Here is a 288,358-nt window from a genome sequence, read left to right as displayed (position 1 = left end):
TGCATCCCTTACTTCGCTTTTTTCTTTGCTTCTCCAATCCCTCTCCTGAAGGTTCCCTTAATCTCAGCTCAGTCTCCCTGCCTTCTCTCCTGCTAAGTCCTCACACTGACAGTAAGGTCAGACTTTGGCCATCTCCTGTTCTTCTTTCCTGTACAAAAACAACCTGCAGACTCTGCAATGATCTCCATATGCAGTGTCCATATTTCCTCCTCCTTTTAACTACTGGCAGAGTTGTCATAATCTGTGTCTTCAGTCACATAAACCTATTTCAGCACAAACAACTCCCTGGTTCTGATTACTCCAGCTGGGACTAGAAACCACTAATTCAGTCTGTGACATTTGTGTAACAGTGGCTCAGCTGGTTGCTGAGGAGGAAATTATCCCATATGGAACCAAAATAAATCATACAAATCCAGAATGCTGAGAGGAAAGGAAAGAAAAAAAAAAAGGAAAATGGTAACGGGAAAAAGGTGAGAAATACTAAATAGGAGAAATGGATCAATTTTGTATGGAGGCTCTGATAATGAGAAGATCCTACATCCATTACCTACTCCTTAAAGAGCTGACCCTGACACTGAAAATCTTTAAATTCTGTAATATAAAGTGATGGAAAGGGGGAAATGGGATAACACTTTCAGGAAAGCAATTATAAACTGGTGTTTCTTCCCTGGATAACAGTATGAGATCCTGACGTATCACTCTGAATTTAACAGTGGAATTTCCATAATCAGTGAACAGTTTTCAGAAGTTACACTGCAGTGCCTATTTTATAATGAATCAGATCTCAGTTTGCTGGTACGCTTCAGTATCTCAACAGGAACACAGCAGCTGGAAATAAGGAATTCAAGAGCCAACCTCATTGATTCTTCTGTCACAATCCACAAAGTTAGATTCAGCATTTAGACCCTTTAAAATAAACTACCAAGAGCAGGGAAAGGTGTTGAAAACAGCTTCAGAAAGTTACCTTAAACCCTCTAACATACTACGATGTATGTACATCCGTGCTGGCTCTAGCAGATGTTGGAAAGTTTGCTTTTTTTTATACTTCTTTTAACTGAAAAGAGAGACAACCAGGCCTCTAACAGACCCTCTTTGATCTCACCTGGAAGGAAAGCTCTAATCTGGCCCTGAGAATCTCTGCAGTTCAGGCTTAAAAGACAAAAGAGAGGAAAATGTGAAAAGAACAGGAAGCAGCACATAAAGTAAAGCAAATGGGCTTAGAAACGCAGCCCGGTTCCTGGGAATGGCACTGTGTCTAGTTATGTCCTTGGAAGGTTGTTTTTTTTAAAAAAAGCTGTCTCAGAGATGTGCCAAACCACTCGCTTTTGATTTGGGTGGCAGCAAATGGGACACGACAAGTAGAGCAGAGCTGAGCTGTTGTGCTGCCCACAGCAAAGAAAGCCCCACTTAGGGGACAGCAAGAAAAGGAAAGGTGGTAACCCTCAAAATTGCCCATCCACAAAATGAGGGTTAAAAGAAAACAGTGCCTGGAAAGCTGCATTTTAGAAAATAAAGCCTATCAGAACACAAGATAAAAAATTAGCATCTCTCTGTGTCTTTTGCTTTTCTGCAAACAGAAGAAATATTTGTGTGTATTTGTTGTCCTTAAGTCACAGTCAAAGGAAAGCGTAAGAAGTTAAAAGATGCTAAAATACTGTATATTCTGGCAGTGCATAATAATGGATACTTTTATCCTCACTCTTCTAAAATCTTAGAGATCCTTGGGAACACAGAATAACTCGTCTTACAACAACTTAAAAATAAACTAATAAATGGTACCTGTCCATCACTGAACATATACTTTCCTCTGCCCCTGAGTGTCCATGCTTTAATTTACACTTACTCTGTTGGTGGAGTGGGGTGCATTGATGAACCCCTGTGTGTCCCCATTCTGTTATGGGTTCCCTCCCTGCTGGGTGTCCTCAGGGTGTTGGTTTTATTCAAGAAGCACCTTTGCTTGTCAGGTGGAGCCTCCTGCATGCCCCCACATGCCTGACTGTTGCACCCCTGGCTTTGCTGGGCTCAGGCACCCCGTTTGTACTTGCAGCCTCTCCGAGTGTCACTCGACCTGCCTGAGGATAACACACACCCACCTGATATCAACACACAGAATCAAACCTCTGCTTTTGGCTCAAGTTAAAAATAAATCAGGGAAAGAGCTCTTACATCATTTTGTGTGTCTTTCTGGCATTAAATTGTTCTGTATAGAATTTTATCAACAGAACTTGTATTTGATGAATGAAATAGGGAGTGACGGGGAATGTTTTCAGGTGGGTCTATTCACCTAAACCAATCCAGTTACCAGAAGTTTCTATGTATTTACTTTTCAGTTTTCTTAAGTATCACTTAATTTACCATTTTCACTAACAGACTGGCACACAGTTTTCCAGTTAGACAATAGTTTATCCATATCAACCAATGGGTGCTGCACTCACTTTTGTGTTCACTGCGTTCCTCGACAACAAAAGATTTCCTCCTGTCAATATTCAATACTACTTGATAATTTTCCTCTCTGACTTTGACAATAAAACAGGCCCCTCAATCAGGTAGTCCTCTTGCAGCTTGAATATATCAGCAATCACTTCTGTGTCTCTTATTAATGTCCAGAACCAAACCCTCACCTGGTACAAACTGTCCCAACTCCACTGACTTCAACACTCTCCTTGAAGGTCCAGCTCATGAACTAAAAACTACTTACACCTGATTCACAGAGCCCTCTGCTTAACAACATGCACCTGGTACCCAAGGCAAAATTATTTCACCATATTAAACCTTCCTTATTGTGCTTTATAACAGTACAGGCAATTCTCAGGAAAGGACAGAGATATTTAAATGAGACAATGGTCTGTGTTCTGGGGCACAACTCACAGCAATAATTGAATACTGTGGTGTGTATAGTCCAAAGAAGATAAGGCCAGTCCTGTGTGTGTCTAACAGCCCTCACTGGGGACAAGGTACTGATGAATCTCATATATATCACAGGACTCACAGGGCTGCACATTTACTCTTTCTACACTGTGAAGAGTTGTTCCTTCTCAGTTCATGGTAACAGGGAAGGAACTCTACCAAGTTATCTTTTTTTTAAGTCTTTATAGCTCTTTCTTCCAGTTTCATTAATGAGCTGATGGCCATGGTACAGCAGTAAATTACTGCACCTTTCAAAAAAAAGTAGGTGAGCAACCTGAAAAAGAGTGATTCCACTCCAGCAATTCTACCTCCTCCCCCCATCACACACCCTTTTTAATTGCACATTTTCTAAAAGAATCAGAGATCTGGATCAGCAAATGGTCTTTCTGGTGCCAGCACAGAAAACAGCAATATGTCAAAATGTCCTGTGCAAACTCGCATATCTCTGAGCATCACAAATGTGAGATTTATATGCTTGGTTTTATACAAATGTATTTCCAAGCATGCTTTTTCATAGCAGAACAGGATGCTGAAGTTTTTATCACACAATATTTTCTCCTTTCTTTTCTTGTTTTTGGGTGGGTTGGTTTTTTTGGGCTTCTTTTTATTTTGTGTGTGTGTGTGTGTTTTTGCTTTTGGTTTGAGTTCACTTGGTTTGTTTGGTTGTTTTTTTTTTTAACTTATTTAACTTATTAACAAGGCAAATCCCGTTTTACTTGTTCACCCTCAAGGAATCTTGCTCTTACCATTATTTTCATCATTTTAATTGTAGTGCAAACATATGAAAAGCACCTTTCTAAAACACCAGCTGTCTTACAACAGCACAGTGGCCCATTGCATGTTCAGGACCTGCTGTATTACGACTTTATTATGCACCACCAGAATACACAGTAAGTCTCAGTTCAGAGGAGTCTGCAAGCTAAACAATATTTAGCTTTTGAGAGCAATGAGTGGTTATGATGCTCCAGGTCCTGGAAATATGAGTACAGTGCTGCCTCCAGAGCCAGTGAGTCCTGAGGAGCCCAGCCTGGGCTGCACAGAGCTCCCTGACACAGCTGCTTCCAGGAAAGGTTCCAATCTTGGGCACAGAGCCACATCAGTGCACAAAGACAGCTCAGATTTATCTACAATGAGCTTCCCAAAGCTCCTGGTTCCAGATGCACGGCACAGGCACACCTAAATAATATCTGAGCAGGTTTGTTGACTTGGGAGCAGCCTCCCACGAGCAGAGATCTGAGCTGACAGCAGGATCAGGGTGTCTGCACATCACCCAGAGCCTGAGCTAACAGGCCCTTCTGGGGAAGGATTTGTTCAGAGCTGGTTTGAGCAGCTCAGTCCCTGTGATTCCACCTTCCTGCAAGCTGGACAGTCAGGCTGCAGAGGGAGAACTGCAGGTGGGGAGGAGGGATGAGTGGCATTTGAAGATACTGAGAAGAGGTGCACCAGTTTGCCAAGATCTCCACAGTTTGCTTGTGGAAATTTCTGACACTTTTTCAATTCACAATCTAGATACTTAAGCTTATTTAAAAAACCAAATATATATATACACATATACATATATCATAGAGTCTTAAAATTTTGCTTCTGGCCATGCTGAAAATTTAAAAAGTCATGAAATCATTAACTAAAGAAATGTATCAGATACATCAACACACATTGTGTTTTTCTCACTGCACGGAAAAGCTTTGCCACGAAAATATAAATCTTATGGTTTCACATGTGAAAACAGAAGGCAAATTAAACTAATAATGCATAGAAGATTTGCTATATGTATGAACTGACAAGCATTAAATAAAGAGTCTCTTGTTAGCCAAAATCTTGTTCCAGTTTGTAGGACGTCAACACACACCTCAGTATTGCCTCCAAAACTGGCCCTAGCAGACAGGAAGAGAAATGTAATTTGCATGAGGATAGTAAACATTAAACTAATCTCGATTTCCATAGATCAAATCTATATTTTTATTTTGATTTACTGGATATCAAGTGTCAATTTAAAGTGAATGTCAAAGAACATTAGTTTTCAAACTCCTGAAAAGATGAAGAAACCCCCTAGAGCAGTCAGCAAAACAGGTCATGTTTCCTGTTCCAAGAGATTCTAGTTATAGAACTTTGATGGTAAAATAAAACTCTTTAATCTGTGGCATAATCCTGAAGATAGCATGCTAAAACTTGAAGGACACCAGCATGCAGATGTTCTGATGTTTTTAACCCCTGGGCTACCTTGCTTGCCAAGAAAATTTAATCTCCTAACATGTACATTCATGAATAGTCTACTGCTAATATTGTCTATGGGACAGCAACATTTCCTGCTGACAAGAGTCTGATCCTGAAACCACTGCAGCTGGAATTCAGATATGGTGGAGAACAGATTATTTTTAATTTAACAGGAGGTTTCACAAACACTGGAACACGATTTTTGGAAGTTTTCTTAAAAACCTCTACTGCAAAACTCCAGTCTCTCATATGTTCAATAAACAAGTTAAGAAAACTGTTTTAGATTTGTGCACCTGACATGTGTTGAATTGTACTGATGGGAGTGATCACCTTGAAACCAAGAGATGACACTTGCCAGTTAAATGAAGCACACATAGAAGGCTTTATAGAGCTGAAGCCTATTCATGAAAAACATCCACTTTTACGAAAACCTTGTGGGCTGTGTACAATCCTTCTTGGACTTTCTCCTTAAAGCAAGTAAAAAATGTAAAAATTGATTGTTAATCAAAAAGCACATGTTACCATAGAATTATGAAAACACGCTTTTTAGAGTGATCATAACATTTTTCATGTGTAATCTCTTAAAACATGACAGCTAATGCAGAGTGAAGCTCACACTGAAAACCCCACGTGGGGTGTGAACCGGGAAAGGATTTGTGCTGGCCACTGTGCTGAGGTTAGAAATAAACTATCCATGGTTCAGATTTGTGAAGAACCACTAAGCCCTGATTTTTGTGAGCTTTACTGAATGTTCCCACTGTGGAAAGGAGGGAGTCACAGGCTGCCAAGCTGTCCATATGCACTGTCACCTGGTGCCCAGGTCACTGCAGCCAGGTCCAAAAAGCGAGGAGAGGCTTTGCAGTGCTCTGTCCAGGTGAAGGAAGATCTGAATGATTAATCCATACAGCTCCTTTCAGAAGGACACAGAGAAGATGGAGTATCCAAGAGAAGAGAAGGAAGCCATCCTATGAACTGCACAAGTAAACAGTTCATCTGACTGAGCTCTCAGTTCAGCAAGTGCAGTTTCCAGCATAACCTGTAAATCCATGCATAGAGACTTCAAAAACCCAAAATTTTTGAGAGAATGGAAAACCAGCTAAGAATATATTCTTATTCTTTTTCAAAACTATGACAGGTGGACATGGGACTCAGTATTGGTCTCACCCCTTAGAATCTGTGCAGTATTTCAGACTCATCAAAGTATTCCGTGTGAAAGCCTAACTTTCAAGATTCCCTCATCTTCTAGCTGAGAGTTTTACACTGTCCATTAGCAATTTTTTTAAAAGGGCACATTTCAGGTCGTTCCATCTAGCACACAGACTGAGAAAGAGATGGACTTTCCATGGATTTTCTGAGGTAAATCTTCCAGTGATTACACATCACAGCTGCAACAATGGAATCCCTCGGAAAGCTGACTGCTGGAGATACTCAAATTCCTCAGTAATTAGCACAGGGGTAAAATCCAAATGCCAAGCCCTGGCAACCTCAAGGAGCGTGCAAAGAAGCTAAGGAGCACAGTAAAGAAGTGACATCTACGTGACCCTGGCTTTTTACACAATATCAGGCAGCTGGAAGACTGTTGCTCCTGAAGAAGGAGGAATGGGGGAAGGGGAACAGGAATAACTCAAGTTATTGCTTTGAAAATTTAGCACTTCTATAACTGGGACTTTAGGCTTGAGTAATTTGCCAGGTAAATTTGCTAGGAAGTAAAATGGGAAGCATTTTTTTCTTGTTTTGATTCATCATTAAGAAAATATAATACAATACAAGCCCAGGACTGTACTGAACTGACAATTTATTATGACCTGAAGTTGCCTGGAATTTGAGTTTTATCTCTCAGTTTTTTTAGAGATGCTCTTCTCAAAATGGGCAACTTTTCAATAATCTTTGTAAATGCCTCTAGTATAGAACTATGTCAATTGAAAAAACCCAGTGCATAAGCTGGGATTTTACACCTCCTTTGGCTGATCCGAGTTTAGGTTTCATGTAATGTGTTCATGACAACAGACCTGCACCTCTGAAATGCCACAGATGCACAAAATTCCCATTAGTTTGATAAGCCATAAAAGCTTGTTTCATGTATCCCTCTATTCTTTAAACTGCTTTCAATCAGTGGGAGTTGTCCAAGGGATATTAGTTCCACTTAGAGTTTCATGTATGAAAAATGACACAGAACAGGAGTGAAGAGTGTTCTTCTCTCTATATATAAATCCCTCAAAACCCAGATTACCTCAAGACAAAGAGGTTGGGCCTATATACCTTCACACAGGATCCTACCTTAGAAATGTGGACCTAAATTATAGGAGCAGAGTAAGTCAGCTGAGAGGGGAGAAAGAAAGCCTTGCCTTTTTCATTTATTTCATTTTTCCCTCACTGTTATGATCCCCTATTTCTCAGTGGCTAGTGCAGGTCAGCCAGAATTTGGGTGTTAGGTGGCATAATCTGTCACCAGCACAGACCAGCAGGAAAATTGCTCCATCCCAAGAACAGAAGCAAAGAATGGAGGGAGTTGTGACTCAGAGGGATGTGTTTCAATCGTGGGGCCTTCTTAGGGAGCAGTTTTTGCAATCCTTGCCCAGGGCTGTGCTTTGAGCACTGTCTAGTTTTCAGATCAGAATGGAATGGAAATAGTAATGTATGGGCTTCTAGCAAATATCACAACTGAGCATCTCATGACAGCTCAAGACAGTAAGTGTTTATTACACGTTGTGCAATTTTTATGGCATAAAGAATTAGATCGTCGTTTATCTAATCTGACTTATTGCTATTGAAATAAATTGCTTACTTAAACAAATCAGGAAAGCCTGATCTTAGAGGGGGTGTGTTACAACGATATTGAAAATACTTTTCAAAGCAGACCAGGAGATACTGGATGCTCAGCCTCTTTTAATGGAGAGACTTTGAACCCCCAACCTTGAATATTTCCCACATATATTAGTAAACATGAAACAGTAAAGCAGCCATACATTTCTGGGGTGGGAATTTCAAATTTTCCTTTGTATATGTGCACTGTAGAAATTATACATAATAGCTCAACTCCTCAAGCAAAGGGTTAACTGGGGATCTATTTTAGAACAACAACTGTTTCAGGACTGAGACTGACTGTGGTACATTGATGACTTCAATAGTTTATTTTGTATTAGGCCTCATAATAGCACCAGAATTTGGATAGGCTGAGACATGAGTTTCCTTTATTTCTGATCACTGGCTGTACAAATACAGTTGGTATAAATAAAGGAACGTGTCCTCCAAAGGAGAGGAAAGCTGATTCACAGATCCTCCAGATCACAGGCACATCCTACCAATTGTATTTCCTTCTCCGAATTCATCTGAAACTCAGAGAAATGGTGAAGGGGAAAACAACCTGTTTCCACTGGTTTATGTTTTAGGGTGTGATAAAAAATATGGAAGTGACAGTTTTCAGGTGTGTCAGAAAAACATGATTTACCGACCTTAGTTACGGTTTGGAATAAATATACTTTGGCCTTACAAAATTAAGCTTGGGACATAATGCTCCAAAGAACATCCACTGATTGCATTGGGGCCTGCATGGATGTAAGTATAACCTTTAAATGGTAATTGAAGTCACATGGACATTTTCCTCTCCAGATTTCTTTCAGTGATTTCAATTGCCATTCCAAAGAAGTTTTAGATTTCAAATTTTCATCCTGACTCACAGAGGGAAAACTTTAGACCTACACTAGTCAGGTTGACATGGAGGCAGAGAAAAGCAGGAGAGTTACCTCAAGAACAGAGCAACTAAATGCTGAATTTCATGCTGGGCTCTTATCTGGATTCCCAAAGAAAGCCTGCAAAATGGTTGCATCCCAGCTAAAGCCAAGATGATGTGAAAACATTTCCTAGTATGCTGTCTGTGCTGTTGTACAGCTTCCCCATGGGTGATAATATCAGGACTTCTTGAACTACCTTTAATAAAGAGACATCAGGCAACAAAATGTTGCAAATACCAGGACAGAGAAGAGAGAAAGAGCTGCCTCATCAGTGCTAAAATTTGACTGTCCCAAGGTCTCTGGCAGTGAGAAGAGCCATCCAGAAGCAGGGTCACACAGCCACCACCTGTGTGACCTGAAAACAGAACCAATTAAAAACTTTGGGCTTCATTTTCATCTTTGCTTTTCCTTAATTATCCTTGAGGACCGATAATAATTAAAACAGAAATCCTACATTTCACCACAAAATTACAGCAGTCTCAGCTTTCCCCATCATTCCATAAATACCCTTTTCCTCTGACAAGGCAGTAACATTCTCTTTCTCAGGGTATTCTCACTCTTCATTTATTCTGTGCTGTAACATAAAGTGGGTTTAAAATGCAGCCAATCAAGCAATGTTACTCTCTTAGCTTCCTTTCTGCTTCTATGTTGTTGTTCTAGGAAATTTAAAAGCAAGGACTACTTAAACTGCATAAATCCTTCTGGCATGCCATATTAGAGAGAATAAGAAATACAACAAGGATGATGTACTTGAAAAAAAGTAAAAAGTCAAGAAGGTAGTAAAGGTGAGGTCAGGAATTTAGTTGTCCTGATTCTCTTCATAGTTTTTTCTTTCTTTGGTGTATCTCTTGCCCTTCCACAATGGAGCTGCAATAATTTAGCCCTTTATTTGGCTCTGTAAAGCACTAAGGAATGCTCAGTAAATCAAACAGGTGTGAAGTAGGTGCAATAAGCCTAACCCTTGCTTTCCACATACAGAGGTTTTGTACAAAGAAACTGTGTCTGAAAAGAAATGTAGGTTTTTAAAATTAGATTTATTTTAGATACTGAAGGCAAAAAAACCTCAAAGGATGTGAAGTGTTTTCTGCTAAGTCTGGATGTCACTGTAAGATTTCTCTGAATTAGAGGATTTCTTGAGCAATGTAGATACTGCTGGATGTGTGAAGAAAAGCTAAACATGTATCTACACTATTCACAAGGCTGCTTCTGATTCCAATCAAAGCAACCCAGGACTCACAGAAATGGATGATATATAACAAATGGAGAAATCAAAAGGTGGCAAAGCTTCTTGCTGCCTTCCCTGGCTCTGTGCAGCTTACCCCAGGCATTGTGACACCTCAATGCCATTCAGCAGCCAGAGGGAAGTGATCTTCCTTTCCTGCAGGCTCCCTGGGCACTGTACTTCTGTAGTTTCTTCTCTATCTCTCACATACTATTGCAATGTGGCTTTTTGGTGTTTTTAGAAAAAAAAAAGTATTTGATTTCTCTTTTGGTTGATTTTGTATCAAATTAAATTCTGAAACTGTACTTTAAAAAAACCCCATATATTCCAAGGTGTCTAATCAGCACTGTCTCCTGGTCCCTACCTGAGGATCTGTAATTAATATCAACACTGTAAATTGACAGTAATTGCTGAGCCAGTGCCACAGAGGCTGGATTTAATCCATGGCCATTTTTGAACCACACTCTTACCACTGGTAACTAGGTACAGCTCGATGACTTCAACACAGCTTTGGAAATCAGACCCATAATTGAGATTCTGATACATTGTACTGCTAAGCCTGGAATGATTTCCTGTTTTCGGTTGTTCCCAGATTTCTGAAAGATTTATACTTTAAATGGAAAATTTCCTTTCTATTGGTAAACTGGGTGATTGCTCCCTTCTTGATATAATAGGATATAATTCCTAAACACAGGAAAGGCATCACTTCTGTTTTATAAGCAGAGAATACTTGTTTGTGCCTGGCTGAAACTGTTATTACATGTCATTAGTACTCAGTGAGGCACAGTTGCTGGAGAGATGTGGGAGGATATTCTTATTAAAAATGGTTTCATATGCACCAACCATAATAACTCCAACTCTCCTCATGTTCTCTATTGCCTGCCCTTCTCTTTCTTATAACACCAACACAGAACCCATTTCCCTGGATTCCTCACATGCCCTTCTCCCTGGAGGATTAGTGGCAGCCTGGACTCCAGCTGGTTCCAAACTGAGGGTGTGCTGACTGGTTACCCTGCACCAGAAGATAAAGGAGAAACCTGGTGATATTATTTATAATATTAACATATAAACAAACACTAAAGTGTGCAATACTAAAAAAGATAACATAGGTGAATGCTTCTAAATAGGCATTCCTGTATCACTGCTTTCTCACAGGCAAGTTTTTGTTGACTTGTTCACAATTCTGCCCAAATTGTAACCACCACAAACCAGCACTGAACACAGGCCTAGCAGGGAGCAGTATCTGTTACTGGATCTGCTGACTAGAGAATACATGGCCCCGTGGTCCTTTCATCAGTTCTGACAACAAAGCTGCTGAAACAGGTTTAACCTAATTATGATAATCAGCCAGACCATTGAAAAGAAAAAAAGTAAGTTAGTCAGTGTGCAGCAAAGGAAACACCAGCAAAGAAAGAGGTAAAAGTTCCTGAAAGAAACTTAAAAAAATCTGTGTAATAAAGTCAGACCATACGCAGTTTCTGGGCTCTTGTGAATGCCTGCTGACATTTCCACTAATTAACTTAGTCCATTTTCTCATGAAAAACCCAATTCAACTAAAAATTACCACTAAACCTCTATTTTCTATTTGGCTTTCTACCTTTGGCCCTCAACTCGTTGATATGCACAGGTGAACAAAAAAAGTATTATGATTTGCAGAACCTGCTTCTTTACAGCTGCTTTTGTGGTGGAACCAACAAAAAAAAGTATTCCCCTGCTGCCTTTTTTTAACAAGGCCAATGGAAAATAACCCTTGATCTAAAATAATCATCACTGAATGAACATTTGGCATATGCTACATCAAAGAAAGGACAGCAGGAAAAGGAATGTGGGATAAGGGCAGGCAGCAATATTATAAATACAATGGCATTAAACTCAATAGTTTGGGGCAGAAGGGGTGATACAGCCATAAGAAAGCCACCTGAGCACGATGAGAACTTAGCTTCTTAAAAGCATCACGCTATTAGTTTCTAAAAAGATGAGTTCCTACTCTGTGAACTACCCTATCAACACAAAATATGGATTAAGGGCGTGTTTGGTTGGATTATTAGATATCTAATTTACATCAACTTTATCTGAAGTCAGGTCCTAACACCCCACAGGACAGTAGAGTATTTGCAAATTCACTGGCAGGAGATGGAGCTTTCATTTTTTTTTAATTCATATTGTACATGTTTACTTGTCTTTTATGTCCCTAACTACAGTGGCATTTGAGTGCTTGTGTGTTGTTAGATGGAATTCTCCGAGATCTATTTAGTGGATATTTTTTATGGATAACAAGAAATTTAAGGAAGGGGAAAAAAACCCACTAGATACATCTTTTTATACTTATTTTTAAATCGATCTCGTAAAAATCATTCATGTGCCAGTATCGACCACGGGAGATGTGCTTCAGCTTTAGAGAGTGTCAGGCTGCTCACACTGCCCCTCTGTGGCCACCGTTACGCCAAAATAAACAGCAATGTGTGTTTAACACCCCCAGTTTCTTCATTCGGTGGAAGGTAACAGAGAGTGAAACTCAGGTGACTCTCAGCAGGTGCTCACTGGAAGCTAAAAGTGGTGTGAACAGTTCTAAAATATATTCCTGTGTCTCTTCCAAAAACATCTCAGGCATTTTCAAAAATCCTACTTGCCTGTTGAAACACTGAATGGATCGAGGAAACACAGTCTCCAGGCAAATTTCTGAGGGTAACTTCTGAATTTTACAGCTTTCATGTGCACAGACAGTTGGGAGGCTGGGAATACAAAGAAACTTAAAACAACCAAGGAGAGAGATAAAGAAATAAAATTCAGGTACTTGTGCTCATGCTCGTCAATCCCGTCACTTTTCCCAATAAACTGCAAGTTTGCTGGTAATGTACCTTAAGAGCATTTTTACTGGCAAGCTGTGAGCTTGTCAAACATCTCAGATTCACAGATGGCCACTGGAGTGAGCAGAGAAATATCTATATGTTGCAGAATTGACCTGCAAATGTGTAGCAAGTTTGATAATATCAGGAATGTTTGAAGACCTGAAAAGTAAATGTACTTTTCCAGAGGGTCTTCCTCTACAAGAATCCAAAGGTGGTTTTTTTGGCTGTTTGGGAAATGCAAAGCTTTGAATATGTTGCCCCTTTTCAGCTGATTGTACGATTTGCACAGTGATTTTATTTATTTACATTCTCCCAGTCTTTTTGAGGATTAATGTTTTTCAGAGAAAGATAGACAGTAGCAGATAGAAGGGCTTTATTCTGCCACCGGGTTCAGTGAGCTGGGCATTTAACTCGTCTCAAAATTTACCCTTCTTAGTTACAGCTTCAAAAAAAAAGAAATCTTAATCTGCAGAAAGGGAATAATGGAACTGTTCTACTTGAAAGAGACACTGGGAAGATATCTCCTCTGGGGACACGCTCGTGCTGCCTGACAAGACCAAAAGAATAAAAATGAACAGACCAAAAGAGGAGAAATCCCATGTGTTTATGACATCTTTGACACGAGACAGAGCAGTAGCATATTTCCCATGACACAGTTGGTTGTGTTTATTAGGATATTACAAAGCAGGATCTGGACACAACCTGTACTGGGACTATGATCTAAATTACAGTGTAGAAGAGGTCAAAGGCTTTCACTTATATCTCAACCTGTATTCTTAGGGGGAAAATATCCACTGTGGATTGTAATGAATATGGGGTTGCCTAAAACTGCAATCACTCTCATTTTTACCAAAGGCAGACTGGATTAAGGGGATGAAACAGGGGGGAAATGATGTAAACTAACACATATATCTAAACTCTATCAAACAAATTAATAGACTTCACGTGTTACAACTAATTTGCATTTCAATATCCCACAGATATCCCCTCTGCTGATTGTGCCCAAAGGATGTGCTTTCAACTTAGTTACAATCTGTTCTATTCTGTTACACATTCAATTTATATTAGTTTTCGTATCTGCAGACTTATATGTAACTTTCAGAATCAGGGAGGATTACCACATTGCCGGGGGGTACTGAGCTGAAATGGAGCATATGGCTATTAATATAATTATGAATCTGTTGCTTTAGGCTACATTAGATTGCCTTTGGGGTTCTGATTCTTAAGAAGAAAGGATTGAACTCCAGTCATCCTCTCTTGGTGCAAAAGATTTGGAATAAATAATCACTTTTGTACTTTTTTTTTATTATTATTATTATTTACATGTTTCATTTAGGTAACCTACAACATGGCAAAAATTTAGACAGGGTTCTGGCTCATCATGATATTTGTGGCATATTCAGCTTCAGGCATTTGGTTTTGGTTTCCTTCTTCTGTTAAGAAAAAGTTCATAATACTTTTATAGGGCTTTGTACTTTTAAGTCATTTTAATAAAAGTCATATTTAGCTTTAGAATTGTGTGCTGTCCCTCACTTCAGTGTCTTGATGCATTACTGCCCTTTTATTCACTGTAACAGCTATCTTGAGTTACTTTCTCAAAATAACATTTCATACTATTGTATCTTGGGTAAGAACAAACTAAGAAGTGTTGGCCTGCAAAGAGAAGCCAAATTAACATTTTATAAGCTGGGTAACTTGAATTGCTGAGAGCCAATTACATCAAGCATCAGTTGAAATCAAAGCTTCAACTTCTCTCTTCAACAGACCAACGAGCTTGAATTTAAAGCATCAGATAAACGGAGCTGGATATTTGCATGTGTGAATAAGAGTTGAATTAGAAACAAATCTTAAGGGTTCCAATGTACTGAAGATAAGTCCCAGATTTTCACCTGACACCTCTATCAAGCTGGGGAACAGGACACAGAGTAAGAAAATTATGTCAGGGGTCTGGAAAGTGTCAAAGGGTGTTTAAGGCGAATGGAAAAGTGGTATTTGGAGGGATAGATTTACATAGAATTACAGAACTGGATTTTCTAACTTTTGTCTCTACTGACAATCCCCCTTTCTCTTCTCAGTAAAATGAGAATAAAGGAATTTTCAGGGAAAGGGGGAGAACTGAGATTGCTTAGTACTTTAAGTCCCACAGCATGAAAAAACAAACCCTCTTTTAAAAGTGAGAGAGAAAAAGAAGCAATGAAAAGATAGATTTACTAGAATAAGAGAGTGTAAGCAGATACTGAAGTTCTGGAGTGGCTCTGATTTACAAGGCATCAAAAAGATCCAAAAAAGAAGAAGCTGGGCACCATTTTTTTAAATTTAAGACTTCACATTATGATTATTTGATATCTTCCATCAAAGAAGAATAACAACCTAATGTGACTGTGCTTAATTGAGAGCCAGGAAGGGAACATGAGTGATTATTGTAGCCGGTAGTCACCTGAAAATGAACTGTCAGCAGATACAGCTGACAAGAGAAAGATTAAAATCAAGCCTTATCTGGTAGCCCTGTCCTCAGGGAACTGTGCTCCTGTGGGGGGGGGGGTTGATCCTGTTTTACAGTTTGGCATTTACATTGGAGAGAAACAAGTGTGATATTATATAAACAACCCATTGAGCTGAATGTCCCGGGCAATAATACCCACTGAAAACACAGAAGTCATCAGCGAACTGCAAACTGCAAACCTGCCTGTCTGAACAGGCCCTGGAGAGGGCTAATATTAATCTGCAGGTCCAAGTAATAATTTTACACACAATAAAGTTTGCTATCTCCTAAGGCAAGCAGGATGTTTTGCAGGTACCAGTCTGCAAACTGACTTGCAGAATCCAGGAACTGCTATTTATAAATATCTCAGGTGTAACCTCGTTTTGTGATACCTGCAAGTAGTTTATGGCACATCTTGCACAATATTTCACAGAGATCACTCCCCTTTTTAAAATCTCTTTCGAGCTGCCACAGCCTGAGTGCCTTGTCCCATATACAGCAGGTTTTCAAAGAAATGTTGATTTGAAACCACGATTTACCTCCTCCCTCCCTCCCTCCGGAAACCCGAGATGTGCATTTTCCCTGTAACCCACACTTTCTCATAAGATTTTATTTTGATATATCTTTTTGTCCTGCAATGTTTCACCACCCAGCAGCACTCTGCTCATCTGCACTTCAATGCTAGAATTCACCAGAGGTACAGGTTTAAATAGCACATCTTGAGATGGGAACAATAAAGGGGGGAGGTGGCTCTGCAATAAATAAATAAATAAAGCCCTATCACACACTTAAAGCCAAATGCCTGCTGGGACTTAGGTTCAAAAGCACATTTGGAAACTGATCCCTTGAGAAGATATGTTTGTTACGGTGTTTGGCCTCAGGATTTAAAAGGATTTGCTTTTAAGCTGTTACTTTACTGCAAGTATGTGACTGGAGGCCTCAGGTGTGAAAGTCCTTTGATAAAAGGGACTAGTGTGTGCCAGATAGAGGGAATGAAAAGAGTTAGCACTAACAGGAGCTGGGAAGGGGAGAGCAGGGAAAGGATGTGGACAAAGTCCACCAAGTTTAAGCAAATGCTTGGAATGCAAGAGGGATGAGAAACCATAAAAGCCCTTGAACTTCTTGTTTTGCATACATAAGTGAACAAATTCTTAAGAATCTGAACACCAAAGTTGCAAGGGAGGGTCATTTCCACTTAATCAGCTGAAGCTCGTCTGGAACCGAGGACAAAACCCTCCATAAAATATTATGGCTGGAAGAAACCCCAGGGGTCATCCAGCCCTTTGCTCTGCTGCGAGATCAGCTCTACTTAGGCCACTCCAGACAGACAAATGTTTATCTACCTGCACTTAAAGACCTTTAGCACTGGGGACACTGCAGTTGCACCGCAGGAAATCTACTCCAGTGTTTCTACTTCCATCAGAAAGTGTTTCTTAATGTCTGACTTGGGTGCTTTGTGCTGCAGCCCATCCTGTTGCTGCTCATCCTGTCTGTAGGGGATAAAAGGAAGAGCCTAATCCCCTTCTCTTTGCCAGTCTTTTAGGTATTCGATGATCCTTTGGTCTCTCAGCTCTGTTAGTCTCACCGGGCTGAGCTCCTCATACACCACTGATTTCACGAGCAAAACTGCACCTGTTCCCTCATCAGAGAGTCCTGGCATCATTTGGGTTCAACAAGGCCAAGTGCCGGGTCCTGCACTTTGGCCACAACAACCCCCTGCAGTGCTACAGGCTGGGACAGAGTGGCTGGAGAGCAGCCAGGCAGAGGGAGCTGGGAGTGGGGATGGACAGGGAGCTGAACATGAGCCAGTAGTGTGCCCAGGGGGCCAAGAAGGCCAATGGATCCTGGCCTGGATCAGGAACAGTGTGGCCAACAGGTCCAGGGAAGTGATTCTTCCCCTGGACTCAGCACTGGTGAGGCCACCCCTGGAGTGCTGTGTCCAGTTCTGGGCCCTCAGCTCAGGAAGGATATTGAGGTCCTGGAGCAGGTCCAGAGGAGAGCAACGAGGCTGGGGAAGGGACTGGAGCACAAGTGCTGTGAGGAGAGGCTGAGGGAGCTGGGGCTGTTCAGCCTGGAGAAGAGGAGGCTCAGGGGAGACCTCCTCACTCTCTACAACTCCCTGCCAGGAGGGGGGAGCCAGGTGGGGGTTGGTCTCTTTTCCCAGGCAACGATCAGCAAGACAAGAGGGCTCGGTCTTCAGCTGTGCCAGGGGAGGTTTAGGTTGGATATTAGAAAGAAATTCTTTCCAGAGAGGGTGCTCAGCCATTGGAATGGGCTGCCCAGGGAAGGGGTGGATTCTCCATCCCTGGAGGTTTTTAAGAAGAGACTGGATGTGGTATCAGTACCATGGGCTGGGAACCAGAGTGGGGTTGGACTTGATGATCTCAGAGGTCCCTTCCAACCCAGCTGATTCTATGATTCTATCATTTGCATTTTAGAAGTCAGGTGCACCATTTTTCCCTTACCTTAAGATAATCCTGCACTGTTTCCTCAATCACTCCCACATAACAGAGAAACCTTTCTGCCACCCCCAAAACTGCTCTGAGAGAAGCTACAGCAAGCACAGCACGTTGCACTGCGATGTGAAAAACTCACACTTCCCCACGATTTGCTTGACAGTGGAACTGAGCACTGTTTTCCCAGTGTGTGTCGTGGCACTGCTCTTTCACTGCTCTAAAATGGCCACAACTGCCAAAGCTGTGGGCTGCACTTCCAGTCTGTCAGAGACTGGACAGATTAATGCTGGTTCAGTATCAAAAGCTTATGGTGGATGGCATATTCAACATATTTATTGGTTTATTTCAAATTGAAAATTCTGAAGAACGTCCAAAACTAGATGTGGGCACAGGATGAAAGAATTATAGTTCCTGCTACATAAAAATCTGACCTAACCTGGAGTAAGTACATGCAGTCCTAGAACACAACTCTTGCTAACCTTCATTCCTCTAAGCTGAAATAACAAGAAATAACAAAATCTGACCTGCTTCAGGTCATTCAACCACATCTTTGTTGTCAGGACCCATGGCATCATTTTCAGAGTAACAAGGAATTCTCAGTTATCACAACTATCACACTGTGGGTGCAACTACAAGGAAGTTACAGGTGCACAGCTTCCATGAAAAATCAGCCCATTTACCTCCTCTGGAGGAATGTTCTCAGGGCACCACCCCACCATAAGAGGTTGTCAAAATACATAGAAATCTTGCTCTGGAATGTTACATGTGCATTAAACTGACTGCATGGAAAAGAAACATTACATTTTTAGGGCATTTTATATTCTGTAGCAACTAATCCAGAACTGCCTTGCCAAATAAATACTGCATATGCTGCTACATGTTGCACAGCAATCAAGATCAACCTCAAATTCTTTTTTTGGACGTGCAGTCTATTCCAGCTTTGGTGACCAAATGCCATTCACACACCTCCTTCTTCACCTTTTAACTTTTTTAAGCTACAGAACAAAAGGAAGATCTCTCCACTAACAACTATCCAGGCATCGTTCCACATGATTTCAGGCGGTGGAAAGCCATTCCCAAATACACTTTCCACGGCAGGGACGGAACTCCTGGAAAGCTCCCGCGGCACAAAGCCTGACTCTAATCGTTGTGTGTGGCTCTGCCTCGTGGCCTGATGGATGTACTACAACGGCTTTGGCAAAACAGAACACGCTTGCAACAAATAGAGTTGTTAGTAGTTGCTTAGATTAATGATTTAGAGCTGTATTTAGTTATCAATTAGTCCAAAAATATGATCTGGCTCTTTAATCCCAGGAGTGCCTACACTCTATTTTATCTCACTGCCTCATTTCACTGTTGTTGTCAAACCCCATTTTTTTAATTTCAGTATCAAGTTATTCCATTTATGACAGGATTTAGACACGTGCATAATCTCAGCTGGGATCTAGAAACCGTTTTTCTCTTTGGATTCCCATTTGGGTCTCAGACTATTAACTGATCTCTCGGTATGGACTGTACTGGACTCAATAGGGGAAAAAAAAGAAGTAGGTAGCAGTAACTTTCTTTTCAGTCAGAGAGGAAGCTCTCACATCTCATCATAGTCTGTATCTGCAAATGTGTAATGCAATTGCTGATCTCACTCGGCAGACAATTTAAATTCAATATTAGAGCAAAACTGAAATAGTATTAAGCAACAGAGAAGTAAAGATAGAGCTCATTAAAAAAAAATCAAGTACAACAAAAATCTTGAACTATGAATTTTTAAGATCATTCCAACAACACAACTTCACAGAGTGTTTTGGATTTCCAGGTCTAGATTATTCACTAAACCCAGTTCAAATAAAAATGCAGTTTGGTTGCAGCTGGGGTCCAAGTTGGAAAAACTAAAGTAATACATGGAATCATACCAACAGAAATCATGACTCATTTTGCTTGAAGACAACACAGCAAATACTTGTAAAAGCTGGCAAACACAGGATTGCTGTAAGATGATGTGTCACTGCTCTGGAACAGTGCATAACAGAGCAGATTAAGGTCTTTAAACATCAAGGAATACAGGTGGCTGACATCCCTCCTGATAGTGCAGCAACAGCTCTAAAATCTTGGCAAAATGATATGATGAAAACAAAGGGAGAAGCTGAAGTGTCTGACTTTTTACACCATTTGGGCCTAAAATGTTGCAGCATTTAATCTTGAGAGAAGCAAGTACTTTTGCAGCTTTAGTTAGCTGAGATTCTGCACACAACAGCATTAAATGCTAAAGGGGGCATCTTGACATTCTCTGTATTTCCTTTTTCCATTGATCTCTTTCCAAAGAAGGAAATTAAACAGACATAACACCAGTGATAGAATACAGATGAAGAAAATGGTTAATCACATCAGACACAATTTTGAAACCAGCAGCCCATGCATGCCAGGAAACAGGGATTTATGTGGCATTTAGAATGTAACACAATCTTTTCCATTTCTCTACATTGGGGCAAAATTTTAGATTTTTATTCATTAGATAGAGCTGCAAAGTACAGCTCTAAAATGTGATTTGAATCAAACCAGCTCACTAAAAGCAACAAAACGGGAGAAGATAGTTGGGATTCTTAGCTAAGGATGCTACAACACATGAAACAAAAATCTTATTCCCTTAACCCTAAAGATTGATTTATTAGGTCGCACCAAAGGTACAGAAACTCAGCACCCCGTGTCTGGTCACAGCCCCAGCAAAGGCAAAGAGGTGGGGATGCTTCTCAGAAGTCCTCACCAGCTTCTAAAATTTTCTGAGTCCAGGGTCTTCCAAGCCAGTAAATGTGCTTGAGTTTAACAGTATTTGGTTGTTGTTTCCTGCATGCATTTGTCCAGTTGCTTTTAAATATGAGCGCTACTGGTTGAAAAAATACCAAATTTATGAATTGCCAGCATTGCTTTTGGACCATGGACATTCTTAACATCCTGCTCTGAACTGGACTGCAAGATTTTGCCTTGGTATCTTGGAACACAATGATCCAACAATTGGTCAGGGCTCAAAGCTCTTAATGCCTTCTATATAGCACCATTCTGATTCTGCATAGAACAATTTAATAACCCTTTGAAGGCTTTTCTACTGCATTCAAGTCAGATAACCAAACACCTTAACACATGGAACTGAGATGAAAATGAAGGTATTTTCCTTTACAGAGTGTTTAGACTACACGTTGTTAAGTTACAAAGAGAAAAAGGAGATCGAGAATTATTGTAAAAGCAGGCCCCACAAAGCCTCTACAAGTAAGGAATGGAGACTGAAAAAAACTTCAGTTTTAGAAAAACAAAGCTTATTATGCAGCTACAAAGCGTGGTTCCGCCTTGTCGGCGCTCCTCCAGGAAAATCCAGGTGCCGGATCCCACCTGTGCCGGGATGCCACTAGGTGTCAGCAGCCGCCTCTCCCAGCGTTTCCACCATCCCTCCGGAACAGGGGCAGGATGCGGATTTGGCGCAAAGAACTTGGCTTTGCCCCAGGTTTTGGTATCTCCACATCACTGCTCATCCTGAGCTAAGTGCTCACCAATTTTCTTACATGTGCAGGGTGGCAAATCCTGCTTAGCTTAAAGATTTGGGACAGAGGAAGGTTAAACACGGATGAATTCTCGTGCAGATGGTAGGTTGGAGTTTAAGCAATGCTTTCTCCTGGTGCTCATGCCTTTGGCTGTGGTAGTATCCTATCACATCATTATTTTCCTGTGAATGCCTTAGTGAGAAATCTCATATCTTGACTCATAACTGCATTTCAGAGAAAAATTCTGTGAAATTCAAGTCCTCTTGCTTCATCAGAGAGGAGGCAGACAAATTGAAAGAATGACTTAGGTGTGTGGTTTACATATTGTCACAGTTCAGAGATCTCTGGCAGTGGCCTGTGATCAAATTTCAGAAGGAACATAAGCAACAGACACCTTTATGATATCTCTTCTTTAACATCTAAAATAATCTTCTGCTTGTTTAAAAGATGAAGGTTGAAGTAAATATGACATCTCTGAATACTCTTCTTACCCACAGAACTACCTAATTCCTCCAGGTCTCTCCCTACTACATTTTCTAATGGTGAGCCAGGACCCCTCTCCTAATTTTGACTCATTGGTGGACATCTGTCATTATGTACAAGGCAGGACTGGCCTCAAATTTATTCAACAATATTTAATGTGATGCAACACTAACAAAGCTACGGGAGCATTTGACATTTTGTTGGGAGCAAGAACATATCCTTCCTCAAAGTCAGCTGGGAGCCCTCCAGTCTCTAATTGCTTTTCCATAGGCAGCAGGTTGGGCCCCAGGACTTATGGCAACTTCAGATTTCTGTGGCAGAGATACACACTCAGCTCAGCTAATGTCAAAGGATAAATTATCTATTCAATATGCATTAAAAGTAATCCAACCTGATACATCCTTTCCTGTTGTGTTGTTTTATGTGGTATTTCAGAAATCATATTCATAGATCCATGAATTCAGTTACTTTAACTCCCTGAATTTTACAATGAGGCTGAACCAAACATAAAATAGATTGGCAGATCCAGGCAAAACAAATTCCCGGATTCTACAAGCTACGAACATTATATCACATCACTTCAACATCCAAGGGCTGATTAATGATTCTGGCATTTCTGAACTTAGCAATTCTTCCCTGTTCAGATATGAGGCATTGCAGAAGCTGTGACAAGTGTCCAAAGTTCTGTCCATTTAATCTCTCTAAGTTATTGCCCATTCGTTTATCGTTCAGCTGTGTTATTTAAGAAAGGCTGCATTTTGAGGCAGAAATCTGAGCAGTGACATCTTGGTAGGCTGGTGGGACGTGCCTAAATTATGGAGCACTTCCTCCCAAACTGAATTCAAGATAATCTTTGCAGTGAGGAAGCCAATGGGATGACCCCAGAAAACCTAAGGGCTGGCAAGCCTGGGAGGCCCTGGGTGTAAACAGGAAAACCCAGCACATCAGTGTCCAGTGGATAATCCCAGATTTCCAACCTGAAAGCCTAATCCTCCACTGGACCCTCTGCTCCCCTTCAAAGGGAACTGCCTACAGCTGGAGCTCTCATGGGGCTGGTTGTGATATGTGGGGGTTTGGGCCTTTCTGGCCCCAGCCCCTCGGGTGGGGATTAGCCCCCCATCATCCATGGACCGACCTTCCACATCCAGAGCCTCCCACCTGTGCAGAGGCACCTGGGAGGCTGAGGTGGGCAAGGAGGGGGGTGCCCTGAGTGAGTACCTGGCTCCTTTCCCTCCTTCCTTTTGAGCCACTGCCCTCTGCCTGCCAGCCAGGAGGATACAGGATCCCCCCTTGATCCAGGGTGCAAAGTTTTCCATCAGAAAGCAGAAGGTACCATCTCTTTCTTGGTGTCCAGAACTCTGCCAGTGTTGATTCTCACTGTCCCCAAGGTCACAAAAGGGGCCTGGGAGGAGTTGCAGATCTTGCTCCCAAAGGCTGTGTTTACACTAAATTCCTTTCTTCCATGCTGTTATCCATGACTACAGCAGAGCTGCAGCTCAGCCAGTGGCAGTCTTGGATTACACAGGCCACTGGCACTTTTAGATAAAGTTTTTGAATTTGGGCCATCTGCCAAGTCCCATTAACTTCCAGAAAGCCTAACTCCACTCTGGCTTTGAAAACCCAAATCCTAACACTTGTTTCTTCTTGACCTCTTCTGCCATTAGCTGGGAGTTCACAGCCACATCCAGAACAATCACAGCTAAAATGACTGCAGTACTTCCATGAAAATGTGACAAAGCAAGGAGTAAATGTGGAAATTTAACTTTTCTGATTTGAGTACAGTGAGAACCTTTCTGATACCTGGCCATTTGAGTATTAGGATCTGTACCTACATCCAGAACAAACAATTTTTAACAGAAATGAGGAAATTAGGCAATTCTACAGCTGAACAAGGAGCATGATTTGCTCAAACAGAAAAGGAAAGCAGAATGTTTCCACTCTATAAAATAATTGTTTCATAGGCAGATGCTTAGAAAAATTTTTCTATTGTGCCATATTTACATACTCAGAAGTGTCACATTCAAAGATACAAAGCAAAGGTACTTCTTTGAGATACATTATCAAAAAGGTAGTGTTTTGTTTTTTATTAAGATCCAGTAATTAGATATGATTTTACAGCATGTATACTTAAAAACTACAACTTATGTTGATTTTCAGACATGAAAGTCTGACTGAAGTTGTGCATTTATATGTGCTTAGTGGACAGAATATTTGCTATTGAAGGCAGTAAAACAAATCAAGCACACAAGTTATGTGGGCTAATTAACCACAGGAGGTTCTGTTTGGTGAATTAAACAAACTCTTCCAAACTTCAGTGTAATATCACACTATTTAACTAAAAAAAAATGTGTGAATTTTTATCAGGTTTCTTCATGACCAAGACTACAGTCATTCAAAAGGAGTTATTGAGGCACCAGGACAAGACTGTGACACTGCTCCAAACACCAGCCTGTAACATTTGAGTGTATTCTGGCCAGAGAAAGAGTGATCTACAGCCACTGGTTTATTTGCTTCTGCATCCCATAATCTTTTCACTCTTCTTTGGTGTGTCCAATTTAGAGAAACCATCCCTCTTCCTCTGCTCATTAAATATGCTCAGAACACTTTGTATAAAGTAAATAAAAATACTGACTAGTTCGAAAAATGTGTATTTTTGATAGGAGGAGGTTTAAAGCCAAGGCACTAATTAGCCAACACAGATGCAGGAAGTTAGATTTTGATGATGTGATCAGATATAAAAGAAGATAATACACAGTCAAAGAGGGGAAAATGATGCATTATACCCTCAAGAAAAGGATCTGATTTGTTTGCCTTTTAAAGTCAAGTGCTGAAGCCGAATGAGCTGAGACCCAGTTTTAATGCATGGAGAGGAACATCTGTGATGGGGATGGTCCAGAATACTCAACATATGGAACGATCAGACAAAAACCCCATTTCAACTTCAGAGGAAAAATTGCAAGCCTCCCCTCCAGCTACAGATCCTACAGAAAATCCCATGGAAAGGGAGGGTCAGTGGCACCCGGCAAAGCCCGATGGTTCCGCTGGAAGGAATCCACCTGTGGAACAGCTGGCAGCTTGGCCTGGCCCTGTGCTGAAGCAGCTCTTCTCCCTCTTAACAGAAAGCAGACTCATTTCCTCTGTGGAGCAGGGAAGGAGAAAGACATAACTCATCCAGAAGAGAACTGTAAAGTCGCTCTTTAACATCTGCAGCTCAGTCATTTGGTGCACAAGATCTTTTTGCTGACAGTGCTTTGCCCACCTATCCACAAAGCTCTTTTAAGACCTTATAATGGTATGAACATCAACAATCAGAATGGATTAAGACAATATACTATTATTAGTCTGAAGATTCACCAGATTCAATTCTCCTTCTTGCCCTCTTTACTTTTATTCTAGTAATTTATGTGCTAGACACTGGTGTGATACTCAAAGCCCTTCCACAGTAACTTTATTTTTAGCAAACATCCAACAAAATCATTTTATTCTTCTAGATTCTTTTGGGACTGAGCTGCAGAGACTGGCAAAAGCAAACATCTACTTTAGAGTCTTTTTTTTCCTCAGGGGCACAAACTAAAATAACACAGCTGGGGCCAAGGGGTTTGCCTCCTGTGTTGCTGGACTTTGACACTGAGAATGTCAGTGACAGCAGAAATTTGTTAGAATCCATCACTACATAAACTGATCAAGTGCAAAGCAACTTCATTTTTAGCAATGATTTAAGGTGCTGCTAAAGTTTTGTACTCTCTAACAAAACGAGTGACAAACGTTGCATGCACAGTTCTTCCCTAATAATGCAAATGTTCGAGCTTTTATCATGAATAGAAAAGAAATCAGATATTTATTAGAAAACTAGAACACTTTAAAGAGAATTAAATTTGTTTACTCAACCACCCAGCTTGTTTGGTAGAAAAAGTAAATATTTCTTGGAATTTCCAAAATATTTTTCACCCATTAAGAGTATTTTTACAAGGAGAAAAAAATAGGCCACATGATAGAACACAGATTTTTTTTTTTATTCTCTCTCCCAAAAGCCTTTCTTAGGCTGAAGGTCAGATACATCAGATGTCCTACATTGGTTTCAGGCAAAAAGTTGGCAATCCAAAATCTGGCTTCTTCCCTCTATTTAAGCAGAAGAAAAACACAGAACCATCTCCAAAGGCTGTTAAATAAATATGCAAAGAACATTTTTGTAAGATCAACTCTTACCTTTCTACTGAAGTTTGAAAACATTTTCACTTCACTTCTCTTGTACTTCTAGGAGTGGTCCCATGAGAGAAAGAAGTGAAAAATTAGTATTCCTTTTATGTTTCTAAGGTGATATCCAAGCAAATTTGTAAGATGAGAGAAAGTAGATTTCCCATCATTCTTTTTCCCCACGTTTTTTAGGGGGAGGGTTCTTTGGTTTCAGAAGAAAAGCAAGGGAGTTATCCCAACTAGTTGATACAAAATAATCTTTCAAAGTCTTGAAAAAAACTCTTATAAGGCATTTTCTAGGTGGTGACTAAAAAAACTTAAACTATTGCTGTTTTTTAAAAAAAGCAGCAGGCACCTGTGATTGTAACAATTGGTGTAAATTCAGAATTTTTAAACATTGCCCCTTATGTGTCCTGTTCAAGGCTGCACAGTAGACAAGTATCACACACAAAGAGGAGTCTGGTTATCCTGATTCCCCAGTTTGGGATCTGTTCACTAGATCATGATTTTTCCCTTGGGAATAACACATTAATATCACTATTTACTCAGTTATTCTTTTTGACTGCCAAGCTGACAGACATTTTATTTATTAAACAGCTCCCATTTGTTAATGCTCCTTGTAGAACAGGGCAACACACTCGGGATTAAATGTCAGAGGCATCTTCAGCCAGGGCTAAACGACTGCCACAGGCAGAGAGGAAGCCTCCCAGTGAATAATATTTACAGCTGCCATCTCCCACCAATAAGTGTGGGGATGTGCTCCTGGAGGTCTTGCCTTCCTGCTTCTCCTCAGCCTCATTTGAATGCTGCTCTGAGTCATGAATGTCCAACTGTGGATGCAGCAAAGATCAGTCTGGGTGAATCACAGGAGGCTGGGTTGAGGTGCCAGCGATAATGCACGCAGGTCTCCTCCTGCTCAGATGACAAAGCAGCACTTAGGGCAGCTCTCCCATGAAATATCTGTTCTAAGCTCTGAATGCAGAATCAGGCAATGCTGGATTGGCCCGAATGGAAAATCAGATCTGTGCGTGTCAAACCCCAGAATAATTGCATGAGAAATAAAGGCAGGCTCAGAAGGGCTATTAAGGAAAGCAGAAAAGAAGCTTTCTTTTAATTGCTGAAGTGAGATACTCAAATTAATACAAGACTACATCTGTATAATTGAAAACTCTACCACGTAGCATAATGTGTGCTAAAATAAAAGGTAATAAAGCATTAAAGTTCATGTGACATTTTAATCAGAAAGCCAAATAAATTAATTAATAAACAGAAGCGACTTAGGCAATTATTTTAGGTTTTAAAAATTAATTTGTTTACCATTACTTGTATACATTAATACCAAATACACTTTTCCAGCATGTCCATGAGAATGTACTCAGGGTAATTAAAAGCAGCTAAGAGTTAAGTACTTAGGAGATATAAACAGAAATAAATTGCAACATTACAATTTAAATTCGTACCTACAGCTTGGACACCACAGTAAACTGGAGGAGGGCATAAAAGCAGATTTTATGGACTATGTGTAGCACACCAAGATCTACATCCAGTGTGTTACTTTGAATTCCAGCTGTTGGTGAGAGCCCACAAAGAGCCATCCCAGCTCTCACCTCCCAGACCACGGGGGAGGCTCCAGCTGCTCCTCTTTGGGCTTCTGACAACGGGACATGAGAAGCAGGAAATGTGGAGAAGGGCAAGGTGACAACTGAGCACCTTTCCTGAGCTGTCACCTGCTGAGCACAGGCATTTTATACCCACAGACCCTCATTTTTAGGTGACCCTCACACATGAACTTAAAAAGAAAGCAGTTGATATTTGGCTCTGACATCTCCAACATTGGATCCTTGTGGAAGGAGCCTGAAATCAGAATTTAGAAGTCCTTCAAAGGGAAATCCAGAGAGTAACTGAGCCCTCAGCATTAAATACTAAAGAAACAAACTTCAGTTTTTGATTTACCAGTCTTGCACTTCGGTGTAACTACTTATACCCACATAAATCCAGTATAATGGGAGCATTTGCCCCCAAATTGTACAGGTCTGGTTTCTACGAAGCCTTTACTGCTACTGTGAGAAGAATTAGCCTTTTGCTTGAAAGCAGTTTATTAAAAATGAAAAGATACATGTACACACAAAGCAGAATGATGGAGCACAAGTTTTATAGATCCTGCTGTGCAGGATACAGTCAATAGTGAAAACTATCATTTCCTGGTAATGAAAAGTTGCATGTGGATATGTATCATTAATGGGGACATTTATCATTAATGTGGATATTTGTCATTAATGTGCCAACTATTTGTTTTCATCTGAAACTGCCTATTTGCAAGTTGGGACATAAAAAACCGTTTTCCTTGACAACTGAGACTTAAAGTTCCTGAAAAAAGTTGCTTAGATGGTACTAAATAAAAAAAAAATCATGATTCATCCTGTGTGTGCCTTATGCAAGAAGGTATCAGTGCTCGTGTTTTCCAGCTCAACTGATGAGCCTTGTACCTCAACTCCAACTCAGGCAGGAAACTTTCTGCACCTTGCACTGGTCTGTTATCACAGAGCAGCTTCAGCACTGTTTCCATTTATGACCAAGCAAAGCACAACTAAGATTGTGCTTATTACTTTCAGTGTTCCCCTACTGGTTATTCAAGCTAGTGTGCAGCAACCTCCCTTCTGAAAAAAACTGCTGCTAAGGAAACATCCCATTCCCACACCAAATCCAGGGACTGCTCATATACTGATTACTATAATTATTTATTCATTCTGAAGTTCACTGTTATGATAGTTGAGACTTACAAGTATTTGAAAGTAAGTACAAAGCTATTTTAGGACATAAAGCACAAAACATTTACTGCTCTTGTATTTACACCTCCCCCCCCCCCCCGAGTCCTTTATATGTCAAAAAATATTTCTTCAAACGCAGGAAAGCATTATTCTTAGAAGACATCCCTAGGAAAAGAAAAATTCGTGTTCTCAGACTTGAAGCTAAACCCCCAAAAGCCAGAATAAGCTTAAAATATCAGGTTTCATCATTTATTTAGGGGAAATTAGATCTCTACGCTCACCTACAGCCTCTCACCACTGTCCTAGAGGTGCAGAGAAGACAAGACAAGAATAGTTCATTTTCCTTTTAAAGATAACGTTAATCCTACTCTATGCACATGTAACAGGACTAAGTGTAGGGGAAGAACAAGCTTCATTTGTCCTACCCTAAACCAACAAAATACCTCAGAATGCAGAGGTCAGCTAAAGAACAGGTTCTTTATTGGTTGGGATCAGATCTATTCTTTTTCTAAACAAGCTTTAAACCCAAGATTCACTATGATAATCAGTTTTCAAAACTTCATTGACAAAAACTGAAGTCTCAGAAGCCAGGCATATTTCTTAAAACCTTTGGTCAATAACAAAAAAATCACCATTTGTTCTGATTCAACGCAGCCTGTTCCACAGCTGCTGTTTATCAGCTCAACCACACTTTTATGAACCTGAAGGCAATATCAAAGTATCTGATGTGTTTTAGAGAACAAGACATTATTGACATTTCCATATATTAGAGGTTGAGGGAAAATTGCATATTGATGGTAGCAGAGTTGTTCCAAAACAGAAGGAATAAGAAACCATTTAAGACTTTATTAGATATACTCTGGATGTTGGATTACCCAACTTAAGAGTGACATAAGGAAAGCTTTTTCCAGCTTTGGTATTTTCTGCCTTCCATTTACTGCACATGCACATTTTACCAGACAAGATGGTTTGGCTGATTTTACACATGATCAGCCACTTTCAGAAAGTCTCCTGATGAAACCTGAAGCCCAAAAATGTCAACAGCAAGTCTCATCTCAATCTCAATTCAGACAGATTTTAGTTCTGTTAACTTATTAGGCCTTTAACTACTACCATGCAAACATATAAAAATTCATGAAGTGCACAGATCATCATAGAATTATAGAATTCTTTGGTCTGGAAGGATTAAAGATCACCCAGTCCCACCCAGCTTCCACTAGACCAGGTTGCTCCAAGCCCCATCCAGACTGGCCTTGAAGATGGGGCAGCCACAGCTCCTCTGGGCAACCTGTGCCTTCACCTCACCAACCTCACAGTAAAGAATTTCTTCATAATATCTAATCTTAACATACTCTCTTTCGTGTTCTGCATGATTTATTTCCCCCCAAAAATAAGTTTGCACTGGCAAAATCAAAACACCACTGCTACTGCTTCTTTTAAAATCAGGATTAAATGGCAATTATTTAGAAAGGAACACTATGCTTAATTTGCTCATTTGCAGTGCTGCCAAGCAGCACACTAACTAGGTACAGTTATCAGCTGTAGAAACCTTATTTAGCAGAAATAGCAATTAATTAAGGTTGCAACTCAACAATCAGAGGGTCAACACCTTAAGGGCGAGGACTTTTGTTTGACCTACATCTCAGGATGCTCTCAGGAAGTTCAATCAGTGGGGAATGTTCTATTTACCATTTCCACACACTATATGACTGAATAGCATGATTGCAAATCAGGTTAAAATTGCTTGTTTATTAGAAGGCCTTAAGTTTTGAGTCCAGACCTTACTGTTGCATAATACATAAAAACTGTCTGCAATACCAGCAGTCTAAAAACAAACACATAGGGCTGCTGGAGCTTTTGATTTCTATTGTCCTTACAGGTGCAGTGGCAAGCCCTACCTTTAAAAGTTGTCTGCTAAGAGGTTTCACAGAGTACCAGCTGCACATGTTTTGAAGAAAAGGAAGCGGCTTTGAAGTTTTCACACCATTTTGACACCATCCACCCTAGTACAGCCTTTTCTTCTGGGATGCTTACGTCACATCTTATTAAAAACATCTCTGAGAACATGGAAATTACCCAGCTAGACTCAGGAAGAGACCCCTGGCACACCAGTAAGAAAACCTGTTGCAATGTCAAAGTAGAAGGAAAACCCCAGAAATTATAATTTAATTCCCATTTTACTTGAAATCTACTCTGGCAAAGAAGAAATAGAAAACTATAAACTCCACCAACTGGCCAAAGTGCTGATTTAAAGACAAATGAAGCCCAAACATGACAGAACCACAATTTCATTGCCGTTTTTCCCCTTGCAGGGTAAGGTCAGTCCATTACAGACCACACCTACATTTCACCACACGGGGGTTATGAAGTTATCCCCATCCCTCCTGTTCACATTACAGGGAGGAACAGGGGAAAAGAAAATCTCCTTCCTAGAAAGAGGCTCTTCTCCCTCTGGAACCTTCCTCTCCCTCCCTGCCTTGATTGGCTGGTGCTTGAAGGAGCTTGGCAAGGTGCTGTGACCCTGGGGGGCCATGGGAAGGAGCACAGAGTTTGGAGCACTGAGCAGGCTTCCTAGAGAAGGAAAACTAAACCAGTCTGCCAGAAACAAGATGCTGTTCTTGATGATGCTGAGAAAATGACTGTTGCACTCCTTCTGCTTGTATGGCTGTGCTTGTACTGGGGTTTGAACTAACAGTGGGGTTTTTTGAGGCACGTCCCTCAAAAAAAGCCAGCATCATACTGAAAATCACATTTATAACAATTCTGATTTGGTAAAGTTTCTTGTATTTGCTGTTGGAGTTGCATGCTAAACAGTACCCACACCATGAGCTGGATATATATTTCACTTAACTGTGTAACAGACCATAAAATAACACAGGCCACACCACACAAGAATTTTGCTCATATTAGGATAGATCTTTCCCTGTTCTACCATTATAAAAACCTATGCACAGATTTATCTACGATATATTTACAAACTATTTATTTTAAACCTGTGAGGAATCCAACTTTATCAGAACCAAACCTATGAAACAAACTGTGCCAATGCTTTTCACTGAGGTGGCAACCACCCAAAAGATATGAGTGCCCCCATAGCCCGTGCTTTCCTCCCACCATGGAAAGGACTGTGACAGGGAAAAGGTGTCCTGAGATGGAAGTGTCATGTGGGCCAACAGCTGAACTGTGCTGACTGAAATCAGGATCCATGGCTCTGGTAATGCCAACAAAGTTTTAAATATTCTTTTTAATGAAAAGCAAAATGCTCAAGGGCCAACATTTTCTGGCTGCTATGGCATTTAAAGACCACAGATGACAAATAGTGCTGTGTGGTCTAGGGTAGCTGTCAAGATGCTGTTAAATGGAGCTGGTAACAGGGAGTATAAATCTCGTGGCACAGTGCAGTAGTTCAGGATTCTGTATTAAAGCAGCAGCGCCTTTTCATGGGTCGTCATGGATTTACTTCAGTAAAATCACTATGTCATGGGTTGGAAGGGATCTTTAAGATCATCTCATTCCACCCCCTGCCATGGGCAGGGACACCTTCCACTATCCCAGATTGCTCCAAGCCCCGTCCAACCAGGCCTTGGACACTTCCTGGGCAAGCTGTGTCAGGGCCTCCCCACCCTCACAGCAAAGCATTTCTTCCTAATGTCTAATCCAAACATACTCTCAGTTTAAAACTGTTACTCCTCACTCGTGAGAGTGAGGGTCTGAACCCTCATGTTCAGACAGACTGATTACCTCTGATATGGTTTGAAGCCGGCTCCCTGCCAAGTCTCCAAAACTTACCACAAGAAGTCCGTCCCCCTCCCCCCAAACCTCACAGAGAAGAGGGAAAAAAACGACCAAGAAAACTGAAGGGGGAAGGGAAGAAAAGGAACAAAACCCAAAATAAAATATATATATCCCGATAAATAGCCCAAGATCTAGCAACTAAAAGAATTAGCAAAGAATATCTTACTATTCTCCTTGGGACAATAAAGAGTCACGCTGGAACGACCGCCGGCAACCTCCGTCTCCCAAGGTCGGCAAGGCCTTACCAGGCCTCACTAGGCCCTACCAGGCCTCACTAGGCCTCACTAGGCCTTACCAGGCCTCACTCCCCAACGCGACAGACTCAACAGCAGGAAAACCCGTACCTCCAAACTTCCAGAAGGAAAGAGGGTAAAGGCCTTTCCTCCTTTCTTCTTATACCCCAGCTCACGTAAAAATCGTAGGGAATAGCGGGTAAATCTGGGCATTTCCTTGGTTACAAACTGGTCACCGAGGAAGGCCTAGACCAAACTACCACACCTCCTCTTCTCGGCCACAGTTATGCTGAGCCCTGGAAATCCATGATGCATTCGTGGGGCAGAAGGAATTAGATTTATCTAATCCCCTTTACAGAATCATATGGAAAACTGGTTTTCTCTCAGCATGATATTTTTTAGCGGTGTAATTGTTGACTGAGGTTGACCTCACACCGAAAAGAAAAATATCAGAATTTAACTCCTCAGAGATTAGCAGACATTTTTCACATCTTAAACTGAATTGTTTAAATAGTAAAATGAACTATTTTACTGATATGTTTTTCTTGCAGAAAATCCGAGGACAAATCCTCCACAATATCTGAATTTTCGACCCTGCTTTTGCTTGGAGGTTTGACTCTCTTTTTTTCTCCAGGAAGTCACTGTGCTGGAATAGACTTCCGAGACATAATTAAAGGTAATAGCTTCAAATCAACTGCAACTCCTAAGTGTTTGCTACATACTCTTAGTTATCCATAATTGAATACGCAGTTAAGATTTTAGTCAATTTGTTTGAAAGTATTTCAGTTCATTGGCTTTTTAAAATCTCCTGGGTTCATCATTACATTACATTTGCTCCATACCTCCCCTCATCCCTTTCATTTTCCGGTTAATGCTCAAGCCTATTTCCATGCAAAGGGCTGTTGCTTGAGACATGAACAAAGTGCATCTTGCTTTACTTGCATACATTTACATCCCAATGAAAACCCTCATGCTGAAAACACTTGAGTTAATTTTAGGCATTAAATTCAGCAGGAATATTCATATGAGTAAATATTTTCACAATTGCTTCTGTCCCAGAGGAGAGACATGAAATGAAATTTGAAGCCTAATAGATTACTTTTTCCTGTGAGTATAAATTTCATAGGACTACACTGCTTTTCTTTTTTTTTTTTTTTTTCCATTAAAAGGATATTTAAAATGATGGGATTTATTAAAGGGAATCAATCAAGGCTTAATTTATTAATGGATAGGTAACAATACAAAAAATCAAATCCATGCTTCCTTTCTGTTGGTAATCCATGGTTTTCTGTAAGACTGAAGTTCAGCCTTGCAAAATAATATGGAATTTATCCTGATGACAGTTAAATCAGCCTCAGTGTGCCCTTTTACCAGCATCCTTCCCAGGCTTTTGTTGTTTTGCCTTCATGAAGGGGGAGTCATCTACTTTCTGCAGCTTTTTAGTTGAAGTGCCTTTTCATGTTAAATCAAATGAAAAGTATTCAGCACTTAACTGTTGTTGCTGTTTTGTTACCTGAAGCATTTGCCTTTCAAAAAAAAATAATAATTGAAACGTCCCATAAGACTTCCTACCATTATGAGCTTGACAGCAGTGTGGTGTTTTGATTTAGATTAGTGGCTCATGATGGCTGCTATTAAAACTTTAGCAATACTGTATCTCAGTCACTTTTGTGTGCGTGTGGATATGAAGGAGCTGGTCCTTCAGAGAAGTTGCCTAATAACTTTGCAGTGAAGCACTTTTACGTTTCAAAGCCAAAATAATTCAACTGAGCTGAATAAACCTCACAAAACCAGGATGTATTTATTCCTCACCAAAGTCATTCCTTGAAATCTTTGCTTGGCAAGAAGTAACAAAAGTGAGAGACTGGTTATGGTGCCCCTTTCTCATTCTGGTGGCTGCTGGGGAGCTGCCCCAGGGCCTGCAGCAGGGATCTTCCCCAGCAGTCAGGGGGAGCTTCTCAATTAGCTCTGCTTCTGTTTGACCTCCCTTTAGACCTCCTTGAACAGATTCCATCATGTGCATTGTGTTTCTGGCAAGCTCATGATTTTCTGTGGAGAGTTTTTTCAGGTATTAATTCTGACTCTGTACACAGGCTTTCTGCAGAACTAGTTCCAATTGTTTCATACAATTAACGAAGCTGTGTTGATTTACAGATGTGATGGCCCTGCTTAGAACAGAGCTGTAAACTCCTTAGAGCTTGATCCATTTCTCCAAATATTAAAAAAACAAGAGGTGGAAACATTGCTTCATCCCTTACCTAAACTGAGCATGCTTTCAGCAAACATCAATTAAACACTTGGAAGAGGGAATAACTATAGTATCTGACATTCTGGCATGTTACATGTTAGAAAATAATTTATAACAATGCTGATGGTTTAGTTGCAGATAAAATTCTTACTGTATATCTTTCTTCAAATAATATTTACAGATGACAAATCACTTTCTAGGTGGTTTCTGGCAGAGGAACTTTTAGTAAAAAACCATATACTTTCCAAGGTATCTTCATCATTGCACTTTCTTTTTCCTTATTGTTTTTCTCCATAAAGATTTCATTTCAGTTAACAGTTCAGCAAACATGTCATTGCCTTTTTGAAGGACGTGTTCAATTCAGTTACAAATTAGGTTCTCAATTTTTCAGTTTTCAGCACAGAGACTTAAATATCTTTTTCTGGTGACGAACATGGCAGTAGAAATGATGCCCTGGAATTACTTTTCCTGGGAGGCCATATGGCACTATCCATAGTGCCCAGCATTCCAGGAGCACGGGAACAGGTTGGACAAACATCTGTCATGAATGATTTATATGTCTTCCCTTGGAGAAGGCAGATGTATTAACCAACTTCTTTTATCTATATAATTTTAATATACAGTCAAAACCGTGAAATTAAGTGATAAAAGATGTCAAGAAAGTGTTTACCATGTGTTGAACCAACTGGGAAAATAACAGGGGGAAAATATTTTTGTTTGCTTTATTTTTTATTTTCCTAACCATCAACCATCTCCCCAGACTCCTCTAGAACCCTTTAAAGCAAAGGATTAGTATATTATTTTTCCAAATAAAATGTTTAAGGCTTTCTTAAACATTCAGGACACTCCAGCTGCTGGAGCCTTCCCTGTATTTGGTACATTAAGGATCTGAATCCACGTACTCCAAGTATCCCCACAGCAATAATGTGGTGCCAAATGTTTGTTGTAGTGCAGGTTTAATAGCAGGAGAGGAAAGCAGAGCTGGCTGGTAGAATTTAGCAGGAGTTCACTGTGTGTACCAACATCTGTGCTGGATGTCTGGTAAATGAGTGCAAACAGAGTGGTTGACAACAAAGGCACCAGTTCTCTGAATGAGGGAAGTGTTTGAGGAAAGGATGCTCAGATATTGTTTGCAGCAGGAGAACAAGCAATGCCATCGAGTTACCTTAACAGGTCCTGTGACACTAGAACCTCAGGCAGGCTCTAAAAATTACTTAATATGGATAAAATATTTATTTTGTTCCCTGTATAATGGATGAGCTACCTTAAAATAGCACCATGTGAATAAACCCCTCGAGCTCAACAGCAAAATGCTCGAGTTGTCATCCTGTCTCTGCCTATGAGACATGACTGAATCAGTTCTGCTTAATTCAACCATAATAAGAAAATCATGAGACCTGGGGATTCCAGTCACCCCCAAGAAGGGCTCCCCAGCATCTGCACAACTGTTTATTCACTGTGGTAGTACAATCCATCTTATGCCTGCACACAGGTGTGATTTGGGCTGCTGTCCTCAAATGTGGTCCCAAAACCCATTTCTGCAGGATGTACAAAAATCTACTTCAATCTACCTGATGCATTGTGTAAAATAAAAGAAAGGGACATAAAGTCTGTGGCAGTGGAACCGATTAGCACTGACTCCAGATGCTATATTAATGCAAATAGTAATCAAAGGCATTGCCTGAGCAATATTTCCAATTACTCTTTTAGTGAATATTTTGAGACCGAGATTACGGAGGAAATTATTTCTTTTTAACTGCCCAGCAAGCACAGATTGAAAAGCTGAATAAAGAAGCAGTAAATTGTTATCAGCAACTCCAGCTTAAAAAGTTTAAGGCCTGAGACCTGATTGGTTAATTCTGAAGCCAAGGCTAGCTATACATTTTTTTTTTCAGTATTTCAGTATTTCAGCATTTCTGGTCAGATCTTAGTCAACAAAGAGTCCGTTCAGTTTAAGTTTAGACCTGTCTTTGCTTCCATAGTTTCCCTGACTTCTACTCAACTTGTGGGAATTTCGATTCAGAGACCAGTCCAAGAACTAAATATCAACAGTTGAGGAGAAAACACTTCTCTCTGCCCTGCATAAAGGCATCATAACTTACACCCCCCCATTCTTCGTTAATATGCAGCTAGACAATTTCTAGATCACTTTAGTCATTAGCATATAAATTGCCACCAATATACAGCATTCCCAGAGCAAAAATAAACCAGTGTGAGGAAAGTCAAAGCTACTACAAAATGCCTAGTATTTTTATATCTGTAACTGCTTCAGTGAATTACAACCCAACAGAGTCAAACTGTTACACTTTGCTTCATTATGTAGAAAGGCTGCTGTGATCATTCCCTCACTGCTCTCAGTGCCTTACAAGCTGAAATATCAAAATATTTTCTGAAGTGGGACCATTATTTCCTGTTTGGAAAGTGAGAGAATATTTTTGTAAAATATCCCAAATAAAAATCTAAAATCAGGGTGATATTGTTTCACAAAGTCACTCAAACTGCAGATTATGGCAGTAAAGCCAACCCTACAGCAGTGATTCTGCTCTGCCCATGATTATGAAAGCAGGGATGATCTTTTAATATGTATCTGCAAACTCATTGCTTTCATGGGACACAGGAGAGTGTGTCTGGATCCTGCTGCTAGTAGGGATAAATACACAGTATATATACATAAATATATACATATATATATATATATATATATATATATATAAACAGTTTGGACACCTATACTTTGTGCCAGTTTGGTAAACAAATGAAACAAGTTTTCTACTAGCAAAAGTCCAGCTCTACCAGTACACCTGTGTTTAGAAAGGGGGTTTTGATGTTCCAGTCTGGGAGATGAACAGATAAATTCACTTGAGTCTTCCTGCAGTGGTCTGAGAGGATGTTGTCTCCCCTGATCATCCTGCAGAAGAGAAAGTGAGTTCCCATTTCAACCAGTGCAGTGTAAGGTCGATATTCTTACCTCAAACTACTTCAGAAGACACATTTGAAATGAGGTGCAAAACAATGTTCATTGTTTGCTTGTGGTCACGTCCTGTTGGTGTGCAGGGAGGGGCAGTGACATGGCAAGTCCCTGCAGCTGGGTTTGAGAGACATTTTTGTGAGGATACCCAGTGGATTTATATAATGGCAAATTTTCCTGTGCAATAGATGATAATACCACGTTTTACAAATTCCCTGGAATGTGAACTGAGTTTATAATTGTCCTTATTAATGACCTGCTCGCTGATCTTCGTGACGTGGGTTAACATAAAGGTAACAGAACTCCAGCTTTGAGGGTGGGAGCCACAAGTTCAGCCACTTTTGAGATGGTTTGCTGCAGAGATATTTCCATGTGGCAGGATGGCAGCTCTGTCAGTGCACCTTGAAATAGGGGGCAACTTTCTATTAAAATTTTGGGGATTTTAATCAGAGCTGTAGGTGTTTCTCTGATGTGGTGAGATCCACTTAGTGAACTTGTCTAACTTTACAAATTACACTTTATTAGCATTGCACTAAAAATACCAGTTTCCATCCTTTCCTGTTTTAGAGAAGCATTATTAGCTTCTCAAGATTATAATTTCAGGTAGTTCAATTCTTTCTCAAGAACATTCTTTTTTTACAAGAGCAGAGCTTTTGGACATTCTTGTTCAAGACATAATTAGAACAATTAAGTCATTTTAGGTTAACTTCAGCAGCAAAGAATCCCATAGACTTTAATAGGAGCAGGATTGGCTTTGAACTAAGCTTAGGCATAATTTTTTCTTATTCTTTTGAAGACACAAATAAAATAATCTCTCTCACATGGATAGATTTGCTGGTTAATTATCCACAGCATCTGCAACACAGAATTCAGTCTTACTCCATGTCAAGTTTGGCAAGACAAATATGTGACTCTGCAGTCAGAAAATTGCATCCTTGCTAAAAACATTCTGACATTTGAAATTATCAGGTGCTGGCTTGATTTGGTGGACTTACATGTCTACTGCAAAATAACACCTTCGCCACCAGTTTATCCTTGCCTGGACTTCCCACTGCAACATGTTTTTGAAAATCTCAGAATTCTTTTATTTCCTGCTAGAGGTGGCATCCAACATCCTGAGAAAATGGAGGGGTTTTCCTACAATAAAATAGCAAAAATTCTTGTACTTGATATGGAATTTGAATGGCAAACTTCTGATTAGGAACTGCAGCTCCCCAAGGTTCAGGAGTGCTCAGAGGTAAAATTGCTGCTGTGTAACAGAGGCTGTCCCAATGTCTGTATCAGATGGAAGCACAAGATTCAAAGGTATTTTTTTTACTGTGGTATTATTTCCCTCTATATAGACAGATCTTTTTACACAATTGTGTATGAATATACATAAACCTGGCAGAAACTTCTCTCTTCTGGTCATCTGTGTAACAACTGGTTCCAACCCAGAACCAGGAACACTGAACATACCAAATAATATCCCATCCATGGGTTCCCTTAGTAAATTATTCCAATGATCAGTGTTTCTCCCTGTTAAAATCTGTGTGTACAAATTTCCAGGAGAAGCATTGTTAATGACTACTTGCCAGTCTTTAAATACTCTTAAGTTTGGGGTTTTTTTTTTTTAAATTTGGCTTTAGGATTCTTTGGTACTGTTTTATATTGGTGCAATGTTCATTGCTGCTGTGGCTGATACTCGATGCTGAAAGTGCAACAGTCTCCCCTTTGTCAGTGTTATCTCTGCAGTCCTGCTATTGAGATAGAGGCTACTTGGAAAAGGATGACATTTTTCACCATTTTGGGAAGTGTTACCGTTCCCTGAGGAAATGCAAACATCCCACACTCAGTTACTTTATTCAAGTGTAATTTAAAACCGGCTCTCAAGCATAATGGGATGTTACAGCCAATATTTATTTTTCTTTCATTAGATAAATAGTATTAAATTGCAATCCTTGAGAAAATTGTACAGACTGTAGCACATCTGAATGTGTTTGAGCTTGAGTCTTGCTCAGGCAAATTCTCATCATATTCAAATAACCATCATTATGCAAATAAGAACATCCTCATTGCCAAGCAAGTTTTAAAATGGATGTTTGTTTTTTATCATGATGAATTATCTTCCTCCTGGTAGCAGATAGCTACTTGCAGCTCGGGGGAGCTGTTCAGGTCCTGGTTATTCTTCAGATTTCTTTTGCCAGTCGCAAGCTGCCTCTTTTGCTAATTAGGATACACTCTGATTGTTCTTCTTCCCATGTGTGTTGCTTGAAAAACAGCACAACCAAGCTTTTCTCATCACCAGGGGTTTGGGCTCGTTGATGCTACTGAATTTGCACATAACAAATCTCTTGTTGTGAATCAGGCAGCAGCAACCCGAGGCTGTTGTCTTCCAGAGGCAGGTCAGTATTTCATACCAGCATATGTATGTACACCCTGGGATTGCAGAGCAAACTCTGGTCGAGGGAGTAACGCCCCAGAAATTGTGAGATTTGGTACCTAAATGTCAGTGGATAAATGAATAATCTCAGGTTTAATGCAGCCTCTACAAAGACATCTCCCAGCTGTGTGAGGTCCTCACGCAGAGTGAGGCACTCCCATGTGTGGAAGATTCTGCATCCATAGTAATTCCAGGGCTCTGGTGTCCTCAGTGTCACAGAGCCTCTGCTCTGCCCTGTGCTCAGCTACACCTGCAGTGCATGCAAAGGGATGTGGTTTGACATCCCTGGGAACTGGCAGCACTCCCAGCCCATCCAGGGATTCACACACTGATCTCTTATCTCAGGTTCTTCCAGGGTTCTGCTGCTTTGTAAAAAGCCTCAACAAATATATCGGGCAGCATGTTTATGCCTCGACTCCATCCTGGAACAACTGATTGCAAGTGTTTGATGTTTGAAATACAGTTTATTTGCTCTGCATCTGTGCCATGATCTGCACCATGGAATCCTAGTCATGGCTAAAGCCCTACACACTGCAACAATTAAGGTGATGTAAAAACTGATAGCAGAGTCAAAAAGCAAAGGATTGCAGCAAGTCACTTTTTTTGTTTGACTCTTTTCTGCCTTGTCTGCCTGGATCTCATAAAAAATTTTGCTTCAGTGATGGCCAATCTACATGTTAGAAATAGGCATTAAATCTCCAGTTTGAAGGATATTGACTCACAGCCTGCTTTTCTAGACTTGATTTTGATGTTTCTTGCACTTATTTTCCACAATACATGAGAACATATGAAATACAACTACTTCAACTATCACTGTATGAGAAGAACTGTACAGTTTGGAAATCGTGGTTTCCTTATACAAAATAAGGTAATTCTGTGAGACTCATTTTATTGCATCACTAGTGCCTCAAAGTTAAAGTTATTACAATTCAAAAAAGTGCAAATGAAAGGCTCCTCATATTTTCTCTTTGATGCATATGTTGTGCAAAAGGAATGGTTACAGTATCTAGCCAAAACTTAGGATCAGTATTACCACATTAATTCTTAATACTTAAAAATAAATGGATTGTTATGGAGATGACAGTGTCAAAAAGATTTCTTACTCACTTTATTAGGCTATTACCAGATTCCTCTCTAAACTGTGCAGAAAATGACTAATTTTCAGTCCAGTTACAGATATTGCAAACAAAAGGCAGAGCCTCAGTTATTTATGACAGAGAGAGGTGCAAAGTGAAACATGGCACGAGAACTAATATCTGTTGCAGGACATATTTTTTGCAGATGATGGTCCATTTAACTGAAGAAATACTAGTTCTATGAAATCAGAAGAAATAAATCTCATTAGAATCCCAAGTCTTTTACATGATACAGGATTCACTATAAATTCACCAGTGCCATCTATATCTAAACATACAAATCTATAGGTTCTCCACTCAGAGAAAATGTCTACAATCTATCATATATTAAATGATTTTTCATTTTTGCTTCCATGATATTCAGAAGACAAAAGGTCTGCAGCAGAAATAATTCCTTCTGTCCTAGCTTTAAAAAGTTTGGTTAATGCAATGAACAATAAATAACAAACCCAACCCCCCTCATATTTGGATTAACCACAACCTTCCAGGCCCTTTCTCTTCTTTTCTCCTGGTTTTTCTGCTGAGCATGCTGAGGATTAAGGATTCAAAATAAATAGCTGGAAAGGAAATGCTTCATTCTCTGCAGAGACATAAGAGAATGTGTAAGTGAGCTACAGGCCAAGCGTGCTTGTTATGAAAAAGCATTGCTCTTATTTTTATTTACTGTTAATGTTATAGCCTGTAATTTAAAAATGCCACCAAGCTACTAGAAAAGGAAACATAATCCATAAATAGCTACTTTATGCACACTGTCTCATTTCCAGTTCAGTTAAGCAAATAGATTTTTTCCTCCTCTAGTCTATCAGCTCATCCTATGAAGTTATGTCTGCATGCAAGGGTGTGCTACAGGCCAAAATCTGCTTTTATTTTTATCTTTCTAAGATCACCACCTCAAAAGAAGCTGAACAGGATATTTTCTGTGACCAGTTTCTATCCCCAGCCATTTGTGTGTGATCCCGAAATAACCAGAGTTCCTAAGCACAGCTGATTATAAATAGTGGTTAGTGTGATTTATTTATTAAAAGACCCATTTATGTGTACTCTTTTATGTATGTTTCAATTTCTTTGAAAGTCATTCTTTCAGTAGAACAGTTAAATGCCCCTCAGATTTCTGAATGAATGGAACATTTGTTTTAGAGTAGATCTCCACATATATATGAAATCATGAGATTTAAACTACTTTTCTAATCAATAGGGAGTGGGGGTGGTGTTGACATTTTAGGCTTTTTCTCTTTACAAAAACAGAACAAACCATGCACGATTTGAGAATTCTTGTAGCTGCTGAATGCAAGAGGGGAAAGTCTTGAAGGAATATTACATTTGTTGTAGCCTTTTCCAACAGCATTGATTTGGAACTGCTTGCTCCCATCAACCACGGAGCAAGTAATCAAGTTTGTACTTTTAGTCTTAACACAGAGCTAAATCCTGGAGTGCTCAAATTTGCTTTTGTTTTGGAAGGATCAAAGACCTGCCCGAGTTTTTGTGAGCAGTGCGCTGTCTGGTTTCACTTTGATTCAATCAGGAAATAGATGATCAGCTTTTACAACGCTCCAGGGGTCGCTTGGGTGGAGTTAATGAAGAAACAAAAGGTGTAATAAGGCAGAGCTCTTCTCTGAGAGACTGGTGTTCCAAGGGGGGGCGGCTCCATTAGGAGCAGATGAAGGGGAAGGAAAACATTCATCAAGTCTGCCCCAACCGTTTATTGACACGCAGCCTTAGTGTACGTGAAAAAGCTGCCACAAATGCTCCTGGAATGAAAAGACACGGATTTAAAATTCATAATTCTTTGTTCTGGGCTTGGAAGAATAACTTAGTGACAAGAAACTCTTGCAGTCTACTTTTTTTTTTTTTTTAAAAAGCACACTTGGATCTCAAAAGTACAGACAGAGCAGGATGCTGAGCAGTTCTAACTCATGTTTGTGTCTAATGAAACTTTCCATGAAAAAAGGTCTGTACAATAGCCCATCTTGAAGGACAAGAGATGTATATACATGCACCATGATATTTTGCAAAGGGCAAGAATGTATAGTCCCATTTTAAAAGACAAAAAAGAACATGCTGGATAAAAAAATTTAATTTTCTTTTGCTTTATTTTTGATGAAAGGGCATAGAATTCCACTGCAAGAACCCTCTAACTGTTTAGATCTTCTGTGTTTGGCTTTTTTTTGTTTGCTTGGTTTTTTTGTTTGCTCCTCCCCCCCTCAGGCAATTTTAGAATCTTGGTGTATTTTCTAAACATTAAAGAAAAACTACACTGAAAACCAGTTCAGTTTTGCTTCCACAGCTGATTCTAAAGGGGGATCAAAAATGTTAAGGGCAAAGAAACAACTATTTTAGAAAACGTGGCTGCATCACTAAAGTGAAATAAATGAGCTATAGCCTCTTCTTCTTCATAGAGTTGAGTTCAGCTTTGAAAATTCTGTAAATGTTTGCCCAGTCTCCCCAGTCTGCCTGGATTTCACTGTACGGCCCTTTGCACAAAGGAAATGGGACTCTGTGGCAGGGATTTAAAGGAAAAAAATTAGAAAAGGAACTGTGGAATTTATTAGAGGTGTTGAAGTGCCAGTTAGAGCTGATTAAGTTTAATTAGGCTAAGGACATATTCTGTCTTTGCCCAGATCTGAAGGAGGGAAGAGCTGGGGAACTCCTCAGATCCCTCTGTCCTCTGCCTTCTGGAGCAGTGGCCGGGTGAGCTGCAGCCCCTGCACCCTCTGCACACCTCCCTTGGCAAGGCACCACTCTGGAGATATTATCTGGGGTTAAAATTAGTTTTCCTTTGGCTCATAAGAAGGTTCTTAATTCCTGTAATGCAAGTGTTGTTTATCCAACGTAGGGAAATAATTGATTTATTAACAGCACGTTTAATTGAATAGCTCAGCTGCTTAATGTGCACAGAGTACGTCATCTGTGTCCTTCTTAAATGACAAATAATTTCTTTATTGTCATCTTTTCAACTTGATGGAATGGATGTGCATGTTAACAGTTTATGCTGTTTGGTTTACTTCATTCTTCTGATAGGCTAATAACCCACTTTGCTGAAGAATGTACAGCTTTAATTTCTGTCATTAACTCCAATGACAATAGAAAGAAATCAGATTGTGACACCAGGTGACACAAAGAGTCCATTTTCCTGATCAGACCATTTGCAAAGTTTAGCAGAACCTAAACTACGATGTTGTGGTTTAATATTTAATCCAGTGATGTTTATAGCAGACCCCAAGAACAGGACCAATACTTGTTTCCCAGGCTGTAATTCTGGCTAAGCACAATTCCTCTCAGTGTCCTGCAGCAGCAGAGTTATTACAACACTGCAGCACGTTCTTCAGTTAAAATGTTGTACCAAGCTCAGAGAGAGAGAGTAAAATAAATAAATGAAAGTGAAATCAACTGCTCTTAAATAAAACAGGAATTGAAAAAGGATGTAGCTTACCTTGTGAGCTCCATTTCATAATGACAGCTGGTTTATTACACCTTTTACAGACCATGTGTTTAATCAATATAAAACTCTAATAATGTAACAAGATCCTGCAATGTTTTCTGGCAAGTACTTGTAAATTTTTCTGGAATACTACTTGTTAAACAAAGATTAAATGTGGCTATTAAAAGCTGGCAATAATGTTCCAGGAGGAGAGCTTTATTTCTACACATGAAATGGGTACTGGGGAAGGATTGTTAGGCTCTGTAAACTTAAAAAAATGAGGTAGTGACAGAATAGCTATTACTTTATGTAAATTGCCCTATAAGTAGAGTTACACTTGCTTTGGACTACATGACTATGAGAATCTCAGCAATACAGAAAGCAAATAAAAGTTGTGTTGGTTCCTGTACAGCATCAGATCAAATTAAATAGTATGAATTGCATCAATTACATGTCTTAATTGATGCTGTTGGATTACATCACCACAACATGCACTGCTGAGATTGTTACTCTGTCGTGGTGGCACTGGCCTGACTGTTGGCAGTTTAATCTTCTGAGTATAAAACAACTTGAAATGATGCTGGACATAACTGAAGTTTTAAATTTCTGTCTAAATCAATGAGTGCCAGATCAAGGACATCCTCACTCTCACTGATGATCAGCTATGCACAGAAAAAGTCTTTCTGATCTGCATGTAACCAGCTGTATGAGCTGATGTTCATTATAGAAGAAGAGAGTTCAAATCTTTGACCTTTGAGCAAGAGTTAGAAGGTTTCAATGCTGCAGAATATCCACTTAATCCTTAAACAAATGCTAAGAACATGCCCAAAGTTTGTATTTCTTTCAGGAAAGAAAGTGAAGCTGATACCCATAAGCAAGAAGATCATCTGCATGACAGAAATTTAGCATCTCAGGAATTTGAAGTCAGCAGTTAATCTCGTGGTTGAAACATAAGCCTATGGAATAGAAAAAAACACATTTCCTGGGTCTTCCCAGACAGGTTTTGTGCATCAGACCCCATAAAGAGCCTGATTTTGCTGAGGTTTGAGGGGTTGACAGCCACATCTCCAGCTATAGGCTGCTCCTCCTTTTGAAGCTGAAGAATGAAAAGCAGGTGGGTCTGGAAGGAGAGGAGACAAAATAGAGCTGAACTGCCCTGCAGTGGTTGGGCCATCTGACTGACAATACTGCTTATCTAATTCTGTTGACTGTTGCACATAAAATTAACCTGGGAAAAAGACCCCTTATTCCCTATTCCCTCCCAGGTGAGTGCCTTAACCACCAGATTTAGAGTCACTCCTCCTGACAGAGGCTCCCCATAGGAAAATGTGATTTTGAATTTGCAATTGAAGATCATTCCCGACTTGCTCAGGCAAGATCTACATGTTTACTGCATGTTGCCAGTTATGTAATTCAGTGTTAAATCTAGATTTATGTGATTTTGAGATAAAGGTTACATTTGCTCTAATCCTGGGATAATCCTTGCTTATTTTTTGGAGATCCTTGAAAATAAACTCTGAGACAAGATCTGTACATAAGTGTTCTTACAAACTTAAGATGATCAATTAACAGCTACTCTCTTTTTTGGCAATTCTCCTGGCCAAATAAAGTCTTTTGATGCTCATCCAAAGACATAAGAGATTGCATTTTTCTCCTTGTGCAAATCACAAGCCAGACTTTTGAAGTTAATCATGGTTTAATGATATAAACCCCTGTGAGTTAAGATGAGAATCGGGTGAAGTGCTTAAAACCAAGTAGTGAAAGAATCCTCTCTTAAAAACCACTAACTAATTTCTTCATAAAACCATGAAGTAATGATTTTGGAAAACAAAACACAGTGTTTTATTTATACTCCTTCAACTTTTTATATAAAAATAACTGTAATTACTCTAATACCTGTCTCTCAAGTATTCAAAGCTAGTGCCTATCAGTGTATATTTACTCTTGAAGCAACTTTTTCTCCATGTTCATCTCTTTGCACTCTGTGCTTACAGGTATCATATTGCCATTCATACAGGCCAGGGAGACATAGATGGAACCATATTTAGTTATGCTCATAGGTCAATTTAGCTGGAATCTTATTTTGGAATAATACCAGGAAAAATTACTCGAAGCTACAGCGATGAAATGGTTTTGCCTTTTGGTTTGAAATGGCTTCATTTTTATACTTGGTTTTGGTCTCTGTTATAAAAGTTGATACAGAAAGAAAATATTTTTACTGAGTGAATCTAATGTAAAATCGCTTGTGAATTTGAGCTTGTCATCTGCAGAGTGTTAGTGCTCATACAAAGCTAATTGGAGAGATGAGAATGTGGCACTGTAGACTTTCTAAAAACCTTTGAAGATTAGACATAACTAAGAAAATCCACGTTTTGCCCTGGACTGTACTGCAGTACTCGGTGATCCAGCTGTGCTATTTCACTTCCCATTCTGATAAAAAATGTCCATCTTCTTAAGATGCAGCAATAAGAAGCTTTCATATTTATTTGTGAGCTGTTGGGAGACGCTGAGGTAGAAAATTCTACCAGCTGAATGCAAAGCATTTGTACTGAATGTAAATGATAGGAATGACCATGACTCAGGGTTCCTGGGAGCATTAACTCCACAGAAGATGTTTCCTTCTCTTCATTAACCTCAGGAAAAAGCAGTTGTTAATGACCTTGGGCACTGAGGTGCTCTCTGAGCTGTGTTTGCTCTCAGTAGGCTCTGAGCTGTAGCTGAGAACTCTGTTATGTTTTCAGAGAATTTTATTTTGTGCTGATATTAAGGCATTATTGGGCATTTTAATGGAGTTAATACCCTCACATGGCAGACTGAATATAGGTGTCAGAGAAAGTAACCTAGAATCTATTAAAATTAGATGCTTCTGAGCCTGAGGGACCAGCAGGCTACAGGTGAGGCCCTATGAACCTTTGCAAGGGAGGATTGTCTGGAGAGCAGCTGGTTTGAGCAGCAAAGGCAAGGCTGTTCCACCCAGGACCAGGGCTGTGAAGAGCAGAAAGCACAAATCAATTAAACTTCAAGCTGCTTCTGTCAGTAATGGCTGACCCAGCTGGAGCAAAAAGTGACCTGAGAGGTGACAGCATTCAGTTCAGTACTCCCAAGAATACAGTGAACATAAAATAGTGTTCCCAGTGATGGCACTTCATAGAAAGTTTTAATCTTCACTTGGTTGACCTTGAGCTTAAGCATCCCTTGTCTTGTACAGGTTGAAATGGGATAGGTAATGGATAGTCTGTCCTGCATAGCCACAGCTTTATATTCCAAAATAAAAAATGTACTCAGGGTTTAGGGGGCTAAAGTAGTCCTTGATATCTTTCAGTAATAGAAGCCATTTTTTAGGGTTTTTTGTAGTTAACACAACAGCAAATTTTCAGTTTTCAGGCCTCTGTGTCTCAGAGTCACAGCCTGGGTGAGAGCCCAAATCATGGAAACACAAGCTCAGTGGAAGAAGGGAATGAGTAGATGCCAGTACATGGTAGGATTAACATTATGCAGCCCAAGGAATGAATATTTAGTGTTCTCCCATGCATTCTCTCTGTTGTACTGTAGCTGGGTGGCAGCTCTGGGAAGGCCTCTAATCACAAAATGCTGGGCTGTTTCCAAAAAATATATATGTTGATTGATAATTGATTATTTGAAAAATTTTTGTTTATACACGAAAGATTTTCTCTGAGAAAGGCTTTTGTCCCACGTGATTATTTTGTCCTGGGGGACAATACAACCAAATTATTTTGGAGGAAAGAGGGTCAAGCTAATTCATGAGTGTTCTGGTTTGTGCTTTTCTAAGCTGGCTTGACACTAATCTGTGATCTCTGGCAGCTTCCATGGCAGGATTGTTGCTCCTGTGACACACTAGAGTGCAGTGTCAGCTCAGTCCAATGGATTTAAACCTTTGCATTCCATTTTCCTGGTAGAAACTGAAAGAGAAATCCAGACTTTCCCTTCTCCCATACAGGTTTTAAGTGGGCTCTTGGAGTTGCTGCATAGCTTTTACTCAAAAAACCAATGTAACAGCCAACAAACATGTGCCTGCTTTTGTGGCTTGGGGATGGCTAATTAGAACAAAACCCCCTTCAGGTGGAATTTTAAACATCTTAGGTAGTTCCTGATAAATCTGGTTTAGAATCAATCCATTAAAAAAAAAAAAAAAGAAATCAAGCTTTTTCCTAGTTTCCTAAACCATCTTATTCACTCCCTTTGCTTTTTCTTTCAGTTTTGTTACTGTAAGTTCATTGCAGCTTCTAATCCCTCAGCTCTCCAATTTTGCACATTAATTTGTCTCTTTTTCCACAGAATCCTGTTTTCAAAGTTGTTTTGGTGTTGTCACACGTTCATGGAGCTGGTGTAATTTTCCCTTCCCCAGTTTCCCTCTCCAGCAGCTCCAACTGCAAGGACAGCCAATGTTTATAGTGAGAAGGTTAAAATATTCTAGATATCTTCAGTTGCTTCCTCCCGTTTACTGACTCTGCAGTTTCAATATAAAATCTACTATAATGTGGAAGCAGTTTGCAATATACTGTAAGGGCTTCCTACCATATGCTCTCCCATCTGTGATAAGAATGAGAGCTTTGGAAAAAAAAGGCAAAAATTTCAGTGTGACTGGAGTTGAACTGTGTGCAATTTCTGCCTGCTTTAAGGAAGCCTTGAAAAGCAAATACATGTATTATAAGTGTCATGAATTCTTCTACCTCCTGTCTGTTCCACTTTGCTGATCAAGCATTTTCTGTGTAAAAAAAATAACAGTTAAGGTCCCTGGAGAATTAGTGGAACTGAAAACATCTCAGGAGTTCTAATTTAGTAATCAGTTTGCAGACAGTTCAATTGATGGCAGTGACTTTTAGACCCTCGGTGCTGGCTGACACTTTGGAGAGGGCACATATAGCTTTGTTATAAAGATTAACCACAACAAGGTGTTAAACTTCAATGCAAGTGTCATCATAATTTCTTTAAGACCTTTTCAAAGCCTGCCTGTCATGGTTACATGTGGTATTTCTAATCTAAGGGAGGCTGGAGCAGGAAAGAGGTGTGACAAGATATTTTAACACCCCTCCATCCCCCCCCAAATAAAAAAACCTACAGAAGAAGAGAAAAAGAGGAAGTGTTTAATTTAAAATGTCTCTATGGACATTACTTGAAAATCTTACAACTTTCTGTGTTACAAAGATCTTTCCCCTTGATGTGTCTGGTATTTCTATCTCTTATCACAGAGGAAGAATGAAATCAGCACACCTGGATTTGGTGTTAAAAGGTGCACTGTGAGTTTGGCTCCACAGAACTACTCATTTTGCTACACTTGATCTTCCATTCGTGAATAGTTTATGAAGAGTCAATAAATTATTAACCTCTAATAGCATTGCAACATGGGTATAATAGTAAAAAATGAAATAAGCACTTCACTGTTGGGTGTTACCTATAAGCAGATAACAGAATCCATCAGATTTAACAACTGTTTATCCTTCATTAAAAATCTCTTAGACTTACAGTTTACAAACCAACCCTAAATACACAGTGTGACCTAAAATATGTAGGATCTGGTGTGCAGACAAAACATTTCAGAAAAACTTTGCCAATATTTTGGGCAACAATAATTTTTTTTGAAAGGCAGTAGAGATACAGGAAGGGAAACAAATATTTTCTGTGTCCTTCAAAACAGTATTTGATTGGCTAATTCAAGGGATCTTATGCTTTTTGAAGCCATATTAAGCAATATAGTCAGTCAGCACACTTAAAGGGACTCTACTGACTGTTCTTTGATACCTAGAAATGGAAAACTTTACAAACTGAAGGTTTTACTTTTTCTTCCAAAGCCTTTGGTTTACTGTTTCCTCATCTTCACACTTCTGGCTGTCTTTTTTTTTTTTCCAGTTATAATTTTTATATTTATAATATAGATTTATTTCAGATGCCAATTCTTGTTTCATTTTAGAGGAGAAAATACGTAGTGCCTCTTATAAAGGGTGTCAGATGATGTCTGGAGCCTCAATGACCAGCTGAGGCACTAGGGGTCACTGGCACTCCATCGTTAGCAAAATCTGGTGACAAACACGGTTGGGTTTTGTCTCGGGAACAAGCCTATTTTCCTACGAATTGTAGTAATATTTGCATGCCAAACAGGTCTAATGTCTACACGCAAATAGGCACCATATGTGTTTACAAAGCTATGTTTGTGAAAGATCACAAACTCTTCAGGACTACTATTCTTTGGGTCTTTGGGTTTCTCGTTCCTTCCAAATTCTTGGGCTGTATTGTGTTTCTTCCTGTGCTTCAGACTAAACTACAACCAGCCTATGAAATGCTCTATCCATATTTCACTGGGTCTTGGAAAATACTTAATTTTGTAACCTAACTCACAGTGGCACCAAAATGCTCTCGCTGCAGGGTTTTTGCAGCACTGGGCTCCTTGTTTGTAAGAGATGTTGGGCACAGAACCCAAACTGGTTCTCAAAATCACTGAAGAGCTGACATCTACTCACAGTGTTGTGTTAAAAATATAATTAGCGTATCTAATGACCCTTAAGCCAAAAACTGTCAGTTGATAAAGCATAAAAGTTGCACTTTTTAAAATCCCGTTTAATAAAATTGCTGTATTTTCAGTGGTTTTTCCTCTTGAAAATGAATGTCTAAATGACAAATTAAAAAAACTCTGTCCAGGTTTTCCAAGAAGGGAAGCTGGCAATACAGGCAGGCAAATGTTTTCATCATCTCCATAGTAATTTTAAATGGGCTTTGCCCTCTTTGCTGGTAAAACATCACATCAACTTGTCTTTAGTTACATCTCAGATCAGCCGTGGTAACATCCTCTGCTCTGTTATTTCACGTTCTCTGCTCCTACAAACCAGTCATTTTCCAATTACTCCACTGGGAATGTTATCAGATTTCAGACTGGCCACTGTTGCCTGGGAACATTCCCATTCCAGCCATTTAGATCACTTCACTTGTTGTAACTTGGCAAGTCCTGGTACCAACACCCACCTGTGGAGGCTTGAGTTCAACCCAGCTAGGAAAGAAGGAATTTTGTTTGTACCTATTAATTTTCTCACTATGTATATATATTTCTTCCTGTAGTGATTTTTTCCCCCTGATGTGCACACATATTAGTTAGTTTATTTATTGAGCTTTCATTCAAGCTGACCACTGTATCTTAAAATATTTGGACCTTATAAATCACTGGACTTTATTGTGCTGTGAGTACAGTAATTTGCAGCCAAAGCAGCTTTTAAAATCCTACCATCAGATGAAGCAGGTTAATATATTAGTTCATTAATTCAAGTGAAAAAAGCCCCTTAGATACACTTTTTGCCTGTTAGGGTGCTGCTGATGTGGCTGATAAGAGCCTGTGCTGTGATAAGGTTCTTTGTCACGTGTGGAACTCATTTGGAACTCAGATATTTCTGAGTTTTCACTGGAAACAAGTAAAGGAGAGTGAAAATTTTGACTGACATCACCTACTTTTTCAGCTCTTGAGAACTGACAGAAAGCCCAGCAACATAAAGTAGTCTGATAGAAATACTATTCCCCACTAAGGTTAGTGTTGGATCATTAAGGCACTCCAAGGGGCATTACCATGGACTACCAGTTGTCAAATAGATTTTTATTTCAGTCTGGTGAAGATTTTTAACTGAATCTGCTTTTCTCATAAAACAGAAACATTATAAGCAAACCAAGCAATTTTATTATTTTCCTATGTGGCACGAGTGAAGAGCTGAGAATTAATTTGGAACAAGTTAACCAATATTTAATGCTCCATTTTGCTGTCACTGAAACAAAAATCTCAGTGATGGCTAATGTTAAAAAAGCGTAAGAAATCAAAATGAAACGGAAGAGTGTGACTCAGTTTGGTCTTTGTGGCATCTCCCACTATCTTGTTCTGATTTTCCTGTTATTTGTGTGGGAGAATCACAAAGTGACTTCAGCTGCTGACTGTGACACAGCTGGCCAAGATGTAGGGAACACATGGATCAGAAGGAAGTCCCTTCCCAAGGACTCTGCATTACCCAACAGAGGGAAAAGACCACAGATAGATGTGACGAAGAAATGAGAGATAGAAATGTGAAATAGCAGTGGAACAGGTTATGTTTTGCCTTCTGAATGGCAGTCACAGCACACCTGCTGCTTCATCACTGCTGAAAGTTTTGAGGACAACACACTAAATTCTGCAGAATTGCTGGGAGGTCAAACTGATCACGCTGATTCCTTTTCATCTTCTGAATCTCCCACTCTAATTGCTCCTCATTTTGGATGTTGTGCAGTAACAAACCCAGATAATCCATTTCGACGCCCTCTGTGCAGTCCTCGAGCAGAGGAGAAAAAAATAGGAGCACAAAATTGGAGTAAAAATCTGTCTCTCTCTAAAAATCAATGGCAAAGCATGTACAGGCTTCAGCAGCATGAGGATTTTTCTCTCAGAGTTTAATTGAAAGTGAAAAAAACATTTTTGGAGGAAAATGTGTAACTGCTCAGTTTAAAAGACTCAATAATGTGCCTGGATCTTCCAGGTCTGTGGGCACTGAGAGGGAATTGTTAAATGCAATTGGCTTTAGGAATGAATTGTTTGCTTTCAGATCACTGGACATATTCTGTATTTCCATGTCTTTGTTTGTTTATTCATTTATCTGTAGGAATGTGGGATATTGGGCAGAAGAACATTCCTGCTGGTGCACCTGGCTACAGGCTTTTCTCTAATCTGCTGTTCTTTGCTGTCTCAATGGGGCTTCCCCCTGCCCTGCACTTCTAGCCTGTCAAAGAAGGACCATTACTGCTGCCCGAAAAAAACAACCTCAAAAAAAATGGGAATTGATAAACTGATCAGAACAATTAGCAATTTTAATTACATAAGGTGCACTACATGTATCAGCTGATACATCACGTTAAGGATGAAACAAGAAGTCTCAGAGTGAGGATGGATTTTCTCATTAGCTTGTTGGATGCAGATTAATGAGTTTTCTACCTTTACCATCAGCCACAGGCTGGGGGGATGCAGGTCCCTGCATTCTCTCTCGTGTTTTCCTAAAGCCAGTTCTTCCCTCACAATTAGTCGTGTTAATTACCCAGAAGAGATGAGGCGTGTTTGCCAAAATAACATATTGCTAATGAAACAGGAAGATGTTTTTTCATTACTGAGTTGTCTGAATTGATGTGATTTTCCATGGGGGGAAGGTTTTCATCACAGAAGGATAGAGTTTTGTGCCAGGATGGAGTTTTGTGCAGCTGAAGCGCTGTCACCTGCACTCGTAGGAAGGAACTAGGATTGGGACACCCACTCTGCAGAGGGAAATTTGACAAGTGCCATAACCTTCAGCTGTTAATTCTGTAAAATACCCACTGAAGGAAACGGGAGATTATTTCTGTGCAGGGCACACGCAAGAAATGGGTGCATTGCTCATTTATTTATTCAGTTTATTCAGTTTATTCAAAGCTCAGTTGGCTTTGAGAAAGGCTTGAGACCCCAGCCTGGTTTCTGGGGATAACAGGATAGTGGAAGAGGAGGATGAAGATGTTGACAAAATATTGTGTCCATTACTACCTACTAAAAGTAAAATGTCTGCAGAGTGCCTTGGAGTGCAAGGGTATTGATGCATCAAATTTAATAAGTAGTTAGTGACCTTTCAGAGTGACTTCAAGAAACATTAAGGGAAAAGTAATAGCTTAGAGTAATCTTTTTTTTTTTCACAAGGCCAAATTTGAAAATTAATCTGATCAGTGAGTAGTATCCTCCTAGATAAAGGATCCTAAGTTCCCTAGTTTCCATATTTGTGCTGAAAACCTAAATAAATGCTTCCAAGTCTTCTGTTACAAAGATGATGTTGCATAATATGAAAAGAAGGGAAATAACTTAATTTTGTAAATATAATATTAATAGAGAAGAGAAGAGAAGAGAAGAGAAGAGAAGAGAAGAGAAGAGAAGAGAAGAGAAGAGAAGAGAAGAGAAGAGAAGAGAAGAGAAGAGAAGAGAAGAGAAGAGAAGAGAAGAGAAGAGAAGAGAAGAGAAGAGAAGAGAAGAGAAGAGAAGAGAAGAGAATCTTGGTTTGTTTTGGTTTTTTGTTCCAATATTTTTTTCTTAAAAATGTTGGTAACAAAACCACTCGCACCTGTATCTGGAGAGAAAGCTCTTCCTTTGCACTTTTCATGCATTTTGTAGGCTTCTTTCTGAAGCTTCTCCAGCAGAACACAGATTAACTGGTATGTTGTGCTGGCACATTTCACCTGCTACTGAATGAAGCTGGGCATTGACTTCCTCCTCCAGAGGATGATTCTTTTGTCTTGGATATAGTGTTATTTTATAATAATTCCCCTAGGTTGGACAACACTGCAAGGTTTTGGCCACAACATGTGTCAATAACCCTTCTTTGTCTTCTTTCAGGTAGTGGATGTTCTGAGATGGTAGGTTTATGCCTCAAATATAATGGCAGTTCTAGAGATGTGCTTAATTTTGGGTTTGGGGAACCTCTCTGGGACTATTAATCCTTCTAATACTGATGTGAACTTCTAAAACAAATTCACCACCTCGCAAAAACTGCTGCCCTTTCTCACTGGATGGTTGATTGTGTATTTCAGTGTTGGCAAACAAAGTTTATTTGGATAGACTGTTCTACAGCTTCAGTATAAATCTTGTTATTAAGCTTGACCAAATGGTTGGGTTAGTATTGATACCTTCTCTAATGGAAAACCTGAGGTTGGTTATTTTCCCCCAGCACATGTGAATGCTATTTAGACCAAATGTAGGTATTTTCCCTGCTGGTTTTGCAATATGTAGCAAGCATTTCACCACGCAGCCTTCACATTATTTCCCTACTCCGGCTGCACGACACTTGGCTTGGCTCAGGGCTGTTCCAGCGGCATGGGGAGAGCTGAACACACGATAAATTGGGATGAGGGAAGGAGCCAAAACCTCGCCACGTGCAGCAGCGCACACACGCCAACACATTGCCTTCGGGCAGCCGGGGGGACGCGGTTGGTTGGGATGCCGGGAGCGGCGAGGCTTGTGCCTGCCCGGGGGCATCCCTGGGAGCGGCTCCGGGGATGCTGCGGGAACAGCAGCGGCGTCCCCAGGGACCGGTGCCGCAGGGATGCGCTCCCTGCCCCGGAGGGTGAACCACCGCCGGGCACCGGCCCCTGGGAACGCCGGGGAGACCGACCGGACCGAGCGAAGGGGCCGGGAAGGGGCCGGTCCGAGCATCCCCGCTCCGCCCCGCTCCTCCCTCGCTCCGCGCCCGCTGCCCGGGGATTGGGGCTGCCGGGCCGCTCGGGTTGAGGCGGGGCTTGGCTCGGCGCTTATTTATTTATTTGTTTCCCTCCTTTTTTTTTTTTTTTTTTTTTCTTCCTGCTGTTTTTTTTTCCGCGGCGTCTCCCGGCGCAGGTTCCGTGTCCCTGCGAGGAGCGGCGGAGGATGTGCCGGGGCCGGAGGAGGCGGGCGCCCGCTGGGGCGGGAGGTGCCCGGCGGCCGCCGCCGGCCCCGGGGGCTGTGAGAGCATCGGGGGCGATGACCTTCGCGGGGGAGCCGCGCTCGCCCCCTCCTTCGCTGGCGGAAAGTCAAACAAGTCAATGAGGAGAACTTAAAAAAAAAAAAAAATAAAAAAGAAAAAGCGCGCAACAGCAAACCCTGCCTCCGCGCCTCTGGATGATTTCAGGGCTGATCAGCATCACCTAAAGGAAAACTTTGGTGACGCCCGGGGAGCCGCCGTGGTTTTTCCGCCGGGATGCGGGCGCTGGCTCTGTGAAGCGCATCCCGGCGGCGGGGCAGGAGCGAGGTCCCTCCCGAGGAGCCGCACGGCCCCTGCCCAGCCCCGGCCCCGCCGGCTCGGGGGGTGCAGGGGCAGGGGGCTGCTGAGGCTCCGGACTGAGATTTGAATCGGAACTGATTCCTATTTATTTACTGAGAGGGGTTTTCTTTCGCAGCATCATTGTTTTGAAGAAAGGAGGGAGGAAGGGGGAGGGTTAAAGCTAAAGAAGTAAGTCGTCTCTGCGAAGGAAATGCCTTTTGCTCTTTCCAGATGACCTTTTCTGAAAATGTAGCCTCTCCAGCTGACCGATATTTATTTTGATTACAAAGTGTGTGAAACTGAGCCCCAGCTGCTCCACAAACCCTAGGATGTGTGCTTCTGGGATTAGCAATATGGGGCATCTGCTGTCACCTCTCCTCTTGAGCCTGGCAGCAGTTTTTTCCAAAGGTAAGTCTCAATCTCTTCTCTCTCTTTTCACTGCATCTTGTTTCTTATTTTGCATACCCAGCCTTTGTCCCCTCTGTCTGTAATGCCTTGAATGTTGATACCCACAATTCACGACTTGGGGGGGAGTCATGTGCTAGCCAAAACCACGGATGATGCGATGGGAAATCCTGAGTGGCAGGATTTTTCCTTGGTCGACTGTGACAAGCAGTCTACCCGTTTAGTGAGGCATTTGTTACCTCCCTGTTGTACTTTTGATCATGTAGTAGATGCTGCTGCTCAGCTTAGCTGGTAACTCATCTTTGGATTACAAAGGGTTTGTTATCTGGGAATTTGAAGTCTCCAGAGGTCCATGCTAGTGGAGTTGGCTGCCCCACTCTTATCTTCTGAGTAATTTTTCAGAATTAAAAATCCTGTCTCTCAGACCGGCTGGCAGCGTTTTACTGGACCAGAGAAATACCTACTTACTGGAACACTGAAAAGCTTTGATGGGATCCTGAACCAGGTGTCTGACATTCTGCATGCTAAATAGAGTTTGGATGTCCTGACAGCATGACTTAGACAACTCAGTGATACCTTCTTGTTGCCCTCGAGCGTGTTTGCAGTGAGAATCAGGAAAGCAGCCCATAGACTATGCACATATTTTTGTGTGCATTTAAAGCTTAAGTGCATTTAAACTTCCAAGTTTTCATCGATGGCCTCAGCCAAAAAGTGAATGCATTCTTGCAATACTTAATTTAGATGATTCTGATAATTCCTGTGGAATACAAATTAGGAGAAATACACGTTTCTACCGAGCAGATACTGTGCATCAACAGCTATATCTTGGCAGGAAAACAAAATTGAAGTTCTCACGTGGTTTAGTTTTCAGAGAGGAATAATAGCATATGCATTTACTCTATGATTTTGCAAACATACTGATAAAGAGCCCTTCTTAGAAACATCCCTATTAAAAAAAGGTATTAATTATTCTTAACACCTTCTTACACTTCTAGAGATCAGCAGTTTTCTTTGGTATTGAGTTGTTTTTACTAATTAGTTTGTATCCAGAACTGAACTTAGTGACAGAAGGCAAACATACACAGAAGGCTGTGTATGTCTATTGTGGTTCCCTGTACCAAATTCACTTCTCTTCCTTTCTTCCTTAGGAAGGGTAAAGAAAGACTTGAACAAAATTATAAGTCTTCTCAAATGTTCCCTAAATTCAGTGCCCACATAAGTACCGTTCTAAAGTTGCAATTGGAAATGCATTAGCAGCAGGGATTAGAAGTCAGAGTCTTTTCAAGAGATTGCTCATTCTCATTGCACACCAGTAGCTTTTGATTTCCCAGCTAGCTCGTAAATTATGTATTTTATTATAAGCAATATCAGTACTGTGGATAGGCTAACAGTACAGTAAGAATATTAACTTCTTCACCCCCTGTATTTTTTGCTGTGTTTCAGTTTGCTGCCTTAACACTTAACATAGTGTTTGATTGAGATTGCAGCTCATTCTAGGATTGGGGTAGAAGTGGCATCTCAGAGAGTACAATGTTTCTTTTATTGCCAACTCAGCAATTATAGCATTAATATGTGATTTTATTCCTAAATGTTACATCTCTTTTGAAAGATGTACAGAGGCAGAAGACTGGATTTGGAAAGGAAGTCTCTTAGGCGGATATGCTATAAAATGCTATAAAAACTGATGAGTAAGATTTTTCTGTGTATTATGATTGTGAAGTCTCATTAAATCTGATATGTCTTGAAACAAGTTGTGCCAGAGGAGGTTTAGGTTGGATATTAGGAAAAATTGCTTCACCATATGGTTGCCAAGGACTGGAACAGACTTCCCAGGGCAGTGGTGGAGTGACCATCCCTGGAGGAATAAAAAAGACATGGAGAGGTGGCTCCTGGGGCTATGGGTTAGTGATGGCCTTGGCAGGGCTGGGGGAATGGTTGGACTCAATGATCTCAGAGGGCTTTTCCAACCTAAGGAATTCTGTGATTCTGTGAAACCAGACACATGAGATCCCATCAGAATTACTGGTATTAGCTGTGCTATTTACTTTGCATTTCAGATATCCAAGATACTACTGCTGTGTGATTGCTGGGAGTCTGCTGTTCACTAACACAGATATCCACCTTCAATGCAGTTGTCTGTTTTTTCTTTGGTAGCAGACTCCATCTGCACTGCTCTGCCTTAGGAAAGACCAGGGTGTTCCAGAGATTTACAGCATAAACTTGACAGTGTAAAAGGTTGATTCCCACTCTGCTCCACATAATAAGATGAACACCAAAAAAAAAAAAAAAAAAAAAAAAAAAAAAAAATTCAGGCGTGATTACTACTCCAGGGCATGTTTCTTTGATGCCTTTCTGTTGCTAATAGAAAAACTCTCTCATTTGTGACATGATGACAAAGTTTTCCTAAAGAGATACAAAGGCTTTTAACATGCAACAGCAATCAGCTGTCTATTGTGTATAGGGCTGTTGCTGATTACTCAGAACCATGGCAACACACCTTTTACTGCACAGTTTCCAAATCTTTCAGGTAATAATGTTGAAGATTGGAGAATGCTATTGTGGTTTTGCTTTGCTTTTATCTTGTAAATGCAGAGCTCCAGCCTGAGAAATGAAATGTTGTTTTCAATAATGAGCTTACAGTTCTTACCAGGACGATTTGTCAGTGATGATACAATCCACATGTTTTAATATGCTGTCAGTCTAATTGGATATATGTGTGTGTAAGGGCAGAGACTATAAAGCTCTGTAACTGTAGGTATGGGGGCAGTTGCATTTCACATCTTTGACTTCAACTAGAAGTTTTCTTGAGCCAGTCCTAGGGAGGCAGTGCTTGCCCTCGGTCCCTTTGGCATTTTGCTATTTGATATCAGTACCAAAAGAAATTCTTCAGAAATCTTCAGTTAAAAAATAACCAAGTCGAGGTGATGATAATGAAACCCCAGACTGATAGAACAGGCACAGTAATGTGGACATGCTGTTCCCTTTTTTAAGGGGAAACCCTTTAGCTTTACTGGAGAAGAATAAAAACTTCAATACTTTACTTGAACTCCAGGTTCCATGCTTGGCTTAAGTCTAGAAGGAAAACAGCATCTCCTGTAAGATGCTAAACAATTTTAGGATGTATATTGTGAGACTAAAGACTAAGGAGCCTTTTTTATTACAAATGTTTGTTGTCAGATAAAAACCAGTTTAATTTCAAATTTCAGGTCTAAGTTGACAGTAACAAAACAAGTGAGTATTTAGTGATTTTTTTTTTTTCTGCCTGTGTTCTGTTGAGTTTTTGTGTTCTTCTCTGTCACCCAGGGCTGAAATCTTCCTGCAGATCACTCTCTAATGACATCTCAGGCCACAGAACTGCTGGTTTGATTTTCTTTTTCTCTCAATTTTATAAAAATGGAGGCTTGGTAACCGTGTTAGGAAGGGTTTCCTTGTATCCCCCCGAGAGTGTTCCCATAGATAGAGGTGTGGATAACACATGTGCACTGATGACAATGACCTGTCACTACAGGAAAGTGAGCGTGGGGAAACAAATAAACCCGCCAAGTGGTTAGTTTTGGTTACATTACAGGAGAGAAATATTTGGCTATTTGACTTTAAACTGCTGCTGCTTTTGTTTCTGTTGGAATTATCCATGTTACAGTATCCTTTGAACCCTCTTGATTTCCACTGAATCTTAGAGATTTTTTTTGTCTCATTGTGGACAAGTTTTATCTTTGGCTTTTTCTATGCAATTTTACTGATTCTATGATGATTTTATTATCAGAACATGTCATTCTGTTCACATGGCACTTCACTTATGATTTCAATGTATTATATCTTTTGAGTTGCAGTTGGATAGGAAGCTCCTTTGATTCAATTTAACCTCACTTATGTATTTACTGGCTTCATGGGGGTGGTGGTGTACAGAGAACCACAGCTGAGCTTGTCAGGGATGCTCCAGCTTCCAGGCAGCTGAGGGCCATTCCTGAAGATGTGCAGGTCTTCCACTGACATTGAAGTGCACTCTGGACTTAGGAACATGGAAAATGAAAAGCTGAGGAGTGCAGCAACCTGTGTTTTAGCACTACTTTGGAGTTCATCCCTCTGGAGGAGTGATAGTTTAAAAATGGAAAACAGTGCTGCATATGTGATTAAAATCAAAGATTATTTGACTTAAGGTATGTATCCTTTCCACTCCTCTCCTTGGTGGTGACTAGACAGCAGTTCAGGGTTGAATTTCAGTTCATGTTGACATATTTTGACGGTGATGATGAGGGGCACAGTCCTTTTCTCAAAGTAACAGTGCTGATATTGTGGACAGACTCATCACAAGCATCTCTTGCTCCAACTGTGCAATTGATATGTATGGAAAATACTGCATGCTGCTTTCAGATGAGCATAAAGTACAGGTGTGATCACTGGGAGGTTTTCTTGTAAGCTTTGCTTATGTGCAGAAACCCAGAAAGTTTTCTGTAAAACCCCAAAGAGAAATAAAATCTTTCTAGCTTAAGGTTCAAGCTGTTCCCTTAAAACCAAAGTTTTCATGCTTTGTTCCAGCTGCATTGAACTTACAGTCATTTGAGATATTACACAAGGGAAGGGAAAACTAGCTGGAACTTTTTTCTGGTCTTATTGTGTTTCTTGCCACAGTGCACTTGTGGGAAAAGCCCCATTTCTTTCAGTAAAAATAATAAATTCAGTCTAAACTAAAAGATTCTACAGCTAGACCCAGGTTTTATTTGTCAGCTGCAATACTGGCTTAATGTTGTTTGGTTTCTAATATTTCCCTGTAATGTTCTTATTTTTTACTTCTGTCTTGTCTTTTATTAGTTCCATAGGACTGGCAGGCTCTGTGACACCAACCAGTGTTTCAGACATTAATAAAAGCAGCTTTATTCAATAAAGATCAGTTTTATTTAATAAAAGAGAGAATCAAAAGATAATCTGATTTTTTTCATGCTGCATTCACATTAAATCAGCCTCCTGAGGTGGTTGTGGATGCCAAGTGTGGTGGCAGTCTATCACAGGTCCTGGGATACATAAACATGACTCCAGACAGATTGATCACAGAGAAGCCCAAGAGGCAGCTGAGATTCATCACAGGTTTGTTTTATGAAGTGTTACATTAAATTACTTGATTTTCACCAGTCTCTGTAATATTGCTTGCTGCCTTATTAAGGGCAGTTCAAAATGAAGTGGATTTTAAACAGTTCCGAGACATGTAGATAACAGTAATTATTATGATTATAAAGTACATATTTGAGGGTGTTAGGCTGCTTCACCCTCCTCATGTGAAATGTGGGGGGGACATTTAACTGTAGAATGAGGATTGGCTTCTTCAAATCCTTGATTTCTTCTTTCATTGCACAGACTTAATTCCAATGTCAGATGTCAGTCTGATGGCCTCACAGAGCTAATAAGGGATTGAAACTCTTCACCTTCCAAAGTACAGCCTGGGTGGTATCTATGCAAACTTCCATTTTCTGCTTTAGTAGTGTGACTTGAACTTGCCCCAGAGGTTGATACAACCTCCTGCTCTGTGAAATGAGATATTCTACCTATTGATCCACGGTGGGGGTGATCCAGAGCCCATCACAGCCACTATATGGGGTTTCATTGCCTTTAGTAGGCTTTAATTCAGAGTGTAGACAGAGTTTTCTGGAGTGGTGTTTTTCAGCCTGTAACCCACACACCAGTGGTGATTCATAGAACATCTGAGCAGTGTTGTGAAACCAGTGCCAGAAACCTTATGCGTGCAAGCTAGAAAAAACCAAGGGGAGGAAATAGAAGCAACAAGGCTGCTTTCAGAGTGCATCCCAATTTGTGCTTGGTTGTAAACAAAGGCCTTTGTGACAATACCAAAACCAGGACACTGCCTAAGATGGTCTGGATGTCTTTCAGAAAGTTAGATGGCTCTTTTCCTTAAAAGGGTTGAGAAAAACCACCGTAGTGAGATTAACTGGAGTAACTTCAGTGTTGCCCTGAACAGTTTGGTATTGCCTCAGTACTTCAAACACATTTGCTGCTGGTGTGAGTGTTTCTAATCCACTGCAGCACAGGTTCATTTAAATCAACAGTGAGAAGTGGTTCAGTGAAGCAACACAGAAGTAGCCTGCCAGTCACTTGATGGCATCTGCACTGTAGGGTCAATTAACTTCCTAAAAGGCTTCCTGTGTACTCACAGATATATTTGTTTGTTCTTACACCCTTACTGTTCTGGATTTTTTTCTTCTCAAATCAAGCTTTCCAGAAAGGTTTCTCGAGGGAGTTTTCTGTATTGCAGACAATTGTCCCCCTGAAAGTCACTCAGCAAAATGCACAGTTTTGTTTCTTGTACAGAAAACATATAAAAGGTCAATAGTGCGTTCGTCAATGTTGATGCCACATTTTTCCAAATTTACAAAACAAAAGGCCTTTTCCTTCCTCCTGTAGTCACTTCACTTTCTCACAGGCCCATCCAGCTGTGTTTTTAAATTTACTTTGAGTTGGTTTGGGTTTTTTAGCTATTTGGGTTTTTATTTGCGAATGAAGGCTTTTGTCACAGCACTGGTGAGATGTTTTGGGTAAGGTGTTGGTTTGCTGTGGTAATGGTTAGTAAGCAGAACAGAAGCATATCTGAAAATGACCAGCAGATTGTTAAATATGAGAAGGAGGAAGGACATTGAATAATGTAGATCCTATACAAAGAACAAAATAAATGAGTTACCTAGTTGTGCATAAAAAAGCAGCAGGGGTAACAACAATGAGTGCCCTGAGCAGAAGGGTGGAAAGATGTTGACGTACCCTTTATACTTTAGGGTTTACAACTCTACAAGATAGACTAAGGAGCAACAGGAGAAGTGTCCTGTCTAGCTGAACCAGGATGCTCTACATGCCTTTTGATCTATTTGCTTTCAAGGTAGGCAGACTGTTGAGCAGACAGTCTGCAGAGCTCTTGCTGAGGAACAAGGCAGATGTCCAGATAATCACACAGATGAGTCTGCATGTCTTGCATGCTAAAAACAAATCCTCCAAGTCAGAGAGTTTAGTCTCACCTGTTGCTAAATGGCCTCAGAAACTTGAATTTTGTTGGCCTTCAACATCACCTACTTTTTATTTATATTTTTAAAAGTGCAGATTTATGTCTTCAGGATGCATTATGTAAATTCATTGTGCAAGAGAATGAACTCAAAGTTGGCAGAGATCACTAGTCAGTAGTGTCTCTGAATATTAATCCAATCCATAAGATAGGAAAGGAAACAATACTACTTAGTCTTCAATCTACTCATTTATCAAAGATTCTGGATTAGCACATAATTGTATCCTCCATTTTCTGCTGAGCCATGGTGACTCATTCTACTTGTCTTTAAGAAAAGAAAATAGTGGTGATTTACATGTGCCTGTAGTTGAAATACCTGTATTTATCTTTCAGAGTTTTGCATCTCCATCTTAATGTAATCAGCCTGGCTGGGTTAATTTTAATTTGGTGGAACACATTGGGTGGGTAATTTTCTTGTCTATGTGTGGTACATTCCTATATTTAACTTATTGCTTTACTGTTTGCTTTCCTACTACCACCTTTCCAGACAGGGTGTGTTGTTGGGTTTTCCTGGTATAAAGGAGGTCTTGATGTTGTTTCTGGAGCTTTTGTTTTGAGCTACTGTTGAAGGAACTACTCAGCTCTGCAGAACTTTCCAGTGTGATAAGCCTGTAAAAACACCATGTACCTGCAGCTACACTCCTGTCACCCTTACCTTGCTTTCAGAAATAAAAATAGGATCTGGTTTGCTCAGGTTCACAAGTCTGTAGCTCTTAAGCTGAAGAAGAGTATCTTTATGCAGTCAGGGCTTGGGGCAGAATTGAGCAGCCCTGATTCTGCCCAGCACAGGAAGGAGGAGAACACACACTCTGGAAGTTTATTACCCCTCTTGGTTACACTGTAGGCAGCACAGGAGGAATACTTTCAGAGTTTTCACTGATCTGTCCCACTTACACTAGTTTTCACTCTGTCTATTCTGTTTAGGATCTATTTAACTCAAGAGTTAGGTGCTTTTTGAGGTGTTATGCTCACCTACAGAATTAGACAGCCAAATGAAAACACTAGAAGAATCTGACCTACCTCCTGCAGAAGAGAATGGAAAAGGAATATATGCAAAAAGAGTGTCTTATAATCTACTGGTGTGCTAGTGCACCTCTGATATAAGACTGTTGTGGCAAGGCTATTTCCAGGTGTCTCTAATGAGTTTCTTTGTACCCATTTGTAGAAATCCTACTGAAATGCCAACTGCTCAGCAAACATGGAAATGGGGCTGTGAAAGATGGGGGTCCAAAATTTAGTGGGCACTTTTCAAATCTTCTTTTAGCCTCTCTGAGTTGGGCTATCCTTCTGAATGACAAAGAGTGGCTACACCTTCAGTGAATAACAATAAAAGCAGTGTATTGCCGTTTAAAGCTTGATGTGGTGCTCTGCACAGATCTCCCCTACTTCCCCTTGGGTTTATCAGTTAAGGTTCTCTTATTCCATATATTTTTCCATATTATTGGGCAAACAGTTGCAAGCCTATCATGACTTTAGCTGTGCTCTGCTCTATCCTTTGTGGTTGACTGTGTCCCCTGCAGCAGTTGTCTGATACGAGATGATTTCTTGCATACTGAACACTTGTGCACAGTGGGATTCTGTTATATTCTTCTGACTCTTTGACACCATCTGCCCAGTAAAGTGGTTTTAATGGGTTTCCACTGAGCCAGCCTGTACTACAGCCCTGACAGCATGCTCTGTATTTTTAAAAATAAACAAAATCTCCTCAGAAAAGCTATCCGTGAACATTGGCTTCTCCAACAAAACTGAGGATTACATACAGTTTGATATTTAGTGGAGGCAGAAATATCTCTATTTGATAGGCTTTGAAATAGGAAAATGACTGATAGCCTGGAATGGTGTTCTAACAGTACTAGTTTATTTTTTTAAATGACCTTATAAAGCATTATTTTCTGTCCCATTTTTTTAAGTCAGGTATCATTATCCTTTTACAGAAATGCAATCATTTTGCCTTGTTAAGAGTTGTCTTCTTTATGAAAGCAGGGGAATGTGGTGGTTCATGATGGTGATTTAGGAGTCAGGGTACCCATTGGCTTTCTGTAACCTTTGAAAAATCACTCCAGTTCCCTGCTTTCCTTTTCCCTTTCAATCTGTCTTGTCTACTCAGAATACAAGGTGTTCAGGGCAGGATCTGTTTTACTTGCTGTTTATGCAGCATCTGCCTCTCTTCTCAGATCAGAATGTACATTTTACCACATTTAAATAATTAATTGCCAGTGTCTAAGTTAGAAGCTTAAATGTGCCATTCTGATTGCCCTGATCACTGGATGACATGACCAGCTCAGAGCCCTGTAAGAGTAGAAAAGAAGAGTAGGATAAGGGAAAAAATAAAGATATAATGAAAGCATCTGTGTGATTAAAATATTCTTAGAGATTGAGTAGATCCCATCCCCTGATGTTACAATTAATAAGCTATCAAAGCCTTTCCAAACAGTTACATGAATAAGGGAACATAAAAAGCCTTTTATCAGAAGATGTAGTAAACATGTTTTTGTATTTCTTTTTGTTAAAATCTGTGTCAATAAACTATTAAAGAAAATATTTTCAGTATCTGTATTAACAATGCAACAAACCACTTATGATGAAAAAACAGGGGTTTTTTGGCAGATGGTACAGCTCTTAGAAATATTTCATTCCTCTTTGCCCCTTAAAGTCTTTGGGGTTTATTTTAAGCTCCTTCCTGTGAACACAGTGGGTAGTGGTGGTGATGAAATGGTGAGAGGAACTGTTGGCTGGTCCCTTATGTTATTGATGGGATGTGAAAACTGAAAAGTCAAAATAAACAGATTCTTCTGAACTTCTGAGCTAGCTTGATATGGACACACAGAGAATCAGACACAATCCTACTCTTTAAAGTCCTTTTTTTCTAAGTTGTGTGGAATTTGACCTCCAGCTGAGGTGAAGGTTTCCATCTGAAGCGTTTCTTTTGCCTTCTCTATGCCCTGTATGGTCACAGTCCTGCCTTGTAGATCTGTGTAGGGAGCCAGCAGAAGATATTTGAACCTCTGTTTCCAGCTGTCTGTTTATTTGAGAAGAACTGTTGCTGAGGCCCATGGAAAAACAATCTTCCTGCTGCTGTGGCATTTTGAGTGAGGAGACCAGGAGGCTAAGGCAGCTTTTCAGTGTGTTCACAGTAAAGAACAACTCACAGCAGTCATTAGCTTTGGAACCTTTTGTTCAATAAAGACAATTTGGCATTTTTAGCCTGTGGAGTGGGCACGTGGTGGTGCCATTTGGGAGAAATTGGAAGAGATTCCTTCTTTGCACCTGAGCAAAGAGGCAGTTTCAGCATCATCTAATAAGTGATCAAGGGCAGAGCTGTGCCTGCAGTATTTTCAAATTAAGGGAATCTTTGCAGTTTGCAGGTTTTCTTGCACTTCCTGGCTAGTTTGGTGGAAGGTTTATGGACCATCTGAGCAATACTGAATCCAAGTTCAGGGCCTCTTTATCTTCTCATGTTTGCATCCTTGTAGATTTCTTTGCACTTGTTCTCTTGGAATCCTCCAGCTTCTCGAGGTCCAGAATTCTGACTGGGTTTAATGGATCCGATTTCAGCTTAGAAAAACTATGAAGCAAGTATCACTATGAATTCCCTTGAAAATTAAGGTGATATTTCCAAAATCCTATCCATCAGGCTCATATTTTCAGCCGTATCTCAGTGCTCCTTTCTCTTTGCTTTTGTTATTTATTCATTTATGTGATGCTAATTACAGGAAATACTTAAGATCTGTGATCCTTACACAGGTGCTGCTGTTACCCTTTTTTCCCTCCTTTGTCCTATCATAACTTTAGATATTGCTGAAAATGTTCCCTGCTGGTTCAGCTGTAGTAGTTTAAAACACATATATCAGCATCAACAGTGACTTTTCTTGCCTTTTTATTTAGCTTCTTTATCTCACTAGCAGTAGATCAGAGTAATGGTACGATAATCACTGTTGAAGCATTTATTTGTTTGTTTTCCTTCTATTTCTATGCAGTCATAAGCTCCTTTCTTCCTTTCATCTATTCCTATCAGAATTATGCATGTGGTTTGGATCAGACCCTGAAAAAAGAGAAATGCTTGTAAGTGAAGAATACTATATATAGCAGACCTTTGTTACAGTATTTATAGTCTCAATGCTCAGAATGTCTTGGTATGCATTAAAGGTTCTCATCAAATAATCAAATTGCATCAATAATAATAGAAAGGATGGGCTCATGAAGAGGTTCTTTTCAGCTGTTCTGTTTTCAGCAGCTTCAGAAAAGAAGGATGAATTTGGCAGCATATTTGCAGTGCTAACAAATCTGGGCTTTGGCAGCCTCAGTGGGGAACAGTGAACTCCAAACTGAAGATCCCTCACGGAGATGTCCTGATAGTAACTGCCTTTGGGTGCAGGGGCAGCATTCCCAGACCTGGGATGATTGCAGATTTCTCAGGGAATTAGCTCTACCAAACCTTAGGTCTTTATGGGATACAACTTCTGGCTGGAGACTCGCTGAGAGACAGTGAAGACCAAGGGATGAAGAAAAATTCCTCCCAAGAACAGAAAGAGAATATTACAGGATGTTAATTGGTGTTACAAGACTTTTCTACTGTTTCAAGTCATACTTTATACTCTAACTCTCCTTTTTTTTTTCCTAGTAGGCACATTCTCATTTTTGTTTTCCACCTGAGAAGAGCAGCTCTCCCAGTCTTCATAAGTGTGGTGACACTGCACCATTCCCTCAGCTCCTTGGGCATGGTCTTTGACTTGTTGCAGGGGTTTGCTGCCAGTTGGATCAATTTGTCAGAGAAACTATACATTCTCACACTTGTTTTATCTTCTTCTTACAAACAGGCACTATCAAAATCTCATCTGGAGCCTATGGAATTATTGTGGCAGTTCCAGTCATCTTTTGTGCTACTTTGACATCTGCCTTAGGAAGAGCTGATCTATTGGTTTTGCTCTAGTCTAAATCTGAGTGGTCCTTAGCAAATGTTGCTTTTGGTACCTCTTCATTTTCTTCTCCAATGACTGAATAAATGTTTCTCTCAGACACTCAGCAAGTGAATCCCTCCATAGTTCTGGCACTTTCTCTTCCCCCCTTATTTGTAGGTCAGTGCCATTACTGTTTTCCTTCCAATTGCAAGTCCAACTCTTGTTTTTAGCAACGGGATGAACAGGAAGAATCATGCAGGAGAATGGACTATATATAATCTTAGATTTAGAGATGACATTGAACTTGTAGTATTGACCTATAGGAGTAATCAGAAAATAATTGGAAATCTAGGCTGGGAGCCCAGAAAATTAAGATTGAGGGCAAGCAAGAGGAAATTCATGAAATTTGGAAGACAAGAGGAAGAAATAAAGATGGAACTCTGTATTCTGTTCTGTGCTGCTGCTCTGCAGAGTAAGAACTGAGAGTGAAGAATGGGACTGTGAGGGGCACATATTAAAGAAAATCAGAGTATCTGACTCCTGCTCCAGGCAGACAGGGTGTGCACAGCCAATGCCCCTCCCCAGAATAATCCCAGGAGGTCTCATGTCCTCAGTCTCCCTCACACATTCCTATATTATAACCCATAGGCAAGTTACACATATATTGGATCTTACCCTATAAAACTAAACTGCAGAATTGCCCTCACATTAATTAAAGCAATTTGAACTAAGAGGACACAATCCCTTTTATACTTTAATGTCAGACCAAAACGGGTATTAAACTACCATAAATTTTCATGGAAAAATAAATCTTAATTTTACTTATGATAAATTCACAGCAGCCAAGATAGAGTTTTGCTTTTTTTCATAATAATCTCATGTGAAATGGTTTTTACTTCATTTCACCCACCTGAAAGGAAAATCCAAACAACTGATGCCCCATTACTTCTTCTCATTCAGTGGTTGAAAATAACTCCTTTTGATTTTGCAGTGAAATATTCTCATATTCATGCAACCTTCTTAGTTCTCATTCTTTTTTTTCAGTAGTAAAGAGTTTCTCTCAGCATTCTTCCCTTTGCATGATGGAAGCTCTCACATTTTGCAGGTACCCTCAGTGTCTTTCCTTGACCTGCTGGCAAAGGGTGATATGAAAAGTTTTTTGTTTCCTTCTCAGTTGAAGGAGATTGCACAGCTCTCACAATAGAACTTGCCTTCTGCCCTGGACCAATCATCCCCTGTGCTGGCAACAGAGAAATGAGGCATTATGTGGTACTGCAGATACCATGGAACTTCAGGGAAAAAAAGAGTGGAATGACACAGTATTGCAGTGAAATTGTGGTAAGTGCAGTGAAAACACAGCAAGGAACAATAAGTCTTTGGAGTCAAGGTCTAACTTCATAGGAACAACGTGCACAAGTTTTATTATTTGTCTGTGGAAAACAGTTACGACAGACCTTTCCTGGAAGTTAAAAAATAGTGTTTTACAGGTGTAGTGCTGGTGCAGCAGTTGAACAGTGGTGTTTTCCTGTATTTTGTGTGTTGAATTGTGTTCACAATCTATAAGCTGTAATCAGTCAGAAAAAAAAAAAAAATCATAATAATTCTTTCCTGGGCTGAATCTGATCTGAAAATGAGCAGGAGTGGTACTGCTGCTCAGGGGACTAAGTTGGGGCTGCTGCAATCCCTCTCTCTCCTGTGGCATTGGCACTTATGCAGTTGAGTAATGAGCCACGCAGAGAGCTCACTGAGCCAGCTGAAAACTAATATTTTTTTCTTATTTATATAGGTTGGGTTGTTTTTTTTTTTTTGCAGACACCAGCTCGAACAATACTGCAGTTCCCTACTGAGGTGGTTCAGCTCCTTGATCTGATAGAAAACTAAGCCACCAAAAAGAACAGCTTTCCAGTAGATATGGGACAGTGAAAAATCTCACTCTGAGACCACACACTCACCTGATCCAACATGAAAAAGGGCTGAGTTTGTGCCTCTGTAGCCTGCAGTTACATTTTCTTTTTGTAATATCAAACTCTATGTCCAGTAATCTGTTCCCAGGCCTTTCAATTCTCATTCCCTTGTAGGAAAAATTATAGAAACCAGGTGTTGTTCAACCTCAGGTGTTGTTCAAGCATAGAGACCAGGTAAAATGGAAAAAAGTTTGACAGTGATCACTTAGTATATTTATAATTGCTGATAAGCTTTATCAAAGTAACATCCCATTCCAGCTACAAAACAGACATACTTTCTATTTAGAAATATAGTGGTAATTTTAATGATGAACAGGGTAAAGCCATGAAAGCTGGATAATTTTATATATCAAATACTAGGAGTCCCAGTCCTTTCTCAGTAAATTCCTTTTCATGGTTTAGTTGAAGTTTTTGAAGGGCAGGGAAACCTCCCACTGTTTTTGATAACGTGGTGGCCACTACACTTTTTACTTCTGGATAGAGCTACAATACTGCAGCCTGAAGTGGACCTGTGTGCTGAGCATTTGATGAGTGACTTGAGAGATTTTGGAACTGATCTTTTTATTCCTAATCCAGCCAAACTAATTGTGAGTAGCTGAGTCCTGCAGCAGTGATGACAGGGGCTGTGGTATGGTCATGAAGATGGAAGACACGGGAGTTTCCAGGAAGAAGTTTGGATGTTGTGCCCTAGCCCCAGTCCCTGTGGTCACTTCCAGCCACACCAATGGCTGCTGTTGCAACCATTCCCAAAAAGCTGGACATCCCTCTTTCCTAATCATGGATCTGGCCCAGCCCAGCATTTTCTCTTTGGCTTTCAGTTCTGTGCTAAGCACTTCAGACCACTGTTGTCTGAGATCTCCCACATCTGCCTATTACCCAGACATTTCCCAGTTATAGTCACTTGGTTCCTTCTTTCCTCATGAACCTGTGCTGTGACTAAATTGGTGGCTCTCAATGGCTCATCAGATCTTCTTGTTCCTGCTCCACCACCAGAATCACACACAAATCCATCTGGGACTTGTAAATCTGTCACAAGTACCACTGCTATTAGTTTGTGTGTAGTAGGAGGCAAGGACTCTTACAAATACTTCCTAATCTGTATCAGAGTTACTTTTTTTTGTTACTCATTTTTAAAATGATGTCCAGCCTGACTCTTTAAGCTTTTGGGTCAAAGTCTGCAAGTTCATGGGACTGTTTTATTTTATCACAGTGGAATGGTTAGAGCAGCATGGGGGCAAGTGGCTGTTTGAGTCATGGTCCAGTGCCTAATTACACCTGTGTGCTTCCGTAATGGAATTCAAATAAATGAGTTTGTTGTGTGAAAGCAGCGATATTATATTTATTTCTGAAGTCATTTTAAGATGTCAGCATGTAGCCTTGAGGAGGTGAAAGAAAGGTAGAGCTTGTCAGCCTCCCTGGCTGCTCTGAATTACCCTGAACCTGCTGCAAATGAAAAGTTCAGAGAGCACAGATGGAATAGATTGAAGCTTTGAGTGAATTGAAAGGGCAAGTTTACCAGCTAATCATGATCTCTACGGGCAGAGGGATAGCTAATAGATTGGAATAGTCAGACATTGTGAAGTCCTCAAAAGAACTGCTTAAGGCTCTTAGCTTTCCAGTTCTGGCTCGGGGTAGCTGCCTTCTTTTTAATTAAAATGTCTTTTGTTTCCACATGATTGAAATAAAACGTGGAAGCACGTGGTATTTAGTGTGCATGCGAGGCAGGAATGTTCTTATCTTGGTTGATTATTTTCTTGGGTTTAAGATAACAAAATTGCACAAATACATCTGTTTGGAGATTATATTTCTTCACTCTATGTAGGGAGAGAGATTTTTAGAAGCATTTGGTTTTCAGTTTAAGCACCAAAATGCTCCAAGCTCAGAGAGAGAATCTTGGCTGGAATTTAAGGATGCTGATGTGGTATTAAGAACCATTAATATTGCAACAGAACTTGATGAAATGGATGAGTTCAGAATTTCTGTTCCACTGTATATACTGAATTTCACTGTGCTGTCTTCTCCTGGAAGAATTCCTTTGTCTTGAAATTTCTTTACCTTGAAATTTCTTTGTCTGGAAATGTGAAATCTGTGAGACCAGTCACAAATATCTTGGAAGTTCACAATTCACTCCAGACTCCTCATGTCCACGATATAAAACTTAACATTGCTTTAAAACTATCCTGAACTAGTTTTACAGTTATCACCTTTTTTTCACATTTTTATGTGTTAGAGCCAAATCTGAGTTTTGTTGAAAGACTTGAATCAATGACAGGACTTTTCTACGACAGGCACTGTCCTTTCACTTCTCCAATCCCTCACCCAAACCTTTCCTCTAATCATAACAGCTTCCTGTAATCTTAAAAGTGTCTGATGACACTCTGAAGGTTTTGGCAGCTTTCCTGATGTCTTCCACTGACTTTCTAAAGACAGGTGCTATTTTCATGGGGTTTTTTTATAAAGAGTGCAATATGTGAGATAAAATTCTAGCTCTGCAAATTCATTCATTGACTCCTGGATGACCAGGACTTCTTTCTCCCATTATTCTTGGAAACTGATTTGGAGTGGGTAAAAACAAAGCCAAATATGTGCATTGTCTGTTATATGACACTGAAATGTCACATGACTGAAGTTACATATTTGTGCTCTGCTTTGGTGAGGGGACAAGCCCAGTTCTTTTGCTAGAATTCACCAAGAAGTAAAATCCCATTAAAATATTTTTTATTTCTTTTTTAAGGACAGATTCAAACTGCCTTCATCATACTTTGCCACAGGACCCTCCACATGATGCACAGCATGGCATAAACTGACTTTTTTTTTATGACTACTGATCAAAATCTCTCTACTCATAGCACTGAATTGTTAGTCTGGAAGGTGTTAATGTCCATGAACAGGTAAATTTTGAGGCCTCAGCTTACATCTCTATTACCTACTATGTCACAAGTTCATGTTACCTGTAAAAGGTTACTTCCAGTAATATGGAATCATTACAGATTCCTTCATACCCTGAATCTCTTAGCTTGGCACCACACTTGAGATTTCTAACATTAAAAAAAATTAAAAATTAAAAAAAAATTAAACACCCAAATAAATTTATATTGCTTTAATGTCCTTAAAGCAAAAGAAATACCAGGTGTTACACTGAGTGCCTTAACCTGAAATGGAAGAAATACCTCCTAATAGTCATATGGATGAGATTACATAAAATATCCTAGGAAATATGGTGGTAGTCCTGTCTGCAGCAGGAGTTCAGTATCAGAAGGTTAAGATTGGATTAGAGGATTAGGAATTTCCAGAGGGTGGGGGGAAGCAGCAGCTCTGCCAGACCAGCCCATCCTTCTCCTCAGGCAACTGAACATCAGCACGTCCTGATGTCCTTTGCAAAGAGATTCACATTGATTGGATTGTTCTGAAGATTTCCATTGATCCCAGAATTGAGCTGCACTCTCCTTTCCCCAGGATTACACAGAGCAGTGCTATCTTGCAAGACAGTTTTTTATCATGCCCAAAGAGAGCTTTCATGCTTCCTCTGTACACAGAACAGTCCATATCTGCTTCCTAAAATTAAGTTCTTACATTGTTTAAGAGCTGGATAATATCCCAATATCCAATATCACAATATCCACTTTCCACAGGTCGTGGCCCCAGATGATGTTATGCAGAGCATTCTTTTAAATCAGACATGTGTCCAAGCAGACCAAATTTCCAATTTTTTTAGGAAAAAAAAATCTTTTTTCAATTATTAAGAAGTTTACAGGCTGCTGCTTTTTCATGTGTTCTTACAAGCTGCAGCCAGGTGAGCTGATTATATATGATTTCAGAGACGTTGGCTACTGAGACACGAGTTAAAACATCAGAGTAATTCAATATTTATTTCCCTTGTGACTTTCCTTGGAATATCTGGTGGGTATCTTGTTCAGAGGCAATTCACCTTGGGAGGCTGCTTGGCTAAGTAACTCCATAGTTACCATGACAAAGACCTCTGGTTTGTTTATTTATTTATCTGGGAAGGGGAAGGGAGGAGCAGAAAAAAAGTGGGAGGGAGATGGATTTAGCTACTGGTTTTGGATTATAACAACAACTTCATAGCCTCCTCACAGCACATTAATGTGTCTGGGTGTGGGTTTGTTGGGTTCCTGGTTTGTTTTCCTGCCCTGGATTCATGTTGTCCAGAGCTAAGCTTTTAAAACCAGTAACCAAACTTATGTCTTTACTGTTTTTACAGACAGAAGAGCCTATAAGGCCCTCTAGTCTCTCCATTTATAATGTCAAACGTAATTATACCTTTATTCATTGTTTTACCTTTGTACTGAGTGTTATACTTCTAAAAAGGAGCATAATCCTTATTTTGGTCACCTTGAAAAAGGCAGAGCGTGTTCCTCTTGATTATCACCTTGGTAATTAACAGCACATACCTTCCAGTTTGAATTTTTCTGGTTTTCAGTTAGACAGGTCCTGTTTTGCCTTGATAAGGGTCCATCTGTGTTAGGTTAAGGATATCTTTAGTGCACAGTACTGGTGCCCTTTGAATGCATCAAAATCAACTCCTGTCCAAGCCCTTCTGTGCCACTGAAAAATAGGACTTTATATGTCTTTTTTTTCAGTGACATATTATAGAGATCTTGGCATAAAAAAGAGAACATTTAAAGAAATCAAAAATTAAGAGATTTAATAAAGTGTAGGTGAGACACTGGAATACTATTAGATTTTTGTTATTATTAATTCAAGGGGGGAAAAAAAGAGTGTAAAATTAACAGAACCTTGGCTGAAGTTTATGGCTTTGAAGAAAATGGTGTCTCAGAGGAGCAGTAGGGCTCAGGCTTGATTAAACTGGGATTTCAGAAATTCTCTGCACTGAACAAAATAAAAAGGCATTCAATCTAATTAGATAGTATTGTGGAGGGATAGGAGGAAGAGAGGTGTTTCTGACCCTTCGGCTTTCTATATAACCTTTAATCCATGGGATGTGTTTGTAGCTATTCTGGTAGATGAATTATTCTTCTCAAGGGAATTTGGCCTTGAATTCTAACCTTTTGATAACTTTGCTTAGGAAAATTTGAAGAGAAAACCTTCTAATGGTCCTGTTAAAATACACAGACTTTCTGGAGGCCTGCTCTGTATTTTTACTGATCAAAGTTCATATTTTGGCCAGATACTGTGCTTCCATTTCATTTCTCTCTGTTGGGTTAAACAGCTTTCCTGCAGTTTTGATTTCTGGAATATGCATCTGGTTTAAGGCTATTAATTCTTACATACTTCTGAGAAGCTGATTTGTACTCATTTTGCAGTTGTCTATTATGGCATGAGTATAAAAAGATGTAGAGATATGTTCAGAGATAGCTAACATAATGCTTGTTTCACTATATTATGAACACAATTTTAGAAATGCCAGATATATTTTTTTGATAAGCTCTACTACATTGTGAACTTCATCAAGAAACAGAAGGGGATTGTAATTATGTGTTTTGAAATGGAATTAATCCTTGGCCCTTTGGAGGAGAAAAATGCTGTTCCTGCTTAGCAAGTTGTATGGATTAATTTTGAGGGTTTAACAGTCATTCCAGACTTTCCATCTTCTCCTATACAGGAGGTTATCAGGCTTCAAAATTCACCCTGAACTCCGTGATACAAACTTAGGCCAGAGAAATACTGTTCTCGTGTGTGGCTTGGGACTGCCCCCCTAACATTGCAGAACAGTTTCCAGTGCTGGTGTTCTTTGGCATTTTGGTGTAAATCTGTATTCATGTAACCCCTGAGAGGCTGAGGAGCTGAATAATGTGTTTTTTACTGTCAGATCTCTATTTGTATGGACAGCTTGGCAACCAGTAAAAATATCAGCTCAGGTGCTGTGCTTAGTTAAAGCTCCAGGGAAAACGTTCTTTATCTGAATATTGCTTATGCAAGGAATTCCTTCTGGCACAGTGTGTCACAAGATTAAACAAGTGTGAGTTATACGTTTCCTTTTTCACAGGTTTTTATTCTTAATATTCCTCAAATCAGGAGAATTTCAGATCTGCAACGTCCATCGAAGTTCAAAACAGAATTTGATTTACAGTGATTGCAGCTTCTGCTGAAGCTCATTTTTTAGCCTCATTTTTGCTGTTGTTACATTAATTCTACCTTTGGCTGCTGCTCCTGCTGAGCTGAGTTGTGGAAGAACACGTTACAACTGTTTGTACTTCATTGGTTTGGTGTCTGGGAATATTTTGAAGGAAGAGCAGAAAAAGCACAGCTCGTGTAGAGTGACTTGTGCTCCAGGTGACATTCAATCACTTTGGATTTACGTTGCAGGACCTGGGGCAGAATTTGGCTTCTCTCAGGAAATGTGCTGTTCTTTTTGCTGCTGAAGGGCCTGACTGAACTCCAGCCAGTGTGGAATGTAGGTTTTATTTCCCATATTGTGAAGGTTTACTTGAAAGAACAGCAGGCATGGTTTGGACTGCTTCCTGTTTTCCTTGTGACTGGTTTGTGTGTACTGAGGGAAGGAAAAGAATTCAAAAACAACTAAATAAATTGCTATACCATTTAAAACTTTGAGATTAATATGGAAACATGGTTTGCATGTTTTCCAGAATGTAAAGCTCCCAGTTCTGTTTGTTCCTTTTACTGTACTTAATTCTGTCACGTCTAAGTACTTAGTTTCATCTACGCATCCAATAACAGAAAGGGCAGCAAAACATTTTTAAATAAATATATTGTATTAGTAAAAGAAGCAGCTGTATCTCTGTACTAATAACAGCCCACACAATACCTTCAAAATTCAATCACAGCAGTGGTTTAAGCTGAGGAATTGGCTGTAGCAATTTGTGTAATGGAGAAAACAACTGTTACCGAGTAGTGGTGAATGACTGAATTTTATTGGTCCATAAAAAAAACTTGGAGGTTAATATCTTTGTTTTGGGAAACAGATGTTTAATTCTGAGCCTGGGCAATTGGCTCTTTTATGTCTTAAGAGGAAAAAAAAATGTTTTGTGTTACTGTAGAGTCCGTAATTGTATGTGGTACATATCAAATTAACCTTTTGGTGTTTGCCTCTCTGAACTGTACATTTTATTTGACTTTCTCACTTGCAGGTGGCATGTTTCATGCTTCCCTGATGGAACTAAATATTCCATGTTTTCTGTGAAGTCCCAGACCACTTCCATATGGTGAAAGACAACTTCTCTAGAATTTATGCCTCGCGCTGTGACGTGCACGAGAGGATGAAAGGGAAGAGCCCTTAAAAAATTAATTCTGCATATGCTTTTGAATTGCCTAAATCCAAAAATTGAATGGTGTCCAGGTTTAATGCTCCAATCTGTGCCACAGTCTGCTCTCAGCCCCCAGTGCACCAGGGCATTCTGTGAGTGTTTAATGAACCAGACACTTGCAAAGTTTTATTAACAATACACTTCATTTCAGCCCTTGTCATTGTCCTCTGCTGAGGAAAACATGATGAACTTTCATAAAAGTGGGTTGCTCTGTGTATGTAGGTAGCACTTGTGGAGCTTATTTTAATCTGGTTTTTAAGACCCCTGACTGAATTCAGCTACTTGTTACCTTGATGTGACAGTGGAGCAGTTTCTGGGGGATTACTGTGGATTTACTTTGCTTTAACAGGAAACAGAATATATCCCTTTTGATTTTAACAGGAGGAGAAACTTTCTAATTAGAGTCATTTCTGCTTTCACAGCACATAAATTTGATACATGTGCTCTCCCTGATTTTATTCCCTAATATTGCAAGACTTTGTAGGTTCTTTTCTTTAAAAAACTGGTATCTGTCCTGTTTCTGACTTTAAAAATTACCATAAGAAAACTTTGCATTTGAGTTCCTGGTTTTAAGTTTTTACCTTTTTGGTGTATCAAAAAAAAAAATAAAATATTTGAAATTCCTCTTTGGGGGAAAATAACTTTGTTGAGACGACATATTTATGAATCATTAAAAAAAGCAAATATTTTAAAGATAGTTTTTCAGGAAAGGTGCCAATATATGAACTAGCTGAGTGCATCAGTCAGTTTAAAATGCAGGTGGCTCATAACAAGACAGTTAATTTTCTGCTGTTTGCTCACCTGCCCTGCAAGCTGGCACAGTGTTCAAACCAGGATTTTCTTTTCTATGATTTCCTGACTCTTTAGAAAAGTTGAAATCAATGCAGACGGATTTATTAATGGTTCCTTTAATCAGTTTGTTAATTGCTCTGTTTACAAGGCTGGCTGTGTAACTCTTATTACTTGCTGATTAGAGTATAACACTTATTGATCTCTGTACACTGTGTTAGGAAAAAATACCCTCAGATTTACTGCTGACAAAAGCAGCTTTTGAAGATGATAACTCATTCAGATTTTTGGAAGGCATTTGTCTATATCTTATTAGTACTAATGGGAGTCATATGTACAGTGGGAGGCAAAATGAGCTATTAACCTACAGAGCAAGTCAGAAAGAATTGTAAATCTTTCCCTGTCTCTGCCATGATGGGATCCTTCTGTGTGACAAGCAGGATGAAGATAAAGTGGTCAGTGTGCCTTCCAGGTGTCTGAGAGAGAGAGATCAGACACAGCAGAGCCCCTGGAGATGGGAATTCTGCCCTTCCCCTCCCGTGGGCTGGAGAGGGCTGGGCAAGGCTTTGCTGGGATGCTTCAGTCTGAGCCTCAAAGTGAGGACTAGTTGTGCAAGGGCTCATGGGCAGGGGGTGTAAATCCCAACTTAAATTGGTCACATTGAACTTTCTCTCTTTTATGTGATCCAGTGCAGCTTCCTGTGGACTAGGAGTAGTTTCCAGAGAGCTTCAATGTGCATATAAGCTACTTTTATGATGCAGTTTGTATTCTAATAACAAACAAACAGGGAAATAGTAAATTCCACGGTACCTTTCATTGGCCTCATGTTTTGAATTACCTAGAAAGTGATTTTACAATGAAGTCCTTTCTTTTTTCATGTAGACTGGGACCAGCAGCTGAAAATTTACTTAGTCTTGGTGCAACTACTTTGAAATCAGTCCCAGCAGAAGAAAGTTTCAGTGTTCCCTTCTTTTTTTTTTTTTTTTTCATGGAGTAAAACTGGCTTTACAAGCTGCTGGGATTTCTCCCTAAGTTTTATGAATTCTGTCTGTTATACCACACAGACACAGCCTGGAGACCATTACCAAGTCCCATCTGTCTGTGGTTGCCTCACTGTACTTTTGACAACATACTTCAAATCAGTATGTGACTGGCTTTTCTGGGAGCAATCTGATGGGAGCTGAGCACAGGGTAAAGCCTTCTTAACAGGAATCTGGGGGGTAACTTAAATAATGCAAGGAATGGTATTCAAAAGCCATGTTGGGAACCTGGAGTTTGAAATTAATTTTATGAAGAGAAAAATACTCTTAAACCAAATCAGGCATCATGCTTTACATAGAGTGCTCTCTTTGATAGTCACCCCTTGTCCTTTTGTTTCATTTTGATTTATATTCACTTTTACCTCTTAGGTAATTTTGATTAATCTCTTGTGGTTTTTAGTGTGTGATACTCCAGAGAGAGCAGAGGTAAAAGACCAGTTGGACTGTCTACTCTGAACCTTCTGACAGAGCCATATTTCCCTAAAATGCTCCTTTTAACTTTCTTGTATGATCAAGTTCATTAATTGCATTTGCTTCACAAGCACAAGATAAATGTAAATTCCTGGTAGAGCCCTCCTGTACTTGTAGCAAGTGAGTGTTGCTGTATTGATCACTTAGTCCAAGAACAATGAGAAATTGAGCTCATGACTTTGATTAATACACAACACATCTTTTCTCTTCTCTAGATTAGCATAATCATTACAGTCTGGGAGTGTGTTTTCACCCAGAGTATCCTTCTGGAGCGGTCAAGGAATTAATTACACAAAGTAAAGAGACAATTCTTTCCTAAGAATTTTGTAAGTTTGGTTGTTGAAGGGACTCTTTCCTGCTGAGTCTTCACTACTTGGCCAAGTGGCAGGAGTAAATTCATGGATCAGTGATCCAACCTCTGAAGAATGGTAGATGATGATCTGTCTCACTCAGATATGTGTTTCCACTGATTAAGGTGTGGGGGGCATGAGCAGTGCAGAGAGAAACAACCAGACTCTGTCCTGGGTTCTGAGAGTCTCTGGCTGTGCAGATTTACTTCTGTTTCCATTGAAGGTTTGCCATGGACTTCAGTGGGAGCAGGACTCAGCTTTGTGAGTGAAGATGTCCTGGAATTCTACTGGAACTGCAGGAAATTATCTGGTTCTCTCTTTCTCCTCAGGCACAAACATCAGAGGCATCCCAAACTTAGCTGCATAAGCTACAAACAGAGGCAGGATTGCAGATGGGTGGATAAACTGCACTGGTTTCCATCTGCCTCATGTAGGTACCAATATCTCTGAAACTTCAGCCGTTGCAGAGCTGGGACAGACTCTGCTGAAGCCACTGGTTCCTGAGCTATTGCCTCTGGCAGAGTGGGGTTCTAGTGAGATGAAGACAGCACAGCTCCAAATCACATCTCTCCCTCACATTTGTCTTCCCTCTCGTCTCCCTGTGAGTCTGTGGTGAATATCTCCCTCCCACCATTCGTTGTATTCCCACTTGGAGAAGACTTTTCTCCAGATTTTTCTCTGTTAGAGGCCCTCTGAAGAAGGGTGCTTGGTCTGACTGGATGTTTCCTCTTCTGTGCAATGTTATTTGTGCTATGGAGTTTCTGCAGAGCAGGTTCAGGTCTCTCTTTGTGGACTGTCCATTGGTGCATCCTGTGCATTTCCTTCTTAAACAGAAAATCCCTTCCAACAGCAGGGATCATTCATGCACAAACACAGCATTTCTTCCCTTTTTACCAAAGGCTATCATGAATACCCCACTCTCAAAGCCTAGAAACTTTTGTGCATTAACACCAGTAGGTAAAATCAAAAGTATATTCTGGGTATATTCTGCACTGGAGGGATGGCTGTGGTAGATTAATCAGTCTCGCAGCATTTGGTGTTTTTTTGAGAAGTTCTGAGGATTTAGCTATGAACCCAACTTGCATTTATTACAAAAACTTCACACTTCTGTGGTTGTGGAGGATCCCTGAACATATTTGAGTCTTTAAGGTTTATGGCTAAAGACAAATAAAAAGAAATCCATAATATTTCTGTGCAAGTTATTGCAATTATTTCTTTCTGAGACACCAGAGAAACAGGCTGAGACTACAGTTATGAGATGTATTAACTCTTAAGCCTGTAAGTGCAGGCTGAAAGAGCTGCATTTGTTTTGGCTCTGTTTTGTCATTGTTTTTTCTTTCTTTGCTGTTTTGAGTGGAAGGAGAAATTCAAGAAGGGCAATGAAAATCTATAAGTGTCAGTTTAACTCCTCGTTATTCGTTTTTCTGCAAAGTTTGTTGGAACAACAATATTTATTAAAATGCCTTCAGTATCCTTAAATAAGGGGTGTTCCAAGAATGCTGTCAGATTATGCTGGTTAGTTATTGACTTTATTTCTGGTCTGTGTAGACAAGAAAACATGTTAAAGACAGCTGCAAACTTGAAATTACAGACAGCACAGATATATTTACTCCAAGTTTGTATTTCTTTCTCAGGCTCAACTAACAGAGCTTCTCAGTATTTTTAGAATGCTCTACTGTTGGTAAAGTCCACAAAATCTCTGCATAACAGTTATGCTGAGGACTTGACCCTAATATTTTACCTTCTGCTGCTTCCCTGGACGGGATCTTTATGTTAATTTAGATCATTCTTCTGTCTCTGATGCAGATAAGAGGAAAGCTGCACGACTCCCAAGGAAGCTATGGGAGAACTGAGACCTAGACATCACATCTTTTACATATCTCCTCCTCCCCCTCCCCAACTTTCCATGAGATGCCAGCCTGCCTGTAAAAAACAAGCACTGTAACACCCAAACCCCGCTGTAGAGATGCATTTTACGTGCAGCCCACAAGTGCAGGGTTTCACTCACTGGAGCTTTCACTTCAGGCTCATTTCTTAGCTCCAGCAGTATTTTTGAGCCTTTCTAACAAAGCCAAATCATTTTATGACAAGATGGGGGCAAATTTTACCCTCTTGGTGCCTATTTCTTCCAAAGTTACGGAAAAAAATTTATAAAACCACATTTTTTTTTTAACTCCAGCTCCAGTGTTTCCCTCTGAGAAAAGACTTGCTGAGCCAGAGCTAATGGATGAGTGACTGGAGATGAGCTGTACAGCAGTTTTGCAATGAACATATTTTGCTTTTGAGTACCTTGGTTTGAAAAGACGTCTTTCTCCCTGGCAAGGCACGGCTGGAGAAGTGATATCTAAGACAGAAAAGCTATTCCAGTGCCTACCATGTTTTTCCTTATTTAATCTAAAATATTGAGGCAACTTACCCAGTCTCCTTCAATGTGTGTTGTCATCATACATAGGTACTGTGGAGTAAACCTCACCACAAATCTGTATTTCCTTTGCAAGATTATAAGGCTCAGTCCAAAAATGCAGTGTTGAAGAGGTATGTAGAAGCTCAACACAAAAAGTAATTTTTCTGTTTGTTTCCTTTGATGGATACCTCTGACTGCTGCAATACTCTCTTTTTTTCCTTTCTTTTCCTTTTATTCTTGTATGCTTGAACAGTTATATATTATCCTCTACTCTTAACAGCAGTACTATTACCTTTTTGGGAGAAAATAGGGAAGAAGCAAATTAATTAGATTAACTTTGATTTAAAATGTTTCCCATAGTCACCAAGATTGAGCACTTCAATATCCACCTGGATCATGTCAGAGGTTATGAAGGGGAAAGTAGAAACACAGAAACTTCCTCGTATGACTGAAGATGTGACATTGTGCCTGGAAAAAAGGGAGGGGGGAAAGGTATTGTTTTAATTTGTCTCTGTTTCTCACTATCCAAACCTATTTTAATTGCCAAAAATTAAATTATTTTTCTCCATTTCAAGTCTTTCTTGCTGGAGATTGTAATGAGTAAATGACCTTCCTGTCTTTATCTTAATCCAAGAGCTTTTTCATCTTATTTTTTCCCCCATCCTGCTGAGGGGAAGTGAGAGAGTGGCTGGGTGGGTGTTTGGCAGCTCGTCACAGTCAACCCAGCACAGTCCTGTACAGCTATTTTTGTATCCTGTGGGGAATAACCATCATCCCCAAAGCTGGGAGTAGTCTGGGATTTCACCTTGACCAAACCACTTGCTCATGTTAAGATCTTCAGCTAATTTGCTGGCACGTTGGCCCTCGAGTTTACCCAGTGGGATTCTGGTAAAATAGCAGGACCTCTCCAAAACTGAATGTTGTGTCTGAGCTTGTGCTCTGCTGGGTAAATATTAACTGTTATTAGCTATATATATATAATACTGTTAATTCATCCTGTGCTTTGCAAACAGAGATAAGGCATTTTCTCTAACAGTAGGAAGTTGAAATGAAACATGCACAGTTACAAATGACTGTGAAAGGGTATAGGAGTATCAGCAAAAAGAAATGAGAGATTTTGAGAAGGAATTAGAAGAAGAGTAGGAGTTCTGGCTAACAGTCTGTCAGCCCAGATTTTTGTGTGAGAGCTGTGAACAGCAGGATGGACCCTCTCCGTTCTCAGGATGTACAGAAAGTTATGGGAGAAGTTTTTTGGAGAAAATTACAGGGTTGCAGAAGAGCTGTGGTGCTTCTGAGTATTAGAGACAAGCTGGCTAATTTGTTCTTCTTCAACTGATAGCTCAGTGTTGCTTTTCAGCCTTTGCAAATCAGTGGCTGGGGGGTTGGGAAGAGCACTGCAGGTATTTGTTTTTTTGATGTTGCTGTCTGTGTGATCCACGTGCAACTTCAGAGTCCTTCTGCAGCGTGTTTTTGCTCATACCTGTTGGAGGACACACCCTTGGCTTTCCAGAATTTTCCCATTCAATTTATTAGTAAACCCCGGTGCAACTTCAGCTCTTCAAGTGCTATAGATAACTGCAAAAATATCATCCCTTTTTGAGGGGGAGAATAAAAGGTTCTTTTCATTTACATGCATATTTTTCATTCCTTTCTCGATATGTCTTTCTACTGTGGATTTCTGGAGCACACCCTCCATGCATAGTGATTTTACTGTCGTGTTGAAAATCCTGATTTCTTTTACAGCTTCTCTACAGCAGGTCCTGTAGACAGTTGAAGCTCATTTGGTTGTATCTTGCTGTGGAGTCTCTCAAACAGCTGAAACATAAAGCCAGGAATGTGATTATGGTGGAAAACATCCAGCCATGAGGGGGAAATGGGGAATCTGTTATGGAACAGGAATGCTGAAGGTTTTTAAAATGTGAGCTACGGCCAGGAAGTGACAGCTAATACAGAATTGCTTTTTCAGGCACCTCTATGGAAAACTTTTCCATCATCTAGGCTTGCCTCCAGGGCAAAGGGATTGGTGGACACAAAACACTTTCTTTGGGAACAGTCTCAGTGTCATAGTAAGATTTGACCCTTATACTGGATCTACTCTAAGCCCCAGGTGTTGCCACACTGTTCTATAAGACCTGCTTTGCCTCCAGATCTTAAAACTGGTTCTAATACTTGTTTTTTTCAGAGCTAGCTCCTACTACAACAGGCTTGCAAATTCTTGATGTTAAGTACTGTAATCTGCAAAGTAACACTGCTGTACTGAATAATTTTTAATTTCTTTACTCCATCTGCTTCCTTAAGGCACTGAGTTTTCTTGTTAATGATCCTGGTCAGGTGAAGTATAGAAGAAATGCTGTATGTGATCCTTAATATTCAGTTCTCCAATGATTTTGCTGGCAAGTTCACTTTACAAAGGCTTGGAACTCCAATGTGTTCCATACTTGAAGCAGTAATTTTCTTCCTACTGTGTATTAACAACCCCATAGTAGTGTTTTTATTCTGTGCTAGGGGATAAAATGACTTGGATATTTTAATAACATCTGGCAAATCATTTTCCCTCTTATATGATTAATAATAGTCTAGATAGATATGTAGATATACTATCTCTTTACTATGTGGGTTCATGCATATATAATGTAATATGGAGATAGGATGACTATAGAAAATAATAAGCAACAGTATAATAATGGGTTTTAGTCAAAACCTCTTATCTGAGCACTTAGAAAACTTTAAATGAAAGATCCTGGGATTGGAATGTGGAATCAGTTTTGAATTTTACAGCTCTAGTTAATCACACCACCATGTCAACCAGAGCACAGCACAAAGGGCCACATCCAGTTTTTTCTTTTCTTAAACAGCTCCAGGGATTGTGACTCCACCACCTCCCTGGGCAGCCCATTCCAATGCCTGACAACCCTTCCAGTGAAGAAATTCCTCCTGATGTCCAACCTGAATGAGTGTCAGTCTTCTGAGACTCAGGGTGAGGACTTACACTGTGTCACTGAACACTTGCTTGACCAAGGGGAACTGATTTTTCTTTTGCTCAGTCAGCTCACTAATGGAAATTTTATTTGCTTAAATATTTATCAGCAGAGCTGTAAAGTTGTAGTTATTCAAGTTGGTGTAGTACTCAGTACTTCTACACAAAATGCAGCTTGTTTTATGATGGTACTGATTTGTCTTGAAAAACCAGTACAATAGATTTTCTTTATAGCCCCATTTCACCATGAAATGATTTTCAGTGGTAATAATGGAATTATTACAGATCTGTATGTCTGGATTTGGACCTTTTGATTCATTCTTGCTCCCACCTTTGCTCCTGTTCTTCCTAATGGCAACAGAACCTGTTCCACTTAATAGGATTTTTCTTGCTGCATGATTGCATGACTTAAACTCATTTGTATAACAGTGGCTGGTGGTTTGACACTAGAATGGAGATAGTCTAGCAGGGAGTTTTTGGATGCTCTCTTTCCCACTTTCCTCCCAAGGTTTGCACTTCATTTTCATCTCTTTCGTTGTGGTAGCTTTTCCTCATTGTTCTTTGTCACACTGCACCACTGTGATAAAAATGGGGATCTCTGCTTCCATGTGGGCAACAAGACCAGCTCACAAAATGCTCCTCTCTGGCCTGTGAGGGATTGTTTGCCAGTGCTGCTCCGTGAGCACAGCATTACGAACGTTCCTCGAGCCTCTATGAATCACAGGTCTGTCAAATCCGAGATTTAAAATACAACTTGGTAAACAGAAACGCTTTATTTTTATTCTTAACTCTGCTCCAAAGGCCGGGCTGAGGAGTTCAAGCTGCCTGCTTCACAGTGTGTTTTTTTCCCCCAGTATTTATTTAGTGCAAAGGCGAGGACCGCGCAGAGAAATCCCAGTGCAATATCAACTCGCAAACAATTTTCTAAAGCATCTTTAATGTACACTGTTACTGTACCCAGAGGTGCAGGAGAGCAGTATTAATGCAGGCATGATAGTTCTGAGTGTTCCTATGAGTCCTCGAGGAATAATAAACAGCTTGAAATAACAACCAACAAATTCTCCAGACGCTTTTTATCCGTGTGTCGGCAACTGTGTTGATTCCAGATCAATGCAGGGTATTAAGACATTTATATGATGGAGCTAAAAAGCTGCCAGGTTGTACAAGCATCAGGCTTGTAAAAAATAGGAGAGCTGAGTAAAGCTGATGGTATTCTATTCATAAACTGCAGGAATGGAATTTCTCGATAACAGAGGAGTTGGTGTCGGTGGAAAGATTTTGGATTTAATTTCACATCTGTACTGGGAAAGTTGAGGTATATGGAAGTCACCTGATCCCAATATTTGAATATTTAGCTGGTGTAAAATGAGACTCAAGGCACAAGTCATTCCTCAGACAAAAGAAACACAAAGCCCTTCTTTCAGATGCAATCCCAGCAGAGCCCAGAGCATGCCTGTCATAACAACTGCTGGGTTTGCCTCTTGTACTCCTGGATCCCCACAGCCATGGGATTCTCACTGATGCCACAGCTGGGCACCATGGAATGTCTCTGGAAAGCAGTGAATATGCAGAGTACCTCTGTGAAAGTCAGTTGTTGTCTTGGCTTGTATCACAGCCCAAAATCCAGACAAATAAGCTGATCAGAAGATGAGGAAGGCCTTTGGAGCCCTTTATAATTGGCTGTGTGGAGATTTGGATCAGGCTGTGTTTTTTGATTGCATGTGTCAGAACCACACATGGTTGGATAAAATTGAGTTTCATCCAGCTTTTCTTTGAAATCATTTGATAATATGAAATTCCCATGGCAGTGTAAGCCCAGATAAGATACTGATGCAAACTCCTATGAAGTGAAATTATTGTTTTCTGTTCAACTCTTGTAGCCACACACTTTTAATACAAAAATATTATACAGAAAGCTCAAAGCAACAATATTTTAAGAATCCTCCAATCCAGACTTGTATCAAAAAGCAAACCACAGCATTAATCATCTTCCTTAGTGGCATGCTTTTCCATCCCCCTGAACTGGGGGTTTTAGATGGCAATCCAGCCATATGCAGCCTTGAGGGGAAAAAAAAAAAAAAAGAAAGTAATAAAATCTAATGCAGGAATTATCCATGTGGGAAAATACTTTAAAAATCTAAGCAAGTATCTACCAGGCTAAGGTTTTAGTATTAACATGGGTTTATCCCAGCTAGGGATGTACCAGGACAGTGGCTTGGAGAAAAGTCATTTTCATGAAGTCTTGAAGTGTTTTCAGATACAAACTCTTTTTCTGGAAATGTGTCTGTAGCTGTGGGTGATCAGAAGCTGAAAATCTTGGCTCAATAGGTTTTTTGGGAAAATGGCTACAAGTACCTCTTGGGCAAAACGTGAAAAATGGGAGGTTTTTGTTTCTTTCTGGTTTTATTTACTCTCACATAAACCTTCCACTGTTTATTCTTAAATCACTAAATGTATTTCAGAATATTCTGGATACTCACACAAGTGCTCTCAGGGGTTTGAATTTCGTGTGTTTTGCTTCAAGGAACATTTGTGTGAAAGTATGTTGTTTTGTTAGTTATCATCTTCTATTCCACTTTTTAAAAAGTTTGGCAGCAGGTTAGGAGATCTGAAAGTATTTCTTTGGTTTTATTGACCTAATTTCATTTTTAATTGCTTTTTCAGTTGAAATCCAAATGAGGTAATATTCATCAAACAGAGAGAGAAAACAAGCAAAAGAATAGAGACTTTACTTTTCACGCTTCTATGCCTGAATCCTGATCAGTATAAAGTTTTTTTTATAGAGTGGATATCAGCTTTTTCAGAACTCCTAGGCTTTCTGTCATGTTAGAGTAAACCACTTCTTCACAGGAATGCATAACATAGTTTTAGCCAGACACTGCACAAAGAAAACCTTTCTAAATATCGTCACCTTTACCTCCTGGGGCTTCTTTCTGCAGCCTTATTTCTGTGACAATTTTACTCACATGAGTAATCCCATTGGCTTCAATTGAATGCTGTCAGGAATAACAACTGTGTGAGTAAACTAGTGATTATTTTTTATCCCTTCTTTTGAAAACTGTGTTAGAACTCTGGCCTCTCAAATATCTTCACAGTGTTTCTTGCATCACTCAAGTTACACAGCACTACATAAAATTCATTACAACTCAATTATAAGGCTCATTAGGTAGGTGCTGGCATTTTGGCTATCTTACCAAGTGGTGGGACATATTCATTTATTATCCATGGTATTGTTAAAATCAGAATGGTACAATGAAACCAAACATAACATGAAAGATGGTTCAGAGCATAAAACCGTGGATCTTTGCCAAGCAAAGGTTTTATGTAACCTGCTTTGAAATCTCCCTGTGCTGTGTTCCTGGCTGAAGCACGATGGGAGAACTGTCCTTTGGAGGTGATAATGAAGTCAGAGCACCTTTGACAGATTGCCACTGCATGCTGGCTTATGGTGGGTTTTGTCTTTTTCATCTCTTGAATTTTTCCAGCGGGTAGAAAGTATATTTATCTACCTGTACATCTTTAAATATGATCCAGCTCTTGCTTTCTTTGTTAATTAGCCTTGGTTTCCACGGCAGAGTGCTAGCAGCAGCAGAATCTGTGACAGGGACTCAGACTTCCCAAGCACTCCACACAGCCAGCAGAGTAATTTGTCCTGTTTCAAGCAGCCAGAGAGAGTATCCCCAACCAGGATGGCATTTACCAGCATTCAGGAGCTTCTTTACTTAATGGATCATTAAATCAAGTGGACACTGGTCATGTTCAACTCTGAACCTCCGGCTGTAACAGGGATTCCAAGGATGAGGTTTGGAAGCCGGGGGAGCCTCTGGGTTTAAGTATTACTTTCTAAACCCAGATATTTCTCTTTTTTCAGTGACTACATGTGCTTGTAAGTGCTCTGTGTACTACCATTATGTGCAGCTGATATACACCATGTCTTACCCTGAGGTGCCTATTTTATTGTGATGTCATGGAGTCATAGAATGACCTGGGTTGGAAGGGACCCTAAAGACCAATCTAGTTCCAACCCCACGCCATGCACAGGGAAACCTTTCACTAGACCAGGTTGCTCAGAGCCCCATCCAACCTGGCCTTGGTATCCCTTTGTTATTAACTTAAACAGAGACAGATGAAACCTCAGTTAAAGCTTTTTCCTTATCCTGTTGTTTCTTGGGACAGTTCCCTTAGGAACCTCCCTGTCCTACCATGCCCCTTTAATTCTGTGAAATTCAGCCATCAGTATCTTGCTGTTATTTTTTGAGTCTCAGCATCACGAAGTTGCAACTCATTTAGGTCGTGCTTCCTTTACTCAGAGATTGTGCCTCAGTTTGCTGTATTGTTTGTGCCTTGGTGAGTCTTCCTATCCTAAAATAACAGATGGAAAGTAACAGCTTTGAGCTGTTTAGAAACAGGCACATCCCAAGGATGAGGGAAGGCCTCCTGAGAAATGTATCACAGAGAGCCCTGACTCATGCTCCTGTTCTGAAAGGTGGAACCCAGTGCTGAGCTTGTCATGGGGAACTGTACATTGATTGCCCATGACATGTAGGCTCCTGGAGTTAAGGGAGGGCTTGCATCAGTCTAGCACACTTCAGAGTTGAAAGGTTCTTAGTGCCCAAAAGAGAGGAAAACGCCTCTGAACTGTGAAGAAATCAGAAGAGACTGGTCCCTCATTCCTCAAGTGGCACCTGCTCACAGAGGAGGTGCTTTGGGAGTTCCCTGCTGTGTCAGTATGGTGGTCACAGTCCGACTCCAATTAAAAACTGCATTTCCAGCCTCAGGCAGAACGTTTGCTTCCTCCTCTGCAAACTGACAGCCAGGTATTCCCAGGGGTGTATTGACCATGTTTCACTTATTCCCCTGCCGTTCTGCCAAGAGTTGTGTTTGTTCTTCCCTCCCCCCCTCAGTGGCCCAGGCAATGAATCTTCCCTGTCTGTCCATGTCTGTGTCCTCTCCATTCCTCAGACACTGAGCAAGATAAATGTGCTGTGTAATGACTGGGTAAGGGTTCCACTCGTGGTTCCTCTAAGTGGGCAGGGCAGCTCCTGGAGTTACACACCATCATCTGCAGGTCCTGTTTCAGCAGGACTTTGAACTTAGCTTTAGCTGTTTAAACTGGAGTCTACTCCCACAGATCTCAGATTAAGTGAAGTCTTTTACAACGTCTTTTCTTGCATGGTCACTTCTTGTGCTTCCTATTTGAGAAGATAATGGACAGAGTAAATTCCCCTATGAGAGCACCTGTGTCAGTGAGAAACCATGCCCCAGAAAATTAAATTCTTCTGCTGTATTAAGTGTTCAGATTCCAAGCTAAAGAAACCTTCTGAGTAAAAGCTGCTTAGTGCATCGTTTCTCTATTAGCAAAGTGCTGTATACACTAAATTATATTGTGTGGCTGCCTCCAGTGTAGATAAGCACATAAATGAGATGTGCTGAATCTACTTTTCTCACAGACAGCAATTCAAATTGGGTGTTACACTGCAGCTGAAACTTTAAAATGGACATTATTCATACGAATGGGAACAGTTACCAGTTAATGCTCACACCTTGATCAGAAAAAGTAACGCTGTCAAGAAAAGTCAAAATTCCAACAGCCTCTCTGAAATTTCTTGCTGAATTGAATGATGGAAAGTTTTCAGAAGAGTATTAAAATAAATATAAGGAGGACATTTATTATTCTTTCACCTAATTGTAATACATTTACCTCCTTCAGTTCTTTCATTTCAGTTTTACTTGCAGGCAGAAATGTGTGCTAGGCATTACTAAGTGCTCCTCTGCTCTTGACAGGATCATTTCCACATTTGCATTTGGTGAGCACTATGGTATATTTTTCAGTAGGATATGTGTGACCTTCATATTGGCTTAACCTTCGTATAGGCTAATGAATACAGGATAACAGGTTTGTTTAAACTTAATCTCACTGTTGTACAACGATGAGCTAATTGATCTGCACCATAAGAGACTGAAAATCATTAAGTACTTGAAGCAATGATGTAAATTGAGCTGTATTTTGGTCAACAGACACTATCCATGAGACAAAGTCCTTAGGGTTTGTAGCTTTGATTAGATTCTTGGTCTTCAGACATTGTTTTCTTTTAGTTCACTGATTTCTTATGAATGCAGAATACTAATGTCAAGAGACCATCCCAGTTAAGGCTGAAGCCAAGAGGAGTTGTTTGTTTCTGGATCTTGACCATGCTTGGCCATAGCTTGAGATCTGAGATAAAAAAACGTAGATTTGGTTTGAGATTAAGTTTCTTAGATGCTCTTGAGATGCTAAGATCAAACATGTGGGCAATCCTAGAAGAACTCCGTTGTTTGGAGCTGCAATTAAATCAGAACATAAATTATAAAAATAATTTAAAATGCAGAGAGATGGACTCTGAGTAAAATAATTTAAGATCAGAGAGATGGACTCTGAATATGATCGTGGACAACTGTCAGCTCTAACGTTCTGCTTGTCTGATTTTGATCTTCCCTTATGCCAACTAAGCCTTAGTTTAGTGGATTCACTCTTGGCTTTCTTGGAATAAATTTAACCACAGCCAAGCTTCATGACATTGAATGGCACCAAAATCTCTTGTCACTCAAGCCACAGGCAGGACATGTAGCTTCAAAAGCTGTATAATTAAAGGAGTTATACTTGCCTTTACTTTCAACACAGTATTATACTAACAAAAAGCAGATTGCTGGTCATGTAGGTAAGACAGAATAAGAGCAACAGGTTTGGATTTCTTTTCCTGTGCAAAAATTATAATGTGGATAGTGGTTTAATTCTGTATATTGGCACATTTATGATGGGAGTGTTTGTGTGCATTTATGTCCATACACACCCCAGGAACAGATGCCCAGCAAATCTCCAGTGCTCACTAAAGAGACTGGTTTGCCTCACTGGTGAACCTTATGCAATTAACTTTAAAAGCAGCGTAAATCTCCAATACTTTACTGTAGCCTTTTAATTGTCACTGCAGAATTAATTGGGCAGCATTAGAACTCCTGTGATCCAACATCTAAGCCATCTACTGCTGATACTGGAAGGTACACAGTGTTAACACTGCAGTTCTTACACCTGTCCTGATGAACCTGAATATCTTCACAGTTCATATCAAAGCTTTAGCTAGTACCAAATGGACCACTTTTTTTTCTTTTTTTTTTAATTTTCTGGTCTGATGGAACCATAGTAGACACAGCTGAAAATCATAATTATTCTAGCACTTAGGGTGGGATTTAGTGAGCTACAGCTGAAATCATTCTGCAAAGAACAAACCATTCTTATTCTCTTCTTCAAATGCTTGGAGAGCTGTTGCTTCATCATGAGCAGTAGTCAAATACTTCCTCTGGTCTTCCTCTTAGCAAACTTAAGAGAATTTTGGGGTTTTACTTCTTTCTTTCCACCTCCCCTCCTAAGTAATGAGAAACCTTTCCAACTCGGGTGTCAATCAGCCTGCACACCAATTAAGCTAATTGGCAACATATTTGAAACACTCCCTAATTACAGCTGCAGGAAATTTTCAGAGAACAACCTTTCTGCAATTTTTCCTTCAATCAAAATATCAAAAGCAATAAACTCCCCTCAACTCTTAACTGTGTTGAGGTACTTTCAGAAGAATTTGGTAACATGACTCCCTGACTTTCTGGTTGCTGGGGCTGCTCAGTGCTGTTGGAGAGTGTCAGGGAGGAGATAAATGCTCCCAAAGAATTTTCTCAGAGGAAATTTTCTAATGAATAACTTTAGGCAGGTGGTGATGTCAGGGAAAGCAGTACTGGAGCACATGGTATTCTGAGTACTGAGGAGTATAAAAGCTATAGAAGGCTCTCACAATCTAATTTAACCCAGAGCAGCCTTGGGGTTTTGCTAAGTCATGCAATCAGCCAAACCATCCCCTGGTGTGGGTTCTAATTAAATACAGAGTTCCTCCCTCAGTCCTCCTTCATTTAAAGAGCAGCTCCTGGTACCTGGTGATCTCACTGAGTGGTTACAACAGCTTTGAGAGAACAACGTGTTCTATAAAAAGATGAAAATCCTGTTTTTAAAGAAAGTAAGTTGTTAGGTTGGGTTTCTTTAAAAAATTTATTTGTTGTGGTTTAGTGGAGAGAAAAGAATTCTAACTATTTAAATTGAAACATTAATAATAACTGGTAATATACCACTTGCCATCATAGAAAAGAGCTGAGCTACTCTGGTCTATGAATTAGACTGAGTTCATCTTTTATTTGGTTTTCGGCCTGAGCGTGGGGGGGAAATAGGTGCATCCTTTATTTTATTTTCATGTTCTCTGTGGATTGTTGCCTTTATGCATAACCCCTTTCTATCTAGCATTATTTCAACTGAACTGCCTTGACTTATTTTCAGTCTCCAAGTGCAGTTACCAGATCTAGTCTTCTCCCAAAGAAGTAATTTGTTGCCTTGTGACTGGAAGGGAATAAGGCTTAGGCAGGGATGTGCACATAGAGAGGAAGACAAGGACTTCTAACACTCCTGAAATGTCAGACCCCGACCTTTAAAAACACTGTAAGAAACCAGAGGGCATAAGCCCTAAGGGATGTTTCTACATGAACAAAGGTGGGTGTGGACTATTTTTGTCTCTATGAGCAAGGGTGATGTGTTGCTGCCTTTGGTTATCCAGCCTGTGGAATTACCCGTGTTCCTGAGCAGAGGTGACACTCTGCTCCCTGCAGGAAAAAGGTTGGCTTTTGGCTAAGAGGGAAACAACAGCCCTCAAAACAAAACCACAGGTGCTGTGCAGATAAACTCACCAGAAATCTTTAGGCAACATGGGAGAGGAGGGGTTTGTTTCACCCTGTGTTTGAAATGCTCACACAGAGCAGGGAGAGGAGAGTGCTGGTGGTGGCAGTCACAGTGTGCTCCCCTGCACAGTGTCCAGCTGCTCTTCAGAATTAAGCTGAAGGTCCTGATGTGGCCACAAAGCAAGGTAATAGCAAATTTTAGGTAATTTAGAGGAGCAGCAGGCAGGAAAATGCTAATAAAGCCACTGCTATACTCCAGGTATAAGATATTTACTTTTTACTTTGTGTTGCAGTAATAACCAGACAGAATTTAGCCTTTTCTGCTGAGGAAGGAGCTGTGTGTGCAGGCAGCAGAGACATATCATCCTGAAAGCACCACCTACATAACTTTTTTAGCACAGTCTGCCTGCACTGTTGGGTCTCATGAGGGGGCTATGTGCACTTTATCTGATGAACCTTTTCATTGGGAAAATTTCTGTACAGCAGGAGGAGATTCTTCCCCTGTTACAAGGATCTCCTCCCAAGGTATTACCAATGGATCTGATCTGTCTTCCTTCTTCAGGTGGAATGGACAGGTATCAAAATTACTTCAAACACACATGGAGCTCTTCACTTTCAGGGCCTATGAGATCAGTAATGCTGCCTGCTATTTATACAATTTAAAGCGCTCAGGTCTTAAATTTTATATGTGGCACCTCTGTGAACCATATGTAATTTGGGAGAACACTTTTAATATGTCATTTTAATGCTTTTGCTTTCCTTCACTTTCAGTAGTTTGTCTTGGTTGATTTATTCCTGCATATTTCCTAAAGTGCCAGGCAGTAAATGTCTGGTGCTTTCTGTGATTTGTTTGATCAAGTCAAACCATTTTCCAGGGACCAGGAAAGGGGTCTAAGGTACTTGTAGGCTACATGCATAGATGTGTAAAGAAGCTTATCTTAATTTGTAAAACAAGTGAAAGTAACACAAATTAGATTAAGTAATCAGTAATTTCCTGTTTGGTCTTAATTATATATTTGTTGCCTTCCAAATACAGGTTTAATCCTTATCTTTGTTATGTAATAAAACAACAGTTGGTAGTGATTTGAGGGTCATGATAAATAGGCATAGAAATGTTTGCTCAACTATTTATTCCATTTATCCAGTGACTTCATTATTATCCAGGTAGGAAAATGGGAGGGGGCTAGTATGTTCAGGAATAGCCATTCATAAGGACCAGCCTTTATTAAGAATGTACCAGGTTAAAAAAAAAAATCCAGTAGCTCTTATACATGTCAGTTTAGTAGAAAGGCTGTGGATTAAAATGGTGATGTAGAATAGCTTTCCTGAGAAAGTAATGTTCAAAAAGGAAGATGGAGTTTGAGAAGAAAGGTTGGAGGCTTTAAATTTTTTCCTTTTTATTTTTTGAAGGGTAACATAATCCTTTTTTATGGTTTTATTACTGGGGTTTTTTTTCCTTCCCTTTTGTAGTGATGGGATGCAGAAAGGTATTTCACTTTGGATTGACCTGAGGGAATTGTTTTTGGGGTTTGATTAGTTTAGCTGGCCAGCTGAAAAATCAGTTATTCACACAGATATAGAGCAGAATATATGAAATGTGGCACCAGTTCAGTAAATCAGCCCTGCTGAACAAAATGCAGTGGCCAGTGCCTGTTCCAACTGGAACTTAAATCGGGTAATGCTTTTCTGCTGGTTTTCTGCTTGCAGACAAATCCTACCATCTGTCTTGCTCTACCTAGTAGATACTGCTCTTGATTCTGGAGACATTCAATTAGAGAACTTCATCTTTTAATCTGTTACTCACAAGCAGTGATGTGGAGCATCAGTCAATTATACAATTGTAGAATCGATTTGGTACAGACTTAATACACACAACTTGTTTGCTTGCAGTAGGATTTGTGCTTAACTACTCACAAGTGGGGACCCTAAACATGAATTAAGCAATTTCAAATGTGCCTATGGATTCACACGTGCAAATATGCACTCAGACATCCATGAGGATAATGGTTTGGAATGCGTGGAGAGCCAGCCTTTAAGAGCTGGCTGGGGCAGGAACTTCAATTTTTGCTCTTTTGCTCTTCAATTTTTGCTTTCTGCTTGGCAGAAATGATATCTGTAATTTGTTTTAATTGTGGGATAATTGTTTCTGAGCTTTCCATTGTGTGTTTTTCACCGGTGCTTCCGAAATCTCCTGTTCGAAGCTGCTCAGTGGGACCGGAATGCAAAACTATTCATGTCCAAGTAGCAGGGATTTTTAAGTATCCAAGATAATTGCAGGGTAGGAGAAAATAATCTTGAGCTCTCAGTGCTTCTTGTGCAGCTCCCCTGCAGTCCCTATGGCTGCTGAATTTCAAACATCCTCCACATTCTCCAGGAGGAACTTTCCTGCAATTAAATCGCCAGACTACTCAGCTCCACGTGTAATGGCATCCTCCTTCGGGAATTCGGACTGTGACACCCAGGTAAAACATTCCAATTTCTAGTCAGGCTTCAAGAAAACAAGGTATTTAGCTGAGGTAGATTTTAATATGACCTTTAGAAGCTGTGAGGAGATGTGAAACTGGCTCAAAATTGCCAGGACAGGCTCACAAAGAAGTGCCAAGGAAAACATGGGAGACTGTCAGGCTGAAAACAAAGATTCAGGCTTATCTTTCTGGTTTGAGGTGTATATAGAGTGTTGAACACTGCAGGATCTCTATCAGCATCAGCTTATCTAGAAACCACTTTTAAAAAGGTATGAGAGAGAAAGAAAGAGGATGATTTGAAAAAGTAGAATAATTTTCTGAATAGGATTTTGGAGATTTGCATGAGCAAAAAACTTTCCTTAGATTTAGCTAAATGAATACCAGATGAGTTTCGGAGTTCACACCCTTTGAATCTTGCTGGGATAGTGAAACAAAATAGGACAGGACTATAAAATGAGAATGTCAATCTTCTTGACTCTGTCTATTATGCTTTTGAGACAGTTGATAGAATAGCATGTTGGTTTATTTCCAGAACAAGAACAGAAGGAATTGAAAAGATACAGGAATATGCTGGGTATCTGTAAAATATGTTTGTAAAGAGGCAAAATATTTCATTGCAAAATAAACTGTCAATTTGCAAACTGGCTTTGTTTCTAAAAAATAATAATTCACAGCCTGGTGGAGCAGTAAGTCAGACTTTCAAAGGTGTTTTAAATCTGAAAAGATGCATGTGATGCATTATTGAATATTTACTTGACCTGGTTAGTGACTTGCAGTGAAATTCTACCTGTGTCTTAAAGGTCTAAATACAGTTGAAAAGTAACTCCTAAGTAAATAAATCAGCACTTTCCAAGCACTCATAATCTGTTGTGCCTCTCTCACGGTGGAAAACGAAAGAATTAGTCATTCTAAAAAGTTTGGGGGCTTTCTGTGCTCACCTGGCACTGCAGCAGTGTGGTTGACTTGGCTGTGCCTGGGCTAAGGCAAAGGCAAGCAACAACCTTGGTGTTTGTGATCAGCCAAAGGCTTGAAGTGGATGCTTTCCACATGGGGATCCCTCCGGGGAAGGAATTGGGGCTCTGGTGTATATCTCTGCTCTCAGCACCTCAGCCAACCTCCTGCTGGGCCAGCACAATGTGCTAATTCACCAGCAAATGAGCCAGGAAAAAGTAGATTATTTCTGCCAACCTAGACAAGCTGAGCCATCTCACCTGGAAGGAGAAATGACTACCCAGTTTGGCCGGTGGGCACAGCATGATTTTGCAACTGGGAGGAAGCAAAGGAGGAATGAGAAGGGATGAGCCATTTAGCAGCAAGTTTTAGACTGGATAATCTCTTCTACTCAGTGGTGATTTGGGAGTGGATTATCATGGATGCTCCTGGGGATTATAAAGCAGCTGAGGTATCTCTGGCTGCATCCACAGCTGCCTTAGTTACCTCTGCAGAACTTTCTCTAGGAAAAGTACATATTAATTTTCCCTCTCTGGCATTTGGAGACAGACAGGCAGGATGCAGTGCCTGGTGCTGTCAGAGGTAGCTGAGCACCTGTGAGCCTGCCACAGGCCTGCCACAAGTCTGATGCCATTCAGTGGTCAGAATAAGCCTCCTGAAAAACTGCCTGGTTAGTTATTCTGGTGTTTGGGTGCCCCTTTTCTTTTTTTCAAGGCAAATTCTTTTTCTGAGACACCTGAGCTTCCCGCTCGGTTGACAAGAAGATGAAAAGGATCGGGAATGTGACAGGTTACCTTGTAGCAAAGGAAAAACTTCTTGCCAGGATGAAGACCTCGTGATTCAGAAGCTAATAAGAACATGTCAGGAAGGATCTTACTCATCTCCTTTAATGAGTATAGCCTTTGTATTTGGGGAAGGTTGGGGAGAAATCTTAGTGGCTGCTGACAGATTTGGACTGTACATGTTATATTAGAACAGCTTTTCAGGACAGGAATTAGAACTTTTCTTTCCTGAATCTTCTAAGCAGGAGGACCCTATAGATTGGGGACCCTATGGACTGAGGACACTACACGTTCCCATGTGTACACAGTGTGTCTGTAACAGAGACCTTGGTGAAAGACAGAAATAAATACCCAAGAAGCAGTTAATGAGCTCTGGCTGTGTCCCGTGTTACCAAAGGCAGATTCTTTCCTGTGTCTGTCCCTGTGCATATCTATCCTCTGTGGTGCCCTGCAATTTCTAGATTTTTCAGGTGCAAAAACTACCTGAAGAGGTACCCATTACTATCTTCAGTTCTGTCTGAGAACACACTCAGCTATTTTAAAGCTGTTCTTTCTTGAATGAATGTGAAATGGTTAGGTATTTAGTGAAATATTGCTGGGTTTATTGGCATTCCTGGAAATTTACTGCACACACCAGCATTATGATGTTATTTAAATAAGACTTAAAAGGATTTTTTAATTTTATTTTTTTATCCTGTTAGTGAATGTAGCCACTGATGATCAATATTGTACTTGTTGCTTGTACAAATTCAGTATTAGGCACAGAGCCTGCAGCAAGATGTAGAGGCATGATATGGATTAAAAAATTTAAAATTAATTGATAAAAAACTACTCTGGAGGGGGAGAATGATCAGCCAGCAACCACAAACACTTCTGTGCTGCAGTTCCCAATCCAGTGGAATTGGATTAGGGTACCCAGCCATGGCTTGTCTCATAAAAGGTCGGCAGCAGAAGCTGCTCTGTTCTTTTGCTGACTCGGGTGTTAATTTAATGCTTAGAATTCGCTTTTTCTCCCATCAATAATGGCCTGGTAGCAGAACTGCAGCCTGCACACAGTCCCTGGGATCCTTGCAGAAAATGAAGAGGGAATTTTGCAGGCATATGAGGCAGAATCTGATCAACTTCTGATTGTCTGAATAGAGTCTGTTTAAGCAGTATAAGGTTGTTCCATGCAGAGTCCTGTATTTCTGTCTCTATCATAAGGGATTTGACAATTGATGCTGGACTCCTGTCACTCTGCACTCCTCTGCTACCCAACCTTACTGTTCTTTTTATTGGTTCCCAAACATAATTACAGTAGAAATAGTGTTTAAGTCAAGATATTCCTGGCAAGTATTTCAGCTTTCTAATCCTGTGGGGGTTTTTTTGGCTTGTGTGTTTGATTTTTTTGTTGTTGTTGTTGTTCTGTTTTTTAAATCTTTGAAAGCTTCTTCATTTTTTTCTTTCTCTGTAAGTGGAGACATAATGGGGGGAGGACAGAAATGGAGACATAAACTACTGAAAGCCTCAAGTATTTCAGTATGTTGGACACAGAAGCTCTTGTCTCTTAGGTCTTTCATCATTGGGGTGCCTCGAGTCTTAACTGGATTGCACCTACCCTGGTGCTGCTTTCATTAAAGAGAGGGTCTCACCTTTTATGGTTCATGGGATAAATGCATCAAGATTGCAGGAAAGGCCAAGCAATGGTGTGTGTCAGGATGGCCTGGTGAGTTCAGTGATGAAAGCTCCCAGCTCTTGCCCTAAGCAATGACACACTCGAGAGAGTGAAGCATCTCACTGTGGCTGGTACCTTTTCCTCCCTGAATCACAAGCAGTTGATGGATTGGGGACAGCCCTCTGTGGTTACTGATGTTCTGTGTCTAGAAATGTCAGAAAAATTCCCCTGGTCACTCTTTCCCTATCCCCCAGTAGTTAATGTGACTGTGGGCTTGGTTTGGGGTTTTTCTTACTTTTTTTACCACAAACTTTGTGGTGCCCCAGTCACTGCTTTGCCCTTTCATGTTCAGGCTGACATCAGATCTTCTGTGAAAGTGTCATATCCTTTTATCTAAATACTTTTCTCTGTAATTATTACTTTGCTGCCTTTTCAGGTGGGAACTTGCCTTTGTTATATGATCTTTCTCTGATCATTTTTGTATCACTTGATAATATAAAGGGGTGTGTATGTTCCTCTGAGGCCCTTTTATTTAAATGATTTCTTTATCTGTCTGTCAATGTGAATAATAAAACAACTTCAGGATTGTTAATCTCTCTCCTAATGAATGATGAGGTGTCATCTGTCCTAACATCAACGATTAATTTACAAAAACCTCTTCAAACTTCAGTAAAATGGGATATTCAAAGAAAATATTGTGTCATCAGACTGCAGTGGTGTTGTCAAAAAGATCTTATCTGACAGATAATCAGACCCATTAAGGCAACTGGAATTCCTGGATTGATACAGCAAGTGGGAGTACAGTCTGTCTGTGAGTATCAAGGATGAGCATTTACAAACCCATCGAGTCAAATAACAGAGTTAAAGCATGAAAAGGGCTGGATGAGTATGTGACCTTTACTGATCCTTGGAGTCATGTATATAAGGTTACACATGTCAAGGCCAGATGCCTGCTCTCACTCCAGACGTGGAGGCATGGAAATCCTTTGATGTCATGCTTCAGCTTCCAGAATTGTCATTTAGGGCAGGCCACAAGGAGTTCCTGATGGGCAGGCTTGTGGAAATAATAAATTCATTTTAGTTTCAGTTTATTGCCCTGCTTTTGAAGCATCAGATGGTGGCTCATGTTAAGACTGAGGACTGTTTCTGTGGTGCCAGTTGCTTTCTTTGGTGGAACAAGAGCTCCCCTTTCAGAAGACTTTTTTCTGAATGTAATATATATATTTTTCTGTAAAAGCAAACTTAGAGTTTCTGTGTGAAGGAGATTGTGTGGAGAAATGATATAATCAGTTGTGGTCCAGAAGCATCCCATTGACACCACAAATAACATGGTCCAATCCCACTTGCTCTGGGATACAGTGACAGGAGGTACAAAGTCTGCCATCCAGGTTCACTCTTTAGGTAAAATCAGGAGCTTGTGCCAAAGTCCTTGAAACCCTTGAATGACAGTTCTCTGAAGTGGGCCAAACAGTACACCACCAAAGATGGAGTGGATGACTTAATTTAGGATCACTCTGCAGATGTATTTCTTGTTTTCTGAGTCAGCATTGTATTTGGAGACTCTTCTGGGATGAATTTCATACTGTATTTAATTTCCTTCCTTTCCTACTGGGGTGATGGAAACTTCTTTGTGGAGATAACAGAGAAATTGCCAGATGGACTAGAGGGGTGCTCAAGAGGAGACATCCAGCAGGATTGTCAATGCAGAAGCAAAGGTGGTTCAGGTGCTTTGCTGGGCAAGCTCTAATGTTACTTCTTCCAGAGGAGTCCAGACTCTGTTTCAGCAAATCAATAACTGACCTGTCTTTCTGATCAGACATATTCTCAGGAAGTTTAGGCATCTTGGCTCAAAGTCCTTCCTCCTTTGCATGACTCAACACTTAAAAATACTTTGTTTCTCACTGCAGTAGCAGTGCTCGATAGTTTTCATAAGAAGAATGGTTTGCAAGTGTGTAGTCCTCTTAGAAATGATGGTATAAATGATTTGTCTGCATCTCTGTGAAGTTTAATTTGCTTCAATCAGCATCTGCTTTGTGACTGTTGCTTGATGTGTGTTGCACTCCTTACCAATGCTCCAATTTCTTTAAAATTCTCTTGCAAGAAGTGAGGAGTTGCCTTTTCACCAAGAAACTCTTCATTGTAGTCTGCAGCCTTGATGTTCCAGCAGTCTTTCCCTTGCCTTGTAACAAGCTTTGCACAGGCATGCAGAACTGGAATGAGAGTTGTAATAACCTGGGGGGGAAGGGGGAAGCTGGCAAGTTGGGAACAGCATTGCTCTCAGAGAAGAATGGTAATTTCCCAAGGATGAAACTGTTACAGGCAATGTTATAAATGAAGAAGGCAGAGCGGTCTGCAATGCTAATAAGGAGAGGACTTAAAAAGAAATTGGTGATTTTGGGCCTTGAAGCCATTTTTCTTTTTAATTTGTTACAGATAAATGGATGACTCTTGGGTTCCAGGGTTCTATTTTTTGTTTTCCTGTTTGTGACACATCGATTCGGCCTCATCACCGTTCCCTTGGTACCTGCCCTTTGGAATGATGGTGTTTGCTACCACAAGCATGAGAATTTTTTGGAAACTGTTCAGCAATGCTGTGACAGGAGGAAAGATTTAGGGTTCTTGCTGCAAATAGGCTGGATGTTTTTATTTCTGTACTGGTGTGGAGGACAGGTGCTGATATTCCACTTCCAAGCAAGCAGGTGAAGAATAATGGGAAATCAGTGCTCCAGTGTGAATAGTGACAGTAATGCATCAGCTGTTGTTTCAGCCTTGTGTTACACTGCTGTGTAGGGAATAATGTGATCATGGAACCCTTTTAAATCTAATCATGTATTCATAAGGAAGTGCTCAGTTGTAAGAAGTAGTTCATATTCAGGACAGAAGAACTTAACTTTTGAACTGTTCCTGTGAATTGTAAGCAGGAGTTCGCCATCAGGTTGTGTTTCTGTGCTAGAGATGGGATGGCTCAGCTTCCTCTTTCCTGTTTGTGGCAGATATGTTCAACAAGGGGGTTTGGTTTTTCTTGGCTTATGTGATAAAGTAGTGGAAGTCTGCAGGAAAATCTGGCTGGTTTAGTCCTCAACACCCCCTTACATTTTCAGGTTTTATCAAAAACCCCCCAATATTCTTTGAAAAGTTTATATTGAATACTGACTAGAGAGAGAAATTAGTGATTTATGTCTCATTTCTAACCCTGAATGTGTGCTGACTTTGTGGCTTATGGAAAATCTTGCCACTATTTTGGCTTCAATTTCCAGTGCTTACAACCTTGTCTATTAACTTGAATTATAGATTCTTTGAAGCAAATACTGCTCCTTCTGATGAAGTCTTGATTTGGTTAAGGCTTCTGATTGCAGAATTAATAAAGATTTAATAATGTAATTACATTCCCAGAATCAATGCTAAAATGAGATGCTAACTAAAGCAGCAAGCTCGCCTGTCCAGCTGGGTAACGAGTAATTCCATTTTGGGTGCATATAAGGTGGTATAACCTAACAAAACCTTCGTCTTGCAGCTTCTGGTTTAATTTCTTGTCAGGAAACAACTCTGGCACGCAGTTTTCAAGGTGGGATATCTGTGGGATAGATTCATTAACATATTTTCCTGGCTCTGTGGCACTGCACAGATCAGGTGTGTGGCTGTGAAAAGGACTTCAAAGAAAACCCTCTGCAGCGAGACCCTGGGTGGGTTTGCAGGTTTTTGTTTGTTGCCCTCCAATTCCTCTGAGCTATCCATGTTCTTCACAACCTGTTGCACTGCACTGTCCCTGCAGTTCTCCCTCCCTTGGGAAGCTGTTGGGCACCTCTGCAGAGTGTAACCAATAACAACCTTATCCCTTCTCAATGAGCCAGAGGAGCAACTACCACAAAGCCTCTGTTGCCTTTCTTTCTGTGCAGTCTGAGATCAAAACCTCCCATCACTTTGTCACTGTGTCAGTAGAGCTGTTGTCAGTAAAACACAGGACTTAACCAGGAGTTTGAAAATGCAATGCTACTAGTTTTAAGGGAATTGAAGCTGCCATGAGTCCGGCAAAAGAAGGAACACAGTAAGTCATCCAGGGATTTTTATGCATGTTTAAGGGTTGTGGAGGATGCTTGACTCTAAAGAAAAAAAACATGACAAGCAACCAACAAACTCTACAGAATGGAAATGATCCTACTCAGATGTTCAAGTAACAGTCTAAATTGACTCTGTCCATCCTAAGTGACACAAACTGGCAGAGCAGATCATCCCTCTGTTGAGGACTGAGCTGCACCCAGGGAAGGGTTTCACCCTGTAGCTTAGCTTTAAACTACCTCACCTTTGAGCATCAATGGATTCAGCCACTTAACCAGGTTAAGACAGAAATGTCTTAATTTTACAGAAGTGAACACCAAGTTTTATTGGAACAGATAACTCCTGTGACGTTACTTTCCAGTCTGAAAATACATCACGTTACCAGATTTTTCTTTCTAGACATTTTGGCTAAAATAATTCCAATTCATAACAAAGTAGAAATGTTCAGAAGATTCAAGGAGAGCAGCTGAAACTAACTAAAAAGGTAAAATTACTGGCCTGAGTGAAAAGAACCACTTATCTCAATCCCCAAGATACAGCAACAAATTCATCTATTACATTACCAGCCTGAGCTTGCAGCTGGTAAGGCAATTTTCCTAAGAAGTTCTTCCCTTCAATATACAAGAAAAAGGCAATTTTTTTTTAAATAGTAGAATTATATAATTGATTGGAAGAGTTTTCTATCTCATGAATGCTGGATGATTGTAGATTGAACAGTTTTAAAAATAAAGTAACTGCTAGGGCTGAAATCCCAAGGATCTGGTAATATAGAATGAAGTTAGTGGTCTGGCAGATTTGTTCAATTTTCTGAAGCCATGGTCAATAACTTTGCAGTAAAACTGAGCTATGAAGAGTGTTTTTGTCACTGACTGAGAGCTGCTGCTAGAGACATAAAGGTAGAAGATTTTTAGCCAGGCTGCAGTACAAAATTAATAGCTTAATGAAGAAAGCAGTGTGACTTTCTGGAAGGCAAATGCAGCAAGTTTATAATGTCATGTTCAGGGATTTATCATATGCACAAGCTTTGGCTGTGCCGGAGGAGACTGAATATGCTGCCTCTTTCTCAGATATTTTTAAATTCACTGACCTACAAATAGTTTCCTTCTTCCATCAATGACAAGTATTTTTTAAACAGCATCAGTCAGAGGAAGATTTACTAAGGAGGGAAAAAGAAAACCATCCTATTACAACGTTTCTTCCCAGGTGGCCACTGACTGAAATCCTCAATAAACTATTTCACAGCATGAGGGGTCGAATACAGTCATAGTTGTAACGGATTGAGAAATAATAGCTCCTGGCACAAGCACAGCATCAAAATTAGATTTTATTGGTTTGCTTCACAGCACTGGGGATCATCTCTTGAAACCAGAATGCTCTAACACCCTCTGCACTTGCAGTGGATTGTCTTCACCAGATCTCAGGCTTCAGCAGAGCTCTGAGGCATCACTTGCTGTGGTCCCCTGGAAGAATCCGGGTTTCCCTCTGCAGTGTCTCACCTTAAGAGAAACTGTTCTTACAGCTCACACAGCTAATTGACTCAAAGTTGAGTGGATCTCTGTGGATCACGGGTACCTATGTATATATGGACAGATTAAACTCCTTAAGGTTTGTTTAATCTGGTAATTAAATTTTTTTTTCTTGGCCTGTGCTCTCTGCTGTACCTCCACACACAGAACTGGCAAGGCTGGTTAATGCCCTGCAATGTTGCACTTGGTTATTCTGGTGCCAAGTTCCCCACATAGGCAAGCCTTCAGATAGAGATAAATTGCAGTTCGTGAATTTAACTGTTTATTTTGTTTCCTTAACAGCGTTTCAGTTACCCATCCTTTTTGTTTATAAACAACATATATATATTTATATATGATTTTTTGTACATAAACTGAGAGAGTCACTGCGTGATTCTTGTTTTACTTATTCAGGTGGGTTGTTCCAGTGCAATTTTGCTGCTGATGGTGGAATAGATATAATGTGATACTTAGGTTAGATTATATGACTTAAATCTTTAAAACACCACTTTTATGCTGGGTCTCACCCAGAAACACACAAAATTGTAGTCTTCTGCAATTCTGCCTTTGTAACAACATGCATAATTTTTACAAAAATAGTCGTGGTTGTAATTAAGGATGCTGATAGTTGTTTTTGTTTTTAATTTCCTATCCTTCAGAATCCTTAATAAACTTTCACGGTCAAAATCCAGATGGTACTGCAGAGCTCTGTTGTTTTTGAGGATTTTTTTTTTTTTTCTGTTTGTGCTGATTATAACTCTCCCCAGATAAAAGTGTAAAATGGTTTGAATTTTTGGCCTTTGGCTGTTTGGAAAGCTGCTGTCAGCTCCCAGCACAAGCCTGTTCATATTCAGCACACGTTCCCAGCTTGCTGGTGGAGGGAAGTTTGACAGTGAGCAGACCAGTTTACCATTGCCCAGAAATTTAAAAACCTATGGTCCCTACTCTAGCTGGTGAGATTGTTTCCTTATTTTAACAGGCAGTTCACCTTCTCCTTTTTTTTCTTCCTTTTTTTTTTATTTATATTGCTCTCCCATTCCAAAGAGTCATTGATTTACAAACTAAGGAGCATTGTCCTGTGGAGATGGGGACTATAGAGGCAAGGTTTTTAATCCCTTAGATAATTAAACACTAAAATAAATGATTAAAAAATTATGAGGCGAAACACTCTGTTAATTTTAATACAAAAATAAAGTACCTTTCCCTGTGGAACGCAAGGGAGGGAGCTGCAATCAAAATAAGGGAAATAAAAAATTGAATACCCTGAGTTTTTTTTCCCCCCCTCTCTCTAAGTTGCTTCCTTGATGCCTCACTGTGTTTAATGGTGCTTTGCCAAGATGTTGGGAGGAGTACAAAATGAGTGTGGAATTTATAAACGGGACATTAGACAGAGGAAGGATGGAATGGGCCGGGTGATCTGAGGAGTAAAACAGCAGAACAGATTTTGCCTCAGGGCTGGAGAGATGCAGCCCTGCAAATCTGAGTACCAGCAAAGCCATTTAGAGTTGGTGGAAATCTTTGTTGGGGGATTATCTAGAACAAGGTCTTTAAAAACTTCATTTGCTCTCAGTGAGTGTCTAGTGAAAGAGTGGGAGCTGAATGCTGAAAAGACTGAGGCTAAAATGGTGGGGTTTGCGTACAAAGAAGCTCTGTAATTTACTCTTTATTAAAAATGAGCAGGGTGGGACTTGGGTGTGACTTCCTCTAAATTCAAGCAAGATACAAGATGAATTTTCCACCTCTAGGGATCACAAGCCTTCAGCCTTTTACTTCAGCCTGTTGCAATTTAGTCTCATATGTTGACGTGCTGGGGCTGTTCTCCTGATTCTTCAGATGGAATTTATTTCCAGTTCTAGATGGGGTTTGAGTTGACATAAATTAAACTTTTAAAAGCAAGGTTTCATTTTAATTGTTTATCAGAAGAGGAATGTCACCTTTTCAAGAAGGTTGTAGGTTTCAGAGGGTTTTAGGAACTAACAATACCATCCCACGGGATTTGAGGCTAACAAGGCTCCTCTATCCTGTTTGAGGATTTGCAGCGAATTGCAGTGTCTAAATTATATATTCCTGGTTAGGATTAACTGACATCAGTTTAGGCCACCACAGCACTTGAATGAGCAAATCAGTATTTAGGTCAGATGCCAAACAACAAAAATAAAGACTAATAAAGCATTTGTGAACTCGAGCTTGAGAAACTGGGTTGTCTTTGAATACCATCTGTGGTAAGCCTGTGTCACTTCTGTGAATAAGGGTAAGGATTTGAATTTGCTGTGGGGGGAAAAAAAAGGCAATTTATTTCACAATTAGGGCTGTAGATGTAAGCACCAAGGTCAGATGTTCAAACAGGAAAGGTGATACTCTATTTGCATCTGTATTTTTTAGCAGTATATGTCTTTGCTCTTTGGGACTGACAGTTCCTAGAAAGGTTCAGAGCTTATTCTTTAGCATGATAATCTGCCTCAGGTAATGGCTCGATGGCACAGTTAAAAGAGATATCTTGCAGTACAGGAGGCTCAGTGTCATTGAAAATGTTCTTTCAATGTGCAGTGATGTACAGCCTACAGATTATGCAGTTGTACTAAGGAACAATGCAGGGTTAGACAACAGTGGCTTGAATCCTGATAGTTATTTACAGGAAAGAAACCTCTTTTCATAGATGAAGTGAAATGGAAGGGACTATAAACTGGATGCTAATAAAACTCCTTTTGAAATCCTCAACTACCATAATGCCGTAAAGGAGCTGTTGTGTAAATGGTTATTGTGCTAACTGTTTTTAAAGTGAAATTCAGCCTTGTGCAGGAAATGGCTTAAAGTCCATGTACTGCTTGAGGGTGCTGAAAGGGAGGCTGAAGTGAACTCTGTGTGGTCCATTTACAGCATTTGATGTAAAGTCATTGTATTGGTTTCCTGTCCAGGTGGAGCTTGCTCTGATGATCAATTTTTTTTAGATGTGCCTGTGCAGTGATCTGGTGCTGCAGATGCTGAGTGGGTAGTTTTATTCTCCAATAATAAATGTATATTGCAAGTGAAGACGTGACCTTTGGCTTGTGTAAACCTACACAAGCTGCTTCTTTTAATCCAGCTGTCAGGTAGAACATATCACAAACCAATGTTTCCCAAGCTGACTAGATAAATCATCATCTACCCGGGCTACTTCTGCACGGATTGATGATGCTTGTTATTGTCACTCATGCCAACTACAGCACTGTTGAGCCCCTCAGTAGGGTCAGTGAGGTTATATCAGAGATCTGATCTTTTAAACTCTCCTTTCCTTTCAACAGTGACTGAGAGTCGAGGGATCCTGGAGAGTATACAGAGATTTTCTTTACTGCCAACTTACTTGCCTGTGACCTATCGTATCCACAACGCGGATGTTTCCTTCTTTCTTAAGGAAGCCAACCAGGATATTATGAGGAACTCTAGCTTGCAGTCCCGAGTGGAATCCTTTCTGATCTACAAATCCAAGAGTCCCCCCGTGCTAAATGCCAGCTATGGACCTTTTTCCATCGAACAAGTAGTGCCCCAGGACTTAATGCTGTCTTCAAATCCGTTCGGATCTACCAACAAGTTCTCCTTTAACTGGAAACTTCAGGCCTTCATCATGAGCAACAAGATTTACCCCAGCAAGCCCAAGGTGCAGGTGCTGTTCTACATCGTGGGCAGGGACTGGGATGACTACAGCACCACGGAGCGCCTGCCCTGCCTGCGGGTGTTCGCCTTCCGAGAGACGCGGGAGGTGCGAGGCAGCTGCAGGCTCCAAGGGGACCTGGGGCTCTGTGTGGCAGAGCTGGAGCTCCTGCCCAACTGGTTCAACCCCCCCACGGTCGTTGCCGGCCGGAAGAAACAAACGGATAAGTCCGAAGGGAGCCCCGTGGAGCTTTACTACTCCATCCAGCCGGGAGATGAGAAGGGGGAGTGCACCAAGGAGGATGTAAGGAAAAGTAACGGGATCCGATCGGGGCGCAACGATGTTGATGAGTCAGGACCTCCCTTGCAGAGGATTGGAAGTGTTTTCCTTTACCAGACACGTGCTGCCCCTTCTCTAAATGAAATGAGATTGGATAATAATATTGTCATCCAGTATGCACCAAAGACTGTCAAGCAAGGGGACATTTTGACTTTCCTTGTATCTGTTGCTAAAAACTCAACAGAGGATCAGTTCACGCTGAGGTAAGGCTGTTTTGTGTTTCTTTGGCACCTTATTTTTTTTTCTCTACTCTTGGCTTGGGAAGTCATTTTCTCTGTATAAATTGTCTAACAGTCCATCAATTGCTGCTCTCCAGAAATTGTGTTGCAGTTGGTTGATTCAACATTTCTTACATTGTTCAGTCTCGTGTTGGATGAATTATCTAAGATGTGATCTCTTGGAGCGAGAAATGCCTTTTCCTGAAGTTGTCCTTCGAGGAGTACTTACAAAGATTGAAATGGTAGAACTGGAACATATCTATACCCTAATAGGAGATAACATTTAAAGCCTCCAGAGCTGGAGTTTGCAGTTCTCCTAATCTCTCATTGAACTCATGTTAAGATTACTAAAGCTTAAATCTGCAAAAGCATTTATAGGAAATGAACAAGAATTAGGCATCTAAGTAGGATTCACGTGCTTAAACATTTCTCTCCAACTTGTTGTAAGCCTGGTGCTGTTTTATAGAACGTTGGAGGTTCCTAAGTATTACTGATGTACCAAAACCATTTCTGAAAATGAAGAAGTACCTGAGGGGGTGTGGTTGGCTTTTGATGTAACGACAAGTGCTGCATTGATTCACCTCGTTCTTTCCAAGCGTTGAGGTGTTAGAGGAGGAAGCTCCCTGGAACCACCAATATAATATAAGAAAGAACTGCCAAGCCTGGGCTGTGGCACACTGAGAACAGCTGTGTTTTGCATGTCCAGTTGTCTTTTCAAGTTTGCCACTCTGTTCCAGCACTATGAATGAGGGTTGTGTGGCAGACATGGAAAATCCGTGCGTGTAATGGTGGTTTCATTGTTTTATCCCTTAGCAGCGACGTCACCTCTTTTTGAACTGGTGGCAAACGTCGTGCTCTGGCTTCTGAGGATAAGACTGACTTGTTTTGGGTGTTTGTCCTAAAAGTGACCATTGGTGACAGAGCTCACAAAACAAACCTCCAAAAAGTAGGTGCGTCGTAGGAGGGGGCAGTGAACTCCCCACTTGCACAGACACCACAGAGGTGCCACAGCCAACAGCTCAGCTGAGCACTAGAGATGATTGGAGCTCTCCCCTTAGAAATCATACTCTACTATCGCTTGAGATGACACACACTCTCCTTTTTCTGGTGGTTATACAGCTCAAACTCCAAAAATCCCTGGTGAAGTCACCTAGGTATGATTCAGGGCTCAGTTACTGGAATGGCACAAAGCTGTCCATGCAACGTTGTTGAAGGTGGATGTCCACCTTGGGCTGGAGTAAGGACTAACTCAGATTTAACTCCAATGACTCAAGGGCTCAAACTGGTGATTTGTTTTCCCCTCCCCAAGGGAGATTTGAGGGGGATTTTTGGAGGAGGTGGATTGCCATAAAATCAGGTCATTTTTCCTTTGCAAGTGTGTGATACGTAAACAGAATAACCACAGCACTTAGTTTGCTGACTCAAGGACAATTATTCCCTTTTCATCTGGTAGAGGACAAACATCAGGAGGAAATCTTCTCTCCTTACCACATCAGTTTCTCATTTTCTGAGTCAATCTGCCTCAGATTTAAGTTGTTTCCTGAGTGACTAATTTCAAGACAGACGATCTGAGTTTCTCATTGCAAGCATTCAGGGATGGCTTTATCTTTCTCTATACTAATGATTTTAAAGGGATATCACATCAAGCATGCATAGAAACTTCTCTATATGAAAATTGGTTTAAATATAAACATTAAAAGCCTTTTTTATCTAAAAGATAATGAAGGTAAAAACTGTTCATTGTTTTACTCTGTAAATGTAGAGACTTAGAAATCTCACTTCAAAGCATCTATATTTCCATGAGCTGTAATCCATTAAAAGTGGAGCTACTTATAACCATGATAATTGTATTACATGTAGGTTTATAAAATTTTCAAAAACCTTGCTTTGTTTCAATTAGGATGGAACTGAACACCTGAACTTTTAAAGGAATGCTTCTAAAATGAATTTTCTGGAACAAAAAGGAAAAGAGGTGTTTGAATTTTAGCTTTTTATTTCGAGATCTGAGGCATCATGAAACAAACAAACAAAAAAAGCTAAAAATAGATAGCAAATATCGGTTCAAAATGAAAAGTGTGGCATTCTTGTCTTCAGTAACATCAGTTTGCTGTTACCTTCTAAAAACAAACTTCTGTAACAGCTTGTGTTACTCATGCTGCTTTCATGAGTTTTGATTTCTCTTGACCTGCTTTTCTAACAGTACCTGGTTTTCAGACTATAATCTGCTGCAATATCAGAGTAGTTATAATATCTGTTTAACTGTTCTTCTAAAGCACCATTGCCTGTCTTTGATCTATGTACAGTGTGTCTAAGCTTTTTTTTGTGTGTGTGTGTGGGTTTTTTTGGTCAGAATTGTAGTATCTGTGTTCTGCAGTCATCCCTCCATGACATGTTCTACATCTATCTGGTCTCTACTCATTCTGATCTTCTCTCTGATAAAGGAAAGGGTCCCTTCCCCCCTCTCCCATTATAATGCTTTTATGAGAAAAAAAAAATTGTGTTAATTTTTATTTTGACACAGTCCCTTATTTTTAGAAGTTCTACCTTGAGTGGCAGCAAGACTTGGAACTGTATTCATAAAGTGAGGCCAAGGGCTGCTGGCAAAATGCTTTTACCATTGCTTTTGCTCCAGTGGACTGGAAATTATGGCTTGAACAGATGGAAAATATAGGATATACAGGTCAAAAAGGAAGAAACAGACATGCAAAACAGCCAAAAGTAAAAAATTACTCATCACTACTGAATATTTTTTGTTTCAGAACGATTATGCTTAAACACTGTCCCCTTTCTAATAGGAAATTGTCTTCAAGGGGAGCCTTCCAGCGACTGCTAAATACTAAAATATATAGAGAAAGGTACCTTTGTTTTTATCTCCTGCTGCTGTTCTGTGCAATGGAAGATTCAGAGCAGTGAATGTGGAACTGGTGGGCTGCTTTTAACTCTGTGAAAGAGTTGGACCATAAGGGCCAAGGTCTAGGATGTTCTTTTTAATGATCCAGAGAGATTAAAAATGTTTGTCTTGGTTCTCTATGGATGTGAGAGTCAGAGGAAGGGAAGGAGATAAAATGTAAATGATGGGTAAATATGGAACCCTGTAAGCACCAGGCTGTGAGCTTAGACAGGGGCACTGAGCCTTAGGAAACTCATTTCTCAGCTTCATTCACACACTTGTGTCCTGTTTTGGTCTTGGCCAAGTCAATTAATCTCTCTGAAGCCATTTTATCACCGCTGATATCAACAATTATTTGATGATGACATGCTGTATACAATTAACAGACAATTAAGTCTTCCCAGGGAAGCAGTATTAAATGTCTTTATAAAACAAGTGATTGAATGTCCTGTGCCTTTATCCTGTTATTGTCTCTCTTTTTGAATGGGAATTAATTATTGGCTGTATTGTTTGCAACTGGCCCCATGGGAGGGTTGTGTGTACAACCTTTTTTTAAAAGGTTTAAAAATTTAAAGCCTCCAAGCTCTGGTGTTATGCAGTTAAACAATTCCTGTTTTCCACCCAGCCCAAATTGCTGCTGGTCATGAACACTGTACTGTGTCACAGACATTGCAGTCAATATTTGTAGGGATGCCACCGCTTCCTAAACTTAGGAACACGAGTTTTCTGAATCTACAGCGTAGACCCAGCTCTTTTTTATCAGCATGTTTTTGCTGGGCCTAAAAAATACAACCTTTTTAGTTTAAAAGTCAACAGGGTCGATACTTTCTGCTTGCAACCTTTTAGATTTGTTTTCCTATTTCCGGAGGTGAATCAGCAAAGAAATTATAGAGACAGCTTTGCCTTGGGCTGCTGAGTGTCAGGAGAAGATAAATTCATAACTGAAAAAATCAGTTTGTTTGTTTGGTTTTTTTTAACAGTTATTCAATTTATAATTATACTTAGTGAATCCTGCATTCTAAATTATATAGAGTTATTACCCTTAATACCTTAAATGAAGTTCTGACAGCAACCGATGATTATAGATCATCCAGTTTCCCAAATCTGATCTTGGAATTGGGATACCAAAGTTCACCAGGATGCTTGGAAATGTACCTTTCTGTCTCATCCATCTCTTTTCTCATGATGCCGTGGACTCTGCCAGCAGCTGAGAAGTTGGCATCAGTGCCACTGAGGGCAGCACAAAGCGTCCTGGTGGGATGATCCCACATCCCAGGAGTGCATTCTGGTTTAATTTTGAGCTGCAGTGCAGTTTGTGTTGCTGTTCTTGTGTGTCCTTCTCTCTAAGGCTTAGCAGATGAAGGCAGAGCTGTATCCTTGGATTATCTGGTGGAGCCCAACTCCACTTAAATGTTTTCTTTAGCTGTTGCTGCTGAGTGAGTAGCTACTGGAAAATCTTTTCATTTGGAGGAAATCCAGTTTAGCCTCACTAGCAGTAAGAAGTGTCCTGATTTCATACTGCTAAGTTGGTATTACGTTGTCTTATCCTAAATATAGTTTGGGGTTTCACTGTCAAATTCTATCAAGAGATTCCTGGAGAAAAGAAGTAAAAAAAATATGAAATACCATTTTTCTAAGGAAATGACAGAAGGTTGTAATAGAAACTTGTAAACCTCTGATATTGTGAGAAAGTTGAGTTTTTGTATAAACTCTATCTGTGTTATTTCTGCATTTGTAAACCCAAGTTGGGGGTTGGACATATGTAGGTGCCGTTTCTATAAACCATTGAGAGGGTTTGTGGTCTCTCTGTGGTATCTTCAATGTCTTCTTTCTAATGATAATTGTGAAACTGTGGTACTGAATAAGCAGTTCTTATTGATAATTGGGACATTTTTTCCTAAAAGGCCTCAAGAGTTTGTTACATGAACTTCTCTTATTTGCTGTTTTATCTTAACAATCGATCAATATTAATCCAGCAAACATGAAAAGGGCTGCATGAATACATGAGGGGAGCAGAGCTGAGATCATTAGCACTCAATTTATACAGCAAGAACATTTGAACAAGACTGGCATTTTATCAAATTGCTTGTGTGCTCTTCTAGTGCTGAGCTAAATCAAATCTCATTCTTAGTGCTGAACTAAATCATATTTTAGAAGTAGAAACCATCAGGGAATAAGTGGTGATCAGGGAGGTGACCAGCCACGTCAAACTCTGTAATGAGATGGGCTTTTCTCTAGGCCTTAGATTATGTGAGTATTTCATGGTATCCAAACCCTGAATTTGTACCTCTTCTAACAGATTGAAAAGAATCAAACTGTACATTTTTCACTTCTTCCTTCTGTAGCTTTGGATCTGTCAGTTAAACATCCCCTTCCACATTTTGGTTTAAACAACTTCTAAAGTCCTCTCATAACTGTCTTCCCCCCCCCCCTTCCTTTTCTAACTGATCTTGTGGCCTTCTTTGGCCAGTTTAAAACCAGGGAGAGAAGAGGAATTAAAAACAATTAAAACCTCTCTGATTCTTTTGAATAAAAGCCTCTAAATGTCAACTGTTTCACTGCTCAGTCTCGCTGCAAAAATGAATTTAGTATTTTTCTCTCGGCTCTTTGTGCTTGCAAAGAACAGAGGAGGGAATTTGCAATTTTCCATTGATGGTTATTTCTTCAGTTTAAAAAAGGTCCCAGATGACTGAGCTGGTTGCCTGACTGATGGTGCCAGGTCATGATCTTGTTCAGCAGTCATGCAAAAGGCTGGACTGAAGATCCCCAGTCCCTTCCCGAGCACTGGCTCCCCAGGTTGGGTTGTTTCCCCTTTTTTGGAGCCTTTACTACAATCTCTTCACCAAGAGATGGTACCACAGGCAAAAGGAAGTTTCTTTTGGCAATATGACCTTAATAGATCAGGAAGTCTATATCCAACTATAGCAAATTTAGCATTCATGTCTTTAATGTCAGAGGCTGGGTATGACTCTTGATTTTTAGAAGGCACAAAAAATGTGCATGTGAGGCACTTTCAGGAGATCTGATCTTTCTTGCCTCTCTCCCTTGCCAAAGTTTGGCAAAATGTCTTTGGAAAAGTGTAAGGAATGATCAAAAGGGAGCTTCTGGTGCCAAGGGGATGTTAATCTTAGAACCTGCCCAATACTTCAGATGGAGAAGATAAAAGAAACAGCAGTCTGAAGGTTTTGGGGTTGTTGTTTTTTTGTTTTTTTTTTTTTTTTAATAGACTAGAGGCAAAGTGGGTGTTTAGGAAAGGTAGCTATGCCTGACACTATTCAATGGCACCTTGAGATTTTAAACAGCAAGCTCACAGAATCCTCCAGGTTCCCAGACCTTGTAGCTTGGTGTGGCCTTTAACAAGGTGAATCTCTCTTGATGGTCTCTTGGGCTGACATTCAGTCAAGCTGTTCTCAGTGCCATCACCCAGATCAAGTGGCACATTGAAGTAAGCAACAGTGACATACTGGCACGAAGGAAGATGAGCCTTGTGTCTTTGTTGTTTCATCACAATAAATGTTATTTCCTAATACGAGCTTGGACAGTGGTGACCTTTATACAGCAGTGCTAAGATGAAATCACACCTCTGTTAGGGGCTGGTAAAAGGATTCATGAGCAGACTGTTGGGGTTTTTTTTCCTGCTTGTTCAGCATACTGTACAAGCATGAATTAACTTTCATAGCCTGTTTATGAGGTAGTCAAGCAAATATAATTTTCTCCATCTTATGATGGGAAAATAGCTCTCCTGCATTTCTAAGTGACTTGCTAATGGCCCCAAAGTTGTCAGGAGCAGTGTGGAGACAAGTACTTAAGAACTATTGACTTCTAGGGCACTCTATTAGCTCCTGTTGCACTGGCAGATTATATGAAGAAGAAAATAGTTCCTTCTGTTAGAATTATTCCAGTTAAGATCCTCTGCCTTGAGAATCAAAGTCACATTGACTGAGCAGGTGTCAGAAAACTGAGGGACAGATCAAGCAAACCATTACTCACATGAGTGGCCCTTGCAGCTGCCTTATTATTCTGCTTTATTGCACTGCAGTAGCACCAAGGGCTGTGGCGTATCCCAGGATTCTTACCCTGCTGTCAGTACTTCCCAAAGCCTGACTCCAACATGGGCAAGGACTGATCACAAGTGGTTGGACCACCAGGCTGCAGGGTCACTGTTCTGGCCATGCAGTCATAGACTGGGGAGCTTTATTTGGCTTGTCCTGCTGAGAGGGGTCTGTTTGCCTACAGTTCTTCTCCCAATCACAGGGTAACTACAAATGTTACAGTAACAGCTTTTTGACTCTGAAGCATTATTTTCCTAGGATTTGCTTTTCTCATGGATAAAAAGCAGGCAGTGAAACTCGAGTCACACAGTCCATCCCAGGAGTCAACCTTTAGTCTGGATGCAACAAGTTATCTTCTTAACACCAAAGTTCTGCTTTTATCCCAGAGGACAGAAAGAGAACCTGCCCTATGTTGACCATCTTGACATAGGAAGGCTTCAGGAAAGGACACAGTGCATCTGGCCTCTGTGTTTTCTAGGGATTTTATACTTTTCAGAGGGCGTGTTCCAATCACCTGAGAGAACAGGGTGTCCACTTCACACAGCTATAAAACCTCCACCATAATAGAAAAAGATGAAAAGTAGGCTGATGTGCATAAAAAGGGCATGTTTTGTGTTCCACAGCCGTGCTCTTTGGGATTGCACTTCTGGGTTGCTGATCCAGTACTTCAGAATTATTGCTCCTGTGACATTATGGAAACACTGGGAGATTTAGCTGGGGAAAGCTATTTTTTTTCAATATAACTCGTTAATTTAGGGATCTGAAGAACCTCAGCAAAAATCAACTTAACTTGGTTATAGGTGGGAAATGCAGGTTTGTTTTTTTGCTTTGTTTTATTGGCAGCTTGTTTAGAAATGGGGAAATTTGGGGTACCACAAACCCCCCCCAGTGAATGGAATCGGTGTCTACGAGGTTTATTTTCTTCCTGTAGAACTACTCAGTTCTCAATGGAGAAAACATCAGAGGCTCCCTTTGTAGTGAGGAACGAAACAATATGAAAGAAAGGCTGTCAGGTCTGTGCTGGATAAATGGAAGACAGATGGGGAGTGTGATTGGCACTGACAAGGTGTGAGCCGCCTTGTTTGCAGGTGCCACTCCTGTCATCCATCACCCTTCCACCTAATAGTGGGAGATGTCACTGGGATGTGCTTAAATCCCCCCCTGACTGATAGAGTGGAGCCAACAGGAAGAGGGGTTTGGTCAAGGGCATTGTGCTGGCAAGGGTGTGACTTGAAGGTGTGTTAATACAGATAAAGAGGCACCAAAGGGTTGTGGTTTGAGATAACACAGAGTGTTCTGCTGTGCACACACTGCCCCTAATGCTGGTTGATCTGTGCAAGGGTTTCTCATTGTTTTATCAGGACCAGGGCATTATACATCCAATACATGATGAACGTGTCCGTTGCAGTTTCTTGTACTTTCCTAGTTATTAGTGACAAGTTTAGGAGCTCTCTTTTTATCTGTACCTCGGTGGCTGAACATGTACAAAATCCTTGCAAAACTTTGGGTCAAGGAACTTCTTTTCTCTTCCTAAAATATTCTAGTAAAACATGAAATTCCATCCAAGAAAAGATTTTTCCAATTTTCAAAATGCTTTTAAAAATAAAGGCAAAGTACATTGAGGAATAAGACATTTCATGGGGAGAAAGTAACTTCTTTGATTTGAAAAACTATTTAAATATTTTGACTTCTCAGTATTGCCTTCACTTTTTTTAAAAGGGTAAAAGGGTAAAAGTTACCCAGGATGAACACACTCATATGAAATGCATCAGGCAACCTCAAAGTGCATTTTTGATCACGAAAAAACTGGAACATTAGTTTTCCATTTCTAATGGCAAATCTGAGCCCTTTTAGATTTTTGAAGTTATGACTTAGAGAAGCAGATCTGCCCCAACCTTGAAACACTTACATAGAGCCATGGTATGTTCTAATAAATTGTCTTGTAGCTTTATCAAATGCCAGTTTCCACAGCATCAGTCACTTTTCAGACCAGTTTTGTCTCTCCTTTCGTTGTTGCTGAGTTGCCAGACACAAGGCAGGCAGTGTCACTGCAGTGTCTTCATATTCTCTTACTGCTGCCACCACCACTGCTGGGAAGGATGCCTTCATCTCTTCTTGGTGTTAACTACTTTCAAACCAATCATCTCTGTATTTTATCCCTGAGCTTATTTATGCAGTTTTACTGTTGCTATTATCTCTCATTCCTTTGTGCTCTCCAGCTTTGTCAAATGACACATCTGAGGCCATTGCCTCTCCCATCCACTGAGTCGTTTTATTTTCCTCTGTTCCAAGGATATGATTGGTTCCTAGGCCTTCCAGATATTATTTTCCTGATGGAAAAATTCAGCAGCAGAACAAAAATTCAATTTTTGGTTAAAAAAAAAAAATAAAAGGAGAAAAGGCAGAAAATGAAGATCCATCCCCATTCCCTGCCTTCCCCACACCATTTCCCACTGGGGTTTTGGCCATCACACATCTGACATCTTTAGCTGAAAGCTGCTAAACCCTGGACTCATCAACAGTTTTTTTCTCTTTCATCAAAGATTTTTTTTTTTTTTTTGGTAGGAAAAACCCTCTAACTTCTTGCCTGTTTGTTGTTGGGTGATTCCACTGTATCCTCTGTGGCCCTGGTGTCCTTCTCATCACCAGCGTAGGCAGGATGTCACAGTGTGCAGGAGATCAGTCCCAAACTGAGCACTGCTTTTTTCCTCAAGTGAGTTCATCAGTGGCAAAAGTTTGACTCCTGCTCCTGCCTGGAGCCCATCCTGCCATGGTGTTCCCAGTCCTAAGCAGTATTTCACATCCCAGCCCTGTGTCCCAAAGCCTTCAGTGAGCTCTGTCCTGCTCCCCCTCTTAGCTGCATTCCCATGGCCTTTCCCAGCCTCTTGTTCTGTAGTGTTTCCCATATCTTTTTTTCCAGGCTGCCACATCAACACCCTCTTTCCCATGGCATGGAAATCATATGAGAATGGAGGAAAAGGGAGCAACTATTACAAAATCAATGTCTATGCTGGCTGATCTATTTAACCCCATCACGAAGAATATCAATAGTAATACAGCCCAGGGCGGGTATTCCATTGCACAAAATAATTGATCAGAAGTGTATTATAGTAGCTATAATCTGATCTAAATCTATAACAGTTAATTTAAAACCATGAAACTAAACACTGGCTGTCAACAGAGGAAGTATTGCCTTTAGGATATTAAAACTGCACAGCCTGAGATGAGATATTTGGCATAATTGCCCAAATTGATGGGATCCTTGAACAGTTAGTGCAGCATGTACTTGTCTGTAGATCTCTTTAGAAGCTTCATTACTGAAACATTAGTGATACATTTATGTGTTTATATTTAATAACACAGTTACTTTCAGTATTGAGTTTTTGTTCGGTATTTTGATAGAAAGTGACATATTTGGAGCCTGTGTCCAAATGTGAGGATTATTTTGTTCGCATTATTTATTTTTTGATTGGTCTTTGAGTAAAAACCTTTTACATTCTCATGTTCTTCAGAAACAAAAGGGCAATTCTTCCACATTCTAAGGAGGACAACACAGTGGATTTGGTACCATGCAAGCTGTGCTGGGCAGAAACCCTCAGCCCGTGCAAGTTGTTGTGTTCTGCTGTGCTGAAATGAGAGAATCGAGCTCACAAAATATTATGGAGCTACTTCAGTGGCTCTCTGACTTATCCATGTGATTGTGCATTTGTCTGATGTAAGCAGAAAAGACATCTGCTCTGAAGGACTGTAGGGAAACTTTATGTTCTGACTTTTTATTTTAAATCGTGGTCTACCCATTCCTTTCTTAACTGTGCCTGGTGAATTTTGGTGCAACGTGCTTTGTAAAGGTTTATCAGCAATAAGATATCCCTACATATCCTTAGACCTAATACCTAAAAGCTTTGAAGTGTTTGGGTTGCTTCATGTTTTTGAGGAATTGCCTATCATTGCTCAAGCTAACAGAGATGGAAAATGGCTTTAAATCATCTGGTGGGTTTTTCCTTGATTGCTTTGTTTATTATTTTATTTAAGGGATAGGATTGCTTGCATCTGGTCCTTGAACTTTTACAGTCCATGTATGAAGGCTTTTTTCTCTCTGCAACTAGAAATGCTAATTGACTTTGATTTATCAAAGAAAAAGAAATAAATTCTATGTAGAAATACCCTTTCTAAGGCATGTCTCTGCTCTAGATTTAGCAGAGACAGTAATTGCTCTGCCAGTCTGTATGTTGGAGCAATCTGTAAAAGCTGAAAGAAAAATGTCGGCCACCACCAGCTGAAGGAATTGTTTGTGGACAAATTTGAACCCAGAAGGGGAAAAGTCAATTTTCAACATTACCACTGTAGTTCAGAGAGGTGTTTAAATAAGCCATCCACTGCTTTAGTGCAAGGGGGAAGGAGAGGAGCTGTAGGTGTGTGTATTGCTGAGAGAGAAAGGAGCTGCACTGAGAGAATAAACATCAAAGCTGCTGGAAGGAACAATATACACTCGTAACAAGGGTTTCAGTAAAAGCAGCTATTGTATTTGCCTCTTTCATTTCTGTGGCTCCCTTTGAAACACCACCTTGTAATAGTGCTGTCTCTCCTCCAGTATCATTTCCTGCTCTAACACCTACACAGGTGCTGGAGTTTGCTGTGTGCTCATCTAAATTCTTGCAAGCAATCTGAGATGACCTGTGCAAATATCTAAACACGCTCATTAATCAGGTTGTGGGGTTTGGAAATGGCACGAGGATGAGTCAGGATGCACAAAACCTCAGGCTGCAAGGTATTTAAATTACCTCATGGTTCTGAATAATGAAATCATATTTTTCTCAAAGAGTTTATGTGGATATCGCCCTGAGACAGAACTGGATGCTCAAACAACTTTCTGTTTTACTCAAGCATTCAACATTTATTTCTTGCTGCCTATGGAGTGGTCAGAGACTTTTGTACTCTCTAACTAATGATCCAGTTGAGGTAGCTTGTGAAAATAGAAATATATCCAGGAAATCATTGTATATCACTCGAGTGATCTGCAGCTTCTTAGGCTTTGGGAGCCCCTCAGCAGTTCCCAAGCAGGGTGTCAGATGGAGAGCAGGGCTCCCCAGCAACCTGCTTGTGACCATACAGAGGGTCAGCCTTTGCTGAAACGTGCTGCAGAAACCAAACTCTGGGACTTCACACCCCCACAGTGCCCAGGTGCTCACTTTAGGACATGCAGGGTCCCGTGCATGTCGGCAAGTTTCATGAATTTAAGTTTCCCAATATATGTTAATAATGAAGGAGCAGTGGGAAATTCCTCCACTGTATCATTCTAGCTTCTTGACCCTTTTGTTAGTGGGAATATATTATCTTTCAATTAAAAATTCCCCAAGCAGATTATCCGTGGAAAAAAGCTTTCTGCACAGCTTTGAGATCTTGTAATAATTAGGTGGATAAAACAATTTGGAATACCTGAAAAATCTCATTATTTAGCTAAAGATGTTTAGGTTTTCTTAATCATCTGGAGTTGGTGATACTTTTCAGCTGTGAGGGAAGATAGGAAGTGCTTGGCTCTGCACTTTTTGGAAAACAGACTTCAAATGTCAGTTTGGGAATGTTTTAAAATAGCAAGCTGCTCACCATGGGCTTGTAAATGGGTGAACTAGGACCTAGCTGAATAAATAAGTTGGCTGCAGGGAAAGAACTGAAAGAGAAAAAGGAGGGGGGAAGAAAGAAGGGCATTCCCCAAGATAAATTAACATCTGTGAAATAAGACACTTCTAAATGTATGCTAATGGCCTAAATGTTTCCATATTCAATTAAGTAATAAGTCCCGAGCTGGCAATATCATCCCAAAACATTCATTTACTAAGGGAAGGCTCCACTGGGATGGCAGAGGCACCATAATGAACTGATGTGGGCAGTAAGACATGAGAATGCCTACTTCAGAGGGAATTACCACTTTCATAATGCAATTTACAACAAGAATTTAGTTGTTGGAACGTTTTTTTTTTTTCCCTCTTCATTATGACAGTGTAATTATGGCTCTAGTGGCTCAGAATAATTTCGAGAGGACTGAGTTACCAGAGCTTTTGTACTAAGTATTCTCAGGCACTTTGAATACAGGACTAAGTGCTGTTCTCTGATAAATAATAATCAAGTGGAAGTTCACATAGGACAGCAGCCTACTTACAGCTGATCTCATCCTCCTTCACTGCGTTCCACCTACAATGGGCTTCATGTGTTCTTTTCTTTTTCCTGTGTGTTATTATTTATCTATTTGATAAAAAAAATCCTTAAAAATAAAATATCTGCTCTGAATCAGCCTAGTTCAACAGTGACTGCAAAAAGCTGTCTACAGTATTTTCATTTACAGGTGGTGCACCTGTATAGAACAGGCAATGTCACCACCCTTAGTTACAGATGGAGATCTGGGATTATGGGAAGGCAGAATTGAACTTTGTGGTCTCTGGGACAGGTTGTCTGTGTGTTGGCACCCAGTATGTGTCCATATTCAGCACTGGGGAGTGGGTGACCTTGCTGATGTTTCAGCTGCTTTGCCTGAAAATCTGTCATGGGCATGTGGAACTGTAAATGTACCTGGTGCTTGTCCCTGAGTGTGGCAGCACTGGCCACTTTGGATACACTGAATTTTCTACAGCCATTTATCCAGAACAAGTGTCCACAATCCCTCTGGAACTGCTTTCAAAGCTGCATGTAGATGCAGTGAAGGATGTTTCCATTGGCCACTCAAAGCCTTAAGCAATTTTTTAAGTCATTATTTAGTTGACAGTCTTTCACTTTAGCCTTTGAACTTGAACGAGTGCATTTGAGCATGGAAATAATTCTTTTTGATGTCTTGTGCCCCCTCTGGTTACGTTCAGGTACTTGTCTGTGTTTTCAGACCAGCCAGGCACTATTACATATTCAGTGTCAGCAGTCTTTGGAATGACTGCTCCTGAATAGACTCAATGTTTGTTTGTTTTTCTTCCTACAGTTGTCTTAGGAAAAGCTTGTAAGGATGGCACTTGGCAGAGATTGCACTGGTCTTGTCAGACAGAAACTTAGTGAGTGCAATGTGCTTTTTAAAATTTCTCCTGAGAGGCACCAAGAGATTGACTGTACATTTATTTCTTAAGACGTTATTTGCAAAACCTTTTTCAGTTATGGCAAACTTCTCTTCATAGTGTAGTAGATATGGCTTTTTCTAGAGGCTGAGCTGGATTTGCTGGAGCCTGGTGAGACAGCTCAGTTAAAACAAAAGCTCTCTGCTCTGGTGAGGCATTTTTCTTCGAGCCTGAAATAAAGAGTTCAAATGTAATGCAAAGCCTTCTCTGCATCACTGGCACTGTCACAGTCTGGGGTGACTGACATCTCCATGAAGAGGGAGAGGACTCAGTAATTCATTCATTCACAAGTTTGTTCCTGATGGGGTGGTTGTTCCTACAGGTGACTGCAATACCACAGGAAACTCAGGTACCAGTAGCTTTGAAACCATGTCAGAGGTTTCTGCTGTTGGATCTGGATGCCACTTGAAAACAAAAAAACAACAAACCAATGCAAACTGTGCATGGATGAAGCATGTAATTCATTCACAGAGGTGCTGACAAGAAACTTTTAGGTCCTTAGTAGTCAAAGGAGAAGGTGCTCTCTGCAGGACCTAATTAATTCACTGCTAAATGTGCCAGGGAGCTTTGGAAAAACTAGAAATGATTAGCACGTGGTAATCAGATGACTTGTGTTGCTTCAAACGAAATAAATGCTAATCCAGAAAAAAAAAAGAGAGATAACAAGGACTTTTGCATTTGTAATATTGATTTTATCTTTAGATTACATAATCTTTTACAAAAAAAAAAAATCTGAGTCCATTCTGCAGTCAGGTGAGCTGAAGCAAGAAAGAAATGTGAGGCTAAATTGCCCAGTGTCAAGTCAACAGGAGAGTTGATTATTTTCCTTTAGCACAGCACTAGAATACCTTAGAGCCTCCCTGTTTGATATATTAAACATATTAAACACACTAGCAGGTGTTGAAGAGAGGTCAGACAATACATGGGGAATAGCTAGGAATTTTTTCCCCTTTTGTGATTTAATAGACCCCTTTGCTCTGTTTGCCCTCTAAGGGAGCCAATAGATTTAATATCCTATTTCTCTCATCTGCTATCAGAATGCAAATGTGATGCCAGATGAATATACTTTCAAGAATACTTAACCTAATGGGCATGTAAAGCCTAGTAATTATCAGTTGTTTGTCTCCTCTTGTATAATTGTTTTCAGTAATAGGTATGTACCACACACTGAGACATCTTGATGTGGGCCAGTGACAGATTTCTGTGTGGCTTCTCTTGCTCTTACAGCAGAATTAAGTAAGGAAATGCAATGTGTTCAGCCATTTCCAGTACCCTGTGAATACCTACTGGAATACCAATTACCAAAATTATTTAGCATTTAATCCACCTTTGATCCAACACACGTAGCAACAATGACAGGCTTTTTGTATTACCTGTGCCACACAGGCAAAAATGTTGTCAGAGCAGACAGTGCTTTCTGGTGGATGCAGGAAGGATGCAGCCATCTGCTTCTGACCCTCACAAACCCCTGAGCTCGTGTGGAAAAGAAGCAACACGTAAAAGAGGAAAAATAAACTCGGGAAAGTCCATTAGTGTCAAATTTGGTAACAATGATAAAAAACAAACAAACAAAAAAAAAGCTCAGGGAACAGCAACAGACCAACTAGAAGTTGAGCCATCTTGCTCCCAGCTGCACCAGGCAGGAGTGCTGGTGTTAAAGCCAGTTGGAACAGTGAATTGTAGTGGCCTGAGCTGGGAATAAACAGCTATATTTCACAGTATCTATTTTCATTAAGACTCCCACTACAGTGCCACCGTTTTTTGATGCTTTGTTGGCTTTCTGTGGGCTGAAATGTTAAAGCAGAGCTCAGATGTGAACTGATAAGCTGCTGTTATCAGTTGTACGAATTCTAAAGTGAGTTTGAATAATGAACTGCTTTCTCCTAAGGTTGTGGTCCCACCAGTGTGGTCGTCTGGTCCAACCTCCCTGCTCAAACAGGGTCTTCTTAGAGCACATTGCACAGGATTGAGTCTAAATTGTCAGGATTTTCTCTTTAGGTTTCCATCTTTAGGTGCCCAAGGCCTTAATGACAAGTGAGTTGGTGCTGAAACTACAATGCTGCTGCTTCCAAGTTAGGTTTCCTCACCTTGAGGCTACAGCCATGAGGGGTTTATGAAAAGAGAGGTTGTATTTTGTTCTTGTAGACATTTCTGGGGACTGCAGTGTTCTACCTGGGGCTGAGTGACAGCCTAAGAGGTGCGAAATTCCTTCCTGGCTTTGAAAATACAAAAGAAACGTCGCAGACATCACTTCGATTGGAACCTTGGAAATGAAGGGAGGTCCCAGGGAGCGTTTCACAGGAGGGGCAGGCGTGTCAGCCCGGCAGGGAATGGCTTTGGCAGGCACTCACTGATGGTTGTGTAACAACTGCTCCAGGGCAGGGCTGGGGAGGTGTGAGGGGCTTCGTTTCAAGGCTTCTTTGCAATGCAAGGGGGATCCATTTTTGCTAAAAGGAACTAGGATGTCTAATTGAGCCCAGAAGTGTAACTCCCCCAGCACTCTCTTAAACGTGAGGTGCAGTGCTCGTGGTTTTTTTCAACTGAGCAACATAAAGTTGAAAACGAGCTGCAAAATGTGGTTTAAAAGCTGTATTTTCTAAGTGATTAGATCTCACTAAATCTGTGTTGGAAATATATGATCGGTAACAAGCCCAGTTCCTATTAGAATATTCTCTTATTTATGACTGACCAATATAGAATCAGCTGTCATCACTTCACTCTTACAATCTGTTTTCTAAATAAAATCACAACTTCACCATATGCTTGACAGAATTATGTAGCAGCTTTAGTGTGTTTATTTTTCACTCTGCTGTATACATCAGTCCACACTCAGTTTGAAAGTCTGTTCTTTATTACTGTTGTAAACTCAGCTGGGCCATTCACATCCTGTGGGTATTCAGAGAACAGGCATTTAGATTCAGATTTGTCCAGTGACACAGCAGAGGAGGCAGCATTCAAAATCCTTAAGAGATGCATTAACCTTTCCTTCACAGTGATCATAGTTTAAAGGTCTGAGATTTAGAGGAACATGTTTGATGCACCTTTCTCTTTTTTCCCCCCTCTTATTGGCAATCAGTAATTTCTGCAGGATGAAGCAGAAGCAAGTTGTTCAGGTGTTGGACTCTCTTTGGCTTAGCCAGCAAAAGCAGAGGCTGGGTCCCAGGCTCCTGTGACACAGTGATTTAATCTTTGAAGAACATGTTATCAGCTGATTGGGGGAACTAAAACCTGGCCAGCTGCCATACAGAACTCAGCAAGCTACCACTAAATCTTTGTGGTTCCTAGGGAAAGGTTGGCCTGAAGTCAAAAAAATAGATATAAACAGTGAGAGAAGACAAGATATATAGATATATATTTCAATCCGAATAAATCGGACTTCATTTCAGTACATGTCAGAATTGCTCTGTATTCCTTTGAGGCTGAAAACTGAAGTTATTAAGCCAAAAGAACTGATTGTCTCAAATCCTAATATAGTCTCAGGAAGAGAAAAACGGTGCTGCACCGAGGTAGAAAATGATACCTCATTCTGTTCCAGTCACCCACGCACACTTTGCAAATGAAAATCATTAGGGTAGACTGCAGCTGGACCCAGAGAGGGAGATGATGTGGGTTGGGTACCAGAGTGCAGTGTTTTGGATTATGGGTTTGGGATTTTATGGTTCTTTCCCTGTTAATTCCTGGGTAATGCTTTCAGAGGGCTTTCCAGCCCCTCGGTGACTTTGCAGCCCAGACCCTGCTGGTTGCTGGCACTGCTGTGTTCCCGTGGGGTTGAGAAGCTCCTGGAGTTGTGCTGTGGAAAAGGTACATCTCGGGGTGGAGATGCATAGTTGAGAGTGGGATTTTGGGTGGGGACTTCCTGGGTTTGGATGTTGTTACCAAGGGGCTGCCTGGCCATCAGCCTGGTCAGCACTGGCAGGGTTGCCAGCACTGTTCAGTGAAGGGCTGTGTACAACACAGGGTTTACTTTTCAATACGTCTCTATATCCTTTTAAAATGAGAAATATTTTCATATATTTCAAAAGTCACCTAACAAAATCTGTGAATGTGTTCCCTACTGTTTGACAGAGACAACTTGGAAAATGTTGTCAACAACAGCACTCTTCTTCAGAATTACAGTCTGGGGCTACTGCAATACAAACCTCAATAACATAGCAGATTAAGTGGGGCTTGAGCTGATCAAATACATCATAGTAACACAAAGAAACTGCACCCCAGATATCCTTGGAATCCCAAAACCCTTCTACTTATGTGACAGAATTAAGTTCATCTTACATAGATGTTATTTGTATTTTGATATTAATGCATTGTCTCTTTGAAGCAGAACTCAAATCTTGAGTTACTCTACTTAGTGATAGGGAAGTTAAAAATAGGTTTATAACGGGAAAGATTAATTTGGTGAAGTGACAATAATTTTAGAATAATAATGTGCTTATTCATAACATAGACAGTGCCATCTCTTCTGTATTCCTTTGTGTACACTAAGTACCCCCTTCTTTTTATCTTGTGTAAATTATGTACTACCTTGCACTGTCAAAAACTGAACTTATCTTTAATAAGCAGTAATTAGTAACTACACAGCAAAGTCCTACTTTTAATGATGTGGTAACAATGCAGGAAAGATTGGACAATAGCATAAGAACAGGTCCTTTTCTCTGCAGTGCCAACTGGAGACAGCCCAGGGAATGTTTTCACTGAATGCAAAGGCCTTAAAAACATCCCTCAGCTCTGAAGATACAGATCTGCCTGGGAAAATGGGAAAAAGGGAACTGCAGAAGTGACAAGGAGAGATTTGTGTGTGTAGCAGGTGAGCTGAGGGTGGAAAGTCAGGTAAAGCAAAGCAAAGCCCAGAGGTTTTATTTAGTTGAGAGGATTTTGGGAAGCTTTAGTCCCTTAAGAAAGCTAAGAGAGGTGGTGCCTCTCAGGGTTTAAAAAAATGAAGGGTACCTCCTGTTTCCATGGGAAGTTTACAAGATCGATTATACACATCTGGTTTTGAGAAGATTTATTAAATTGTTCAGAAGTTTTATGACAATCAAGTATGTCCTGGAAGCAGTGTGGCTTATTTTGAGATCCGTTATAAATGCTGAAAGTGTTCCCAACCTTGAATAAATCACTTCACGTAGTTTTAACTACCTGTCTAGGAATCCTGCAATGAAAAAAATAGACATAATAAATAATTTATTGTGCAGAACAGGAGCAAATGTGTATATTACACCCTTTGATTTCCAAACACACCTTGCTGAGCAAAGCCATGTGACATAACACAGCTTTGCAATATATTGCTCTGTCACCAGTGCCTCAAAATAAACTTGTGTGCAGTGAACCTGAGCTGTCCTTGGTGCCCAGTGAAATCAATGGGCAGTTCCAGCAGCAGCAGTGTCAGCTCTGCAAGTCAGTGCTCTCAAGTAAAAGCCTTTTTCTCTTCTTCCTGTCCTAGAACTGATTTTGCAAGGGACAGCTTTTGCATTGCCAGCTCACAGAGTTTTGAAGATGCTCCCATTTGTGGCAATGGCAACAGCTAAAATTTCTGAAAGGAATTCTAAGTAAACCAGAAAGAAGTGAATGGAGTGAGAAGTTCCTTGTTTATAAATAAAGATCATGTTTTTATTAGGTGAATGCTAAAAGGAAAAGACCAGAAAAGAGAGATAATTTATGAACATGGCATGGAGAAGGTATGGAGAGTTCTTTAGGGATAAAAGTGAGAGTGAGGCTTGCAAATTTCTGAGCAGGCAAGAACACCCAGAAATGGTAATTTTTGTGTTTAGGGAAATGGGATTTGGGTAATCCCTGAAAAGATACAAGGAATGCATTTTAGAACTTGAGGGTTGGTATAAAACTGAATAAACTTTGTGGGTGCAGGAATTCTATCTAATCCATGTCCTTCTGTGATCTTACCCACAACAAGCTGAGTTGGAGACACACATTTGTGAATGTGAACATTCCTCCTGGGTTCTCATTCTGGAGTGTGTTTTGTGAGACACAGTTGAGACTGGATTTTGAGAAGAACAGTGAGCTTGTAGCATTTTTGAAGAAAATACCATTTCTGGTTTTTGAACACCACAACACTATAGTACAGTTTGACTGACTCCACTTTTTTTTTTTTTCATTCAAGTGGTGACAGAAGAAGAGACCTGTTGATAACCAGCCTCTGTTTGTGTTGCTTGGCCTCACCCAAACCTTCTTTGGCACTTGCTTTGCCCAGGATAGCACAGATATTTTTTTCTTTCAGAGGAGCAGTGCAGAATTTTTCTTTTCCTTAAAGCCTTTCTGGCCCCCTGCTTTATGTCCCTGTAATAGTAATTTACTTGGTGTGCTGTGGGTTACAGTAAAGTGATCCCAGTTTCTCTATTTCTCTCCCCAAAGTGAGTGATGGTGTTGTTATAGGGACATGGCATATTGAGGATAGCAGAGCTCATTTTCTCTCCTCCTTCTGTTCCCACTGAGGGCAAATTCTCTGCTATGATGCCATCAAAAATAACAATGTCATGAGTTCAGGGTAAAGCAGTTCCTGGAGCAGAGCCAGTGTGTGTGAGACAACAGGAAAGGCACCAGCTCTCAAATACCCACCTGAGGTTGAGAAGTTTTCTTTCTATTACTGTTGGATTGGTGAAACTTCATTTCTGATGTTTGGAATACAAAATCCTGTAGGGACCTGTGGCGTGTTTGCTTTCAAAGTGACTCCACAGAACATGAAATGAGTAAGAACATTTCCAGTATCTTGCTTGAATTAATTCTGAGCTGACTTATACCCCAGTTTCATTCAAATCAGACAGTGCAGATGAGAGCTGGTAATTTGCACAGACACAGGAATTTGGAGAGGGCATGTAGGAGAGCTTTTTGAGTGCATGTCCTCGGTTTCTGAGTGTGGGTAACATCCAGAAAATTCTGAATCCTTAGTTCTTGCTTTTATCTGTCTCTCTTGTTTGCTCAAGGCCAATTATTCAGAACTAAAGTATACTGTTATATCATGGAATAAATAGGTGCACTTTGCAGCAGTGTTGGGAAATGAATGAACATTTGTAAATATGAATCTACCACATTGCTTTATTATTGTTAGTTTTAGTATCTCTTGCAAATAACATTTTGAAGACCCGGGTTTCCTTTTAACTCTGAAAGAGATGATTAGGAATAATTGAAATAACAAGCTAAAATCTTATTTTAAATCGAAATATGTTACTTTAAATGATATTTGGCTGTAAATTTTTCTTTGGTCTAATGCATTTTGCCATCTTTGGTTTTCACCAGGTAGTGATCTTTTCCTGTATCACCAATATCAGTAGCATTTAGTTTCTGTTTTAATTAATTCATTATTCTGAGTGGAGTACATCTCAGTCAGTGCATAACCAAATATGATAATGCCTCTGATATGGAGTCTCGCACCAAGTGACCCACTTTCCACATTTCAGTCTAACTTTTCTCTGCTTCAAGGGCAAACTTAATGAACATTTGACATCAGGTAATTCATTGGAGCTGTACATACCAGAGCTGCTGCCTGGTGCTAATACAGGTAGGGTTTGCTAACAGCCCTGCCTGGAATTTGACTCTCCAGTGCTGTCCATGGCTCTTCTTCCCTTCGGAATGGTTTTCTCAGCCAGGTGGAATGAAAGTTAATTAGTGCACCCCCTACACTGGTGCAGCACATACATATGTTTTGTGATAGCTCTGTCAGAAACAGAGCTTCCTGGAGGGAAGGTCTCCAAATTAGCCTTCAGGAGGGCCTGTCAGATTTATTTCTTTGATTTTTTTCTTTTTGAGTGTGGACTATTTTATTAAATCTCCTCTAGCAGTCACTCCCAGCCTACCCAGAGATATTTTGTTAGCAAAACCTTGGGGCTGATTTATTGCCCCTCGTGCCCACAACTCTCTGCCTCTGATGGAAATACCCTGCTTGGCTCTGTGTTGTGCAGGGAATTGTGCTTTAAATGTCATATCTTGAGTGGTGTGCCCGTGACAGCTGCTCTTCCAGCCAATTCCAACACTAGAGCAAGGAACTTTCAAAACAAAGAATGGGAGGTGTCAGGGCTTTTTGCTCAGGAAACAACCTCTCCAAAGGAATCTACTCACAGACTCCCCATCCCCATGGACTGGGCAAAGAGCAGGATGACACATGTGGTTACTGGTGGATTTAAGCTGTTTTTTCCCAAATTAGCCCTGTTATAACAAGTAGCTCTCAATGATGTTTTCAATATTAGCAAATAGGGATTGCTACAACACAGTAGGAGGTTTTTGTCACTGAGATATGGCTGAATTACAAGCTTTGCCATGGATTTTGTGCAATCCTAATGGACTGTAATCCTTGTAATACGACAGGTTTGTGGCTGAGATTACTGAAATATTTACCCCTGGCATCTTTCTTTTTTAATACCTTTGTTTTCTATCTCTCAAGTGAAAGCAATACATCAACAGAAAACCAGAGATAAGAGATTGATGAACTATCAGCAGCCAGCACTAAAGCCCATAAGAAAGGTTGGGTTTTTTTACTGAAATAATACACAGCTTTTTCCACGTTTCCTGACCTTGGGGGTCCCAAGTCTCGGGGATCTTTCTACACATCCCACCACTGCAGAGCTGATAAAGAATAGATTTAAATACTTCCATCAGTTGTCACTCCTCCTCCTCCTCCACAGCCCTTTGGCAGGCCATGGTTGTTTTTGTGGTTGGTTTGCAGCACGTGTGTCGTGTCATCACCAGTTTCCTCGCAGTAGGACCCGTGATGGCAGGGGCAGTTGTTTAATTAGTCTCTCTCTAAACTGCCTGGAGTTGCAAAGGCAGTTGTTCAAAGGAATGCTCAGTGGTGTGTGACGCATGCAGAGGTACCTTTATCGTGGACTTGAAATAGGCCTTCAAAGCAAACTTTCTGTTTAAAGAATCAGCGTGCAAAACGGCTCGGGAAGTGCTAATTTCAACGCAGTTGACTGAGCTGTGGGCTGAATTCTTCGTTGCCATGTTTGTTGATTCATCCTTTACCTCTCTGCAATTTGGGAATAAAACAGTGTGGTTTTCAGAATGTGCAGGTTTTATGCAGCTGAAATTCCAGCCACAGCTGGGAAAACATTCTTTATGAAACAGATGTCTGCCCTTTCCCTGTCTGAAGCTCATTAAAACCCCTAAAACAGTCTGAAAGGTGAGAATGGTATGTGTTACTTTGCTTTTCACCAATTGCCTACAGATATGTGCTGGTTCTTGCTGAGGTAAAGTTAATTATCTTTACAGTATGGGCTGTGATTTGGATTTATGCTGGAATGGGGTTGATGATATAGGGATGTTTCAGTTACTGCTGAGCTGAGCTCACACAGGGTCGAGGCCTTTTCTGCTCCTCACCCCACCTGTGAGGAGGCTGCAGGGGCACAAGAAGCTGGGAGGGGACAGAGGCAGGACAGCTGTCCCCAAGTGCTGACACAAGGGATATTCCAGACCACATGGCATCATGGTCAACATATAAAGTTGGGGGAATGAAAAGGAAGGTGGGGACATTTGGAGTGATGGTGTTTGTCTTCCCAAGTCCTCGTTTCATGTGACAGAGCCCTGCTTTCCTGGGGATGGCTGAACACCTGCCTTCCCATTGGAAATGGGAATGAATTCCTTGTTTTCCTTTGCCTGTGTGCAGCTTCTCCTTTACCTGTTAAACTGTCTTTATCTCAACCCACAAGTTTCTCACTTTTACTCTTCCAATCCTCTCCCTGATCCCGCTGCTGGGGGAGTGAGCAAATGGCTGTGTGGGGCTGGGTTACACCACAAAAACCCACTAAAAGCTAAGTGGGGATGGGTCAGCTCTGCTTTTGCATTAGAAATCTCCAGGGAGCTGTGTTGTACCAAGGATCTCATGGACAAGGGGACTTTCCTTTCAAATCAGCTTGGCTCCATTGCCCCGTTTTCATCTGTGGGACTTTTATCCTCAGGCTCAAACAAATATAAACCTGCTGTTAACTTTTGTCTATTGTGTTAGAAAGCTCAACTAGGTTTTGTAGTTTTTTCAATATTGTGAGTTTTAACCCAGTTATCAAAATACCAACAGGTATTGTATTCTGTCAACCTGAATTGCCTGTGATGTGGCAGTGGGTCACAGAGCTGGGCTGAGGCTTCTACAGGGACTCTGATGGGAATAGAACACACTGAATGTCTCGGGCTGTTGCTATGAAGACAAATTTTCAGCCAAAAGGGCATGGGGGTGATCACAGAGGCCTCTGCTGCTACTGGCATCTTATTTGGAAAAGTGGGGTTTTTAATGGGTAATGTTCAGTCACATTCAGGTTTTGGTAGCAGATTTTTATGTCTTAAGCATTCTACAGCATCACTGGGAATGTAAATATTAGTGTTCAGTTTGCAGCCTGAGCACACTCTCAGAGTGAGTCCCTTGTTTGCCCTCTCTGTTCATGATACAGAGCACTGTGAAGTGCACAAGTGGGATTCCTTTCCAGTTAAGCTAAACCAGAAGATGTGGTCACCAAACACTCTCCATCAGCTAAAGGAGCATCAAAGCACAGAGCTGGGCCAGGAGAGCAGCAGGCACAGTCACAGAATCCTCTCTAGCACAGACATGGTGTTCTCCCATTGCTTTGCAGGGCTCTCCAAGACTCCTTGCTTTTCTCTGTCTCTCTTGTTTGCTCAAACCCAATTATTCAGAACTAAAGTATACTATTATATCATGGAATAAATAGGTGCACTTCACAGCAGTGTTGGGAAATGAGTGAACGTTTGTAAATATGAATCTACCACATTGCTTTATTTTTGTTAGTTTTAGTATCTCTTGCAAATAACATTTTGAAGACCCGGGTTTCCTTTTAACTCTGAAAGAGATGATTAGGAATAATTGAAATAATGAGCTAAAATCTTATTTTAAATTGAATTATGTTACTTTGATATTTTGCTGACTGATACTTTGCAAACTCTGGCACTGAAGGCAGCTCATGGCATGTGTTGAGGGAAAGGAATGAATGACACCCTCAGTGCTGAGGTCTGTGGGGAGGCTGCTGGGTCTGCTGGAACTTTAACAGGCAGCCTGTGTTGTCTCAGTCTGCAACACAAAGGCTTGAGTTTGGGTGCCAGAGTCTGCAGCAGCCCTGCCTGTGCTGCCATGTGCTCTCTGAGGTCTGATCACAGACCTGAAGGGTGTTGCAGCTCCTGCCTGGTCCCCAGAGCCAGGCTGGGTGGGGACAGTGTGTGGCTCAGCCTTGCTCCAGTGCACATTAGAGAGAGGATTGCTGCACGTGGCTGACATGGAGGATCTGTTTTGAGCACCAGTTTTGACCACAAGTTTATCAAACCTGTCAAGACCCCATAAACAGGTTTGAGTTTGTGAGTTTGCATCCAGTTGGCAAGAGCACAGGAGTTAATTCATCAGAGGCAACTCTGAGCAAACGGGTGCTGGGGTTTTACTGGGTCTGAGTGATGCCTTAATCCCCAGGCAGATTGTTAAATTCCTCCTTACTACAACCCTACAGGTTTCTCCTGCTGAATGGGAGTGTTATGCTGTAAAATCCTGACTGTCTTAACAGGAGCACAGGGATTCCTGAAACCATGGCTCACATTTCTCACAGTTTAAAGAATGAGGGAAAACTCGATGTCTGATAAACTTAGGATTTAAGTTATTTTCCTGGGCTCCTTTTCTGCAACTTTTCTCTCTCCATCGTGGTTTCTCCAGTCTCCACATGTTTCATGACTCTCAGCACTTTATCATTTAACCATTGTGTTGATGTTTCAGTTGCCTGATAAAACAGTCTGTATTTCTAAGTGGATTTTGTCCTACCAGCTGGCAGCCAGGGACACAACCTTTTTCCTTTCATAAATAACTGCCTAGTGGTCACTTCTTGCTGGAGAATTTTAAAAAGTGGCAAATGATTTAGAGCGTTAACGTTTTTGACTGATTGCTACTGGGCTTTTGCTGCAGAAGTAAAAAATGTCAGTCCTTGCCACAAGTAAGATTCCTGCATGTCTGCTCACTAAAATTTTTTAAAATCTCTATTTTCAAAAGAGCAATCTGGTTCCAAAAACTGTGCTGTCTAAGGCTACAGAGTTTTAATATAAAAAAAAAATGCATGTGCACTATAATTCTTGCTCAGTCCATGTTTTAAGTTCCCATATTCTGTTTTATGGTATTTAACTTTGAGGAGTGATGGAGGACATTGGGAGGTTCTCACACATTTGAATTCCACAGTAGGGTCATTAGAACAATTGTGATGGGAAGTCTCTCATTCCTTCTCATCTTTCTTATATTGAAGTGCACAAATAGAATAAAACAGTCCAAGGATATGCATGAAGTTCGAGGCTGAGAGGAGATGTAATTATTATTTTTTCAGGATTTATATGTGGAGAGGATTACCAGCTGCCTTTGTGTTCCTCCAAAGTAGCTCTGTCTTGGAGAGCAATCAACAGGGAGGTTTTTGTGTAATTCCAAGTTATCTCTGCTTCTGCTTACTTGGATCAGCCAAACCTTTTTCTGTGGCTCTTCCAGCATTAAAATCATAATTGTGGCTGTGCTCTGACATGCACTGGAGTCAGCTGCTGCAGCTGGATACAGACAACACTGCGTGTACCCTACATTAAGGGCACAGAATAATTTTGAGCAGTGTCATTTTTGTATTAATTGAACTCCCTTCTGCATCAGTGGCTTCATTGAGCTATTAGGCTTTGCCTGCAGCAGAACTCCTTGCTACTATTTAGCAAATGTTGCTTTGGTAGCCACTTGTGCAGATGACAGAGAGATGGTTAAATATGTCAGTACAGAGGTAGAGTGTTCAGCCTGGATTTTATGTATATAACAGAAATCCCTGTTTGAATTGCTTAGTGAATATCTATTTTATGCCGATAGCAACTCGTCAGAGCAATGCAGGCTTTTTTGTCCATTAAAGAATCTGCACCCTTTATTTATGCACTTACTTTACATTTTCTTTACTGTAGACCTGATTCTCTAAACCTTCAGTAGTGCCATCAGGAATCAGTGGAATTGCTCCCAGGAGTGAGGAAGCGCCTTTATGAAAAAAGGCTTTTCAGGCTCAGGATTTTCACAGCAAAGACCGTTATACACTGGATTTCTCTGTCTCAGATGCTGTTCTTTGAACATCTGACATACATGTCATTGAATGAAGGGCAAACACAGCACATATGTATATCCATAGGTCTTCTTTAAAATTTTTGGACGAGCTAATGTAACGGTCCAGCTTGCCATAAATTGCTCCTGTGTTACCTCCTAGAGGGAGCTGCACGTAGGCAACGGATGAGAGCATTCCTGTGTAAGAGAACTAAGTATTCACAATTTCTGTGATGTCCAGAAAATGATTTTATCTGCAGCTGTGAGAAGTTGCTAGGGAACAGTGCTAACTCATTTTTGCTGATGGCTCTTCGTTAGCGCTGCCGAGGTAATGTTCCCTTCCGTCGCTCAGTGATTCTGCCATCTCATTTTGCAGCAGGATGGCATCTGGAAATACCTCAGAAGCATCCTGCTTATGAAGTTTGAACTAAACTTTCTAGTAAAGAACATTTTTCAGATCACCTCCAGGCACCAGACCCTCCCTGGAGAGCTCTGAGTTCCGAGGTGAAGGTGTGAAAGGGCAGGTTCGGTGCTGAGCACTTGGGCTGCAGGAGCAGAGCCCTCCCTGGGAGGAACATTGGGCTCACAAAGTGTTTGTGGGGCTCAACCTATCTGGGAGAGGACAGGAACATTCTTGGACATTCTTTTGAGATGTCTGCATTTCTGGTATTACTGTGATTGCTTGTACATTTTAACCTCAGCCTTGAAGCACGTGCTTTAAGGTGCACACTCTTTTTTTTTTATTGAACATCTGACAGGTGGGTGGTGGCTGTTGATCTCCTTGATAAGTCAAAATTCTTGCAGTTCTGATTGCTAGCAGCATCCCTCCCTTCAAATGCTTTTAAAAGGTCATTAGCCAGGTCACAGCTCTGGAGTGGTACCTGCATCCCTCAAAAAACTGCCTCTTATTGTGTGACTTCAAAACAAAAGGTCCTGTACCAGATACTGCTTTGCAGATAAAGCCAAAGAATGAGTCTTCCCACCCCCATTGCTTCTTGGTATATGTAGAGAATATATAGGTCTATTCCTGCCTCTTCAAGTGTTTGTTTTGGAGGACTTCTAGTGCACAGTTCAGCAGCTTTGTCTTCTTTTCTCACTGTGCCCAACGTTCTCAGCCAGTGTAAGTGAACCAGAAGGATTTCTGCACTTGTTGCTTGCCCACTCAGCATAAAAATACATATGTACATGTACTAAAACACACACATAAATGTCCCTACGGCTCTTTAAAAAGGTTTTAAATAACATTTTGTTATTCCATGCTCTTTTTTTACTCCATTTGCACCAGATGATTGGGTAATCTGTCATTGCACTCCTCTTGTGGTCTAGATGGTTCTCTGGGGGTTGCCCACGGCTTCACTCACATGCTCGTTTTGATATGGCAACTGTTTCCTACAATGTTTTTCACCTGTGAAATGGGGCAAATGGCACTCTCTTTTCACAGCACAGGGTGCCCAGTGCTGTGCTTTGTTTTTCCTATCCTTTCTTAAATCTAAGTCTAATTTAAAAAAAAATTGCTGGTTGCACAGGCTGTGCTCGTAACAGCTTTGCTGATGTTTGGCCAGGGATGAAAGGGATGTGATGCATTGTTTGCTTTTTTTACAAGCAATTTAGAAAGACTTCAGACCCTACATAATATTTTTTTGCCATTGTTTTTGAAAGAGTATTTGGAAACAGTCCACGGGGCTCCCAACCTCTTTAAATCAGCAGGCAGCACTATTTATCTTTGTCGTTCATTTCTGTAAGCAAACACCTTCCTTCCCACTCCTGAATACATAAATGTCTTGTTTTGTTTGGTGTTGCTGCTGGTTATTGCCCAGTTATCCATTCCTGTGCACCAGCCAGGCTGTTGGTCATGATGCAGCCAGGAGGATTTCTGAAAAAACTGTTTCTGACTTTGTGCGTGTTGGGAACCCCAAGATGATCACTGCTGGAGTCCCAGGGGGGCACAGCGTGCTGGTCTGATCTCATATATCTCTGAAACTCTCCTTCCTCAGCTCTAATTCAGAATCTTTCTAAAAAAAAAAAAAAAAACAAAAAACAACAACAACAACAACAAAAAAAAAACCAAAACAAAAAAAAAACCAACAAGGATCCAGTTCTGCTTCCCACTGAGGATTGGGCCCTCTCATGGCTTGTCTGGGAAGTAAATAGAGGTCAGAGGTACAAGCTCCGTGTTTGATTCTGCTTTAAATTGATTTGTATGCATCCTTTCCTTTTAGCTCTCCAGAGGCTCGTGTGTTTTACATCTTGCAAACCATGTTTTTGACAAGGACTCTGTTTTTGAATATAATCTAAATCCGTGTGTCAGGTGTGCATACATATGCACCTGTGTGCATGCACACAAACTTTAAGCGCAATAGGCAATTTTATCCAGTCCAAGAGATACATATTACAGAGAGATCTATTTTATTGAACTCCTGGTATGCACGATTCAACTTCTCAAGCCTAAATGGGTCTCGTGCCCTTTCACTAATTAAATTTTGTTATAAATCCACCTGGGCTCTGTTTTTGTAATATCTACATTTGAATGAGGGCGGCTTAGTGTCTGGGTGGAACGGTTTTTCCTCCTGAAATGTTAATTAGATGGAGAATCTGTTATGCCTTGGAAAAGCTGCATTGCAAACCCATAGATAAACAGATTGATTTAATTTTAATCTGCTTTCATGGTGATGCATAATGATAACCGGTTTCTGTCTCGCAGGGCTGAAAACCACAGACCTTAATAAGAGTTTGTGGGTATATCATACAGTTTTAAATAGCTTATGTTGTGCTAGACCGCTCTCTATAAATTATTCTAACTCCATCAGTATCTCAGGGACTCCCGACTCTCTTCTGCTGTGGATTTTCAATCAGTGAAACTATTAGTGTAATCTGAAGAAACTTTGAGGCATCTTCTCTGAAAACAACTGACAACACTGGTTTGTACATCAAGTATTCGATGGGGAGAACGGAACAAAAAAAAAGCCTTGCAGAAGCCAGCTCTGCACACTAAATCACAGCATCCAAATCCTGCCTTTTGTTAGCCATGCCAAAATTAATAATGGGATTAAAACCAGCCATTCAGGTGGTTAGCATGAAGTGTCTCACTGCATGACCTATTTTTTTGTGATATGTCATTCCTGTGGCTCCGAGAAAGGTGCAGTTCTGTTCAGTCAGTTCTAAGACACTTTGCTTAAATGGGCCCTTCTCAAATGCTTCCATTGAAAGGGTTAGGAAGGCTTGTTCCTGAGAGGGGAACAATTTTTGTTTCTAATGGTCTAAATTTCTTCAGGGGTTCATAATAGACAGAGATCCAGGAAGCGTTTTTACGCTCGGTTTTCATTCGCTCACCGCAAATAAGCCCCAAGTCCCACAAAAATGGGCTGAGTTTTCTCAATGACTGATGTTCAAAGAGATGAATCTCTTTCGGGCTCAAATTCTGTCCTGTATTAGCTCCAGCCATAAAAAGTAATGAAGCTGCAGTGGGAGGCAAAAGAAGAGTGTGGCCTTAAAGTGTATGAATTTAGCGGCGCCCTAATGCTGTACATAAAATTTGAAATGGAAATGCTGGAAGCACAAATTCCAGCCAGTCCTCCTTGCACTGTGGAATGGTTAATTTGACCTGATCTATCGAGGGCCTCTCAAACAGGTGCAGAGTTTGCCCTAAGTTTGGATTTCTAGGAAGAGTGGAAAGACAAAGGGAGTGGCTATACCTTGAATTAACTCTTGTTTTTGCTTTCACTAGGGAGCTTGACTCCATGCTTCACCCTCATATGGTTGTTAATTCTGATGTGCTCTCTAACATAATTCCCATTCCAGTGCTATTCGTGAGCTTATGAGCTTTTCTAGCATTCAAAAAACTGTCCTTCCTATGTTGCCTTTAATTTTAGTACTCCAAAACTTTAAAAAAGGCTGTCCTGAAATAAAGACAGAAAATTTCTTGCTGTTTTCCATTGCTTCCTGATGTTTTAGTGCATTTTAATATGATTCTTTGAGCACAGAAGCGTCTGAGAGGGGAGGAGGTTCTGTGCAGGCGGTGAAACATCAGGATGTAAATGTCAGACTGAAGTGTTCTGGTATCAAAATGGTCTCATTTAAGCAACGTACAGCAACAGAATGACCTCAGATACTGCAGAGGATGACTGCATTTAATGTTCCCAGAGCATTAACAGTGATCATTCTGCACTCATTTGCCAGCAAGAGACAGTTACCTGGGAATTCTTTGAATAGTTCTACAGCTTAGTCATTCCAAAATTGCTATCTAGATTTTAGATCCCATGGTAGCATCTGGTCCCACACTACCTGATTTTTAAGCCTGACATTTAATTCTGATCTTCAGAAAGACCCTGATGAGGTCTGTCAGCTCATGGTTGGCATCTGGAGAATGGCTATTTTTGCTCTTCAAGTCTCTTCCAAGCAAGCACAGGGGAGCTCCAGGAGGGACAGACTGGATGTTTCCACTTCCAGCAGCAGTAACTTGTTATTGGATCAAGAGGTGATGTCAGTGGAAAGAGCCTGTGTGCAGAGCAACTCATGGCACAGCCATCAGCAGAAATGGGCTCTGGGCAATGTTGGCCATTTCCAGGTTAGGACTGTGAATACTTTCAGGGTTTCTTCCAGGGAATGTTCTGCTACTGACTTAGATCAGCATTTGACTTCCCAGTGAGTAAAAACTGACCTGATTTCTTTGTTTCATGACATGAAAAGCTCTGGTCAGGCCCATTTCTGCTCACATTTTTCTCGTCTTCAGTTTTATATGGGCTGATGGGGGAAAACAGCCTCTCCCACCCCTCTTACTCCTGTCACTGCTGTCCAAAGGAGGTGGACATTAGCAAAGGGAAGGCTGCCATCCTGTACAGCTGAGCACTGCTTTGTTCTTTCTCCATCGCTGGATTAAGATTAGGCTCTGGGCAGGGAAAAAAAGCACTGAAGATAAACAAAAATAGAACCCCCTTTGAGTTATTCCTGGAACGCTTTGGGCAGATATGGTGATGAGGCGAATTCAGAGCCCACTGCAGTGCCTGTGCAGTGCCTAGAAGCTCTCAGAAACGTCCCCCTCTGCACACGATTTATCTGCCACCTTCTAGTCGCCACTGGTGACAAGATGATACCCGGTGGTAGCACCTCTGTTAACAGCCTCCCTTTTCTTCTCATCCCTTTGATGTTGAAAGTATTCCGCTTCCTCGGAAGGAGCATGAAAGGTTCCCGCAGATCTTTGCCCTGAGCGCTTACAGTAATAAAAAAACCTAAATTCAATGTCATGGGTCTAAAGCATCTCTATTTAGAGCTGTTTAAGGGTTGGATTCCCTGTTTGTTTGCGCTTTGTGTTGGGCTGGAGGGATGTGTGATGTCTGTACGCTGCGTGCAGGACATTGTCGGGAGTGAAAGGTAGAAAGGGGAGTCCTGCCTGTGGCAGGGTGTCCGTGGCCCCTCCACACTCCTTGGCTTTGATCTGCACGTCCCCAGGGCAAGGTTGTGTGTGTGATCTCTCTGTCGTCTCTGCCTTTCCCTGCGGTGCTTCAAACCAGACACTTTGTGACATTGTACCGTGGCACTTAGCAGCACGGGTGCTGTAATGCTGTTATTTTTCACCAGCCAGCTGTTCCACTTTATACAACACTTAAGTAACAATTTCACAGCCATTACCAGCCCGCAGTAATGACATGGGCTGAAAGCTAAGCGCTAACTGGTTGTAAACTGCAAAGACTGGGAGATGCTAAACCAGACACTTTGATAAATGAGAGAGGACATTGCCTGCATTTTAATTGGAGTTGCAGCCTCTTCTATCACTAGAGTAAACATAGTGTTTAGTGGGTCATGAGATAGAATTGGGAATCACTATCTTTATGCACTTAGGTAATGTATTTCCTTGATTTCAGTTGTGATGTATTGATCCTGGGAGTTCCTTCAGCAGGTTTTTTTTTTTCCTTCTCCCTTCCCTTGACTTGTACCCTGTCAGCACTGACTGTGTTTTCAGGGGTTGTGGACTCCCAAGGGCTTTGTTTGCCATGATTGATTTGGTGCAAGGGGTGAGCTGCTCAGGAGCCTCAGTAACTGATGTGCTGCACTGTGAACAGTGATCCAGAGGTAAATAACAGCTTGTAGGAATACCTATGGAGGTGTTTACTTGGATAGGCTGCTTGTTAGAAAAGAAACAACCCAAGACCAGCCCACGACTGAGATGTTTGCAGCCTTTCTTTCCTTCTCTTTGCAAAGTAGAATCTGGCCCAAATTGAGCACAAAATACTCGAAAACTTTACTTACTGCAGCTCTGCCACAGTGTTTTGAGCAAATGCACAATCTGTTGTACTTAGACTGTTAAGTGTGAGCAAATATATGAAAAAGCTTTGTCATACACCTTTTTTTTGTGTATTGCAGCTGAGAAATCTTAGGCTGAACTGTGGCTGAACTGAGAGGCTGTCTCATGAGCACTCTGGAGAGCAGCTGAGGGGTCGAAGACCCCATGTGCCCTGTGACAGCCATGCAATTCAATAAAGCAGATTTGCAAGAAAGTAATTGAGCTCTGGCAGCAGTCATAGTCTTTTCACCTCAGGTATCTTCAGTTTTATTTGCTGGCAAAAAATGTACCTTCAGTTATTATTAACCCTGTTTCATCCAGGTCATTCTTCGGTAATTGCAAAATGCTGCTGCCATTGTGGATTGGGTGAATAAAATTCTACAATTGCCCAACAGTGGAAAACACAGCTTTGAGACATACTGGAGGAAAAAAACATTTCCTGGGGTCAAGGAATTGAAGCTTCTGTGCTGATTATAGAAGTATGTTAATCTGGTTCCTCAAAAGGAGTTCCTAACTTCTAATTCTGTAGAGAAACACAGTCTTGTGTTACTGTTTTCAGTAAAATTAGGGGGTTGGTGCTTTTCATAGGTGACTAAATTAGACCTTATCTCTTCAAAGAAATCCTGATCCACAGACTGGCAATTACCCCAAGGAGCGTACACAATAATCTGCATTTGTTTGAAACCTCAGAAATTAGTACAGGATGGCAGTTCACTGGATAAAGTGAATGTCAGGGATAAACAAACTCAGCTTGTCCTACTGGTTTTGTGTCCCTTTTTCTGGTTTACCTCCTCACCCTGGCTTTTAAAGGAATCCAGACAGAAAACAAGGGGGTGGTGTCAGTTATGTCTGAATTTGTACTCTTATTTAATGCTTTTTAAGATAAAAGTGAGACATTTCAGTTTTCAGTGTGTGTTTGCTGAGCTGTACTGAGACCCTGCACAGCTTTTTCAGCTGCAGTACAGCTATTGCCTGTGTGCCAGCTGAGCAAGGCAGGCTGTACTCTGGGCTAAGGCTGCTTTTTTCTTGATTCCCTACCAGTTTTGTTAATAAAACCTATAAAAGCATAGCTGTTGTATGGTCAATATAATCTGTTGTTGAAAAGCTGAGGGGCCAACCTTGCAGCAGAAGCTGCAGACTTTGTGCAGTGAAAGCAGCCCCTCACTCAGCAGTGTCTGGCTCTGAGTGACTCGGGTGCTGTCCTGCACCCATTGAGGGGTTTCAAATCCATAAACTCAGGTCACCCAAATCCCACACTGATACCTTCTCTTGGCCATCACCAACTACAGCAAACCCTTCCCAGAGCTGGAAGAGAGTGGGGGTGGGTTTCTTAATCACAGCCAGCTTTGCTTGGAAGGATCTCAGCCACCCTCATTTCCCTGTGAAGTGGGAATAATTTTTCTATCACTGGTCTTAGTTGACTCTCAGAAGTTTTCCTTTCTTTGAGGTGGAACAGAAAGGCAGGACCAGATGCTGGTCACCAGGACTAGCCAAAGACATGTGCTGAAAAATGTTTCATCCAGATTGTGTGGCCTTTTTCTGCCTCCTTCTCTTGAGAAGTCAGGAATGTAGTTTAATTTCCACTCTTCTTTGACCATTGATCTCTTGTCCTGAGGGATGTCTGAGGTTTAGCAGCAGTAACTGCACCTGCTTAAAATTCATTTCGTGAAATTAGCATAGAAGAACTTGAACAAAAATTGGCAGCCTTCGTGTATTTATTCTTCCAGGTGTGCTAAAGAAATTACAGCCACTGCTGTTGAGTTAGTGGTAGAAGAAATGAGATATAACCCCTTTTGTTCGAGGCAGTTGAAGGAATTCTTTGGCTTTTTATTCCGAAAACATCTGTGTGGATGTTGTCCTTCAAAACTTCCATTAGTAATTTCATGTGGAGGCAGAGCTGATGCTGCTTGTTTTACTGATATTACCAACTCTGCATGGCAGCAGCTGTTTATACAAAAAAAAAAATCACATACCTTTTTGGGTTTTTTTGCCCAGAATTGAGAACTTGGTGTAGCACTGAATGGATTTTGAGTATGAGATTTTAAGCAAATATAATTAAACTGTCATTTCCTGACAACTCACATACAAGGCTGTTTGACCACAATGGGCTTCTTGTAAACACATTCAGAAACCAAAAGTTAACAACACCAGAAACTCCTAATTCAGTATATTGGCCAACATTATATACCTGTGGACTAATTCAGTACTGCTTTAAGATACATATTTAGGTAAAGAGAGAGGCAGAATTAGGGAATGCAACACCTTCTAAAAAGAATTAGATATTTAAAAGTGTATCTCTCTATATATAGTTCCTCTTCTCCACTTCTGGCTCATAACTTCTGGTTATTATTCTGGTTGTTATTTTTTTAAAAATCAAACCCAGAAGAATTATGCTAAGCACTTCTCAGTAGGAGCCAGTCCAGTTGTCATGGGGGCAACAGTCTGCCATACAGCTTCTCCTGTTGTTTAGCCATTGTTTATAGGTTAGACAGACCTCCAAAGAAATCACTTGGTTTAGGAAAAATAAAAATATTTCTAAGTGTTTTTAGGTTCAGAGCTGACAGAACAATTAACCTGACAGTATTGAAATGAAGAAATATTGGGGCTCAAAAAGACCATGAAAAGATATAGAATGTCATTGTTGAGTAATCCACAGGGAGGAAAAAAAGGGTAGATTTTGCTTGTAATATGAGGCCTCACTAGAAGAAAAACAACCTGACTTCTTTTACAATAAAAATGGTGCTTTCTTCTCCAGTACAATAACCTGTAGCCAAGAGAGGGCCTCAACATGCTCAGTGGTGCCCACAGAGGGGGTAATGGCAGAGCAGGAGTGAGGAGTGTTCTCCAGAACACATCCACCCTGTAATTTCACCATGAATAAAGCTGTAATTACCATCAGTTCAATCAGATTTCTGTCTTGATATCATTTCTTCAAAATATGGAATTCTTAATTAGTTCTCTCATCTCCCTCCCTTGTCCCGCTGTCGAACCCTGATGAGCTGTGGCATTTCTGTGGGGCAGCAACGAGAGCATTAATGAAGAGAAAAGGAACAGATCAAGCTGACATTTTCCATCTAAACATCTTCTTGTTCTCCTAGGGCAAAGGTGAAGAAAGGTGTGAATGTTTTCAGTGTGAGAGCCAGCAGCCCCTACCTATGGGACATCAGAGAGAGCATGGATTATACTGGGAAATATGCACCAGCTGTTATTGTTTGCCAGAGGAAATCTGCTGCCTCTGAAAGCAGGTAGGTAATTTCTAGCAGTATTTCTTTTAATAACTGACAGTTGTTTTCCCTTCTCAAAGCATTTTGCCGTGATTTTAATAAGTTTTACTGTGGTGGATGAGGAAAATGCTTTGGGAAAAGCCGTGGCTGTCTTTATTTTGTACTGCATTGCTCATTCTACCACATATACTCTGAACAGAATGCTACTCAATGCTAATACTCAAATTAAAAGTCAGCAGGAAATACTGTTTTCACAGATTATTTAGAAGAACTTTCATATCTTACAATTTGGTTGTGGCTAGTTTGAAAAAAAGAAAAGAGGAAGGAAAAAATTTCCTTTCATAATCATGGTATAAATCACTTTCTCCTTATTATAACTCAGATTCTACACAATTCCTCTGCCACAGTATCCTGATTTTTTCTCGTCTAAACCATATATTGTCTCATACCTGACTGAATTTCATTGGTCAAAGAAGCAATGTGTATGTATGCCAAGGTCAGAGCTTCCTACTGTCTGGCACAATCTGTCAGGCAGATTCTTTAAAATCACAGTTCAAAGCTATTTGAAGCGAGTGTGAATATTTTCATTGACTGAGATGGGCATTGGATCAAAATCAAAGATTATTTCAACGATGAGTTTTCCATCACACTTTATCTTGTTGGGCCCATAGAGTGCATTTGCCTGATTTCTCTTCCTCAGCAGGAAAATATAAAGCAAGCTCGTGGGGGAATTGAATCTTGGCAGCTTCCTTCCCTTCACTATTCATCATTCAGTGGCAAGCCTTCAAAATGACCCCTTGTACACAGAAAAATAAATTATTATGCCACTTTTCGTGCAGTGGTTGTGGTTCTGTGTATTTGCACATGCTGAGTATAAACATTGCTTATTAAAAGAAATATGAGCTCATATACATATCAGATTTTACTGGGAAGAAAATCAAGTGAAAACAAGGTATGTGTGTTACTCCCCTGTAACTTCTGGTTTGACTTGTTCCACCCGAGTTCCCAGCTGAGATTTTGTGGTTTTCTCACTTTTGATAACATCCTCACAGTTTGCAAATGAGTGAAAAATATTTGCAATGTATTATTCACTGTGTTGTTTTCATCATTAAATTTAATCTCTTTTGCTATTCATTTTAAGAAGCAAGCTCAGGCATTAGGTGGGGAAAGAGAGCGTGCTCAGTATTTTTGGGGAAGCTCTGTTGATGTTTGATGCCACCAGATGGGCACAATGGATAACAGTTAAATATTGGTGTCTCTTACCAGATGATTTGTTTCCATAGTTCACTTTGAAATTAGGCAAACTCTGTCTGCACATTCTTTAATTTCCCCTTAAAAATCAGAGACCCGATCACACGGATGCAAAGGTGGCAATGTTAATTAACTAAAGATTCAGTACCCCCGTGTTTCTGATAGTTTTACACGGATCAGAAAACAGTGTTAATAAAGCTGACTCACTGTGACAGGTGTAATTTCACGGGTTAAGGAGGCACTTGTGGGGTGACAAACTGAACCCGAACACCGGAGCCGTTTCCTTGGTAGGGTTGGAAATATCTCCCTCATTTTATTGGGAGAGGTTTTGGCACCGAAGGCTCATCGTAACAGGATTAACATATAAATATTATCACAGCCAGCAGGGTGTTTTAGGAGGAATATTAACAGCAAATATTGTGAGTCTGTATGAGAATAACTAATTAAGCCCATCTGTCAAATAGGATTTGAAGTTCTCGTGCCTCGCTTATTACGGGCTTGCGACTGTGTTCCAGTTTGATGGTGAAGCAGTTGCAAAGTTCTCCCCAGTTCTTCTGATTTCATTCTGGGGCAATAATAATTTGGTAACACTCTTAAGTGTTGACCCATGAGATGATTAGATGGGTTTACTACCTGTAGCATCTGTACAGCACTTCTGTTCTTCCCTGTGAAGCATCAATCTTCCGTGCCTCTGTCGTCAAGCGGGTGACCAAAAAACCAAATAGAAAATGGTGCCATGGGAATTAACCAGTGGCTCAGAAATGTGACTTGGGAAACACTTAAACACTGATTGAATCAGGGAGGTACATCCTGGTATGTGCCATGCTTTACTTATTTCCTTCACAAGTTGGCTGGTCTTTCTTTTTTTTAACCTGTGATGAGGTGAATGGAATGGAATGGAATAGAATAGAATAGAATAGAATAGGAGAGGTGAGATTAAGGAGTGCTGCATTTTCAGAATATTTTCTTGGATTGGTGCTGTTTCTCACTGTACCTGGGATGGAGAATCTTGCTGTGCTGGTGATGGTTGAAAAGAAGAATAGTCAAAAGTGGAAGATGTGGATTCCTGACTGTTCTTCCTCTGTGTTTGCTGTCGGACTGAAAACATACCAGGTGGGATGGGCTTGGATGATTGTTGAGGTGGCTAAAGATAAAGATTTATTGGATTTTCCTCATTTGCAAAACATGATTGATAGTGCTTTCCTCTGTCCATAGCTGCTGTGGAGGCATTAAGCAAGATGTTCTGATGTGATACTAATGGGTGTCATGATCCTCTTAAAATATTTTATTCGTGTTTATAGTTTTGGGTCTAAATGTTGATTATTCCATTACATTGCTGTTCTCTGTGCTTATGGCAGGAATGAGGCTGTTGATTCAACCAAGTGAAAAATAATTATAGACAAAGCTTGGCTATCTCTGAGTAGAACCTTAATGTCTGGATATGATCATTTGCTGCCTTATCTCCAAATAATTTTATCATGGATGAGCTTTGCTTGGTAATTTCCTTTTCCCTTTGTTTTTTTTCTGGAAATGTAGCAAGGATAGCATTTGTTTTGATGCTTTTCCTCTTGCACTTTTGGGTTACAGCTCTGTAGCATTGAAGGCATTCCTGATTTAAGCTGCCTGAAACCTGATGCTGTTGTTAGAGAACCTTATTTTCAGTTTGAACTACAAGTGACTGAATCAGTCTGTGATAATATTGACACAGTGAGAGACAATAACAGTATTTTCTGGGCTATATCCTTCGTTTGTTCCTGTGTGTCTCATTTATTCATGATATTGTATTTCACTGCTGAATTTTCTTAACACTTTTATAATAGAAGAAATTAACTTGATATTAGATAATAACAGGAGACAGAAAATGTATGGCAACATTGCCTTTGATTTTCCTACACAACATCTTCTTTCTATTACATTCATGCCATTAGCCTTAGTGCCCTGTATTTCTCCTTTTCAAATGTAGTTATTTAATATTTAGTTTTCATGTTGTAACAGCGGTGAGCTATTGCCTCATTCTCTTACTTGTTGCATCTGCCAGTACATTTGATAGACTCTCAAGAGTGTTGTAGTGCTAAAACACTTCTGAAGCCAACAAGAGCCACACATTTAACATAAATAACAGCCTAATAGCCACAATAATTACATTATGTCTCTTGCTGGTGTTCATCAAAATGCCTCATAAAAATAGTTTAATGTTTTAGATCGCCGTGATTTTTTTTTACCTTGCTATCCATGTGCTCCCATGACTTTCTCAACTAGAAGTATTTTAGTGCTTGGAAAGAAAAATTTCTGCTCAATCAGAGAAAAAAACCGCACGATGTAGTAAAAGTAATTCCGAGGTGTTTTGTCACATCACATCATGTGGGAGTCACATGAGCTTCAGTTTATTGTGATGAAATAAAAGCAAGAAAAAGACTGCAGAAATCATGTATGCTTTCAGATGGGGCATATTAAAGGAGGATATCTGAAAAGCTGGACACTCAGAGTGGGTGAAGGGTTGGGTTAGGTTGTATTTTTGGGTATTTTGGTGGCAACCCAAGAAATTCTTTGATTATGTGAATTCTGAGCAAAAAAGGTTTCTCCTGTTCATTTTTTAATGATAAATTTTATTACTGAGGGAACAGGAGGGAAGGGAGAAGGGAGATACCTCTTATGTGGTTTCAAAATTGCTTTCTAGGAATAATTATTCAGCCCTAAAAAATTTGCTATTCCCTCATCATTGATGCTGATGTAGTACATTAAGGTATCTATTATCAAGCAGATATGATATGTTAATTTCTGGAATACCAGAGTTTAATTCCATTTATACTTCTGAGAAATGTGGGTAATGATCAGCTGGAAACATGTTTACCCAGGGTAGCTTTAGAATTTCATACTGTGTACAGTGTGGGTTTTTCTTTTTCCTTCTTTCCAGTTATCTGGAAACCTCCAGGCTTCTAAGACTTTATATGTTGTGATGATGTGAAAGTACTGAACATCTCAGAAGTCATGCTTACATTCTACTATTTGAAAGCAATTAGTCACAAGCTTCTATTTCTTATTTTAAAACTTAAATGTGCCCTCTGAGAGAGAACCCTGTGAGATGTTGAGGCAAAATAAATTTGAATGAACCAAACCTCAGTGCATTATTCTTTTACAGGCTGACCCACTTTTTTTCACTTTTTAAACAGAAAACTATTTTATTTATTAAGAAATTCGGTCTCTCTCGAAATCATTCCACTCAATGCTAATACACTACAGAAAATGTTTATGGCTATCATCTTGAATCAAATCAAAAGGAAAGAGATGAAATATTAACCAACAGCTATTAGAGAAAGGCATTATTAGCCACCTTTTTCACCTGTTTGTGAGTCATTTGTTTAAAATATAAAGTGCAAGAAAGCACTTCAAAGGCATGCAGATGGCCTTCTGGCATCTTAGAGCTGGACTCTTCCTGTCTCTCTGACATGTACATGAGGGAGATGGCACAGGGAAATTCAGCTGTCATTGCAGAGATGATTCCCTTTAATCTCAGCTGAATTTAGGGTTCTCCTTGCAGTGGAAGGCTATTCCTGTTCTTTTGGTTTGGAGCATAATGTTATTGGAAATGGGAAAGGTGGCAATTAGCATAGAATTGCTGACACGGTCCTTTGAAGCAGTTCAAGAAAATAGAATATGATTCCCTCATTCGGTGATTATCCTTCTGAAATATTAATGTACAGTTCTGTAGCATTTACCATCTCCCAACTGCCTGCCCTTGGTGAGATTCAGAGCATCATCCCAGGGAAATTGGTAAAGGTGAAGTACCCCTAAAATGTAACTTGACATAACAGTTCACAACAGGACTGAACAGTCAGGAAATTAAAGGAGATTATTGGTAGTGCCTGTAGCTTTTTATACCCCTGTGGTATCCCTTCATCATCTGGAGGATTTTTTTGTGCTGAATGGAAGAAAAGTCAGATACCACCTCTTTAGAGGGCAATATGATAAGCACAGAGGTAATATAAGGGCTTTTATTCTGCTCTGTGGTCAAGTGCAAAGAGTAACAATACACCAAAAAGTTTTAGGGCAGAGACAGGATCTACTGCAGTGCCTCAGATTGTTGCTTTCTATGGTTTTAGCAATGCAGGGTGAAGAATATCCACTAAAATAGTGCTCCACATAGAATACATTGCTATGTTAACAGCAATATCTGTCCACCACCTCCAGCCCAGCTGCCTCATCCAGCTCTTTGGTCCACCTCTGTATTTCCTTGGAAGGAATCTTGTATTCTCTGCAGTGGCACAGCAGAAGACAACCTGAGAAAGCATTTCTTACTCCGAGTTGGCCCAGTTCCACACTCACATATGCCAGCATCAGGGTAACCTCTCCCAGCTCGTTCAGCTGTGACCCCAGGGTACAGCTTTGAACAGGAGGAATTTTGGCTGCAGGATGTGTGCTTGTAAGGAAGGATGAATTTAATTTCCTGTCCCAGTTCAGCTGAAAGCATGTTATCCCCTTTGTGTTTTTGGATTAAATCTCACTGACGCTTGTTTTACATATAAAAATAATCGTGGAAAATATGAAATACTAGAGTATAATTTCACTTATACTTCTGAGAAATATGGGTAATGATCAGCTGGAAACATATTTACCCAGGATAGCTTTAGAATTTCATACTGTGTACAGTGTGGGTTTTTCTTTTTCCTTCTTTCCAGTTATTTGGAAACCTCCAGGCTTCCAAAAGTTTATATGTTGTGATGATGTGAAAGTACTGAACATAGGATCCATAATTACTTCATATAGGAGGTTCCCTAATGATCCCAAAAATGATTGTATTACCAGGTACTCAGTATTCTCTAACTAGGAATTCAAGAAAAGGTTGTGTGCTGTCTCCACCAAGTTATTGTGATAGCTCAGAGGTTCACTGGATGAACCTGGGAAGTCCTGGGAGGAATTCTGATGATTCCTGTGCTCAAGTAGCTATAGAAAATTCTAATGCTTGTGTGGGAGTAGTCAAGAGCTGCATTTTTGGCATTTCAAGAGGTTCTCAAGACACAAAGCTGTCTGTGATGTGCTGGTAATTAGCCTTGTTTTCTTTGATATATATATATACAGTACTTCTCTAAAATGAGGTTCTATAGCACAGTGTTCAGCATGACTTTGCTAAAAGTTGTCTAGAGGGAGTCTTCTGAAGATACTGTAATTCTTCAGTTAATTGATCTGCCTCTGTAAAATCTGCAAACAATAAATAATGTCAGGTGGTTAATCCCCTTCCACTGAGAGTTCTTGGCATGGAGAACTGGGAATCAGATAGTTTGAGGGAAACAGTCTATACCTAAGTAGTTTGCTGACAGAAGTCAGTCACAGAAAAGGTAGATAATTCATGGATACAGAGGGGCTTTTGTCTTCTCTTCTTTCTTTCTCCTTGGGTGACATGCAGGGGTTTTCTGGGTATTTCTGTATTGTGCTGAAGTAGCTATTTCCAACAGCCTGGATAACCTCATGCATATTTAGTGTCTTTGTTTTTACCCTGGTGTTACCCAGTGTAATAAATATAATTTTAAATTCGAGGATGAATGATTTCCCTTAAGAACCTTCAAGATTCATCATCATTATGTTTGCTCTGGGTTTGTGGTACTTAGCACTCTAGTTCTCAAACCTTTAGTAGCCCAGAGGCTGAAAATAACAATTCCAGTGGGACAAAACCAGTTTGTTCCCTATTACAAAAGAGGCAGCAAGTGAGTAATCTCCTGTCTATTAAAAATCTAATATTAAATGCAAAAGTGTGTCTTGTGAAAATATCTCTAATGGTACTGTTGATTTTTTTTTCCTTGGAGGAAATCTTGTAAGAAGTAATACTAATTACTCAAAGAGTTGGGAAGTGAGTGGATGACTTAAAATATGAGCTGAGGCTGAAAATATGCCTGTTGCTGTTGGAGCATGGGGATTCCCATGTTTTGGATGAAAAAGTCATTAAATCTGTCTGTCACATCTAGGTCAACATAAAACAAAGCGTGGAGCAGAAGGTTAACAGAATTATGTAATACAGTCTAGCATCCTTCTAAACTGTAAAACAAATCCTAAATAAATTCCAGCTGCAAGTACAAGGCTGAAGTTCACTGGGCATTTGAGTTATTTTATGGCTTCAACTCTTAATGTACAGATTTATCAATGCCATGAACAAGCTGGAATTGCAATATTAAAGATCTGTGGGTGCTTTATGTGAACTGATGATGCAGGTAGAACTCACCCTCTAATTATTTCACTTTGGTCACCTCTTGGGCTTTTAACCACCCATAGTGGGGTGTAGTAGGGCTTGATAAAAGCACAGAAAGGACATGGGATAAATTGAAGGACAGTTCTGACTCTAATACATGTTGTCTATCAGGGTTTATGTGCTTGCAGTGAAATGGAGTTACATGGGCAGGCTCAGGATGAGCTGATACACTCAGCAGGGAGCTGCACTGAGCTGATCACTGAGACAATGCAGAAGTCACTGCTGTGTTGGTTTATGACCCCCTGTAACTGCACAAGCCTTAATAACTTGCTCTGGGTCATGTGGGAAGTGTGACAGAGCAGGATTTAGACAGGGAACTCCTCATCTGTCAGCTACTCCCGTCAGAGGAAACTTGCACCAGAGGCTGCTTTTTTTTTTTTATAGTCAGGAAAAACCTTCCCTCCCAGGAGTTTAGTATACAGAGTTCTCTGGAACTGGTAGTGTGTCTTAGATCTCTTTTTGAAGAGCTTCTGTTGACTTCCATGCCAATAGAAGAAATCAGGTGTTGTTAGGAGAATGGGATGCCTTGTCCTTGTGGATGTAGCTGATTCTGATATACACACATGTAAAAATCAGAAGCAGGACAGAAATTTGAGGTGTAGAATCCCATGGGCAGAGCTGTCTGTGTGTTCACTGGATATTTTGGGTTACATGCAAGGAGTGTGTAATGTGATTCATTCCTCCCCCTGCCTGGTAATCTGCAGCAGCAAGTGGTGCTTCCACCTCTACCAACACACCCCAGCTCCTGCCAATGTTTTCCACTTAAAATCTGGAGTATAAATTTTTAGGGTTATATAGAGCTGTTCTAAAGTGCACTGCACTTTCCATTTGTACCTCTGGTAAAAGTCTGAACCTTTCAGTTTGAAATCCATCCTCACTGTGTAAGTTTATGAATCGTGTGTTCTATGTATGACACCAAACTTGAGCCTGGGAATGCACAGAAAAGATGTTACATAAGAAGTCAGACAAAAGTACATTTTAGGGTGTGTGGGAGTGGGGAATCAGGCTGTATCTTCTGTGGAGGGAGCCAGGGAGGGAAGATTGGCTTGTTGTATGTTCTTTGGAAAAGTACAGGGGTCATTAGAGGTTACTAACCCGTTGGTTACTCAGGAAGCCTGAGGGATTTTCCATATAAGATGTGTAAATATGATTCTGGATCAGGTGTAGTTTGAAATGTGAGTAACTGACAGCTCTGCTGTTCTGCCTTTGATATGAGACTGGTCCAGGCTGGTCATGATGTGAAGTCACAATCCACAAGTGAACGTGGCCACAGAGCCTGTGCACCACTGATTCTGCCTTCAGGTGGATGATACAGGGAAGATGAAGGGATCTGTTGGCTGTGAAGTGTCTCTGTGGTTGAGATCTATATTGCCAGGTTGGTAGCTGAGGGATTACCTGCACTTACGTAAACGTGTTAATGTTATTCTTAGTCTCAGGGGTTACCTAAAGCTGATATTCAGATGTGAAATCAGCTGAATGGATGACTACTACCCCCAGCCTTTCTTGGGATGAATTTTCCCTGGCATATTGCAAGAATGCACCCCCACCTTTTTCTCACCTTAGCTGAAATACTAGAAAAACACCTTCAATGTTGACAGGATACTATCTTTTCCAGAAGTCTTTATTTACTGGAAGCTTTCTTAAATCCTAGTTTTGTGATGGATTTCTGCATGGACTCTCTGGAATGGGATAGCTACTCAATGCATACTGCCAAAAGTGAGACTGTATTGCTTTCATCTCCTGTTTCTTACATGGCCTTTCTAAATCAACTGTAACAAATCAATCCCAAAGCATGTGTTTGTGATGTTTATGTAGTTCTCATTTCAGCTATACCTTAATGCACCAGCATCTCCATAGGTCTGTCTGTAGCAGCACTTGCAGTGCAGATGTGCTCTTATCCCTTATTGAAGATAAAGGCTGTTATACCAAGAAAAATGTCTTGTGGAGAAAGGAGAAATAACGTGGTGGTAAATGGGACACAGAGCCATGTGCTCCTTCAGCAAACCCTGGTCACAGGGTGAGCAGAGTCCTAGAAACTGGGTCTGTGTGGGATCAAACCTGGCTGATCAAACCTTCTCCCTGTCAGCTCGGGAGAAGGCGAAGTGCAGGGCAGAACTTCGTGTTCAGTTTATTAGGCTCTTCCATTTAATCTTGCACTAGAAAGAAAATAATTAGCTTGAATAGTTTCCAATCCAATTAATCTATTCCTAAGTGGCAAATATTGTACCTGGAAGCGGATCGATTATGAAGTGTTTCCTCTGAGATGCGCTTTCCCGTTAATTGTTGAAGCAATTAATTTTCTCACGGACACATGCAGATCTTTGTGTGAAGCAGCTGAGGCAAGGAAAGCAGAAGGCCTAGAAGGGAACAAAAGATGGCTGTAAAAAAATTAAGATTATCCCAGGTGTAATAAATATAACGTATGTACAGGGTGTTATATGTGTTGCCCGTACATTGTGCATTTGTCAACATCCATAACGGAGAAGCTTTAAAAAGTTGCAGAAATTAGGACATCTCAGAATTAATCTTTCATGTATATTCATTAAAAACAGTCTTACATGAACACATGGTACTTCTTCCATAGAATTATGGGCAGAGGAGAATTTGGCAGACAAGCTCTGACAAGACTCGGCATGATGTGTTTTTCAAAGTAACGTCTCCCTCCCGCCCTGAGACTTACAGTTTTGAGAAATGTGGGCAGATTTTTATAAGGAAAACAAAGTGCAGTTTTGCATTTTGGATGCAAAATCCAAAATTTATCCAATTTATCCCTTGCCAGTTTTTGAGTCCTTCCTTGGAAGCATAAGAAACTTCATAATGTTCTTCTATTTTTTTTTAAGTGTTTATTTCCAATTCTAAACATCTTTTAATGTGAACAGACAGTGCTGTTCTCCTAAACTCTATTGCACGTGGCTAAATGGCTAAAACTTAACTTGGTTTTCCCAGAATTTATAAACTAGATACACCTCTGACATGAAAAGCTGAATAGCTTCATTTTTTGCAAGGTTGTCAGCTACTGAATGGAGGATGGTGCAACAAATAATTTTGAATGGTCTTAATTAATTTTGTAGCTATCAAACCCACAAATGTTATATTGCCATACTCTCACCAATATCTCCATTTTATGTTAGAGATACACATACCCATTCAGTGTATTGTCTATATTGCAGTTGCTTTTAAGTTCTGGTAGATTGAATCAAGTTTGATTTTATGCACAATTCAGTACCAAGAGCTCTGTGGGAGAGAGGGGTGTTGTGGGTGTACTCTACACTGGCTTTATATATTTTATTGAGATAAACCTCTGACTTAGTCCTTAAGAGACTCAAAGAGAATTACAACGTCTTGATGAAAAATTACTATGTATTCAAAAATCAAGACTTTGTTCCCGTAAATGACATGAAAATAAATCTTGTTTGCAGTGGTTCTCAGCAGCAAATGATCAAGGATTTCTCTGTCTCTGGTGCATGGGGGTAAATGACAGTTTCAGAAATGCAGCCTTATGATCAAACCTTGGAGATGGTGGGAATCAGCAGTTGTTCTGTAAAAGCAGTATTTTTGCTCTTTATTTTAGGTTTCTAGTTTTGGCACTCTCATCATGCTTATGTAACTCTCTAAGAAAATATCTCTTGTTCAGTGGTTTAGGGGGATTAATCTTGTTTATGAAAAGAAATGCTTCTTCTGCTTCTTGGATAAACCACAAATAAAGATTTTACTCGACAGTTGTAATCACGACTTGTAAACACACTGAGAAAGTCCTAATGAGCTGCTAATGATAATCCAGGTGCTTCCATCAGAAACACAGAAATGGCAGAATTTAATTATAAGGAAATGCACAATTATCAGACAGGTGAAAACAACTCTTAGGTAGGAGAATTACTGTCAAGCACAGTCCTGTGTATATAGGTCTGCTGCCCAGCTGGGGTAAAAAATTATGCTCTTGTCCTCACTCCAAAGACTGAATATATAGTTTTCCATAAAAAAAAAAATACAGTAAATGGAACCTCTTAATGTGGAGAAGGAAGAATTGTGCTAGGGGCAGAGTAGAGAAAGCAAATATTTAGATGAAGACTACAAGGAAAAGCTATATGCATATTTATGAAGATTCTTACGATGCAACCACAGGGAGGACTAAATTACATCACCTCATTTGCACCCCCCAACCTTCTTTTAATGTTTTAATGAATGCATTTGTTTTTCTGGATTCCCAGTTAGGTTAGTCTGACAATTCTGGGAGTAACAGTTGAAATACTTGACTGATGGTGGTTATGCCGTGGTGCTTGGTCAGGTTGCCTGTTCTGCAGCTGTGGAGCTACAAGAGCTGTGGAGGATTTGCCTTTCCCTCTCTCCAGGGGTTTTTGGTTTAGCTGAGGTGCCAAAGAAGGTGATTCCTGGGAACTAAGGTGGAGATGTGGCCATTCACTCACTTGTGAGCAGAGAAAAATTGGGGGTGTTTGAGCCCTTGTTTGGTCCTCTCTTTGTGTGTTTACCTTTCTTTGCAGAGCTGAGTTACACGCAGGACACGGTTCAGGCATTGTGTGCTGTCCCTAACACAGAACCTGCCAAAGGAGGGGAGCTGGGACATGTTCAGGGCATTGTGTGCTGGTCCCTAAGACAGAACTCTGCCAGAGGAGGGGAGCTGGGAGCAGGTTGGTGGGGAGGAAGGAGAAGCTGCCTCCCGACAGCCCAGCAGAGAGTTAATGCTGATGGGGCAGTGGCAGATTGAGTGCCACAGCAGTGCAGGCATCTCATGGCCAGGCTGTGGGGCACTAACCTTCCACTGAAGGCAGAAAGGACGTGCCTGCTGCCTTCCCCTAAAATCAGGGCAGTTCCCAGCTCCAGGGGGGTGTGCCGAAGGGAAGGTTAACCAGAGCTGTTGGAAACGGTGTCTCTCAAGCAACAAGCAGTGCTAGGATTGTTGTTTAAACATCTGGTTTTGGGGCAACATTCCTAAACACCATTTCTCACGGCAAGTTCCAAGTCTCTCAGATGCTATGGTTTTTCAGAAGCAAAATAATCTGTATTTAAATCCACCAGAAAAGTAGCGGTTTTGGTCTGTGCGTGTGCAGAAGTCTCCTGTTCTAAAATTAGAAAGTCAATTTGTCTGTTAAGCCAGGGGAACAAGAGGCTCTACATGCCCCCTGAAATTAGCAATGAAACAAGCTGTATTGAACTCATCTATAGCTTTGCACCTTCAGGGCACTGGCTGGAACCAAGACAGACAATATTTCTCCAGGCTGTCACAGTTATTTTACAGGAAAAGGAGGAGGGGGGGGGGGAGAGAGTTGCTTTGGTCTGATCTCTAAATGAAATAACCAGCTGAACTTTTAAAATCATCCAGAAGATTAAAGGACAGTTCAAACAGTCTGGTATGTCAATTTATTCTGCTGAATATCTCTTCCTTAATTGTCACAAAACTAAGACATTAAAGTTAACAGTCATGTGCTATTAAAAGGTGCTGTTACCTTAGAGAAAGGTGTTGCTGGAGAAAAGAAATGCAGAGGAAGGTCTTTCATGTAGCACAGACCCCCCAAAAAGAAGAAATAAGGCAACAATTTAATGCTTTTGATTTTCTATGGATAGTACTTGGGAAGGATTTAACATTATTGTAGGTGTGCAAGAATCTGTATCCTTTTTGTCATAGTGAAAGCAAGTGGCATTGCAAAGGCTGCTCTGAGAGGTATTAAGTAGATGTGAAGGCACTGGCCATAAGCAGCTTGAATCCCCACAGTCTTCAGTGAAACTTGAGCCTCGAGATGTGAGGATTTGGAAAACTCCAGAAGCTTTCAAGGCAAAAATGTGATGTAGCTGCAGAGAAGTGCACGTAGCTTTTGCTGCATTTTTCCCCCCCAAAGGCCTGGGTAGAAATATGAAAGAAATTAGTACAGCAGCATATAAAGCCTTAAGAATTATTTCCACGACTAATAAATTAAGTTACATACGTGTGTGCATTATTAAGCAATTGCAATTTCAATATATTGTAGATTAAATTCACCTGAAATCTGTGCTGTGAGAGCCCCATCTCTATGAATGTGCATAAAGATGTTAAGTCAATTTTTCAAGCTTTTTTCTCCTAAAATACAAGATTTTTTTCCCTGTAGCTGCATTAGGTCTAAATTTACATACTGTTCCTGCACTCTGTGGATATTCTTTTCTTTTTGTTTATACGTCAATAATATTCATGCTTTCTATTTTTAACATTATAATATTCCCCCTATTTTAGAGAGATGTCAACAGGCAAGTATATATATTCAAGTACCTTAGTGTGTTGTGTAGATCTATTGCTCATAATAGGTGTATGATGTTTTATTTCAAAGTAAAGAACTTATGCTTATTTATGCCATAAATACAGCCAGCAGTACTATACATGTGGTAACTCAAGAATACATTTGTCATTTTTAATGAAGGAAATAAAGCAAGTAACTACTGCTAGGTCAATTTTTCCTGAATTTCATTGCTGAGGGTTTTTTTTCCCTTTGGAGAAAAAGGGGAATTCTAGTCAGGTTTTCTGAGAAAATGAGCCTTATGCTACCATGCTGCCTGTGCATGTGTGTTTTAAATTTGACAGCAGCATAGCTGACTCAAAGATGGTTATTTCTTATATATTTCATGAAAATAAAGAGGCAGTAGAGGAAAACTATGCAGATGAATTCTTATCAATAGCCAATTATCGAAAATTCACAAATAAGTCCTTGTAGTTTCTTGGACATCAGAGTCTGTCATCCATGAGACACAGCTCTATAGGAAACTCTCTTTTATTTGCTTCATCCTCATGGAGCAGCTTCTTTTTCATGCTTAAGTGATTGCCAGAAAATCTTACCTCTGTAGTGCAGACCTGGCTCTGCTGCATAACAATCAAGTGAGTTGTAGTGTTGAAAGGGTCCTTTGTCCGAAATAAGGTAGGCTGGATTTGGAGTTCAGCAAAGGTTCTGCTGAAAAGAGGAAGGAGGAACTATCAGCCTAAAATGCTCCTACCAGCCTAACCAAAATGTTAGTGCTGTGAAACTGGAAAAGTAAAGCTGGGCTCTTGGGTGGAAACTCCAGTGCAGCTTTTGTGTGGGTGTGAGTGCAGCCTGGGATCAGAATAACAGTCATTCCATTTGTGTTTTTATTTAAGTGCTCCCAAATCTTCCAGGCTTTTTACCACCAGGATCCCTCCCTGAGCCAGGTAGCCTCTGCTCAGATGTAAATAGTCCTAGGGAATCCTGCAGTCACATAACCTTTCCCAAACACAGCTGGGAAGGCTGGAGACAAGGAACCGGGCAGATGAACAGCCACGGATGCCTCCCCCAGGCACCCGTGGTTGCTCAGGGAGGGATGTGCCCTTGGAGCTGCTACAAAGGGTTGTACAGGGTCTGGAGATGCCCCTTGCCATGGCAGGCTCCACACACACACAGCCAGCTGCAGCCCCTCTTCCAAGGGGCTGTGTCTTAACTGGGACCTGTGGCCACAGGACTGTGATACCAAGAAATGAGATGATGCTGGGTTCCAGGATGTGGAACTGGGAAAAAGCTAAAAATCATGGCCCTGGAAGCCAGATGTGAAAGTTCTCTTTCACTGGAATGTAGAGGAGGCATTTCCATTCTCTTGTCTCTCCTGTTTAGTGCCAATACAGGTTTGTTTGGAGGGCTGTGTTCTCCAGCACATGAGGACACAAGTGCTGTAGTCTAATGCTCCTAATTCCAAGGACTCAACCTACCTGGCTGCTTAACAAGGAGCTGCAGCTGCCTCCTGAACTGAATAACATCTTTACTACCACGTGCAGCTGCCCTTTTTTTCCTCTCTTCACTTTTTCCATGAATTGTGCTCATGCATGTCTCCCTGTAGCACACTGAGAGCTGGAAAAACACGGTCCAGTTTAATTGTACTGTGGAATGATACTCACCCAGCCAAAGCACCTTGCTCTGACAGACCCAGGTCTTAGTGGGAATGGACCAAGCCCCTCCAGAGACCCCCTGATGAAGAATTTCAGGGCAGATCAGTGGTATGTGGTTAGGACAAGCAGTGGTAATTTTGCCAGCATCTCTTTCTCTGAGCTGAGGAAGTTTCTTTCTTACACATCCAAGTAGGAAATCTTTGCTCCTCCATCAGCTTCTGAGGTGGATGTGAGTACAGCTGACTCGGAGCATGAAAGCAGGAGATGTGTCTGGAGTCTGAGAGGTGTGGGGTTGGTTGAATTTTAGTTGGGACTAACAGCTGTACTGGGTCCTGCCTTACAGGAGGGGAAACGATTAGGTAAGGCAGCATGAGCCCTCCAGAGGTTAATTTTGTCTGAAGCCCACAGTTCCACCTGAACTGAGATGAACCTAACAGTGTTCACTGTGAAGAGCACACAGACATTAGCTGTGGCATGGAGACACACACTGCTACCTCTGTGTGACTCCAAAATCTAAAATACAGATTTTTCTCAGGAGGAAAGTGTCTTAGTAGGGAAAGTGGAAGTCAGAATCTTCAAGGTTAAAAAGTTCTGTCTGACCTTTCATATTATTGCTCAGAAGAATTATTTTTTAAAGTTAATAAACCACCTGCATTCACCTCATACAGCTATTTCCCCCCCCCTAAACAAATTGCTTTTATTGTCAAAACTACAAATTCGGGCGTTGTGATCAATACCTTCGTTTTATGAGCTGTCAGTGAAGGGACTTGAAGATGCAGCTTTGCTTGATTGTGTAGGAATAAAGATTGATCAGCCCTGTTGCTGCTCGTGTATAGATCCTGGGCTAATTCACTGGCAGGATACAAAGCAAAGAAAGCACTATCCCTTCATCCCTCTGCAGAATCACAGAGTCAATAACTTTTCCTCTGCACTTCCCTGCAAGCACTCGAAAGTACAACCCAAATTAACATGTTACCAAGGGCAGAGAGGAGGAACAGGTTTTGGTGTTGGGGGTCTTTTCCCTGATAGAAAAATGTGATTTTTTTAATTTTAATTTTAATTTTCTTTGTTCATTTCACAGAAGGTATTGAGCCAAGACTGTTTGCTTTTACTCTCTCAGGTTTTCTTTTATTGTTTTTTTTAAAATCAAGTCAGGAAAGAGAAGAGTGGAAGATGATAATGAAAGGCTGCTGGCCCACAGCAATTGTTAAATCTGGAGAGGCATTTTGGGACAGTGTCATACAGTGTTCCACTGCTCCAGGTAGAGACAGCAGGTTGCTTTAAAGGAAAATAAATATATATTCTATATATACAGTTGTCAGAGTTTGCTGAAGGTATTTCCAATATTCCAAATATAAGTATTGATGTATTTATAGCACAAGTGACTTAATAGACTTGTGGATGGTGCAGGCTGTGCAGTGTCCACAACTTATTTGGAGCCTAAGTTAAGAAATTACATGCCTCAGCTGCAGGTTTGTGAGCAGCTATGATACTTTTCCTATTCCTTGTCTGCCTTCAGCTGAGTTAAGGGCTGTGCCTGCTGAGGAGGGGAGAACATTCCTGCCCCTCCTGCTTTTCCTTTGTGGCCTGATCTGGCAGGGAGCTGGTTCAGGCATCTAAATTACCAGAAACCAACAAACCAATAACCCCCAAATGGCTTATTGGAAATCCCAGGTGAGTGCCAGAAGGAGGGAAGGAGTTGCAGTGGGCAGTGAGGGTGAGAACACGGTGAGTCCGTGGGTCTGGCCCTGCCAGCAGCAGCTGAGCAGGAGCAGCATCACATTTGGGGTGAGCTGAGACAAGTGACCACACATTTGTGGCTCAGTTTTTTCACATAGAGTGGGGACAATAACACTTTCTAGATCCTCAGACTGAGGTGATAATATTAAGCATTACATGCTTAGTGTCTATAAAAGCTTCTGAAAGCCTTGGATGGAAGGCTTATAAAAAACAAATATAGAGATATAGTGGACATCATTCTGTGGCAAGCCTAATAGTCCTGCACTTAAGTATTGGTCTTCACTGTATCTTTTCCTTAGGTGAGTTAACTTTGCTTTTATAGCCTATCAGGAGGCACTGTATTTAGCTCTCCCTGTTCAAGGTTCAGTAACCTATAATCCTACTGAAATGGAGTGGAAAGCCCTTGAAAATTCCACTGCATTTTCACTCAGGTGACATATGGCTGTGGTGTTAATTAAAAAAAAAAAAACAAACAAAGAAAAAGAAAAAAAAAGTGATGGTCCTGTGGTCTCCATGGAGACTAAGGATGCAAAAAGTCGTGGGAGTATAAAATATTTTCAATTTCAGGTTGAAAGGCAGAGATCAAAAGTTGCTCTGGTTAAAATGCTGCACGGATGTCAACATGCCAAACTGAATGATAAGGCATTTTGCACAAATACTTCGCTAAATGTTTTGAATATGAGATTAAAAGTAGGTTTCCTGCAGTATTTTTAACGGGTTACCAGAAGAGAATTTGATGTATATTGTCTGTGCCTTTGTCAAATCTCTACCACAGTGCACAAGCCAGGAAGTATAATACCCATCCTGGCAATAAGGAGTTCTTGTCTCACAAGTTGACATTCAAATTCTTTTAGAGGATCATAAAAACTAAATAAAAGAAGATCCAGCAGAAAATGGAGACATTCCATATGATTAAGATGTCTGGCTGGCAAAGAAGCCTATAAAATAAGCTTTCCCAAGCACTTGCCTTAGGAAAGGAAGAGTGAGTAAAAAAACCACATGAAAAGTATTCACCAAAATGAAACAGCAAACTGGTGTTTGTTGATAGATGGTAAATTTGGTTCAGTGCTGTTGTTCAGTCATTTGGAGAACTGGAAAACGTTTCTGACAAAGTGTTAGTGGGGGGAGAATTCACATTACTGGATAAATTAAGGTCAGAGCTGTACCAGTGCAGTGGCTCCCCGTCCCTCTGAGTAGTAAACTGGTGCTCCTGTAAGCAGCAGAGCTTCAGAAACTTGGTTTGTTACAGATTTGAGTCCTGCAGTTTTTCATCCTCGTGCCCTTCTGCACTGCTGCATTCCCAAGATCCTCCTCCTTCCAGAATTCCCAATTCCTTCCCACATTGCCTCATTACAGGCAAAACGAGAGGGCAGCATCTCCTGCTGAGTTGTCACTGATGCTGCCAGGGTGGGACTGGCAGGTAAATCCACAGACAATTTGCCTCTCTAAGATTATTTCCATGGGGAAAACAGTTTAAAAAAGGGAACAGAACCACCTGGCTGTTCTTGGTGCTCGTGATGAGGGAAGTTTCACTGAGCCCCCCATAGCTGACAATGGACAATACTAGTTTATTTCAATTTTTCCATATATGGATCTGTTGCTGTATGTTCTGTAAACAGATTTAATAGACTGAGAGGGAAAAAAAGAGCAGCAGGTTGAGAGGTTTGTGCAGACAAGTCCTCCTGTTATTGGTGTGGATGCTCCCTTGCTGACTTTGGAGTCCTCATTTATTGAACAAACACAGGAGGTAGTTAAGAATAAAGTCTTTCAGGCTGTTGTCCTGTGCTCTTTGGATCTGATTGTGAATTTACTTGAACAAGGATTATGAACTTGAATCTTATTTCTTTGTGATGGGGTTTTGCCAAAGGTATAACCATAGCCAGATTTCTATATTAAAATACTTTTTGACTATTATTCAAAAAAATTGTAAAAAACCCTGCCTCCTTACTACCCTTAGACCATAGCTGAACAAATACATAACTGGGGGAAGATACAAAGGAAAAAACACATATGAAATGCAAAAATATATTCAGTTCAGTATCGTTGTCTGCCTTGAAATTGGTTTCCTCTGTCGACAGCTGAACAGATGGAAAACATCTGAAACAAAGGGAAAACATCACCTAACAAAAATGGTTAAGGCTTGTTATCTGCAGAGAGTGTTTAAGTAAGGGCAATCTTAATTTAGGCAAACAAATGAAAGATTGGCTTGCAACATAATGAAATAAGTGGGTTTTTTAAAAATTATAGCTGTTGAATTTTGTTTTATGAAATGTAGCAGTTTTGAAATGAGAGGACATTTTATGCTATAGGTGCTGCCATTACCAAAAATATAGATGCTTTTGATAAATCTGAATATTTCTCAGCAGCCAATGTCTCATTTTTCTCGTAGTGTTCTGTGTGGGAAATTTAACCAATGCACAGGTTTGCCTTGCCTGTGGTTTTTGTTCCCTGAAGTCAAACCAACAAATGATTCCCTGAGTTTCTTCATTTGCAGGAATAATTTAGTAAAAAAGCATTTTTGTCTGTCATGGATCCCGTTCTCTATTTCTTTGATCCTGTAATGGACTGGCATCAAGTTATGACTCAAACTTAGGGGCTGAGGTTTGCAAGCAGGACTTTGGACAGTAATTCTTTTTTTCTCAGAGGCTGAAAAATTACACCTACCTTTTTAATAGCTTCTTATTTTTGTAGCATATTTATATTGAATCTGTTTATTCTTCCCTAACTCCCTGTAATAGAAATTAGACATGTAATTTATTTAATAACAGCACCTGGGTCAGAGGAATTATTTCATGCCAGCTATCAGTTAATAGGAATTAAGACACTTAATTTAGAAGACTGTTGTGTATGCAGGAGTTTTCCATTTCAAAAAGAATAATTAGTGGTGTTGTTAAATTAACTGGGTTTATCTGTGGTCAGCTTTACTTTCCAGAATGATTGAAGAGACAGAATCGTTTCGATGTTTTCTGTACTTAATCATCCCTGTGACTGTATTAATGGCTGTTCAGTTTTGGCACAGCAGATGTAAAGTCTCTGGATCAATGGTGGTGCAGTTGCTTTGATTTTTGTGATTAACCTGACTTGAAAATGGAAAGTGCCTCTAGCACACACCTGAAAAAATGTGTGTGCCCAGCTCCTTGCATGGCTTTAATCATACAGCCAATTTTTACTAAACTTAATTTAAATGTTAAATACTGGTGCATGTGGAGCAGATTCAAATGGAATGTACTCTTACAGTTAAAAACCCCAGGAAAAACTCCACAACTTCAATTTTATTTTTTTTTTAAATTATGATTTCAGATAGCAAAAAGTTGTCCCCCTCCCTGCAAAACCCAACCAAACCCTTTTCTTCTGACAGAAGAACTGACAGAGATGCTCAGACAGAGCTCTGAAAAAATACTTTGTTCACTTGTAACATTAATTTGTTTGCCAAAGCCCTGAGTGGGTCTTTAATTTTATTTAAGGACAGTGTGAATAGCCTCTGGTGCTTAATTTAGAATTTATACAATTTCCCACTTCCCTTAGATAAATCCTAGTGAAGGAAACATCTTTTATATGTAGGGGAAGTTGTGATTTCCACCCCATTTGTAGTCATGTTTTATTTAGAACATTCTATTTCCTCTCCTCTTGGGGCAACATCTAAACTCCTTGTCAGGTAATTAACTATATTAGATGCATTAGATTAAAACATCTGAACGTTTTTTTGGTCCGAGAAACAACATTTAATGAATTAATTCTGTGTACATATTCTCAGTGGGAGCTTTGTGCACATTTTCTGCCTGTCCAAAATTGCAGGAGCTTTTGCAAGACCTTAATGGAAATGTGCTGCTGACATGGGCACTCCCATGGTCACATTCCTACAGGCCTTGGAAGCTCTTTAATGGCTCTGATGGTACATCCTTCACGTTTTCCTCTCCCTTATCTGGTTTAGAGAGCTCAGCACTGAACGAACCACAAAAAATTTTGAGTTGTAACAGGATATAAAAGCATGTTGTGACTTAATGTGGTGTTACCTGTCCCTTGGGCAGCTGGTTCACTCTCAGACCCTCTCTTTTCTGGGGGCCACCAATAGCAGCTCCTTTGCCTTGGGGTGAGCAGAGTGGCACAGAAGGAACTAAAGTGCTTCTCTGCTGTGAAAAATTGCTAAATGCGTCTCAAGCAGTGCTTTTGAATTTCAGTGGTTTGGTAACACATTTATCCATCTGCAGTGGAGTTTGGGGGGGTCTTTGTGGAGAGAGGGAAAGAGGAGGAAACAGTGGAGGTGTTGGTTGCTTCAGACAAAGAGGGTGAGATTTTATAGGAGATTGAGACACTGCTTTTTTATTTCTTCTTCCCCCACTGTGCCCTGACACTGGCTGCTTGAAACAAGGAGTAGTTCTCTGTGAAACCCAAGTACAAAGAAGTTCCCAGGGCTCTGGTGCATGCCAGGGATCCAGGAATCCAGAGTTCCATGAGGTACTTTAGCTGGTCCCACTGCAGACAGCAGAGAAAAGTCATCACTACACAAACTAAACAACCACACAATGAAAACGTGGGAGAGGAAAATGACACAGAAAATGACAGGAGTGACCTCTTTCTTGGAAACATTGCTCACACCTGAACAGAAATTTGAAGTTTGCTTTGACTGGTTTGTTACATTTGTATTGATTTTATAGTTTCCCTTACAATTAGCAGATAAGGTGCTTTTCTACCACCACTCAGCATCTTATTTATCCTTCCTAGACAAGGGTTATTACATGCTGTCTCGTTTTCAGGCAAAATCCAATAAATTTTCTGATCTCTGCTGTAAAACTGGGGCAAATGGATAGTGCAGAGGAGTCATCCGTCATGATTCCTTCTTAGTGTCTTGCAGAAAATGAGGAGCTGGGAAGAATGTACCGAGGCTGAAAGATGGCATTTCCTTCTTTTAGCTCAACCTCAAAGAACCCAGTCTCAAACAATGGAGTTTGGATGAAATTCTCAACTTATTTCTCTCTGCCCTGGTTGTTTTGTTTTAAAGAAATCCAAAGCCCCGAAGCTGTTGGGGCTTTTGTTCTTTCTTTTCTTTTTTATTTTTTTTTGAAATATTTTATGGGTCTTTGGGTGGAAAAGCATTTCACTTCAGTTAACACTGGCACCTTTTGTTTGGTTGCATTTCATTAGTATGCACATACTTAGTCCCCCCTTGGTTGCTCTTGCTACAGCACAAGAGGAGGTGGGAGATCAGTCAGTGTAACCAATATCCATCTTGTAGGCAATAGATAAAACTCTGGGGAAGCTGAGAAAAGAGGAGTGAATGCTCTTCCCAGAGCATCACAGACTGGTGTGATTAGCCAAGAAGAAAGCTCTCATTTTCCTCTACAGGAAGTTTTAGAAATGTGGATTTTGCATAATTACTCCACTGGTATGTTCAGACCTTGGCAACCTACCTCTGTAAGGCTGGCCTAGAGCACACCTTATATCCCTTACCTAGTCCTCCTGAGTCCCTGAAGTATTTAAATTTAAACTGAAATCTTACTGGCATCAGGGGGGTTTGAACACTTGCTTAAAATTCGGCAGTGATACTTTCTCAAGCCATTTATTTCAAATAAGTCAATTGGAGGGGTGAATTTAGGAGCACGTTTCAAGATGGGAACAAAATGAGAAAAATAATATGAAATGCAAGTTATGGAATCATGGCTGTGAGGACTCTGTGTCAAGAGATACCGGTAAGGATCTTTAGCTAGAGTAGGTTAATCATAATTTACAGAAAAAGCTGGATAAAATACCAGGTTTGGGCTGCTGCTGAGACTGGTGCCATTTGGGCAGGCAGCCTTGAAGCACTGTAATAATGTGGGGTCATGTAATAACCAAGATTATTCTAGTGAGTAGTAATTTTGGCTGCATCAAATCTGATTTTTTCAATTTAAAAACTCAACTGAGATCTGATTTTCAAAAATGCTTGAATAATGTTGGGGTGGGGAGAGCTGGGGAGAGAGAGAAGAAAATGTTCGGTCCAGTATCCCCAGCCAGGCACACACATATTTTTAGTTTCATTAACAATCTTGACCAAATGGAATTGAAATCCTTCTCCCTTTTTCCGTGCTTTCTTCAGTTCCTCCTTTCACTGCTGTTCAGCAGTGGTGATAGAGAACAAAGAGAGGGAAGTTTTCTCCCTGTTCCTTATCTGGTTCCAGAGTGACCAATAGGAGATAAATCTGTCAAGCCTTAGGGCAGGCTGTTGTGGCAGACTTTCTCACCGAGGAATTAATGCTCCTGGGATCACAGTGAGAAAATGGATCAGCCAACTTCAAAGCTGTGAAGTGACAGCTCCCTCAGCTGCCCCCAGAGGTGGCAGCTTGGCAGGGGACCCATAGCTGGTTTGGAATTAGTGGACATAGGAGCTTTGAGTGTGTGAACACAGAAGGGGAAAAAAAAAAAAAGAGAAACCTTGCCCACAATTATTTAAAACCTGAGCGAGAAGAGAGTTTGAATTGTGAAGGTCACCAGCACTGGCTGAAATCTTTGACAGCATTGCTGGGGATTAACCTATTTTAGATTCAAACTGATAGGTAGATAATGCTGCTTTCAATGTGTTGGTGGTATTTGCAGTATTTTAATGGCAAACTCAATAAGGTAGGCATTTATTTCATAAAGAAAGTTTATGCCAGTCTGGTTTAACACGAGAGCGAGCTGATTAAAGTTTGGCAGACCCCACTGACATTTCTAATAAAGAAATCACTACCACAGCACTTTTTCTACTTAAAGCAACAAGAGAAGAATGGTGAAGAAATAAAACCTTTAGAGAGAAAGAAGCTGTTGACAGCACCTTTTAACTTCCTACATTTAATCACCAGTGCTCAGCTTTTGCCACCACTATAACATATAGAACAGTAATACTGGTAATATATTCATTACTCGTCATCTACTTGAGTGCCTGGAAATTAGGAATGTGCAAAGGCTAACTTATGCAGAGTGTTATAAAAAGAGGATGGAGAGGCTGTGGAGGAGGCCATGCCACGGTCACAATAAAATAATCCTATGGCAAATTTGTTCTAGAGCTCCTAATTAGCTTATTGGCTTAGATTTTCCAGTCTTATTCACGTTGCAGATTTCCCAGTGGGAGCTTCGTAATTTGGGTCCTTTTTGTGTTGCTTCCTGTATAAAGCACTGCTCAGGATGTGTTGGGCAAACCCTAATCCACACTGGCCCCACAACAGTGGTCCCAAACCTCAGAGCTTGCTGGAGCTCAGAAGGACCAGTATCAACCAAGGGGACTGAGCAGGGGAATGGAAAGGCAAGATATGAATATTGGAGCTGACTTTCACAATCCAGAAATTAAAGGATATTTAATGTCCATACCTTTAGGTAAATTAGACATTGGGGATCATTTAGTTAATCCCTATCATATTAGAATGAAATCTAGATTATTAATTACACAACAGTATTAATTCTGAATGCACTTGTAGCACTTTTCACCTGAGGTTTTCCAAGTATTTTGTTGCTGTAAGAAAAAGAAATTACAAAACTTTAACAAGAAAACATTCTTGTCCAATATATTTTCCTTTAATACTGTCATGATGTAAAGCTGTTGGTTTTGATACTGAAGAGAGCACATCATATACAGCAGAGGACCTGAGTAACTTTCCCATGGGTCAGGAAAATATATGTCACCATGTGTTGCATCTGAAATTCTGTCTGAATTGTGGGCAGAAGATCCGTCTTGCATTTAGTTGAAATTTTGAACAGTAAAAAAGTTGATCTCATTGTCTTATTTAAGTCTAAATAGTGCAAATAAAGTGCAGAGGAAAAACCAAAACAGCCAGCAGATGCAGGGCACCTGAGCAGGCACTTTTGCTGTTGTAATTCCATCTCCAGTAACTGTTTTTAAGCCCTGGACATTATTCTGTGCGATAGTATTTAAAGGACCTAAAGTTTCAAATGAGCTCACTTAATGGTAGGAGCTAAATCAGAGTTTTAAAAATATTCCCACACCTGTGTTCACCCCTGTGTACTTTGGGATAACCATTGCTGTGTTTATTTGGCTGATGAGGCCATCTCATCGTGAACACTTAGATATTTAGAAGCTGGGGGTTTTTGTTTTCTCTTATTCTTCAGATTTTAAACAAATCCCTGGGAATATTGCAAAGTCATGTCCTTAATCTCCTTAAAGCCTCACCTTAAAGTCTCTCCAAGCTCACCAACAGCTTATGGAGCCTGTGGGTCTGTCCTGCCCTGTGCCTCTCACCCTGCCCTGTGTCATCCCTGTGCTTCCCTCAATGTCTGTGCACAGTCCTGTGCTTTTGGAGCCACACTGCAGGTGCCTGGGGTCAGGAACCATCTGTTGCCCTGTGTTTGCCACCACACCTCCTACCATCAGGTGCCTGTATCATGTTCTGCATGACCTCTGCTGAAAAAAATCAATAATTAAATATGTGTATATCCAGTAGTGCAGAACTGTAACCATGTCACTGGAGCATCCTCCTGGGAGCGTGTGTTGATGAGAAAAATTTTATGAGCAGCATTCATCAGATGCTTTGCACTGCTTCTAATCTTTCTGTAGTGAATGGCATTATTTGGTGTTAAATTTAGCTTTGGCTTTATAGGCATCCCAACACTTAATCAGATTACTTAGAAAGTCATTATTTACCCTAAAATAAATGACATAGAAAAGAAGACCAGGTAGATTTGTAAACTATAGCAACGTTTAATTGTCCTTCCCATTCCATGTGTCCATCTTCCCTTTCCTCTGAAACTGAACCAAGAAAATGCAGAAAACAGTGCATTAATTCTCCAAAAGTCTGTCTCCCACATGATGCTTATTACTTTCCAAGCAAGCCCTTGGCTGCCACTCTTGCTGCTGTATATTTATGATCAAAGAGTACTTCAATCATTTCTAGATAACTTCATAATACACTTGTATTGTCCAAATACTCTGTAATGCTCAAAGATTTATGTGCCTCAGATGTGTGTGCAGCAGACAGACAGAAGTAACCTTGAAAATCTTACCGTTAAAATATACACCTTATGGCAAATACTTATATAAATAAAGCTTAAAGGACTGGCAGAACTTGTATTTGAAGTTATCTTTGCATCCACAGGGAGACCAGTTTTCCATGCTAATGACACCTTCCTTCAGATGAACTTTTGCCCACGTGCTGTGACGATTTACATGAGAAAGTGATTCTTATTGTGCATGGTTTAGCACCCTCTAACACACCTCCTAGCTTGGAAATCGAATTATGCACAAAAGATGCAAAAAACAAACCTAAAAATATATCCAAGTGTCAGACTAAATTAAAATTCATGCTTCATTAAGTGGGCACAGTGCAAATAAAAGAAGTCTTGGTAGGAGCAAAACTGCTTCTTCTGTTTAGCATTTTAGCCAATTGGAGGTTCAAATCTTACAGATGCCCATGGTATTGAGTTAATGGTGCTGAGCAGTATGTTTAGCTCCTGTAATATTCCAGCATGATTCCTAGTTTGCCAGAACAGCTGATTTTGCTTTTACAACACTCATTATGGCATATCTTCAAACTGAATTCAGGCTTTATACTTTCCCTTTGTATTGGATCAACCACCTTCTTCCTGTGAGTTCAAGTACGTGCCAGATGCTGTAGCACACCTGTGATTTGCAAACTGTTGCTCTTATGTGATATATAAAATACCCCTTTGGTCAGGCAGCCTGTGCTGTGTGAACAAATGCAGCGTGTGGAGCTTCTGTGGCTGGACAGATTCAGTATAAATATAGAACCTTGAAAATATATATATATATATATATGTCTGGGCTGATTTCTCTTCCTACCCTTTCATGTTTAGTACTCAGCCTTGCTTTAAGGAGGGGTTTCAGAGAAACAGCTTTTCTCTATCAAACACTGAGAGCTTTGCAGCCTGGGAATCTTTGCCGTGGTCCCAACAGGTTCCTGAGCCCCGGAGCAGAAGTGCTGTAGCTGAAGGTTCCACGTGGTTGATTTTGTGCTGTTTCAGCAGAGGAGACATCAGAAGATCTGAGTACATATCTGAGAAGGGGCCAGAGCTTCTTTCAAAGCATAAAATCCAGCAGAGTGCTTTTTGAAATAGGCAAGTTGACTTCTGACACGGAAGCATCGATTCCCTCCCTCTCCTCTGAGTTCATGGGTTTACATTTCCTTGACTTCTGACACTTTGCAGATTTTTTGCAAATGAATGTGATGATAGACAGGAATAAACTTAATTGTGAGAGTCAAAGATGAAGCAGAGAGGAATGCAAAGTAGGTCAGGAAAGGAAAAGGTGATGGGAGCGTTCTGGCAGTGACACAAGGGACATCTCTACCAGATAACACAGGAAAATATTTGAATCCTACAAAGGAGTCAGGAGGCATTCCCATCCTTTTCTGTATGGTTTGTTAACCATCACAACCCTGAGCAGAAGTCCACTGCTGTCTTTCCTTAAACCCAGGACTTTGGATCAAACCTGTAATGTGTTCTTCAGTGGTGAAAGGTTGTTTTCCCCCAGTGTGTGGAGAGGCCCTGGTGAGCAGGTACACTGAGGGCTGGATAACCTTCCTGTTTGAGAGCAGCTGTTATACCTTATTTTATTGCCTTGGTGAATTCCAATATGCATTGCCACTGTGCTTCCTGAAATATTGCAACCATCTGAGGCCAGGGCAAGTTTTCCACGGAAAATGATAATGTTCTCCTTCCTTTATTTTAATTAGTATTTCAGTGGAAGTGAGAAATTTGCTGATTTATGTAACTCTTTAAAACAGGGCAGGACAGCAAACTTCAGAGTAATTTATTTCTTGACATATATATAGCAGTGGTTTTGAACACTTTTTGCAGCAGTTTGCAATCCTTTTCTGCAGAGAAAAATATTCACCTCAGACAGTGGAATTTCACAAAGTCATCACTGGTTCATGCATTTCATGGATATTTGCTATTTTTGCAGCCTCATCTATGCATTTTTAGTCTATGGCATCCTGCAGGCATGTTCATTTCTATCTGCTGCACTGAAGTATTTATGCAGATTGTTTCAGGATTATGTTTTTAACCAGTGTAAGAGCAACAAAGTTTTTATTTGAGATAGTTGTAATTACCTGTGTACTTTTTTTCTGTATGTGAATATATTTGATGAACAAAAAAAGATATAACTTGGCTTTTAGCAAGTAGTAATAACCAAATATAAATCTCATCTAGTTCAGATTTCTAGATCTTGGTAGTATTTTTCCTTACAAGACGTATTTCTAATACAGTAATCAATCTAAATAGAAAAGCAAAGAGATGTACTTTGTTGGGAGATTGATCTAGATCCTGAAGAAGCCAGCAAACCAAAGAATGGGTATATTCCCCCTGTCAAAATCATTTGTAGTAATTCTGTGCTTAGAAGTTCACTGTGAAGCTCTGAGCATCCCCACCAAAGCACGTGGAGAATAATCCACTACACTCCTGCTTTACTGTCAAACTCTGGGGTGCATCCTCTTTATCTTAAAGGCTGAAGAGTTGTCCCTGAGCACTGTTAATTCCCATCCTTGGTGCATGTCAGTGGGAGTTGGGTGGGGAGTTTGCCTGTCTACTTCTGTAAATACCACGAGATCCTGTCTGCAGCCTCAGCAGCCTGAAAAATTCTGTCTGTGCTAATACATATTTCCCATCCCACCACTTGGACCTTGACCCTGATAAAAGAGATATTGATATTTGAAATATGTAAGAGAAACTTGTGAAACATAGAGTTTGCCATAAATTCTTACTGCCTTAACCAGAAATTCAGATGTTTATGCTCAGCCATCTGCTTCAGCTCTGCCTCTACTGATACTTCATAATTCTTGCTGGGCTTTACTTTTGTGTTTCTGTGTGTGGATGGAAACAGTTTTTATCATAAGTCCTTTAAAAGATAAGGAGCTCAAAAGTGATCTTTATTAGTTCCAAAGGGGATTGAAAGCAGACATCAAGTAAAGAACAGCACGAGGACATTTTCACACATCATCACAGTCATGGCAGAGTGATGCTAAAGAACAACTGATGAGTACATGGAAAGTATTACCTGTTCAGGTACAACATTGGGTTTTAAACAGCCTTGAAATGTGAATGTCAGAGGAGGATCTCTGTTTTCCAAAGGGATCCACTGTGAAGGACCCCTATAGAGGATGGAGCCTACACTGACTCAGTCTCACATGGCATAATTGTCCCTGGAGATAAAATGGTGCTCAAGTTAGTGCTGAATGTGTTAATGCTGGGACCAGAAGCAGTGTAATGCTAATTAGTCTTTCTAGTTTCCCATCATGTATTTGCATTTCTGTTAACACACTGAGTTTCCACTATTGGGGAGTTTTTCACACACCCCTTCTGTCTCTTATTATCAGATTATCAGAGCACCACATAATGTTTCATGTGGTTATCACTGCAACACCTTTGGCAGGCAGGGAAGTAGAAATGGGGGCATGAGACCCAGAAAGACTTCGTGGTTTGTCTGCTGCCACAGGAAGTCTGGGATTTATTGATTTATTAGCAGAATGATGTAGTGACTTAAAGCAGACCAGGATTGCTGATCTACAGATCTCTAGATTTAATGTCCCTTTTAAAACATTCCTGCTTTGAATACCTAGCCTCTGATATTAGCTTTTCAGAAATCCATATTTATTGTTCAGTTACTGCTCCATTTTCAAGGATGAAAATTGGTTTTGAAGTGCAAGACAGTGTTTCACAGTACAGATAGAACTGAGAGAGATCTAAAGAATAATGGAATAGATTAATTTAATTGATTATATTTTGCAAATGTGGACAAGAAATCAAACATGTGATTATAAAATGATTTTAAATGCAGCATTCTAAAAAAAAATATGCTTGTAATGCTGTCATTACGGTGATGGAGACAACAGAGACTGGTTAAAGGAAAATCTTTGGATTGCACAGAGCTGTATGTTCCACTGGAGCCTTCATCTGATGTGGTCAGTTTGTCTCATTCTTCCATGATCCATAATGGACTGTCACAAATGGGAAAGCAGGAGGCACAGTTCCCTCTGGTGTACAGCAGCTGCAGGAGTTAAGAGCTATAAGCTGTTTAGTGGACTTTCTATATTCTGTTTGTGAAATGTGATTATGTGGTGCTCAACACATTTCCTAAAATTTGGCTCCAGCATCCTGCCCTCTCTCTGCATCAGCTGGTAGGAGCCTTCCTGGTGATGTCCTATTTCTATCATGATTGTGTTTTACTGCTTATGAGGATAAATTTTCTCCAGTTTACCTCTGTTGGCCCTTATGAGTTTGGAAGATGTTTTTCAGTGCCTCCTTTCTCTCTCCCCTGTAATTGAGGTTTAATTGATGTGGGGCACTTTTTAATTTGCCTGTAGATTTTCAGAAAGACTGTATACATGAGGCACTGTTATTGCAGTACCACTAAGATTTGTAGTAATTCCTGGCACAAATAATTTCACATTCTGTCCTGGGAATGAGGATCTGAAAGCCTCCAAACCTGTAGCCTGCTCCCCTGTGGCATCCTTCTGCCTCTGGAAATGAGAAACATTGTTATGCCTGTGTTAGAGGAGAGGCTTGGCTGTGTGTTTTTGTCATGGGAAGCCTTCAGCAGCACTGTAGGCTTGAGGGAATTCCCACTCCTTCCCCAGCTGTTTGCACCCATCGTGTGCTGGGATCAGCCTCTCCCTCCCCACTCCCATTCCATGCACAATCAATCCTGATGAACTGATCCATGTGAAAAATAACCCATTTTTGTCAGCTTTTATTTTTGGTAACTGGATTACCACAAACCTACGCCTAGAGGCTCAGAGGAGCAGGAAGGTTTTTGGTCACAAGGAGCCAGGGCATGCTGGGCTTGGCTGTGAATTAAATTTCCTCCCACCAATGCTTGTCCCCAGCCTGCAGTCATGGTCCTCTCAGGATGGCACAACTCTCTGTGAAGTCACAGACACTCTCAAGTGTGTCTTTACCATTAGGAGCTTTTACTTTAATTTCAGTTGCCCCCAAAAAATCTGAGAAAACAACGATCTGCTTTGCCTCCAGTGATGAAGTTTAGAAGCCCAGTGATGTTGAAGGCCCCTGGGTGTAGCAGGGCTGCCTCACAGAAGGGGTGACAGCTCAACATCAGGACTTTGTGCTCTGTGGAGAGCTTTCTCTTTGCTCCCAGTGCTCAGCAGGGATAAGTGGCAGGACACTCTGCAGGTTTTGGAGGGTCAGATTTCCTCATCCAGTGACCCAGAACTCGTGTGCCCCACGCTGGGTGTACACTGGGGTGACAGGGAGCACTCTGAAGGTGTCTGTGCCTTGCTGAGGTTTAGCCCCTGTCAACACCTGGGGCAAATCTTGCAAGAGCTTATTGCAAACAACTGAACAAGTTCCCAAATGTGCATGAGCCAAGGTGCTAATCCAGTGGAGTGATTCATCTCCAGTGTGCTCTCGTGTTCAGGGAGGGAAAGCAGAGCTCTCACATTGTTTGGCTGCTGGCACAAAATGACTAGTAATTGTCAGAAAGCATTTATTTTTCTCTCCTGACATTTCCTCCTAGCAACACGTAATATATACATTTCCTATAAATTATAAGGCTTTTTTTTCCCCTTTCCTCCTTCAGTTCTTTGTGAGTCAACAGCAAAATACGAGGTACAGGGAAGAGAACACACCAAGCCTATAGCAGGTGTATGGCCCTCAAGGCCTGCAGCAGAATTCCTTCTGTGAACCCACAAACAATGATTTAAAGGCATTTAGATTTAACTCTCAGCTATACCAGCAGCTCTGAGGGGGATTGAAAAGCTTCCAAGAGTTTTACAATAGCTCTTGAGAAGCTAAGAGCACACAAAAATCAAGCCTTGCAACCAAAACAAGTAACATTTCTTATACCTGAATGGTTTTAGAAGTGGTGTCATCTGCAAGGGAAAAATAGAAAAGGCAAGAATGTTTGTAAATCCCACAGTATTTTTTAGCATTGAATTCTATCAAAAGTGAAGTCAAAGATGAGTGTATGCTCCTGTGTGAATGTATGTAAACCATGCTTTCTTTAAACTTGTGTGCAACTGGTGCCTTCAGGAGTTGGATAGCTGGAGGATGATACTTCACCTTAAGGTGATAATTTAAAATAAATTCCAGATGTCATTTTTATTTACTTTTTAAGGTACCTGTAACAGGTAGTTTCAAAATACTCTGTGAGGATGCCACACATTGAAATTTAGACAGACAGCTGGACAGGGTTTAATGGAAAAGGAGGGGTTTGGTACAGAATTTATATGTACAAGTTGAGTCATATTGTTTCATGGCAGGGGAGAACAGTCTCTGAAAAAGGCTTTGCTGAAGACAGGATGGGGCAGTATATATTGGAGCTCTATGATGAGCTTCCTTTGTGGTTTAGCTACACCACCCCCCACAGCAGAAATGACTTGGAGATGGCTTTTGTTTTGTCTAGATAAATATTTGAGGTGATCATGGGACCAGAAGATTTAATAAAGCTGGATCCCAAATACATTCATGCATCCTTGCTCTCAGTGTCACTAAAAATCAGTTCTGTCTCTCAGCAGCTTTTCCACCATGAATACAGTCTGTGCTGCTGCAGAGCCTGTCCTAGAGGCCAGAGAAACCACCTGAGTGCATTGGTCCTGGCAGGAACACTTTCCTGGCCAGTTCTGGAATGTCTTGGACTCTCTGCAGCAAGAACCTCCAGATACAGTATAAGAACTCCTGTCCAAATCAGCTTTACCTGTTTTATGTGCTGGGCAGCCTCCAGCCACCCTGTTTGCTGTGGAGATGGCACTGAGTGGAAGAGTTCTTGATGTCTTCAGCAGAGCAGGGAAAAGAAAGTCAGCTTCCCATCTGCCTGGCCTGTGCAGCATCACACATTGACTCTGTGAAAGCAAATTTAATCCTTCCAAGTGGCAGTGCCACCTCAGCAGGTCAGCCTCAGTCCTAATGTGCTGTTCACTCAGTGCTGACTGTGGTATTTAGAGCGGATAGAGGAGATTTCCCACCCCATATTTGGAGAAAAGGTGTTTGTTCAGTTTATGAGCTGTTAGTAGTTACACTACCAATTGCACCTCGGATGGGAGTGTAGGTATTACTCAGCAGCAACATCCTGCATGTTAATCTGTTAAATTCTATATACAATTCATAGAAGGCTTTGGTATTAGTGTATTTATAGGAGTACTTGCTTAAAACCTAGGTTTTTTGAAGAGTGTGTCTGCTGTGTTAAGCACACTTGAACTGTGGATTTCAATGGAAATTAAGAGGTTTTCTATCTTGATAGATGAAAGATGCAGCCAAAAGCACAGAAAAGTCAGCAGGCTCTCTGGGCCACCTGAGTTGTTCATAGAAATGGAGTGAAACTTGATTCTTTTTTTGTTTTCAGTCCAGATCTTATGCCAACTGTTCCAAGTAGGAATGAAGAATTAGAGGGGTTGATTCATTCTACAGAAAATTTTGAAGCTAGAGACAGTTCCCATTCTATGTTTACATGCCTGGAAGGGTATTTTCTGAAATATCTGTGAGGAATTGGAAAGAATCATCACTGTGTCAGGACATGAACCAGGAGACAGGAGATAACAGCCAAATATCTCAATAGGCAGCCTGCAATATTAATTTCTTTTTTTTCCCCCTGGCCTTTTAACCTGTGTCTATTCTACTTTGAGTAGAAGATTAAGAATTGTGTCATGGTAACCCCACCACTGAGGTACCTCTGTTATCCAAGTCTCTGGAATGAAGAGTCCAACTGATAGTTTGGCCCTTCCCATTGTTTCCCAGCACCTGCAGTGAGCCCTGCAGCATTTGGAAGTGCTGACTGGACTTAGCACAGATCTGACAGAGTTCAGGAGCTCCCAGGATGCTTCTAAGCATCCATTCTTCCTCTTGGACAAAAACTTGCTGCATAATCTTAGAAAAGCTTTCTGATAGAAAAGACAGCTGGAAAGGAGAGAAGAGTTAGAGGCAGGGGAAGGGGATAATCTTAGGTATAAGTCACCTCAGTTTTATTCAGCTCTGTGGTAGAATATCCCCTCTGATCTCCAGTGGGCCCATTCCTGACTTCAAACAGGCAGGCAAACCGGCAAAAATGTATTTGCCTCTTTGGAGTGCTGAGTGCTTTTTGCAAATTAATAGTTGATTAACATTGGGATATAAGGAGAGAAGACAAAGAGAGGTGATAAATGGAATTGTGATGATGTGTGTTTCATGCCTGGGAATGAATTGAGAACATTGGGTCAGGATGTGAAGAACTGGTCTGGAATCACAGTGCACGAGACCTGTTCTGCTTTAGTGTGACAGTGAGTTCAGGCTTCATCCCAAATGCCACTGCAGCATGCTCTGATGGATATGACAATAGTCCAGGGAGTCAAGGCTATTACAGTGGAAACTGCATCCTCATTGAGACAGTAACATTCCCATTTATTTCAGCCAGGGACTGGGCTTTACCTCTTTTCCTACCTCTTCTAGTAACCTGCTGTGGCCTCTCTGTCCCCTCCAGTGGGTTGCTGTGCAGCCAGGCCAGCAGCTGTGCAGCTCATGGACCAGCACAGCACCACGTGGAGCTGCTGACTCCTGCCTCCAAAGAACCCCCGTGGTGCTGGGGAGGTGCCAGGCAGGGATGCTCCTGCCCTGGGAGGCAGCCAGGCCATCCCCAGCAGCTCAGGGATGCAGGAGCTGCACCCCTGCCCTGCTGAAGGCAGCAGAGCTCCCCAAAACCATCCTGTTCAAGTGGCTGCACCTCTGTGTTTCCTGGGTTTTTAACATGTGAAATGCCTGTTGCCTGTTAAGATCTCTGCCTGAGAGAGACTGGTGAGACCTCAGAGTTATGGTTATTATTACAACTATCAAAATGTATTCTCGAAAAAAATACTGTAACTCACATGTCAAGGTCTCCAGACATATGAGTGGAATCTCAATTGGCTGCTTCATGGCTAACTTGGGTTTTTTCCCCTCTTTCTTTCTCCCTCCTTCAGTGTTTGAAATAACCATTGCCTCTGCAAAATTCAGGGGTAAGGCTGCAGCTGGCATGTATGAAGATTTCCTTTGCTCCCACAGTGGGGTGTATAATTGACAGTAATGGCTGTAAAATCCAGAGCTCAGGGGTTAGAGTTGTTTTTGTTTTTTTTTTTTCAAGCCACCCCTCTGGAAAAAGAGTTTGATCAATGGCTGAGCATTTCAATCTGCTATTAATAAATGCAGAATGCAAAAGATCCGCTTTAAGAATAAACAATCTAATTCAGTTTATAATCCCAAGTGCTGTTTAAAAAGAAATAAGAGTAACCACAAAAACAAATCACCCTTTATTTAAATATTAATCTTTTATGGTAATTGCACCTGAATAAATATTTCAGTTGCAAAGAGTGGGTTGCATTGTCAAACACTGAAAGCTGGGCTGTGACTGAAGTCAGTGTCCTGTATTTGGGCTTTGTAAGGAAGAGCTGCAGTGCTTTGAAAGCTTCCTCCTGCTCTGCCTGCTCTGTGTGTGTCACTGGGGGTGCCAACGAGGCTCCCTGGGTGGTGGGTGCTTGCTGAAGGAAGGGAAGGGCGTCAAATTGGCACAGGCTCCTCGCTGGGGTTGCTTCAGTTGGATCAAAATGATGTGTATCTTCCTAAAGCCAGCTGCATTCACGGCTCTGGGGGCTTTGTGTTGTCTAGGAGTGCAAAGCACAGCTAAAAATCCTCTCTGTTGTAGATTTAGGAGGAGCTGGTGCAGCTGATGCTCTGAGTTAGTTGCTACTAACCCAATCTAGTTATAAAATGATGCACCACTGAACTTTTCCTCTTTAAACAGACAACTTGGATCTCTGGTCTTTTAAAAAACTACATCATCAGCTGCTGCTTTTATTTTTCATCATTTCTCTTTCCCTGCTGTATCCTGTGGAATGCAACTGCATTGGTGAAGACCAGAATAACCCAAACAGTCCCCAGATTTGCTTCAAAACAAACTGGAGGACTTAACATCTTTATTTTAAGGGCTGACAAGAAGGCAAATGTTGCAGTGACCTATTACACATTTGAATGCAGTGAAGTGGAATAATGTAGCTAGAAAAGAACTCAGTTTCTGAAACCTATCTATCCTGTCATGTGCTACCATAAGCTTTACAACTCATGGAGCTTAGGAAGGTGTGAGATAGAAAGCCTGACCATTCCTCAGGTATTCCACTGGGATGGATGTACTGCAAACAAGTCTGACCTAGGAATGGGAAAGGATGAGGTTCTGCTGTTGCAGCATTTCAATGACTGGGATTTATTTCTTTCAAAATCCTAATTCGGCCCTGAATTCTTCCTGCTGGCCTTGACTGACAAATCTGAGAGCCCTGAATCATACAGAGAATGTCAGAAAACTATAGTGAAGAGTGGCAAAGTAGCTCACCCAGGGTCACTCACCGGAGGAGTGACAGGGCCAGACGTCTCCTCTGTTCTCAGTTCAGTTTTATGTCACAGTAATATTTCATGACTGTGTGGCTGCTCCCGTTGTATTCCTGCTCAAAAATGGGCCCAGTGCCGTGTTATCCACTTAATTCAGTCCAGTTCTGACAGTGAATTTCACCTGGAACTTCAGCAGTGGTGTAGGATAAGTGGAAGTTTCTCTTTCCATCACCCATGAATTCAATTGTATTTCATGAGACAGGTGAGAAGAGCAAAAGGATCAGCATGTTTTCGACATATGACTTTCTGAAAACAGGAACACACTTTAATTTACACTGAATACTGATGGAGATGTCACTTTTCATACCTATGGGAGAAATATCTGCTTTGGAACCACTGACTTCTTCAAGCCTCTTCATTTCTGTTTCTTACACAAATGACTTCCAAGTTGTTTCTGCTTCATCTTTTCTCCACACAATTTGTCTGCTCACTTCTCACATTTATGTTGAAACTTTGGCATCAATCCTTGACTGTTTCATACTTTAGAATATTTTGTTCCTTAGCATTGGAAAAGTCTGCACCAGAAATTTATATATGATTTTGTTGCTTCTTGTTTTACATCTCCACGAATTTTGCAGAACACAATGTTTCTTTTATGAACAAAGGGTAAGAGTTTTAAATTATTAAACATGGAAATAAGAGATAGAGACGTATTTGGGAGTTCTTTTCTTTTGGAGTTGTCAAAGAAAAAAATTGATTCTTTCACGTCATTGCATGTTTTTACCGTGAAAAAAGAGTTAATTCCTTTACCTTCCTTAAGTTTTGGAGTTAACTGCTGTTCATTGTGTCCTAGGATACTGTGGTATAGAAAATAATCACATTGCATTTTAAATTTACATTAACTGTGCTGACAACCATAAGCAGCCCACCAGATACCAAGTGTACTCTGTGCTGAAAAGCTTAATAGTGAGAGAAAGAGTCATTTGTTCATGATAACATAATGAACTTTGGTTTGCTGCTTTCCTTGTGCAGTCAGGATGTCTGGGAGCAAAAGTGTAGGTCATGCTCTTAATTATGTGGGAGACCTGTTTCCAGGGCTCTGTATTCCTACAAGGGTCATTTCCATGCAGCACTGAATGAGGGTCAGGAATAATTCTCTCCACATATAATTTGGTGAATTTACTGAGTTGAACGGGTGATTTTGCTGATAAATGAGAGCCTGGCTCAGCAGACTATTCAGATTCATTCCTTTTTAGCAGAATACTTACACATATGTTTTACTTATAAAATGAGATTGAGTCCCAGAAGACTGAAGGAGTTTGCTTCAGTGGTTTGCTGAGCAGGGGTCAGCTTTGGAACTGGAACTTGAGATAAAAGCAGGGAACCATAAAAGTTAAGGATTATTTTGGTTAGCAGCCTGGTTTCTGTGTGTTTGCTGCTTAGGAGTGAGTGCATACATGGATTCTTAGGGAGTGCACTGCATCTGTTCTGACAGAGGCATTAATCACTTACCCATCTCTTCTGCTGTGTCTGCTTCCAAAAATTTAATAATTCTTAACCTCTGTCCTTCTGCCTAATTTTGCAGAAATTGGTCTAATGTTACTGGAGGGAATGACAGACACTCAGATGTACTGATTGCATAATCCTTTCTTTATTAAGGGGCTTGGGAAAAAACCAACCTACAACCAAAAAAGGCTTGTTACAGCCATATATGCCACTGCAAAAATGATTTCTTTCTAAGCATTTTATCCTGCCTAATTTTAAACCTTTCCAGTTATTGTGTTTGCCATTTCTTTTGGAGACTCTTCCACTGTCCTTTTGCTTTGAATTTGCTCTATATTTCCTGTTGTTTCTAATTATACTCTCCTGCCTACCTGCTCTAGCAATTTTCTCTCCTTGACGCATAAATCCTTGAAATATTTGTGGAAAGTTAGCACTTTCTGTTTCTTCTGTCTTTTAAACCTCACCTACTGGTTTTTTTTCAGAAAATCACCAACCTACCTTCTGCTCTGCTTGATGTTACTTCAAGTATTGCACATTCAGGCCCTCTGGAATTCTGGCAGATTATTTCTTCTACTTTTTTTCCAAAAGAACTTCTCCATTTCCCTCAATCCTTGTGTCTCCTATTTGCACCTTATCCTGCTGTGCAGTGACAGCATAACTAAAGTCAAGCAGCTTGAGCAAAGCAAATGGAAAACCATGCCTAAAAACCTGTTTATATTCATGGACTGTAGTGATAATTTTGGCAGGGCTGTGTTTTAATTCTTCATGTCGTTTGGTTGCTTTTAATACTTGTAACAGCTGCGGGTTGGATTTCTCCACACAAATTCCAAGAACCATGCTAGTTATGAGGTCTGGAGTATGTTCCCTATCCAAATTTTCCATTTTGCTTGCTTGGAGGAGGTATTTTAAGCCTTCATTTTTTGGTGATTTTGTGTTCCTGCAAGTAGCCTTGAGGATTTTCCATTGCAGTGGAAGAAGAGCAGTGTCTATATTTGCAGTGGTTTCATGTTGACCTTGCAAAGAAAGATAGTTTACTTTCAATTAAGTCATTAAAGACTCAAAATTGGACTGTGAAACTACAGTGGAGGAGTAGTAGGAGTATAAAACAAATAGAATTAGTAAGTCAAGCAGTTTAATGTTTAGGTGTCTGCCATGAAACGAAATGCTGCTCGAGTAGGAATTGATCTTCACTTGCTGCTCTTTTCCATTACGTGAATGATTTATGATCCTGTTGAAACTATTAATGATTACCAACATTACTGAATTCATTATTATAACAATTAGGGTGTCTCTTGCCCTGCCTCCAGCTCAATAAAATCAATATGCCTTTTGAAAGGGCTGGATGTACATCTTTCCACTGTCAATTGCAAAGATTTCCAAGGATGGTCCTGGGATTCTCACAGGCAGGAGCAATGCTGTGCTGCTGCTCACCCCCCAGAGGTGGTGGTTCTTTCCCACAGAATCTGGATTAGTATCTTCAAACTTTGCTATAAAAGTGGCTTTAAAGCCCAAATTACATGAGTTGTAAGTTTGCCACACAGTAAGGAAGTTTATGTGATGTGTTGTGTCCCTCAGATGAGCTGGTGGCACGAGATGCTCTCTCTGGTTAGATGGTATTTCTTATTCACAGTGGCACATTTCCTTAGGATTTCATGAAGCATTTCCTGCCATGTCTGTTTTTCTCTCTCCAGTTTTCTCTCTCTCTCTCACCAGTTTTCTGGTAATTGATTTGATGGTATTATTATTTTTACTGAAAGAGTACTTTGCTTTTGGAAATGGCAAACAACTGTAGTCACGTTCTGACAGTGTATTGAGGTAAGGTAGTGAGAACCTACCATTTCTCAGCCTGCCTACTTAGATCAGTGAATATTTAAAGTCCATTTAAAGTTTATCTGCAGTAATGGTTTTGTTTACAGCTGTATTGGGATAGGGAAAAAGTTGGCTGGAGGTGATTTGAGGACACGTGGAAGGAATAATTTTGGAGGAGGGAGCTATTATCAGCCATTACATGTTTCCAGAAGGTCTGCAGAGTTATTTAATGTTTTACTATGAGCACTTGTTGTAGGAAGTGGAGCTGCATTTGGCCATACATTTATTCATTGTGATATCTGGGGTCTGGTTGCTCTGAGCAGTGGCTCAGTGAAGACTTCAGTTCCAGCCAGGGTGGCTCCTCTGGCTGCTTCAGCCATTGGAATAATCAGGTTCGGGGAAAGTCATTTAAAAGGCATTTAAAATCCCTAAGTGCTTTTAAAATGGAGCTTGATAAGTTTATGAAGAGATTATATGATGTGGTGGTTGCAGTAGAAGGGAACTCCCCGTGTGGCCCCAGATCTCTTCCTGTCTAGGACAGCACACAAATCCAGCTCTGCCTTTCCTCCTGTGCTGTTTTTTGCCCCTCTGCCATGAATGGTCACAGCTCTCACAGGGGTAGTTGGTCTCTGTGTTTGCTCTAGCAGCTCCTGGACTGTTTGCATAGATGAGATTGTGATTGCTGATGGTCAGACCTCCCCAAAGGATGATGACTGAGTGTGCTCACGTGCATAAATCAGTGCAAGTTGTTGCTGATACTTGCACTGTTACCTGCCCTGGGCACAGTTTGCTGTCTCAGTGCACCTTCTGTTGGATAATTCTCTGCAGGATAATAGCCACAGTCATAGCTTGCCCTTCCTCTTTTTCTTCACTGTAATTCCTCAGTGAGTATCCAAGGATTGCCAGGACTTACATATCCTGTTGTATCTCACCAGTCCTCCTGAGTTCAGGTGCACCATGAGCTCCAAGGGGTGAAAAGTCAGGTGCACCAACAGGGGGTACCATGAAACCCAAAATGATGACACTGCTTGACTTAAACAGTTCATGCTAATGAGAACATGAATTCTGTGAGCTTTTGAACTCACACAGTTTTTAATGTCACAAGTACATCAAAAACTATGATTTGATTTGACAGGACCTAGGACTCAGCTGCAGACCTGGATCATGGTCCTGTCTGAATGATTTTATCATGGCTATCAGATTATCCCAGGGTGTACAGAGGGGAAACATCTGCTCAAATAAAAATGTACCACAGCTGGGGTAGGGATGGGGGCTCTTGCTTTGGCTATTCCAGAGTAATTTACTGAGGGTATCCCTTAACCTACAGGGTCAAGGTTAAAACAAATAAAACAAATGTCCATACTGCAGTGTAAGCCCAAAGATGCCAACTTTTAACATGTATTATATACAAAACAGGGGTAAATATTTGCATGTGCACTTACAGTCATCTTCAGTTGCTAAAAATTGGTAGAGAACAACGTGGCATTCTCTCTGTCCATTTAGTTCCCAAAGTAGTTCTGTCTTACTAAATCTTTAATATTTATGTTCTCAGTCAGGTCTCTGGGCCCTCTCCTGTATCATGTACTTTTTTTTGGTGAGGGTTGTGTTTCCCCCTGTATTCCAGCAGGTACTAATGCCACTGCTGAAGTAGATGCAGCATTTTGAGCAGCTTGGCTGTGCTGAAGCTCCCGGGTGCTGTGCAGCTGGCACTGGGACTGGGACAGTGAATGGCTGAAAAGCAGAGGTGGCACTTTTCCATTTAGTGCTGGTGATCAGATGCTGTTTTGCTGTAGGGCAGACAAGTCTTGGAAACAACCTGGCAGAGCATGGTGTTATTTAATTTTCAGGTTTTAGTGGGTGTAGTGTTCCAACTTTACCTTTCTTCACGTGCCTCCTGACCCGTTATTTTCATCATGAGAATTTGATAGTGAAAGGAGCTTTCTTATCATTGCATTTTGATCATTTCTGCTGTCTTTCAATTAAACTGGAACAGAATAGTTTGTAAAATAATTTGTGCTAAAAGAGAACAGAAGCCTAACAGGCATCCAGATGGCTTCCAGTTACTTGGTCATGGCCAAGTTACAAATCTTTAAGAGCTGATGGAAGAGAAAACTGTTCTTCTGCCTGACTGTGTCCCTTGCACGTGGCTATCAGTGTGTGAAGTGCAGGTGTGAGTGCTCAGGCCATCCCAGCATTGCCATAAGACAAAAAAGATGCTAAACAGTAAATCTCTTTGGAAAACCATGTGAGAAAATCTGAAACTTTCAAACTTATTCAAACACTGAAATTTGCCCTGCTTTGAGAAAGGCATTAGACCAGATGGCTCTCAGAGGTCTCTTCCAACCAAGTTTACACTGTAATTCTGTGATTTAAAAGTTACTTCAGCCTAAAGCTCTTTCAGAAAGCAAGTGGGGAGGGAGGCAATGTAAATGTTCTCTCTTCATTTTATTTTTCATGTTATTGCTTAAAAATAAAAAAGAAAAGAGATTCTGGAAGCTTCTTCTGATTTAATATTAAGAAAGCTGGAAAGCATTTATCTTTTAATTCTTGACTTGGCAGACGTTGAACATTTGGGTAAAGAAAACATTTTTTTTTTTGTATTTTAGTTGAAAAGAACTTTGCAGTTTTGCAGATGTATGAGTTCAGCAGAAATACTTGCTGAATAGTTCACAGCAGAGGAAGTTTCTATAGTTGAGGGTACTAATCTCATATATTGGATGTGCCTTGGCAGGTGTCTGCAAACAAGCCACTAATTTTGAAATACATGGAGGCCTTGAGCCTTGTGAAATGTAATTGTGTATTACAATTTTGTATATAATTGCATTTGTTTAACCAGTGTGGACACTAAAAGCAGAACATAAAAAAATGAGTTATAGATTTCACCTTGGAGACATGACTGGAGCTACATGCTGAGATATTGGATCTTCCACTCTGGATTTAACACCACAATTAAATTTTTAAAAAGTGAGTAGGGGGCACAATTTTAAAATCATTCTGAATTCCAAAGTGAAATGACTGAGATGGGCATCAAAAGAGCAGCTGATGTCTGAAACATGGATCATAAAGCAGCAAAATGCTGCATTTTTGATGTAAATGTGAAAACAGTAACCCTGGTAATGAATCACTTTTCAGGAAGACTCACTTTAGAAGTAACTTCTAGACCAGTTTCTCAAAGTTTTCAGGCAGTGATTCCTAGCTTGAACCTTCTCAATGTATTATATTTGCTAGAAAAATAAAAATAAGCACTCTATCAATGGTAGTCATGATAAGCTTAGGTTAGAGATTTATTTGGTGCATGTTTCAGAAGAACAGTGAGAGCAAGCAGCCCTGAAAGGAAATAACAGATGGAATTAGGGGGGTGAGACTTTTACTTCTCAACACCTCACAGTCCCTTTGATTGCCTCTGCCCAGGACTGGGGCACTGACTGGAAAATGTTGCTGTAGACCCTGGGATAGGCACTCTGAGGAAGACAGAATTAAGGCTGTTTATACATATTCTGCACTGCCCCTTTTGCAGAGGGGTGGATCTCACAGAACCACAGTCGATGACTGAATTACCTCTTTATTCAGTTTAATTTCACCCAACCATAATTGGGATAGTTTGAAAGCCAAGTATTAAGTCTCAGACTCAGTAAGTGCCTCCTGCATGGGCACTTAAATCCATGTGAGCCAAGGACTTCCCTTGGGCTTTTGTGTTGTCATCACAGGGGGAAAAAAAGAGCACTATTATATTTATTTAACAAAATTCTTCATCTCCTGGGAAGCTTTCTTGTATAGCACCTATGCAGATAACTTTGTATGGCTGCCTTTCAGGGTTAAATAATTACTAAAAAAGGCTTAACCTAAACTCATCAAACCTAATCCCACCCGTGTCTATACACAAGTGTAAATTTGCTGCTCGTGTGTATGAGGGTTTTTTAAATAACAAATATTTGTAGGTTGAGAATGAATTTTGCTGCAGGGCAGTGTGCTGAGCACAGAGCTTGATCTCCTGCTTCCATACACTGGGATTGCTCAACAGCAAATATTTGCAGGGCTGGCTGTGTTATTTTTCAGGCTGAAAACCCTGGGTCTCATTCCCTCAGATCTGGGCTTTGCTGGTGCCACTCCTCCCGCTCAGGAAAAGGTTTCTTTCGTTTTCAGGAGACCGTGTCAGTGTTAACAGTCTGAGAAATTCTAATGGGAGTGAAGAATCTAAAGCCTTTTTTTTAGGAATGCTCAAGGCTGTTATTGATTTCAAGGCTTCAGTCTGGGGGTTATGATATAAGAGTCAAATTCCCAGAGAGCTGCCAGTGCTGGGCAAAACAAGGATGTGGAGTCAACTCATCAGGTAATTCCATGGGTGCTGAGCTGTTTGTTATTTGATTGCAGCCTCTCTGTTTGGGTTTCCTCCCTGTAAAATAACTGTTTTGTTACCTTTTTCCCGTTTTTTGCCTTTGTCAGCTAAGACAACCATCACCACATTCTGGGTTTGTCTCCTATTATGCCTTGGCTGGATCCTATAGAAACTTCACCAATTAATAATGAATACCTTTGTGGCTGTATGCCTGGTTTCCCCTTTTGCAGTTTTATCACACTTATATGTGAGTTATCTTATTTTTATTGTTATTTTTTTATGCTGAGGACAATAAAAACAGTAGGTAGAGAAAGCCAGATTGACAGTGCATTTGCAGGGTTTTATTAGAATTGTACTGTTAGTAAAACCATTTTCTTAGCCCTGCAATTCACTCCCACCCACATAGTAACTGTGGCTTTTCTGCTGTTGCCTCTTGATTGGGCTGCTTCGAAAGTACTTGATGTTTACTGACTGCTGTGTTGAATAATTTATTGAATGATTATTAGACTGGATGTAATAAAGTCAATGTTGATTTACCATTCCCTTAGCATAATGTGGTAAATGATCACTGGGTTTACTGTGTCAAGAGATGCTCAGAATCACAGTTCTGAACTGAAATGCTGACTTGGTGGGAAACTATGTTTTAAATTTATAGTATATTAAGAGGTTTGCTAATTTTTACTCACTTTTGAATGGTTTGAGTTATTTGGGAAAAGTGCTATCAACAGCTGGAAAACGGTATCGTGAATAATTTATTTGACAATAGCAAAAAAAAAAGTCAAATAAATAATTCAGCAAATATTTCTCAACCAGCACTACTGATGTCAAGCTCCGGAGGGATGGATCAATTTTTTTAAAATAACTTTATTACATGATTAGCAGACTCATTTTTGGGTGATTTTTCTTGCCGGTTGGTTCACTTCTTACACTGATTCCAGAAGAAAAATGACTTTTCAGCCAACCCATCGCTGAATTTTTAATAGTAAGATGACAATGAATGAAATTAAATTTTAATGTACTGCTGTATGTATCACCCTATCTTGATCTATCAATGGTGATTAACGATCTTTGCTGTAACAGTGTGATAGCTTCTACAGATATTGGCTTTTTAGAATGCCCTCTCTGACCCTGGGGGCATCCAAGCCCCAAGCCTCACTTTCCTGTCTGAAACATTCCTTTTTATTTATTTGTTTGGGTTGGAAGCAGGGGCTGAAGTGTAGAGCATGGATCCAGTAGTTCCCTGACAGGTATTGCACCACATTGTTTGGGTTTGGTTTAATGAAGTTCAAACTTTTTTGGGTAAACTCAGACATTTTATTTTCAGCTGCAAAGGAGGGGTGGGAATCCTGCTAGCCTTGCCAGCCAGATTCACACCCACTCCATGGATATGGGAGATCAGGCATTGGATATGTTGAGCTCCCACTCTGGAGCTGAGCCAGCTCCTCTGCTGGTGAAAGGCAATATCATGCTGTTATACTTGTTTAAGCCTGTTATGTTTAATGTCAATTCTTGCAATATTTGATATTTTTTTTACCTTAAATCCTGGTTGTAGGGATAAAACAGTCCATGGAAATTCTGCTGTTGTTATCCTGTATGGAGGTTTTTTTGCAAAACAGCTGAAAAAGGTTAATTGATGGCACTCTGGCTCAGGAACCAGAAGGAAAAGTCAATTGGACACATTAAAATAAAGAATGTCTCTTTGCCTGTAAAAGAGACAAAAATAAGATTATTTTGAGGGCTTTTAGGTTATGGTTGTGATATATGTGAGACTGGTAAAAGAACAACCCAGAGACACAAAGCTCCCAAAACATCCACAGTGGAATGTTTTCCTTAGCCTTGTCTTCCCATATTGTATCAGAGGGTTCAGATCTTGCCCAATGGAAGCCAAAATGTTTGTGTGCTTTGTTTCAGAGCAGAACTGCACAGAAAACCCAAAGGCAGCACGTTTTGATTGCTGCACTTAAAGAAAAAAATGCACAAAAAAAAAAATAAACACGTAAATTAAATGTGGATGTGAAGTTTTACACCCATGACATCTCTTGCAGGGGGGATTTTTAAATTACCACTGGCTGAACTGGAAGAAGTCATCAACACTTCCAAAGCAATGGCTTGTTGTGTGGTAATGAGCACCAAAGAAAAGCCCAAATCAATCAGCCCACCAAAGCACACAGTGTTCTTTCTCATTCCCTTCTTTTTATGCCTCAGGTGTCAGCATTATGGTCTCCTTGTCAAGGATCCCACATTTTTTACTTGCACATCCCATACACGTAATTTTTAGGATGCTCTCAAACATGCCAAGCAGAAGCAGTTTATTGCATTGCAAGTACCTGTTTATTCAGAGGAGATGTGATCTCTGTCTCTCTGGTAAATGTGGAGAGGAATGCAAATGTTCCCCCTCTGCCACAACAGTTTGACTCTCGTGTAAAGGCTTCTTAAAACAAACAAAAAAACCCTCAGAAATAAAAGTATTCTCTCCCTGAAATCAGAGTTTTGGATCATTTCAAGGACCAGTGGCTGACTACCCATAGAAATATCCTTGTTGTAGCAAGCACCCTTAACTTTAACAGAAAAGCCCCAAATATTTTTATGTGACTGAACTCCACTGATGGATATTATTTGCTAAAATTTCTCCATTTATGCTTTTTACCTGTATTTTCTGAAAGGTGATTTTTTAATCTTATTTCTCTGTTGGAAGATTTCAGTTGCTGAATTGGCAAGGAAGGCTGTGAATTTGGGACACAGACCCACGGGACTTGCACATGGGAGGATCGTCCCAGTAAATGATGAGTAAAGTAATTAAACAGAAGTTCCTGACCTGGTGCTGACAGCCAGGGTCTGATCATAGGTCGTGCAATACTTTCACACTTTTTTAATACATCTTAGGTAGCAGTAATGAGATTCTTATTGATTTTTGTGGTGCTTTGTAATTTTGTCTTTTGGAGGTGTTTTAGTATTTCTAAGAGGAACTAGTTCAAATAATTTCTCTCAGAATTGCATTTGGTAGCAAAGTGGAGGTTTTTTGCTACAAGAAGTGCTTCATTAAAATACCTGCTTTGAAGGAGAAATTAAAAGAAAGATTTCTGTGCCTTTGGGGTTCCTGTAGTTGTGCCATATGGGAGCTGTTGTTCATAAATACAAGGACCGTGCTCTACTTCTGTCTCCACATCTTTTCCACTACCTTTCACTCCCTCCTTTGTTTTAATCTGTGCTGATCACTTCACTCCTTTTCTCCTAATCTCCAGCACACCTGGAAAAGATAGAGTTGTTTGCCTTTTCTGGCAGTTTTGGTTGGTTTGTGGCACTGTGCCCCACAGTCCCTCACTGCAGTGGTCCCTCACTGCTGCTCCAGGACACATCCTGGGGACAGCCCCAGTTCTGCAGAGCTGCTGACTGGGAGGAGCAGCCACCAAGGCAATAATGCAGAAAGGCACCCAGAATAGAACCACAAACCCAGGGTTCATTGTATGAAGATTCAATTAGCTCTTTAAACACAGCAACTGTGATAGAACATGCTGTACAAACCAGGCTCACTGCCAGGTATTTATAGGCAATGCCTTGCCCATTCCTGCTCATACAATTAAGGTAACTGAGATTCAATAGCCACAGCTGCATAAAGCAGCTTTCTGATCCTACCTAGGTCAGCATGAAATAAGACTTCATTCAGTGCTAGTTTAGAAATCGTGCTCTTTTTTTTTTTTTTTTCTTTTTCCCCCCTGAAATGAAGAAATGAGGAATTGAACACAATGTGTTCCATTCTGGAAACACAGAGGCTCGTTTTAAATTCCATCCAGGAGAGAAAGAACTCAGTGTATCCATTAAAATCCAAACCTTATAGATGATCAGATTAACCTCTTCAAGCAGTAGCTTTGGGTAAAGCACTGGATTTAGCCAGCATGATAGAAATCTCTGAGCATTTTGGGAAGAGTCCCAAACTGGGGCTGTTGTCATAACTGGTCTTCATAAAAATATGTGCTTAGTTTTAGCTCTTTTCCCACATCAGCTGGGAAAACTGCTGGGGTTTGGGCACATTCTGGGATTCTCTAATCAGCAGCTGAAATGGGTCCCCTTTTCTAGTGGCACTCTCCAACATAAATGGCTTTTGACACTTCAGTGCTGTGCCAGTCTTTCTCTCCTTGAGGATTATCCCATGGAAAGAAATTCTGCTCTTTCCTTTCCCCTCCACACAAACACTGGAGATCAGTTCAGCAGTCAGTGCTTCAGAAGTAAAACACTGGCATTCCTGGTGTCCCCTGGATTTCTGCACTCAGAAATTCTGCTTTCCTCAACAACTTTACAGTAAATTGAGTCTTTTCTTGTTTCTGTCTTCTGTTGCTTTCCATACAGCAGCTGGTTTTATAAAAAACAAGCTTTGTGGGAATTGCATCAATGAGCCCCATTCCAGTTTTTCCCCCTTTACATTTCTGTTTTATGCCATTCACTTGCCATGTAACCTTAGGAAGGACAGCAAGCAAAGCCAAAGTAGCAGTGGTAAGGTGCCAGTACCCCCAGTGTTGCCAGAATATCACATCTAGTAACTCTTTGTTCTTCTCTAATGTTTTCTACTCGAGGGTCCTGGCAGGATTGGCCAATATTAAATAATCCAGTTTTGTAACTCTCCTCTATCACAACAAGCTCAATTATCTATAATTCCTGGTTTCTCAAAGGACAAAAGGAGCTTCACACAGACATTCACAGCAAGGTAGCAGTACAGCCAAAAATTAATTCCAAGTTTTCCAGTCCCCTGCTCCCTGCTGCCCTTGTTCATGGACCCCATCCCGAGCTTTGACCTTTCTTCCATGCCTCTCTCTTTAAAAAGCACAAAATACTTTTGATGCAGTGGTTTCCTGTTTCAAGGAGTGATTCCCTTTAGATTTGTTCAGGTGCTGCTTTACCAGGGAGGAAATACAAAGTGCTTGTTAAAGGGAGAGCCTCGGAGTCAGTTTAGGCTGGAGTTTTAGCCTTTGCTTTGCCTTGATTTGGTTCTGTTTCTCCACCTGTAAAATGGAGCAGTGCATAGTGATCTGTGTCACAGAGTGTTACTAAGCCACTTGAATTTGTGGGAAATACCCTGAAATCTTAAGACAAGTGGAAATGATTAATTCATTATTAAATCCATCATCCCACTAAATCCTCTCTTCGAAGGAGCCTTAATCCAATGTTTTATTAATATAAAAGCAATTATATTACTGGCTTATCAGTTATGTGAACAGAACATTTCTTTTCCTCTCTTTCTTGCAGTGCTGATGGTCCTTCCTCTGAAATCATGCAGATTGATTTTGAGATTGAAGACTTAACTGACCCACCTGAGACCCAGCTCATCACATGGCAGGTAGAATATCCAGGAGACACAACATCCGATCTCGGAATCTCCAAGATCTATGTAAGCCAGAAGGATCTGGTAGGAGTTCTCCCCCTGGCTATGGTAAGAAGTTGTTTGGCATTCTGCAAGTTTTTCCATGTTGCTTTCCAGCTCTGGTGTCTGCCAGATGCAAAAGGGGAGGGAGGGACAGAAAGTTTCAGCGCCTCGAGAAGCAGATTCTGACTTCGGAAGTTTGCTTTGTTCGGTGGTGAAACCACCTGAGGGGAGGCCACAGCTTCCCATGGAGGGCTGAGTCATGTTCCTTCACTGATACAGCAGCTTGCTGGAGGCAGAAGCTGAGTTCATGGCATTCCCTGTGCTCAGGGCTGGCTCTGGATGCAGGCAGTGGTGTGCTTGGACACTCAGTGCAATGTGCTTCGTGTCTGACTTGAATCACGAGTACTCCCACACCTGGTCTGCACGTTCTGAATGACAGCTTTCCCAGTGTCTGAATTCTGACTCCATATCCACTGATATGAGAGAAGGAAAAAAAAAATGAATAGCATGATTTCTGAGTAATTTTTAATTACCTGGGGAACACAAAACACAGTGGTTAGCCAGCTGTCTGTTCTACATAAATACCTTCAAAGAGTTTGCCCCATGGTGCAAACTACAGGGCTGGAAAAACACCCGATCCTTTAGCCTTGTTCTTACCTAAAAAAACTGTTAGATACCCAAATTCCAAGTACAAACAGAAATTCTGTGCATTTTTTCTTCTGTCTCCCTTTCTTCATCAAGGATGGGGTATACTTGTCTAAGGTCTAGCTGTGCCCCATTTTTGTTCTTGGACAATCTGTTAGAAAAATATTAACTTAAACTGAAAAATCAATCTCAGAGCATTTAAAAAAATGTAACCTGGATGTTTGTCTAGTGATAGCCCGTTAATTCAGGTCTGAGATGGGACCCTGATGTGCAGGGTTAGGACTGTAGAGATGATCTGATCTACATAATCTGAGATGTTGGGATTTTTTATTCACTCCATATTTAATCGAGAAGACAAAAGATTTTTTTTCCTAGTGGTTCCAACAGTGGCAGAGAAGCAGAGTTCTTCTCATACATGCCCATGATTGCTTTATTATCAAGTGATATATTGGCAAAAAATAGCTCCTAAGAACAAAAATAGATTTCTCCTGGCAGTTATTACAAATCAACTCACTCTCTTAATTTCCATTAAAGATGAAAAAAAGCCCATTTTCCAGAAGCACAAAATTCTGTGCTCAAAGGTTTCGTGAAGTCTATAAAGTTATAAAGGAGGTGGCTTTTTGCAAGGCAACAGGTGTTGGGATAATGGGTAAGAGAGAAAGCAAAGATAAATGTCAGGGAGTTACTGACACAGACTGGGAATAGTTTTAACCTTCTTTGCATTAACTGGAGTGTCAGGGAAGAAACTCTGGGGTATCACAAATCTCTAAATCTTTGTGGTCCTTTCCTTTGTTCTTAGGAAATGATGATTCAGGTGCAGACCTTTCAAGATGTCTAACTTAGATTAGTTTGGTACTTCAGTTTTCCCCGTGGTCTTTGCAAAGCCAGTTCGTAATTTGCAAATAGAAATTAAAATAAAACATTCTCCTCTTCCATTTGGAAAGAACCACAGTGAAAATAAAGCATTATATTATTTCTCTGGTTTTGGAGACTGGGGGTAATTTGGGTTGGTTTTTTTACTGGTCGTCTTAGAAGAACGTGTAATTTCATTTTTAGAAGGACCAAAGAGAAATGCTCTTGGATATTTCAATTATAGGTTAATCTTTAGAAAGAACAATTTTAATGCTTTCAGATTATGCAGAGCTTTGGTTTTTTTAATAGTCTTGCACATGCCATCTCTGCACCATCTTTGTATTCCATAGTCTTTCCTGCTTGCTGTTATTATGGATTTTTAAATTGCAAAGCAGAAGATTGGCCAATTTAGAGATTTCTGATTATTTTTTTAAGTTATAAAATCCTGCAATGAAAAGACATATATATACATATATATATATATATATATATAGGCATCAGGACACACTGGCAATACCTACCTTCTGCTGAAGTTACTAGGACACTTGCTGCACTCACCTTACCTTTCTCCAATGCGTTTCTTTTATTCTTATGGCATATTAGCATTCCAGCTTTTGAGAACCCTGCAGGGTCCTACACCAGTAAGGGCAGTACAAGTCACACAGGGTGAGATGTTGGTCCCAGAGCTGATAAATTCATTATTAGAGTAGTATGTTAACTTCACTTTGAAAAACCACGTGCAGGATGCTCGGTGTCTGTTCAGAAATTTCTTGAAAAGGTTGTAGGTTCATGACATTCAGCTTTTGATGAATTGTTGTCCCCAGATGTCTTTTAAATCTCTAGATCAGCAAGGTAATACTGGAGTCAGCCTGATATTCCAGGCATTACTGGGTTTAAGGACATGGATGTGGACCAAGTGTTTCAGGTGGGACACAGGAAGCTGCTGAAGGAGCTGGGCAGTTGGATGATGAGCATCCTTGGGTATAAAAACCCTGTGAATCTGGATTGCTTTCCTGAAAAACTCCCCAGCCCTTAGAGGTGACCTGATCTGAATCCCAACTGTAATGGAGTGCCCTGTGTGATCTGCACAACGAGGGAACAGCAGGAAATGTTTTCCTTCCAGAGCAGGAATCCTTGAGTGCTGCACAGTCATGGTAGTGGCTGAGTGAGCCCTGGATTACCTCATACTGATCATTATATTAATGCTTTGGAGTTGGTAATTCAGCTTTCTTGCTGCCCAGAGAATCTCAAACTTGCTGGCAGGCAGGACAACTTGCCTGGCACCGGGACAGGAAGGTTCCACCTGACCAGGGACCAGCAGGACAGGGTCCCTTCAGTCTTTATCAAACTCAGCTCTAATCTAGGGCTTGTTGAGCCCAATATGCCTGTTTTTCCTTTTTACTGAGTACTTTGGGACAGCCTTTCAGTATACTTATAATCTAGTCAGCATCAAACTGAAAAATAACCTTGTTACTTGAGAACTGAAATGGAGAGGAAAAAAAGACGGGATTTGAGACTTGATTAATGGTCCAGTGGTGAGGTTGCAGTCTGCTTGGCACAGACAAGAGCTCCAAAGACAACCTTCCATCCCTCCCAGCCCTTATTTTAGCAGGAAAAGGTGCATGGTGAGCAGTGAATTACCGACCTGTATCAGCTTCCATTGTCTCTCTGGTTTTGGCCCATTATTTATTATCCTCAAGCAGTGCAACATCAGCCTCCGAGACATTCAAGTGAGGGTTGAGGCAGAGAGAGGTTTAAATCAAATGCAGAAAAAAACCTCTGAGAAGAGACTCCTGATTTATGACAGGCTTAAAGAGAGTCAGTGACCGAAGCCCAGCTCATTACTTTGCAACAAACAGGTTGCAGTGAAGGCAAAGAATTATTCCCTCTCATCTGACCCTGTCGAGGAGCCCCAACGTGACGAGCTGTCCCTACACTCAGCCCTGTTCCTGCACAGCAAAAACTGCTGTGGTGCAGATCAAACTGACCTATTTTTAAGCTGCAGGTGGAGGTGGTTTAAACAAACTTGGGTGAGCTGTTGGGTGAGCCCAATATCCTTCATCTCATGGAGGTCAGTGACCTCCAGGAAAGGATAGTGTTGGAGCAAAATAACCTTTGAAACCAGTTCAACCACTTTTGCAATGTCACCACAGCTGATACTGTATGAAATAGAAATGGAATATTTATTTTACAAGGTCAGGTTTATAAACTAGCTGTAAAGAGTAAACGTCTTTATTTGTTCAACAGAAACATTTTATAATTCACAGCATGTAACAATCTTCATATTTAAGATGATATTTTGTTAAAAGGTCTATTTTGGTATGTCCTGGCAGTTATCAAAGCAAGGTTAGATCTAAATCCATTCTTCTCTTACAGATGAATGTGCTTTTGTCCTCAGACCTACCAGAGACATTTTGGCTTGTGGGAAGCCATATTTATGGCAGTCATATTAAATAAATTGTATCCAAAACCTAAGCACCAATTTAACATTATACCTTTTAGATAATTTATTGTTTCAGCTTGCTCCTGATGTTCTTTATAAAAATTTAACAGATATGTCGACAGGAAGTAAACTGTTCTACCTACCATCAGCATAAGAAGCTGTATAAATAGACCAGATAAATAAATAAAATCAATTGCTGCAGCAAAGAGGCTATCTATTATATAGGAAGCTTTTCTGTATTAAAATTATTTCTAATAATTACAGGGATCAGCTGTCATGACAATGCCAGTCACTACTGGATTATAAAAACACTTACAGTATTAATGCCTTTATAAATATATGTATCTAAACCATTTAATTTTTAGTTGGTGCTGTTTATGTTCTGTTAGAGACTGGATGTGTCTCTCAGAATTAGCTACCAGAGTTCTCAGTGCTGCACACTAAGTTATAGCCTCACCCTGAAGAACTCTGAAACCAAGCAGAGGAGACTAGTGATAAAAAACTACAGAAAATATTGGTCTCTTCCTACAGAAGAGGGATGGACAGTGTGCTGAAGTTGCTCCTGAAGGCCAGACTGTTTTCTCTTGGGCCAATGGATCTGATTTTGGCTGTGGCTGGCCTGGGTTCTCCTGGCAGTGAGAAGTGCAGGATCCCAAACCCACTGTCCTACTTAACTTCAACGAGTGAATGTTTCTAAAGAATTCCAGTGACAGCTTTATGGAAAAAAAAAAAAAAAAAAGATGTCTGGAGAGTAGATAAAAGCTTTTACCTTCCTAATTCATAGCTTTTAAATTGCAATTACGGTATTCAGCAGGTTTTCAAATATTTAATTAAAATGTTACCCAATTCTGGAAAGGAGCCTTTTTAAATCAAAATGATTAGTGAATCACAGATGAAATCTACTCATAAGAAAGGGAGAAACCTCTGGATCATTTTGATATTGCCAGCAACCATTTTCTTTTCAGAACTATATCCTATTGCTTCCTGAAATTAGATAGATCAAGGTCTCAGAATTTTCTATCACAAAACAGACTTGCCATTCTCCCAGTAACATGTCTCAGCACCTACCAGTTCTGATTTTGATTCACCTTTCTTGAAAACAGATATCAAAGGTGAAAACCAGATACCAGATAATTTCTCTTGCTGTTGTTAAATGTTTATGCTCTGGGAATGTTTTTTCTCCATCTCAAATGATACATGCAAGGGTTTAGTTCTAGTTATTGGGGTTTTTTTTGCTTAATTGGTCAGGGATTGTTCTGTACAATGACATACATTTATCCTGAAATTCAATATTATATCCAGACCTTTCTATTGCTCCATTGTTTCAGGCTGAAGATCTCTTACCTGATGGTTGAAATTCTTGCTGTCAGTCCCCATGATTAAACTCTTCACTGTATGTGTATGCATTTAATTCTGTTTCTTTTTCCTGAATCTTTAATTTTATCTGGTCCTTCTGCTCTAGTAGTTCAGACTTCTGTACTGACAATGCCTTCCAAATTGATACCATTAGCAAATTTTAGTGTTAGTCTGTTCCAGGGTCATTATTGACAGCAATTGAAAACAAACAAATAAACAAAACCAACCTGTCCCTGGGTTATTTCTGGGATATTGTGTCAGTCTAATTCAGGAATATTGCTGTATCAGTTCAGAGGAACAGATTGTCTCACTGAGTGTGGGTCTCACAGCTTTGCCTGGATCCAGAAACCTGCTCTCTGGATTAGTTCTCTGTGTTCAGGCAACTTCCACTGGAAGGACTTTGTATTCCCAAACTCGTTAATCAATCTTTATGCAATTCATGAGTCAGATGAGATTCTGTTTCACATCCTGATAACTGAAGTGAGCCTGTACAGCTGACAGAAGAAAATGTTTAATCGAGTTAACACATAAGAATCTTTTATGCTTCAGAAACTAATTGAATTACAGGTATCTGAAGCTACAAGATGTTTTTCCCATATGTAGATGTCCATTATTTATGCATCTTCAGAGCCTGTGGTATTGGCACCTCTGTGTACCCCAGTGATGGCCCAGGCAGCTGAGTAGTCCCCTGGGGTGTGACAGTTCTGATATTCCCAGTCTGTGTCCAAGAAGTGAACATACTCAGTTGCAACGTTTAGGGTTCATTTTCCAATTAGAATTGTCTGCAAAAATGGCTTGGTTTGGTCTTCAACTTCCTGTTATTATTGCTGTCACACAAAACATTGGCCTTCCTCTGGCAATCTCCTATTGTCCCCCCACCAACACAGTGACAGATGTGTGAGTCACGAGCACACAGCATTTGGTTTGTCTACAGAGAATGAAATGAGGAAATAATACAAGCACTTGGCAATCGAGCACGTCTTATCTCCAGAATCCAACAAATGCCATATTCTTTGGATTTTTTTTTCCTTTCCAGAATTAATGACGACCCTGGGGTCCTTAACATTTGAAATAACAAGCAATAGCTCTTCCCCTGCACAATTAGACATTCCATTGACGTGTGGGGCATGCAGTGAAAGAGGAACTGTGCTCATTGCAACATCACACAGACGTTTTGCTGCTTAAATTCCCGAGCAGTGAAAACCAGCACACGGGTCTTTCCCTTTAATCCAGTTCTTGTGCTGCCAGAAGTTACTACAGGCTGATGGAAAAGGGTCTTGATGATGTTGTTGTTGGAGACAGGAGGTTGGAAATGTCGGGTTTGTCTCTGGAGTTGCTGGCTGTAATCACCTGTAACAATAGAAACCAACAGTCACCCAGTTTTTGCCTGAGTGGGGCAATGAGTAATGAGGGCTGGGACTGGCTGCAGGCAGAGCTGCTGACAGCCACACAGTTTGATGGGGAACATTGGAAATTGGGTCCCCTGGAGAGGCAGGAACAAACACAGGGATATTTTTCTCGCGAATTAACGCCCGAGAAAAATGGCTTTGCATAACCACTGCTGTTCTTTCTTAAGTGTGAGTTACATATGTTTTTCCTGATTAGACACGTGCAGTTGAACTGGGTTTGAAACAAGGCCAATCCTTCACCCTGACAGTCTGTTGGTGTTGCTCTGAAGCTGCATGTTGGTAAAAAACACAGAAGGACCAGGAAAACGTGGCGGATCTGAATTTAGAGCAGGTTTCACCGAAACTTATCCCTGCTTTATGTCAATGGATATGAGGTTTGGAAGTCCTGGCCTGTTTTCACACGGCTGTAAAATCATTGGTATGCAAAATGTTGTGCGTTTAAACCAGAAATAATTTGGTGGTGAATCGAATTTCAGAATGATGGTCTCCTAATTATTTTATAATTTGATAATTTCTGTGCAGCCAGTCTCAGCCAGCCAAAAGGGACCTCATTTTCAGTAGACAAGTACTTTGAATGATTTTCAAGTCAGGATGTCTTAAGATGCCTCACTCTCAGTGCCAGAATGAGCAGTATCCACTGAAAATATTGTACCACCTATTTTGGATTGCTTTTCCTGCACCTTTCTATCTTTATGTTAGTCAGGCTCAATCGATATTAAAGAAATTTCAAAAGGGTTTTTTTGTTGAAAAAAAGCCAAACAAGGGATGGTGTTGGCTTGCTTTTATCGAAATACAGTCAGATTGGGTTTATAGAAAACAAATTACTGCCTTCTGTTCCTCTTTTGTTTCATGTCTTGTTTCACTCACAGGATTTCATAACACAACACTGCCATACAGTCCAGTAGCAAATATTGCAAAATGGTCTTTAATGCTGACTGCTAAGTTATTTTCTCTGAAATACAAAAGGTCACAGAAAGTTTTCTCCCGTGCTCAGATTTGGCACATCAAGGGCCAGAATTTACCTTGATTTAAGACCATTCCTTCAAATAGTTGTTAACTGAGGTGGCATTGTACCCCCCTCCTCTTGGTGGGAATCTTTCTAAAGAGTTGTCAGAGCCCCAGAGCAGCTGAGGTCAAAGGCAGCTCCAGCTGTTAATTGGTCCCACGTCCTGTTCAGAGAGATGGTTGCTCTGGGCTTTTTCCACTTGAGATTTGTACACCTCCAAAGATGGAGATCCACAATCTCTCTGGGAAAACTGCCTCAGCATTTGATCATCTTCATAGTAACATTTTTTCCTGTGTCTGAACAGAATTTCCCATGTTCTAACTCTTGTCCTGCACCTCTCGTTCTGTTGCCATAGAAGCCTGGACCAGTCTGGCTTCATCTTCCCTGTGTCCTCTGACCTGGTAGCTGTAGAAAGTAATAAGTTCTGCCATTTCCATCTCTTCTGAAGGCTGAGCAGGCCCAGCTCTCTCTGCTCCAGCCCTGGCCAGCTCAGCCTGGTGGCCCTGCTCTGGCCTGGCGCCAGTGCATCGATATCCTTGGCTTCAGCTGCGGTCTCTGCTGGCTTCCCACCTCTTAATTGATGTGGTTATGAAAAGATTTTTCCCTTTTGGCATAATGAAGGGGATGCTGCCTTAATTGGTTCCCTTCAGATTAGTGATTTGAATAGAACACTGCTGAAAAAGAAGCAGAGTATTTCTCCCTGCTGAACCAGATCATCACCACTGTGGTGCTGCTGGAGCAGAGCAGGCAGGTATCACTCTTTTCAGCTTCCTGACATTATTTTTAGATGTGTTCTGTGATTTTTGAGGTACCATTTGGGGGTCAGGGGCATTCCTTTTTTTTTCTTTTTTTTTTTTTTTTTAATTTCTTCTGAGTATTTAAGCTTTCGAAATTATTTATTTACGAGCCATGAAAATCTCCCCAAAATGGATTTTAACAAGTGTGTAATTGGATAATTTGACAACTGGTAAGCTGAAGCCCCAGAGATCAGGAATTACACTTCACCGCAGAATAGTCGTTCTTCATGTAGAATTAATTAGATTTCCTCTAGATTACAAGTAGTAAGAAGAGTAGTCAATTAAGAGAATTATTCTCTGACTTTTCCATCCTTCTTTTAATTGCCAGCCACTGGTATTAAGAATCCCTTTTCCTGTGTGAGATGTGCTCAGAGGCAGGATACCAGAAAGAGGATGAGGGACAATGGATTAAACCCAGGATTGAGAAGAACTGACCCCAGGCTTTGTGTGCAGCTTTGACTCACCTTCTGAGGGACTGCTTATCCATTGAGCCCAAGAGCTGCTGGGTCCATGGTGAGGCAGACAGCAAAACAAGGACAGGTTCTGAGCAGTTGAGGGTAATGTTTGGCAGCAGCATTGCTAAGTCAAGCACATCTACTCCTCCCCCAGCCCACTCCCAGCTGGGGTAGCACAAATGCCTGTGGAGCTGCTGCAGAGCTGGGCTGAAAATAACCATTCTTTTGGGTTTTTTTGGTCATTCTGAACCCACCTTGGTTCACCTACCCATACTAAAGGAACAGTGGCATGACCGGGGAGGTGTTAAAATAGTGTTGGCAGAAGCCACCTGAGGCAGGATGGCTCTGGCAGGGACAGCTTTGGGAGCAAAGAGTGGCAATGGCCTAAAAGATCTGGAGGGAGCTTAAAGCTTTGTCATGCATGGACATGGACAGGGCATGGACAGCAGAACAGGGTGGGAATTGGCTTTGCATGAGAGGCCCAGGGCATAGGCAATGGAGGGGTTTCCTTGGTGGCTTTGAGTTGCCATAGGGCCACTAAAGGTAACTAAATTTGACCATCTGGATTTGTGTGCAGGGTGTTCCAGATCCTGGAAGCAAATGTTCAAGGAGATCTTTGGTCTCGTGCCTCCTTTCTCCTCTCTTTCCCCCTGGCTGTCAGATGGCTTTCTGTGTGGGACAGCAAACAGCACAGGAGGGCTTGCAGGGGGGAACAGTTTTGTTTAGACAGGAAGGGAGAAAGCAGAGCAGACAACTGTGATTCAGATGGATGTCTGAGTCATACACCATTCCTCCTGAGGCTCCTCCTGGTATCAGGCACCTTACACTGTGCCTGGGGAGGAATTTAGTCCGTGGACTGTGCAGAGGTATATTTTTAGGTGGTACTAAGTGTTGTCAGGAGGAGCAGCACGAACACAGGGCCTCCAGAAGAGTGGTCCTGCTCACCTTGGAAAAAGGACAGTAGAGACTTGCCTGAAGGTAGATGACATGGACCCAAATCACCCAGAATTAGGATCTCAGAATTTAATGTTTACTGAATGCAGAGAAGAAAAAAAAAAATCTGTAAGGGAACATTTGTTTCATTTTTATTGTGACCTTTGAAGGAGGGATGAGGAAAAAGTAAAATAGGAAATCTGTGTAGCTGAGATTTTGGAGTACCTAATGTTGTTTTATAATCACTGATGTCATTTGCAATTGTGAGGAGACTGAAAAAACCCCAACAACATCAAAATGTGAAAAGTGTTCATTTAAAAAAGCTTGACATTTAAAGAGATTAAATTATAGGCATGTAAGAAATGTAAATGTGAAATAAAAAAAAAAAAAAATCTGTTTTTTTTTTTTCATACCACTTACTAGTAGCTCTATCATAAAATAACAGAATCGCTACCCCGAAGTGGGATTCAGCAAAATTACTACCCTGGAGATACAGTAGTTACAGTTCAAAGTGACTTTTTTTCTGCAATGCTAAACTTCTGTTTCCTAAACTGATCAGCTCCAAACAGAGTGAAAGTATTTAAACCACTCTATGCATTCCACGAAAATCAGTCCTCACAATTTGAAAATAGGTTGCAGGACTTTCAAAGGTTCCAACCAACAGTAAAAACCAATAGTTGTTAACATACATAGAAAAGTAGTGCAGTTGCATGAAGAACAGCAATTCACTACAGTGCTAAGACTTTTCATTGTAATACATCCTAAAAATTCCGAATTCTGCTTGTAATATTTGTGAGGCAAATTATCTTTGAATTTAAAAATAATTCTCCCTGTTTCACTGGAATAAAGGTGTGTTGTTTTCACATATGTATTTTCTCTTTGATCTGATAAAGCTGTCAAAAAGTAGAGTTAAGTTTCCTTGTCATAACTGGGTACAAACTATGTATAGAGCTCTTTGCTGATAAGGTGATAACAGGAACCACTAAAAAAAGTAAAAAGCTTAGACATGAGGGGAAAAACAAAGCATTTCAACATTTAAAACAGAGAGGAAAAAACCTGAACATATGTAAAAATATGTAAAAGTATACATCTAATTTTGTCATCAAGAGGACCAGAAAAGAACAGATCTGTATTGCAGCTGGCAGCCAAGAAAACCAAAGCTCTCCTACTCTGAGGACTTGTTTGAGCAGATGCAGTAAAAGCCAGTGTCAAGTTTTATAGTTCATGGATGTGTTCTGTGGTCTGTCAGATGTTTTATTAATTTCTTATTGTAAAAAACTTAAATTTTTTAAACTTAGCTTTCTAAAGGAATTCTCAGCTTTCTGTCTGCCCCAGCCCCCCTTGGCTTCTATAGCATGAGTGGAAGGTCTTAAGGAGGAAGAAAAAGCACAGTTCCAGTTATCTTCATTTCTAATGGACCTTTTCCATATTAAACTGCGAAGATGCACATAAAGAAGGAGAAAGTGTATTATTGGTGTTTAGCCAGAACATAGATGGACTATTCTGTGAGTCTGAAGATTGTTCCTTTCCTTACTTCTGTCTTCCTTTCCATGTGTCTCCACAGCCTTATTAAATATCATGCTTTCTGTGGCTGCTTTAAATATATTATTCATGTACAGTGTCCATAACAGCGTGGCTCTGGTTTCACTTGGATGTGCTGGGTTACAATATAATGCTAAGAATTATATATGAGCAGGCTGGAGTAATGGAGATTGTCTGCCTGCTCAGTTTTGCAAGGGGGCTTGAAGAAGCAATTTAGGACACTGTAATTATGGGACCTGGGGAAGAGAACGTGGTGCTGGGACCTGGAACAACAAACTTATATGTGGAGGGGGGAAAAAAACCAAACCCTTCAGTTCTTGAAAACAGCTCAGCTTTTTCTCACTGCCTGGCATGGAGAAGTGGCAATATCCAGCCTGATAATTTTTCTGTGGTTTGCTTTTAAGAAGCTCTGATGGGCCTTGTCCTGGTCCCCACAGGGCTGTCCTGTGTTGGCTGCTGCTGTCTGTGCTGTGGGAGGTGAACCTAACATGATCAGTGGTCAGGCAGGAATTGCACCTTTTTAATTTCAGGAAAAAGAACTGCCAAGTTAGCCTGGGTTTGTGACATTTCTATTAAAAGCACAGTAAGATATGAAAGGAGAAAGGGTTTCCAGGTGGACAAAGTGATTCTTCTTCCAGGAGAAACTCAGCCCAATTACTGGAGGCAGAGGGAAGCAGTGGTTCTGCAGCACAGATCAAAATGCCCATTTCAACCATCCCAGCAGCTGAGAAAGAGGTTGAGTCTTATAGAAACTGAAGTTTCATCAATGTTTGGAACTGTAAGTCATAAAGAACTGGGCTAGTAACTGGAAAAGATTGAGAAATTCCTGCACAAAATATTTCCCTTTCAGTTCCATGCATCCCAATAATCCAGATTAACAATCTAGGAGGAAGCATCATCAGGGATCTCTTAGGAGATTGAGAAGGCAGATTTCACTGCCTTGTACATGTCTCTAATGGTTTCTCATAGTCCAGAAGACTTCAAAGATTGAGGTAAGAGGATATGGTTTTCTGTTTCTCTTGATAGAATTGCCCAGGGACATCAGTGGAGAGCACAATATGTGGAGAAGCTCGGAAAATTCTAGAGTAAGGGAAGAACTGAAATTGTTTTTCTTGCATTTGCCGTTTATCAGGGGCACTGAGGTTTCTCTCTGGAGCTCTCTCACCTTTCCCTGCCCTTTTACAAGCAGAGTCTGAATAAAAACAGAAGCCAGTGCTCTTCTGGAGACCTTGAGAGCTGACCTGATTTCGTCACTGTAGTAAATTCCCTCTGGGCGTTGTGCAAGGCTTTGTCTGCCTTTGCACTGCCAGCAAACCATCCCTTCATATGTTTGCTGCCTTGAGTGGACCCGTGTGACCACATAAACAGCTGGGCAGTTTTCACCTCTGCAACATCTGGCTGGCCCAGATGTGCCCTTGCCCTGTGAGACCTGGGTGTGATCCAGAACCATCAGAACAAAAAACCACCCCCTCTGCCATCTCAGGTGTAGAGCAGGTGGTGCTGCTCTGATCATGTGCTCCTTTTCTATTTATATCCTTTCGAGATTTACAGATTTTCTTTTTTCTTTTCCTTTTAGAGTGTCCAGTGTGGAGGCACTTTAAATTTCAATGAGTTTGTCACAGTGTTTTGGTTCTCCAGCCAGTAAGGGCTTCATTGAGCAGATCTTAATTGCAACAATTCTTGCTGCTGATGCCTGAAGGCAGTTAGTAAACATGAGTCGTGACAATAAAAGACTTAACAACCAGCCAAATTAGTAGTAAACCAGTAGCACATTGTGGTGAGATGTCTGTAGATACAAGGGCTGTTTGTTTATGTCTATTGGACAATCTTGGAGAAAGTAACAAAAAATTTCTCTTGGTAACAATAGGTACAGAGTCAGAAGAAGGTGGTTTTAATTCCTCCTCTGACACTGGCTTTCTGAGTGTGTGTGTCTGAGTAATTCTGACTCAACACAGTCATTTCTAAGCCCAGCTGACCTTTCTGTGCATCCCCCTCCACACTTGTGGAAGGATACCTGGGGGGCTTGTCCCTCTCTTCTGAAGCAGAACAGGTTTTAGTCAAATAACATTTGCCAAACAGTTTGAATTCCTCCAGTAGAAATTTCACAGTGGCTGAAAACTGGGAGAATTTGGATGCTCTGATAAACTGAATACACTAATTGTCTTCACTTCATACCTGTCTTCCCACTGCCCTCTGCTGGGAAGCTTATCCAGCCTTCCTGTGGAGAGAATTTCATCACTTTACACCTGTGAACATCTTCTTGGTCACTTTTATTTCACTTCTCTGTTTGGCAGCATCCCTGATAGAGGAAAGGGCACCCGGTCATGCCCTTTTAAAAGTCACTACCTGCACTAGAAAATGTGTATTTGCAAAATTCCTTTAGTAATGATAATTAATGCACAGCAAGGACATGGGGTGGTAGCAAGGAAAAGGAAGGGTGGGGATGCAACAGTGGCTGAAGTGTATTCTTTTAGCAAACTGACATTTAGAAATATCTGCCACTGGCTCTTATCTTCTCTCTCTTTTTTTTTTAATATCTTAAATGGATTAATCAAGAGTTGCTGTGTGGAAAAACAGCTTGGAGAAAGCATTTAACTTATTTTCTGTTTTAAAAAGTCTTAGTGTTAAGAAACATTGAAGATTACTTGTAGTAAGTGCTTAGAGGAACTTAGAACCTAATGTTCAGTTCATTCACTGACTGCAGTAGAGCACCAGCCCCCTCCCTCCAAATGCCCACCCAGGGTGGGGGGCCCTGAGCTGAGTTTCACGTTCCTCTTTCCCATTTAGACAAAGAAACACTTCAGAAATCTGTCCTCATTTTGCTGGCTGGGTAGAAAAAGCTTGCTGTGATTTTTGGGGTTCCCCTGGACGTTGGTTAAAGACAGGCTGATGGTACCCAACCCCACGGAAGGTGTTAGACCAGGAGCTTTGGTTTGGGCTGTTGTTTCATGTTTCCCTTCAGGCATCTGACAAATAACTTCAAATGTCAACCTAAGAATCACTGCTGTGGAAAACAAGTGTTAGTCCAGCTGAACCTGAACTGAGCACTTTACCTGTCACTGGGCCTTTGAAGGCCCTGAAAGAAAACTCTGTTAATGGGCTCTGGTTGGTTTTGTTTAAGGAAAGACAGATCTCTCCATGGCCAAAGAGCAGCTTTTGTTTTGTTGCCTCTCTTTATGTCTGTCTGATTCTCTTTCCATACCCATTCTCTGCCTTTTGGTCTAAACTCAGGAGAGGAAGCCAAAGTGAACATTTCACACCTTGCCTGCATAAGCGGTTCATATTTTTGGAAAAATCCCCACCATTGAGCAAAAGTAATTATTTATGTAAGAAGAGAAACACAGAAGCTGTGCTGCTATGTGACTGTAATTCTTTATGGCTGCAGAAATCACTTGCAGCTGCCCTCCTGTAAGCTGTTCCCAAGGCATTAGACAAAAGGATTGATTTTCAGAATTCACTGGAAAGAAGTGAAAATGAGTTTATTAATAAAGGTATCAGTACAAGAGCTCTGACTCACAGGCCTATTGACTTCTTCTTCCACCTGAATTTATCTATTGGCAGACCATCAGCTTGCTTTTGGTCCTGCTTATACAAGACATAATCATTCCCATTTCAGGAATGTTTATGTGAAGAAAACGATGCCCTACTTCTGCTCTGGATATTAGTGTAGAAGTGTCTGAAAAGATCATCAGGTGATCTTCAAAATTGTTTGAAAATATTGAAGTTGGTTGTTCTTCCTCTTGTGGGAGTGTCATTTATATTGTTTCTTGCTAGTGGCATTCCACAGGAAAACATGAATTTAGCTTTGAAAGTGTCTGTATTTTTGTTGCATTTGTATTACTATTATTATTTCTAGGACAAAACCGGGAGAAAAAATAGTATTTCATATTTTTCTGAATATGTCTGCAATGCACAAATCCTTGACTTGAGAAAGGTTTGCTTCTGAGTCACAGCTAAAGGAGAAAGGGAATGTGAGGAGGGGAAAGGGAGAGCCAAGGAAAGGCAGGCATTTACCACCTGTTGGTCTCATCCAGGTATATTTAGAGACTGCTAAAGAAAAGGGGATAAAAAGAGACTAGTCTATCTCTATATATGAGTTATTTCTTGGTAGCTCTGACTGTAATTGCTCACCAGAGGCAAAACTCTTGCTGGTGCACTCTCAGTTAAATGCACTATTTACAAGTGAGATGTTTAATACAGCCTCATACAGGTTGAGTTTAACTTCCCTTGCCTGCTAAATATCCCAACATGTGGAAATGTTATTGATTTGTAGGGTGTTTCTTCTCATTTTCTTAAAAATCTGGATCCTCATATGTGTTTTCAGTTACAAAACAAATCCTACTGCACATGGTCCTTTTATAATCAGCCTTAGTTATGTTCTCGGGTCCTTGCAGTCAGCACTGGCAACAGATCATCTGGGATGGGCATTTTGTAGATGAAGTTCCTCTAACAATACCTGTGGGATGTCATTAAAGGGTTACAAATACAGTTTGGCTGCAGAGAATTTGATTAGCAAAACAATGCAGAGCTCAGCCCAGCCAGTCAGGGCTGTCTGGCGTGGGCAGAAGTGAATGCACGTATTGAAGACTCCAGAGGGCATGAACTGTGACCTGAAAACATCCTTATTGTTTAAATATAGACCTCTCTGCATCTTTATTTTATAAAGCAGAAATGAGAGTGTGGAATGTTTCCCTGGAGCATAGCTGGGGAATAGATTGGAGGAGTCAGAGCCTGTGAAATCCATTCCTGGGGTGTATCAATAAATACACTATTCTGTCTCAGGGTTCCTAAATGGACCACAGTGAAAGGCTGCACCAACAAAATCCTGGGTTTATGCAGGCAGAATAGGTAATTACACTCTGCAATGCCTGTTTAAGGGCACAGGTACCCATTTCACAAATACTAATGAGCCTGTGCAAATGCTGGGTGCAAGGAAGGAAAACAGCATCCTTGGAAAATTTATCCCTTTAGACCAAATTCTGTCCTTGAATATGCACACTGAATTTCCATTGTCTTTGATAGGCTGTGCATGAATACCTTCCATAGAACAATTTCATCCTTAGATTCTCCTTTCTTTTCTGCAGCTTCCTGCAGGTTTTCGTTTCCTCTTGGTTTAACTAATCAAAGCATTCCTGCGTTGCTGCATTAAAAGGAATTTTCTGGAGACCATTTACTGCTTATTTTAAAATTATTGTTCTTGGAAATCATTTAAATGAGGTGTCTACCATAATAAAATAAAACTTTGTCTTTTATTCACTGTATCTTTGGCAGATAGCTGATACAATAGCTTTACAAACTGTGCCATGTGTAGTTACAACTGAAAGGAACACTGTGTTTTTCAGAACAGAGACATGGAGAACAATCTGCCTAAAATCTCTAACAATAAGCAGAGGTTCAAATATTAATTTGGGCATCAACCTTTTATCTTTGTTGACCAGGGAGATCTTTGTATTAGGCACTATTCAGCTAATGAGAAGTAGCCTGGTGTGAGTGAAACCAATCAGCTGGAGCCAGGTGGTTGAGGAAAAGAGATTTTTTTAAAGCCAGTGGTATGATTTGATGCCACCCCACCTCCAGCAAGGCTTGAGATCTTGTTAGACTTGTTGAGTTCGATGAATGTTTCCATCAGCAGCTGCTGCCCTCCCACTGCCAGTCCTGGGCTGATGTCAAACCATCTTTCTTGCTCTGTAAGGTGCTCGGGTAAGTGAGCTGGCCTGTCCCTGTCCTCTGTTAAGGGCATAAGAGGGTAAGCAGAAGCCTTCCCTCGGATGGATTAGGCTGAGAAGGAGTTATCTTGCTTTAATTTTGACCTTACTACATGAGATACTCTAATTTTATTTTGCAAAGATGATCATTTCTAATCACCAATTGTCTAAACTCATAAAGTTAGAGGACCTTCAATACAGAAAACATGTTGTCATCAGTCCTACCTCTCATTTTAGTGCGAGGACAGGAAGAGGGGAGATGTTTCCCATCCCAGTTTCAGCTAATATTTTAATACTTCTGTTGAACTTATATCTTTGCCCATCCAGGCTGCCTCATAAAAACAGCCTTTGCTTTGCTTTCTTCTCTTCTGCTCACTGGAAAACTCTCCTTTTGACCTCAACTTTTACTGCTGCTCTTCTTGTCTTTCCTTGCTAAAACTTAACTCTGCTGAAACTTCCCTCTGCTCTCACTGGAGATAGTGATGAAAATTTCAGATGATATTGCCAACTCCTTGGCTTTTTCAGTACCTGTTAGTCCACAACAGGAATTTTGCCTGTGGCCTGTGAGAGGTGACATGTCTAGAAGTGGTCTGCCTTTCCCACATACATATGGAGCCAGCTTAGAATCCAGATGTCACTCAGCATGGAATTTTGTGCAGGAGGAAAGTCCCTTTTCATGGCATCTTCCTTCCCTGTTTCTATTGAAGTATTAAGAAAGAGGATTGTTTAAATGTCTCAATTATGATAAGTCAATCAAAAAAAAAACCCCATGCTAGCAAATATGGGAATACATGACTTATTTTGCTGATGTCAGGTGTTATGGGGATACCAGCACTGTGTTGTTACTATCATTACAAAGCCTCAACTGGGAATAATCAGAGTATCTCACTCTCTATGACAATTTTTTTGGAAGGCAGCTTGTGACAGACTATTTAATGAAGCAGAAAGTGGAGTTAGGTTTGCATTATAGGAGAATACTGAAATGAAATCTCATCCTCAAAAGAAAAAAAAAACCCTAACTTTCTAGCTCCTGTTCTTCAGATGTCTTCATTTAAATGCAAATAGAAGTTTCATCCACAATGAAATAAAAAAAGCCTCTTTTTTTTCCCTGGGAAACAATAATGAGGGTAAATTTAAGTCATTTCATTTTTGTAATAGGATAATCCTTTTCAATGCTCATGGTAATATTATGATAAAGGTTGATTTTAAAATTATTATTTTTGAATAGGAGAATGTATTTCTGGCTTTTGTAGAATCAGGAATTCTGAGTTCACTGTAACTCTGCCCAGATGCTGCTCCTGGGGTCAGTAAGTTCAAGGGTCTGATCTGGATTCTGTTGAGCCCAGTGGGCAGATAATCCACATTATTATCTGTAGCTAAATCTTGTTCCACCTACACTTTATTTGGCTGATGAAAATGACAGTATGGTACTTGTGGGATTTCTTTTTGTATTTGTGCACAAGCAGATTTAATGAGCCCAAGTCTGGGTGCATTTGTCTAATTTCTTGGCTTTAGTACAGGAGAGGGAGATGACAATTTGTCAAGATGATTTTGAGGTTCTTGACCAAATGTTCTGGTTTATTATCTGTTTTCACTCAGCATCTCACTGATTCTGGGCCAGGCTGTACTAAGGATGTCCAATTGCTGCTGGTGTGGATAAAAGTAAATTAATTTGTCTGCTTTATTTGCCTGACACTAAAATTCAGTATTTTGTATGTTCTGTGATACATTGATAGGCAGTGAACATGTGATTACAGACCTGATAAACTGCAGTAACTATTACCTGTTAGCATGAGCATCAAATATCTTTATCTGCCACTCCTTGAAACGTGTTACTCAAACCTCATTACATCTTTCCTACCTCTGAGCAGCTTCAAAGTACTTCTGTAAGAAAACCCAAGACAGAAATGTTTCTCTGGTATCTCAATGGGGTGAAGTCCAGGATAGATAATATGAGTGTTGAAAAGAAGTTACAGCTTGTTGATAAGAGGAATGAGAATTTTATATAACAGCTTAATATTCAGAACTCAAACTGTTGTGAGGTTCTATAGCCATGGAAGGTCCAAAGGCAATGGGATGTCACAGCATACAGGGGTACAGCAAGGTCTTTCCAGCAGTCCAGCAAACACTTATTAATTAATAATTGTTTTTATTAATGTATCCTGTGTTTATCAAAACTCAAAGTATTAATGTAGCTACTAATAGATATCAGAACACTTGTTGATACAGCTCCTGAAAAAGAATATATCCCCTGCTGATTTCAAGTGATTGGCCAGACTTTACCCTTATGCCTTTAATCATCTGGGGGTATTTTTCATCTAAGAATAAGCAAATGTCAGCTTTTCAGCCACACACAGATATAATAGAAACAAATGGGAAGATTTTAAAGTTGCAAAAGACTGTTTTCTGGAATTGATATTGATGAGTATTAGTAGTATTAGTTCTAATAGCACTACCAGCAATATGTATAGTGTTTACTTGGTTAAATCAAGCCTTTGTTTCACTTTGAACACGTCTTTCAGGATATTTCTGTTCATGTCAGTAATTCCTGACTGATTATTCAGGTAGTTGAGTTCTATGTCATGTATTTTGAAGTCCCAGCTCAGCAAGAGGGCAGTAATATGTACTATGTCCAAGATGGTCATTGCAATATACTATAGGTATACATTACCTGCATTTTGCTTTTCTTTCTATTGCAAATTTCAACATTGTTAGAGTTTAATTTGCCCATTAAATACATAGTTTTCCTTTATGAAGCCAGAAGGGTTTTCTTTGCAGTGAAAATGAGTGGTTCAATTACCCTCCTACTAATGGATAAAATGTAATTAACATTGTCTTGAGGCTAATTTTCATTTATGCTGCCATTCTGCGTAAGCTGAACATCATTCTCTGGAAAAAGTCAATGTGTCACTTTTATTAGCCCAGTTTGCACTTTAACACCAAGAAAATTAATTCAAGATACATTAATGTACTTAACTTCAAATACAATGAAATGATCTGATGACAGAGGATAATTCTAACGTGTCCTTTATGAAGTCATGCAGTCTGGGTGTGGGTGTGCCTGGTAAATGGGATCCCATTTATGTGTGTGCACTTCGTGAAAAGGAAGAACGTAAAAAGCACTTCCCAGGCAGCTGCTGTTCATAAACTCCTCAAGGTTTGCATCCTTGCACTTGTGAGTGGCAGCCAGAAAACCTTTTTTAGGTGGACTTTCTTCCCATCAGCTGTTATCTTCAAAGGCTACAGCTGTGCAATGGGATGTGAGTTTTCAGGCCCGAGAAATATCAACAATATCTGTTCCATCCTTGAAGCACAATTGCAGGATCTTTTGCAGTACATTTTGGGCTGTATTTTAGTGTCTTAGAAGCCTGTAAGGAAAACCACTTCAGAAATACAGGACCAGAGTTTTAGATGACTTTTTCTACTCTGTATGTTTTTAAATATCCGGTCCATGCTGACATGGGTGAGACAACTGAGACGTTTCAGTCAGGTGTTTATTGGGAAGCATTTCCCCACATTTTAGGTTGTATTTTCCATTGCTCACTTTAATCCTAAAGCTGCTGCTTATAGTCCTCTCTGGGCCCCTAATCAACACTGTTTTTCCTCCCCTCTATTTAGATCTAGCCTTACAAGACTAGTTCCCTGCCGTGGGAGATGCTGTAATGTAAATACAAATTTCACATCTATTGAGTTGCTGTTACAGAGTCTTTGTAGCAATTACTGTGATTGCTGCTGATGTTGACAGTGGTTCATCACGTCCTGAGCCAGCTGTTGGACATGTTTGCCATCAGTGTTTGTTACAATGAGTTAATGTACCTCCCTTCCCCTTCAATCAGTCCACCCTAAGAGCACACTCCCAAAACAGAGTGAACAGCAGACCTCTGAAATCTTGGTCTTCTCCAGGAGTGGCTCCTTGATGCTTGATTTATTTTTTTTTTTGTTCTGATTGCAAAAGTAACAACTTGATTTTTCAGCATAGTTGTGGAAGTCAAGTGTTTTGCTGTTGTTTTTTCAGTTCTCATACATCCCCCCTGGACAGGCGTTCAGCATCTGCAAAATTGAAACAATAATAACCCCAGTGATGAAGAGAGACTGAGGTGTGATTATAGTTTTGCTTTGCTCTCTACTGGGAGCACCTTTTTTATAGCAGTAACCTCTCTGTGTAACCCTGTAAAAATAATTGGGATAGGATGAAGGCATGCCAGGTGTGCAGAGGGAGATAAACTCGAATATTACTATATTACGACAGCAGAATCTACTGGTTCTTATAGAAAAACGTGCCTTTAGAAGAGACTGGACATTTCCAGTGAAAACTCAGCAATTTTACTTCAGTTTCCACCAGAGATTGCAGAAGCAGGAGTGAGGAATGTAAGGCAGGTGTCCCAAATGGTCACCTTCCCCAGCCTCTGCATCTGCAGTGCTGAGTACCCTCAGTACAAGAATTACTCCTGTCTCCCAGAAAGTGGGTGATTTGGGGTTTTTCCATCCTTTAGATACCCAAGAGCAGAGTTTGCAACTGGATTCTGCAGCATTCAGAGTGAACTTGCAATATGTCTTTGTTTTTGGTGTTGCCGGTGTATTTTGGTTCTGAAAAAATCTCCGGAGCAGTTAATTAGGGGTGAGATAAGAAAGGGTTTATTTGCCAAGGCAATAGGTGATATAGACGCGCGCACCCGCCGTGCCCAAGAGGTTACATTTTATAGCATTATCCATCCAATCCCAGATGTGTCCACCCTTTGGCCCTTCCTCTGGACCGCCCCGGGTCCTCCCCCTGAGAATTGGGTCTGGGGTCTTTTTGGGACCACCTACTTCATCATCTTCAGCTTCATCAGAGTACAAAGGGTATATTGTCACCTAGTTTTTGACCGTACTCTGTGGTTTAGGCCCTGATACGCTGTTCTCCAAACAGTCTAGGCCTTTACCTTGACAAAAGACTAAACACTGCTACTGGATTCAGGGGTAGGTTGATATAGAAGGCATAGAATGGGGTAAAAGGGTTAGGGAATGTATAAACAAGGGAAAGGAACAAGGGACAGAGGGGTTTCTGCTTTTAAAACCTACCTATAAAATTTACAAGTCTTATAACTATTAGAAAAATAAAAAACCATTAGGGGCTTAAGGCATCATTGGCATTTAGGAATAGTTCTGCTTCCATCACCTTCCCCTAGGGTGAGAAAACCTTTAACAATCACAAAGGTATCATGAGTGCAAAAATAGCTATGACTGATAAACTTTTCCTTCTCAACATAAGTTCAAGTCCATTTTGCCTTGGATAATTATCACTGTGAACAAGGCTTGGAATCTCCAAGATAAGTTGTCTGTAATTCAGGCCAAGTGATCAGTCCCAGACCAACTGATTGCCTGCTGTAATCAACCCAGGGGCTGCTTTCAGGCTGCTTTATGTAACAGTGAGCTGCAGATGGGTCATCACAGGTTCATCAGAGCAACAATATTAGTAGTTGAATTAAATGTGAAAAGGCCAGGAAGGGGATATCTAATGCAATGCCTTTCTGCAGTTCCTTCTCAGGCTGTGGAGAAGCATAAATGCCTAAGTGGCTTTGTCCTTTCAGTATGGTCCCTGCCAAGGTTCAGGTGACACCCTCAGTGGCTTGGCAGTGGTAGGTGGAGCTATGGGAGTCAGCCAGATGAATCCAGGCTTTCTGGTGATGTCCATATCAGTTTGGAAATCTGTCTTTCTCAGTGTAGAGTGGACATATTTCTGTCAGAGTCCTGTTGCATGGTGTAAACTGACCCACTTTGCTGTCTGTCCCAGCTCACAGTTCTACTCCAAAGTCTATTGAATTCATTTAAGGATGAGGGAAAACCTGAGGATCCACCAGAGGACTCAGCTGAGGTCTGAACTCCAATGTAGCTGAGAATAACAAATAGGAAAGAAAAGGCAAAGTAAGACCTACTTGTTCCAGCAGAGCAGGGGATCTATGGTATTGACCTTTCCCTAGCAGCAGTGAGGGGAAAAATGTGAGAAGATATGATCCTGTTTGGAGTAAGGCTGAATCCATAGGTGAAACTCCAGGGAACCCTTAGGTGAGGAAAAGAGGACACCTGGTAATGGACACTGGAATCATTCCCAAGTGCAAGACAGGTATCAAACCCTGTGCTCTGTCTGCAGGAATAGTGTAAAGGAGGAGACAAAAATCTCTCTAGCTGTTTTTGCTGTGTGGAAATAAAACTTTCTGTAGGTTCAGGAACAGGGAAACTTTCAAAGTGGCACCTGCACCTCATGGTACCTTCCTGGCAGTGGCAGAAGAGTAACCCACAGACTTGCTGCCATCCAAATGAGTCAGCCAAAAAGTGTAACTTCTTAATTAAATTTAGGCAAAAAGCACAGTAGCCACTAGATATGTGGTGTAGAATGAAGCTCTAACACAGCTGCTTAATTTCAGCCAATTTTTGGTGTTCCCAGCTCTTTAGACTGAGCATGTGTTTTACTGATTTAGGCCCAAGTGCATCAAATATAGGAAGAAAAAGAGAAAAAGCACTGACTCCAGAGATAAGACACAGTTTGCACCAAAACAACAGATTTCTTCGTCTTTTCTGAATTGGAATGTATTTAGAAAAAGAAATATGTTCCAAAAGAAATCCCATCACTATGGCATTAAATATATATAAATATATGCTAGTAACAAGGCTGTTAGAGGCCTGGTTGAAAAAGTGAACATGAAAAGGCACTTTTTTTTTCTGGTCCTGTGTACAGATTATGTTAAGAAACAGTTTCAAAAGGCAGGTTTTTCTGCTCAGGAGGAATGCTCAGCCTACCTGCCCATTACTGCTCTCATTAAATCACTGTGCCCATTCTCAGCATATTTAGGGGTCTGTCAGCATTTCCATTTAATAACCATCACATGTAATACATTTCTTTGTATTACACAGAGGTTATCAGTGTGCTGGGGACACTATTGTATTTTACAATATATTTAAGAAACAACAGGATTTTAGATTTGATAGGTTTGTCTGAGATGCTTGATTAGCATTCCAAATACTTTTTTTTTTTTTTTGTGCTAACCTCTTGGGTAAACCCTGATTATTTAAAAGTAAAAAGCTCTCAGCAATAGATGACATTGCTAATTAAAACAGTCACAAATGAAAAAATAATGTACATGCTGTAAGCTAACCAAAACAATTTGCCTGTGTAAAGGGACCATTACAGCAATCAGAGGTAGATTAACTATGGGGAGGAGCAGGGGGAAACACGGACTCTGGAGCAACATTTACTAACTAGGAGCCAAAACTCATTTATTAAACAGGGTGTATAGAGTCAGTCTTTCTGTTATCTGATGTTGTGCTTTATTAGTGTACATTATGGGTATGTTGCATAATTTCATAATAGTATTCACAGAAAATTGCATTCTATTTTCCTATTAGGAAGAAAAGAAAAACAGAAGTATTTTGAGTAAGACTCAAAATAAATTTGTTATCTTTGAACACCAAAATTCTGCTATGTGCTTTCAAGAACCTGAATTATTTTGAAGCAGCCCTTCAAGCTGAAGTTTTAAAATTATCAGTTAAGTGGACAGAGTAGTATCCCACACTAGTTTTATGTCAGCCTCAGGAATGTTCTGTTCATTACTTATTCTGATGCATTACTGATTAGAAAACAATCATCATAGTCACTGAGGCACCAACAAAGTGTTTGAATATCTCACCCTCAGTTTCTTCCTGTTTAGGGTTTGTTGATTTTTTTGTAAGCATGTTTTAGACATCTCATTTAATCTGCAGCTTGAACACAACACATAATTCCTGCATTACCTGGGAGCCAGAGCCACGAGGTATCAGTGTCAGTACAGTTTGAAGTCCTGCCACGTGAGCTAGAAGGTTTCTTCCCTCTGACTGTGATCTCCTTAATAAAGATTTTCTCCTGATTCAAGGGAAAATATGACCAGTGCTGACAAGGGAAATCAGAATGTTTCTCCCTCCCAGGAGACTCAGAGTTCTGCTGCTCATGGTTTATATGACACTGTTAAACAAACAGTGTAGCACAAGCCCTGCTTTGGCTCTGTGCTAAATCAGCTAAAGTGCCACCTGATGGATCAGCATCTTCCAGCAGCTCCATCCATGGGATTGCCTGAGAAGGGCAGGACACCCCTGAGCAGGGAATCCAGCCACCCCAGCTCCTGCTGCTCTCACTGCACAGAGCAGGAATCTTGTCTCCAAAGGCTCATTCTGGCCAAGCTTCAGTTTATTAATTTCTTTCCCACTGCACAGGCATCCTCTTCTGTTCAGCACCTCTTTGCCCACTTCTTAACCTCTGCTTCTGCTTTGGCTCTGTGAGTGCCCCCTTTTAAGCACGAGCCAAAAGGCCACAGGAATAAAAGCAGAGCCAGGAGCTTTAGTACTGGATTCCCCTCCAGTTCAAAACACTTTTCCACCAAGTAGCAAGGCCAACATTGACACCTCAGTGTTTCAAAACTGAAGTTGTATTCTTCACACTGTTCTGGATATTAAGAATTGTTTAGAGATAAGAAGGAAAAAAAATGTTATTGAATTCTATCCATCCTAATGTAGTTTCAGAGCAAATCCCTCCATGTCATGTAAGCAGAGCATTAAAGGGAACAGCACTCAAGATGATGCTGTAAAATGTGCTTTAATACCACAATCATTTATTATGCTCATGTTATATCTTTCATAATCATAATAAATTTGAAAGCAAGTGTTTATGTAACATAAACCTGGCTTAAGGCAGACTTTAGAGTTGAGAAAGCTCCAAAAGCTGTTCAGACTCTCTCACAGGCACTTAAAAATCTTAAATTCTCAGTGTAGGATTTATTTCAGTGAAATCTCTTCCTTTCCCTCCATTTTCTCTGCCTGGTTGACAGTCCTTCCCTGAGGTGGATGAGACATGGATATTTCTGTGCGTTGAAGCTTTGCTCTTTGACCTCTCTGAAAGCCTCAGGTTCCACCCAAAAATCCCAGAGTACCCAGCAGCCTTCAGTCCAACGTCTCAGGAAGTCTGAGGAGGATTTTGTTGGCTTGGCTTTAACAGGCTCTGTCTGTGGAAGGCTTTAATAGTGCTGTGTCTGCTCAGCAGGGCCTGCACTGAGACCAGATGGACGTTCCCAGGGCCTCAGATGGTGGGAGCCCTTTTATAATACAGATTGCATTTGGCCAGAAGGAGAAAAATGTATGAGGAGCCTCTTGATATCGCCACAGGGACCTGCCTTTCCCATTTTGGTTTCTCTTTTTCCATGCATGCAGGAGCCACTTCTGTTTCTTCGCTTCCACAGCTTCAAACAGTGCCTTGCTCACATCCAAAGCCAAAATCTGTCACTCTTGACACTGAGGTGTCTTTGCTGTTTAATTTTGAGGGCAGGCCACAGGAGAGAAGTTGGATATGCAGAGACACTGCACGAGGCATTAGGGAAGGTGAGGTGCTGGTGTGCAGTCGACTGTCTGAGGCAGGATTCAAGCTCCTGTTGAGTTTGAAGAGCTTCCCCTCTAGAGATCCAGGGAAGGAGACCCAATTCTTCCTTGCCATCATTACAAGATGAGTCAAGTCCCTCACCCAGCTGTGAATGTGAATTGTAGGTGTCTCCTGAGCTGACCTATATGTGACATAAATCTGTTGGTGCTGCTCTTAGAGGACACAGCTGTGGTTTTTAGCACAGGAGATCTATAGTGTGGTAGCAGCTTTTTGGTTATTATAGTGACACTCACACATGTTCCTCCAAGAGTTTAGGAAATAACTGAAAGCAAAGTTTATCTCAGAACACATCGTAACTGGGGAGTGTGAAAAAATTCTCTGCCCAGTCAATCCATTTGTCATATTCACAATACTCTGGTCCTTATTCTGGCAAGGCAGCCTACCTAGAAACACTGCTAGGAGTGAAAATGTCCTCTGAGATCAGGACTACAATCTACAGAACGCTTTGGGTTAGAAAGGAGCTGTATAAATTTAAAAATTCATGTGCTGCTTCCAACTCCCACTTGCTTCAGCAAGATTCTTCTGATGTTGGAGAGAAGTGAGGACAGAGAAATTTCCCATGTCACATATTTGAGCCCTGATGCTGAAAGAACATGTCACCATAAAGCTATATTGACACTTAGCAAACCCCCTGCCTCTCCCATATCAAGTCTTGTTCAGCTGACTGGCAATGGATGATATTTTGTATAATGAGGCATGATCTATCCCAAGTATTTAGCATAATGGAGGAACAATAAATCATTCTGGAGCTGTCAGCATAAGATTTGGATGCTTTACTTTACGTAAGTAAACAGGGCCTCATTATACCCAGGAGTTTGTGTGAAATCAGGAGGCAGGAATTGTATTATTGTGTTTCCAATGGTTGATAATTATTTTAAACCATTGGAGTGAATAGGTTGTAATTCATTTGTACCTCCCTTTTGTCTGCTGTAGAAGAAGACTTGAGAAACAGCCGTACTTGTAAGCACTGCTGTGTGCCTGGCACTGATAAATGTATCAAACTCTAGCATGACTTTATCTAGGAAGCAGATTTTGATAGCTTGCTAGGATTTAGGTCATTGGATAATTCAGTGCAAACTGCAAATCTTAATGCTATTGACAGAAGACAGAGCACAAATAGGCAGCACTTTCTGTAAATCCCAGACCTGTAAGTAGCTCTCTTTTCACAGATTCATAGTAAATGTCCTTGGAAGCTATTCAGAAAAATGAACACCCTGGGTCTAGATTGACAGGTGGGCTTTTTAGATTCGTTGCATCTGTGTTAACCCCATAATACACGTTGTAAAAGATCTGCTTTATAATGAAACGTGAATTTGTGCAGAGTACAAAATGTTAGGATACACAAACTTTCTAGGATGCAGATCTAACATCCTCCACTATACAAGAACCCCTCTGAAATACTGAGGTCACATGGCTACCAGACTGATTTATCTGGGACTGGAGTAAGTTCCTCCTTCTCATCTTTTTGAATGTTAAAATCCTAAACTGAGAGACCGAGATGTGCCTCTGAAAACCAGAAAGCTGGTTTGTGTGAGGAAAAGAAAGGAGATAAAGGAATTTGGAAAATCAAAAGGAAGGGTAACATTAGGTGAAAGCTTACATGGTTTTCTGACAATATTCTTTGTTTTTGTTTAGGTTTAATTAAAACAAAACAAACCAACAACAAACTGTCCTTCAAACACAGAATAAACCAGCTATGTCCATTTTCTGAATAATGACTTTTTGGACTTTTCCTTCAGAAGCTGGTCATCTTCTCCATGCTAGGAATAAATGTGAAATGATGTGTATGATTCCAAAATTTATTTCTTTTTTTTTTAAATTCATGTCTAGTCTAGCATGAAACACTCTATGACAATAGAGAAGTAACATATGTCACACCTAAAAGAGAGAGGAGACTGAGTGACAGACAGTGGTTGTGCTCAGATTGATCTAAATCCTGGTTTCTGACATGCTTTAGTTGACACTCATCTAATTCAGCTGTAACACAGAGGGGAAAAAAGTCTCTGTCAACCTCAGCACCTACTCCACCAGCTGGAAAAATTCCCAACAGAGACGTTACGTGTTTTGTCACTAAAACACATCCCTTGGGCCTTCGTGTCATTTTAATGAAAATCAAGAAAATGAACACCATTGTTTGACTTCTGGAGATGGGATTTAAGACCTGTGGATTTGCAAAGCATTATTCTCTTACCTTAGCAGAGGAAGGAGACTGTACACATGAAGAAAAGTCCCCTTAGTGTGCATTATCTCTGGGGAAATTACTTTCAGAGTGGGACATGTGTTTCTTACGGAATTAATAAATTTTGAGGTTCATCGTGAGAATTGCTCTTTACCTCTGTTCTCCCCAAAGTAAGGAGCTCTGAAAATCCTACCTTTCCAGTTCAGAAAGTCCATGCTTGGAATCTTAACTTCAGAATGACTAACCTGAATGAGGGTAGATTTAAATTAGATATTAGGAAGAAATTCTTCCCTGTGAGGGGGGTGAGGCCCTGGCACAGGTTGCCCGGAGAAGCTGTGGCTGCCCCATCCCTGGTTGTGTCCAAGGGCAGGCTGGGGGGGCTTGGAGCAACCTGGGATAGTGGGAGGTGTCCCTGCCCATGGCAGGGGGGTGGAACTTGATGATCTTTAAGGTCCCTTCCAACCCAAACCGTTCTGTGATTCTGTGAAACAGGATTCTGAATGTACAAAGGTGAGAAAGCACATTTGGGGGCTTTGACTTTTGCAGCACTCAGAGCAGCATCTGGGATAGAAACACAGTGAGCCAAGCACATCTTCAGGCACAGTCTACTGGTTGAGAGCCTGTAAGTTTGTTCCAACAGCATCCAGCAAACCAGACCAGCAAAGCATGAAGGAACTTTTCCTTCCCTTCTGCCTCTCCTTCCAACATTACTCAAAAAGCACTGCTTCCAGGCAAATGCACCCAACACCTTTCTTAAAAAAGTGTGAAAATAATAACATTTGTTAAAAAAAAAAAAAGGCTAAAATGCCAGGACTTTCAAATTGTTGTCAATTAGAGTAACAATAGTTCATACTGTCATATTGTGATTCTGTGCACAGAACTGCTCTCTGAAGTTTTAATGTAACTTTTAGCATAACTTTGTGTTCAGTTCCAGCAGTTACACATCTGGGTATTATAGGAATTGCTATAATATTTTGACAGATGGAGAAATCTGGGCATGTAAGTGCTGGTAATTAATCATTTTGTCAGATTTAAAATTGATTAATATATATTTTCTGCTTATTCTGGCATAGGGGAAGTTTCCTGATCTGAGATGCATATTTCAAAACTGTTCATTTCACGGGAACAATCAGGATAAGATTAGTAGGAGTGTAATGTATATATTATCTGTAATAGCTGTACTGGTTGTGATCAAAGGCAGAACTTTTCAATATGCAGTTGCATAGTATCATGATACTGTGATCAAGAACTGCAAGAATCTCATCTGTATAGGCAGGGTGATGACAAATTGTTTAGAGAAATTAATAGCGTGATCTTAATTTTTTTAGGTTTTTACCATGAGTCTGCTTGACCTTTTCGTCTTCAAATGATGTCATTTCATTTTCTGAGATTCTTGATCAGTCATCACTTACTTAGAGCTTGAAGGCAAAGTTCAGGTGTCACCTCTTGGTCAGGTGTAACTATGGTAACAAGCCAAGAATTAAGGTTTGTGGTCTTCCAATGCACATTTTGCCTGGGGTTAATAATGACCCAAATATTGGCAGCACTTAATATCCCCAAGCAATTACAGAAGGAATTGAAGGAAAATTAAGGAAAATGAATGAGGATATTGATATTGATAATTCTGGACACCAGAGACCAGCTAGGAAGGAAATTAAGTTCTGTGATACATGAGAAAAGCAGAAGTTCAAATTCCACTCTCCGTTTTCTTTTTTGAAGATCAAAAATGGCCCCATTTCACCCTCTGTTGAGCAAGGACAAGGGCTGGGCAATCATGAACCGAGCCTGGAGATGGGAATGTGCTGAGCTGGTGGGGAGCACTTCAGAGGACATCTCAGTTCTCAGGTGTTTTTTCCAATTTCTCTGCAAGCTGCTCTTCCGAGGCAGCTTAAACTGATTTAATGGCTTAATGCATCCGTGGCCACCTTGGTGAGGAATCTCCATCCCATCCTGTCTGATGGCTCAGCACTCACCAGACCCAAAGCTGAGCCATTTCAGCTGCATCAGCTCACCCAAGAAATGCTCTTCACCCTCTGCTGGCTTAGCAGGACCAACTGGTCCCAGAGGAGCTGAGAAGCAGGAATGAGGGAGGGCTGTGGCAGCCGGAGTGTGCATTCCTCAGGGAAGGGGTGTTGTGTTCCTTTTCCAGTCGCGGTGTAAAACTGTGATCCCGCTCGCTTCTGCAGGAGAAAGTGCTCCCCTGCCATCCATCTTTGGCTTGTATTTCTGCTTTTCCTGGCAGGGATATCAGATCCCACAGCTTCTCATCTAAAGCACAAATCGTGAGGTTTTAATCCCCCCCATTCTCTGAATTGCAATGGACCTGAAGTGATGTTTTGTCAGCAGGCTGGGGCTGAAGTCGGGGGTGAAATGGCCCATCTAACCTCTGGCATGACATTGCTCCACTGCCACTGCAGCATGTGGAGATGTTTTGTGGGATTCTTTCCACTTCCAGAGGTGTCCATTTGCATTGTGAGCATCCCCTCCTCTCTGAACAGCACACCCTGAGAGGACCTTAAATGCACTGCAGCTCCATCTGACACAGAGTTCTGGTAGGATGTTACCAGTATTAGTAGACTTTAAATGTTTTTTCCCTCTGACTTAATTAGAAATAGATTATATCACTTTCTTGCAAATGAGCTTCTGCTGCTGATCTTGGCTTTCTCTTTGGTCTGGGTAGGTAGCTTAGCAAACCACCTTTGCTCTCAAGCTGCTGTGCATCTACCTGTAGTCTTTAGCAATCATAAATATGTCTGTTCCTGCTTAAAGTCTCTGCACATCACACACATGTGGCCTGGTGATGAATATGGATTAAACTGTTGTAAGTTTTACTTCTCTGATTGCAATTTCTGGTCCTCCTCATGAAATGGTCTGTCTGTTTTGTTTGTGTTATCAATGGGAACGCTTTGAAAATTGCTCTGGTGCTAAGGAGAGCAGGAGGAAAACATTGCTTCATGGTGAGCATTTTGAAAGAGTGTTTACACCCAGAGCATCAAAATTAATTTCCCCAAAGAACAGGTTAAGCTGATCAAACCAAAAGTGATCATTGGTTTTGCACATATTTGAATACAAATAATTTAATTTCAAAAAGTCTGTTAAATGCAGCATCTCATGGTCATTTCCATGTTTCCTCAAGCACCACATAATTATTTTCTTATACTCCATTCTCTTGGTTTTGTTAACCATGGAATGAGTTGTAGCATCCTTTTCTGTGGGGTGCAGGCAGGTGCAGAGGCAACTCAGTGGGCAGAATAAGGGCACAGCTTGAGACCTGAAGTTCCTGATCTTAGTTCACTGAGGTGCCAACCAGTGGAGGTGGAGCAGCAGCACATCATTCTTGTTGTTTGCATTTTTTTATGTTTTTTCTGCAAAGCTCAGTTGAACTCCTCCGAGAATCCTAATGGAAAATAGTTGAAAGCTTGAAAATATCTAGAAATTCTGCCAGGCCTTTATGCATTCTCAGGAATTCTTTAGCATTTGTGAGAATTGACAGTCACCAGCACTCACATACTTAGTTTTTCATATATATGTATTTTTTAGATGTATTATATCCCACCCTTCATCCAAACCATGATTTTAAGGGAGTTTGTAAGGACTGTGACTGTCCTCTCTCCATAGACAAATGTGAATCTAATTACAAGGAATTTAAAGTAGAAAAACTGACATTTTCAAAGCAAGGATGAAGTTCTGATGGGAATGGTTGAAGTGTGACACCCAAAATGGTATCCAGACTCTGAATTAGGAGGAGCCTGATCACTGAAACTGCTCAGCACACAATTCCCAGGCAGCTCACTTGTGTTGAATTTTAATGGAGCAAATTCTCTTAATTACATCTGTCAATATGGATTTAGGTGAGCAAAGGCACACGAGTTTGAAAATGTTGTGCTTTGGCTTTTCTAACAACCTGGTCTAATGGAAGGTGCCCCTGCCCATGGCAGGGGGTTGGAAGGAGATGATCTTTAGGGTCACTTCCAACCCAAACTTTTATAGGATTCTATGATATGACTCTGTGTGAATTGAGATGAGGTGGTGGGAGAGCAGTAGGATTAAGAAAATGGAGTTGCTTAGCAGACAGCAGTGTTCAGTACAACAAAGACAATATTTGTTTAGATAATTATGTAGAATAAATAAGCCTCATATGGAATCTGTTCACACAGTTACGGAAAAGGAGATTTTAATTTCTGAGTGTAGAGTTTAATGTGAACAGAATCTCTAAACAAGAGAGTTGACACTGTTAACAAAGGTAATATTAGATTTGAATGAGAAACTTTGTATGGTTAATTAAAAATCAAAGCCACTGTTATAACAGAAGTAATTATTCAGGAGTATTAAATCAGCTGCAAGTCCAAGCCCATAAAAGAATTAATCAGGAATAATTTAATATTTGATATTGAAGGCTTATATTTTCTACTAATGCCAAAATCCATTCCATTAAACAATACTATTCTTCAAGTCTGCAGAATGAGTCCCTGAAAGCAGGATAGTAGAGGAACAATTCAATGGGAAGAAGTTTTAATTCTGCCTTTAAACTAGAGTTAGAGTAACTGGAGTCCTGTTTCTGCCTCAAGAATCCCTCTGGCTGATGCCAAAGGTTGTTCTGATCCACTTCTCCATGTGGCTGAGAGCAGATGCCACAGGAATAATACAGGAGCAATGGGAGCTGCTTTCAAGTTGAGTAACTCAGCATGTTTGTGATCTAGGAGTGTGATCTAGTTCTTTTTTTCCATTCATTTATTTAGTTTCTCTTTAAATTGCAGTGGAGGTCAATCCATGCAAACATTCCTGTCTTTTGTGGCCTTGAATTTCATGATTCAACAACATTACATGGAAAAACGTTGTTTTGAGCCCTGCCATCTGATATTTTTCCCTTTTCTATTGTGATGGGAGGCTGTGAATCTCTGGTCTTGGTTCCCTTTCACCAGACCACTGATCATCCCATGGATCTCTTTTGTAGCCTCTCTCACTCATCTTTTTTTTTTTTTTTTTTTGCATCACCTTTTTGGCCCTTTTGGGGCTCTTCTCAGTTGTCCTGGACATGAACAGGAAATAGTTAAAGGAGCTTGGAGAGGGAAAGCCAAAAGGATGACTTGCTTTTTCTGAAGAGGGAGTTGAAATGCTGGAGACATCGAGGGAAATTCCTAGAGTAGAAAGCAGAAAGACATTAAAAAAGCACTCAGTCATGGGGGGATTGTGGTTGCCATCTAACCACTCATAAGTTGCCAGCTCAGCTCAAAGTGGATCTCACTGAAGTCAGTGCAAACCATCACAGTGACTCTGATTCTCGAAAACAGGGGTTTGTTGAGCAAAAGTGTCCTTTTGTCGAGGTAGATCAGGGAGGTTGTGCAGCTTTTGGCTGCAGGGCCCCTGGCTCGAAGTAAATCTTGAGCGAACAGGAAAACCTAACCAAATCAAAGCAAGAGTCAGATTATGTCGGCCCAGCGTGCCTGGCAGCATCTTGAAGAAGAACCAAGCTTTTATTGCTGTCATCTGAAGATTTTTGTCTCCTTTTTTAACCCGATAAATAAGCTTGTCACGCACCGGGACCAAGCCCACTGCAACCATTTATCAGCTGGGCTCCTGCTGAGCAGATGTCTGGAGGCACTTTGGATGGCTGGTAACAGGGTGATAAATGGTCACACCGGGTTCAACGTCTGGAGGCAGTTCTTTATCAGATCAAGTGCTTTATAAACTATCCATAAAAGGCTCCTTACCTTCCCCTTCCTTCCTCGCTGTAAACTTACCTCTGGACAAGCTATCTGGAAAAAAAACTCATTCTTCAAGCATTTCTTGATTTTCAGAATTTACCAAAAAAAGAAAAAAAATGAAAAGAAGAAAAAAAAAAAAAGAAAAAAGAAGACCTTGAGGTACTTTCAGTTGGATTTGGTTAAGCTTATGGACTGTGATATCACAGTAACACAGGTGATCTCTTGGCCATCAGGTTTACTCTCATTAAAACAAGTGAGAAGTTTGCTGTTGAAGCCATTAGGTGCAGAATGAGTCCCAGTCCTTTCTGGATGTCTGACCTTGGAAACAGCCTCCTATGTAGTCATCCAACACTGCAAATAACAGCATTTATTGTCAGGGTGAGTGGTGCAGCCTAGAACTGTTTGATTTCTCAACTTCATAATCACTGTAGAGTGATTAGTTCTTAACATAGTGCTTTGTTTATGTGATCTTTTTGTCTAATATTTAAGATGAGAAGAAACTGGAGGAAGAAAGTCTTGTTACTCTTGCACTGACATCAAAAGAATTATTGGATGCACATCTCTGCACACATGAGATTAGGAAAATACTTCAGATGTCCTGGGTACAAAATATGTAATTTAATGTCAAGTCCAGATTTATTTCCTTGAGGACATTGTACTGATACTAACACAAGTTCTCTACCAATCATTCCAGAAGGATTAGACACTAAACAATAGTCACTGAATGTACAATGTAGTCTTAAAGGCATTGAATCTGCAGCATGCATGTTCCCCAGGATATTATTACAAGATTCTTCATGTCTTTTTTCTAATGGCTTTTTGGATTCCCTGCTTTCAGCTTGCCACAACCAGCTTTACAAGTGTCCAACCGTTCTTTTTCTCTGTTATTAATTTTTTTTTTCCTATTGTAGAGCACTTCTGATCGTTCTTCTGTCTGTCTAAACTGCCTCAAGTTTATTGCTTTTCTGTGGTGCTGTTAGGGATTTTATTTCCCACTTGGTATTACTTTTTAACTACTCATGTAAATCTGTATCAGTTCGGATTCATGCAGAAAAAACAATTTGTCACAAATCTGTAAAGGCTAAATGATCAAAGCAGAGCTTGTGGGCTCACTGCTTTCTTTCTCAGCCTACTTGTAGACTTAAAAATATTTCATCTCCATTCAGATTCTTATACTGCCCTGTGCTATAGCCTTTATAGAGGAGAGTCAAATGTAGGGGTCACTTTCTTGGCATATCTGCAAGATCAGCAAAGTTGCACCCATTTATATCTCAATGGACCTGGTAGTAGTTGTCACTGGCTAATCACACAGAAGAAGTTGTAAGTAAGTAGGCAGGCACAAAAAATACCTTTATGGGCATGGAATTTGTAACCAGGGCAATTGTTAAAAGTAAAAATTTGGTTGCTGTGTTCTATGAAACAAAAAAAAACCCAAATTGTAATTTTCCTCCCAAACCCAAATGCAAAGAGCTGAAGTTTTTGGCTCCAGTGTTATAACCAAAGGTACACAGGGATAAATGACACTTTTATGCCCAGAAATACGGTGTTAATGCCCTTCTCAACACGTGTGACACAGAGAATGGATGAGTTTACCCACAGGAGGGCACAGCCTCTGCAGCCACTGCAGGCAGGGCCCAGCGTCCTCATCCAGTCACTGTCATGGATTTTTTTTCTAAGGACATTCTGTGACCCAAATTCTCTCCTGGGCATCGTGGTGTCCTCACGAAGGTCATGGTCACATGTCTCAGAGCAGACTTTGGCCCCATTTGCCATATGGGAGCTGGAACATCATCTTTTTTTTTCTGAATGTCCCTTTTGTTTATTTTTGTGTTTCTGTTTAAAGCTCAAATGAGGAGCTAATTACGAGCCCAGCAGAGCCCGTGGCTGCAGGCTTCCCCGCTGCTCTGCCGTTAGTCTGCTCATGAATGAATTGTTGGGTTTGAGGCAGGTTTCCAGGGCCCCTGTGATGGTCCCAATTTAGCTCAGGCTGCTTATTGCTTGACATTCCTAAATATGAATGTGCTATGAAAACCACCAGGCCAATCTGGAAGGAAATTTTGGAACGAGCAACTAACTTAGTCACTTCTCCTCTGCACAGTGACCTGGAGTTCTCCTTTCTTTACAAACCTCTTTCTTCTCTTTAGAAACGTGAAAAACTAGTTTGGTCCTTGCACTCTGGCTCTGCCACAGGAGTTTACATTTATTGCCCCATTTGGGTAGATTTTGTCCTTGCAAATCTGCTTTTTTTCTCCCTGTCACTGCCTCATTTTCTCCTTGTCTTCCCGCCACGCTTGGTACATCATCTGTGTTGCTATCAGGATTTTCCATGTGCAGCAGAGGAAATGGGATGGCAGAGCTCCAGGGATTGCTGCTGGCTTTGCCAGTGGCTCTCTGTGGAGGCTCGGCCAGCAATCCTAACCTCACTGCTTCTCTGCTTTCCCCTCTGGAAAACTGCAAGGGAGACAGCAGAGCTTCTAAAATGATGTGGAAATCAAGTCAGAGTTGATGAATGTGTTGTTAAACGGGCTTGATGATCTTAGAGGTCTTTTCCAACCTTTATGATCCTACATGCACCTTGATTTACCTGTTTAACTAACAGGTCTTGCTTAACCTCAGAGCTCTAAACCAAAGCTGTGAGATATGAGAGGAGAGGAACAAGCAAGTCTGTTGGAGATTTGCAACATCCTGTAATCACTGTGGCAGAGTTGAATTTTAAAGAGGGTTGTGAAGTCATCAGCTCTGCAGGTGCCACGGGTAAAAAGCACGGATGTGCTGGTGAAAGAGCTGGCTGGAAGACATTAAAAGCTTGGAAAATTGTAGGAGATAACCGAGCATCTCAGGAGGATGGGGCCAAACCATCCTGGACTTTGAGGTGAAAATGAGGCAGTTGGTGCTCTGTGCCCGGGTTGTGGAGCTCCTCGAGCCCAAATGCCCGAGCAGATGCTGCGTGTGGTGCTTGGCAGAGGAGCAGGGGAGCTCTCTGAGGATATCTGTGACAAAAAAAGCTGCATCTGCGCCTCTGCCCACAGCGCCCGGGCCTCTGAGAGGTCACTGGGAACATGTGGCGCAAGGAAACATGAGTCACCGAGGCAGACCCGCGGTGATAGATTGGTATGGAAATTAATTGAATGTTTCACAGCGGGCTTCAAAGTAAAAACAAAGCCGTGTAAAGCACTGGCAGATAGACCTCAGCAGATGCACACGTTACAAGTTGATACTGAAGTGTTTTCAGGCGTGAATTTGTTTGTTGGTAAAACAATATAGAAAACTCCAAACTTAGAAAATAAAACATTTTGTTCCAGCTGTGTTGCATTTCCCAGAGGGCTCTGATGGGGCCCAATTCCCACACAGTCCAAGCCTGGGGACTTTTACAGGAAGCCTGTTCCCCAGGAACATAAAGGCACATCATATATACCTCTGTGATTCTATGATTCTCTGATATGTGGAATATAGGAAATACTTTTCTAAGGAAGTTGATACAGCTGCTGTGATCATTGACTCATTTACGTGTTCCTAATCTATAGTATCAATAGTTCTGGTCTGTGCAGAAATAGGCTTCATCCCACGTGTGATTATGTGGGAGGGAGAGGACAGAAAATGGAGTGTGAGAGCAGGGAGGGCTCTGCCACAGCAGCAGCCTCAGTCTCCAGCTGTGCCCAGCACCCAGTGCAGCATTTGCTACATGTACTGCATTAAAGTCCTGTATCCTTCAGCACAGTGAAGTGGGACAGTTCTTTCCCTGTGCATTCTTTAGTCAGCAGTTAACCCTCCCTAGAGAAACTGTGAGTCCCTGTCCTTCCCTGTCCCCTGTCCTCATTCTCTGCCTCAGAATCCTTCCCTCTCCCTATCTCCCATCCTTCCCCAGCCTCAGCTCTCTTCCAGCTTGTCACTTGCTGGCTGTGACAGTGCAGAAATGCGCTTGTGGCCAGGGCAGATGGGGCTGGGGGTGCCCTGTGGCTCAGAGCCCTGTGTGCCCCTGCCCTCACCCAGCCCGGGGCAGAGGGGCCGCAGGAGGGGAGGGCAGCAGAGCGTGCAGGCAGGGCAGTGTGGGGATCTCAGTGCTGTCTGGCCCTGGAAAGCAGAGAATGACAAAATAAAAGCTGTCAAATTTCTCTGCTGGATATTTCTGCCTCCCAAGGGCTGCTCTGATCCCATCCTCGTTGGCCAGACCCCAAGGAGCCGTGTGGCAGACGGGGAAAGGGTTCCCCAGCCGCGTCCCCTTGTGTTCCCTCCAGAGCACATGAGGTTAGCACAGGGTGGAGGATGGGAGGGATTCGTGTGGCCTGGGAATGACACCAGCACTCTGTGAAAAAAAGAGAATTAAAAAACCCCATATTAAACAAGGCTAATGATTGGTTTTGGGATTTTTAGTGTTTTCCTCTGTGCAGGCAAAGCTGTTTCAGTGACCCCCACCATGCTGGCTCTGCTACACATCACACCAAATATTTACTCTGCTGAACGGCAGTGCCAGAGCCTCGATGGCATCTTTGCTTTGAAGTGATGTTTTGTTGCTGGAAATCCCTACATAGCATCTCATATTCCACCCCTTACAGAGCTCCAAAAAAACCCCTGCAGGCACCAAACCTCTGCATTAGGCTCCCGCACCGCAGGCTCGAGAATCAAAAGAGCCTTCCCGCTGGCACATCAATCCAGGAGCCGAGACACTGACCCCATGTGTGAAATTGGGATTGGGTTCAGCTAATTCTGCGTGACGTGTCCCTACCAGTCTCCCCAGTCCCAGCAATTGAGCGGCATCAGACACAGCGTATCCGTGCACCTCAGGCCACATCTCCCAGCTCTGCTCCTCTGAAAGGTCTCCTTTGGCTGTCAGATGTGCCTTTCCCTCCTGAGACGGTGTCTGGGAGTGCTGGCAGCCTTCCTAGGGAAAGCCGAGAAGGAACCTTCCCCAAGTTTGTTGTTTGTTTGTTTGCTTGCTTGCTTTTAGCAGCAAACCTTGTTGATTATCAGCTAAAGCAGTCTGTCTGGAGACCAAAATCAAGTATGCACACACAGCTTCATGGAGTTACAGTTTGGAGCCTGTGAATTAATTAGCAATTTCTCTGAAGAGCCCCAGCCTGACAATTCACAGCCTCCCTAGCTCTGACTTTGATAAACAGTGAACAGTACATGACAGCTTCCCGGGATCGTGGTAGCCTACTTAGCACTGCAAGCCACCCAAACACCAAAGGACAGCTTGCCAGGAGTATGCTAACACAATTCCTAAACGTTAGACATCAAAAGGACTTTGTCTTTTTAAACCTGAGACAAATTAAATTTACATTGCCTCTACAGCTTAAAAAAAAAAAAAAAAGTGAACTCCCATGGGAGGATTTGACTCCTCAGCTATCGGAGTGTAAGGGAGATCCAGTATGGCTTGTGTAGCTTCTTGGGAATGCTACAGACTGACCTGTTGCTAAATAGTTCATTACTCTCTCTAGATAGTTTGCCTGTGTGCTGCCTGCTCCCAGAAATACAGAAAATGCAGGCTAAAAATGACATCCTTCTGCTCTGTGCAGTCACTGTGGGAGACCTTAAATCCTTGGGTGCCTTTATCCCAGCAGCAGAGCTGTAAATACCAGTGAGCACCAAAAAAAGGAGGTGATGTCCTTCACCCTGACTTTGTTCTTTGCATTTGTTGTGTATTTGCCGTGTTTCACCTTCAGGAAAAATGTTACCTATTGTAAGCTGGTCCAGCAGCTTGACCTCGGGTCTGAACCGTGGGCTGGGCATTGTACAAATACAAAACAAAACAGAAAAACTCCCTGTTTCGAGCCGTTCCATTTGAGATACAGCAGACAGACAAAGGTAAGGAAAAGGGACACAACAGGCAAAGAAGTGTTTCTCTCCCTCGGAGTGAGATTATTTATTTTCTAAGGTTTTTTTTTCATCGCTTAAAGTTGTGGAATTGAATCCTGCAATCACTGCAATCCTGCAGTGTCCACAGCCCAGGATTGCCCATTATAGCAACACACACGTGAAACAAGGGAATTTATCAGCCTGAACAGTGGCCTCACTTCACCAAGGCAGGTACAGTAGCACCTGAGACACATTTCTTTCCTTCTTGAGCTTTTTACTGAACATCACAGGCTGTGTAATGACAGACCTCTCACTGCTGGCCATCTCCTAATGATCCCACTTTTCCTTTGCAACTCCTACCTCTTATTTTGCTCCTTCTCTCTCTATTTACTACACACAGCACTGTCTTATATATTTAGCTTTTCTTCCTCACCCCCTCCTCCAACTTTAGCAGCGAAAGATTCTATCTATGCAGAGATGAAAGTTTGTTAGCAAAAATATAAAATAGCTGAAAGGCTTTGCAAAAGTTAAGTCTCAGATTAAATATAATTAGGTATTTTTCCTGGATGCCTCGTGTGTGACAGTAGGAGGGACACACAGTCTCTCTGGTTATCCCATGTTGCTTTTTCCCTACAGCACAATCCAGCAATTGGCTGTTCCCTGGTTTTTGACTGGAAAATTGTGATTGCTGGGCTTTGTATCCATGTGGGGCTTTGTTTCACTGCTCATCCTTGCCAAATCTGCTCTCTCCATAAGCACTGGTTGTGCCCCAGTGGAGGAGGAGTGAGAGCGTGGCTGGAGGTGAGTCACCCCCACTACATGGAGTCTAAATTATTCAAGGAATCACAGACTGAAAAAGAAAGGATGAAAAATATATTCAAACATCGATTCTGCTACCCACTTCTTTCTAAACAACGGGTTTGCAATCACATTTTGCCATTAAAAAAAATCCATTTTCCCCTCTCCAGAGGCTCTGTGGAAGACTGGGAGTCAGCAGGTAGATCCATCCAGAGAAACCTGCATTTGGCTTTCTGTGGATGCTCCTCTTTAACCCTGTGTCAGCACATCTGACTGTGGAGCTCTCTTGCCTGTACTGAGGAAAAAAGGAAGCTGATTAAGTAGCAAATGCTTGAATTAAACGTGATTAATTTGCTTATATCCCAGTGACTTCAGATTTCATTCGGTGTGATGAAAGGGGCACACATTAAACCAAACAGTTAACCTTGAAGTTCATGTCAGTCTTTTCACATTTTCACATTCAGTTTTCACCATCATTTCTCATACTTTCAGTGTTTCAACATGTACTTACAACTCTTCTATTTATATTAAAGGCCTCACAGATTATTTTGTGTTATTTCTGGCCACTGTATCTTTATTCCTTTGGACGCAGAAGAATTGCAGCTAATTTTTCAATTTTTTTTTTTCAGTGCTTCCTAAAGAACCTGGAAACCACAGAGCAAATAAAGAAATTAGAATTGTATTTGCAAGCCCAGAGCTGACAATAATGTATTACAGGCGAGAAAATTTGCTTTAAGGCATTTTTGGTTTCCCTGCACCACCCTGTATCTGGTCCCACCAGCTGCTCCTAAAACTTGTACTTCAGCTGCCATAATCTTGTCATTAAAGGTGGATTTAAGTTTTAAGAACCAATGAACAAACCTTTTTACTTGCAACCAGAGGCTGGGAGATGACTCTGCATTTCAGGTGCAAGCTCAGCTTTACTCCAGCGTTCAGCACTAATCCCATAAAATCGAGGTTTGGATGGGACCAACCCAGGGCAGCTCCTTTAGGGAGATGCATCTATTTGCTTTATTGTTCAGCTGCTGCCTCCTGACTTTTCAAATCTCTTCAGTGTCCTTGTTTCTGTTTCCTATCCTTGCAGTGGTAACAGGAGGCAAAAAGCTGAACTTGACCACATCCGTGAGAATGTCAAGCATTTAGACTTTATTGGTTTAGAAGCTTACTAAATTTAAACAGAAGCATTAACGTGGCCTTAGGCTCTCTTGACAGTTATAAACTCTTCCTTGGGGGGATTTCTGTAATGCTTTCTAATCAGCTTAAGGAGTTAATTAAACAGCTGTCACTTAGCTTCTTAATTCTGAGACTTGATGCTAAATAAGATTTGAAATTAGTTATGCATGACTGAAGAATGGATTCTCTGATACAAGCAAGATGGCTGCTAGCTGAGCAGAAGGAAAATCTGGGTCTTTTTTAAACTAAATAGTGAAAAGATTCAAGGTGGTACCATGGATTAATGCTCTACATGCTGATTAATAGAAAATATATTAAAAAAAAAAAAGAGGAAAATGGAGAACGTTATGGAATGCCAAATGGGATGGATTTACAGGCAGCTATTACTTCTCATTTGGTGATGTGCTCTGGACTTCTGGAGATTTCAGGGATCATTTTATTCTCTTCCCTATTGCAGTCTGTACATAGCTAACCCCAAAGCCAAAATACCTATCGATAACAAAAAGGAACATGCTTGATTTTTGAAATTAGATCTTTAGCCTGCAAAGATATTTTCCACCATAATAAAAAAAAAAATAGTTGGAGATCTGCTGTGCTTATAGGACATGTATTACAGTGTTGTGGGGACTTTTTAATGCCTTTTTTCCTTGTGTATTGTAGGAGGAGATGCCCTTCTTCTGGCTGGTGTGAGTGTAGCAGGTGGAATGATGCTCTTCACTTGCAAGAGAGAAGCTACAATATATTTTACTGATATATAAGAGAGTAGGATGACCAAATCCAATGGTAAATGCAACAGTGGTTTAACGAGATTCAGTGGCACTCAAGGTGCACTTGAGTATTTACTGTATCAAAAACAGGGTCAGACAGAACTCTCAGGGAGACCCTTCTTTGGACTCATGAGGTTGAAAAGGACTCCCCTGTGTACTAAACTTCACAGAGCAGAGTGCAGGTGCAGCTGGATCCAGGCTCAGTCCCACACTTGGTCAGAGGTTCATGTCTAAAGGATTGTGTGTGTGCAACCAGTCCTCTGTACCACTTAACTAAGACCTCAGAGTTTCACTGCTTTCATTCCCAATTCCCTTGCTGAGCACCTGACACAGCCAGGAACCTCTCAGCCTCGAGGATTCTCTCAGCCTGGAGGAGTAACCTTGAGAGGTTCCCTACTCAAGGGTTGATCTTGGTGTGCTGCCCACTGTTTGTGGAGTGAGACAATTGACTTACAGTCAGATTTGCATAGCAGCCCTCAGCTGCTGAGCAGGATTTATGGCCCTCAGCTATTGTGTTATCTGTCTCCCAGAGTCCAACTCCAGCCAGATGCAGCCATCAGGACCACCACTGGTGGCTGTTGCTTCAGCAGAAAAAGGGGGGGCACACTGACCCCCCCAGATCCATCCAAGTTATTTTGAGGAAACATGTCTCCAGGTCTTTTTTTTTGAAAACAAGCTGGTGCCTTGCTCGCTGCTGCTTGTAGCTGTGTGAGGGCTAACAGGGATTCGGTGTTAAATTGATGTGTTGACTCATGTTAAAATGCTTTTGGAAAAGAATGTTGACAGTTAGTACTGAACTTTTCTTTGTCAGAAGTTGGATGTGGGGCCTCAGGGCTAAGCATGAGTTAGTCTTGGGTTTATTTATTTTAAAAATGTATATATATATACACACATATTAAAAATACAAACATAAGGAAATACTGTGTATACAGAGAGAACTAGGGGAAGAAACAGAAATTCCTTAAAATTTGTGAAGATATTGTTAAAGCCCTTTTTTTCACCCCAGGAATTATAAGGCAAAAGATGTCTGAAGGGAAATTAAATTGCAGGGAAGCTACCAATTAAAATTGAAAAAACTAATAGGTATTCACTTCTGCATTTCTACTTAAATAGATGCTTACTGTGTACATCTTCTGAGTGTGTGTCTGCTGGAGGGCTTAATATGCTCAGTTATTTAATATGAATCTCTTCAGTAGGCAAAGAATGCTCACTCCAGAATCTTCTTTAAAGTATTACTATTTATTTACCGTGGTAGCTATTTCAGAATAAAGATTACCTGGTCCTCCATTTCTAACACATGAAGAAACACGTTTTTCTCTGATTATTATTTCATTTTATTATTTGAGGGGTTCACTGTGTGAGAATTATAGAGATATGCTGTGTAATGCTTAGAGAAAGTTCAGCATCTTTTTAATGGCTGCTCAGGGAATCAACTTTTAGCAGTGAGACTATTTGGCTATAGCTTTGCAAAGGCATAACTATTCCCATCTTCCAGTGCCTTGACATCTTATCTCCTATAATCTATGTTAGTTATGGATAAAGAACATAATATTTCTTCAGGAGATTCCTTTATCACTTAAGCAGCAAAAAGCAACAGTTTTAAATTAGTTACTATTTAGATTTATAGCTCTTGCATGCTAAGACTCTCAACTATAAATCTCTGTGTAGCTAAATAAGTATCATGTTCCTTTCCTCAAAATGAAATAATTTTCATATGCTTTCACCAGGGGAACATTAAGACCTTTCTGGCCATTAAACAAGTGCCTGAAGGAGCATTTTACTCTGGCCCTGCTGTGTAAGTTGGTGTAAATGGTTATTATGCCTCTATGTTCAGGGATGAGATGCAAACCAGGTGCCTAAAGAAATCATCCTCCAAGTCCATACATGTGGAGGTACTGAAATCTCTGCAAACAGGAGATACAGCTCAGTTATTCCAGTGTTGATCAGCACAGTTTCAGGCCAGTGCCAGCTTGCTCTGCTCATCTTTTACTTTAGTTGTTGGGTGGATCTGTTTTCCTGAGACTGAACAAGCAGTTGTTGATAGAAAGTCAGAGAACCATCACAGGCATTTGTATGAACTCCAGGCATTACTTCTTGCCCCCCACCTCCCTCAATTCCTTGGGAGAGAGGGGACAAAGATTGTTTTGGAGATATTTATGTTTGTCTAAGAATCAGCAGTGCTGTCACATGCTGTTTGTTGTGCTGACACTGCTGTGTACGGTTCTGAAAGCACTTTATTTCTGAACATGGATCTAGAACACGAATACAGACAAAAACTTTGAGTCTGGGATCTTCTATTTTGGATAGAAACAACATGTGTATTTGCTTCCTTATCTTAGAATCAGGTCTGAATGTGCTCATCTCACTGTTTTTAGGTGCTGTCATTGAAGTTGCTGTGATTATTTACAGAGTTGGGTTAAATACAGACCTGTCAGACAGACAGAGGGCTCTGGGGCAGGACCCAAGGCCATGTTACTGAGCTTTGGAGCCAACTGAGCCTCTGGACATGCAGAAATTCCCTGTGGATTAGATGTACCTTGTGAAAGGTCCCAAGAAGAACAGGGTAATGGCAGTGACACAGCTGAGGTACAACATATCCTGCTTTTATGTGTGTTTCCATAAAGTGACAGGTAACAAACAGGTGGATTAGGATGCAGTCTGTATTCAGGATATCCAAAGCTAGCACTGGAAAAAAAAAAAACAGAGGCTCAGAAGAAATTCATGAAGCTTTTGAGAATCATTCTCAGTTCCCAGCTCTTACCAGGGGAAATTACATTTGCCTTTGGTAAGCAGAACTCATTAATCACACTGTTTCAAAGGCTTGGTTATTAAACTTCCCCTTGCTTTATAAAATAATTGCAAGGGTCATACTGTAATGGATCAACTGGAGGGAGGAAGCTCTGCCTGCTTGGGGGAGCAGGTCTAGGTAGGTGGTGTGGCCTCAAACAGTCCCAGTGAAATGAGATTCATGCCCCAGTGTTTGCAAAACCAGGACCTAACACCTGGATTTTGTAATTACAGTGGATGCTTAATAGCACTTGTTCTGTCAAGCTGCCTCCATGTGCAGCTCTGTGGAGGAGCTACAGGAAAGTAGAAAAAGCTTCTAAATAACCTGCCTGCAGTAACTTTGCTGCAAAGCCCAGGTGTGGGGGAAAAAAATCGACCTGGAAACTTAATTGCAAATCTGAGAACTCAGTTGCCTTAATAATATATTCTGTCCTGAGAACAAATGTGTGCTCAAGACAGACAGGTCTTACCATACAGGCAGATATTCTCACCTTTGTGTGAATTATAATTTCAAAATACCTCCAGGGCTTTTCTGCCGAGGGAGGGAGAGGATTTTCTTCTCAAGTTCTCTTTTTGTGAAATCCTCTTTCTCCCTTCCCTAAGGATCACGGTGAGGATGGGGCAACATTAGCAAGGCAGCTACAAAGTGACCAGGAAAGGGTTTTTTTCTTTCTTTAAATATTGCTTTATTTGTCCAAGAAAAGTGTGTCTGTTTCTTTAAGTAGTAGGAAAAGGTCTTTTTGATGTGAATCCTTTAGATGAGGGAAATCTCAGCTTCTCCTCTTCAGCCCAAGAGGCAGTAGGAGCAATCATCATCTTCTGGTAGCTGGGTTCCAACTTTGTTGTCTTCCACAAGTAAAATCAGGTCAGTCTCAGAGCTCATAGCGTGAGCTATTTAGATAATGAGAATTTAGCACTTGGGGGGCTTTGGAAGCCTTTATTGCACAAGAGCCAACTGAAATCAAGAGCCTCTTGTTCTATGGGGTAGTTCATGGTTCTCAGGCACAGTTCTGAAAGGCTCAGAGACCTTTCCAGGAACGAGCAGGATCTTGTAATTAGGGGTGGAAGGATTGGGGCAGCAATTTGTGCTCTGAGTGTCTTGGCACAGCTCAGGGATATCTCTGGTGCCAGACTGAGGTGACACCCAGGTAACAGAGAGCACTGTGTAGTCTCACACTCTTCATACAATCAGAACTCAGCACTTTTAAATTAGAAGTGATGAATCAGATACAAGGAATGTGTTTTGCAATAATTGTCACAAGAGTGACAGACACAAGTCATGGCTGAGCTCATCTTCTTTAAAGAGCCCAGGCCCTCCTCAGCACCCTTCCTCTTTTTGGGAGAGGATGGCTTTGCACAAGACTCATTAAATGGTAAAAAAAGAGTTTTGGATATGTATTTGCTCACCTTTACCCAACAAGAGCTGGGATAAGTCCTAGAAAACCCAAAGAGGGTCTGATTCCACACAGTCATTTATGCAGGACCTGAACAATGGCACTCCAACTAATTCCCTTGGAGGCAGAGCAAAGGAAAACCACATGTTATCTGTCAGGAGAGAGAGTGTCACTGTTCTGCAGGCTGTGAATTGTTGACTTTGCCAAGACTGCATCCCTGAGGGCAGCCTGAAGCCTGCCTCTGAGGCTGGAGCTGATTCCAGCCTGAGTGTCCAACCAAAGGTGCAGCCAGAGGCCCTGTGCAGGAGGGCAGGGGGCTGGAAGACAAGGACAATTGCAGACAATCTGCCTCGCTGCAGGGACCTGTGAGAGATCACCCAGGAGACTGGGGCAAAGTGGATTTCTGACTGTCCTCAGCCCACACTTATTCCCTAACAATTACACTGTATTTGTCCAGCAATGTCATAGAGTTTCAGTGTGTGTAGAAAACCTTTCAGAAAACAGTTTTCTGGGTAAACCAGCAAGACTTAAGACACTATTTTTTGTGTGATCAGCAAGATTGATGAGCTCCTCAGGATGGAGATTTCACTACTGCTAAATGCAAGGTGCATCTCGTTTATGTGATGCAGGGTCATTCCTCGGGTGCCAGGTGGCTTTGGCACTTGATGAGCACCATAAAATAGCAATTAGGGCGTGACAAAAACTTAACAGCCCTCAATCAGAACTGGGAGTTTGGTTTCAGGATCGAAGGGAGGAGGTTTGTCTTTCCTGCCTGCTTGGAACAGTTCTTGGCAGAACCATTAGGAATTAAAGTAAAGCTGAATCTAGGTGGTGTTAATGAATTAGTAGCAAAATATATTAATTAAAGGGCCTTTTTTTTTTTTTTTTTTTTTCTCTTAGGAAGCAGAGATCCTGAATACAGCTATTCTCACTGGGAAAACAGTGGCTGTCCCTGTCAAAGTGATTTCTGTGGAAGATGATGGGACTGTGACTGACCTTCTGGAATCTGTGGAGTGCAGATCCTCAGATGAAGATGTCATTAAGGTAGGATCATACTGCTCCATTACACAAAGGCAGAGGCCCTGCAAAACAGTGGTGTTCTCTAATGGGATACGTTCTTTCATCTTCCTAACTGCTCTATTGCTGGAACAGAGAGGTTTATTGCTGCTGTTATTGCTGTGTGGATTGGCTCAGTGAAGCAACAAACCAAACACAAAATCACACATTTTCCATCCTGCTTGTCAAATACTTGGAATTGTCTGACACTTCCCACTTTTGAAGTATTTTCAGAGTTCACTCTACCTTCACTTTTTCAATTAAATGGGCTGTGTAGGTTCAGGAGTATTGACAGCTGATGTTGTGGAGACAGAGGTGATTCCTCTGAAGTTGGTTTGCCACACTGGAACAGGAGCTGTAAGATGTTTGCATCTCTTCTCTCTTCTATATATCCTGTAATTGGATATATAATTATTTGGTGTATTGCAAACACCATTAGCTTTACTTTTGGCATTTTCTTTGGTCATAACTGCTACCAGGGTGTCTCACAGGCAGCATGTTGGCCACCAATCATGGACTGGAAATTACTGGATAAGACACTTGGCTGGTGGATTTACTCTGTACAACAGCTCTGTAGCCCAAACTTCCTGCAAGATAAATGCCAGGCAATAATAAGCTGCTCCTCTCAGTTTTGACTCAGTGTGGACTTTCCTAGCCAGTGATGAGGTGAGAGCTTGTAGGAATACCTTTGAGTCCCTTTTTAATACTGAAATCATGGGGTCAGACTGGACCCTTGAGAAAACTGGTGCTTCTTGGAGGCTTTCAGCTGGTCCCAATATTACTACTAAAAGCTTGTAAGAAATCCTGAGTATTTCCCACTCTTCCTGGTTAATGACTGACATGTGGGTGGAAGGGCACAGCAGTGGTGATGGTGGGAGATAAAGTGGAGAATATTCCAGCAGAGTGACAGAAAAGCTGGCTTGTCTACAGCAGCTTTTATCTTTTCTCAAACTCACCTGTGGCTGTCACTTGAGCAGAGGGAACTGAGAGACACAGCCACAAATAAAAGTCAAAATTGAATTTTTTTTGTAAGATAACCAGCATGTCACAAAACAATTGCAAATACTTCAGGCCACCCCTCCAGCTGCTGGAAATCACTCTTATCCCATTAACTTTTGTGAACTGCCCCTTATTGAGGACTTGGCCTTTGTGAAAGTTGCCTTAGCCTAGAGCTGAGTGGATTGCTGAGCATTCTGCCTGTTACAGTTCATTTTAATTTGGATTCACAGAGCTCAGGGCTTGATGATAATTTATGGTATACAAGATGAACACAAGCAATTTCAAAGTCCAGCATTTTTTATGTTTCCTGTTTAAAATCTACTCAGGGTTCCTATTTATCTGAAGACCCACCATGTTGGTATTTTCTGATTAAATGTGTCTTTCTGGCTATATTAGTAGAAATCTTTTTTCTTGCTTCTATGATGCCCTTTTGAATCTGGTAAATCTGCCAAATATAGCAAACTGTTGGACTTAATCTACATCTAAAAACAGAAAGAAATTATTCGGGGTCCTCATGTCATGGAATTTAATGGACTAAGAACTCACTAACTCACCAGCAACTTTTTCTTTTTTGGAGGGAGGTGAACTGGAAAAAAAGGTTTTGAAAGCAAATGTGTCATTTGGAAGACATTTTTAAAAAGTTGGTTTTGTTTTCTGAAGTTGTAATTTATCAGAGTCATTTGGCCTGGTCACTGGATGTTGGTGTAGTGGTTTCTGTCTGACATAACTCTGCAGCAGCCTGTGCTCAGCTCTAGCTCTGGCAAAGAGATTACAGCAGTAAAAGTCATTAAATGTAAGGACATGAACATACCAACACAGGCTTGTGTGCCTGTCCAACCAGGCTGTCACCAGCCAGAGATCAGGACATTCTGAGCTCCCTGCTCTGCAGTAGGAGGGCAGGTTTCAGCAGCATTAAAATGAGTTGCCAGCTTAAAATGAGCTCTTAATTGAAAACGTGTCTCCAGGTTTCCAGTTTACCTGCTCTGTTTCAGGCCAAGCCTCCTTCACAGGCATCTAATGAGGAGAAAGATACATAATTACTGGCCAGCCTTCAGCAAGCAACTGTAATTAGAGTTTCTGTTCTCTGGGAATTAGAGTACTGAATATAAAATGGAAAAAAAAATCTGCTTAAGATGCCCATTGCAATATAAAGATTAAGATTATATTTCTTTGGGTCTTTATTGTTGCTATTTTTCAATGCACCTGTCAAGTAGCATCTAACAGATTGATTATGTCTTTGTGGCTTAGCTTTTATTCTTGTTTTTTTGGTGTTGATTAATGAGGAGGTTAAGCTCATTTTCCTTGCAGAATGAGGATACCTCATTCTTCCTTTCGTTTCAGGGTCCACATTTATTACTCATTTTTTTCATCTGAGACTTCAAAGAACTTTAAAGAACTGGACCAAATTCTACACTGACTCATTTTGTGCCAAACTGCACGTGGCTGAACTTGGTTGAATAAGTCAGGACAGAATGTAGTTCGTTGAAACAATATTTTTATTGCCCAGTGGTTATCTTAAATTATTTGGTCCAGCATGACAGAGTAACCAGACCAAAAAATAGAGGCATGTTATAGGCTCTGTTTTACAAATGACACAGAAAAGTTAAGGTGAGGATTTCAGTGCACTGTAAAGTTCTGAAGTTGATGTTAAAACTCCTGCTGACCTCATGGGAAGGAGAGAGGTTGGTGAGCAGACTTTCTTGTCTTTTGTTAATATAGATCAAATTCTTAAATCAAGAATGGGGGAAAAGGAAAAATAAACATCTTCTAATCTTTCATTTTGAAAAGATATTTTCATTTCAAAATGGTCATTTTTTTCCAAGGCTCAACAAAGCCTAGAAGTCTCCAAAGCAAAACTTCCCAGTGCTCTGGGTTTTCAGTTTGATGAGTTAATTGAAAATCTGCATTTTGGTTGCCCTGAAATGAAAACACCTTTAGGTTCATTTTGTTTGATCAGTTAACTAAAAATTCCAGCACATTCTCAGCTCTGTCCAGAAGGCACTTGCCTGAAGTCACACAGTGAGTGTTGCCAACACTGGGAACAGGATACAGTCTCTCTGTCCCCTTTTTATATTGAACTGTGTATTTATTAGAGGACCCCCATTCAAAATCTGCATGTTATCCAAGTCTGTGTGGCTTTCCAACAAAATACCTTCAGATTATTTCCTCCTAGAGCATCCTGTGCTCCTGGCTCTGAGGCAGGGATGCCAAAGGGAGGCAGGTGTGCTTTGTGCCTGCACTACAAGCAAATTCCTGGGGCAGAACTGAAGGGAGGGTGTTACTTCTGGCATCCTTTGCACAACCTGAGAGGCTGTGCAGGATGTTACAGCCTGGCCTCTCCCTCTGAATTCCCATTTCCCAAGGCTCTACAACCAGTTCTGGCCGTGGGATGGTTGCCTGGTGTTTGTGCTCGTGCTCTGCAGAGTCTCGTCCCTCTGGCTTCGCGTGAGAAGCGAAGCAGGAATGTTTATCCCTCCTTGCTGTTTACCAGGATCCTGTAGAGCTGGAAAGCAACTGCTGCAGCCACAGCTACACGAGAGGGAGTCAGTGCTGGTCAAGGGAAAGGTTGGCAGCTGCTCTGCTCTGCTCACTTTGGAGTGTATTAGAGGGGATAACAGCACACTTGGCAATTTGTAAAATATTACTGCAGGCTAATAAATCTTTCAATAACACTTAGTGTGGTTTTATCAGTGGCAAAATAACATCTTTTTAATCAAGTGACAGACCTTACAGAACCTGAAGTGCCAGAGCATTTAAAATAGCCTGAAGCAGACAGTGTTTTAAAGCATTAAACTTTTAACAGCTGTTCCTTTTCTTCCTTACCCTGGCGCACTTCAGGGAGAAGTTGAATTCTTCTCAAGTCAGTGGAGTGACAAAGTAAAAAAAATCAAAGGGAGAAGCTAATCGAGCCCAGGATTTTATCTGCTCCTTAGTTTAGCATTGTCAGTTCCAGTGCTGCAGATTTCCCCACTGTACTTCAGTGGCAGTCCATTTGATGCTCTTTTTACAACACATTCTTGGATGCATTGATTACACATATTTTCAGCTGGAAAGGAAAAACCCTCACAGCTGCAGGTCAAAGGCATGGGCCCCCCAATGGAGGTACTGCAAGGATACACAAAAATTTAAAAACATGGGTATAAAGAATCCCAGTTGCCTGGTGATCTCTCAAGTTTAAACTAATAATGGTAAAATAAATCTGTGCCTTGAGGGTTTGGTGAAGATCGAGATCATGACATGATTTTCCACAATATGATGTGATTTCTCTCCCCAGCAGAACTGTCTTGTTCCATCCCCAAAAATTTTGATCCATCTTGGAAAAAAAACTTTAAGTCAGCAAACATAAAATGTAAAAATGTATGTTTTTATTTTCTGCAATGTCTAAACATTTCATTTTGATAGTAAATGATGAAATCATGTCCTGTCATTTCCCCTCAGTTTCAGCATTCCTGACACTGGAATCTTTTTGAACTTTTCACCCCAGGATGAAGTAACTTTGGAAAAAAAAGTACTTTTTCTGCTTTCTTCTAGTAATCAGGAGACAGGGCAGGCTCAGAAAAATGCACTATCAAAACTAAAAGTTGTAATAGTAACTGTGGAGTGCAGTCCATGTGCTGTTGATGTTGGTTATAAAGGAAACAGGAACAATTTTAAGCCGTCTCTGGTGTGAAAAGCAGACATGGCAAAGATGAATTCTGGATGTAGAACAGATATAACAGCCTTGCATCTCCCAGGAATTGTCTGAAACTCACCTAAAGCTGTTGAAGTTACTGGATTTGTCTCTTTCATATTCTGCCAATTCATCATTCCAATGTGAGTCTCAAGAAATAATAAGGTTTCTGTGGCATTATTTGCCTTTTCTGTAATCATCCATACTGAAAATCCCAGCATGGCTGCCACAGTCACTGTTGACTGCACTTCCTTTATGTTTATGAAAGGCTATAAGCTTATAAAACACGAAACTTCTCTGTAATGGAAAAATTCCAAGTAATTCCTGAATAGAGACTTCTTCAAAATTCTACAGAGGATAAGATAACCAGGAATCTGTCCCTTTGTGCTTCATGGGAAAGAATATGTGTTCTTGCAGAGTCAGGGATAATAATCTCTTTTTGTGGGTATTTCTCTTCATTTATTGGAAGAAATATGTCTATATCCATAAAAAAAAAAATGAGGCAAAGTCTAAAGAATATCTGAACAGCAATGTCAAAGGGGACTTGTGTGAGCAAATTTAATCATCTGCTGAACCCACAAGGGGCTGATGAATGTCCCTAATGTGTTAAACAATTGCTAACGTGCAGTTCTGTGACTGTTCAGAACTAAGTGACAGGGAGCTGCCATCCCTTGTCTCTGCTGCTGAGTGAAAATGAATCCATTTATTTTCTTGGGGGATGAGGAATGTGCCTGCTCAGCTCCCTCCCTGAGCTCGTTTGGGATGCTCACGGTGCTCGTGCCAGCACTGGGAAAGAAGTGACACTGGGGTGGGAATCAGTGGCTGAGGGTGAGAGGGTGGCCAGGAGTGCTTCTTTCTGTTGAGTATTTGCTTAACTGACAGGTGAAATGATGGCTTTACCCAGGTATTCCCCTGCTGTCACATCATCAGTCTGATCCCACCCGTGTGAAAGGCTTATCCCAGCCCTGTGCCTGGGAATCCCTCCAGGGAAGATGCTCAGGAACAATCATGAGGATCTTCCAAGTGGCTCAAACTCTTTCTGGTGTGTCAGATTTGTGGAGTGGAAGACACCTGTGTGGGAATGTCCAAATCCTCTTGTCTTTCAAAGGGGATTAGTGGTCTTAGAGTTTTTAGCTGCTTTCAAACCCCAGCTCATTGAAAACTGAACCCCAGCATGTTGAGAAGTGTTCCAGCATCTCAGTGAGAAGAGATTGGTTGATCTCTAGAGAAAATGTGGTGAGGGAGCAAGGAGCAGACAAAGGGAAATGAGTTCTCTTCTTCCTTCCACTGGGCTGAGCCAGCAGTGCAGATGATGTTACACTGATACAAATGATACAAATTGGGCTCAGATCATCCAGTAACACCTGTCTCCAAAACAGGAACCTGCATTAATCGTTACAAATTGGGATTCTTTCTCTTGAAAAGTTCCCTTCAGCTTTAAAACTCTGTTCTTCAGTTCCAGTGACCCTCTGCCACTTTCTCTGAGCAGATGAGGTATTTAGAGCTCTCTGAGCCATCCTCCAGATCATGACAAAAAACTCTGTGTTGCTTTGTTACCACACAGTAAAAAGCTGCAATATGCCATATAAATTACTACCTTCTCAGCCCAACCTGGGATTTTTCTGGACATATCAGATACACCATAGCCACCAAATGACTTTGCTTTAGTTTATAATTTCCAGGACTGTCCAGATATTGTATTACCTATGGAAAGGGTTGGTCTTACTAAAATAAAAATACGTGTAACAAGATATTTTCAACTGATTTAAATATGCTCAAATCCTATGGCTCTGTGAGGACTGTGTCAGTATTAGCTGAGGTGAGGCTTGTGGTGTGGAGGTAGTAGAGAAACTGCTGGTCAGATCTGAAGTATCCTGAATATCAGCTATGAAATAATTGGAAGAAGAAGGGTCTTATTCTAGACATACAAATCTGAAGGAAAAGGGGAGCCTGCATGTATCAGGAAGGCTAAGAGGTGGAAAGGGCATAATGAGCCTGAGTTTTTAATGGTGTCTTGTTCTCTCTTTTTTGGTAATGAAGAAAGGAAGTGTGTTCTAATGGTTAAACCTGGGATGGTGTTTTAGGCATTACAGATTCTAATAAGGGTTCAGTCTGCATAGAGTGTGTGACACTCGATTTTCATTTCTCCCTTAATAAGGTTGGATAACAATCAGATAACCCATTGGCTGGTTTTTCAGATGCTGCACTGAAATGTGCTGGTGATAGTGTGGGCTCTGGCACGTGCTTTCAGCTGTGGTCCCTGGCATGTCCTTTATTTGATCTGTCTCAGCATAGACAAGTACAAAGGATGTATAATGGTCCTGAATTACCCTGACAGATAAAGAGCATTAATACCAAATCCCTGAAAAATGCTTGGAGACCTTTACATGAAATGTACTGTACAAACGTTATCATTATGATTGCTAATAATGTACATAACCCTAACTGGGACAGAACACAGAGTCTTTAGGAAGCTCTGCTGTTAAATTTAACTTAATCACAGCCCATACAAAATGCTACCATGATAAAATATTGGTGACTGAGTAAGGAAGGATTTAGAAATATTTTCAGACTTCTTACGTAACAGAGTCTGTGCAGGTTGGCTGACTGAAGATTTCTTCTCTTTTATTCACTATCTGGACCATTTTGCATTCCTTTCTAGGATGTTTTTTGAGGCAAGCATGTAACCCTCTTTGCCTGAATCTTAGAGGGCAAGGACTTTGTATACCAGGCCACAAGTTAAATGAATTGACTCGGGCAAGGTGAGATTCAGGCCTTTGTGGCTGTTCCCCTGAAACAGGGTACTTTTCAAATTATTTTTCTATTCTGGTTGGAGCAGACAATCATGGTCCCTATTTCTATCCTGATTGGAGCAGGCAGTCATCCTCTCAATTAATAAGAAGTGGAGATATGTAGACACAAGTCTAGAGGGTGAACAGTTCCCTTTGGTAGCTGCATCTCTCACTCCTGCAGTTCTCCTCCAGTTGCCATCCAGCTGTTCCACACTGTCTGTTGCTGCTACTTTTGCTGTTTTCCTGTGCTTGTTGCATCTCTTCTCTCTGCTTCTGCCCTTACTTACCCTTTGAGTTGCCAGTTATTAACCTTCTTATATCAGTCCCATTGCCAAGCTTTCCTGAGAGGTCTGAGACAATAAAATACGTAGTGGCATCCTAATGGCTCGTGAGCACCATTGGCTGCATGTCTAGATCCTGCAGTTCCTTACTTAAGATTTGCAGAAGTGCTCAACTTTGATTTAGGGAGATAGGTAAGCTCAGGCAGAGCAAATGTGTCCCATGAAAGATCAGTTCATCCTTTTCCAGAGATGCCTTTCGTGTGGCATAATTCTTCAAATTGCCATCCTCAAATAGCTCAGAATGAGTATGTTTTGAGGCAGGTGTTTTTGTGCTGTTTGAAGTCCAGGCTCGTGCTCTCAGCTCTTCTCTGATTTTCCTTGGTGACTTTTGGTTGCCCATTAACTTCCCTTGGCAGTCACTTAAAAAAGTGACGTTGTGCTTCTGAAGGATTTCATGAGCATAAGAAGGTAAACCAGCCAAACACACCTGAAAAGTGCTTGAGGTGTCAGAATTCAAGGAGTTATCTGAGTCCAGTTTATTATCAAAAGTAATTATCTGTGATAGTTCTCTTGCTTTACACGTGTGACAGGATCTGATCTGTTGCCTTTTCCAAGACTGTGGCTTGGGTGTTGTATTTGTTTGTAGGACACACCAGTGCAATTAATTTTCCCACGTCAGCTACCCATGGAAATGCTGAACAGCTTTCCTGTTTCAGCCTTAGTTTGCAGCATCATCTTGTTTAACTGGTTGTTGGATGTTAAGCCTGATTTCTGAATCTATTTAGGCATTCAAATCCAATTAATGTAATTGCAAATTAGAAACCTAAGCACCTACAAAAAGTGGCTTTAATGGCTCTTCAATTTTAGTTAAAAGTGTAACTGTGTATTTAGAGCAGGTGGGTATTACAGAAAGCTGATATTTTCTCCCAATTTATATAATCTCTTCCATACAATAACTATTAAAAATAATGTGATTATTTGCAAGCAGGTAATTATTTTGCAGCTGTAAACAGTTTTTGTTTGAGTAAATTCAGGGCATCTCCTTTAAACTTCAGGATTTGAGTGCCTTCAGCAATTTCTTGTAGCGTTTGTGAGCATGTGAAAAGCTGTGGTTAGTGTTTGAGATTCTGTACAGACCTGGAGCTGATACCAAAATGAAATCTATGAATATGACGTTCCATTACATGCTCCATTTCATTCTACCCACAGCCAGAGAGGGAGAAGTGAAACTTCAGTAATAAAGGAAGGTATCATTTGCCCTGGTGACTAGGCATCTGAGGGCACAGTGGATGGTACTAAACTACGTTTTATGCATTGTCTGTGAGCATTATATTAGTTGCACTTGACTGTCACTAAAAGAAAAAATCGGGGGCTTGTCTCACATGCACAAGTATAATTTCTGTTAATGATTGGGTCTCATTTCGGCCACCGAAAATCCAGAGCTAACTCAGTGTAGGTAATGGGATTGCTCTGCACTTTATTGGATGAAGAGAAGAGAAAGTCTGTTCCTTCTTGGGAAATTGTTTGTCTGAGCACAGCTCCCACCATCACTGGATGCTTTAGTTTGGCATCAGCTTCGTGCTGAAAGCGAAGATCAGCCAGAGCCAATTTCAGTTGTTTCAGTGCCACAGCCATAAGTCAGCCCGTGTTTCCTTGAAAGTTCTTCACACATTTTGATGATGCTGAGCTGAGTTTCAAGCTTGTAACAAATCTTGAAAGCCACTGTTTCCCTGGGGCTGAGAATTTCATCACAAGGATTTCACACAGGCCTGCAGATGGGATAAGAAACAGCCCCTCTGGCAGTACAGTTGTATGTACAATGCTAATTTTTGAAGACACCTTGACAAGTAGTTTTCCAGATTCTACCCTTTGTTCCCAGGTTAAACAATGTGTGTGTCTAATCTCATCTCCACTCTCCCTTCTCTAAGTAGATTCAGCTGGAGAGCATTCACTGATACTCATTTCTTTGGAGCCCAGGCTGCCAGGAAAGCTGTGTGGAGGTGTGATTAACCTCATCCTGTGCTTCAGCACCCAGATCTGACAGTTATCATCTGGTCTCCTGCAAGGCTAATTACTGATAAGAGTTTTCTTCATGGGCTGGTTGGTTGTTTTGTTGTTGTTTGGGTTCTGAGAAAACTGAGTGGATAAAATGAGACATTAAACATCATAAAGTGTGCTCAACCCAGGAAAACTGCAGAAAAGAAATTATTAGGGAACATGAATGAATGTGATGATCCCAGAATCACATTAGCTGGGAGTGGACTTCCCCAGCTCAGCAGTACAGGAAACAATGAAGAAATAATCTGTTCCAGTGCTGGTGGAAGGGGGATCCCCAGTGGAAGGGTCTTGGTCTCTTTACCACTCAGTCATCAGCAAAAGATGAGTTTACACACTGCCAAGGGTGAAATGATCAGCTGTTTACAAACTTCTGGCTTAAAGAATTATCTTTAGTCATGTACTTCTGCCAGAGGTTGGTATAATATGTCAAGACAACGTTAATCCTTTTTTTAGCCATAAGCTGCCCCTTATTTTACAGTGGCTTCCCCAGATTTGGTAAGAATTAACTTTGTCTGGTATGTCAGACTCTTATTTTTTATTTAGTGAAAGGATCCAATGAAGGGTTAGAAAATTAACTTGATTGTAAGGCTGAGGTTTTCAATGTACTTTAAGGTCACTGAGCTTGTGTAGTGTAATGGGAGTTGAGGACTCAACTCCAGGTTCCACTGGATAATAATATTCAAGAGATCTGTTTAAGTGCATGATCAGGATGAAATCTGAACCATCCTTGGCAAGGTCTGGCAGTGAGCAGGTGATGTCCACCAACCCCAAAGTAGAAAAGCTTTCATCACCCAGCCAGCTGTAGTGAGTACAGAAAATTCTGCTGAATCCTCAGACCTACTACTCAAATATTGTTACATTTCCTTTTGTAAAGCCTTCAGGTGCAAAGTTCTCTGTTCAGCCCCACCTGTCTGTAGTGGACAGGTTGGAACTGAGAAAGACAACTTATGTCTTCTGGAACCCAGTCCCTGTGCAGGGCAGTTTGCTGGTGGCAGATTTCACATGTGCTTCGGGGCTGCCCTAAGTTTTAATGAGTTTTAATCATAGAACCATAATGAGACCATCACTCAGACAGGCTTTTCTGGAGTTTGGAATGTTTTCTCTTCCTGAGAACAGCTCCATCTTGGCTCTTTTGTTAGGAGCTGACACTGCACTGACCAGTCCAGTTATCTGTAAGTGGAAAAGCCTCATATGTTTTCTTTCCTCTTCAGAGCATGACAGGAGTGCAGGAGGCCAGAGCAGACTGACCAGAGTGTGTGTCTGAGATGCAATTCTGAGATACTCCCTGCTTATTGAACAAAGAAAATAAGCAAAGACCTTGCTGAAAACAGCCTGATGGTGCCTGCATGGGTATCACTGTAAAACAGAGGCAAACTGCTGAGGGTGATTTTCTTACAAAGATCTAAAGCCCTGTAAAATGAACACTGGCTTTCCCGGGGAACGGGGCAGCACCGTGACCTCCCACTGCCTAATTGTCTGTTCCACTAAAACTTACCCAGCCAGCCTGGGGCTTCTGGGGCCTTGCATCAAGTCTGTCATTTGTTAGAGGCATGTTTTACCCTTTCACGTGAAATGCAGCCTGAAATACAGAAAAGAGCAGTTTCTAATTAAACTCCTGCCTAAATCCATTATATCTTCTGAAGACGCAGAGACAGGGAGATGAAAGAACTGTAATGATCCCCATATGTAAACAGAGATGTAAAAGTTTGTTTGGAGGGATGGAGGTTAGAGGGCAAATTGGAAACCAAACATGAAGCCTCCTGGTAGAAATTGAATCACTGCATTAGTTATCGTGGATTTTCGTAAAAATAAAGTAATATTGCACATTCAAGTCTCGGTTCCTAAATGTGAACTGACAGCCTATGAGTTAGCCACTGAAATGATATTATGGACCCAAAAAAAGAATAATAGGGGAAATTGAGAGAGCAGAAGAGAGAGTTGTAATAGAATTGGGCCTTGGTACAAATACGGATCATGAAAGGGAGATTGATTTAGTGAAAGATATGAAAGTCAGAAAATCAAGGCGTTAAAAAGATCATCTGCTCATCTGATAAAGAATGCCTAAGGCTGCACAACTTTTAGCTGAAACAGCCAGATTTGCTTAAGGTAGATGAACTCTAAAATTGTATGAGGAATAATAATATAGTACAAGGAAACTTGCTTTTGCAGCACACAGTTGCTGTATTAAAAAGTTGTGCAAAAGAAAAAAAAGCTTACATGGATCCATCCATTGGAAAATGACCTTTGCTCATAAATTTGGTCAGAAGATACACAATGAAGGAACTGCTGTAGTCCAAAGATCATAAACAGTGATATTTCCATGCTAGCCAGCTCTGAGGATTTGGAGGAAAACACTCTTGGTGAAATGAGTTGTCCAGGCTACTTCTGGGGGTGGTTTGTTGTACCTAAAAAGCAAGTAGGACAGACACAGATGCCGTGTGAGTGGCACCTCCATCTGAGTGTCTGCTACTGTGGAGAGAGTTGGTTTAGCTTGTGAAAGCCTTTCAGGATTCATACCTATCCACCTCTGACTGCAAAGGAATGAAAATCTCCCTTGTGTGAGGGAGGAAGGCTCAGAGATCCAGAGGAAACTGCGCTGAGATCTCCTGTCAATGTCTGAGGGTGATAAGAACAACTCTTTTTTTAGTTTGGAAGCCAAAAATTTGAAGTGCATCTTCATTCCCAGCACTCCTAAAGGTATGAATAACTCCCCATTGAGAATTGCAGCAGTCATAGTTCTGTTCTAAATATCACATCTTCATTTTCCATCTCTCTCCGTTCAGAAGTCCTGCTTTTCAAACAAATTACAAAAAAAGGCTTTGGGGCCCCCTTCTTCACTGCTGTATCTCAGCCCAGTGAAATATTCAGAATCATACACAGAGATTGGGTGAGACACAGCAGAGAAGAGCCCAGGGAGGAGCTATACACATCCTGTAATCAGCTTTTCTCTTCTTATAACATGATTTTTCATGGTGGGGATCACCTCTGCTTCCAAAAAAAGTCTGAATAATCTTAGTGAGTCCCTCAGCATCTTCCTGAGGAAGACAACCCTTCTTCCCCTGAGGGGGAGTTTAATAGCTCACTTGAAAATCTCACAAGCAATTCCTGGAGAAGTTTGGAACACTTTGTGGAGCCTGCTGAGGGTCACAGCAGGCAAAGGGCTCCCTCCTTCTCAGTCTTACTCTGCCTGGGAATGGGTGAGTGACACTCATCAGACACACAGACACTTCTTTCAGGGGCTGTTCTGAAGCTGAGCACGACTCAGTGATGGCAGGGGCACTGCTGAGCAGCTGGAGCTGCAGCACCAGGCTGAGCTCAGGATCATCCCAGTAATACTCAGCCCTGGTCATCAGCTGTTGACTGAGCCCAGTGTGAGCGTGAAGGATAAAACCAGGCTGAGCTCCTGCCAGCTCACTGTGCCGAGAGCTTGCATTAATCAGGTACATTTTTCCAGAGAACTTTGCATACAGTCGAGCTGTCCAGTTTATTCATGTTGTCTGGAAACTAAGAGGAGAGGGTGCAGCTGCCCAGCTGCTCCAGGTGCCTGCAAGGTAGGCCAGGGAATGCTTATGCAGGGACTTGTGGATTAGCATAAGTGAAGCACTGGAGGCTGAGTCTGTCTGGCACAGCACCCACACTAAATACATGAGTGTTGCTGGGTTTTGGCCATGAGGTCTTTATAAAAGAGCAAGTGTGTCTGTGAAGTGCCAGAGATGTGACAGGCTGCACTGTTGTGTCACTTCTGTACCCTGGAAAGGAGTGAAACACTCCCTGTATCCACCTAACTCCTGAATGAGCAGTTACTGGAGAGCCTGGCTATAAAACCTGCTCCACTTATCTTCCTGGGATTTCTTAAGCCCTGTTTCTTCCAACATGTAAGGGAGACACAAGCTGCTGACTGGTACAGTTGTCCCATCAAGTGTCCAGGATTTGCCATAAGCTCTAAAGAGGAGTTTGCTGGAAGAGATCCAGTTCCTGAGCACACAGACCCACCCTGCTCATTCGTGTAGCTCCTGTACCCTGGTGTCTTCACATGGAATACAGCTTCATCAGGGCTTCTTGGTCAGTTATGAGACTTTGTTATTAACATCATCAATTCCTAAAGACTGAGGATGAGCAGGGTAGTTTGCTTTCAGATGGAGTCTCTTTCATAATCTGGCTATTCTTTCTTCTTGGTTGTCTGAAGATAGTTCAGATATCAAACTTCAGGGCTCACCTCAATTTCACAGTAAATAGGTACGTTGTCAGGAAGGAAAGAATGTGAAAGCATTTGGAAGATCAAAGCAGCACGACTCCCATAAGAGGCAATAGGGAACAAGCAGCTAAAATCTTACAAAATGCTTTCAAATCATCCTCCTCCACCTTTGATTCCCTGTCCTGGCTGAAACCAGCTGCCAAAATGTTTTATTGAATGTGTTCCTCCTGTCATTTCTTTGAAAGGGAGAGGAAGCTTGGAGGAACTGTGAGCTCAGGTTGGCAGCAGGATCAACTGCTCTGCCCTTGCAGGCCAAATGGCACCTGGCTGCCCTTCCACGTCACCCCATTAGCTGCCTGGGGCTAAAAGGTTGAGAGCCAGGGCACAGTTTGGCTTCCTCTTTGGTTATGGGGAGAAAAGCCGATGTTTTTCTAATCTTATATTGACCCTGAGCATGTTTTAAGAACTGTCTCTGCTTTGCTGACTGTTAGACCCAAGCACATCAGAGCCTAAATCCCACATATCTGGGCTGTTGCCTTGTGCACTGTGAGAGCTGTAGGCACAGAGAGGTGTTTGCTCTCCCCATGGTTGTTCCTGTCTCTTTTATTACATTTATATTACGAAAGCACCTGCACCTCCCAACAGCAATGAGTCTCAGTGCCCAGAAACTGCAGTTCCCCACCAGAGAGACTGTCCTGTGACAACCTAAACAGCCATGAATAAAACATTCATGAATAAACAGAAAGAACAGGGAAAAAATACCTTTTATGAGGTCAAATGGCAGAGATGAAATAAAAACTGCATCTCTTCAGTCCTCACCTGGACTTCTATCCATTCCACGAGTGTGGGTTTTGTTTAATGATTTTTTTTTTTTCTAGACTATGTCTGTGAGAGGAAATGTTTCTGGCCTGGCTCTCCTATTTATGCTAAATGTAGCTATTTGCATTGTTTAGCTGATTATTCTCAAACCTCAGAGTAATGAGAGTTCATTTCTCATCCCAGACAGCATTTGCAGATAACATTCCCCAGCACTTTGTGACCATGGAAAAGCTTCATAAACAGTTAATTCCTTCAGTCACACAATGAGGATAATAATATCTATACTATATAAATGCATATTTATGTGAAAAAATGCATGCAGAGACACACATTTATGTCATAAACACTGAGACTTCACTATGATGTGCTTTACAAAGTGTTGTCAGGAGGGTTTTTTTGCAGAAGGCTAAAATGCTGTTCGATAATAGAAGTAGTTCAAGTATAAAATGTTCATCATCACCACCATTGTTGTTATTTTACTTGACTGTGCAAAGAAAGAGACACAGAAATGAAACAGTATTGATCCACAGTAATTTCACTGGTCCTAAAGCAGGCTTTTGTTTAGCTAAGGAAAACAGGATGCCTTTGCTTCCATCTTTTTTAATATGTTTTTTCCTTGAGTCTTCTTGATTTAACCAAATGTGACCAATTTTCAGGCAATGCACATCAGAATCCTTCACAAAGTGAGGTAAATTATCACCACTAATGCTAGAAATGCAGGCGAGAATAATATACTTAGCATTTTGTCACGTCTTACAAGGCAAGAAGAAAGTTTGAAACAACATTTGCTTTGTGCAAACTTATCTAATTGCATTCCAGCAACATAAATTCTTGTTGCCAGACTTTAGTTCCCTCCAGGTCCTCGGAAAGGGTGCTGAGTACTGCTTTTGTCTCCTGTCTGGAGGTTCAGAGGAGCTGGGAGGGGCTGTGTTGTTCTGCCTGTTCTCTTGCAAAAACGTATTTTCCAGTACAACAGGACCTGCTTTTGCTTTTCTGATCAATATTGAATCTGAGGATCAAAGATGAAACGCTTGTTTCCCTTTTCACCCAAAATCCCCACGTTTCTCATAGATAACATCATGGACTACAGACAGGAAAAGCTGTGTATCATGTATCTCAATATATGGCTTAAAAATCACTGAAATTTTCAAACTGAGATGAAAGGAACAGTATTTGCAGCTGTGGAAAACATTCCTGAAAGTCCTTTGTCTACTCAGATCTTAAATATTACTGCAGTTGGTAATTATCATCTTGCAGTCCCCAATGATCCCTAGAGTTTGGAGAGTTTCTAGTCAGATCCTCTCTAGTTCAAATGCTTTTCTTCACTGATGTCACCAGGCCAATCTTTCCCCATCCTGCAATTAATTGTTTTTACCCAACTTTATACTTTGCTCTTACCTTTCTTGAATCTCATCTATTTATTTCAGACAATTTTCTACACTATCAAGATCATTTTAAATTCTAATCTTGTTCTCCAGAGAACTTACAACCCCTCCCAGCTTGGCATCATCTTCAAATTTAATGAAATTAATTAAATGAAAATTAAATGAAAGAATCCCATTGACTTCAAGGGGCATTGGAGTGAACCCAAACTGTCTTACAGCTTTCAGAAGTGGTTCAAGTGAAATACACTTATTGCTTCACAGGCCATTTTTGTAAGGGGAAAAGACAGATGCATGCTGAATAATTCAGGATCCTCATTGCTGACTGAGAGAGATTTAAGTAATTTGTCAAAATAATGACCTCTGTTTGCAGTGGGGAGCAAGTGGTTTTGGATTATTTCTGTCCCCAGAGAGGTGCTGGAGGAGCCTGGGTTCATCCCAGCCCCACCACGAGGGACTTGTTTAGAGCTGGAAAATGAAAGGTAAGCAGTAGCAGCAGAGGTGTTTGCAGATGGTGGGAGGCATTTTGGAATGATGATGAGAGTTTCCTTTGAGCCTGATGGAAGCAGTGCTGCTGCCCAGTCCGTGGGATATCTGGGAGCTGGATTGATGGCAGAGAGCAGTTTGTTAAAAACAAGTGTCTCAGGCAGTGTACTGACTCCAGCCACGACAATCTGCTTCCACTCAGGCAGGCATGGCCACAGCCTGACCCCTGTGTGTCAGAGCCCACAGCCAGCCCTGCTCTGCAGCCTGGTGTGGAAACTCAGTTTATCTCCAGTTGTCCAGAAATAGGCAACTGGGGAAGAGAAGGTTGTGTTGGTGGGTTAGGAGAGGACAGAAATCCCCTCATTGCTCAGCATCCCTGCCCACACTCCCAGTGGGGGAGGATGCTCTCTCCCATTCCAATACAAACTTTGCAGTCACTTCTACAGCAAGTGTTGTTTGGAAAACATTCCCTGGCGTTTCAGCCTGTCTGTGTTGGCTGGTGCCAGCTTTCATCTGGCACTAGTGTATTGTGGCTGCTGCTCTGCTGTTGGAGCACAATCCTGCTTATATTTGCTTCTCTGCAAGTGATTTCTGGCTTAAAAAGGCATAGGTCTCTTTGAGAAATTTGTCATGCTTTGCTGTTGCATTATTTTTCTCCTGTCACTTCAGAGTGTTAGCCAACTTTCCAGAGCCTGCCAAGCATGTATGAGTATATGTACATTGCAGCAGATTCTTCCTTTTTCTTCTAAGTGGTGATGTTGGATATCTGAATACTTGCCAGAGGACTAGAACTAGACTTTGCCTGGGCAAACTCTCTATCAGAAAGAGGACTGAATCCTTAAAACTCTTTTAAGTCGTCCTATTACCAAGATGGAAATCTCCTTGTCCTTGTAGCACTGAAGTCTGCCATTGCTAAACATATTTCATCTCCTTTTGCCTGTGTTGAAGTGACTGAAATGCAGTGCCCTTGCTGGGGATGGTGTCTCAGTGACAGAAGTGATTTCAGAGGCCTTTGGTCATTGTTCTGTTCAGTACCAGCTGAGACATGGCTTAGCTCAAGTTGTTGCCTGAAGATCTGGGCTTGAGATCTCAGACTCATTGAAGTCTGAGAGCCCTGAAGAGTTCAAACTCCTTTCATCTTGGCATTCTCCTCTCACTGCAGGGTCTTTTCAGTCACTTCTCCTGTGTAACTCTCACCTCCTTTAAGTCTGTGGAGGTCTCGTTTCGTGCTTGGCTTGGGTCAGATCAGTTCTCAGTGGTGTCCCTAATTAAAATTTATGTATAACCCATTATGGTTTGGGCAGAAATTAGAGGAGCAGGACACTTCTTGTTTGAGGGAAGAAGTGCTGGCCATTTAGGGTGGGATCAAAGCTTACCAGAGTCAAAGAAAAGTCCCCCTTGATGGATGGAAAATGGCTCTACTGAAGACTGGATCCTTGAGCATCCAATCCAGTTTGTTGCTGGAGGGCTAGAGATGGGACATGCCCGTGGTGTGTGTGTCATGCCATGGTTTATGGCACAGAAATGCCCAAGCTAGTGAGTCCACCTAATGCTGTAGTCTCTGGAGGAGGACATGGAGCTAAATTCTGTGGGCACAGCATCGCACATATGTAACTCTATTGCTTTTAGTGCTCAGCTGGTTGGGTATGTTGTAAATCTCCCCAGATCTCCCAGCTTGAGGATTGGTGTGCCCACAGTCAGCCCAGGTGCACCTTGCCCATGAGTTTGGGAAGAGGAGCCAACATAACCAGGCCTTCCCACTTCCATGTGAGTGCCTTCCCTCCTTTCTGGCTGTTTTTGTCAAGGCCACGGGCCAAACTTTCTCATCCATTTGCAAAGGTGAAAGTGTAATTTCTGAGTCTTTGGTAGCCACCTGTTGCTGCAGCACGAGCTGCATAATTAGAGCTGACAATCCCTGTCTAGAGATTTCTTGGAAGCTGGAAAAATGAGAATGTTGTCAAAAAAATAGCAGTGCTTCTAGTCTGCAATGCAGTGATGGAGATGAAAGATGAGTGAATCCAAGGAGGCAGAGAATATATCAACCCAGTGCCTTTTTCTAACTACTTTAGAAGTCCAAAACAGTCTCTAAGAATTTACATTTCTCTTGTAGCCTTAAAGAAAATGTATTTTAAACTGGCTTCTCTATTTCTTTCTCTTTACTGGACCAAACCAACAGCAAGTTTCATAGCAGTCATGCTTAAAACTAAAATAAGGGTGCTAATTTCTTTTTGCATTGGTTGATGCAAAATATTTTTTATCTTTTATTTGGGTGTTAGCAGTTTTCCATAAAATTACGACAACCCTTTCAAAGAGGGTCTTTTTTTTTTTTTTCCTCACAGAGAAAGAATACATTTCATTGGAGGCAGGGTTGAATCATACTGTGTTCTCAGTTCTGAGTAACATACAAATCTCAGAATGTGAGATGAATTTTTTTGTAGGTGGACAGTGACTTTCAGTGGCTTTGAGGGGAGAGGCAGGGCTTTCTCTTCAGGGTTTGTTTAAAAGACCTGTCGCTATTTTGGCTGACACTTTGGGACTTGAGCTGGGGACCTCCAGAGTTGGGAGCTCAGCCTGGAGCAGGGCAGCTGCAGCACACAACCTGCCCAGCCGTGGGATCTGGTGCTGCCGGTGCAGTGGGGTGTGTGGAGGAGCTGCAAAATCCACTCTGCTCAGCACATCCTGCGTGCCTCACTCCTCCTACCCTCACCCTTGGAAGCAGCATCCACGGAACAGGCATTTGAATTCGCTGGTGAGGCACAGCAATCCTTTGCACTCATGCAATATGTCAAAAATAACCTACTGGGGATAGATTAGAAGTGACTGGAAGTGTGTCTCGGGGTGATGAAGAGGAAAACAGGAGTTCTTTAGAGAGAGAGAGGCTTGTTAACGTAATTGTGTTATATGTGATGGCAGTGCCAAAAAAGAAAACTGCACGTAGCCAACAGAAATCCTGTGCTGTGCAAACATGGCAGAGACTCAGATAGTTCCAGTCCCACATCTGCATGTGTGGTTACACTGCAAAAAAAGGAAAGGTCCCACCACTACTGAAGCCACGTGAGGGTGGCAGCAGGAAAAGTGTGGTGCTCCCACAGGTAGTGGGGCCAAGGGAATCCTCACCAGGATTCTTGGGGCTGTTGGACTCCATGATCCTTGTGGGTCCCTTCCAACTCAGGATACTCTATGATGCCGTTAGAGCAGGGTCTGCCCCAGTTTGGAATAACAGGCCACTGCTGGGAGGAGAGCCCTGGGATTTGGGGTTTCATTTCTTGGCAGGGTCACAGATGTTCTGTGAAGCTTTAGGCATGTGATTTGATCTCCATGTGATTCAGTTATTTATCTCAAGGGTAAATAAAAGCCTGTTTCCCTGCCTTGGTTAGATTCCATAACATCTCTCTGAAGGGAACATCACCGAGTGTCAGGGCCCTCATCTCCTCTGTGACTGTAAGTGTTGCTGCAGTGTGTTAATGGAAGATTTTTAGGGGGAAGAAATGTTTGGATTTGGTGATTATCAAAGGGGAATGATCTCCACGTTGCAGAAACCATGCCTCACTGAGGAATAACCTCTTGCAAGGCTGCAGCAAAGCAAGGATGAGCCTTGGTCTCTGTGGGAGGACAAGCCCAGAGCTTCCTGCAGTGAGAAGGGACATTTTGGGAGGTGGCACAAATGAGAAAACTCCTTTTCATGTAGGGAAATCTTTTTTTCAAAGGACCCTTTGCTTTTATATAGAACAAGCAGCATTCAAGTAAAATGCTTCTTTTAGCATTGACCTTCCAGCTATACATTTATTATTCTAGCAGGCAACTGAGAATGACACACATGCTTTCTGTGATCAGCATATGAGGGCAGAAAATTCAGTGTATGAGGGCTAAATTCACCTCAGCATAAAATACATACTTGCTAAGTTCACCTTAGTATAGATTTATTGCTAAATACAGTACAAAGCAGTGTAAAATCAGTAAGTATTGAAATATTTTTGCCAATTAAAATATTGAAATATTTTTCGCCTTTGTGAATGAAGGAGGTACAGTGAAAGAAATTTGATGCTGAATTGTATGCTGGGTCACAAGTGGAACAGAAAGTAACAGGGTTTAGTTTCCTATAGACATTGGGAGTATAAAGTATCCTGGATGTGACAATTAGATGTTTTGCACCCCTAATTTTACTGTCATGATAATTATAGGCAAAATCAAAGTTCCTGACTACACATTGCTGGTGCTGGTGGTTTAGTTCCCCAGTCTGGGTCTGAAATCCCTGTATCAGTGTGCTGTGGGAGTGCTCCTGCCCCAGAGTTCTGGGAGAGCTTGGGCAGCACTGGGACTGCTCCTCACCACCACTGCCAGTGCTCCTTCACCAGCCCTTTGGCATTTGGGGAGATTCAGCATCTCCTGACATCCTTCAGCTGCTCTGGGAGAGTACAGGAGTTGCAGGAAGCACTTTGCCTTCCTGTGTGTCCTGGCAGGTGGGTGTTGCAGGCAGTTGTGTCCATTTTCCTCTCAGCTGCTCCCAAGGGCAGAGGGTCTCACACACACCATGAGCAGCTCACAGAACAAGTGATTTCAGGCTGTGAGCATCTCCGTTACCTTTCTCCCCCCAGTGTTGCCTCACTGACTGGATCTGACCATCCCTTTTACAGCCTGGCTTTAGTGTTTAGTCCGTCCAATTCATCACATTCTTCATCGGCTCCGCTTCCCTTGGACCTCAGTATTTATTACCCAGAGACAGGAGAGCAGCCTGTGTCCTTTCTTTTCATGAGCGTGAAGCAAAGTTGTTCCATTGCCAATACACTTCTTCAAGATTTACTGGAAGGAAGGGAGAAAAGCCACTCTCAATTTAGTGATGAAAAGCTTGGGGTGCTGGATTTGTTTGTCATTCCTCTCTCACTTTTCCTGGGCGTCTGCAGTGAGTGACACAGAGTGCTTGTGGTTTCCAGATCAAGAGAGAAATAGGAAGATGTAACTCAATTAGCAGAGGCAAGAACGTGTTGTCACATTGATTACAAACAGTTGTGGCTTCTAAAACCTAAAGCATGAGGTGGGCTGAGTCCAGCAGTTTGGTTTCTGTCTAGTCATGAGACGGCGCTTGCCTGTCTGACGCCCTCCCTCGTGACAGTGCTGCCATCGCCGTGTCCTGATGATTTAGAGGAGCAGACACCAAAGCTGTCTCGTGCTTTTGCTTATCCTGTGCTAGCAGGATCACTGCTCACTGAATATCAGGAGCAGCAGGTGGGCAGGAAGTCGCCACCTCCCTTCTCCAGCTGGAAAGCAGGAATCGCAGCCCAGCCAACGGCAAATGAGGGATGGCCAGAGCAGCCAACGGAGTGGGGAACAGCAGGAGTGAGTGAAGCCTTTGGAATTCTCTGTGCATTGCCTGCTTGCCAGGGACACAACATCACCCCGTGCCACAATCCCCTGGGCCGTGCCCTCGGTGGCTGCTGCTGCAGGTCAGGCAGGGAAGGGCTGTGCTCTAAATGCAGATACATTTTAAACGACAGAAAGATGCAGTTGTGTAACCCCAGCACCTGAGCTCTTTCTTGTTTCTTGCAGATTAAGCTTTGCAAAATCCCTCTAAAACAAGGGGATAGCATCCTCATTTTACGAATACATCAAAGGCAGATTAAAGCCCGGATTCTTAAAGAGATTTAACCACCAGACTCCCCTGGAGTTCAGTGGGAGTTAACACTTCAGTATCCTTGAGAGTATTGATGTCAATAAATTGCACACAGCCACCTAATAAGTGCGTGATGGAGTTGGGAATTAATCCCAGGCTTTTGGAAAGGTTGTTCTGTGCCTTTACTTTCCTTCCTGCAAATGAGAATAGCACTGAAGGTCCCGTGGACTCCCTGTGATTGGATTTTAATTGAACAGAGTTTCATTGTGATGATTCTGTTTTGATTTGTGGCCCCAGTTGATTGAGGCTTATTGGGGAAAATTTGGCAGAGTTTACTCAGTCAGAATTTGGTGTTCTGTAAAGCAGCTTCATGAAATTATGCTAATTTCCCTGGAATTTCATCTCTGACAGTAAAAAGGAAGAAAAGGATGCTAGCAGGTTCCTGTTGTGTCAAGGAAACAACTTGTTTTGACATTTCCGAAATGAAATGTTTTGATTTTTCGTTTTTAAAATTACTTTTTCCTTGATGTCACGGTGTTCTTTTACATAATTTTAATCATTTGAAATTGAAATGAAACTGAATTTCGTGACCCAAAAATGAAAGCAACTGTAGGTGTCTTGAAAGCCCCGCTGAAATCCAACGTTCATCCTGCAGGCAAGCTCGACTGCCAGTCCCATGGGGAGAGGGGGTAACCCAGCACCAAGGACACATCCTGCCCAGGTGGCACCCGGGTGTCCTGAGCTCAGTGGCTGAGTGAAAATGGGTCCAAACAAAAAAAAAAAACATGGAAAGGAAAAATCCACTGAAATTTTATCAGCCAAGTCTTGATTAAAAAAAAAACAAAACCAAAAAAAACTAAAAAAAACCAAAAAAAAAAAACCACAAAAAAAACCAAAAAAAAAACCCCAAAAAACCCACCAAAAGGTGATTCCTGAAGAGAGACCATTAATGAGAGGATTTTTCAGTCAGTAATGCCAACACACTGCGAACGTTGTGTCGGATCCGTAACGTTCACAAAGGAACTATTACACTTCCAGCTCCACTTGGATGTTTGCCCAGAATTGTAAGTCCTTTTGAAACGTCCCACTGAGTGTTTCACTCGGTGATACTTGGCTGAGGATGACAGATTGACGTTTGCCACAAAGCTGCAGAACAAACTGAAAAAAAAAAAATCCTCCTAGGAATTAATTGGTATCAGAGTTCTCCTAATCAATATGCTTTCTGATAGGCTTCAGGTGGATCAGTGCAGTGAAAACTGATCTTTCATTTGCACAGGTCTCTGCTAATATCCATTTACTGCAGCACTAGGTGATACTTTCATCATGACACTGTGGAAAACCTGGCAGGAAACAAGCTCTGAAGACCCTTAGAAACGAAAGGAGATGTTTGTCCCTGGGTTAAAAAAGCGGATACAGTTGTGGATTGCAGTGTTCTTTGGTGTCATGCTGCAATAGGAAAGCCACTGTGGAAAAGTGTGGACACTCTGAAGGTGTGGACCTTCAGAATTCAGAGCACCTTCTGGTTTTTCTGAATCTTCAGACTCCAAATGTGTCACTTGACACCTGCTTTAAAACCAGCACAATCTTTCTGCACAGGGCAGAGAACCAGCTACAAAAAATGACAAGGTATGAAGCCTTGAGAATATAACTTATCATTTCATGGGATCAGAGAATGGTTTGGGTTGGAAAGGAACTTAAAGATCATCAAGTTCCAGCCCCCTGCCATGGGCAGGGACACCTTCCCCTATCCCAGATTGCTCCAAGCCCCATCCAACTTGTCCTTGAACACTTCCAGGGATGGGGCAGCCACAGCTTCTCTGGGCAACCTGTGCCAGGGCCTCCCCACCCTCACAGGGAAGAATTTCTTCCCAATATCTAGTTTAATCATCCTCTCAGTTTAAAGCCATTACCCCTTGTCCTATCATTTATCAATTTTGAAAGGGTATTTTCAGATTTTGGCAGGTACTTCAGCCCTCACAGTTAAAATTCAAAATATTTAAAATTAAGAAGATCTTATGTATGTAATTCCCCCCCCCATGGGGGAAGCTGTCAGGGTGAGGCTGTATTTAAAATCTGTCTGGGATCCAATCACTAGGGTTCAGGCCAAGACATTCTTCTTTCAGCAGCTGTGGAACTGCCCAAGTTGGGATGTTTATCCTGCTGAACCTACAAGTCACTGAGTAACCAAGGAACAGCATCCCTAAACTTGACTCAATACCCACTTGCATTTACTGATTCTTTCTGGAGAAAAAAAAACCAAAAATCTTTCTTTCCTCTGCAACACGGGAGGTGCTGTAATTATCCCTCAAGAACAGCTGTTCAGTGGTTGTTCCTAATTCCAGCAGCATCCAGGGTGGTTTAACAGATCTGCTGCTGCCATCGGATCTGAGGACGGTGATTTCTTACCTTGAGGATCCTCACAGAACCCCGGGCTAGGACAGGGCCCTTCTCGAGACACACAGTGGGTTTAGGGGTGATCTACCCCCTGTGCTGCAGCTCCATTGGGGTTGTTTGTCTCTGCCTTGCATAATTCCAGGCTGGATTCAGTTATCACAGTAACGAATCTCACTCCAACACCTCGGGTTAAGAGCGGGTGATTAAAGGTGACTCCACCTCCCCTGAGTCATTTCTAAGTGACTTATAGAACTAATAATGGCCTCATCCTTCTGTACCTTGGTACACAGCTTGTGTTCTGGAGTCTTTTATAGCTCAAATGAGCTGCTTTTGCTTATTTATGCCCCTCCTCATTCATTTTTAATGGTTAGAAGAGACTCCCCCATTCTTCTTCTGACAGCAGTGATTTAGGCAGGACTCATTATCATAACTTACATTACTAAATATCCCCATTTATGCTGGTAGACCAAGGAAAATGTGTGCAGTGCTAAATCAGAAGAGATCCCATGAGCTTGCCAAGGTGGCAGGGCTGTGTTTGAAGTGTATATTATATACAGAAAGTGCTTGTATGGGGGAAGGATCATTTACAGGAACATGGATGGGGGACAGAGTCACAGTGTTTCTGAAATACAGATTTTTTGTGGAAATATCAGAGACTTCCTTTCCTAATTGGCCACCCTTGAAATGTCTAGACCTGAACTGCTCAAGATACATCTTATTTTCAAAGACTTATTAGCTGTGACTTCGTAAGAGTTCCAACAGAATTACTGTAGCAGAAAAGCAGTTTCCTGTGAGGGTTTTGCTGTTATCCCATGGGAATTTAATAATGATAATGAGGTGGGGAAAGACTGTTCCAGCTATTTCTGGGAGCTGACAGTGAAATGTTGGGTACCTCTTCTGGGAGTTATGATGTACATTCCCCTTTCCCTCCCTCCCATTAGATCTTTGGATTCTATTCAGCCCAAAGCTAACACAGAGTTTATGGGACCAAAGGAATAGTCAGCCACACAAACTCATATCTCCCATAGACAGTCTCTGCAAAAGGATAATGGGAAAAGCAGTAAAATCCTTTTAGGAAAGGGATGGGGAATGTCTTCACTGGAGAACTGGATGCAGGAGGTTGATGTGATAGGGATTGTGTGTGATTGGTGAGGGGTCTTACTGCTTCTTTCCATGTTTTTCCCAGACTGGCTGAAGTCCTGCTACTAAAAGGCTTCCAAGTGGGTTTTCTTCCGCAGATAATGTAGCAAACTCTGAAATAACAGAAATTAATAAAACCTAATTTCTCTTGCTTGTGATCACACCCAAAGAGCATACAGAGTTTTAAAGGTCAGAGATTACTCCTTTTCAAACAACACAAACAGGCTTTTAAAGTAAACCTTAAAAAAAGGTGTCTTGGACCAGCAGTGTCCTCTCCTTTTCTGGTCAATATTTGTTTGCAAGGAACCAGCTCTGTGTTTCCCCTCCACAGCTGCAAGGCTACCAGCTGAATTTCGGGTTCAGTTTTGAGGTACCCAGTGCACAGAGCTGCACGTGGGGCTGGGGATTGCATATTTACAGCAAGGATTTGTAGTAGGAAGCAGCAGTGGCTGAACTCGATTCCCATTTCTGACAATAGGACTGGGGGGTTGAATTCAATGCAATGCTGAGCACATCTGAAATATTCCACTCTGTGCATTTTGCAGCACTGATGATTGAACTCGACATCCAGCTTGCCAGAAGCTACGTGTTTGGTATGGACATGGTGCACTTGGAAATCTAATTCCTGATTCTGTGCTGTGCTGGCAGTAAGGGACAGACCTCCCTGCCCTCGGTGCCCTGGTGCACAGTGATTAGATGTGTGTGTGTGACTCAGAGGAAGCTGTCTTAGCTATTCACTGATGTAAGGGAAAGAGGTGGACCTGCAGGAGCCAAAAGAAACCCAAAGCACTTTTATAACCTACCAAGTCCATGCCCCAAAAAAACCCATTGAAACCTCAGTTCCCTCAAGAGATAAAAGTACCCTGTATTGAGAGGATTTCTGGAGAATCTTGTGAAAGCTAAGTACAGCCTCCCTTAATTAATGGAAGTCAGCTCAGTGTAGTTGTGTGAAAAGCTCCAGTGATACAAAGCCCAGAAAGGCTTTAGCAAGGGAGCACAGCACCAGAAGGGTTTAATGGCATTATAATGTCCTTGAATTCCAGTGGCCACAACACAGAGGTGTATTCCAGCAGTACATTAGCAGTAAAAGAAAAATCTGCTCTTTCTCTTTTGAGCCCTTGTCTGAACCTTTACCAAAAACTGGAGTTGCCATCCTTGAGATATTGAAACTCAGAGGAGGAGGAAGGGAAGAGGAGTAGATGGGTGGGAGTCACTGGATTTTGGAAACAAAACAAATTGGGTTTCCCCACAAATCACCCTCTTGCTCCAGCCCCTTTGTAGCTCCTATCGCATTTTATAATGTGTTTTATGCTCTTCTGGAACCTGTCCGTTTCTGCCCAAGCTTTTGCGAGCGCACGGTGCCCTCGGTGACGCCGGGGAGCTCAGCACAGCCCCTCTCCTGCTCGCACACCGAGGGGCTGAGCATGGGCTCCGCTCCTGCCTTCCTGCCGGCCACGGGGGAGGGCGGGGACCCAAAAGCCGCTTCCACGAATTAACCCCGAAGGAAAGGACCCGCTTGACAGGCTGAGGAGCTGAACTCCGCTGCAGGTTGAAAAGGAGACCCGCGGGCTCGGAAAAGGCAGTGGCAGCCGAAGCTTCTCCGTGCCGTTCCCATCAGCGTGGACACGCAGAAGCCATCGCGGGGGGGGACAGCCCGAAACCCGCCCTGTGCCGGGGCTTCCCTCGGGTGCGTGTCTGTCCTGCGGAGCCTCCGCTGAGCCCCGTCAAACTCATCGCCCAAGATAGTCGCTCTTTTCCGACGAGCAGCTTGGGAAACCACGGTGTGAAAGAGAAAGAGAAGCTCGATTTTTCTTCTTTCCCGGTGTCTCTTTAGCCCTTCTCTTGTGCTGGAAGATGAATAGTTCGGATGTGTCTGCAGCAACACGGGCATGGCTAATCTGCCCGTCTATTGATGACCTGTTTCTGAATGTGCTGGCCTGATTTATGAAAATGTACTGTACTTTGCCCCATGTTTTGATGTTGCTCTGTTAGGGCTGCATGCAAACTGCAGCAGAACAGTGATGCTTATTCATTCAAACCTTGAAGGGCTGGCTGGGAGCTGAATGAGCTCATAGTTGTTGCTGACTTCACTTACAGCAAGGGAAACAGGCACAAGTGGGTGTCCCAAGTATAGTCATTTTTTTCCTGACCATCAGTTTGTTTTATAAATAATAATCCTGAAAGCACAAGATCATGGTATTTATTTAATCATTCATGTGGTAGGTTTTTAGGGATGGATTCTTTTTTTTAACTCTCTTTTTGCAGTAAACCCTGATAAAGTTGGAGTTGAGGTCTGTTTGCCTGCCAGATTTTCTTCCTTTTGTCATTGCTTGAGCATTGATGAATTTAAAATCTGATAGTCTGATTCCCATCTCTTACTAGCATAATTCGGCAGTTATCTCTGTGGCTGGAGAGAGTCTCAGTCATGTTCAAGCCTCCCTGTGCTGAACTGCTCCTCACATGTTAACAGACTAATAAAACCAGCAGCAAAATTCCACCTGTGCTGTCTGTGTGTGCTTTAAAAGCCACTGTTCAGATAGTGAAGCATTACCCTGGAGGGAGGATGTTTGGCAGGTCCCCTGCCAGCAGCCCTGGTGAAGTGCAGAGCAGGGGACATGCAGAGGAGCTCTGCTGGGGAACAGGGCTCCAGTGCCTCCACACAGTGGTTTGGACTCATCCTTGAACTCTGATTTGCAGCACAGAAGTTTACCTGTTGCCTTCAATCACTAGGAAATGTTTTCAGTCCTAGGTCTGTCACCCTCGGGGACGTTTAATTGCCTAATGTGTTAATTAGCTGAGATTCACCAATGTAGGTGTTGGCAGCTGGAACTAGAGGTGGTGAGGAAATCACACAAAGCTGTTACCTGTTACCCATGTGCTGCTCAAGAAAATCCTTGTCTTCAGACCATTCACTTGTGCCTCTGGGCCAGCCTGCAGGGCACAAGGGCAAGTGCAGACCTCAGGGCAATCAGCTCCTGGGCTGTGTGACCTTGGGGCCGCTCTCTCTTCAGCTTTATCTGTTGCTTCTCCGGTGGAAATCAGCATTTTGAGGCTCTGCCCAGTTTCTCTTCTCACTGGTGTCTCAGGGGAAAGAGGAAAGGCAGAAAGCAGCAGACAAAGCTTATTAGCACGTAGGAGAGTTGTCTGGTGTGAGAACAGCACTTAAAATACAAGAAGGCAACAGGGATAAGCACAGTGCCAGCAAGGAGCAGATGATTTCCACTTACAGAAGCAAGGTGGGAGAAGGAGCAGATGTACCAGGCACTGCCTGAAGGTCTCCTCACTTCCTGCCTGTCGGACAGGCTATTAGACATTGCAGGTAGGAAGGATGATGTAGTCCTTGCCCTGAAAATATCACGCTCACATTATCGTGCCTTCTGCGAGGACTCAAGAACAACGTCTGCTCTCCTGCTGCTGCCCAGACATGCTGCTCCCAGAAGGGGACTGTGCTCATGCCTCCAGCCTTCCCTGTAGCCATTTCTGCAGCCTCACATGGAGCTTCTCCCGGAGTTTTGCCAAGTCTCATCTTCCTCAGCCCAGGCCAGTTTGGATCAGCATTGTGATGGAGTGGATGTAACACCAGTGCCAGAGGCCCCAGCTGGGGGCCTGCTGTGAGGTCCTTCCCTTGGGTTTTGTACCCCCATGTTTTGAGGTTTTTTTGGCAGCAGCTACATTGTCTTGCTGTGCAGCACAACGAAATTGGCTCCTGACAGGAGCTGCTAAGAACTGGTGTAAAACAGGTAAAGATGAGACTATCCTGAAAAACATAAATCTGCCTGTAAACAAACTCCTTACTTTCCTGCTGAAACCAACAGCAACTATAGGATTTTGACCTTAAAACAGAAAAGAGAGACATTGCAAGAGCCACGATAACCTTTTCTGGTACATTACCTAGGCTCAGACAAGCAAGGATGGAAATGGATTTGCTATGGATCTGTCTGTGAGGGGGTTGTTGTTGTTTAAACATAATGATATTAGAAATGCAAATTATCCTAAAAAAGCTGGTGATATTTAAATACGATTTAAATTCATTTAGCATTCAAACAGAAAAGTAGAAAATGGCATTAAATTCAGATGAGGATGAGGCTATACATTCTGGAGTGACAAATATTAAATACATTGACGGAATGGAATAGAAGGCCTGGCTGGTAATGGATTGTGAAAAGTGTTCAGGGTTTTAATAGATCATTCCTTCAGATCATCAGCACGGTAAAGTGGTAGTTAATAAATTATTTGACATGTACATTTATTCATATATTTTAACTAACTGTAATGAACAGGTCCTGTCAGCTCACCTAGATCCTCGCAATAGCTGCGAAGTCGCTTGAGTGAGATTTACTAACTCTCTGCAATATTGATGTCCAGAGCTGCAGGTCATAAATAAAGAGACATCAGGACTAGCTTGAGCTTCTGCTCAAGTGTTGTGTAAGGCCTCTGTCGGGTTTGCAGCAGGGATGAGGCTCTTCCCTGTGATTAGTTTTTAGTTGTGACCACCCCATGCCCTGGTACCTGCAATGGGACTCTTGAAAAACCCTCTCTCCTAGTTTGGGGTCAACTAGAGAAATTTGTCCCTTGCTCAATTCCCTGTACCTGTTCCTCCCCACAGATATTTTGTATTCCTTGGGCTGCACACAAGGTAGAGCAGGAGAACTGGAGAGTCTGACTGAGCTTTGGGGAAAGGAGGAGGATCCTCTCTCACTGCTATTATACTGGGACTATCCTACTGTTGGAGTGGGAATTAAGGACCCAAAAGCTGTTCTTTTATCTTAAATTGTACTGGAAATGTTTATAGCAGAAGAACCCAACCTGTTCAAATGATGCTGAATTATACAGGCTATTAAGGGCATACCAGGCACCTTTCTTGTTATTCCTAATTGTCCTCTGAACTTGGAGCTTGTTTAAATCTAGATCCTTTCTCTTCTTCCCACCCACTTTCCCAGCATGTGGTGTACTTTATAATTTGTGAAGGGACTCACTAATTTTTTTCTTTCTTTCTCCTTTTTTTCAGGTTTCTGACAGATGTGACTATGTCTTTGTCAATGGGAAGGAAATGAAAGGCAAAGTGAATGTCATAGTTAATTTTACTTACCAGCATCTGAGTGCCCCTTTAGAAATGACAGTCTGGGTTCCTCGTCTCCCGCTGCAGATAGAGGTCTCTGACACAGAACTAAATCAGATCAAGGGGTGGAGAGTCCCCATCATCTCTAATAAGAGGTAGGTTTTCATTAGAGGATGTTCATTCTGGGCTGTGCACTTGCCAGAGACCTGTCAGGGCCAGTGGATCTGAACATTCTCATCTGGCCTTAATGCAATTCTGCTGTAAATTCGAAGGTCACCAGACATTTATTCAATAGGCTCCTGCACTGGACTTATAAGGGAAATGGAAACTGCAGGTTGCATGATCCTGTATTGGAAATCAATTCCCTTTTAAAGTGCTAATGACTGAGGTGGGAAGGGCCAATTGGTCAAGTTAGGTGGGATCAGGCTTGAGGCAGCAAGAAGACATCAGCAAGAACCAGCTCTGGCAAGGGTGGTCAGTCTGCAACCTCTTCCCAGGTCCTGGCAGTCAATGCATTCATTGTTAGTGGTCACAATTAGCACATACCTGTTTCATATCACTGTAGGGTGCAGTGGCACTGGTCAGTGTCCCAAAGCAGGACACTCTTACATGAGGGCTTTAAGATACTGTCTGCACCCACAGGTCAGTGGCATGTGAGTGACAGAGGGTGGATATAGGCAGCTCAGAACTGGTTGCAACTGTTGTCAGTGCTATTAAGAACAAGAAGAACAAATTGATAAAGGAGGTACTTGGTATTCCCACCAGCCTATAAAGACATTTTTTACCGGGTTCCTGTTAGTGTCACAGCAAAGAGATTTTGCTGGAGATGTGATTTCAACCTGAACACCGCACAGAGAGGGATGTGTGTGCAGGTGCAGAGGAGATTTCCATGGAAACACACAGATGTTTACGGGAAGATCCAGAAAGAAAAGTGTGAAGGTCCTGAAAGTAAGGACTTGACATAGAAAACAATGGGAGATATTTGGAGAGGACAAGGTGGCAGGGGAGCTAGCAGGGCAGTTGGTGATTTCAGCTGCTGTTTCAGAGGTCTAGGCAGCCTGGAGGTCTCAGTTATGAACAAGGAAAACAGGATAAAACTGGGGGAACCTGACAGATTTCAGAAAGCACTGATGGATGCAACCTGGTCCAGCAGCCAGGCTGCAAACTTATATCAGCAATAGCTCTCCTCTTCCAAACTCTCCCAACAGCAGTTTAAACTAATTTCTTATTCTTGGTGTCCTCCCAGACCAGCCAGAGACAGCGATGATGAGGAGGAGGACGAGCGGAAGGGCAGGGGCTGTGCCCTGCAGTACCAGCACGCCCTGGTGAGAGTCCTCACCCAGTTTGTGGCTGAAGCCTCGGACCCCGGTGGGCAGACGAGCTTCTTGCTGGGCTCTGACTGGCAGATCGACATCACTGACCTGGTGAGGGACTTCATGCAGGTGGAGGAGCCACGAATCGCCAAGCTGCAGGACGGGCAGGTTCTGGTTGGGCTGGAGCTTGGAATGACAACCATTCAGGTAGGGAAAATGAATCACTTGTTCCTTTTCCTCCCATAACCCACCACCTTGGGAGCTGAGGTGCTGAAGAGGTGGTACAGCATTAACAACAGAAACTGGAGCCACGAATTATTGAATGGGACAAAATTGCAGCAAGGACTGGAAGGCACAGAAGAGATGATTTTTCTCTTCTTATTTTGTGCCCCACAGTAAAGTAGATGGTAGTTTTATTTGATTTGGTCAAACCTGTATATTCAGAGGCTTTTTCTGACTATTTTTGTCTGAGGCTGTTTTTGAACCTGGAGCCAGTGTGTAGGTTACCACAAGACATGCAGCTGGTGGAACAGCTCAGTCTTCTCAAAGCCTACATTGACAGAGCAAATGAAAAAGTACTGGTTGAGGAACTGAGACTGGAATATCAATCCAAATATTAATTAAAAGAAAAGGAGAAAGGGGGAGAGAGATTAATTTAGTGATAATACAAAGAAGAAAACATGTTAAGAAACATTGGAACAGGGAAAAAAATGTAGTTCTCCAGACATGCTCATCATCCCAAACTGTCAAAGCAGAAAACAACCATCACACCTGTTGATAACAAGGTCATCAGGGCTGGAGAAATGGGATTTGAGACTTCTGGCTTTCTGTAAAGTCTCTAAAGATTTTCTGAAAGACTTTCCAGAGCTCTGGGACTTGCAGTGCTCCAACAAATACACATAAAACTGTGAAAAGAAAAATTCAAAGGAAAAAAGCTGAGAGCAAGTTATATTTAAAGAATACCTCTTATAAGCTGCTTCCAAAATGCTCTGTACCCTATATGGATCATTAAATTCAACTTGCTTGCTAATGAGCATCTCTGGATGTCATGTATCAGTGCACTGACCTCTGTGCATATTTTCTTAACCAAAACAAATTTCCCCTATCAACTTTGTATACAGTAACATGAGTGGCTATTGTAGCAACAAATTAACCTTTCTTTCCATAGGATAGAAATAAATGCCGTTTGTTGAACAGATTTTATTTAAACCTACGGATTGCATTGTATTTGTGCCACCTAAAAATGTGATCAATAATAAAATACTTGCATTTCACATAAAGATTACATTTACAAGTAGTTAATACATGTGAAGCAGAGTTAATACATGTGACAGAGGTGAATGGCATAGCTGATCACAATTACACTGGTAAAAGCTTATAAGCCCCTTATTATTGCAGAAGAATTATAAAATGTGACTAGCTGTTCTTAATCATATTTTAATAGTGTCTGTCTGCTATGAGGGATTCTTCCCATTACCATAAACATCCCTTATCTGTATTACAGGAGCTGTAATATCTGTGCAGATATTTCACTTGGTGCTGTGCAGAATGGCTGTTGCTAACTTCAGTTTTTCTTTTCAGATATTGTCCCCCCTTTCAGATGCCATCTTGGCCGAGAAGACAGTGACAGTTCTGGATGAGAAGGTGACAATAACTGACCTGGGAGTGCAGCTGGTGACTGGACTGTCACTCTCTCTGCAGCTCAGCCCAGGAAGCAACAAGGCCATCTTTGCTACAGCAGTGGCACAAGAGCTGCTCCAGTCCCCAAAGCAGGTACTGTTGCCCACATGTGTTGTGTTGTGGGAGGACACCACCCTGAGTCACCTCATCTGACATCACAAGCTCATGGAATCAAGCAGATTTTTATTAATAGTGTGCTAATGAAACATTTTGCTTATGGAGACTTTTCTGAAGGCCACCGAATGCCCCAACAGAAAAATAAATATCTCGCAGGAATGGCACTGTGTTTAAACAACCCAGTCACCAAACACCCCATCTGTCATGGCTGCATCCCATAAATAACACAGGCAACTCAGTGATGCTTCATAATTAAGCAGCAGCAAATCCCTTACACACACACACACACACACACACACACACAGGCCCTTTCTGTCCCATCCAGCACTTAATACATCACAGGACATATTGCTGAGTTCAGCCTCCCACCACAGGTACCCAAATCAACCCTTTAATTCCATCTTGACATGAGAAAGTGTTTTGCATTATGCCAAACTCTTCTTCTTTTAGTTACTTTCTGTGAGCACTTTAAGAAGTCAGGGAACATCCCTTTCATTCTGATTCATTACTAGAATATGAATCAGCATCACTGACTCATTTCCTGATTTATGATTTCATAAACCATTTTTTTCCCCTTATTATTCTTAGTTCCTGTGTTAGGGAACCAACAGTTACCAAGGGCTTTTGGACCTTGCCATGTCCCCATCAGTCCCTGCTTCGTGTTTGTCCTTGTGCTTCTGTATACATTTGAAATTTAAACATTTTTCCAACCCAAATCCATCAGTCTGGGACTTACATCAAGGATGCACCGGCTCTTAACACTTGAACATGTTCTGAGCTTTAAAGGTAAATGATCATGACATGCACGTTTGAAGTCTGGCCAGCTGTTGAGATGCTTTAATTCATCATGGAGTCTTATCCTTGGGATGCAGGATGAGAAATAATGCAGGACTGCTGCCTTTATAGGGTGATAAACATCAGGCTCCCACAGTCTTCCAGGAGTTAAGAAATCGATGCCAGGCAGCTGGAAATAAGGCCGGTGAGCTGTCCATTGCTGCCATGGGGAGTTAAACAAACTGCCTTGAAATCAGCCCAAAAGCGGGGATTGATGGCATTTATTGCCACTCTGCTGCCCAGCACTGGCATTTCAGTTCCCAGAAATGGAGTCTGGATGGGTCCCTCTCTGGATGCAGGGGCACAGTCAGAACAGCATTGGAGCAGTATTCAGCCAGTGAGGAAGGTGTGTGTCCTCCACCCTTCAAGGGTTGACTCTCTTTTGAAAGGCATCTGATTTCCTCCATTGCCCAGGCCATGATTTTCAGAGCCCAATCCCTATAAGCAAAGCAATGCAAAATTAATAAATGGTTATGCAGGTTTAAGCAACACAGTGGGAGGATGAGAGCTGATGACACAAATTCCATGCGGCCTTCAAGAAACATCCAAAGATTAATAAACACAAAGCAGGGATTTATGGCAGTGTCAGCAAAGTCTTAGGGCTCTGTCCTGAAATAGAGACAGAAGCAAATCTCCCATTGAAGCAGGGGGAGTTTTGTGGCTGGAAAGATTTCGGAATCAGGCCAGTAGATTATGCATGGTACAATCCCAAAGGACTGGAAGCTTATTCTCCATGCTATGAACAGGTGAATGACTTCGTGCTGGGAACAATTTCAAAGATAATCATATATATTTATTCTCTATGCATGTGTGGAGTTAGAATGTAAATACTGTCTGTTTGAAAAACTGCTTATTTAAAGGAACAGGACTTTTATTACAGCTTCTGCAAGTTAATCTGTTGGTTGGGTGTCTGTCTCAGACTCTCAGAGCAGGGTGATCCCAACTCTCAAGGGACAAAAGCTCATCTCATTTCAGACACTAAAGAATCTACTGATCAAGCCAGGAGTCTGTCTGGTGTGGATTTTCCAGTGTCTAATAAGGTGTAAATATTGCAACCAAACCAGGGCGAGTCAGGCCATCAGAAACAGGAAAAAGATTCCAGGAAAGCACCTCGAATTTTGTCTGTAAATGATCAATGTGCGAATGCAAAGATTTTTTCAGGGAGCACTGCAGTTTTCGATAGCCATTTGAGAGTCCTTAGAGGACCTGATTTTCAGCAATGGGTGAGCACATGTTTTCAGAAATGTTTCAAGTTAGAAACCAAAAGTGAAGGTTCCCAGGAGTGCTGCACCATCAGGCACATTCTGTTACAGAGTTAGTTCTCAGGTCAAATTCATCTACATTCAGCAAGCCTCCATGCACTCTGAAGTACACAATCTGCATTGCTGTGACACAAGATTAAACTTTATTATTGTCTTGCTTTTAATTGCTAACAAGCATGAAAATTACCCTGGCCATTTCCTGAAGAAGCAACTGATTGGTTTACTTTGCTTGTACAATCCGCTAATTTAATTTGAGAGACAAAAATCAAGGAGTGAAGGTGTGGAGCCACGTGTGGACCTGCTTGCTGCATTAGGTGTTTTTTAATGCGTGTTGAAAATAATGAGAGGAGACTTTGTATTTTAAGCAGTTTAGAAATAATGTAATTTTTTTTTCATTTAAATATACAAGAGTAAATGATCTCAGTCACCGGTAATGCTTTCTGACATGCAATTTATTACGGTGCTGAAGTAGATTCTGCAGAGCCCAGGGGATACAGCTCCTTTAAGCACCTTTGTGGAAACAAATCTTATTATCAATGAGTGTTTTAGGCTAGTATTTCTCTTCACATCTTGTCAGGATATTAATTTTATTGCTCTCCCTATTTATTTCTTTTCTGGTTACAAATGGTATATGGATCTTGTGAGGAGGGGGGAATAGACCGGGACAGACCGTATTTCCCTCGATGTTTATTCTCAGTGTATGTATATTTGTTTTATATACTACAGGAAGCAGCCATCAGCTGCTGGATCCAGTTCAGTGACGGATCTGTCATGCCCCTGGATATTTATGACCCCAAAGACTTCTCCTTGTCAGCCACATCGCTGGATGAGAAGGTGGTCTCCATTCACCACGACCCCAAATTCAAGTGGCCTGTGATTGCTGCTGAGACAGAAGGCCAGGGGACGCTGGTGAAGGTGGAGATGGTGATCAGTGAGTCATGCCAGAAATCCAAAAGGAAGAGCATCCTAGCTGTTGGAAGTGGTAGCATTAAAGTCAAGTTTGGGCAGGGAGATGCCAACCCCAACATCAGTGACAGTAAACACAGGGGTGCTGGTGTCCACCTGGAAAACCACGCCAGTGACCGGCGCCAGAAAAACACGTGGCAGGAAAGAGCCGGGGGGGATGGTCACTATTACAGCTCCTCCATGGGCCACGAGCAGGGCAGGGGAACCACCACCCAGAGGTCTATTCTAAGTAGAAAAGAAGACAGAGAAAGCCTCCTGGATGATGACAGTCAGAACATGCCGATAGACTTCACGAGCTTCCCTGCACAGGTGGATCTGCCCAGAAACAACGGAGACTTGGAAGAGAATGACCTGGTGCAGTCCCCCAGGGGACTCAGCGACCTGGAGATAGGGATGTATGCTCTCCTGGGAGTCTTCTGCCTGGCAATTCTGGTCTTCCTTATCAATTGTGTCACTTTTGCTTTGAAGTACAGGAACAAACAAGTTCCCTTTGAAGAGCAGGAAGGCATGAGCCACTCTCATGACTGGGTTGGGCTGAGCAACAGGACAGAACTTCTGGAGAATCACATAAATTTCTCATCCCAACAAGAAGAACATATCACAGCCATTGACAGAGGAGTGGACTATGAAGAGAGTAAATATCTTCTCAACACAAATGCCACCAAAAACATCAATGGACAATCTTTCAGGTCTACTGAGACCACATTCACTGAAGGGAAAGAACAGAAAAGTGAACCAACTACTTCTCCTACCTCTAAGAGGAAACGGGTTAAATTCACCACCTTTACCACCATCTCCTCTGATGATGGGTGTCCAACTGTCAACTCAATCTTGATGAGTAATGAGGATGACATTAAATGGGTCTGCCAGGATATGGACCTGGGGGAATGCAAAGAACTTAAAAACTATATGGAGAGGTTACACGAAAATGCGTAATGAGACACAAAAGACTTTTTTGTTTGGTTTGTTCGTTTGTTTGTTTTTCACTCACCTTCTGCCTTTAATTTTGGGTAGTGGGGCAAAATGTTGTATAGCTAACAAGAATCCACTGGTGGATAACAACTCAATGGAGCCCCAAGAAGCCACCCAAAAGCAGCTGGGAGAGCAGAGATCCTGGACAGCTCTTAAAATTCAAATCTTCTTTGTGCTCAGAGATGGAAGTGAGAGATGTGTGTGGTTTTTTGATACATGGTAACACGAGAAAAAAACCTTAGCAAAATAATATGGTTTCATTTTCTGAGCTTTCCCAGGAAATCAATAAATATAACAAACTCCAGTGCAGTTTGGATATTACAAAGTTCACACAGCTCTACTGTTCAATATTGCAAGCTTTGGTTAAAAGCAAAAAATTGGTCTCAGAATAAATAGATCCACGAAAGAGCGTGTCATCCAAACCACGTGCAGAGAATATCCATGCAAGACATTAATTTAAAGCTGACAAAAACCAACAGTGTGAGCAAAGCAGCTCCCAGAGCTGAAGAGTCATGAGTTTCCAAAGAATCTGGAGGGGGAAAAGGAGTAACTGGGCTGTTTAACAACCAGCATGTTTGCCTCCCAAGCACTGAGAATGGATACACATATACGGTTAAAACTGAAACTCTCTTTTTAAGTAGATGCCAAGGTAATAAACTTTGTCAGCCAATTTTCAGTATTTCCTAATTTGTAAAATAGGAGAAGATATAATCTATACTCAGAATATCACTCATATTAAGGAAGGTCTGTTTTGGAAAGTTTGAGAGAACGAGCTATTTTTAAAAAGCCCACTTTCTTTGATTGCCCTGTTTCGAATTTGTATTCCCAGCCATTTCCCTGGAGCGTTCCCCATCTGGTATCCTGAGGGCACTTCCCAGCATCAGTCACCTTTGGAAGCATGTGGTTCCTTCCTTCCCCTCCATGCACACTCCCTCCTCCACGGTGTGCTCTTGCCAAGCACAGACCCCGTTGGTACCACACTGGTACTTGCTTTACATGCTGTCATTTACCAAAGCTGGCCACTCTCTCTCTGGGTAAGTGTGACTTGTGCTGAACTCAGCACCAGCAGCAGCTGCCTCTTTGTCCATCCCCTCCCCTGGGGGAGGTCGGGTTGTTCAGTTCCTTCTGCTCCTGCCTCTTTAGCCCCCTGCTCAGCACGTTTAGAGGGCACTCTGAGGTCACAGGGGAGAGCTGCACATTCAACGTGGAAGCCTGAACAGCTACACTCAGTAGATAACATTTGTTTCTCCCAGAGGTGATGATTATCTTTTGTTTTCTTCTGATAAGGATGTACATACGGTAGGATTTCAGTGATTACCCTTCCAATCCGATGTGCCCTCCAGCCCTAAAACCATGACATTTTTTGTGAGGTCCAAAAGCAGTCTCCAATGGCCAGCGGCAAAGTGCCAAAGCACTAACTAAAATCCAGCTTATATTTCAAGTTTTCCTTTATTTTCCAGAGTAAATCCTTGCCCTCCTTTTGTTATTAAGTCTCTTCCCATCATTGAATCTAGGTTGCTCAGTTTAATACACACCCGCCCTCCCACAAACACTTAGATTGGATCCCTCTATATTTAGAATGTACTGTAGATTGTAAGAATGTAATATATATATTTATAAACATGCCAACTGTGAATAAAATTTGCATTTTAGTGGCTTCATCTTTTTTTCCTACTCTGAACGCCTCTTTCCTTTCACTGTCAGAAGGTTTACCCTAAAAGGGACTGGCAGCAATATGGGGACGTGTCCTTTGATGAATCCTTGAAGGCTCATGGCACAGTCTAGTCACCAAGTTTTACATTGTGCAGTATTGGGGGAGAACATGCAACATCAACAGCATGTTATGCTACAAGTGTGTTTGCACCAAGCCACCCTTCCAAGGTTTGAAGCTATTTGCAAATAAATTCCACATGCATATTTCTAGCCTGAAAGCCCAATATGTTGAGTTTCTGCTTTTGGTTGTTGGGAAGATCCACGAGTGGCTGAACACCTTTTGAGGCATTTTTTAAAGAGTTGGTGTAAATAGGGTAAATATGCCCAGAACTTTGGAGATCAGGACTTACACATCAGACGCTCTTTGCTTGCTTTCAGCACCTCCCCTCGAGGCCTGGATGACCCAGTGCAGGAGGAGGTGCAGCAGGGAGGGCAGCACAGTGCAGGGCCCAGACTGGCTCTGGGTGAGTGCTCAGGTGATGGGAGCAGCCTTGGTGCCCCAGCAGAGCACAGCAGGCTCCCAGCGGGTTCAGCCGTGTTCTAACCCACAGTCTTGCCTCCAACTCTGGAGCTATTCTGGGTGCTTTTCACACATCACTACACGGTGTCCTCAGGGACTCACCCTGAGCAGTGTGTGGTGGTCAGGGCAGAAGTGTCCAGCTCTCAGCTGGCAGCCTGTGCCCATCAGAGGGGTGTGTGCCAGGTTGCCTTTCCAACGTCACGGCACAGCCGATCCTTCGGAAGAGCAGGTACAGGCCACGCTGGGAGCAGCCTGTCACAACTGCTTTGCCAATGAGCTGCTCTGGTAAACCCACATTTCTGCCTTAGCTGCCTCTGGGGAGCAGGAAGAACTAACAGCAAGTTCATCTGGTAGCACAAACCACCGAAATGTTCTCCGAGGACAAACAGCCGGCAGCTCCAGCGCGAAGGATACTCTGTGCAGATTTGTGCCTGTCTGCTTGCTCAGAGGTCCCTGCTGTCTCTAACAGCTGTAACTTGCTATTATCCAGTCCTATAAATAACACATAATATTTAGAGTGCCCTTTGTCCGTGATTTTACAGTGCTCTGAGCAAGGTGGATTCCTTATTGACACAGAGAACCCCAAGGTTAAGTGATGTGCCCAGAGTAACACTGGAATTCTGTGGCAAAACCACACTGTGCAGGATCCTCAGCTCTGCTCAAGGGGAAGCCAGAGTGAATTGTGGCCACCTGTATGCAAGCAAACACTCTGAATTAATCTGCCAATAGCAGAATAAATCACTTCCTGTAGAGATTTTTGTATGTACATATGTATGAGGGGATGTGTTTGTGTGTATTCACTTTTTGCACTGCACAGAGTCCACACTTTTAAGCAAGAGCTTCTGCACCATGGAGCGTCCCAAGGGACAAAGTTTGTGTTCTGGGTAATCAGATGAGATCCTAACTGGCAATCAGGGGCTAAATTCTGTTCATCATGAAAGCAGTGATGGTGTTAAGGTGCTGCATTCACACAATGTTTTGCAGCTGTGGCTCCCATTGGCAACCTCTTGAGCCTGATAAAGAGCCCTGCTGAGAGCAAGCAGTCTCCTGTGAGAGTTATTAATTACCTTGCTCTTTTTTCTTTGCTCTTGCCTCCTTATTTTCATGTTTGAGTCTCTTTTCTTGTGAGAAAGAGTTAGACTGATAGACTGATACAGGCATGTTTAAAAAGAAAATTTATCTGATGCAGTTTGGTTCTTTTTAGAGACTTTATGCATGAATACAGTCAGGAGCAGAAACTCGATGGTCCTATAAATCAGGTAAGCTGGTTCTTTACTCTCTTCCTTCATTTTAAAAGCTTCCCCTTCAGCAGTCTTAAATATATAGTAGTTTAGGCCAAGCTGCATTAATACACCAGTGAATTCAAAGTCTGAGCAATGCAGCCAAATAATTGGTTTGAAACAAGACTTCTGCGGAGGTAAGTGACTTGAAAAACCAGAATAGGTATTAAATCGATGTGCAGCCAGCACTAAGTAGCTCTGGAAACTACTTTCACACCTCGTTTCCATAATGAATGAGATGTAAATGAAATGAGCACACTGGAGACACTTTAGTTCAGCTCTGTGTATGTTCACTTTCTCCAAGACTGCCTTCTCTCAGTCTCCTGTGGTCTGTGGGGCTCTTTCATTGTGGAAGATCTCTCAGTGAGAGCTAAAGGACTCGAGTGCTACAGCTTAGCAGAGCCTTTCACATGTGTCACTTAGGAGAGAGGGCTGGTTGGACTCAGGTTTGTATTGATCAAAGTCCAGCAAGCATCACCAAGGAATTAGCTTGGGGAAGGAGCCAAACGGTGCGTTTAGAAAGTGCCTCAAGCGTTTAAAAAAACCTCTCTGAGATGAATTTATTTAGTCCTGAAAGCCCAGGAACTCTGCCACACATTTCTACATGTTTATTGTAGTCCCATATCCCATCCATGCACAGCATTACAGCACTGCAGCAACACATCTTATTGCCTGCAGTACAGTGCCTGCCATCCAAAATCTTGCTACCAGCCCTCACTATCAGAAGTGCACAAGATGATGGACCTGTCAGGAGGAGGAGAGGCTTGTGTCCTGCAGGAGAGGGACATGGTGCCAACCTGAGCTCCCCACACTGCTGGAGCAGGACCAACCATTCCTCACTGCCATATGTGGCTGCAGCAGGAGCTCCCCACTGAGGACAAGCAGGAGACCAAGAGAGCTCTAAAACAAGTTAGGATATCACCTGCCAAGTGCTGAAGAGATAAGATTTGTGTTCTGCTTCCAGTTCATTTCTGTTTGAAAACTCACAGGTGGGGCCCGTTTATGCACTTCCCACGAGGCATATGTTTGAGCACCTTTCTTCTGAAGGGGTGTTTGGCCTCCCAACACCCATCATCTTCCTCATGCATAAGTAATGTCTCTTCTCTGTAAGTCAGGGTGCTGTTTGGCTTCTTGGTGAAAGCTTTAGCAGATGAAGTTCAAAAGTGGCAGCACTAGAGGCCCGAGAAAAGCAGAGCACTTGGTACCTCCCTCCCTCCATCAGGAGCACTGGAAGGACCAAGGTTATGTGAGTCAAGCAAGAAGGCCTGAAACGGGATCATTCTCTACCTTTTTGCTGATTTGATATGAAGACCTCTGTCAACAAATCCTTCATTATGCAGCTTCCTGCTGTACAGCCAAGTAAGCAGCCCACACATGCAATATTAATGGCTGGAGAAGCAGCACTGCTGCTCTGTTTGTATGTACTGCCAATGCTCATTAAGAAATCCCCATCCCATGGTAAAGATGGGCTGGTGGATTACACACGACAGGTTCCTGCAAGTGTCTCCTCAAAGCAGCCCCAGGGCCTGGAGGGACACACGTTCCACCCCGAACCACGTTCGCTTGCACCGCCTGCCAGAGCTCACTTGCTCCTTTTTTCTGTGGGTGCAACTGAGGCCTCCTGTTGTGTTCCCCTTCAGCAGTCACAGACACTTCTCTGTCTGATTGATGCTGGGCTGGCACACTGACAGTGGCTGGGTACCAGCTGCTTGGTACCTGAGTTCCTGTGGCACCTGGTGGAGCTCAGATCAGTGTCACCGCTGCCAGAGAGCTGCAGCTTTGAAGTGTAGCAGGAACTTTGCTTAATCATGCTCAGACCTTTGTTGCTAATAATTAAATTAGAGCTTCCTACAGTCGGTTAACACGCCAATGACATAAAAACCAATCCAAAGAGCTTCAC

General features: G+C 41.2%; 1 protein-coding gene across 2 annotated transcripts; it reads left to right on the top strand.

Annotated features, from left to right (window-relative positions):
- Positions 1-56,966: 56,966 nt before the first annotated feature.
- Positions 56,967-284,747, top strand: TMEM132D (transmembrane protein 132D). 2 transcript variants are annotated; one of them, XM_051769057.1, is made up of 9 exons: positions 56,967-57,220; positions 109,854-110,742; positions 147,193-147,339; positions 196,564-196,747; positions 244,763-244,906; positions 275,751-275,956; positions 277,048-277,321; positions 278,696-278,887; positions 281,734-284,747. In XM_051769057.1, the coding sequence occupies exons 1-9, from the start codon at positions 57,142-57,144 to the stop codon at positions 282,907-282,909; spliced, it is 3,291 nt and encodes a 1,096-aa protein (XP_051625017.1). In that variant the 5' UTR covers positions 56,967-57,141; the 3' UTR covers positions 282,910-284,747. The 2 variants fall into 2 exon arrangements, with proteins under 2 accessions (XP_051625017.1, XP_051625018.1); XM_051769058.1 differs by lacking the exon at positions 56,967-57,220 and adding an exon at positions 103,654-103,710.
- The last annotated feature ends 3,611 nt before the right edge of the window (positions 284,748-288,358 follow it).

The sequence above is a fragment of the Manacus candei genome, unplaced genomic scaffold, assembly GCF_025592945.1.
Source record: "Manacus candei isolate 608988 ecotype Guabito, Panama unplaced genomic scaffold, ASM2559294v1 h1tg000103l, whole genome shotgun sequence".
In the NCBI taxonomy this organism is placed as follows: Eukaryota; Metazoa; Chordata; class Aves; order Passeriformes; family Pipridae; genus Manacus; species Manacus candei.
Note: the sequence above shows the minus strand (reverse complement) of the source record. Positions and strands in the feature narration are given on the sequence as shown.

Coding starts and splice junctions, on each gene's coding strand:
- TMEM132D (XM_051769057.1), top strand. CDS start 57,142: ATGTGTGCTTCTGGGATTAGCAATATGGGGCATCTGCTGTCACCTCTC. Junction 275,957..277,047: donor CCCATCATCTCTAATAAGAG/GTAGGTTTTCAT, acceptor GTGTCCTCCCAG/ACCAGCCAGAGACAGCGATG. Junction 278,888..281,733: donor TGCTCCAGTCCCCAAAGCAG/GTACTGTTGCCC, acceptor TATATACTACAG/GAAGCAGCCATCAGCTGCTG.